The sequence below is a fragment of the Scyliorhinus torazame genome, chromosome 1 (genome assembly GCF_047496885.1).
Source record: "Scyliorhinus torazame isolate Kashiwa2021f chromosome 1, sScyTor2.1, whole genome shotgun sequence".
NCBI lineage: Eukaryota > Metazoa > Chordata > Chondrichthyes > Carcharhiniformes > Scyliorhinidae > Scyliorhinus > Scyliorhinus torazame.
Genome location: NC_092707.1, coordinates 132,548,218 through 132,836,575, shown reverse-complemented (window position 1 = coordinate 132,836,575; position 288,358 = coordinate 132,548,218). Strand labels below are relative to the sequence as shown.

The window sequence follows — 288,358 nt, the reverse complement described above, 5'->3', positions numbered from 1 at the left end:
ATGAGTATGGGGAGAAGGCCAGTACCTTTGGCTCACCAGCTTAAACAGTAGGTGGCCTCCCGGGAGATCACACAGGTATTCAATTGAAGCGGCAACCTCGTTTCTGCCCCTCCTCAGGTTAATGTGGTTTTTGAATCTTTTTATCGCGATCTTTACAGATCGGAACTTCCTGCAGATGTGTCGATCATGTCTGACGTTCTGGATGGCCTACCCATCCCAACTGTTGAGGTAAATAGGAGCAATGAGTTGGAATCCGCGTTATACCCTGATTACATTTTAAAATGTATTGTGTTAATGCAATCTTGCAAAGTCCCCGGTTCAGATGACTTTCCAATTGAATTCTTCAAGAAGTTCTTGGAGCAGCTTGTGGCTTTAACTTTGGACATGTTCAATGATTCCCTATCCCAGGGGTCGTTGCACCTGACCCTCACTCAAGCCTCTATTTCCCTGCTTCTTAAGAGGATCAAAGACCCAACAGAGTGTGATTCATACCATCCTATTTTGCTTCTGAATGTGGACTTCAAGCTACTCGCTAAGGTGTTGACACTTCGTCTGGAACCTTGCCTCCCAAATATAATCTTGGAAGACCAAATGGGCTTTGTGAAGGGCAAACAATTGTTGGCCAATTTGCGTCGCCTGTTAAAGGTTTTATTTTATAAATTTAGAGTACCCAATTCTTTTTTTCAATTAAGGGCAATTTAGCGTGGCCAATCCACCTCGCCTACATATCTTTGGGTTGTGGGGGAGAGACCCACGCAGACACGGGGAGAATGTGCAAACTCCACACAGACAGTGACCTGGCGCCGGGATCGAACCCAGGTCCTCAGTGCCGTATAGGCAGCAGTGCTAACCAATGTGCCACCGTGCAGCCCCTCGCCCGTTAAATGTTGTCCTTTTCTTCTCAGTGGCCAAACCTGAGCTGTTAGTATCTCTTTATGCTAAAAGGAATTTGATAAAGTGGAATGGGAGTATTTATTTGAGATTCTTGGGCTGTTTGGATTTGGTTATAAATTTATTTCTTGCATTTGTCCGTTATATAATGCCGCTACTGTGTTCGTACGAATGACTTGAACTCTGATTATTTTCCTTTGAATAGGGGCAGGAGGCAGGGCTGCCCACTTTTCTCACTCCTGTTTGTTCTGGCAGAAGAGCCGCTCGCTATAGCACTGTGGTCCTCTAGTAAGGGGAGGGAGATTAGTCGGGGAGGGGGTGGGAGAGATGGAGCATTGGGTGTCCCTTTATGCGGACAACCTTCTTCTTTATTTTAGGAATCCAGCCCCCTCCATAGACGACATAATGAAGTTGCTTAACACCTTTGGCTCCTTCTCTGGGGACAAATTGAACTTCGGCAAAAATGAATGTTTTGCGGCTAATCTCCCTGGGAGGCAAGCCCACTGGGGATGTTACATTTTCTCCTGTGCTTCTCTGATCTGGGGGTCTGGCTGGCCTATAATTGGACCTCATACCATAAGTTCAACTACACCAGTGTGGTTAACAATAGCAAAGCAGATTTGCGGAGCTGGAATGACCTCCCCTATCCTTGGTGGGTAGAGTTCAAATTATTAAAATGCATGTGCTCCCAAGACTTTTCTTTTTCTTTCAGCGTCTCCCCGATTCCTTTTTTTATCAAGTCCAGCAAACTGATATCCTCTTTTATTTGGGCGGGTAAGACTCCTAGAATCCGTAGTGTTCTGCTCCAAAGGGACAGACAGTCAGGGGGCTTGGCCCTCCCCAATTTATTATTTTATTGCTGGGAAGCTAACATTCAAAAAATACCGCTGTGCTTTAACGACCCCGGGTCCATTCGTTCCTGCGCTACATCTACTCTTCTTACAGTAATCACTGCACCGTTGTCTTTTTCCTCTGTTAGATTTTCCTCAAACCCAATGGTGGTCTCCTCGCTTAGAATTTGGAAGCAGTTTAGACAGCATTTCAAGCTCCTTTCCCTTATTTGCAATAATGACCTTTTCCTACCTGCAGGTTCGGACTCTACATTTAATTTGTGGGAGGTGAAGGGTCTGGTACAGTTTGGGGACCTGTTTGGGGAGGGGAGGTTTGTCAGTGTCAGGGAGTTAGCTGTGAAATTCCAGCTGTCCGATTCCAGTCTTTTTAGGTATTTCCAAGTTTGCGGTTTTTGCGTAATGCTTTTCTTTCCTTTGGCGCCAACCTCTTCCCTGGTGAAGATGATTCTGTCCCTGGCTCCGTCTAATGGGTGGCCTATTTCGGATATATATGGTCACATCCATGGTCACCTGTAATTCTTACTGTGGGGTGCAAGGCTGCAGTTCAGCTCATTTTTTTCAATGGACCTCATAACCTCATGAGCAGCACATTCTGATATCTGCCTGCCATTCATGAACATGCCTCCATTTGGAGTCTCCCAATTTCCCCTAATGCCTATCCATGCTCCTGAAAATGCTGACACTCCATCTAGCCCTTAAGGACCCATGTCATTGATAATAAAGAGCAGACATCAGATGGATTGCAGCCTCGCTCTGATCCCATTTCAGGGCTACACATTTTCATCCCAACAATGAAATGGATGCCTGTCCCATCGTCTCTAGCAGCACCCCCTTAGCCACCATATCCTCAAACATCTCCACCAATAGTGGCACAGCTTATCCAAAAAACGTGTTATAAAACTCCACCGGGAAACCATCCGCCCCGATGCTTTACTCTCTGGCTACTCACACCTCTTCCATCCCCACTGGCTCTTCCAGCTCTGCCCCTTCTCCTCTCCTACTTTGGGACACTCCAACCCCATCAAAAACTCCCTCATGTCTGACTCATCGACATACCTATCAATAAAACTCCTTGAATGCCTTGTTCACCTTCTCTGGTGCCACCACCAACTCCCCTGCCCAATCCTGAACCCGAACAATCTCTCTTGCAGTCGCCTGCCAGCAGAGCTCACCCGCCAGCAAGCAGCTGGCCATCTCCCCAAACTCATAAACAGCCCCCCCTTCACCCACCTCAGCTGCCGAACCACCTTTCCTGTGGACCGATGGTCAAACCTTGCCTGTAACCCCTTTCTCCTCACCAGAAGATCCGGAGCAGGATCCTCCGCATACTTTCCATCCACCCCCAGAATTTCCTCTACCAGCTGCTGCCTCTCCTCTCTTGCCTCCCTGTCCACCTGAGCCTTAGACAACATGATCTCGCCCCTTACTACCCCCTTCAACACTTCCCACACCACTGATGTGGAAATCTCCCCATTCCTATTAATCCCCATATAATCCTCAATCACCTTTCTCCTCCTTGCACAGAAGTCTGGGTCTGCCACCAGCCCCTCCACGCAGGCCTCTGTGCCGGCCCCTTCTCCAAGGCCACATCTACCCAATGTGGAGCACGGTCTGAGATACAATCGCCGAGTGTTTTTGCTTTCCTCACCTCGGCCAACAGCACCTTCCCCACAATAAAAAAGTCGAAAGCAAATTACTGCAGATGCTGGAATCTGAAACAAAAACAGAAAATACTGGACATTCTCAGCAGTTCTGACATCATCTGTGGAGAGAAAAGGGAGCTAACGTTTCGAGTCGACTCTTTGTCATAGCTAGAGAGAAGTGGAAATGCGGTCAGATGTATACTGTAGTGGGAGGGTGGAGTGGTGGGGCTGGACAGGGGGCCAACGATAGGTAGAGATGGACAAAGATGTCGAGGACAGAAGATAAAAGGAATGTAAATGGGGCTAAGAAGAGTGCTGACATAAAGAGATTAAAATGTATGAATGGCCGAACAGAGGTGAGCAGTGTGTAAAGGGCAACTAGGAACAGTTGGCCTAAATGGAATGGGGAGAGGGTAACAATGGTGAGGTAAAAACAGATCAATGGAAGAAATTAAGATAAATTAATAGAAATAAAAATGGGGTGAAGGTGGAGGAGAGAGATCACACTCTGAAATTCTTGGACTTAATGTTAAGTCCGGAAGGCTGTAACGTGCCTAATCGGAAGATGAGGTGCTATTTTTCCCATCTGTTCTGGGCTTCACTGGAGGGCAGAGGTGCGGGAGATGAAGGTGATAAAAAAGTCAACACTAGAATACACATTGTGTACTGGTGAAAAGAATGAATACTCCCTTTCCCGTGGATGCAAAAACCTCCAAGGGTCCGCCCCCCCCTCATCACCCTCATAAACAAAGCCAACACCTTCACCACCCCGAGGGGGTCAGCGGAAATGATTTGGACCTATCCACCTTCGGATTCAGCACTGTATTAAGGCCCCCCCCCCCCCAAATATTAACTGGCGCGTATCCAAATTTGGTATGGCAGCCAACATCTTCATAAATCCTACGTCGTCCCAATTCGGGGCATACACGCCAACCAGCCCCACCAACCTTCCCTCTAAAATATCTGTCACCATTACATACCTACTCCCCTGGTCAGCCATCACCTTCTCCATCTGGAACCCTCACTCTCTTACACACCAGTATCGCTACTCCCCGGGCCATCCTATCAAAGCCCGAGTGGAACACCTGACTCACCCAGCACTTCCGAAGCCTCACCTGGTCCTTCACCCTCAGGTGGGTGTCTTCCAGCAGCACCATATTGGCTTTCAAGCCTTTCAAACTCCAACGAGTACATAGAACATAGAACATTACAGCGCAGTACAGGCTTTTCAGCAACAGGCGATGTTGCGCCGACCTGTGAAACCACTCTAAAACCCATCTACACTATTCCCTTATCGTCCATATGTCTATCCAATGACCATTTGAATGCCCTTAGTGTTGGCGAGTCCACTACTGTTGCAGGCAGGGCATTCCACACCCTTACTACTCTCTGAGTAAAGAACCTACCTCTGACATCTGTCTTATATCTATCTCCCCTCAATTTAAAGCTATGTCCCCATGTGCTAGACATCACCACCCGAGGAAAAATGCTCTCACTGCCCACCCTATCCAATCCTCTGATCATCTTGTATGCCTCAATTAAGTCACCTCTTAACCTTCTTCTCTCTAACGAAAACAGCCTCAAGTCCCTCAGCCTTTCCGCATAAGATCTTCCCTCCATACCAGACAACGGGCGAAATTCTCCGTTATCGGCGCAAAGTCCGCCGATCGGTGCACAAAACGGCGCAAATCCGACCTGCATCACGCCGCCAAACACGTCGCGAAGTCTCCGGCCCGAAATGGGCTAGCAGCGACGTGACGGGATCCACGCTTGCTCACATGGTTCACGCCGTGCAGCGTCATACACGCCGCACGGCGTGACGGCTCATAAGGACGTGCTGCTCCCCCCCACCCGACCGGAACACCCGACCGGAACACCCGACCGGATGGCCGGCCGCTGCTCAGCCCCGAGGTTCCAGAGTGGAGGCGCTCCTGGACGCAGTGGAGCAGAGCAGGGAGGCCCTGTATCCCGGGCATGGCCGCAGAGTTGCCCCACGCCACAGCCGGCGTCTGTGGAGGGAGGTGGCAGAGGCCATCACCGCTGTGGCCCTGACACCACGGCCAGGCACCCAGTGCCACAAGAAGGTGAACAACCTCGTCAGAGCAGGCAGGGTGAGCCTCCCCCCCCCGCCCGATATCCATATCCCCCATATCCCACCTCCCCATATCCCCCCTCCCCATATCCCCCCTCCACCATATCCCCCATATCCCCCCTCCCCCATATCCCCCCTCCCCCATATCCCCCTCCCCCATATCCCCCTCCCCATATCCCCCTCCCCCATATCCCCCCTCCCCCATATCCCCCTCCCCATATCCCCCATATCCCCCCTCCCCCATATCCCCCCTCTCCATATCCCCCATATCATCCCTCCCCCATATCCCCCATATCCCCCATATCCCCCCTCCCCCATATCCCCCCTCCCCCATATCCCCCCTCCCCCATATCCCCCCTCCCCCATATCCCCCCTCCCCCATATCCCCCCTCCACCATATCCCCCATATCCCCCCTCCCCCATATCCCCCCTCCCCCATATCCCCCCTCCCCCATATCCCCCTCCCCATATCCCCCTCCCCCATATCCCCCCTCCCCCATATCCCCCTCCCCATATCCCCCATATCCCCCCTCCCCCATATCCCCCCTCTCCATATCCCCCATATCATCCCTCCCCCATATCCCCCATATCCCCCATATCCCCCCTCCCCCATATCCCCCCTCCCCCATATCCCCCCTCCCCCATATCCCCCCTCCCCCATATCCCCCCTCCCCATATCCCCCCTCCCCATATCCCCCTCCCCATATCCCCCCTCCCCCATATCCCCCATATCCCCCCTCCCCCATATCCCCCCCTCCCCATAACCCCCATATCCCCCCTCCTCCATATCCCCCATATCCCCAAGTGAATCCAGCCCAACCTTAACCTCTGCAATACACGCGCAACCGATGCCGTGCATTCATATACCTGTCTAACACTGTTGCCTTTGACCCCTGCCACCACCCCCCACAGGAGAAGCGCGCACACAACAATAGGGAGTATGTGAGGACTGGAGGAGGCCCCGCAGATGAGAGGCCAATTAACGAACACGAGGAAAGGGCCCTTGCACTGGCTGGCGGACCTGAGGACCGGGAGGTTGCTGATGCAGAGGTCGGGGGTGTACTAGCAAGTGAGCCACCGACAGCCCGTCCCCATATCCCCCCTCCCTATATCCCCCTCCCCCATATCACCTGATCACTGCCTGCGTGTCTAACCATGCATGCTTCATTGTGTATCGCAGGAGCAAACGTCAAGGCACCCATCCCCGCAGATGCAGACCGCCCGCAGGATGCCCCTTGGAGACCACGGGAGACAGAGAGACCCGGACCCTCCGGCATGCGACGCCCGCAGGATGTCCCTTGGAGACCACGGGAGACGGAGAGACCTGGAGCAACAGGGAGACGACGCCCCCGTCTCGTGCGGGTGCGACGACGCAGGCGTGTGCCACCCAGCGACGAGAGGGGCAGCCACAGGCCCCTGTCACAGCCGAGCCAGGACACCACTACCCAGGACACCACTACCCAGGACACCACTACCCAGGACACCACTAGCCAGGACACCCCTACCCGGGAGAGCACTACCCAGGAAGACAAAATACCGGACAGTGACACAGAGTGGATGGGTGGAGACGAACCCCCACCCCAAAGTGCCATGGACTCAGAGTGGGACGAAGAGCATGACACAACGCCACTGCTGTCACCAACACCCTCCACCATCGCAGAAACACTCACCTCGGTTGGGCACTTTAGTGATGAGGCGTCTGGTACACTCACTGGTGCGCACAACACAGCCGTCCCGGTACAGCAGGTGGAGGTAGGAGCAGCAGAGGGGCCGGGCGGTTGGAGGGCAGCCCAGCCCAAGCGAACTTCTGCCGCCCAGATGGATCCTGGGTTCCTGGAGTTACCTCACCCACACATAGATCCGATGCAACCACCGAACTGGAGACGAGCGAAGAGGGTGACGGCCGGCTTGCGGCGGCTGCAGTCGCAGGTGGAGGAGTCCACCCGCGTCCAGGAGCTGGGAGTGGTGCCGGTCATACGTGCCACCCAGGCCGACACCGCACGGGTGGCGTCCGCGGGACGGGAGGCAATGGGTGCGACGGTGTCAGACATGGGGAACGGTTTGCGAGGCCTGGGGCTTTCCGTGCAGGCGGCGTCTGTGGCCCAGGACATGGCTGCCCTCTCACAGGAGGCCATGAGCCAGTGCCAGCACCAGATGGAGGCCATCGCTGAGGGCATCGGTGCCATTGGCCATGTGGGAGCCGGCGTCGCACAGTCACAGACAGGGTTTGCCAATCCCCTGGGCTCCATGGCTGCAAACCTGCAGACCCCTGTCGATACCAGCACGGGCCTCCAGGACTGGCAGCGGCAGATGTCGGGGGGGCGTCGGATGGCCAGTCCGTTCGCATCCTCCACCCATGTAGAGACCTGGGGGCCATCGGGCACCCCGAGGGAGGAGGAGGTGCTGTGGTCCGTCCCAGGTCCCCCAGTAGGGGAGGTCCCGGAACACCGCGACACCTCGGACTCCCCCCCTTCTGTCCCAGGTGCATCGGGTGGGCAACGGGCAGGACAGGCTGGCAGCTCGCCATCCCAGTCGCCCAGGCCGTAGCCTGGCCCATCTCGGCCAGGACGCCCCAGGAAACGGCCGCCAAAGGGATCCCGTGTCAGAGGGCAGGAATCACAGGAGTCCACCTCCAGTTCTGCTGTACCGTCTGGGGAACCACGTAGACGTAGTCAAATGGCCCGTATGGCCAAACAATTAGACACTGAGTAAGTTGGCACGGGTGCAGAGCACAGATGAGTTTTCGGGGCTAGGGCACGTGCATGAACTCCTTTGGTTATGAAAGTCAATGTTACACCGACAGAAGCTGCCTTTGTGCTCTGTCCAAAGCGTGCGGGGGTGTCATGTACGTTGAGCGCAAGTGTGTGTGTGTGAGGGGTGGTCTTACCTCAGCCCCAGGTGAGTCTGCCGCTTCCCCCTGGGCCGCCATCAACATCCCCCCGGGCAGAGGACGGGACCGTGCGCTGCAGTGTCACAGCCGCATGCAGGGATGGTCCGGGTGGATGGTGGTACTGTGGCCATGGGTCAGACATAGTCCAACGATGTGGAGCCAGGAGCTCATCGCAGGGCAGGTTGTCATCATCCTCCATGACCTGCAATAGACACGCGTCCACCGGCAACTGTGTGAGCCTGGCCGTTGTGCCGCAGGTGGATTGGCAATGGGGGGGGTGGTGTGCATGCGGGTGGGGTGGGTGGGGTTGGGGAGGGGGGTGAGGGTGCTGGGTGGGTGGATGGGTGGGGGGGTGTGGGTGGTCGGCTGTTGCCATGGTGTGCGGTCTGTGGCCATACTACCCGATTCCCACGCCCATCTAGTCAGTGAAGCGGGCGGCTATCAGCCTGTCCCGTGCCCGCTGGGCCAGCCGGTAACGGTGGACAGCCACCCGCCTGTGTCTAGCCCGTCTGCCCTGATCATTTCTCCCATCCCCCTCATCTGGGGAGGACTGGGCCTCTTCCTGCTGCTCCTCCACTCCGCCCTCCTCTGCCTGCGGCACATCGCCCCTCTGCTGGGCTATGTTGTGCAGGACGCAGCACACCACAATGATGCGGCCAACCCTATCTGACCGATACTGGAGGGTGCCCCCAAAGAGGTCCAGGCACCTGAAACGCATCTTCAGCACGCCAAAGCACCTCTCTATCACTCCCCTTGTCGCGACATGGGCATCATTGTAGCGGTTCTCCGCCTCATTGCGTGGCCTCCGTATAGGCGTCATCAGCCACGATCGCAATGGGTAGCCCCTGTCGCCCAGCAACCAGCCCCTCAGCCGGGGATGGCGTCCCTCGTACATGCCGGTGATGGATGACCGCGACAACGCATATGAGTCGTGTACACTGCCCGGGTAACGGGCGCAGACGTGCAGGATCATCATGCGGTGGTCGCAGACCACCTGTATGTTCATCGAATAGGTCCCCTTCGTATTGGTGAACACGGCCCTGTTATCTGCAGGTGGCCGCACGGCGACGTGCATCCCATCGATCGCGCCCTGGACCATGGGGAACCCGGCCACGGCAGAGAAGCCCACGGCCCGTGCAACTTGGCTGGCCCGGTCCACAGGGAAGCGGATGTAGCGGTGCACCATGGCATATAGGGCGTCTGTCACTGCCCGGATGCACCGGTGCACCGATGTCTGCGATATGCCGGACAGGTCCCCACTCGGTGCCTGGAATGACCCCGTCGCATAAAAGTTCAGGGCCACCGTAACCTTGACGGACACAGGGAGAGGGTGTCCCCCGCCAGTGCCACGCGGTGACAGGTGTGCCAGCAGGCGGCAGATGTGTGCCACGGTTTCCTGCCTCATCCGGAGTCTCCTCCTGCATTCCCGGTCCGTGAGGTCCTGGTATGACTGCCGGGGCCAGTACACACGGGGCGCCCTCGGGTGCCTCCGTTGCCGTGGGGCCGCGACGTCCACCTCCCCCTCCTCGTCCTGTCGGTCCGCTGTCCCTCCAGCCTGGGGGGCTGCCACCTGTCCCTCTGCGGCAGCCTGCGCCGCCTCTCTGGCACGCTCCTCCTCCTCCTCATCCAGGGCAACATAGACATTAGCGGCTGCCGCCACGGCGGCAAACATTGCCGGATGATCGGAAAACATGACGGCCTGGGGGGACGACATGTCATCATTGCCCATACCCCCTCCTCCCCCCAGCCAGGTGGCATGGACCGCATGGGTCCAACTGTTGGAGGCTGGCACCTGGCCAGGTGGACCAACTCACTTGCCCTCGCACCCCCCCTCCCCGGCACGGACCCCCCATCCTCCTCCCCGTCACGGACACCCCCATCCTCCTCCCCGGCACGGACCCCCCCATCCTCCTCCCCGGCACGGACCCCCCATCCTCCTCCCCGGCATGGACCCCCCATCCTCCTCCCCGGCACGGACCCCCCCCCCATCCTCCTCCCCGGCACGGACCCCCCCATCCTCCTCCCCGGCACGGCCCCCCCATCCTCCTCCCCGGCACGGACCCCCCATCCTCCTCCACGGCACGGACCCCATCCTCCACCCCGGCACGGACCCCCCATCCCCCTCCCAGGCACGGGCCCCCCATCCTCCTCCTCGGCACGGACCCCCCATCCTCCTCCCCGGCACGGACCCCCCATCCTCCTCCCCGGCACGGACCCCCCATCCCCCTCCCCGGCATGGACCCCCCAACCTCCTCCCCGGCACGGACCCCATCCTCCTCCCGGCATGGACCCCCCATCCCCCTCCCCGGCACGGGCCCCCCATCCTCCTCCCCGGCACGGACCCCATCCTCCTCCCCGGCACGGGCCCCCCATCCTCCTCCCCGGCCCTCCCAGGCACTGACCCCCGGAGCCCAGCCCACTCTAACCACCCCCCCCCCCCCCCCCCGCCGCACACACACACACAACCCTAGACACACCTCTCCCCACACGTTCAGACTGCGGCCACGCCATCGCCTGTCCAGCGGCCGAACCCCCCAGGCCGTCACCCACCTCCACGCTGGTCGGCGTGAACCTGGAGCACAGGTTGACGCCGATTAAAAGGAGGTTTGATTTACGTCGACGTGACCGGTCATCACGTCGACGGGACTTTGGCCCATCCGGACGGGAGAATATCGACAGGCCCAAAATCGGCTGCCTTGCGCCCACCCGTGCCATTCTCCGACGTCTGCGGCGCCATTAACGCCCCACCGACTTTTCTCCCTTCGGAGACTTCGGCAACTGGCGGGGGCAGGATTCACGGCGGCCAACGGCCATTCTCCGACCCGCTGGGGGGTCGGAGAATGACGCCCAACATTCTGGTAAATCTCCTCTGCACCCTTTCCAATGCTTCCACATCCTTCCTATAATGCGGCAACCAAAATTGCACGCAATACTCCAAATGCGGCCGCACCAGAGTTTTGTACAGCTGCAACATGACCTCATGGCTCCAAAATTCAATCCCTCTACCAATAAAAGCTAACACACCGTCCACCTTCTTAACAACCCTCTCAACTGGGTGGCAACTTTCAGGGATCTATGTACATGGACACCGAGATCTCTCTGCTCATCCACACTACCAAGAATCTTACCATTAGCCCAGTGCTCTGTCTTCCTGTTATTCCTTCCAAAATGAATCACCTCACACTTTTCTGCATTAAACTCCATTTGCCATCTCTCAGCCCAGCGCTGCAGCTTATCTATGTCCCTCTGTAATTTGTATCATCCTTCCGCACTGTCCACAACTCCACCGACTTTAGTGTCATCTGCAAATTTACTCACCCATCCTTCTACGCCCTCCTCCAGGTCGTTTATAAAAATGACAAACAGCAGTGGCCCCAAAACAGATCCTTGTGGTGCACCAATAGTAACTGGACTCCAGTCTGAACATTTCCCATCAACCACCACCCTTTGTCTTCTTCCAGCTAGCCAATTTCTGATCCAAACCCTGAATCCCATTCCTCTGTATTTTCTGCAGTAGCCTACCGTGGGGAACCTTATCAAATGCTTTACTGAAATCCAAATACACCACATCAACTGCTTTACCCTCATCCACCTGTTTGGTCACCTTCTCAAAGAACTCAATAAGGTTTGTGAGGCACAACCTACCCTTCACGAAACCGTGTTGACTATCTCTAATCAAATTGTTCCTGTCCAGATGATTATACATCCTATCCCTTATAAACATTTCCAAGATTTTGCCCACAACAGAAGTAAGGCTCACTGGTCTATAGTTACCGGGGTTATCTCTACTCCCCTTTTTGAACAAGGGGACAAAATTTGCTATCCTCCAGTCTTCTGGCACTATTCCAGTAGACAAAGATGCCTTAAAGATCAAAGCCAAAGTCTCAGCAATCTCGTCCCTAGCTTCCCAGATAATCCTAGGATAAATCCCATCCGGCCCAGGGGACTTTATATTCTCACACTTTCCAGAATTGCTAAAACCTCCTCCTTATGAACCACAAGCCCTTCTAGTCTAGTAGCCCGAATCTTAGTATTCTCCTCGTCAATATTGTCTTTTTCCTGTGTGAATACTGATGAAAAATATTCATTTAGCACCTCTCCTATCTCCTCGGACTCCAAGCACAACTTCCCACTACTGTGCTTGACTGGCCCTACTCTTACCCTAGTCATTCGTTTATTCCTGACATATCTATAGAAAGCTTTAGGGTTATCCTTGATCCTACCTGCTAAAGACTTCTCATGTCCCCTCCTGGCTCTTCTTAGCTCTCTCTTTAGGTCCTTCCTAGTTAACTTGTAACTCTTGAGCGCCCTAACTGAACCTTCATGTCTCATCTTTACATAAGCCTCCTTCTTCCTCTTGACAAGTGTTTCGACTGCTGAATAAACCACAGTTCCCTTGCTCGACTACTTCCTCCCTGCCTGACAGTTACATACTTATCAAGGACACGCAGTAGCTGTTCCTTGAACAAGCTCCACATTTCCATTGTGCCCATTCCCTGCAGTTTTCCTCTCCATCCGATGCATCCTAAGTCTTGCCTCATCTCATCATAATTGCCTTTCCCCCAGATATAACTCTTGATCTGCGGTACATACCTAAAGCTTTCCATCACTAAAGTAAACTTAATCGAATTGTGGTCACTATCACCAAAGTGCTAACCTACCTCCAAATCTAACACCTGTCCTGGTTCATTACCCAGTACCAAATCCAATATGGCCTCGCCTCTCGTTGGTCTATCTACATACTGTGTCAGGAAACCCACCTGCACACATTGGACAAAAACTGACCAATTTAAGTACTCGAACTATAGCGTTTTCAGTCAATATTTGGAAAGTTAAAGTCCCCCATAACAACTACCCTGTTGCTTTCACTCCTATCCAGAATCATCTTTGCAATCCTCTCCTCTACATCTCTGGAACTTTTCGGAGGCCTATAGAAAACCCCTAACAGGGTGACCTCTCCTTTCCTGTTTCTAACCTCAGCCCATACTATCTCAGTAGACGAGTCCTCATCAAACGTCCTTTCTGCCACCGTAATACTGTCCTTGACTAACGATGCCACCCCTCCCCCTCTTTTACCACCTTCCCTGAGCTTACTGAAATATCTAAACCCCGGCACCTGCAACAACCATTCCTGTCCCTGCTCTATCCATGTCTCCGAAATGGCCACAACATCGAAGTCCCAGGTCCCAACCCATGCCGCAAATTCACCCACCTTATTCCGGATGCTCCTGGCATTGAAGAAGACACACTTTAAATCACCAACTGCCTGCCGGTACACTCCTGCAACTTTGAAACCTTACTCATGACCTCACTACTCTCAATCTCCTGTATACTGGAGCTACAATTCAGGTTCCCAAGCCCCTGCTGAACTAGCTTAAACCCTCCCGAAGAGCATCAGCAAATTTCCCCCCCCAGGATATTGGTACCCCTCTGGTCCAGGTATAGACCATCCCGTTTGTAGAGGTCCCACCGACCCCAGAATGAGCCCCAATTATCCAGAAATCTGAAACCCTCCCTCCTGCACCATCCCTGTAGCCACTTGTTCAAATCCTCTCTCTCCCTATTCCTCGTCTCGCTATCACGTGGCATGGGTAACAACCCAGAGATAATAACTCTGTTTGTCCTAGATCTAAGTTTCCACCCTAGCTTCCTGAATTCCTGCCTTACATCCCTAACCCTTTTCCTACCTATGTTGTTGGTGCCTATGTGGACCACGACTTGGGGCTGCTCCCCCTCCCCCTTAAGGATCCCGAAAACACGATCCGAGACATCACGCACCTTGGCACCTGGGAGGCAACACACCAACCGCGAGTCTCTCTCATTCCCACAGAATCTCCTATCTATCCCCCTAACTATGGAGTCTCCAATGACTAATGCTCTACTCCTCTCCCCCCTTTCCTTCTGAGCAACAGGGACAGACTCTGTGCCATAGACCTGTACCCCATGGCTTACCCTTGGTAAGTCCCCCCCCCCCCCAATAGTATCCAAATCAGTATACTTGTTACTAAGGGGAAGGACCACAGGGGATCCCTGTACTGACTGCTTCCTCCCAGCCCCTCTCACCATCACCCATCTATCTTTATTCTTCGGAGTAACTACATCCCTGAAGCTTCTATCTCTGACCACCTCTGCCTCCCGAATGATCCGAAGTTCATCCAGCTCCAGTTCCCTAATGCGGTTTCTGAGGAGCTGGAGATGGGTGCACTTCCCACAGATGAAATCAGCAGGGACACTGACGGCGTCCCTCACCTCAAACATTCTGCAGGAGGACCATTGCACTACCTTCCCTGCCATCCCCTCTAGATAAAAAAAGAAAAAGAAAGAAAGAGCTTACCTGTTATTCACTCATCTTCTCAGCAAGCACTCACTCCGCAACCTCTGCGCCCCGCACGATAACACCTGAGGGAAAATAAAAGTAAAACTACTTACCAGTCACCAGCAGGCTGTGACTTCACGGTTCAACTTCTTTCTACTTCTACCTGCCCGCAAGCCTTCCTCTTGATATTTACAGCAGTTGGGTTTTTTTTGGTTAGAGGAGGGGGTAGGGAGGGAAACACTGAAGAAGTGTTTTGGGTTTATGTGTCACTTGACAACAGCTCCTCCACAAACCACCTTCAAGTTAGGGTGAGCACAACAGACGTATGCTAATTACCCCTGCAACAGCCAATCAGCAGCTCCGCTCTACTGCCCTCTGCTGGATGCTTGTCTTCACTTGAACAGCTAGTGTCTCTCGCTCAGGTACACCTTCAAGTTAGGGTGAGCACAACAGATGTATGCAAATGAAGACAAGTACAGACCCAGAGTCCTCAAATGTTCCTCATACGACAAGTTCTTCATTCCAGGGATCATTCTTCTGAACCTCCTCTGGACCCTTTCCAAGGCCAGCACATCATTCCTATTTGTATCATTTGTATTCTAGCAGTCTTGACATGAATGCTAACATTGCATTTGCCTTCTTAACTGCCGACTGAACATGCACATTAACCTTAAGAGAATCATGAACAAGGACTCCCAAGTCCTTTTTGTGCTTCTGCTTTCCGAAGCATTTCCCCATTTAGAAAATAATCTATGTGTAGATTCCTCCTTCCAAAGTGCATAACCTCACACTTTTCCACATTGTATTTCATTTCCCACTTCATTGCCCACTCTCCTAGCTTGTCCAAGTCCTTCTGCAGCCCCCGTGCTTCCTCAAAACTACCTGTCCCTCTACAGATCTTTGTATCATCTGCAAACTTAGCAACAATGCCTTCAGTTCCTTCTCCCAGATCATTAATGTATATTGTAAAAAGGTGTGGTCCCAGCACAGACCGCTGATGCACACCACTAGTCACCGGCTGCCATCCTGAAAAAGACCCCTTTCTCCCCACTCTGGCTTCTGCCATCAGCCAATCCTCTATCCATGCCAGGATCTTACCCTTAACACCATGGGCTTTTAATTTATTTATCAGTCTCCTACGCGGCACCTTGTCAAAGGCCTTCTGGAAATCTAAATAAATCACGTCCACTGGTTCTCCTTTGTCTAACTTGCTTGTTACCTCCTCAAAGAACTCTAACAGATTTGTTAGACACGACTCCCCTTTGACAAAGCCGTGCTGACTCAGTCCTATTTTACGATGCACTTCCAAGTGCTTCACGATCTCATCTTTAATAACAGACTCGAAAATCTTACCAATGACCGAAGTCAGGCTAACCAGTCTATAATTTCCCGTCTTCTGCTTCCCTCCTTTCTTAAACAGTGGTGTTACATTAGCCACCTTCCAGTCCTCTGGGATCCTTCCTGCCTCCAGTGATTCCTGAAAGGTCATCATTAATGCCTCCACAATTTCCTCAGCTATCTCTTTTAGGACCCTGGGGTGTAGTCCATCCGGTCCAAGTGACATATCCACCTTCAGACTTTTCAGTTTCCCCAGAACCTTCTCCTTAGTAATGGTCACTGCACTCACCTCTGCCCCCTGGTCCTCCTGGAGCTCTGGCATACCACTGGTGTCTTCCACTGTGAAGACTGATGCAAAGTAACTATTCAGTTATTCTGCCATTTCTTTGTTTCCTATTATTACTTCGCCAGGCACATTTTCTAGTGGTCCAATATCTATTTTTGCCTCTCTCTTACCTTTTAAAGATTGAAAAAAATCTCTTCCTATCTTCCTTTATTTTACTAGCTAGCTTGCACTCGTACTTCATCTTCTCCCACCTTATTGCTTTTTTAGTTGTCCCTTGCTAGTTTTTAAAGGCTTCCCAATTCTCTAGTTTCCCACTAATCCTCGCCTGCTATTACTTTGAAATCATCAATGAGCTGAAGACATTCTTTAGCTTGTAGAGAAAAAAAGACCATTTTACACATCTGCTTGCTTTGAATACAGCTCTCCAACTCGGAAAACGAATCCGAAAACAGAGCCACAAAGCAGCTTTTCAGCACAAAATGAAAGTAAAAAGACAGACAGCCCAGCTCCACCCACATTCTGACATCACTGCATTTCTTAAAGTTATATCCACCTGACACTTGATTGGGTTTTTTGAGGAGGTGACGAAGATGATTGATGAGAGGGGGGCGATGGATGTTGTTTTCATGGACTTCAGTAAAGCCTTTGACAAGGTGCTTCATGGCAGACTGGTACAAAAGGTGAAGTCACACGGGATCAGAGGTGAGGTGGTAAGATGGATACAGAACTGACTCAGTCACAGAAGGCAAAGGGTAGCAGTAGAAGGGTGTTTTTCTGAATGGAAGGTTGTGACTAGTGGTGGTCCACAGGGATCTGTGTCTGTGCCTCTGTTGCTTTTAGTATATATAAATGATTTGGAGGAAAAAGTACCTGGTCTGATTAGTAAGTTCGCGGATGACACGAAGGTTGTTGGAGTGGCAGATAGTGTTGAGGATTGTCAGAAGATACAGCAGGACATAGATAGGTTGGAGACTTGGGCAGAGAAATGGCAAATGGAGTTTAATCCAGACAATGAGGTAATGCATTTTGGTAGATCTAACATAGAGGAGAAATATACCGTAAATGACAAAACTCTTCGGAATATAGAAAGTCAGAGAGTTCTGGGTGTGCAGGTCCACAGATCTTTGAAAGTGGCAACACAAATGGACAAGGTAGTCAAGAAAGCATACGGAATGCTTGCCTTCAGTGGATGGGGCATCGAGAATAAAAACTGGCAAGTCATGCTGCAGTTGTATAGAACCTTGGTAAGGCTGCACAAGGAATATTGCGCACAATTCTGGTCCCAAAACTATCAGAAGGCTGTTGCCGCACTTGGGCCAATTCATCGACCGTTAATGGGTCAGTACCGACGCCACGTGTAACACAACTGATTTTAATGAAAAACGGTGTCTGATTCGCCGGATTCGGGATTGGCACTCAAGAGGTTGACAAGCTGCACACCATATAAACACTCCACTCCCCACACACACCATCCCAGCCAACAACATGGCAGCAAGATGAGCAACACCACGATTCACTGATGCTGAACTGGAGACCCCCTGCTAGATTCTGTGGAGGAGAGGTGGGCCACCCTGTACCCCAGTAGGAAGGTGGCCGCCATTCACTGGGCCTGGACGCAGGTGGCACAGGTCGTCAGCACAGTGAGCAGCACCACGATGACGGGCCAGCAGTGCCGAAGAAAACTGCACAACCTCCTCAGAACGGCCAGGAGGAGTAGGCAGCACTGTGCCCCTGGCACCAAACCCTGCCCCACACCCGGAGATGGCTCACAATCGCATAGAGAGGGAAGAGAAAGGAGGGGGATCACTGGACCTGCGGCCTCTTATCACTGTGGAACAGAGGGCACAGCTGTTGTCGGTGGGCCCAAAGGAAGGGCAGTCGCCGCAGCGGAGGTTGGCATCGGGCGAGGAAGTGAGACCCTGCTCAGTTGCAGCTCCCCATGGCATGTGTTTCCCCCCCCCCGCCCACCACCACTCTTATTCACCCCAACCCCCACATCCCCTCTAACCACCACCACTTTCCCCCCTCCCCACACACCCACCCCTTCCCACACACCCCTGCCACCCACACTACCACGGTCCGCGATGTAATCATGCGTCTTGTCTTGTGTCTTGCAGTAGCTGCTGGTGATGAGGCGGGTCCTTTTGGTGTCTCCCGTCCCCGACCTGAACCACAACCAGAACCGCAATTGGCGAGCAGCGGAGACGAGGACATGGACGAGACCCCTCGACATACATCCCACGACACCCCAGAGCTCGAGTCCGGGGAAGACATTGACTTCCCGTCACAGCTGTCTCCAACTCCCTCCACCATCCCAGAGACATTCATCTCAGTTGGGCACTTTAGTGAAGAATCCTGGGGCACTACCTGGTGTGCACCACACAGTTGACCTGGTACAGCAGGTGGCGGTAGGAACACCCGAGGGGGCAGATGGTAGGTTGGCGGGCTGACCCCAGGGACCAGCTGCTACCCAGGCGAGTTTCGGGCTTCTGAAACGGACAGTCCCATCAATTGTGGAGTTGCAGTCGCAGTGTCAGGGACTACATGAGGGATTGTCGAAGAGCATCCAACACCTGCAGGTGCAGTTGGAGGACTCCAACCGCATGCAGGAGCAGGAGGTTGTGTCGGCCATGCATGCCACCCAGGCCAACCACGCACGTGTGGTGTCCATGGTGGAGGCCTTGGGAGGTGAAGGTTTTGGCCATGGGTCAAGATGTCCAGGGTCTGGGACAATGTGTGCAGGCTGTGATCGAGGCCCGGGACAGGGCTGTCCTCTCACACACAGCCATGTACCAGAGCCACCTGGACATGGAAGCGGTGCTCTAGAGCGTGGCCCAGTCACAGCAGGCCATGGCTGAGAGTGTCGGCGGCATTTCCCAGATGCTGGCTGACACAGAGAGAGGTGGCCCAGTCCCAAAGTGAAATGGTGCAGTCACTGGCTGATGTGGCACAGACCCAGAAGGGGTGGCACAGTCACAGCGTGATGTGGCGCAATCCCATACAGAGGTCCACTGTGCTTCATAGCCACCAGCGTGCGGACCCTGGTCGAGACCAGAGCTGGCCTCCAGGACTGGCAGCGCCAGGTGCTGGGGGAGCCTCAGGGGTTAACTCCACTCTCACCCCAATTACATGGAGTAGCTGGGAGGATGTCAGGCACCCCGAGGGAGGAGGAGGTGATGGACCCCTGCTGGGGAGGTGCTGGAACATCGCAGCGCCTCGGACAGCCCCCTTCTGTCCCTGGTGCATCACACGGGCAACGGGCATAACAGGGCAGCACCACGCCACTTGGGACACCCAAGCCACAGCCGGGCCCATCCAGGCCAAGGCGTCCTAGAAGACGGCTGCCAAAGGGGACCTAAGTCACACGGCAGGAACTGCAACAGGCCTATGTGCCGCCTGGGGATCCACCTAGGTGTGGTGTTAGGGCCCATAAGGCCAGAAAGGTAAACACCAGTTAGGTTAGCATGGGTGCAGCACAGACGATTGTGATAAGGGCTCGGGCACTAACCTGTATATATGTGTTCACAGTAAACACCTGTGCACAATGTTACAGCCAGCCTTGGTGCTCTGTCAGAAGGGTGTGAGGGATGGGCTGGTCTGTGGTGGCTACAGAGGAGGTAGGGTGGGTGGGGATGGGCGAACAGTGTGGGTGGGCTTGGCCCTGGGACGCCAGTTCAGCCAGCCCTCACTACTCCGGTGTCCCACCCACATCCCCTTCCAGCCCCTCCCCCCTCCCACCCGCCCCCACACTGTTCCCACATCTGTAACCTCAGGGTTCAGTGGCACCGTGTGATAAATGGTCAGCTCACATGCAGCGATCACTCAGGTGAATGGTGGAAATGCTACCGTGGGCAGGAGTCAGACATTGTCAAAAGATGTGGAGCACCAGAGCTCATCACAGAATGAATTGTCATCATCCTCCATCCCATGGGCCAAACCCACTGTTACTGCCAACCAAGGACCCCGCATCCTGTAGTGCGTCAGGTATGTATCACCCTCGCCGCCCCCCACCCCCCACCCCCCCCCCCCCCCCCCCCCACCCCCGCATCCACCTCATCCGACGAGGCCAGGGGTTCATCCTCCTCCTCCAGTGGGGATGGGTGAACAGTGTGGGTGGGCTTGGCCCAGGGAGCCCAGTTCAGCCAGCCCTCACCACCCCATGAACACCTGGCCTCGTCCGATGATACGGGGGAGGGTGAGGGTGATACAAACCTGTTGGACTTTAACCTGGTGTTGTAAGACTTTTTACGATATTATAGGAGGCTAGGGAGGAAATTGCTGACTCTCTAGCTGAGATATTTGAATCATCGACAGCCACAGGAGAGGTGCTTGAAGATTGGAGGGTGGCAAATGTTGTGCCCTTGTTTAAGAAGGACTGTAGTCTAAGCCTGGGAACTACAGACCGGTTCGCCTTATGTCTGTAGTGGGTAAGTTGTTAGAAGGTATTCTGAGGGACTGGATCTATAGGCATTTAGACAGGCAAGGGCTAATTAGGGAAAGTCAGCATGGCTTTATAAGGAGAAAGTCAAGTCTCAAGAGTTTTCTGAAAAGGTAACCAAGAAGGTAGATAAGGGTAGTGCGGTCGACGGTGTCGACATGGACTTTAGCAAGACCTTTGACAAGGTACCGCATAGTAGGTTTTTACAAAAGGTTAAATCTCACGGAATCCAGGGTGAGGTAGCCAGTTGGATACAAAATTGGCTTGGCGACCGAAGTCAAAGGGTGGTTGTGGAGGGTTGTTTTTCAAACTGGAGGCCTGTGACCAGAGGTGTGCCTCAGGGATCGGTGCTGGGTGACCTGTTATTTGTTATATATATATAAATGATTTGGATGAGAATGTAGGAGGCATGGTTAGTAAGTTTGCAGATGACACCAAGTTGGGTGGCATAGTGGATTGTGAAGACGGTTATATAAGATCGCAACGGGATCTTGAACAATTGGGCCAGTGGGCTGATGAATGGCAGATGGAATTTAATTTGGATAAAGGTGAGGTGAATCATTTTGGTGGATCAAATCAGGGCAGGACCTACTCAGTTAATGGTAGGGAGTGGGGTGAGTTACATAACAAAGAGATCTAGGAGTACAGGTTCATAGCTCCTTGAAGGTGGAGTTGCAGGTGGACAGGGTGGTGAAGAAGGCATTTAGCATGCTAGGTTTTATTGGTAAGAATATTGAATACAGGAGTTGGGATGTCTTGTTGAAGTTGTACAAGATATTGGTAAGGTCACACATGGAATACTGTGTTCTGTTCTGGTCACTCTATTATAGGAAGTATATTGTTAAACTAGAAAGAGTGCAGAAGAGATTTATGATGGCCTGAGTTATAAGGAGAGGCTGGATAGGCTGGGACTTTTTTCCTGGAGCACAGGAGGCTTAGGGGTGAGCTTATAGAGATCTATAAAATAATGAGGAGCATCGATAAGGTAGGTATCTTTTCCCAAAGCTAGAGAAGTCTAGAACTAGAGAGCATAGATTTAAGGTGAGAGGGGAGAAGTACAAAAGAGACCAGAGGGGAAATTTCTTCACACAGAGGGTGGTGAGCATCTGGAATGGGCTGTCAGAGGCAGTGGTAGAGGCAGGCACAATGTTGTCCTTTAAAAAGCAGTTAGACAGTTACATGGGCAGAATGGGTATAGAGGGGTATGGGCCAAATGCGGGCAAGTGGGACTAGCTTAATGATAGAAACCGGGCGGCATGGACAAGCTGGGCAGAAGGGCCTGGTTCCATGCTGTAAACATTTATGACTTTATGACTCTATGACTTGGGGCAAAGGGGATCAAAGGATATTGGGGTAAGCGGGATTAGCCTATTGAGTTGAATGATCAACCATGATCATAATGAATGGTGGAGCAGGCTCGAAGGGCTGACTGGCCTGCTCCTGCTCCTACTATCTACTATCTATCTTTCTAGTACTGGGCTGGAGAGAGTGAATGATGTAGAAACAATGATATAAAATAAAAGCAAGAGGCGGCCATTCAGTATATACAGACCACAAGCCCCTCCTGGGTTTGTTTAAGGAGGTTCGGGCGATCCCCACTTGGTGTATCCGTGCATTCGGCATTGGGCACTGCTCCTGGCGGCTTACAAATATGTGTTGGAACTGGCCCTACCGAACTTTAGGAATTACTACTGGGTGGCAAATATAGCCACGATCAGGAAGTGGATCGTACGGGAGGGGTCGGTGTGGGAGCGGGTGGAGGCGGCATCGTATAGGGGCACAAGTTTAGGAGCACTGGTAACAGCACCTCTGCGATCTCACCGGCTCGGTACTCCACAAACGGTGGTGGTGGCAGCTCTGAGGGTATGGGGGCGAGGGCGGAAGCATATGGGAGTGGAGGGAGCGTAGATGTGGGCTACAATTTGTGGTAATCATCGGTTTGTGACGGGGAGGTTGGAGGCGGGGTTTCGGAGGTGGCAGCGAGCTGGGATTGAGAGGCTGGGGGACCTGTTTATCGATGGGAGCTTTCCTTGTTTGAAGGATTTGGAGGAGGTGTTTGGATTGTCGGGTGGGAATGTGTTTTGTTATCTGCAGGTGAGAGACTTTTGTACGAAGGCAGGTTTTGACCTTTCCGCTTCTCCCGCCCCAGGGGATACAGGATAGGGTAGTCTCAAAAACGGGAGTGGGGAAAGGGAAGGTCTCAGATATTTATAGGGAGCCCATGGAGGGGAGGGAACCCAGGTAGGGGAGGTAAAGCACAAGTGGGTAAGGGGCTAGAGCCTGGACTGTGGGAGGATGCCCTGAGTAGAGTCAACATGTCCTTTTCATGTGCCAGGCTCAGCCTGATACAATTCAAGGTGGTTCGCCGGGCACACATGACGGGATCAGCAAGAGATGGAGGGACTGGGGAATTGGGTGTATAGGCCATGTTGGTTGGGTATGGTTGTTGGTTGGGAGGGGGGTGTTATGCACTGAATTATGTTTACAGTTGTATTTGTATATTTGTTATAATAAAATCATAAATGCCTTAATAAAATGTTTTCTTAAAAATTAAGTGTTGGAACATCATCTGTTTGCCAAGATCCCACACGCGGACGCCCTCAGCCGACTTTGGTTGCCCATCAGCACGGCAATACCCGCCACCTTGGATGAGTTGATTGCAGAGTTGCACTTCATAAACTCCTTGCCGGTCACAGTGACCTAGGTGAAGGCGTGGACACAAATGGCCGCACTGTTGACCAGGCTCCCCCACACAGTACTGTACGGGGCTCAACATCATGCCATCCCAGATGATCTGCATGCATTCACCACGAAGGTGGCAGAGCTCAGTGTCGTGGGTGGCATTGTGCTATCGGGCTCCTGGGGGGACTTGTAATCCTGCAAGGCCTCCACAGTGGACACCCGTGGGGGTTTTGAAGTTGCAGATGTTGGCCCGGAGGTATGTATGGTGGCCCAGGATAGACGCAGACACTGAAACATTGGCAAAACAATGTACGCAGTGCCAGGAGCACCAGAAACAACCCCCGCAGGTCCACTCCACCCATGTGAGTGGCCAGGCTGACCGTGGTCCCGACTCCATGTGGATTTCGCTGGGCCTTTCCAAGACCCATAAACTTGCTCATCATAGACGTTCATTCAAAGTGGATGGAGATCCACTGCATGTCCATGACGTCATCACCGTCTACAATTGTGAAGCTCCGACAAACTTTCAGCACACGTGGACTTTTCAAGATGTGAGTGTCTGACAATGGCACGGTTTTCATGCGCGTGGAATTCGCCGCTTTCATGAAGATGATTGGAGTCCGCCATGTAGTAGCTGCGCCTTGCCACCCATCCTCCAACGGATTGGCTGAACGGGCGATACAGACTTTTAAGCGAGGAATGCGGAATCAGACCTCCGGTTCCCCAGAGACCCATCTGTCCTGTTTCCTCTTCAATTACTGCACCACGCCGCATGCCACTACCGGGGTAGCACCGTCAGAGTTGTTAATGGGCCGTCGGCTGCATACGTTATTTAAAAATATATATTTTCTTGGCATTTTCAATTTAAATAAAATTTGCCGTCCAATTTTTACAGTTCATGCAGTTCTTATGTATATACAATCATTCTTGATGTTTCCTCCCCCCCCCCAACCGCACCGGCATCCCCTTCTTTTATTCTGGGTGTTCTGTCCCAGAGCTCCTGTTCTCCCCTCCCCCCCCTTCTATTAGTGTTTTCTGTTGCAGGCCTTGTGGGTTCTGTGGGGGGGGGGGGGGGGGGGCCTTCCTGCCCCCTCCCCACTCCCCCCTCCCTTAGAGTTGTGTATCTCTGTCTGTTCTCTCCCGTCTCTCACCCCTTCCGTAGTCGCTGTTGGAACTGGGCTTGGAACAGGCCGACGAATTGCCCCCATGCTTTGAGGAAGCCTTCTTCTGATCCTCGGATGGTGTACTTGGTCTTCTCCAGATGGAGACATTCCGTTAGGTCTGCCAGCCAGTCTGCAGCTGAGGGTGGTGCTGCTGATCGCCAGCTGAGCAGGATTCTTCGGCGTGCGATTAGGGAAGTGAAAACTAGGGCGTCGGCCCTCTTCCCCATGTGTAACTCTGGCTGTTCTGATACCCCCAAAGCCTGCCATTCTCGTGCACGGCTCCACCCTCACCCCCACAATCTTGGACATTGCCTCGGAGAAGGCTATCCAGAACCCGGCAAGTTTGGGACAAGCCCAGAACATGTGGGCATGGTTGGCCGCGCCTCCCTGACATGTTCACATTTATCCTCCACCTCCGGGAAGAACCTGCTCATTCGGGTTCTGGTCAGGTGTGCTCTATGCACCACTTTAAACTGCAAGAGGTTGAGCCTTGCGCAGGAGGAAGTGGAGTTGGCTCTGCTCAGTGCTTCGCTCCAGAGTTCCCAGCCCACTTCTAGCCCCAGTTCACTTCCCCATTTTCATCTGGCTTCGTCCAATGGCAGTCTCGCCCTGTCCAGTGCTGTCCTCCTTCCATATTGTTGTGTTTATCAGGTCCTCTAGGAATGTGGTTCCCAGGGCCCTGGGGTATCCTACAGTCTCCTTGCAGAGAAAGTGCTTTACTTGGAGGTGTCTAAGTTCCTGTCCCGTCGGTAGTTCCAGGTCCTCCATCAGTTCGCTCTGTGTCCCTTGTCTGTCTCCCGTGTAAAAGTCCCTAACTGTTATTGTTTCCCCGTCCTGCCTCCATTTTTTAAAGGTGGTGCCGAGCATGGCTGGTGGGAACTTCATGACTGGTGTGGTTTCCGCAGATAGGGGCCATGGGGGGCATCTCGGTCAGACCGAAATGCTGCCTCATCTGGTTCCATGTCCTTAGTGTAACTATCATCACTGGGCAGGATGTGTGTATAATGGGGGGGGGGCGCTGCCGTGCCGAAGGCCCGGAGGATCGTTCCCTTGCAGGAGGACTCTTCCATCCTCTCCCATTCCGTGGTGGGTTCGTGTATCCATCCCCTCACTCTCTCTGCTGTTGCTGCCTAGTGGTAGTATTGTAAATTCGGTATTACCAGGCCTTGCATGACTTTTCTCCTCTGCAATGTTGATTTAGGTATTCTTGGATTCTTACCCCCTCCCACACACAAACGGCATGATCGTTTTGTCTATGTTGTGGAAGAAGGCTTATGGGAAGAAGATCGGTATCGATCTGAACAGGAAGAAGAACCTCGGCAGTAGTTCATGTTGATCGTCTGCACCCTCCTGCCAGGGAGAGCAGGAGCGGGTCCCATCTCTGTAGGTCCTTTTTGACTTCCTCCGCCAGACTGGCCAGGTTCCACTTGTGGATCTGTGTCCAGTCTTGGGCTGTCTGGATCCCCAGGTAGCGCAATTTGTTTTGTGCTAGTTTGCATGGGAGTTCCTCCATCTCTGCCACCCCCCCCCCCCCCCCCCCCCCCCCCCGCCACCCCCTGTTTGGGTTCACCGGGAATGCTTCATTCTTGCTCAGGTTAAGTTTATAGCCTGAGAAGGCTCCAAACTCTTTGAGGAGCTGTATGATTGCTCTCAGGTCTTCCTGTGGTTCCGAGACGTAGAGGGGCAGGTCATCCAGATAGAGTGAGACGCTGTGCTCTCTGCCTCCCCTTTGGATGCTCTTCCAGCTTTTTGCACCTCGCAGTGCGATCGCCAGGGGTTCAATTGCCAGGCCAAACAGGAGCGGGGGCAATCAGCATCCCTGCCGAGTGCCTCTGTGCAGCTGGAAGTATTCAGAGCTGGTGGTGTTGGTTCCAATGCTGGCCTTGTACAGGAGTTTCACCCATGAGGTGAACCCTGCTCCTAGCCCAAACCGCTCCAGTACCTTGAGGAGGCACTTCCACTCGACTCTGATCACCTCTGGTGTTCTCTCCCGGGGTGGGGGGGTTTATTCCCATCTCTAATTGCTCTTGAGGAGGTGGAGGTGAGCTATCTCTTGAACCGCTGCATCCATGTGATGTAGATACACAATGCTGATAGGGAGGGAGTTCCAGGATTTTGACCCAATGACAGGGAAGGAACAGTTGTATATTTCCCAGTCAGGATGGTAAGTGGCTTGGAGGAGAACTTCCAGATGGTGGTGTTCCCTTGTGTTTGCTAGCTTTTGTCCTTATAGATAGACCTTGTCCTCGGTTTGGAAGGTGATGTTGAAGGAGCCTTGGTGATGTGCTACTGTGCATCTTGTAGGTGGTATACACTGCAGTCATTGTGTGTGGGTGGTGGAGGGAGTGTTTAAAGTGGTGCATGGTGTGATAATCGGGGGTTTGCTTTGTCCTGGATGGTGTCGAGCCTCGAGAGTGTTGTTGGAGCTGCACTCATCCATACAAATGGAGAATATTCCATTACACTTCTGATTTGTGCCTTGTAGATAGTGGACAGGCTTTGGGGAGTCAGGAAGTGTGCTACTCGCTGTAGGATTCCCAGTCTCTGACCTGCTGTTATAGCCACAGTATAAATAAGGCTGGTCCCGTTCTGTTTCCAATCAATGGTAACTCCCGGGATAGTGGGAGATGGTAATTCCATTGAATGTCAAGGGGAGATGGTTAGATTTTCTCTTGTTGAAGATGGTCATTGTCTGGCACTTGTGTGGTGTGAATGTTACTTGCCACTCATCAGCTCAAACCTGAATATTGTCCAGGTCTTGCTGCATATGATCATGAACGTCTTCTGCGAGGACAACTAGCTGAGTTCCCGATGGCGTGGTTCTAACTACGTTTTGCCTGTTGGGAACGGTCAGCAGCGGCTGCGGACTCAGTCCACGGTCGCCCTGTTGGGGGCGCGGGGAACCTTCACCAGAGGGGAGGGCCTCACAGACGGCCAGGGGAGCGATCAGGCGGCACCGATCCATGGGCGTGCGCGAGCTCGGGGAGGGGGGGGAACCTACATTCGTGGTGCCGCTCCACGTGATGAGTCCGCCATGTCGCATGGGACGGCCGCCACAGGCCCCGTGCGCATGCGCAGACTCCCGACCGGAAGTGCAGCTCCCCGTATCCGCAGCCAGAGCTGCGAGGAGCACTATGGGGCCCTGCTATTCCCCCTGCAAATCGGAGAATCACTCTGCACTTTCTCCAGGAAAGTCCAGAGTGAAACGCCCACGTTTTGACGCTGACATGGGGACATAGCCCCATTGTTGGAGAATCCCGCCCATGGTCAATGAAGAAACAGCTGAAGATTGTTGGGCCAAGGACACTCTTTTAAAGGACTAGGAGGAGTGCGGAGTTAATAATATGGCCACTCAGAGGAAGCTGTTGGCAGAGCCTACACTTGATTTTAAGAGAGCCATTGAATTAGTGCTGTATAGTGAGAATGCTGAGAAGGGGAATCAGGAATTCCAAGGTTCCTTGGTCGACCCCTGTACTGGAATCTAGCACCTTCTCAGGGCAGTGCTCGAATGACCAGATCATTGCCAAAACAGAAACCCGGCATGCAATGTTGTGTCCAGGTTCAACGGTCAAGGGACACCACAGACCAGTGTGACACCTCCCCAGAGGATGAAGGTGAGTAGCGCTAACAGTGCCAAGCCTTGGTAACAGAATGAGCGGCAACCAAGGCCGCCAGATTTGGCAAAGAACATGCTGCCTTGGACAGACTATGAGGTCGCCTCAAGCCAGGTCCTTGACCATGGCCCACCCTGAGGAGGAAAACATGATGCAGTTGAACTACATCGCTGCCCCTAAAATGACACCAATTTGGATCAAACTGCAGGTAAATGGACACCCTCTAGTAATGGAGATAAGCACAGGAGCTGCCATTCCCAGCATTGGTCAGCAGATCTTCCGCCGGCTCTGCACAGGAATCATGCCATTAGACCTGTGCGACACTAAGGCCAGATTGACGACATATACTGGGGAACCACTGAACATTATTGGAACCATTGTTGTTGTGTTTGGTCCTTTATACCTTACAAAGGAATCTACCAAACGCTTTGACTTGTCCAGACCAGAATCCTTTATTAAGTCTCGTGTGGTAAGATAGCAATCTGATACAGAGCACGTTATCATGAAGTCTGCTTATTACTCCTCTGGAATCTGCACCGACCAGTCAGTTGTATGTCTTATTACCCTCTCAATCTTCTCCTGAAGATGGCCGGATGTATCTCCCCTTATATGAGAGTCACTTGTCACATGATCTTGGTCTAGAGACCACATGGTGTGTCTGCACCACCACCTGCTGGTTTGAGGTCACACACCATTGATAGAAATTGGCTTTCTAGTTAGCTATAGATGATGTAGGTAAAAGATTTAATTGAGAACTCATTCAGAGTAATTAACTAAATCACAATAACCATGAGAGTGAGGAAAGCGAATAGCTGGGAACATTTTGCAAGTCGCTTGAGACTTGCTTGAGATTGTAAGGACAGTGACGTCAAATAGCTAAAAGGCCCCATTGTGTGAAAGAACGGGCAGTTCCGTTTCTATGGTAACAACCAGTCTAGGGTGATAAGTCCTAGCGAAGAATGTGTTTTTCTCAAGCGATGGTATGGGAAAGTTTGTACCAATATATTTAAATACATATATTTCTTAAATTGACAGACTGACAGTTTGGCTGAATTGAGTGAATTACAAATTAGTTAAAGCCAATCACATCTGTAAAGAAGGCGAGACCTTAAAGATAGTAATCTCCTTAGGAATCACTTGGCGGGATGGAAAAATCTATTCCTGAATCAATATATCTTTTTCTAAAACCTATTTCCTTGCTGCTTTTGCTAAATCGTCATCTTTCTTTTGTTTAAATCACTCAGTCATTTTATACTGTGTATTATGATTTGAAGAATTACCACAATCTGTATTTTAAGATTCAACCCCTGTATTCGCTAAAGACAATCAATCTGACTAGCTTGCTAAAGGGCGAGTCGGAATTCTCTTAACGTTGTATTGAAAATAAAGTTACCAGTGGCCACTACAGCTGACTAATAAAGTTCCAGTGGACTTTGCCAAAAAGCACAGACTTGACCTCTGTTATTTGGGAACTGAGAAGGGATAACGGATATCCAGGGTTCTGAATAGACACAGAGATCCATCAACCATCCATCTATGACATAGCCCATAGGCATATCACCAGAACCGTGACCCGGTGACCTATGGGTAGCAGACAGTCCGGCTGCTGCCATTAGTGGTACAGGGGCCAGGACTCAATCTGTTGGGCCATGATTGGCTGTGAACACTTCACTTTGATTTGGCAGCAGATTTTTAGGATGGGCGCCAGCAGCCTGTAGAAGCCCCGAGGAAACATCTGGAGGTATTCCAGGACGGCCTCAGTAAAATAAAAGAGGCTAAGGTGCGAATTTACATCGACCCAGAGGCCCAGCCCAAATATTTCAGTGCACTACTGGTCCCCTACGCCTTGCTCACAAAGGTCGAAACTGAGTTACGGGCAGCACGGTGGCGCAGTGATTAGCCCTGCAGCCTCATGGCGCCGAGGTCACAGGTTCGATCTGGGCTCTGGGTCACTGTCCATGTGGAGTTTGCACATTCTCCCCGTGTTTGCGTGGGTTTCGCCCCCACAACCCAAAGATGTGCAGGCTAGGTGGATTGGCCACGCTAAATTGCCCCTTAATTGGAAAAACTTAATTGGGTACACTAAATCTGTAAAACAAAAAAAAGAAACTGAGTTATGGCACCTGGAGCATTTGGGCATCATATGCCCAGTGTAATTTGCAGAGTGGGCCACACCAGTGGTTCCAGTGTTGAAGCCGAATAAGTCAGTTCGCCTCTGCGAGGATTATAAAATTCTGGACCATTACCTCATGCCATGTATGGAGGATTTGAACGCAAAACTGGTTGGCTACTCATTCACAAAACTAGGTATGAGCCACTCATATCTTCAGTTGGAGCTGGATAGCGCATCCCGAAAGTACATGACCATAAATACCCATAGGGGACTACATGAGCATTCTCGCCTTCCCCACGGGGTCTCTTCTGCTTGTGCAATATTTCAGAGAGTGATGGAAGGCATCCTCCAGGGGCTACCCAAGTGGCAGGAGACATGGATGATGCTCATTATGGGAGACACTGAGGAGGACCACTTAGACAATCTGGAAGAAGTCCTCAGGCGATTCTCTCAAGCCAATGTCCGCCTTAAGAGAGGCAAATGTTCCTTTCAAGCAAAGACAGTTATGTACCTGGATTACTGCTTAAACAAAGGTGGCTTGCACCCAGTGGAAGAAAAGGTCAAGAGCCTAAGGAGAACCCCGGTACTATAAAATACGAGAGAATTGAGCTTGTTTTTGAGACTAGTAAATTTTTGGTTATTAAATTTAGAATACCCAGTTCTTTTTTTCTAATTAAGGGGTAATTTAGCGTGGCCAATCCACCTATCCTGCACATAGAACAAAGAACAATACAGCGCAGAAACAGGCCATTCGGCCCACCAAGCCTGCACCAACCAATCTTTTTGAGTTGTGGGGGTGTGGCCCACGCAGACACGGGGAGAATGTGCAAACTCCAAGAAACAGTGAACCGGGGCCGGGATCAAACCCGGGTCCTTGATACCATGAGGCAGCAGTGCTAACCATTGCACCACCATGCTGCCCTAGGACTCGTAAATTATGACAGGAAGTTTATTCCGAATTTGGCCACCCTGCTAGCACCTCTTCACATCTTATTAAAGAAGAATCAAAAGTTGACTTGGGGAGATCCACAAGAGACTTTCATCAGATGAAGAGACAGCTGTTACTCCCAATTTTTAAAAAATAAATTTTGAGTACCCAATTCATTTTTCCAATTAAGGGGCAATTTAGCATGGGCAATCCACCTACACTGCACATCTTTGGGTTGTGGGGCAAAACCCACGCAACACAGGGCGGATGTTTAACCTCCATATGGACAGTGACCCAGAGCCGGGATCGAATCTGGGTCCTCGGCGTCGTGAGACCATAAGACACAGGAGCAGAATTAGGACACTTGAATGCTCCACCATTCAATCATGTCTGATATTTTCTCATCTCCATTCTCCTGTCTTCTCCCCATAACCCCTGATCCCCTTATTAATCAAGAACCTATCTATCTCTGTCTTAAAGACACTCAGTGATTTGGCCTCCACAGCCTTCTGCGGCAAAGAGTTCCACAGATTCACCACCCTTTGGCTGAAGAAAATCTTCCTCATCTCTGTTTTAAAGGATTATCCCTTTAGTCTGAGATGGTGTCCTCTGGTTCTAGTTTTTACTACAAGTGGAAACATCCTCTCCACATCCACTCTCTCCAGCCTCGCAGTATCCTGTAAGTTTCAATAAGATCCCCCATCATCCTTCTAAACTCCAACGAGCACAGACCCAGAGTCCTCAACCGTTCCTCATACGACAAGTTCTTCATTCCAGGGATCATTCTTGTGAACCTCCTCTGGACCCTTTCCAAGGCCAGCACATCTTTCCTTAGATATGGGGCCCAAAATTGCTCACAATACTCCAAATGGGGTCTGACCAGAGCCTTATATTGCCTCAGAAGTACATCCTTGTTCTTGAATTCTAGCCCTCTTTTTAAAAAAATTATAAATTTAGAGTACCCAATTCATTTTTTCCAATTAAGCGGCAATTTAGCGTGGCCAGTCCACCGAGCCTGCACATCTTTGGGTTGTAGGAGCGAAACCTACGCAAACATGGGGAGAATGTGCAAACTCCACACGGAGAGTGAACCAGAGCCGGAATCGAACCTGGGACCTCGGCGCCGTGAGGCAGCAGTACTAATAACTGCGCCACTGTGCTGCCCTGAATTCTAGCCCTCTTGACATGAATGCTAACATTCCATTTGCCTTCTTAACTGCCTACTGAACCTGCACGTTAACCTTAAGAGAATCGTGAACAAGGACTCCCAAGTCCTTTTTGTGCTTCTGATTTCTTAAGCATTTCCCATTTAGAAAATAGCCTATGCCTAAATTCCTCCTTCCAAAATGCATAACCTCACACTTTTCCACATTGTATTTCATTTGCCACTTCATTGCCCACTCTCCTAGCCTGTTCAAATCTTTCTGTAGCTCCCTTGCTTCCTCAATACTACCTGTCCTTCTACAGATCTTTGTATCATCTGCAAACTTAGCAACAGTGCCTTCAGTTTCTTCTTCCAGATCATTAATGTATATTGTGAAAAGGTGTGGTCCCAGCACAGACCCCTGAGGCACATTACTAGTCACCGGCTGCCATCCTGAAAAAGACCCCTTTATCCCCACTCTCTGCTTTCTGCCAATCAGCCAATCCTCTATCCATGCCAGGATCTTACCCTTAACACCATGGGCTCTTTACTTATTTAACAGTCTCCTATGCGGCACCTTGTCAAAGGCCTTCTGGAAATCTAAATAAATCACGTCCACTGGTTCTCCTTTGTCTAACTTCCTTGTTACCTCCTGAAAGAACTCTAACAGATTTGTCAGACATGACCTCCCTTTGACAAAGCCGTGCTGACTCAGTCCCATTTTACCATGCACTTCCAAGTACTTGCGATCTCATCTTTAATAACAGACTCTAAAATCTTACCAATGACTGAAGTCAGGCTAACCGGCCTATAATTTCCCGTCTCCTGCCTCCCTTCCTTCTTCAATAGCCGTGTTACATTAGCCACTTTCCAGTCCTCTGGGACTTTTCCTGCCTCCAGTGATTCCTGAAAGATCCCCACCAATGCCTCCACAATCTCCTCAGTTATCTCTTTTAGGACACTGGGATGTAGTCCATCCGGTCCAGGAGACTTATCCACCATCAGACCTTTCAGTTTCCCCAGAACTTTCTCCTTAGTGATGGCCACTACACTCACCTCTGCCCCTGCTTCTCCTGGAGCTCTGGAATCCCACCGGTATCTTCCACCGTGAAGACTGATGCAGAGTAACTATTTAGTTCATCTGCCATTTCTTTGTTTCCTATTATTACTTCTCCAGCCACCTTTTCCAAGTGGTCCAAGGTCTATTTTTGCCTCTCTCTTACCTTTTATATATTGAAAGAAACTCTTCCTATCTTCTTTTATATTACTAGCTAACTTGCACTCACATTTCATCTTCTCTCCCCTTATTGCATTTTTAGTTGTCCTCTGCTCGTTTTTAATTTTTTCCTAATCCTCTGGCTTCCCACTAATCCTTGTCACTTTGTATGCACTGTGAGGCAGCAGTGCTAACCACTGCACCACTGTGCTGTCCACATTATCCTCCAATCCAGCTACGATCCTCCCCAACTGCTCATCCTCACGTGTGACGCCTTCCCATCCAGCATTGTGGGGTGCTGTCCCACTGATGGGATGATGTCATGGAATGTCCTATAACTTACACTTCCATAATCCTGGCAGATGCGGAACACTGCCGCGCCCAAATTGAGAAAGAAGCCTTGGCCGTGATATATGCGGTGATGTCTATGGGTAGCATTTTTTCATCATCATGGACCATAACCCACTGCTGTGTCTTTTCAAGGTGGAAAGGGGATTCCCCCCCCCCCATAGCTTTGGCCCGAAAACAACACTGAGCCCTATTGCTAGCAGCGTACGAATATACATTTTAACACTGGCCAGTGGTCCAAATAGAACATGCTGACGCCCTCAATCGTCTTCCGTTGCCTGTGAGCCTCCCACCCCCACTCTCCACCAGTGGTGGACAAAATTGTGGCGGCTTTAAATTTCATAGATACTCTGCCAGCAACAGCTGCACAGATTCGCACATTGTATTACGTGGTGGATTACAGGGAACCACCACCCTCCCCTGCAGCACTATGTCATGAAGCAGCAGGACCTGAGTGTAGAGGATGGCATCCTCCTGTGGGGAGCTCACGTGGTTATCCCTTGACCGGGTCAAGAGTCAATCCTGCAGGACCTTCATAGTGGGCACCCAGTGGCTATAAAGGTGTTGACGAGGTGCTAGGTCTGCTGGTCAGGGATCGATGGTGACATTGAGCGAGTGGTAAGAAGATGGCCAGCATGTCAGGAGCACCAGAAACACCCTCCTCAGTTTCGCTTCATCCAAGGGAATGGCCCGCTAATCATATGCAAATAGTGTTTATTGTACATGCATTCTGGAACACATTGGCGCCACTGTCGAGGCGACGGAGATTTGCAATTTGGCGTGAAACCAGCGCTAGCCTGGGTGGCGCATGGTTGGCACCACCTCCTGCTCCTGAATGCGGTTGGACTCCTCCAGCTGCACCGGCAGGTACTGGATGCTCACTGACATCCCCTCATATAGTCTCTGACTCTGCGACTGCATCTCCACAATAGATGGGGCCGTCCGTTCCAGAAGCCCGAAAACCTTCTGGACAGCAGCTCGTTCCTGGGATCGGTCTCACTTCCTCACCCTTGCCCGAACTCCATCCCAGCGACCTCTGGATCGCTGACCACTTCTAGGACCCTCTGCTCTGCCATGGTCTGGGGCATGGGGGAGGGGGGGATGCAAAAATGCAAAACGGCAGAGTTAGACAGGCCGTCGCGTGCGGCCCAGGGGGTGGGTGGCTGGTAACCACATTGGCAAGGGCACCCGGCCATGACAGCCGGTATGGGTGCCAGCATGTGGTGCGGGGTGGGGGTTTGGCCGCCCTCCAGGTTGTGGGGGGGGTAACGTTATGGGTGTGTGGGATGGGGGTTAGTGCCAGGCGCACAGTGCTGCCTACTCACCCTGGCCACCCTGTGGAGGTCGTGCAGTTTTTTCCGGCACTGCGGGCCGGTCCAGACAGTGTTGTTGTTGGCGCTGACCGTGTCTGCTACCTGTACCCAGGTACGGCGAATGGTGGCAGCTGGCAACCTCCTTCCTGGGTTGGGGTACATGGTCAACCGCCTCTCCTCCACCGAGTCCAGGAGGGTCTCCATTTGGCATCGGTGAAATGTAGTGCTGCACGTCTTGCTGCCATCTTGTTGGCTGGGATGGTGTGTGTGGGGCGTGAAGTGTGTATATGAGGCTGCAGCTTGTCAGCCTCCTAAGTGTCAATCGCAAAATTGGCGAATCCTGCACCACTTCTCATTGGAATCGATTGTGTTCCACGTGGTGCCGGTGCCCTTAACAGTAGCAGAATTGGTCCAGGTGCGACGCCAGTTTTGCTGTCATGGACCCCCATGAATCCTGCGCCGGCGTCAACACTTAGTCTCAAAAACGGAGAATCCAGCCCAAGAAATAGAAACGCAAGTGGTCACTTGGATGTTGGGGTTTAATGAAAGAGGATTGAAATATAAAATGAGAGAAATTTTACTTCAATTATACCGTGCCTTGGTGAGATGACAGATGAAATCTGATGACCATGTCATGCCCGAACCATGGTGCGAAGCAGCTGTTAAATCCCGCGAGAGGCCTCGCATGGGATTTACCCGGCACGCCATGCCTCACGAGATTTCACAGGATCTTGGGAGCTGTCGCGATGTGTATCCCACCCACAATGAGAGGGATCGGAATTTGCAATCTGCATATTAAAATGAGTAGTTCGTCTCTCTTCTAAAATGCACTCGCCAGATCTACCCAAGGTGTTGGGATCGAATCCCTTCGTCTCAGGGACCCCAGGTGACCACGGTTAGTATGGTCTCCACAAACGGGGACCAGGCACACCGGCACTTGGGGGGATCTCCCTGAGGTTTGGGGGCACCTGGTTGGCTGGGCTCTTGGCAGGGTGATACCCTAACATCCCTGATACCACCTGAGTATCCTGGCACTGCCACCTTGGCACCCTGTCATGGCTTCCCGGGTGCCACCTTGGCTCTGCCAGGCTGACAAGGGCACTGTGTCATTTTGCTCGGGCTGGGGAACGGATCCGGGGGTGCCTGCCCTTATTAGGTGGGGAACTCAATGGCCTCTTTTATAGGTGAGTTGGAGCGGTCCGGGGGTTGCGTTGGGGGTCTTGAGATCAACCAGCACTGGGAAACAACTGGCTAGGCACGCTTGGCACAGAACTTTGTTTCATATCCGTTAAATCGTGCCTGTACATCTTGAGTACTCTGTGCCATTTTGGTCTCCTTGTTTGAAAAAATATACAATTGCTTTAGAAGCAGATCAGAGGAGGCTCACTGGGCTCATTCTTTGGATGAAGGGTTGAAAAGAATGAGAGGTGATTTTATTGAAACATAAAGATTGAGAAGGTGGATATGTAGAGGGTGTTTGCACTTGTGGAGGAGACTAAAACTCGGGGACCTTGTTAAAAATAAAACTCACCCTTCTTAGACCGAGATTAGGAGAAACTGGCTCTTCCAAAGAGTCGTTGATGTTTGGACTTCTCTTCACCAGAAAATAGTGGAGAACAAACAAACAAAGAAATGTACAGCACAGGAACAGGCCCTTCGGCCCTCCAAGCCCGTGCCGACCATACTGCCCGACTAAACTACAATCTTCTACACTTCCTGGGTCCGTATCCCTCTATTCCCATCCTATTCATGTATTTGTCAAGATGCCCCTTAAATGTCACTATCGTCCCTGCTTCCACCACCTCCTCCGGTAGCGAGTTCCAGGCACCCACTACCCTCTGCGTAAAAAACTTGCCTCGTACATCTACTCTAAACCTTGCCCCTCTCACCTTAAACCTATGCCCCCTAGTAATTGACCCCTCTACCCTGGGGAAAAGCCTCTGACTATCCACTCTGTCTATGCCCCTCATAATTTTGTATACCTCTATCAGGTCTCCCCTCAACCTCCTTCGTTCCAGTGAGAACAAACCGAGTTTATTCAACCGCTCCTCATAGCTAATGCCCTCCATACCAGGCAACATTCTGGTAAATCTCTTCTGCACCCTCTCCAAAGCCTCCACATCCTTCTGGTAGTGTGGCGACCAGAATTGAACACTATACTCCAAGTGTGGCCTAACTAAGGTTCTATACAGCTGCAACATGACTTGCCAATTCTTATACTCAATGCCCCGGCCAATGAAGGCAAGCATGCCGTATGCCTTCTTGACTACCTTCTCCACCGGTGTTGCCCCTTTCAGTGACCTGTGGACCTGTACTCCTAGATCTCTTTGACTTTCAATACTCTTGAGGGTTCTACCATTCACCGTATATTCCCTACCTGCTTTAGACCTTCCAAAATGCATTACCTCACATTTGTCCGGATTAAACTCCATCTGCCATCTCTCCGCCCAAGTCTCCAAACAATCTAAATCTAAATCCTGCTGTATCCTCCGACAGTCCTCATCGCTATCCGCAATTCCACCAACCTTTGTGTCGTCTGCAAACTTACTAATCAGACCAGTTACATTTTCCTCCAAATCATTTATATATACTACAAAGAGCAAAGGCCCCAGCACTGTGGAGGCTGGATCTTTGAATTTATTCAAGGCATTAGACAATTAGATGCATTTGTGTTTGGCGAGGGTGTCAAGGTTTATGGTGAGAGGCAGACAGGAAAGTGGAGCTGAGACCATAACCAGATCAGCCATGGTCTTATTGAATGGTGAAGCAGACTTGAAGGGCCGAATGGCCTTCTCTAGCTCCCATATTCCTCCGTTCCTGTATTCTGCTGCTGCCAGCCGTCGGGTCTGAGAGCTCACTGGAATTGGCCATGTTCTGCGGGAAAAAAGTACAAACATTTAAAGGGACCTCAACCTATTTCAGGGCATTTTTGCTTCAGATCACACAAGCCCAAATTCTCATTCTATGACCCCTCTGGGGATCACGATCCACAGTTTCGGAACCCGTGAGTTAAAATGCTTATTTACCGAAAGTGGCAAAAGACATCTCACATTTAGCACAATATTATTTTGATGTTGATTTGGTCTAGCCTTTTAAGGTCACAAATACTAATATCTTGAAATGAAAGGCCAGTTATTGTTACTGAAACAGATTTGTAGATTGTTAGATGCTTGTAAACTTTAAGCTCAGGTCAAATTGCAAACTTACCACAGCAACAACAATTAATATGAAGTTCATTCCAGATAAAATGGTTGCATCTTTCTTCTGATAAATTTCACATTTTATAATTTTCAGTTGTCAAGTTTGAAACTTTTAGGTCTTTCCAAACGTTCTGATGTATTTTAAAACGTAAAATGGCACAGCAGTTAATCAGTTAAAAATTCAGCCAAAGAAAAGCTGCCTATTTCCTAGCTTTTTATTAAATTACCCACTGCAAAATAATTTTCAATGAGAATAAATGCAGGTGAAAAGAGAATAGGATGTCATTATGCCAACAATTATGGTTTGAATTAATGGGCAATTTGAACTTTAGAATTATACGTGAGCTCGAGAAAGTGAAAAGGAAGATAAGTAGGAAATAGAAATATAGAAAGTACAGAATTCAATTTGTCATTTAATCATCTGGAGGAAGATGCACGTAAATTGCAGGACTCATTTCAAAACTAGAGAAATTTAAGCATTACGAAGTTGATATTCACAAAGGAAGAAAATTACAAGCACAAAAATGTGGCTAAAAGGCAGCAAGTTATGTCACAGCCATTAAATTCATTAGGTTTGAGCTCCTGCAAGTTTCCCCAATGTAACAGGGATTTGCAATTCACCTTCGGGCAGCGCGGTAGCACAAGTGGATAACACTGTGGCTTCACAGCGCCAGGGTCCCAGGTTCAATTCAACATATGGATGATAATGGCATAGTGTAGGTTAGATGGCTTTTGTTTCGGTGCAACATCGTGGGCCGAAGGGCCTGTACTGCGCTGTATTGTTCTATGTTCTATGTTCTAATTCCCTGCTGGGTCACTGTCTGTGCGGAATCTGCATGTTCTCCCTGTGTCTGCGTGGGTTTCCTCCGGGTGCTCCGGTTTTCTCCCACAGTCCAAAGACGTGCAGGTTAGGTGGATTGGCCATGTTAAATTGCCCTTAGTGACCAAAAAGGTTAGGAGGGGTTATTGGGTTTCGGGGATAGGGTGGAAGTGAGGGCTTAAATGGGTCGGTGCAGGCTCGATGGGCCGAATGGCCTCCTTTTGCACTGTATGTTCTATGACTATGGCCTAAGCTTGATAGTTAGTGTTTATCGACAAAATCCCTACAGTGCAGAAAGAGGCCACCAAGGAATTCCCCCACCCTATACCTCTAACCCTGCGCATTGATCATGGCCAATCCAGCTAATCTGCATATCTTTGGATGGAACGCAATGTCAAATGGAATTAATTTTCCTGAGTTTGCGTTAAGTTGCAAAGTTCAATTACGAGAACTAGTTGATTTGTAAAAATATATATTTTTATTCAAATGTTTCCATTTTACATATAACGTAAAATAATTCCAAAGAACGAAACAGAGTAAAGCACCCCATACATACATACCACCCCCAAAACCTAAACTAACCCTTCCCCCTTCCCCTCACCCCCTCTCTCCCGTCAGCAACTAATGGTGACCAGCTCTTTGAAAGACACAGTAAATGGCTGTCATCTCCAGTAAAACCTGTTAATTGCTCCCATCATGGTGTACTTGACTTTCTCAAGGTATAGGAACTCCATCAGATCTCCCAGCCACACTGAGGCACTGGGTGAAGAAGCTGACCTCCAACCCAACAGTACTCGTCTCCGGGCAATCAGGGAGGTGAAGGCCAGAACATCGGCCCCCGTGCCCATCTGCAGCTCTGGCGATCTGACACCCTAAATGTGGCCACTAAGGGAGAGGGCTCCAGCTCAATTTTCAGAATTGATAAAGGAGGAGACCCAGAAACCCACAAGCTTGGGGTAAGACAAAACATGTGCACATGATTGGCCGGACCCACTGCACACACTCGTACTTGTCCTCTACCCCTGCAAAGAAACGTCTCATTGTGGAATTAGTCAGGCACGTCCTATAAACTACTTTGAGTTGGATTAAATCAAGCCTTGCGCAAGAGAATGTGAAGTTCGTTCCGGTTGCGGCGATGCACTGCTAAGCCGCACATTTCGGCAGCTCCCGTTCTAACGGACTTTTGGGCTCTTTTCGGGAGCCCCAACAGAAATTTTTTCGGACCAAACCCAGTGTGGGGTGACGAAGGAAGGTGTCCCCCCGGGTGTGTATGGAAAGGACCGGTGGTATTGGCCAGATTGCGAAGGATCCTCTGGAGCAGCGGCAGAGAAGAGAAGGAAGAAACAAGATGGCGGCAGATGGAGCCCAGACGACATGGGGCCTGGACCAGCAGGAATTCCTCCGACGGTGTGTGGAGGAACTAAAGAAGGAGGTGCTGGCGCCAATGTTATTGGCAATCGATGGGCTAAAAGAAATACAAAAGGCCCAGGCGATAGCGCTCTGCGGGGTGAAGGCAAAGGCAGCCGAAAACGAGGATGAGATACAGGGCCTAGTGGTAAAAATGGAGACGCATGAGGCGCTACACAAGAGGTGTATCGAAAGGCTCGAAGTCCTGGAGAACAGCTCGAGGAGGAAGAACCTCGGGATTCTGGGTCTCCCCGAAGGAATGGAGGGAGCTGACGTTGGGGCTTATGTGAGCACGATGCCCCATACGCTAATGGGAGCCGAGGCCCCCTCGGGCCCCCTGGAGGTGGAAGGGGCTCACCGGGTCCTTGTGAGAAGACCAAAGGCTGGAGAACTACCAAGGGCGATAGTGGTGAGATTTCGCCGCTTCACTGACAGAGAGGCTGTCTTGAGCTGGGCCAAGAAGGTATGGAGTAGCAGGTGGGAGAATGCGGTGATACGAGTGTATCAGGACTGGAGCGCGGAGGTGGCGAGAAGGAGGGCGAGCTTTAATCGGGCCAAGGCGGTGCTTCACAGGAAGAAAATAAAATTTGGGGGATGCTGCAGCCGGCGCGATTGTGGGTCACACACCAGGGCAAGCACTACTACTTCGAAACGGCAAATGAGGCATGGACCTTCATCCAAGAAGAGAAACTGGACCAGAACTGAGGGACTGATGTTGGGGGGGAGACAACGAGGTTGATGTATAGAAATGTAAATTGGGGAATGGGAGGTTCATAATATCGAGACGATAGACGGGGATTTTTTCTCCTCTTGATGGGGGGACACTGAGAAATGTGGGCACCGGTGGAAAAAGAGACTGAGAGGGGGGATGGGGAATGGGGGAGCTGCGCCATAGGGGGCGGGCCCGATCCAGGAAAGCGCGGGGTTTTTCCCGCGCTAGGGAGATGATGGCGGAAAGATAGGCGCAGGAAGGAAGAGAGTTCCTCGCACAGGGGGGTCGAGGAAAGAACGGGGGAAGCCGGGGTCAGTTAGAGTTAGCTGACTTTCGGAAGCACCATGGGGGGAGTAACCATGCTAGATGGGGATCTAGCGGGGGTGGGGGGGAATCAACTGGGTTGCTGCTGCTGGGAGCGAGTGGGAGCTGGCAAGAGAAGAGGTGGTCGGGACGGGAGGGCGCCGCCTGGGGGATGGGTGGGTGCGCGAGACCCGAACGGGGGGCTGGCCTAGAACAGGGGATGGCTAGTCAGCGGGGGTGCGGGGGTGGCCCCCCAATCCGGCTGATCACGTGGAATGTGAGAGGCCTGAATGGGCCGATTAAGAGGGCCCGAGTGTTCGCGCACTTCAAGAGACTGAAGGCAGATGTGGTCATGCTTCAGGAGGCGCATCTGAAGGTGGCGGATCAGGTTAGGTTAAGGAAAGGATGGGTGGAACAGGTGTTCCACTCAGGGTTGGACGCAAAACATAGGGGGGTGGCGATATTGGTGGGGAAACGGGTGTCGTTCGCGGCTAGGAATATAGTGGTGGACAACGGGGGTAGATATGTGATGGTGAGTGGTAGATTGCAGGGAAAGGAGGTCATGCTGGTAAATGTATATGCCCCGAACTGGGATGACGCGGGATTTATGAAGTGGATGCTGGGACGTATCCCGGACCTGGAGGTAGGAAGCCTGGTAATGGGGGGGGGATTTCAATACTGTGCTGGATCCAGGGTTAGATCGTTCTAGATCTAGGACTGGAAGAAGGCCAGCAGAGGCCAAGGTGCTTAGGGGGTTCATGGAGCAAATGGGGGGAATGGATCCGTGGAGATTTGCTAGGCCGTTGGCCAAAGAGTTCTCTTTTTTCTCCCATGTCCACAAGGTATACTCCCGAATAGATTTCTTTGTTTTGAACAGGGCACTGATCTCGAAGGTGGCAGTAACGGAATAATCGGCCATAGCCGTTTCAGACCATGCCCGCACTGGGTGGATCTGGAATTAGGAGAGGAGAGGGAGCAGCGTCCACTCTGGCAACTGGATGCGGGATTATTGGCGGATGAGGGGGTCTGTGGAAGGGTGCAGGGATGTATTGAGAGGTACCTGGAGGCCAATGGTGATGGTGAGATCCATGTGGGGGTAGTATGGGAAGCGCTGAAGGCGGTGGTTAGGGGAGAGTTAATCTCCATTAGGGCTTACAAGGAGAAAAAAGAGGGCAAAGAAAGGGAGAGATTAGTGGGGGAGATTTTGAGAGTGGATAAAAGATATGCGGAGGCCCCGGACGAAGGACTATATAGAGAGAGGCGAAGACTTCAGACGGAGTTTGACCTGCTGACCACAAGAAAGGCAGAGGCACAGTGGAGGAAGGCACAGGGGAAGAGTTACGAATTTGGGGAAAAGGCGAGCCGGCTGCTGGCCCACCAACTTCGCAAGAGGATAGCGGCGAGGGAAATTGGGGAGTTAGGGATGAAACGGGAACTACGGAGCAGAGAGCAGGGAAAGTAAATGAGGTGTTTAAGACCTTTTATGAGAGGCTATATAGGTCCCAACCCCCGGAGGAAAAAGAGGGGATGCAACAGTTTCTGGACCAACTAAGGTTCCCGAGGGTGGAGGAGCAGGGGGTGGCAGGTCTGGGGGCGCCAATTGAGGTGGATGAGGTGAATAAAGGGCTGGGGAACATGCAGGCAGGGAAGGCCCCGGGACCAGACGGGTTCCCGGTGGAATTTTACAGGAAATATGTGGACTTGTTGGCCCCGCTGCTGGCGAGAACCTTTAACGAGGCCAGAGAAGGGGGGACTCTACACCCGCCAATGTCGGAGGCGACGATATCACTAATCCTGAAGCGGGATAAAGATCCGCTGCAATGCGGGTCATATAGGCCTATCTCACTCCTGAATGTAGACGCCAAGCTGCTGGCAAAAGTGCTGGCGACGAGGATCGAGGATTGTGTCCCGGGGGTGGTGCATGAAGACCAGACAGAGTTTGTAAAGGGGAGACAACTGAATGTCAACGTGCGACGGCTGTTGGGGGTGATAATGATGCCCCCACCGGAGGGGGAGGCAGAGATAGTGGTGGCGATGGATGCAGCGAAGGCATTCGATAGGGTAGAGTGGGAGTATCTATGGGAGGTGTTGAGGAGGTTTGGGTTCGGGGAGGGGTTTGTCAGTTGGGTCAGATTCCTATATGGGGCCCCAGTGGCAAGTGTAGTCACAAATCGGCAAAGATCGGAGTATTTTCGGTTACATAGGGGAACAAGGCAGGGGTACCCCCGGTCCCCATTACTGTTCGCGTTGGCAATTGAACCACTGGCCATAGCGTTGAGAGACTCTAAGAAATGGAGGGGGGTGGTTAGAGGGGGAGAGGAACATCGAGTGTCACTCTACGCAGATGACCTACTGCTATATGTGGCGGATCCTGTAGAGGGGATGACAGAGGTTATGCAGATATTGAGGGAGTTTGGAGATTTTTCGGGATACAGGCTAAATATGGGGAAGAGTGAGCTTTTCGTAATACACCCTGGGGATCAGGGAAGAGGAATAGACGCCCTGCCGTTAAGGAGAGTGGAAAGGAGCCTCCGATATTTGGGGATTCAAGTAGCTGGGGAACTCTACACAAACTCAATCTGACGCGGCTGGTGGAGCAGATGGAGGAGGATTTCAAGAGGTGGGATATGCTGCCGCTCTCACTGGCGGGCAGAGTGCAGGCGGTAAAAATGATGGTCCTCCCAAGGTTTCATTTTGTGTTTCAATGCCTCCCCATTCTGATCACTAAGGCCTTTTTCAAGAAAATAGACAGGAGCGTTATGAGTTTTGTGTGGGCAGGGAAGACCCCGAGGGTAAGGAGGGGGTTCCTGCAACGCAGCAGGGACAGAGGGGGACTGGCGTTGCCAAATCTGGACGACTACTACTGGGCCGCCAATGTGGCGATGGTTTGTAAGTGGATGAGGGAGGGAGAGGGGACGGCGTGGAAGAGGCTAGAGATGATGTCCTGTAAGTGAATGAGCCTAAAGGCGCTGGTGACGGCGCCGTTGCCGCTCTCCTCGAAAAGGTATACCGCAAACCCAGTGGTGGTGGCAACCTTAAGGATCTGGGGGCAATGGAGGTGACACAGGGGGGTGACGGGTGCCTCGCTGAGGTCCCCGATCAGGAACAACCATAGGTTTGTCCCAGGAAGGGTGCACGGAGGGTTCCAGAGCTGGCATCGGGCAGGAATTAGGAGATTGAGAGATTTGTTTATTGACGGGACGTTCGCGAGCCTGGGAGCGCTGGAGGAAAAGTATGAGTTGCCCCCGGGGAATATCTTTAGATATATGCAAGTGAGGGTGTTTACGAGGCAACAGGTGAGGGAATTTCCGCTGCTCCCGACACAGGGGATCTAGGATAGAGTGATTTCCGGGGTATGGGTCGGGGAGGGCAAAGTGTCCGAAATATATCAGGAGATGAGAGACGAGGGGGAGGCGCTGGTAGAGGAGCTGAAGGGGAAATGGGAAGAAGAGCTGGGGGAGGAGATTAAGCAGGGGCTGTGGGCTGATGCCCTAAGTAGGGTAAATTCCTCGTTCTCGTGTGCCAGGCTTAGCCTGATACAATTCAAGGTTCGACACAGAGCACATATGACGGGAGCAAGACTGAGCAGGTTCTTCGGAGTGGAGGACAGGTGCGGGAGGTGCTTGGGAAGCCCGGCAAACCACACACACATGTTCTGGTCATGTCCGGCACTGGATGAGTACTGGAGGGGAATGGCAAAGGTGATCTCAAAGGTGGTGAAGGTCCGGGTCAAGCCAGGCTGGGGGTTGGCTATATTTGGGGTAGCGGAAGAGCCGGGAGTGCAGGAGGTGAAAGAGGCCGATATTCTGGCCTTTGCGTCCCTGGTAGCCAGGCGAAGGATCCTACTTATGTGGAAGGAAGCGAAAACCCCGGCGTGGAGGCCTGGATAAACGATATGGCAGGTTTCATAAAACTGGAAGAATGAAATTTGCGCTGAGAGGATCGGCTCAGGGGTTCTCCAGGCGGTGGCATCCGTTCCTTGACTATCTTGCGGAACGTTAAGATAAAATAGATCGTCAGCAGCAGCAGCCCAGAGGGGGAGTGGGGGTGGGGGAAGGGGGGTGGGATCATTGCAAGCAAATGATCCTTCTTCATTAGAGACCTTGGCGGCACCACAGGGAATATCGGGAAAATCTGTTTTGCAAAGTTGCGAACTTGTAAATATCAGAATAAGTCAGATTTCGAGAGCCCAAACTTTTCCAATAGTTTCTCTGAACTGGCAAACCACACCTCCAGGAACAGATCACCCATTCTCTCCAATCCCTTCCCTCCCCACTCCCCGAAATTGACATCCAATCTCGCAGGCTCAAACAGATGATCTATGCAAATCGCAGCCAGCTTCGATACTGACCCCAATTTAAAATGCTGTTGAAATTGTCTCCATATACTGGCAGGGGATAGTATGGGGGTGAAGCATAGGGTTTCGCTGCACGCGGACGATTTGCTGCTTTACATTTCAAACCTGTTGGAAGGCATTGGGGGGGATTATGGGCATATTGGAGGACTTTGGCCAGTTCTCGGGACATAAATTGAATATGGGGAACAGCAATGTTTTTTCCGATTCAAGCGAGGGGGCAGGAGAAGAGGCTGGGAGAGTTGCCATTTAGAGTGGTGGGGGAGGAACTTTCGATATCTGGGTATTCAGGTGGCGTGGGGGAAGGAACAGCTCCATAAGATGAATTTGGCTCGGTTGGTGGAACAGTTGAAGGGGGATTTTAGGAGGTGGGATGAGCTCCCGCTGTTGCTGGTGGGGTGGGTGTAATCAGTGAAGATGATAGTCCTCCTGAGGTTCTTGTTTGTGTTCCAGAACCTCCCGATCTTTATCCATAAGGCCTTTTTTAGGAGGGTAAATGCGCTGATTTGCGGGTTTGTTTGGGCGAGTAAAGCCACGTGAGTGAAGAAGGTGCTTCTGTGGCGGGGTCAAGGAGGGGGGTGCGGGTTAGCCCTTCCAAATTTTATGAATTACTATTGGTCGGCGAATATAGTCATGATGAGGAAGTGGGGGAGGGGTCGGTGTGGGAGTGGATGGAGGCAGCCTCTTGTAAAGACTCAAGTTTGGGGGCACTGTTAATGGTGCCTCTACAGCTCTCGCCGGCCAGGTACTCCACAAATCCGATGGTGGGGGCCCTGAAAGTGTGGGGACAGTGGCGGCAGCACCTGAGGCTGGAGGAGGGCCTCAGTTTGGGCACCGATCTGTGGAAATCATCGGTTTGTCCTGGGAGGGCTGGACAGGAGGTTTTGGGATGGCAACAGGCGGGGATTGAGCGGTTTGGGGATCTATTCGTTGGGAGCAACTTCTCAAGCTGGAGGGGTTGGTGGAGGAATTTGAGTTGCCCGCCGGGAATGGATTCCAATATTTATAGGTGAGAGATTTTGTCCGGAAGCAGGGACCATCCTTTCCTCACCTACTGATTGGAGCTGCTGATTGGCTGTTGTCAGGGAAATTTGCATACGTCCGTGTGCTCACCCTAACTTGAAGGTGTACCTCAGCAAGAGACCCTAGCTGTTCAAGGGAAGACAAGCATCCAGCAGAGGGCAGTAGAGTGGAGCTGCTGATTGGCTGTTGCTGGGGAAATTTGCATACGTCCGTGTGCTCACCCTAACTTAGAGGTGTACCTGAGCAAGAGACCCTCGCTGTTCAAGTGAAGACAAGCATCCAGCAGAGAGCAGTAGAGCAGAGCTGCTGATTGGCTGTTGCTGGGGAAATTTGCATACATCCGTGTGCTCATCCTAACTTAGAGGTGTATCTGAGCAAGAGACCCTTGCTGTTCAAGTGAAGACAAGCATCCAGCAGAGGGCAGTAGAGCACAGCTGCTGATTGGTTGTTACCAGGGAAATTTGCATACGTCCGTGTGCTCACCCTAACTTGAAGGTGGTTTGTGGAGAAGCTGTTGTCAAGTGAAACTTAAACCTGAAACACTACTTCAGTGTTTCCCTCCCTACCCCCTCCTCTAATCAAAAAATAAAACAACTTCTGTAAAGATCAAGAGGGAGGCTTGAGGGCAGGTAGAAGTCGAAAGAAGTTGAACCGTGATGGCACAGCCTGCAGGTAAGGGACTGGATGGTGACCGGTAAGTAGTTTTTCTTTTATTTTCCCTCAGGTGTTATCGTGCGGGGTGCAGAGGTTGCTGAGTGAGTGCTTGCTGAGAAGGGGAGTGAATAACAGGTAAGCTCTTTCTTTCTTTTTCTTTTTTTATCTGGAGGGGATGGCAGGGAAGGTAGTGCAATGTTCCTCCTGCAGAATGTTTGAGGTGAGGGACGCCGTCAGTGTCCCTGTTGATATCATTTGTGGGAAGTGCACCCATCTCCAGCTCCTCAGAAACCGCGTTAGGGAGCTGGAGCTGGATGAACTTCGGATCATTCGGGAGGCAGATGTGGTCATAGATAGAAGCTTCAGGGATGTAGTTACTCCGAAGAATCAAGATAAATGGGTGATGGTGAGAGGGGCTGGGAAGAAGCAGTCAGTACAGGGATCCCCTGTGGTCGTTCCCCTTAGTAATAAGTATACCGCTTTGGATACTGTTGGGGGTGGGGGACTTACCAGGGGTAAGCCATGGGGTACAGGTCTCTGGCACAGAGTCTGTCCCTGTTGCTCAGAAGGGAAGGGGGGAGAGGAGTAGAGCATTAGTCATTGGAGACTCCATAGTTAGGGGGATAGAAAGGAGATTCTGTGGGAATGAGAGAGACTCGCGGTTGGTGTGTTGCCTCCCAGGTGACAGGGTGTGTGATGTCTCGGATCATGTTTTCGGGATCCTTAGGTGGGAGGGGGTGCAGTCCCAAGTCATGGTCCACATAGGTACCAATGACATAGATAGGAAGAGGGATGTAAGGCAGGAATTCAGGGAGCTAGGGTGGAAACTTAGATCTAGGACAAACAGAGTTATTTTCACTGGGTTGTTACCCGTGCAACGTGATAGCGGGGTGAGGAATAATGAGAGAGAGGAGTTGAACATGTGGCTACAGGGATGGTGCAGGAGGGAGGGTTTCAGATTTCTGGATAATTGGGGCTCATTCTGGGGTTGGTGGGACCTGTAGAAATGGGATGGTCTACACCTGGACCAGAGGGGTACCCATATCCTGGGGGGGAAATTTGCTAATGCTCTTCGGGAGGGTTTAAACTAGTTCAGCAGGGGCTTGGGAACCTGAATTGTAGCTACAGTATACAGGAGTTTGAGAGTACTGAGGTCATGAGTAAGGTTTCAAAGTTGCAGAGTGTACCGGCAGGCAGGAAGATGGTTTAAAGAGTGTCTTCTTCAATGCCAGGAGCATCCGGAATAAGGTGGGTGAACTTGCGGTACCTGGGACTTCGATGTTGTGGCCATTTCGGAGACATGGATAGAGCAGGGACAGGAATGGTTGTTGCAGGTGCCAGGGTTTAGATATTTCAGTAAGCTCAGGGAAGGTGGTAAAAGAGGGGGAGGGGTGGCATTGTTAGTCAAGGACAGTATTACGGAGGCAGAAAGGACGTTTGATGAGGACTCGTCTACTGAGGTAGTATGGGCTGAGGTTAGAAACAGGAAAGGAGAGGTCACCCTGTTAGGGGTTTTCTATAGGCCTCTGAAAAGTTCCAGAGATTTAAAGGAAAGGATTGCAAAGATGATTCTGGATAGGAGTGAAAGGAACAGGGTAGTTGTTCTGGGGGACTTTAACTTTCCAAATATTGACTGGAAACGCTACAGTTTGAGTACTTTAGATGGGTCTGTTTTTGTCCAATGTGTGCAGGAAGGTTTCCTAACACAGTATGTAGATAGGCCAACGAGAGGCGAGGCCATATTGGATTTGGTATTGGGTAATGAACCAGGACAGGTGTTAGATTTGGAGGTAGGTGAGCACTTTGGTGATAGTGACCACAATTCGATTACGTGTACTTTAGTGATGGAAAGGGATAGATATATACCGCAGGGCAAGATTTATATCTGGGGAAAGGCAATTATGATGCGATGAGGCAAGACTTTGAATGCATCGGATGGAGAGAAAAACTGCAGGGGATGGGCACAATGGAAATGTGGAGCTTGTTCAAGGAACAGCTACTGCGTGTCCTTGATAAGTATGTACCTATCAGGCAGGGAGGAAGTGGTCGAGCAAGGGAACCGTGGTTTACTTAAGCAGTCGAAACACTTGTCAAGAGGAAGGAGACTTATGTAAAGATTATCATAGAATTTACAGTGCAGAAGGAGGCCATTCAGTCCATCGGGTCTGCACCGGCTCTTGGAAAGAGCACCCTACCCAAAGTCAACACCTCCACCTCCAGCAAGAGAACCGTGGTTTACTAAAGCAGTCGAAGCACTTGTCAAGAGGAAGAAGGAGGCTTATGTAAAGATGAGACATGAAGGTTCAGTTAGGGCGCTCGAGAGTTACAAGTTAGCTAGGAAGGACCTAAAGAGAGAGCTAAGAAGAGCCAGGAGGGGACATGAGAAGTCTTTGGCAGGTAGTATCAAGGATAACCCTAAAGCTTTCTATAGATATGTCAGGAATAAACGAATGACTAGGGTGAGAGTAGGGCCAGTCAAGGACAGTAGTGGGAAGTTGTGCTTGGAGTCCGAGGAGATAGGAGAGGTGCTAAATGAATATTTTTCGTCAGTATTCACACAGGAAAAAGACAATGTTGTCGAGGAGAATACTGAGATTCAGGCTACTAGACTAGAAGGGCTTGAGGTTCATAAGGAGGAGGTGTTAGCAATTCTGGAAAGTGTGAGAATAGATAAGTCCCCTGGGCCGGATGGGATTTATCCTCGGATTCTCTGGGAAGCTAGGGAGGAGATTGCTGAGCCTTTGGCTTTGATCTTTAAGTCATCTTTGTCTACAGGAATAGTGCCAGAAGACTGGAGGATAGCAAATGTTGTCCCCTTTGGTCAAGAAGGGGAGTAGAGACAACCCCAGTAACTATAGACCAGTGAGCCTTACTTCTGTTGTGGGCAAAACCTTGGAAAGGTTGATAAGAGATAGGATGTATAATCATCTGGAAAGGAATAATTTGATTAGAGATAGTCAACACGGTTTTGTGAAGGGTAGATCGTGCCTCACTGAGTTCTTTGAGAAGGTGACCAAACAGGTGGATGAGGGTAAAGCAGTTCATGTGGTGTATATGGATTTCAGTAAAGCGTTTGATAAGGTTCCCCACGGTAGGCTACTGCAGAAAATACGGAAGCATGGGATTCAGGGAGATTTAGCAGTTTGGATCAGAAATTGGCTAGCTGGAAGAAGACAAAGGGTGGTGGTTGATGGGAAGTGTTCAGACTTTTGTCCAGTTCCTAGTGGTGTACCACAAGAATCTGTTTTGGGGCCACTGCTGTTTGTCATTTTTATAAATGACCTGGAGGAGGGCGTAGAAGGATGGGTGTGTAAATTTGCAGATGACACTAAAGTCGGTGGAGTTGTGGACAGTGCGGAAGGATGTTACGAGTTACAGAGGGAATTAGATAAGCTGCAGCGCTGGGCTGAGAGGTGGCAAATGGAGTTTAATGCAGAAAAGTGTGAGGTGATTCATTTTGGAAGGAATAACAGGAAGACGGAGTACTGGGCTAATGGTAAGATTCTTGGCAGTGTGGATGAGCAGAGAGATCTCGGTGTCCATGTGCATAGATCCCTGAAAGTTGCCACCCAGGTTGAGAGGGTTGTTAAGAAGGCGTATGGTGTGTTAGCTTTTATTGTTAGAGGGATTGAGTTTCGGAGCCATGAGGTCATGTTGCAGCTGTACAAAACTCTGGTGCGGCCGCATTTGGAGTATTGCGTGCAATTCTGGTCGCCGCATTATAGGAAGGATGTGGAAGAATTGGAAAGGGTGATGAGGAGATTTACCAGAATGTTGCCTGGTTTGGAGGGAAGATCTTATGAGGAAAGGCTGAGGGACTTGAGGCTGTTTTCGTTAGAGAGAAGAAGGTTAAGAGGTGACTTAATTGAGGCATACAACATGATCAGAGGATTGGATAGGGTGGACAGTGAGAGCCTTTTTCCTCGGATGGTGATGTCTAGCACGAGGGGACGTAGCTTTAAATTGAGGGGAGATAGATATAGGACAGATGTCAGAGGTAGGTTCTTTACTCAGAGAGTAGTAAGGGCGTCGAGTGCCCTGCCTGCAACAGTAGTGGACTCGCCAACACTAAAGGCATTCAAATGGTCATTGGATAGACATATGGACAATAAGGGAATAGTGTAGATGGGCTTTAGAATGGTTTCACAGGTCGGTGCAACATCGAGGGCCGAAGGGCCTGTACTGCGCTGTAATGTTCTATGATGCCCCAGGGGGTGCAGGACAAGGTGGTGTCAAGAACAGGGATAGGGCAGTATAAAGTGTCAGAAATTTACAAGGAATTGATGGATCGGGAGGGAGTCCCGATAGGGGTAATGAAGTGTAAGTGGGAGGAGGAGTTGGGGAGGGAGGTGGAGGCTGGAGTGTGGGAAGAGGCTCTGAGGAGGGTGAATGCATCCTCGTTGTGAGCTTAACCTAGCCTCATTCAGTTTAAGGCGGTCCACAGAGCACACATGACAGTGGCCCAGATGAGCAGGTTTTTTGAAGGGGTGGAGGAAAGGTGTGGGTGGGCCCGCGAATCATGTCCACATGTTTTGGGTGTGTCCGAAACTTGGGGGATTCTGGCCGGGGTTTGCCGACATTATGTCGGAGGTTTTGAAGGTGAAAGCGATCCCGACTCCAGAAGTGGCGATCTTTGGAGTGTCAGAAGATCCCGAGCCCAGAGGGCACGAGAGGCCAATGTCTTGGCCTTTGCCTCCCTGGTAGACCGGAGACAGTTATTATTATAGAATGGAGGGACTCGGGGCCCCCCAAACCAGGGGTGTGGGTGAGTGAGTGACCTGGCAGAGTTTCTTAGGCTGGAAAAGATAAAGTTCGCCTTTAGAGGGTCTCTGGAGGGGTTTGCCCAGAGATGGCAGCCGTTCATCGACTTCCTTGAGAACAGTTAAGATGTCAGCAGTGGAGGGGAAGAGGGGGATAAAATGGGGAGGTAGGGGATCTGGGGATTGGAGAGCGGGATGGTGGGGTGTTAGGTATTTAGTTGATTTGGTTATTTGCAGCCCTGTTGGCTTGTTTTGTTTTGTGGTTGTATTTGATGTGCAAATATATAAATGCCTCAATTAAATATTTTAAAAACAGAAATTGTCTCCATATCTTCAAGGTGGAGGCAACCACCGGATTTGCTGAAAATTTTGCCAGTGAGAACGGGAGCAAGGCCATCGCTAATGCCCTCAGACCAGACCCTCTACACATCTTTGGTTCCATTTACACCCATGTGGCTCCCGGATCACTACACTAACCCAACTCCTTCTCCACATTCGCTGCACAGTAATAAAATATCAGGCTCGCTAGGCAACTCCAAGCCCCCTGACTGTCTATCTCTCTGGAGGACTGTCCTTTGAATCCTCACGGTCTTACCCACCCTGAATCTTCATGGTCTTGGCCACCCATATAAAGTATGTGATTAATGTTTCGACTCCACCACAAAAAGATTCAGGGAGAAAGATCGGCAAACACTGGAACAAAATCAAAGCTCTTGGCAAAATGTTTATCTTGACTGACTGAACCCTGCCCGCCAAGGACAGAGGAAGATGATCCCACCTTTGCAGATCGGTCCTGACCCTAGCTACCAAGCACGTATAGTTCAACTTACAGAGACGGGCCCAATCCCGGCCACCTAAACCCCCAGATACCTAAAGCTGGAACCAGGCATCTGGAAAGGCAGCACCCCCAGATTGACTCTCCTCCTTGGGGTATTGACTGGAAAGCACTCATTTTGTTCCACGTTTAACCTGAACCCTGAAAAAGAACCAAAGTGCCTCGGCAGCTCCAATATATCACCCATGGTGGGGATCGGGTCCATCAGATAAAGAAAGATATCATCAGTGTACAAGAGCACCATTTTGTTATGGGCCAGGGTTTAGAAAACTCCAAAGTATATTATGGAGTTCGCTTGACCTATAACTGTTTGTTGAATTTGGCTGGGATGAACACAAGAGCCTACCTTTCAGATGTTATTCAACCGACTTCTTAGGCACTTTTAATCCAAAAAACAAGCTTTATTTAAAGGAATTAGTTAACATTTGTATAAACACACCCAGCAAGAACCTTTATCAATTACAAATACAAAGATCCCTCACAGCTATAGTAATCTATGTATAACCCTTAATGAATTCCCCCTTAACTGTTCCAATTCAATAACAAAATCCAAGTAAAACCAGAAACCCCTTTTCAACGGTGTGGCCCAGCACACGGCATTCTTGCTAGTATAAGACTTGTTATTGATACTCTGTTCCCCTTTTCAAACAGCAGATTTGAATTCCTTCTAGAAAGCAATTGTCTCCTTTAAGTTACCAAGCAATCTGGAAACAGCTTTTAAAATGACGATACAAAAAAATATTTCTTTCAACCTGTGCAGTTCAAACCATTCCAAAACTCAAAATGAAAGTAAAGATTCACAGAGCCACAGCCCAGCTCCACCCACACAAATGACATCACTGAAGCCATGTGATAAGACAAAAACATTTCTTATAGGGACACACATGACACCTCCTCTCAAGAAAAAACACCCATCAACTTCAAAGATGGTTTCATTTTTCACCATTTCACTTGGTCATTAATAACAATTGATAATAATCATACATTTTTAAACAAAAACAAAACAGGCAAACATTGATAATAATTTTAGTTCTTCTTGTTCCAACATCGGGCCAGCTTCTCTTCATCACATTCGTGACAAAGCATCGGCTGTCACATTTTCTCGTCCTGCAACATTTATAATTTTAAAATGAAATGGCTGTAATAATAAACTTCATCAAAACAGTCTGCCATTTGTATTCCTGAATTGCTCCAAAAACATCAATGGATCATGATCAGTATATATAATTGTTTCAGACAAATTGCTAGTAACATAAATGTTAAAATGTTGCAAAACCAGCTACAAGCTCAATGTCTCTTTTTCAATTGTTGAATACCTCCTCTGGTGATCATTTAATTTCTTGGAAAAATATCCAATCGGCCGCTCTATTCCTTTTCCTTTGTTGTCTTCATGCAAGAGCACAGTGCCTATGCCCAGATCATTCGCATCGATAGCCACCTTGAATGGTTTTGTGTAATTTGGGGTGGCCAACACAGGAGCAGTGGTTAACACAGTCCTCAGGCCGTCAAATGCCTGTTGACACTCCGCCCGTCCACTGAAATTTGCTATACTTCTTCAGCAAGTCCGTCAGTGGAGCGACCACGCTGCTAAAATCCGGCACAAATGTACGGTAAAAAAACACTCATGCCAAGAAATCGCATTATTTCCCTTCGTGACGAGGGTATTGAAAACTCTCCAATAACTTTGTTTTCACATCCCATGGGACCATTTGTCCATGTCCAAGGAATGTGTCTTGGGTTTTTCTAAACTCACTTTTGGCTAGGTTTGCCACCAAACCCGCCTCCTGAAATCGATCGAATAACTCCATCAGATGCTTCAAATGTTCTTTCCAGGTCTGACTAAAAATCACCAGATCGTCTATGTGTACCACACAATTGGGTAATCCTGAAATTACTTTGTTAGTTAACCTTTGAATGTGGCTGAGGCGTATGTCATGCCATTTGGAGTCACAAAAGCTGAAATCTCCTTCACACTTTCGGATAAAGGTACCTGCCAGTAACCTTTAAATAAATTGAGTTTGGAGATAAAAGCTGATTGTCCCACCTTCTCAATGCAGCCCTCTAATCATGGGATAGGATAAGAGTCTGTTCTTGTAACTGCATTAACCTTTCTATAATCCACACACAGTCATTGGGTACCGTTCGGTTTCAGTACCATCACTATGGGTGAGCTCCATTGACTGCAACCCACTTCAATTATGCCATTTTTAAGCATACTTTCAATTTATTTTTGAACCTGTGCCAATTTTAAAGGGTTAAGTCGATATGAACATTGTTTAATTGGAACAGCATTTCCCACATCTACATCATGTATAACCATTTTAATACTTCCCAACTTATTTCCACAAACTTGTCCATGTGATATTAATAACTCTTTCAGGTCAGTTTGTTTTTCCTCTGGAAGGTAACTCAATAATTTATTCCAATTTTTAAGAACATCTTTGTTATCCAATTTAATTTGAGGAATGTCAAATTCAGAGTTATCCTGAATTGGTTCTTCACTTTGAGTTAGAATCACTAAAACCTCCTCCTTTTGCTGCCCTTCCCTTTCAAAATACCTTTTAAGCATATTCACATGACACACTCGGTGAGTTTTCCTTCTATCTGGCGTTCTTACCAAATAATTCATCTCAGTCAATTTCTTTTCAATCTGATAAAGTCCATAAAACCTTAATTTTAAAGGTTTACCTACCACTGGTAACAATACTAAAACTTTATCTCCACTGACAAAACTGCAAACTTTTGCTTTCTTGTCCATTACCTGCTGTGCAACTTTTAAATGTTGTCCAGCCAATTCACTAGCTCTATTTAATCGTTCCCTAAAATTTGACATATAATCCAATAATGTAATTTCAGACTGCTCACTCACTAATTTCTCCTCAATCAATTTAAGTGGTCCTCTTACCTCATGACCAAAAATTAGTTCAAAAGGACTGAATTTGGTTGACTCATTAGGTGCATCACTAATTGCAAACAGTACAAATGGAATTCATTTATCTCAATCCTCTGGATAATCTTGACAATAAGCCCTCAACATTGTCTTTAACGTCTGATGCCACCGTTCTAACGCCTTCTGCGATTCTGGATGGTACGCAGTTGATTTAAATTGTTTTACTACCCATAACATCCTTGAATAACCTTGACATAAAATTTGATCCTTGATCCAATTGTATTTCTGTGGGGAGTCCATATATAGTAACAAATCTTCCACAATCTTTTTAGCTGTAATATTGTGTACTGGAATGGCCGCTGGAAACCTAGTAGACACATCCATTATAGTCAAAAGATATTGATTCCCACTTTTTGTTTTAGGAAGCTGTCCTACAATCAATTAGGACCCTTGTAAAAGGTTCCTCAAATGCTGGAATGGGTATTAAGGGTGCTGGCTTTATCACCGCTTGACGTTTCCCTATCACTTGACATGTGTGACATAATCAACAAAATTTAACTACATCTTTATGCAGTCCAGGCCAATAAAAATGTTTTTGGATTTTAACTTGAGTTTTCCTTACTCCTAAATGACCTCCCACTGGTACCTCATGTGCTACTCGCAACAACTCCTTTCCAAACCCTACTGGCCGTACCACTTGATGAACTTCTGTCCACTTTTCATCCGCCTGCATATGTAAAGGTCTCCATTTTCTCATTAAGACATCATTTTTCAGGGAATAACATTCTGGTATGCACTCAGATTCCCCTTCCATGTATGCTTTCTGATACATCTGTTTTATTTCTTTATCTTTTCTGTTGTAACTCTGCCAACTTTCCTGAACTGAAAATATATGCCTTATCCTCCACCTGTTCTTGTTCTTTTCCAACCATCTGATCAAAAATTGTTTCTGATAATTGAACTTCAACTTTATCTTCACTCTTTGATTTCTCCTCTTGTCTTAACCTGTTACATGCGACATTGTTCCTACACAATCAGGAAATATCCCAGGATATTCGTCCTTCAACAATTCAGTTGCTTTGGGCAGCACGGTGGCATAGTGGTTAGCATTGTTGCCTACGGCGCTGAGGACCCGGGTTCGAATCCCAACCCTGGATCACTGTCCGTGTGGAGTTTTCACATTCTCCCCGTGTCTGCGTGGGTTTCACCCCCACAACCCAAAGATGTGCAGGGTAGGCGGATTGGCCATGCTAAATTGCCCCTTAATTGGAAAACATAATTGGGTACTCTAAAATTTTAAAAAAAAATTTTTAAAAAACAATTCAGTTGCTTGATTTTCCACTGGCTTATCAACCACAGTAGGCATCACTCCCACCTGCGATCCAGCTATTTCATTACCCAAGATAAACTGTATTCCTGGACAAGATAGTTTCTCTATTACTCCTACTACCACGTCAACACTCTACACTGGACTTTCCAACCTCACCTTATACAATGGAACTCTTCTTACCCTGAATTTCACATATTACCACCTTTTCTGGCAATATTCCTCGTAAACTACATAACTCCTCATCTCTTACCATCAAAGATTGACTAGCTCCTGTATCTATTAAAATTGTGACTTCTTTACCTGCTCCTTCTGGTACACATGAGTAAACTTTACCCACACAAGTAAATTATTTAAAGAGATCTGACACCTTCTTATCAATCACCTCTTGATCAGGCTGTACAATCTTTTGCACCACCTTCGCTTCACTTGGGCTTTCCTTTACCACTTTAACAAACCCCACTAGCTTATCCTGTTTTACCACATCAGCCTTCCCGGTGCTTTTCTTCAACCACCAACACTGTGACTTTACATGGCCTAGTTTATTACAGTGAAAACATTTGAAACTTTTCATTTCTCTTCCACCCTCCTGGATTTCTTTTTTAATCTGAGGTACACTCTCCTTATTATCTCTCATCAGATCATCTTTACCTTTACCAGCTGAGTATTTCTCCTTTCCCCATTTTCTAGCCCTCACAGGCTGAAAGTGATGTCGGAAACTAAGCTTTGATTTATGAACAAATTCATAATCAAATTCATAATCATCTGCTGCTAATCTCGCAGTTTTAACCCTCTGCTCTTCCGCATGAGTTCTCACTCCATCAGCAATTGAATTTTTAAACTCTTCCAAAATAATAATGTCTCTAAGAGCTTGATCCATTTGGTCTATTTTCGAAGCCCTTATCCACCTATCAAAATTACTTTGTGTAGCGCACAAAGACTCCGTGAGACGAATAGAGTGAAGTCGATGAGGCTTTATTAAGCGTGTCTGTTCCCCCGCAGCTCGATAGTAGAATGGCCTGCGGGGGAGGACTCCGGCTTCTTATACTCCGCCTTCAGGGCGGAGCTAGAGGTCAACGGCCAACCAGGACCCGGGATCTGTCAGCCAATGACATTAGGGCTTCCAGTCCCACATGACCCCTAATACATACTACCACATTTTGTTTGATCCTTTCAAACACCATGGGCGCAATTCTCCAATCGGGATTCTAAGTGCCGACGCCAGAGTGAAAACCGGAGTGTTTCACTCCGGCATTGGAGCCCGCTCCCAGCCTCCTATTCTCGCGTCCCCGGGGGGCTAGGAGCGGCGTCGCGTCATTTACACGCGCCGGGCATTGGGGCCGCGTAAAAGCGGCGCCGTGTAAATGAAGTAACTGGCGTCACCTGTGCATGCGTGGTTGCCGTCCTCCCCGAGGCCACCCCGCAAGAAGGTGTCGGATGGACCTTGCGGGGCGCGGAGGAAAGGAGGTCCTCCTTCAAAGAGGCCGGCCCGCCGATCGGTGGGCACCGATCGCGGGCCAGACCCCATTTGCAGCCCCCCCCCGGTGCAGGAACCCCCCTCCCCCCCACACAGGCCGTCCCCCCAGCATTCCCGCGCTGTTCCCGCCGGCAGCGACCAGGTGTGGACGGCACCAGTGGGAACCCGTCGTATTGGGCAGGCCGCTCGGCCCATACGGGCCGGAGTATAGCGGGGATAGCGGAGGATCGGCATTTTGGGTGTCTCGGGCGATTCTCTGGCCTGTGCCGCGCAGAACACGATGGGGCCGTTCTTGCCGCTTGGGTGAATCGCGGGAGGGCGTCGGATCGGCGTCGCATGGAAAAATGGCGCACCAGGCGATTCTCCCAACCGGCGCAGGAGTGGAGATGGATTTTTTCACCTCCTCATACGTCCCAGATACCTCCTCCGGGAGTGATGCAAACACTTCACTAGCCCTGCCTACCAGCTTTGTTTGAATCAGTAATACCCACATGTCCTGTGGCCATTTCATTTGTTTAGCTACGTTCTCAAATGAAATAAAAACAGGCTTCTACATCCTTCTCTTCAAACCTTGGCAATACTTGGACATATTTAAATAGATCCCCACCAAACCTTCGACTATGATGCTCTTACTCACTATCCTCATCATTGTCTTCAGACTGTACATTTCTCTTTACCTCTGCCAATTTTAACTGACTTTCACGTTTCATGGCGAGTTTCTAAAGTTCAAAATCTCTATCTTTTTCTTTTTCCTTCCTCTCTTTTTCTTTTTCTCTGATCTGTGCCTCCCTTTCTACTGCCTTATGTTCTGCTCGGGCTATTTGTTCTTTTTCCCTTTCTTCGCTCTCCTTTTCTTTTGTTTTGCTAGGGCTATTCTTTCTTTTCCCCTTATTTCGTATTCAAGCTGCTTTAATTCTTTTTCATGTTCAAACTGCTTGATCTGTAATTGAATTCTTGCCATTTCCAATGATTCTGACTGTGTCTCAGGCAATTTTAAATGCTCAGCTACCACAGCAGTTACCTCTTCTTTTTGTATTTTGTCAGGCAATGTTTTTTTAGTCTCAATTTGTATGGCACTGCGCGTGACCTTCTCCACCCCCAAAAACATCTGAGCCTCTGAAAGAGCTGTTGTCCACAACACACTGCCTATTTAAACTTGAATACAACACCTGAAAAGCAAAGGCAAACATGCTCACCCCTCACTGTCTTTAAGTTCACTAAGCCAACCCAATCACGAAAGATAGACTTTTATCCCATGAGTCCGAATTTTGTTTTGGGCCAGGGTTTAGAAAACTCTGAAGTATGTTAAGGAGTTCACCTGACCTATAACTGTTTGTTGAATTTGGCTGGGATGAGCACAAGAGCCTGCCTTTCAGGTGAACTGGCTGTCCGCCCTCCTGATGAACCACCTGGAGATCCATCTCGGTGTAGTGTTAGGGCCCGTGAGGCCAGAAAGGTTGACACCAGTACAGTCAAGATTGTGTCATGACAATGTCACTTTAAGAAATGGTAGCCTGCTAAAGTTACTGCAGTGGTGTCAGAGTGTGGGTGGAGCTGGCTCTGCTTTTTAGTTTCACTTTGGGAAAAGCTTGGGTGTGTCTGTGTTTTTTTTTTTTTGGTTTTGTTTCAGTGTTAGAGCTGCAGTCAGCCAGAGAGGGTGTAATGTTGACTTTCTCTGCCATGTAAAGACTATCTCTTGATCATTTGGTGAATTCAGAGTGATAGCTGTTCTCAGTAGTGAATTGAAACCTGATGTGCTTCTGTTAAAAGTTTTTTTTAAGTCTTATGGATATTAAAAGGAAAGTAAGGAAGACTTAGTATTGTATGCTTTGGGGGTTGTATTTGAATTAATGGTTGCTAAGATGTTCACTCTATGTTTTAAAAAGGTTAACTTGAGTTCATAGAATAAACTTGTTTTGCTTTAAAAAGTACTTTTCCATTTCTGCTGTACCACACCTGTTGAGTGGGCCGTGTGCTCCCCATACCACAATCTATTAAAAGTTGTGGGTCAGGTGAACTCCATGATACACTTTGGGGTTCTCTAAACCCTGGCCCATAATAAATTGGGGGCTCGAGGGGGATAAAATTCTATCTATTGGATTGGCTTTGTGAACGTAAAGACAGTGAGGGGTGAGCATATTGTGGTTGCTTTGCAGGTGTGGTATTCTAGTTTAAGTGGGGAGTGTGTTATGGACAATGGCTCTTTCAGAGGCTCTGAAGTTTTTGGGGGTGGAGACGGTCATACGCAGTACCTTACGGACAGAGACTAAAAGCAGACTGTTAGATTTGGCAAAAGCATTGCAGTTAACATTCCCTGACAAAATGTGAAAAGATGAGGTAATTATGGCGGTGGCTAAGCATTTAAAATTGCCTGAGATAGTCTGACTCATTTGAAATGGCAAAAATTCAGTTACAAATTAAACAAATGCAACATGAGAAAGAATTAAAGCAGCTTGAATACGAAAGAGATAGAGAGGAAAAAGAAAGAGAGAGAGAGTTTGAACTTCGGAAAATGGCCATGAAACATGACAGTCAGTTAAGATTGGCGGATTTAAAGGGAAATGTACAGTTTGAGGATAGTGATGAGGATAAAGAGAAAGAGCGTCAAAGTCAAAGGCTTTGGGAGGATCTATTTAAATATGTCCAAGCATTGCCAAGGTTTGACGAGAAGGAGGTAGAAGCCTTTTTCATTTCATTTGAGAAGGTGGATAAACAAATGAAATGGCCACAGGAGACCTCATTGCCAGCCACTCAGAGGTTCACCATGTGCTGAATACCAGAGTTTAATATGTTAATAGTTCATTGAAAGAACACTGCGTTGTACCATTCGCAACCGTGTTGTTTCGTCTGTGTATCAGAGTACCCAACACTTCAGCCAGCCAGGTACTCCACCAGCCCGGTAGTGGGAGCGGCCCTGCGGATTTGGGGCCAGTGGAGAAAGCATGCAGGGGAGGTGGGTGCGTCGGTGTGTGATCCAATATGTGATAACCATTGATTCACCCCCGGGAACATGGATGGAGGGTTTCGAACATGGCGGCGGGCAGGGGTGAGGAGGGTAGGCGCTATGTTCCTGGAGGGGAACTTTGCGAGTTTGAGGGAGTTGGAGGAGAAAGCCGGGCTGGAAAGGGGAAATGACTTTAGGTACTTAGAGGTGCGGGACTTTGTACGGAAACAGGTGCCATCCTTCCCACGCCTCCCGCCAACAGGGATCCAGGACAGAATAGTCTCTTGAGGAGAAGGAGGAGAGGGTAGAGTCTTGGATATTTACAAGGTGCTCATGAAGGGGGAAGAGTCCCAGACGGAGGAACTGAAACTCAAATGGGAGGGGGAACTCGCGGGGAGATGGAGGACCGGGTATGGGCGGATGCCCTGAGTAGGGTAAACTCAACCGCAACATGTGCCAGGCTCAGCCTGATTCAGTTTAAAGTCGTTCACCGAACCCACATGACGGTGGCTCGGATGAGCAAATCCTTTGGGGTAGAGGATGATGCACGATCAATGACTACTAAAGCGAGGTTGCAGTCCAACTGAAGGCTTTAATAAGCTGGATGTTTCCCCCAGCAGCTCAGGTACAGAATGAAGGCTGCTGGGGCGGCAAGGGCTCTTATACGCCGCCTAGCAGGGCGGAGCTACCAGACAGCTTGACCAATAGGAAGCATACAATATCTACCAATGGTGTTCCTACCAGGTACCGTAATACCTCTACACAGACTACTACATTCACCCCTTGTTAAAAAGGAGTCCGGCGGGGGTGGTGGCCTGATACTACAAACATGGCAACGTGGTAGAATTAGTTATGGAGGTACCGTAATACCTCCGTACAGCGTTTTGTAACTATTTACAATTCTAGTAACTATTTACAATTTATGATTTAAATTTACAATTTAAAATGAAGCAATCAGTCGATCAGGGGCCCTGGTCGTCCTCTGTGGTTGTCAGAGCTTCGTCTGTGACTCCGGGAGCGTGGCCTTGATCTCTCTGGCAGCTTCGACACCCCTAGACGGCGCTGGTGGGGAAAGCGGTTGACCTGAGAAGGGAGCGCCTGCGGGGTGCGTCGGTGGGTGGGGGGGCCTAGACGGGGCAGGCGGAAGGACCGATCCTCCTGTAAGGTGCCCTGGTGGAGGGGAGGGTGGGACTGGTGGCTGGGGTGTGCTCTCCACCACGTCGGCGTACTGGGATTTAGCATGGAGAAGATGGACCCTCTCGACCAACGAGTCCGACTTGTGTGCCCGCACGTGTTTTCAGAGCAGGATGGGTCCGGGAGCTGCCAGCCAAGTCGGGACCGAGGTCCCAGAGGACGACTTCCTGGGGAAGACAAGGAGACGTTCGTGAGGTGTCTGGTTGGTTGTGGTACAAAGCAGTGACCGGATGGAGTGGAGGGCATCCGGGAGGACTTCTTGCCAGCGGGAGACCGGGAGATTCCTGGACCGTAGGGCCAGTAGGACGATCTTCCAGACCGTTCCGTTCTCCCTCTCTACCTGTCCGTTACCCCGGGGGTTGTAACTGGTCGTCCTGCTCGAGGCGATGCCCTTGCTGAGCAGGAATTGACGCAGTTCGTCGCTCATAAAGGTGGACCCCCTATCACTGTGTATGTAAGCGAGGAACCCGAACAGTGCAAAGATGCTACGGAGGGCCTTGATGACGGTGGTTGTGGTCATGTCTGGGCAGGGGGTGGCGAATGGTAACCGGGAGTACTCGTCAATCACGTTTAGGAAGTATGTGTTGCGGTTGGTGGAGGGGAGGGGGCCTTTGAAGTCCATGCTGAGACGTTCAAAGGGATGGGAAGCCTTTATCAGGTGCACTTTCTCTGGCCGGTAGAAGTGCGGTTTGCACTCCGCGCAGATTTGGCAGTCCCTGGTAGCTGTCCTGACCTACTCAAAGGAGTAGGGCAGGTTGCGAGTCTTGATAAAGTGGAAAAAGCGAGTGACCCCCGGGTGGCAGAGGTCCTCGTGGAGGGCTCGGAGGTGGTCCACTTGTGCGGTGGCATACGTGCCGCGGGACAGGGCATCAGGAGGCTCATTTAGCTTCCCGGGACGATGGAAGATCTTGTAGTTGTAGGTGGAGAGTTCGATCCTCCACCGCAAGATCTTATCTTTTTTATCTTGCCTGCTGTGCATTGTCAAACATGAAAGCAACCGACCGTTGGTCAGTGAAGAGAGTAAATCTGCTGCCGGCAAGGTAATGCCTCCAATGTCGCACAGCTGCTACTGTGGCCTGGGCCTCCTTTTCGATGGAGGAGTGGCGAATTTCGGAGGCATGGAGGGTACGTGAGTAGAAGGCCACGGGCCTGCCCGCTTGGTTAAGGGTGGCCGCCAGAGCTACATCAGGCACGTTGCTCTCGACCTGGAAGGGGAGGGACTCATCGATGGCGTGCATCGTGGACTTTGCAATGTCCATTTTGATGCAGCTGAAGGCCTGGTGGGCCTCTAGCGACAGGAGAAAAGCTTTGCATTTGATCAGGTGAAGGGCCTTGTCCGCATAGTTGGGGACCCACTGGGCGTAGTAACTGAAAAACACTAGGCAGCGCTTCAGGGCTTTGGAGCAGTAAGGGAGGGGAACTCCATAAGGGGGCGCATGCGCTCAGGGTCGGGGCCTATAACTCCATTTCGCACTACGTAGCCGAGGATGGCGAGGCGATCGGTGCTAAACACGCATTTATCCTTGTTGTATGTAAGGTTAAGGATCTTTGCGGTCTGGAGGAATTTTCGAAGGTTGGTGTCGTGGTCCTGCTGGTCGTGGCCGCAGATGATGACATTATCGAGATACGGGAATGTTGCCCGTAAACCGTACCGGTCAACCATTCGGTCCATCTCACCCTGGAAGACCTCTGGAAGTTGGTGTCACCGAAGGGATCCCTGAAGAAGTGATAGAGCCGCCCATCTGCCTCAAAAGCAGTGTATTTGCGGTCACTAGTGTGGATGGGGAGCTGGTGGTAGGCGGCCTTAAGATCCACCGTGGAGAAGACCTTGTAACGCGCGATCCTGTTTACCAGGTCGGATATGCGGGGGAGAGTGTACGCGTCCAGCTGCGTAAACCTGTTGATGGTCTGACTGTAGTCAATGACCATCCTATGCTTCTCCCCGGTCTTTACCACCATTACTTGAGCTCTCCAGGGACTGTTGCTAGCTTCAATGACTCCTTCCCTCAGTAGCCTTTGGACCTCTGACCAAATAAAGGTCCGGTCCTGGGCACTGTACCGTCTGCTCCTGGTGGCGACGGGTTTGCAATCCCGGGTGAGGTTCGCAAACAGAGAAGGCGGATTGACCTTCAGGTTTGCGAGGCTGCAGATAGTGAGGGGGGTATAGGGCCGCCGAATTTGAAAGTTAGACTTTAGAGACTACACTGGAAGTCTAAACCTAGGAGTGTGGCCGCGCAGAGGTGGGGAAGGACGTAGAGCCGGTAATTTTTAAACTCCCTTCCCTGGACAGTGAGGTTTGTTACACAAAACTCCTTTATCTCTACTGAGTTGGAACTGGAGGCCAGGGAGATTTTTTGATTTAACGGGGTGGACGAGGAGAGAACAGATCTTTACCGTGTCGGGGTGTATGAAGCTCTCTGTGCTTCCAGAGTCGATTAAGCAGGATGTCTTGTGCCCGTTGATAAGTACAGTCGTTGTAGCAGTTGAGAGTGTTCGAGGCCGGGACTGATCCAGAGTCACCGAGGCTAATCGCAGCAGTTGAGTGTTCTCTTCGGGCGGTGTGTGGTCAGCTGAACTGGGGTCCTGGGGGTCCATCCAAGATGGTGGCTCCAATTGGTCGCACATGGCTGGGGGTGCACAAGAAGGCGGCGCCCATTCATCTAACGTGGATCCACGGGACAAGATGGCGGCACCCGGGTGCCGCACGTGGCCCTGGAGTAGGAACATGGTGGCGCCCGCTGGCCGCACGGGGACCGTGGAGAGGTTTGTGGTGGCAGTCCGCATTCGGCGCCGGAGACCGCGACAACCGCACGGGCCTGGCGTACCACCACAAAATGGCCCTTTTTAGCACATCCCTTGCAGGTGGATGCGCGGGCTGGGCAGCGCTGACGGGGGTGCTTGGCCTGCCCGCAAAAGTAGCAGCGGGGCCCCCCGGGGTTGCCAGGCCGCCTTGCAGCACAAGCTTGTGGGGGGATGAGGGATGTCTCGGGGTCGGCTGCGGAGGGGTTCCACGCTGCCCAGGGAGCTGCCGCGCAGTCGGGAACGTAAGCGCGGGCGTTTCTGGAGGCCACGTCCAGGGAGCCGGCAAGGGCCCATGCCTCCTTGAGGCCTCGGGTTTCTTTTTCCAGCAATCGCAGGCGGATCTGGGAGGACAGCGTACCTGCCACGAAAGCCTTCCGGATCAAGAGTTCTGTGTGGTCGCTCGCCGAAACTTGCGGGCAGTTGCAGTTTCTCCCCAACACCAGAAGTGCACAGTAGAATTCTTCCAGCGATTCCCCAGGAATTTGTCGCCTTGTTGCTAGCAGATGTCGGGCGTAGACCTGGTTTGCTGGGCGGATATAATGTCCTTTTAGCAGCTCTATTGCCGCATCAAAGTCTTCCGCGTCCTCGATGAGGGTGTAAATTTCTGGGCTCACCCTCGAGTGCAGGACTTGCATTTTTTGCTCTCTTGTGGGTGTGCTTTCGGCCGTTCCGAGATATCCTTTAAAGCACGCCAGCCAGTGCTTGAAGATTGCCGCTGAGCTCACCGCGTGGGGGCTGAGTTGCAGACACTCCGGTTTGATTCGGAGCTCCATCCTTTTAAATCTAGCTTATGAAATTGATGCACGATCAATGACCACTAAAGCAAGGTTGTAGTCCAACTGAAGGCTTTAATAAGCTAGATGTTTCCCCCTGCAGCTCAGGTACAGAATGAAGGCTGCTGGGGCAGCACGGGCTCTTGTACCCCACCTAGCAGGGCGCAGCTACCATACAGCTTGACCAATAGGAAGCATACAATATCTACCAATGGTGTTCCAGCATTACCAGGTACCGTAATACCTCTACACAGACTACCACAGAGGACAAGTGCGCTAGATGCGCGGGAGGACCAGCGAACCAGGTTCACATGTTTTGGGCATGCCCTAAGCGTCGGGGATACTGGGAAGGATTTGCGGGAGTCATGTCCCGGGTGCTGAAAACAAGGGTGGTGATGAGTCCAGAGGTGGCAATTTTCGAGGTTTCGGAAGACCCGGGAGTCCAGGGGGAGAAACAGGCCAATGTTCTGGCCTTCGCTTCCCTGATAGCCTGGCGGCGAATACTGCTGGCATGGAGGGACTCAAAACCCCCGAAGACCGAACTATGGCTTTCAGATATGTCAAGTTTTCTGGGTATGGAAAAAATAATTTCGCCTTGAGGGGATCTGTATTGGGGTTCGCCCGAAGGTGGCAACCATTCATCGACTTCTTCGCGGGAGAGTGAACCTCAGCAGGGGGGAGGGGGGAGATTAGAGTAGAGTAGGAGGGATAAATAGGCGGGTAGTGTCTATGGAGCGGCGCGGGTATGTGCATTATTGTTAGGTTGAAGTGTTGGTTTTCCGTTGATGTTTGCATATTTCTGTAATCTGTAACTGTGTACAATGCCACAAAATACCTCAATAAAATTGTTTGTTCAAAAAAAAAGTGCTGAGTTACCTTCCAGAGGAAAAAACCTGAAAGAGTTATCGATATCACATGGGCAAGTTTGTGGAGATAAGTTGGGAAGTACTAAAATGGCTATACATGATGTAGATGTGGGAATTAACCCTTTAAAATTGGCACAGGTTAACAAAGAAATTGAAAGTATGCTTAAAAATGGCATAATTGAAGTGGGTTGCAGCCAATGGAGCTCACCCATAGTGATGGTACCAAAACCGGATGGTACCCAACGGTTGTGTGTGGACTATAGAAAGGTTAATGCAGTTACAAGAACGGACTCTTATCCTATCCCATGTTTGGAGGATTGCATTGAGAAGGTGGGACAATCAGCTTTCATTTCCAAACTGGATTTACTTAAAGGTTACTGTCCGGGACCTTTATCTGAAATGGCGAAGGGGATTTCAGCTTTTGTGACTCCAGATGGTATGTACCAATTCAAAGCTATGCCATTTGGCATTAAAAACACCCCAGCCACATTTCAATGGTTAACTAACAAAGTTGTTTCAGGATTACCCAATTGTGCGGTATACATCGACGATCCGGTAATTTTTAGTCAGACATGGAAAGAACATTTGAAGCATCTGATGGAGTTATTCGATCGACTTCAGGAGGCGGGTTTGGTGATAAACCTAGCCAAAAGTGAATTTGGAAAAGCCGAAGTCATTTTCCTTGGCCATGCAATCGGACAGGGACACATGGTCCCACGGGATGTGAAAACAAAGTTATTGGGGAGTTTCCAATACCCTCGACACAAAGGGAAATAATGCGATTTCTTGGCATGAGTGCATTTTAACTGAAATTTCTGCCACATTTTAGCAGTGTGGTCGCTCCACTGACAGATTTGCTAAAGAAGCATAGTAAATTTCAGCGGACAGCGGAGTGTCAACAGGCATTTGACGGCCTGAAGGCTGTGTTAACCACTGCTCCTGTGTTGGCCATCCCAAATTACACAAAAGCATTCATAGTGACTGTTGATGCGAGTGATGTGGGTGTAGGTGTGGTGCTCTTACAAGAAGACGACGAAGGACTAGAGCGGCCTATTGGTCATTTTTCAAATAAATTAAATAATCTCCAGAAGAAGTAGTCAACGATTAAGAAGGAGTCTGAGTTTGGTGCTGGCTTTGCAACATTTTCAAATTTATATTACCAGCAATTCGTCAGAAACAAAATAATACATACTGACCATAATCCATTGCCGTTTTTGGAGCAATTCCGGAATAACAATGCCAGACTGTTTTTGAAAATATTTTTATTCTCCTCCTTTTTCACATTTGCTCCCAAATTTACACCCAACAATAAACAATAATCAGTATTGAATGTAATGTCAATCCCCATATGAATAACAATGATCCCATCCTCCCACCAAATCCCAAACTTTAGCCCGCATGTTAACATAAACAAATGACAAAAAGCAATCAGGAATCACCCATAGTCACCATTAACACATACAGTCCCTCTCCCCCAATCCTCCCAGCCCCCCACCTCCTAATGTTCGATGTAATCCAATTCTCAAAAGTGCATAATGAATAAAGCCCATGAATTGTAGAACCCCTCCATCCTTCCCCTCAGTTCAAATTTGACCTTTTCAAGCATCAGGAATTCCAGCAGGCCCCCCCCCCCCCGCCACGCCAGGGCACAGGATGGAGAGGTGATATCCACCCGAACAGGATCCGCCTGCGTGCATGCAATGCTGAATTAGTCGGCCCTTCGGCCATCGTAGCACCCGCAAAGATGTACGGCAAAGCCGTCTTCTTCCTGAGAGCCGAGCGGGCGGTCCTCCTCACCCTGGAAAAGGTGATCACGGTGGGCGGGACCTACCTGGCAGTGGACCCCTGAAGGCCATTTTTGAGAGAGTTATCCTCTCCAGTGTCCTGCCCTTCATCCCCACGTAGCTCCTCCTCCCCCACCTCCATCTACTGGGGGAGTTACGGTCTGGGGTGGTGCTGCTCCCACTCAGCCAAAGAAATGACCCCATCAAACATACCTTCTCCTTCCGATGTCAAGTCTTTGTTTTCCTAGCCCGGAGGAGGTCCTAGAGGGGGGGCTCTGAGATCCCCTTCGGGGGTGAAACCTCCTGTGGTCCATGGATGGCGTGCGGTGCCACGCCTGCAAGAAGGTGGGGCATGTTAGGAAATATTGCCCTGCACCTAAGGCCGCCACAACCACTAGGGCGGCTGCAGCTGGCACCGCCGCCCCATCCCTCTCAACTGAAACCACCACTGCCATTCAGAGGCCAACTGCCAAGATCATCAGGGCCAGCATCACAGCAGAGTCAGCAATCGACCTCCAATGCCACTGCCAGCAAGAGGGGCATTAAGACTCGCAAGCTTGGTTTGAGGTACCATAAGCACAGGATCGGCTTTTCACAGGAGATATGTATCCATTTCATCAGTGTCATGTATTGTTTTTGTGTAGCTATGGCAACCATGTTATGTTTTGTTCTTTCCTTGATATCCAGTAAAAATATAAATCAAGGTTTTGTTTCAATGCTGTGAGTGTTCTTCATGTTTTCCGTAAGTGCCGGGCTCATCAGTGCCTAATGAGGCAACATTGGGTCAATCTGTGTATTGTCAGAAATGTGTGTACAGGAGGCGGTATCCTTGCACTGAGATGGAATGTCAGCCTTGGCAGCCTAGCCGAAGGAGCACTGAATCAAGGTCTCTCTGGTAACCCTGCCTCTCTGATTGTTCCCCATGTCTGCTCCTCCATCCGCACCCTGTGCCTACCTCATCAGGGCTAGCACCACTGCCTCACAGCGCCAGAGACCCGGGTTCAATTCCTCCCTTGGGTGACTGCCTGCGTGGAGTTTTGCACATCCTCCCCGTGTGTGCGTGGGTTTCCTCCGGGTGCTCCAGTTTCCTCCCACAATCCAAAGATGTGCAGGTTAGATGGATTGGCCATGCTAAATTGCCCCTTAGTGTCCAAAGGTTCAGTAAGGTTATGGGGATAGGGCAGGGGAGTCGGCCGAGATGTGGTGCTCCTTCAGAGGGTTGGTCGAACTTGATGGGCCGAATGGCCTCCTTCTGCACTGTAGAGATTCTATAGATCACCCTGTAGAGTCTTCCTCTGAGGCATTTGGAGGCTAGTGGAGCTACCTCAGAATCCTCATCCTCGAGTGGATCCCACTGTCAGGTTGTGCAAAGTTCAGCAGACCACAAAAATACATGACACTCGCTCTGGAGGGTATTGCAGGGCACCCCAGTACAGTCCAAGCAGTAGAACCTCATCTTCGCTCTGTTTTCCTCTCAGCCATCGTCCTTATGGAGGCATGACACTGTGCCTCTCTTCCACCTGGTGTGGGTGCTGGAGTGGCATCATGAGCCACATTTTCGACAGATGACCTTTGTAACCCAGCAACCAACTGTCCAGCCGAGTTGAAGCCACAAACAGCCTTGGCACCCGGGAGTGTCACAGAATGTATGTTCATGGGAGCTGCGGGGTTACCTTGTTTGAAGAATCTGGGGCGGGATTCTCCGCAATCGGCGCGATGTCCGCCGACCGGCGCCAAAAACGGCGCAAATCAGTCCGGCATCGCGCCGCCCCAAAGGTGCGGAATTCTCCGCATCTTGAGGGGCCGAGCCCTCACCTTGAGGGGCTAGGCCCGCGCGAGACTGATTTCCGCCCCGCCAGCTGGCGGAAAAGGCCTTTGGTGCCCCGCCAGCTGGCGCCGAAATGACATTGCCGGGCGGCGCACTCGCGGGAGCGTCAGCGGCCGCTCACGGCATCCTCGCGCATGCGCAGTGGAGGGGGTCTCTTCCGCCTCCGCCATAGTGGAGACCATGGCGAAGGCGGAAGGAAAAGAATGCCCCCACGGCACAGGCCCGCCCGCGGATCGGAGGGCCCCGATCGCGGGCCAGGCCACCGTGGGGGCACCCCCCGGGGCCAGATCGCCCCGCGCCCCCCCCCAGGACCCTGGAGCCCGCCTGCACCGCCTTGTCCCACCGTTCGAAAGGTGGTTCAATCCATGCCGGCTGGCGTGGGTTGACAGCGACGGGTCTTAGGCCCATCGCAGACCGGAGAATCGCCGGGGGATTTCCGCCGACCGGCGCGGCGCAATTCCTGCCCCCGCCGAATCTCCGGTGGCGGAGAATTCGGGACACGGCAGGGGCGGGATTCACGCCAGCCCCCGGCGATTCTCCGACCCGGTGGGGGGTCGGAGAATCGCGCCCCTGGATCCTGTGATCACATATTATCTGCACATTCATAGAGTGGCAACTTTTACCTGAACTCTGAACAACTCACACGGCCAGTGCTCCAGTTCTTTTTTAAATCACCCTTGGATGAGGAAAGTGAACAAACAGGATGGCCTCCGGCCAGTGATGTCTGTGCGCTGACACAAAAATCCAGTCAATTTAAAAAGTATGTTTATTGATTTTCGTTTGTATTGATAACAAAAAGAAAAGATAAGAAAACACAGGAAACATATATACAGGAACACGAGACATATTAACAGAAAATCTTACTGATCAGTTACTGCAACAATATCATAAACTATATTCATGCGACCCAATTGTATTAAAACATACTAGGGCTATGATCAAGGCAACAAAAGTGTAACCTACTCGTCACCTTGACAACCTAAATAGGTTTTTCGCCTCTCTCAGCACTCTTTAAACCCTCTGTGCTTGTTTCCCCTGTATTCTGGATGTTGTCTTATCTTCTCCCCCCCCCCCCCTCTCCTTCTTTTCCCTTGTCTAGTTCGCCACCCCGCCGCCCCCCCCCCCCCCCCCCCCCCCTCCCTTTAGTTGTTGGTCATGAAAAGGTCTTCAAAGAGGCTGGTGAATTACCTCCATGTATACTGGAAGCCTTCTTCTGTTCCCCTGATGGTGAATTTTATTTTCTCCAATTTGAGGAATTCCGCCAAGTCGGACAGCCAGTCCATGGCCTTGGATGGGCTGCTGATCTCCAGCCAAGCAGGCATCTCCGGTGGGTAATCAGGGAGGCAAAAGCTAGGGCGTCTATCTCGCTCCCCGTAAAGAGCTCTGGCTGGTTCGACACCCCAAAGACCGCCACTAGCAACATGACTCCACCCTCACCCCCACAACCCTGGGCATGGAAAAAGGCAGTCCAGTACCCGACAAGCTTGGGGCAGGACCGGAACGTGTGGGTGTGGTTGGCCGGGCCTCCCTGGCACAGTTCACATTTGTTCTCCACCTCCGGGAAGAACCTGCTCATGCGTGTCCTGGTCACGGGTGCCTTATTCATTATCTTTAGATGTGTTAAGCTCAGCCCTGTGCATGAGGAGGTGCAGTGCTTTCATCCAGAGACCTCCCCTATCTCGATGCTCCTGGCTCTATCTTTCCCGTGTCTCATCCAGCGGGGCTCTTACCTTCTCTAACATTTGTCTGTACATTTGGAGCAGTTCCTGTCCCCGAATTCGCCCGCTGCCAGCAGTCTGTCCAGTAGGGTGTGTCCAGGTGTCTGGGGGAACGTTCTTTGCGGAAGAATCCCTCAGTTGTAGGTATCGTGGCTTCTTCCCTTTCGGGAGCTGGTGCTTTTCTGTTAGTTTCCCCAGGGTTGCTACGCTGTCGTCTATGTACAGATCTCCAACTGTCAGTACCCCTTCGTCCTGTCTCCATGTCTTGAAAGAGGCGCCCATTTTTGCCAGGATGAATTTATGGTTTTTGCAGATGGGGCCCTCAGCGGGTATTGCACCAAGATGTCTGAGCTGGTTCCATGTCCTTGCGTGGCCACCACCACCAGGTTTCTCGAGTATTTGGCAGGGGGAAATGGGAGTGGAGCCATGGCAAGTGCTCAGCGGGATGTCCCATACAGGAAGTCCCCTCCATTCGCACCCATTACGTCACCGGCTCTCTCACCCACCCATATACCCTTTCTGCTTTTGCTGCGCAGTGGTAGAATAGGAGGTTCAGCAGCGACAAGCCTCCCATATTCCGCCTTCTTTGTGAGATGCTTTTACGGATACTGAGGTTTTTTCCCGCCCATGCAAGCACCATAATTAATTTATTGAACTTGGTGAACAAGGCCTTGGGATGAAGATCGGGAGGGATTTGAATAGTAAGAGGAATCTTGGCAGCACGTTCATTTTAATTGCTGCACTATTCCCACCAAGGAGAGTGAGAGCAAGTACCACCTCCGCAGATCTGTGTTTACATCTTCCACTAGGCTCGACAGGTTCCACTTATGGATCTGTGTCCAGTCTACTTGAGCTACTTGTCTTGGGCCAGTTTGAACGGCAGTGTCCCCAACTCTGGTTCTGCCCCCTGGGGGTTCATAGGGAAGATTTCACTTTTGCTCAGGTTAGGTTTGTAATCCGAGAAGACTTCAAACTCCCTCGGGAGTTCCATTATTCCTCCCATGCTGGCTAGGGGGGGTTGAGACATAGAGGAGCAGGTCATCTGCATAGAGTGAGACACTGTGTTCTCTGATTCCCCTTTGAATGCCTTTCCACTCCTTCGGCGACATGAAGGCGATAGCCAATGGCTCGATTGCCAAGGCAAAAAGCATGTGGGGACAATAGGCATCCCTGCCTTGTGCCTCTGTGCAGCCGGAAGTATTCGGAGCTGGTGGCGTTTGCCTGTACACTTGCCATGGGAGCGCTACAGTAATTTCACCCATGAGGTTAACCCTGGTCCAAACCCAAACTGTTCCAGCACCTCCATGAGGCATCCCTATTCAACTCTGTCGAAGGCCTTTTTTGCGGCCAGGGAGCCATAAGACCATAAGACATAGGAGCGGAAGTAAGGCCATTCGGCCCATCGAGTCCACTTCACCATTCAATCATGGCTGATTTCAACTCCATTTACCTGCTCTCTCTCCATAGCCCTTAATTCCTCGAGAAATCAAGAATTTATCAACTTCTGTCTTAAAGACACTCAATGTCCCGGCCTCCACCGCCCTCTGTGGCAATGAATTCCACAGACCCACCACTCTCTGGCTGAAGAACTTTCTCCTCATCTCTGTTCTAAAGTGACTCCCTTTTATTCTAAGGCTGTGCCCCCGGGTCCTAGTCTCCCTGCTAATGGAAACAACTTCCCTACGTCCACCCTATCTAAGCCATTCATGAGCATTGCTGCCGTCCCCTCCCTGGATGGAGACATAATCACGTTCAGAAGAGGTCTGATGTTTGCTGTTAGCTGCCTGCCTTTGATAAAGCTCGTCTGATCTTCCGTGACTACTTCTGGCATGCAACTCCCCAGTCGCCTCACCAGACCTTCGCCAGGACTTTGGCGTTAGTGTTCAGGGGTGAGATCGTCTGTATGACCCACACTCCGTCAGTTCCTCGTCTTTTTAGAGATCAGTAATATCGAGGCCTGTGCCAGCGTGGGTGGCAGGGCCCCTCTCGATAACAAATCATTGAACATCTCCGCAGGTGCGGTGCTAGCGCTGCCACAAACATCTTATAAAAGGCCATCGGTAATTTGGACCTGGCGCCTTCCCAGATTGCATGAATTTACATAAACATAGACCATAGAACATAAAACAGTACAGCACAGTACAGGCCCTTCGGCCCACGATGTCGTGCTGACCATTTATCCTAATCTAAGATCAACCTAACCTAGACCCCTTCAATTTACTGCTGTCCATGTGCCTGTCCAAGAGTCACTTAAATGTCCCTAATGACTCCACCACCTCCGCTGGCAGTGCATTCCACACACCCACCACTCTCTGTGTAAAGAACCTACCTCTGACATCTCCCCGATACCTTCTTCTAATCACCTTAAAATTATGTCCCCTCGTGACAGCCATTTCCACCCTGGGGAAAAGTCTCTGGTTATCCACTCTATTCATGCCTCTCATCACCTTGTACACCTCTATCAAGTCACCTCTCTTCCTTCTTCGCTCCAGTGAGAAAAGCCCGAGTTCCCTCAACATTTCTTCATAAGACACACCCTCCAGTCCAGGCAGCGTCCTGGTAAATCTCCTCTGCACCCTCTCCAAGGCACCTACAACCTTCCTATAATGAGGTGACTAGAACTGGACGCAAGTTGATGCTCTCCATGACTTCTCCAGTTCTAGTGGTCTTCCAGACCCTGTTTATTTTCCTTCTCCATTGCTGGTATGGCCAACCCATCGAGAAACCGTTTAATCTTTGAGTCTTTAATCTTGGAGGTGTACAGTCCCCAGTAAAAGGTCACAAAGGCCTCGTTGATCTTATTTGGCGCTGTGACTAGCCTGCCGTTTCTGTCCCTCACTGGTGCTATGTGCCTCGTGGTTGCCTGCTTTCTCAGCTGGTGAGCCACTAGGCGACTGGCCTTGTCTCCATGCCCATAAAAGGTCCCCCGTGTCTGGCAGAGCTGTTCACTGCTTTCCCAGAGGAGAACAGGTCAAATTCCATTTGTAGTTATTTCCTCTCCACCAGCTGCTCCACAGTTGGGACTGTGGAGTACCACCAATCCACCTCTAATATATAATCATTCAGCTGTTGCCTAGCCACCCTTTCCTTCTTGTCCTTGAGAGTTCTGTATGCTATTGTTTCCCCTCTTATCACTGCCTTCAGTGTCTCCCAGAATGTGGGTGTCTCCCCATTCTGGTTGCAGGTGTCATGGGAATGTCACTTTAAGAAATGTTTGTCTTCTCAAGTGGCTGCAGTGATGTCAGTGTGTGGGTGGAGCTGGGCTCTGGCTCTGCTTGTTACTTTTGATTTGAACTGGAAGCTGTTTTTGGCTCTGAGTTTTAGTTTTGTTTTCAGTTGGAGAGCTGCAAAAACCAAGGAGGTGTATTTTGGCCTCTCTCTCTGCATACTAAAGAATGTCTCCAAATCACTTGATGATTTCAACGTAATACCTGTTTCTGTAAGGAAGGCAAACCTACTGTCTTTGTTAAAAAGGGTCTTTGACTTATGGATGTTTTGTAGGAAAGTTACTGAGGGTTACTTATAGAGTAATGCATCTTTGCGGGGAGTGTCAGTGTTGGCAGTTGATAAGATGTTTACTGTGTGTTTAGAAAATGTTAACTGGATTCATAGAATGAACATTGTTTTTGTTTAAAAATACTTTAGATCTCTGTTGCATCACCCCTGGAAAGTGGGCCCTTGTGCTCCTCATTACCAAAATCTATTAAAATTTGTGGGTCAGGTGAATGCCATGATATACTTTGGTGTTCTCTAAACCATGGCCCATAATACAGGTTACATATTCATCGATGGTTTGTGACATTTTTTCACAAAACGCCATGAAGGCGAGGAAGGCTGGGTCCAGCCTCCATGGAGGGCACTGGGTCCGGCTAATCTCCAACCTCACATCCATGCAGTGTGGCACATGATCCAAGATTACTATTGAGGAGTATTCCACCCCTAGCACCCCTGGAAGCACCACTACAAAGAAATAGTTACAGGAGTAAACTTTGTAGACATGGAAGAATAAGGAGAACTCCTTCACCCTCGGATGGGTGAACCTCCAGGACTCCACCACCCTTCATCCCCATCTGATCCATGAAGGTGTTCAGTTCCTTTGCCATCCCGGATTTTTCCCCTGATTTAGGGCTGGACTTGTCCGCTGTTGGGTCCTGTACACAGTTGATGTCTCCCCCCATGTTGAGCTGGTGGGAATCGAAGTCAGGGATCACTGCTATTGTTTTTTTAATGAAGTTGCCGTTGTCCCAATTAGGGGCGTATATATTTACGAGAACCACTGGTGTCCCTTCCAGGATCTCGCTAACCATCACAAATCGTCCCCCTGGGTCCGTCACCGTGTTCGCCACTGTAAAGACTGTCCTTTTGTTGAACAGTATGGCCACCCCTTTGTCCTTATGCTGAAGCACGCCTGATACGTCTGTCCTACCCAGCTTTTCCTTTCCCTCAGTCGGTCCTTCTCCCTCAGGTGCGTCTCCTGAAGGAAGATTACGTTTTTCCAATTAAAGGTAAATTTAGTGTGGCCCAATCCACCTACCCTGCACATCTTTGGATTGTGGGCGTGGGACCCACGCAGTACACGGCAGAAGCTCACACCGATAGTGATCCTGGGCCGGGATCGAACTCAATCCTCGATGCCATGAGACATTCAGGCTTTTTAGATGGGCGAAGACGCTGGATCTTTTCACCGGCTGGTGAAGTCCCTTTACATTCCAGTCATACTTAGCTTGTGGACGTGCCCTTAACACTGGGGTTTCCCTTTGTTCATGGGCCATCCAAGATGGCCACCATCATCTTCCTCTTTCCAACTGTCTCCATGTGCAACCAGCATTCTACCCTCCCCACCTCCATCTAATCCCTGACAACAACCTCCTGAGCTCCTCTGCTCTTGCAATCCTCTCTTTCCTTTCCCCGTACCCCTATTGCTTCCCCCCTTGTCGGTCCCCCTTTTCCCCTTGCGCCCCCCAGATTGCTGTTTTGCCCCCACTTCTGCCAAGTGCTCATTGCCTCTCGGTTGATGCGCCGTGGCCCACCCCCTCTTTTTACTCCAATACACGAGCCTGCCTGCCAGTGTGGTGGCTCCCCCTAGGAACAGTTCTTTTTGTAACTGACTCATCTTGTGTCCCCCCTCCACTCTCTCTCTAAGTACTGTTGCCGTCCCCACACACCTTAGATTGTGTAGGCTCAAGGAACCAAAAGAATGGCAAAGTTAAGAGTTCTTGATTGTCTCTTATTGTTTTTTTCCAAGTCCATTCTTTCGAACAAACTTGTTTGCTTCCTCCAGCGTGTTGAAGTAGAGTTCTTGATGGTAAACGTGACCCATAGTCTTAATAATAATAATAATCTTTATTATTGTCACAAATAGGCTTGCATTAAGACTGCAATGAAGTTACTGTGAAAATCCCCTAGTTGCCACATTCCAGCACCTGTTCGGGTACACGGAGGGAGAATTCATAATGTCCAATTCGCCTAACAGCACGTCTTTCGGGACTTGTGGGAGGAAACCGGAGCACCCGGAGGAAACCCACGCAGACATGGGGAGAACGTGCAGACTCCGCACAGACAGTGACCCAAGCAGAAATCGATCCCAGGACTCTGGAGCTGTGAAGCAACAGTGCTAGCCACTGTGCTACCATCTTCCCAGGTACAACATGCCGAACTGCACTTTACTTTTAAATAGTGCCGGTTTAGCCCTGTTAAACTCCGCCTGGCGCTTGGCCAGGTTGGCTCCAATGCCTTGGTAGATGTAGATTGTTTATCCTTCCCACCTACATGACTGCGTGCTCCTCCCCAGTTAGGAACCCGCCCATTGTCCTGAAACTTATAAAATTTGCGAATATCGCCCGTGGTTGTTCTCCTGACTGCTTTTGCCAGAGTGACCTGTGGGCTCGGTCCAGCTTGAGGGGTTTGGTGAAGTCTTCCTCTCCCACCAGTTTCCCAAGCATCCTTGAGACACTTCCGTCAGGTTCCTACCCTCTACGTCCTCTGGTACCCGACAATTCTCAGGTTCTGTCTACGTGACCTGGTCTCCTGTTTGTCAACTTTCCCCTTAAGCATTTTCTGGGTCATTACCAACCTTGCTACCTCAGCTTCGAGCGACGCGATCCTGATCAGTGTCTAATTTCTCCAGGTCCCAAAGCATTGCTTCCTGGGTCTCCAGTCTGCTCTGTCTATCGCCCCCTTTATGGGGGCCAGGGGGTTTCTATTGCCAACCTCACGGCTGACATGAGATCCTCTTTTATTGAATCTGTGTGTTTCTGGAGCTCTATCAAAAAAAGCTCCATCAGTTGTTCCATTGATAAGTCGGTCGGCATTTGCTGGTCTGCCCCGCTCCAATCTGTTTCACCCGCCTGTCCCCTTGTTCTGAGGTTGGGGCTTTCCTTTCCCAACTCTTCCCGTTTTTGCAGCTCAGCAGCAGGTTCAACGTCATTTCGGTCGGTTTGGTATTAACTGGGGGTGAGGCTGGGGGAATTTGGTATGCGTTTCACGGGTTAAAAGAACCTGTTAAGAAATTCCCAAGAGAGAGATACCTTTCGTGTGACCACTCAGCTCATAGCCCCAATTGCAATTGCCCTTTAAATTGCCTTAACTGGCTGCTGATCAATTGCGACTCGCATGAGCATCCGCCAACTAAAATATCGCTTGGTGCGCGATGACATCAGGATGAGCGCTCAACATCCTCTTATGCAATCTCATTTAGTTCCGGGTCAGCCATGCACCTGAAAGTAACAGCTAAAATTCTGGCCTTAAAGTTTATAAATCATATAAGTCATCAGGACTGGATGCGATGTGTCTGAGGATGCTAAGTGAAATAAGGATGGAAATTGTGGAAGTCCTGGCCATAATTTTCCAAACCTCCTTAGATATGGGGGAATTCAAATGTTATACTTTGTTCAAAGAAAGCTTGCAAGGATAAGCCCAGCAACTATAGCCCAGATGATTTAACCTGGGCGGTAGGAAAGCTTTTAGTAACGATAATTCAAGACAAAATTAATTCACTTGGGACAAATATGGATTAATTCATGAAAGCTAGCAAGGACAAATTGTGTTTGAAGGTTTTCTTATGAGGTAAAAGAGGAGTTGGATAAGGTTAATCCAGTTGACACGATGTACATAGATTTCCAAAAGATTTTTGATGTAGTGCCACATAACAGGCTTGTCAACAAAGTTGAAGTCCATGAAAAAAAGGGACAGTAACAGGAAACAGAGTAACGGTGAATAGTTATATTTCAGACTGGAGAATAATATATTGCGGGTTTGGTCCTAAGACCACTTTTTAAAAAATTATATTAATGACATAGACCAGGGATTTGTCGCCTTTAAAATGAGGCTGTGTGCTATCTTCCGGCAAGAAGTGACAGCAGTGAGCAGGTCAGCACCCTTGACATTAAGTCCCCTGTATGAGCTTTTGGCACCAAATCACGGAGGATAGCTGCAAACAAGGCAAGAGGACTGTGGAGATGGATCATTTTCTTCCAAGAAAGAGATGGCCAGAGACACAAATATGCAATGTACCTACTGGACAGGATCTCACAACAGAATCTGCAGGAAAGCTGCACAGGGGAGTCCAGAGCAGGACAGAGCAGGGCTAGTGTTAGCTCTGTGCAGAGCTCCAGGACCACTGGTTAACAGCCTACAAAGAAGAAACTTAACTTGGGAACAAAGTAGTATTTAGATGATTTTGTGAAGGTCAGCCGACGTGGGTCCCGAAGGTCTAGCTGGTTGACAAAAGTGGGTCCCGGGAAAAAAAGCTTGAAAAACACTGATATAGATTCTGCAGGGCACACATTCAATTTGCGGATGATAGACTTCAAGGGGACATAGTCTGATGGGATGGACAGATTCATAACAGATGGAATTTAATACAAAAAAGTGTGAAGTGATATATTTTGTTAGGAATAACAAGGAGAGACAATTTAAAATATAGGATACAATTCTAAGGGTGTACAGGAGCAGGGGGACCTAGGGGTATATTTGTGTATGTGTCCAAATCATTGAAGGTGACAGATAATGTTTAGAAAATGGTTAAAAAGAATGCAGGTTCCTGGGATTTATAAAGATAGGCGGTTTGAGTTTTGAAGTGTAACCAGTCTGATTGACACATCTATCTTTCTGTAGTCATGCGCCTAAGCCATGGGGCTGACTCTGGAGGCAAACATCTTAAGAGTTGTTCGATAAAGCCTCTCACTGATAAAAGAAAAACTTGCTGAAGACTGCTGATCTTATACATGAACAAAGGCACAGACTGCAACAACAAGAGATTACTGAGACCCACTGTAAAACATTGGCAGGAATTCTCTAGTCGCCGGGATTCACTTTTCCCACTGGCATGGCATCCCCGCCAGCGGCTTTCATGGTGGAATGGGGTGCTTTCAATGTAAATCCCATCGACAAGCAGCGGGAGGATATAATCCCGTCACCAGCGAACAGCGCACCGCCAACAAAGACACGGCTGGGGGTCAGGAGAATCCCGCCCACTGTTTTTTCTTCAGCTAGAGTGCTGCATTCAATTTTGAGCAACACACTTTAGAAAGGGTGTAAAGGCATTGGAAAGGATTCAGAAAAGATAATGAGAATGGTTCCAGTAATGAGGGACATGACTTTCGTGAATGCATTGGCAAAGCTAGGACTCTTTTCCTTTGAAAAGAGAAGATTGAGAAGTGATTTGATAGAAATGTTTAAAATAATGAGGTGTGGACGGAAGTAGATAGGGAGGAACTGTTCCTATTGACATAGCTGTTGAGAACACAAGGGCACCAACTTGAGGTGATGGCAAAAGAGCCACAGGCAAAATTAGTAAAATGCACTGACTGGGAGTGCTGGAGGCCGATTCAATCAGGGCTTCCAAAATGAAATTGAATGATTGTCTAAAAATAAAATCTTTTTATAATAATAATATATAACAATCTTTATTGTCACAAGTAGGCTTACATTAACACTGCAATGAAGTTACTGTGAAAAGCTGCTAGTCGCCACATTCCGGCTCCTGTTCGGGTACACAGAGGGAGAATTCAGAATGTCCAAATGACTTAACAGCACGTCTTTCGGGACTTGTGAGAGGAAACCCACGCAGACACAGGGAGAACGTGCAGACTCCACTGAGACAGTGACCCAAGCCGGGACTCGAACCTGGGACCCTGTGAAACAACAGTGCTAACCAGTGTGCTAGGGCTAAGGTAAAAATGCAGGTGAGTGGGACTAGCTGAGTTACTCTTGCAGAGAGTTAGTATGGACATGATAGCCGTATGGTCTCCATCTGTACTTTAACCATTCGATGATTCTATTCTATATAGTTCCCTTCTGGGTGAAAATGGCTGTTTCAAATGCTTGACATATAATTTTCAAATTTTACGGTACGGTTTTCCAATTGTAAAATTTGAAACTTATAGATTTCTTAAACGAGCAAAATAACATCTTAAATGAATGAGAAATTAGCTATTTGAAAATTTCATCCAAAAAGGCGTTATCAATTTATTAATTTTTATTAAATTATTACCTGCAAAATAATATTCAGTGAGATAAAATCAGATAAAAAGATACAGCTTTCATGTGATTCAGTAATAACTGAGCAGGTAATGATGATAAATTACCGGAATGTTTGACAAGACTTCATTACAAAGAATGGAGCATCATTATGCCAATTTTTAGACCGAGTGTGGATTCAAGAGAGTAATGTGAAAAAGAACATTAAGAACATAAATTGGAACATTTTGTCCTCCAGGATTGAGGATTGTGTTCCGGACGTCATTGGGGAGGACCAGGCGGGGTTTGTTAAGGGTAGGCAGTTGGTGGCCAATGTAAGAAGGCTGTTATATGTGATCATGATGCCCCCGGAAGGTAGGGAGGTGGAAGTAGTGATCGCAATGGATGCAGAAAAGGCTTTTGATCGGGTGGGATGGGAATATCTGTGGGAGGTACTGGGACGGTTCGGATTTGTGCGGGGCTTTATTGACTGGGTCAGGTTGCTGTATCAGGATCCTGTGGCAAGTGTACAGATGAATAGGACAACATCAGACTATTTTAGACTCCACCGGGGGATGAGACAGCGATGCCCCCTCTCCCACTGTTATTCGTGCTAGCTATAGAGCCGTTGGCAATTGCTCCGAGAGCCTAAAGGGGCTGGAAGGGGCTGGTCCAGGGGTGTGGGGGGGGGGGGGGGGGGGGGGAGCACAGAGTCTCGCTCTATACAGACGACCTGCTTCTGTATGTATCGGACCCAATAGAGGAGATGGAAGAAATCATGAGCATTCTAGGGGACATTGGCCGGTTTTCGGGGTATAAGCTAAATATGGGGAAAAGTGAGATGTTTGCGATCCAGGCGAGGGGACTGGCGAGGCGATTGGCGGAGCTGCTGTTTAAATTAGTAGGGGGAAGCTTTAGGTGCCTAGGCATTCAAGTGGTGCGGGAATGGGACAGGCTCCATAAATTAAATCTGGCCCGGCTAGTAGACCAAATGAAGGACGATTTTCAGAGATGGGATGCGCTCCTGTTGTCATTGGCTGGGAGGGTGCAGACGGTGAAGATGACGGTCCTCCCGAGATTCCTGTTCGTGTTTCAATGTCTCCCCATCTTTATTCCGCGGTCCTTTTTTAAACGGGTCAACAAAGTGGTCTCTGGCTTTGTTTGGGCGGGCAAGACCCCGCGAGTAAGGAAGGTAATACTTGAGGGGAGTCGGGGAGAGGGCGGGCTGGCACTGCCAAATTTTAGTAACTATTACTGGGCGGCGAATATAGCCATGATCAGGAAGTGGGTGGTGGGGGTGGGGTCAGCATGGGAGCGTATGGAGGTGGCTTCATGCAAGGGCACCAGTTTGGGGGCGTTGGTAACTGCGCCTCTGCCGTTCCCACCGGCACGGTTTTCCAACAGCCCCGTGGTGGTGGCGGCCCTGAGAGTCTGGGGGCAATGGAGGAGACATGTGGGAGCAGAGGGAGAATCGGTCTGGTCCCCAATCTGTAATAATCACCGGTTTGCCCCGGGAAGTATGGATGGGGGGTTCCGGATATGGCAGAGAGCAGGGATTGAGAGGATGGGGGATATGTTTTTAGAGGGAGCTTTCCGAGTATGAGGGCGCTGGAGGAGAAGTTTGGGTTGGCGAGGGGAAACAAATTCAGGTATCTGCAGGTGCAGGACTTCCTACGTAAACAGGTGTCAACCTTCCCGCTCCTACCGCGAAGGGGGATTCAGGACAGGGTAGTTTCCAGAGGGTGGGTAGGAGAAGGGAGCGTCTCGGACATTTACAAGGAACCTATGGGGTCAGAGGAGACGCAGACCGAGGAGCTGAAGCGCAAGTGGGAGGAAGAGCTGGGAGGTGAGATAGAGGATGGTCTATGGGCAGACGCGTTGAGTAGAGTCAACGCGTCCGCAACATATGCCAGGCTCAGCCTGATACAATTTAACGTTGTTCACCGGACTCACATGACAGTGGCCCGGAGGAGCAGATTCTTTGGGTTGGAAGATAGATGTGAAAAATGTGCGGGAGGACCAGTGAATCATGTCCACATGTTCTGGGCATGTCCGAAGCTTGGGGGATTTTGGCAGGGGTTTGCAGATGTCATGTCCACGGTGTTAAAAACAAGGCTGGCGCTGAGTCCAGAGGTGGCGATTTTCAGGGTGTCAGAAGACCCGGGAATCCAGAAGGAAAAAAGAGGCAGACGTTCTGACCTTTGCTTCCCTGGTAGCCCAGAGACGGATACTATTAGCATGGAGGGACTCAAAGCCCACGAAGTCGGAGACCTGGCTATCAGACATGGCTAGCTTTCGCTGTTTCGAGAAAATCAAGTTCGCCTTGAGAGGGTCACTGTTAGGTTTCGCCCGGAGGTGGCAACCATTCGTCGACTTCATCGCGGAAAATTAATCGTCAGCAGAAGGGGGGGTTGGGGTTAGTTTAGCTTAGAGTAGAGGGTTAATAAAGGTGGGACCTGTAAGGGAGGGAGACGGCTTTTGCACTATGTTTATAGTTTCATGTACATTGTTTATTGTGTTGTTGTTATAATACCAAAAATACCCCAATAAAATGTTTATTAAAAAAAAGAACATAAATTGGAAAAACAAGCCACTTATAGAAACATTTTTTGGTATTCCATTTGATTTGTTACTTCGTCATCTGCAGAAAGAGACATGTAAATTGCAGGAATGGGCCTATTTCAAAGCTGGAGAAATGTAATCATGGCCAAATTGACATTCACGAACAGAGAAAAACAGAAGCACAAAAATATCGAGTAAAATGGAGCAAATTATACCACTTCCATTAAACTTATTAGATTTAATTGGACCATTTATGATGTCACAAGGATTTGCTATTTATAGGAGCTTGGACAATTTGTTTTCCCAAGTTGCATGGGGTGCTGAATTTAACTTTGAGAACTGGCCCATTTGTATTTAGGACTGTATGGCTTATGTCGGAAATTAACCTCTCACACCAGGGACAAAATTCTCCCCCAACGGCGCGATGTCCGCCGAATGGCGCCAAAAACGGCGCCAATCAGACGGGCATCGCGCCGGCCCAAAGGTGCGGAATGCTCTGCATCTTTGGGGGCCGAGCCCCAACATTGAGGGGCTAGGCCGGCGCCGGAGGGATTTCCTCCCCGCCAGCTGGCAGAAATGGCGTTTGTTGCCCCGCCAGCTGGCGCGGAAATGCGGCGCATGCGCGGGAGCGTTAGCGGCCGCTGACAGTTTCCCGGCGCATGCGCGGGAGCGTCAGCGGCCGCTGAAAGTTTCCCGCGCATGCGCAGTGGGGAGAGTCTCTTCCGCCTCCGCCATGGTGGAGACCGTGGCGGAGGCGGAAGGGAAAGAGTGCCCCCATGGCACAGGCCCACCCGCGGATCGGTGGGCCCCGATCGCGGGCCAGGCCACCGTGGGGGTACCCCCCGGGGTCAGACCGCCCCGCGCCCCTCCCCAGGACCCCGGAGCCCGCCCACGCCGCCTGGCCCCGCCGGTAAATACCAGCTTTGATTTACGGCGGCGGGACAGGCAATTTCTGGGCGGGACCTCGGCCCATCCGGGCCGGAGAATTGAGCGGGGGGTCCCGCCAACTGGCGCGGCCCGATTCCCACCCCCGCCCAATCTCCGGTACCGGAGACTTCGGCGGGGGCGGGATTCACAGCGGCCAACGGCCATTCTCCAGATGTGAATGGCGCCGGCGGGACTCAGGCGTTTTTGGGTGGCCACTTGGCCCATCCCGAGCGGAGAATCGGCCAGGGTGACCGCGTAGAGCGGCCCCCGAGCGGCGCTGCGCCGACCGCGCTGGCACCAATGGCGTCAATTCTCCAGTCACCGGAGAATCGGCGGACCGGCGTCGGGGTAACGTCGCGCGATTTGCGCCTGGCCTGGCGATTCTCCGAACCGGCGTGGGCTGAGAGAATCCCACGCATGGTGTATTAAAACAAACTTTATTACTAACATGGTCTTAAAATAACTTTAAGGAATTATCTGACGGGGCAGCACGGTGGTGCAGTGGGTTAGCACTGCAGCCTCACGGCACCGAGGTCCCAGGTTCGATCCCGGCTCTGGGTCACTGTCCATGTGGAGTTTGCACATTCTCCCCGTTTGTGCGTGTGTTTCACTCCCACAACCCAAAGATGCGTAGGGTAAGTGGATTGGCCACGCTAAATTGCTCCTAGGACCTACCAGCCGTGTCCCATCCTGATTCTGGCTGGATGCAGCTAGTAAATCGCGTCCAATGTCTCTAATTACTCCTCAGGAAACCTTCTTTATACAAACAAAATTCCATTAGCCCAACTTTTACGATGCTTTAATTATCCCTTTTGTAACCACAAAGTTGGCTGCCTTTCAAACCAGAATTTTTAAAAATAGTACTGCAGCAGTCACTCACCATCCCAGGCTTCTAACCCTTACTGCACCAGATACATATAATACAATATATCTGAGATTCCTACATTCATCACACCATGGAAGCTTATTGTTCAGCTGTGGGCATCTCAATATTCTGTGAACAATTTATGTTTTCCTGCAAAGAGATGGAAAATAGTGGCAGGATTGTTATCTTTCTGGAGATTTAATAAATGTGATTTGGAGAATCCTTACTGTCACTTAACTATCACATTGTACTATACTCTAGAACTTTATCCCTAGACTCCCTTGCCTTTCCATCGTATATTACATAAACTAAGTCAGGATAATTCCATTGAGCTGGACAATAAAGAAATTACATTACCCGAACAGGCGCTGGAATGTGGCAACTATGGGCTTTTCACAGTACCTTCATTGCAGTGTAAATGTAAGCCTAATTGTGACAATAAAGATTAATATTTTTATTATTAATTGCCCTTGCAAAGATAGTGGTGATCCACCTACTCCAAGTTCCGCACACTTGAGTACGGCCTCAACCGGGACCTTGTATTCATGTCTCATTACATTCACTCCCCACCATCTGGCCTGGGCTACCAACTGTCCTGGCCTGGGCCAATTCACACCTCTTTAACCTGTGATTATCCCTCTCCACCTGGACCTGTAAAGCCTTAATTACCTGTAAAGACTTGCATTCAAAGTATCATCTTGCATCATTGACTTTGTCTATATATGTGGTTCTGGAACCCACCTCTTCACTCACCTGATGAAGGAGCTGTGGGGAGAGGCGAGCAGCAGCGGGGCGCGGGAAGCAGCTGAGGGGAGAGAGGAGCAGCAGCGGGGCGAGGGAATCAGCTGAGGGGAGAGAGGAGCAGCAACAGGGAGAGGAGCAGCAGCGGGGTGCGGGAAGCAGCTGAGGGGAGAGAGGAGCAGCAGCGGGGCGAGGGAAGCAGCTGAGGGGAGAGGCGAGCAGCAGCGGGGTGCGGGAATCAGCTGAGGGGAGAGAGGAGCAGCAGCGGGGCGAGGGAAGCAGCTGAGGGGAGAGGCGAGCAGCAGCGGGGTGCGGGAAGCAGCTGAGGGGAGAGAGGAGCAGCAGCGGGGCGCGGGAAGCAGCTGAGGGGAGAGAGGAGCAGCAGCGGGCGCGGGAAGCAGCTGAGGGGAGAGGCGAGCAGCAGCGGGCGAGGGAAGCAGCTGAGGGGAGAGAGGAGCAGCAGCGGGGCGAGGGAAGCAGCTGAGGGGAGAGAGGAGCAGCAGCGGTGCGAGGGAAGCAGCTGAGGGGAGAGAGGAGCAGCAGCGGGGCGAGGGAATCAGCTGAGGGGAGAGAGGAGCAGCAACAGGGAGAGGAGCAGCAGCGGGGTGCGGGAAGCAGCTGAGGGGAGAGAGGAGCAGCAGCGGGGTGCGGGAAGCAGCTGAGGGGAGAGAGGAGCAGCAGCGGGGCGAGGGAAGCAGCTGAGGGGAGAGAGGAGCAGCAGCGGGGCGCGGGAAGCAGCTGAGGGGAGAGAGGAGCAGCAGCGGGGAGAGAGGAGCAGCTGAGGGGAGAGAGGAGCAGCAGCGGGGCGCGGGAAGCAGCTGAGGGGAGAGAGGAGCAGCAGCGGGGTGCGGGAAGCAGCTGAGGGGAGAGAGGAGCAGCAGCGGGGCGAGGGAAGCAGCTGAGGGGAGAGAGGAGCAGCAGCGGGGCGAGGGAAGCAGCTGAGGGGAGAGAGGAGCAGCAGCGGGGCGCGGGAAGCAGCTGAGGGGAGAGAGGAGCAGCAGCGGGGCGAGGGAATCAGCTGAGGGGAGAGAGGAGCAGCAGCAGGGAGAGGAGCAGCAGCGGGGCGAGGGAATCAGCTGAGGGGAGAGAGGAGCAGCAGCGGGGCGAGGGAAGCAGCTGAGGGGAGAGGCGAGCAGCAGCGGGGCGCGGGAATCAGCTGAGGGGAGAGAGGAGCAGCAGCGGGGCGAGGGAAGCAGCTGAGGGGAGAGAGGAGCAGCAGCGGGGCGCGGGAAGCAGCTGAGGGGAGAGAGGAGCAGCAGCGGGGAGAGGGAAGCAGCTGAGGGGAGAGAGGAGTAGCAGTTGGGCGAGGGAAGCAGCTGAGGGGAGAGAGGAGCAGCAGCGGGGCGAGGGAAGCAGCTGAGGGGAGAGAGGAGCAGCAGCGGGGAGAGAGGAGCAGCTGAAGGGAGAGAGGAGCAGCAGCGGGGCGAGGGAAGCAGCTGAGGGGAGAGAGGAGCAGCAGCTGGGCGAAGGAAGCAGCTGAGGGGAGAGAGGAGCAGCAGCGGGGCGAGGGAAGCAGCTGAGGGGAGAGAGGAGCAGCAGCGGGCGCGGGAAGCAGCTGAGGGGAGAGGCGAGCAGCAGCGGGCGAGGGAAGCAGCTGAGGGGAGAGGCGAGCAGCAGCGGGGCGAGGGAAGCAGCTGAGGGGAGAGAGGAGCAGCAGCGGGGCGAGGGAAGCAGCAGCGGGGCGAGAGGACAGTCAAGATTGCCACAAGACTCCCAGAACAAGTGCTCTACTCTGAGCACTGCAATGGCAAGCGATCCCAAGGATGGGCAGAGGAAACGCTACAAAGACACCCTGAAAACCTGCCTAAACAAATGCAACATCCCCATCGACAAATGGAAATCGCTTGCCATTGAAGACACATACTGGACAAAAAGTATCCGCGAAGGCGTCAATCTTCTTGATTGTGGTAGGGTGGAGCAAGCGGAGGCGAAGCATAAACAGTGGAAGGTGAGTGCCGAATCCAAGGCATCCCACCCACCCACCTCATCAAGCACCGTCTGCCAAACCTGTGGCAGCGTCTGCGGATCCAGGTTAGGACTATTCAGCTGCCGCAGGACCCACCTTCCGGCAGTGGAAGCATCCTCGGTGCTGAGGGACTGCTCAAGATGGAGAAGGAGAAGACTGCATCTTTCGACTTTAAGATGCAACGTCATTTCAAACATCAATCTTCAAAACCACTTTTTTAAGGGGAGAAAATTCCAAATTGGGAGTGTGGCTTTTTAAACCAGGTTATAGCCGTCACTTCAAATTTTAATCAATACTTGAAATATTGACACTGATATTTAAATGTAGTTGGCATAAATTAGAAACCCTAAAATTACATCACTTACTAAACTAATTTATCGGGGGGTAAATCGTACACAAAAACCAAATTGTGCTCACTTGCCAATGGACCCAATTTCATATACCCTGATTTCAGAATATGAATTTAGAAAAACAAAAAGGTTTGCAGTGAAACATTAAAAACACCTTGTTGTTTCTGCCTGATTCCCTAGGGAACCACATAAAGAAAATGTGCTCCCTCTTGTGTAGATTTGACCGAAAGTGCTAGTGGAAAGACTATCTTCCTTCTGTGTAAAAACTGCTGATGTTATTTTAGATGTTACTTCTGGCAATTATTTCAAATGTTCACCGCTTGGAAAGAGTTGTACTTAGCCTGATTACTTTTTCCCCAAAATATACTTTATTCATAAAATTTGTAAGATAAACACATTACAAAACATTTCGATTTGAAAATTACAGCAAGCTCAATAAAATTCAACTTGGCTACAAACAGCTTGTTCCACTCTTAGATGTTTCTATACAACATTAAAACCCTTGATATTTACAATATATATTCACTGAGGTGCAATGGAATTCAATTGGTCTCCATTCAGCATTTTCCACCCTGAGGTGCTTCAATACAAATTGAATACTCTTGACTTTTTAAATATTTTACTGGATGTGGGCGTCGCTGACTACGCCAACATTTATTGCCCATCCTTAATTGCCCTCGAGAAGGGGGTGGTGACCTGCCTTCTTGAACTGCTGCAGTCCCTGAGATGTAGGTACACCCACAGTGCTGTTAGGGAAGGACTTCCAGGATTCTGACCCAGCGACAGTGGAGGAACGGCGATACATTTCCAAGCACGATGGTGAGTGATTTGGAGGGAAACCTCCAGGTGGTGGGGTTCCCGTGTATCTGCTGCCCTTGTCCTTCTAGATGATAGTGGCCCGTGGGTTTAGAAGGTGCTGCCTAAGGAACCTTGTTGAGTTCCTGCAGTGCATCTTGTAGATGGTACACTCTGCTGCTATTGTGCATCGGTGTTGGAAGCAGTGAATGTTTCTGGATGGGCTGCCAATCAAGCGGGCTGCTTTGTCCTGGATGATGTCAAACTTCTTAAGTGTTGATGGAGCTGCATTTACCCAGGCAAGTGAAGAGTATTCCAGCACATTCCTGACTTGCATACATTCCACGTCAGGCGTACAGCCTGAGGGTTCTACACATTTTCAAACCATGAGATGTACTATGACTGAAAAGTCTGAGAAAGCAACCTGCCCATTGCACGTCTGCAGAAGCTGCTCCAAGCTTGAGTGAGTCCCTCAGCATGCATTTGGAATGTTCCAGCCTGCAGCACTCGCTCTTTCCACTGGAAGACCAGCACATTTTGGGTAGACCAAAGAGTGTCTTTCGCTGATCCTTTAAAACAGAAATGAGGGGGAATTTCTTCAGCTAGAGGGTGGTGAATCTGTGAAACTCTTTGCCACAGAAGGATGTGGAGGCCAAATCACTGAGTGTCTTTAAGACAGAGATAGATAGGTTCTTGATTAATAAGGGGATCAGTGTTATAGGGAGAAGGCAGGAGAATGGGGATGAGAAAAATATCAGCCATGGTTGAATGGCGGAGCAGACGCGATGGGCCAAGTGGCCTAATTCTGCTCCTATGTCTTATGGTCTTATGTTTCCCCAGGCCGGATGTTACATAAAGAGGTGGAGAAGTATGTGGTGTTCAGAAATCCGCTGCAGCAGAGCAAAGAGTTCATTGTCTAGAGCACATTTGAGTGAAGCTGTGAGATGAACATCAGATTTCTGAGGCTCATAGAAAATACATGAGTTGATTACTGTGCATAACACAAGATGCCAATAGATTGGTTTGTTTACCTTCAACATGTTTGAACTTTATAGTCATTTCATCCTGATATCTACTGCAATAAACTATATCCTGTGTCATGTCAGAGTGCCTTTAAGAATTGGATGTTTAAGCAATGTACCTTTAAGAAATGGAGCTGCTGATATTACTGAAGTAATGTCAGAGGGTGGGGGGAGCTGAGCTGAGCTCACTTCTGCTTTTGGTTTCAGTTTGAGGAGAAAGCTGGGAGTGTCTGTGTGTTTTGAAAAGAGTTGCAGGAAGAAAAACACAGAGCTGGTCTGTGGATGCCTGCAAATCCAAAGACTATAAGTGTATTGAATGTAATCTCATGTCCGTTGTTAAAGGTGAAGTCTTTTGGAGGTTTGAAGGAACATTTTGAGGGATTATTTAGTGTTGTATTATTTTAGGGGTTATCTTTGAAGTAATGGGTGTTAAGAGATCCAATGTTTATTTAAAAGGTTAATTTGAGTTCATGGAATAAACATTGTTTTGTTTTAAAAACCACGTGTCCATAATTGTAATACCACACCTGGGGAACAAGCTGTGTGCTTCAAAAGTGGCAATCCATTAAAAGGGGAGGTTGGTTGAACTCCATGATACATTTTGGGGTTCTGAAAACACCTCGCCCATCACACCTGCATTAAGATGTAAAGTAATTCTTCACTGCAGTGGTATCTGTGCATTAATATGAACCACAGTTCTTGGATTGTATTACAAGTAAGAACACTGGGATTAATAACCAGACAAGGATATTCATTAGGGAAACCAGGAGAATTCTTAACTTGTTTACCTTAACTCATCAAAGAACCAACAGGAATTTTCTCAGAAAATGTTTCCTTCTATCTGACCCAGGTTTTTTTTCTATGACCCTAACAATTTCGACACCTGCTCGGTAAGGGCATTGCCTCGAGCAGGACTACCAGTCCTATACTTCCTCAGGCAACTAAGGAAATTTGGCATGTTCACAGTAACGCTTACCAACTTTTACAGATGCACCATAGAAAGCATCCTATCTGGCTGCATCACAGCCTGGTATGGCAACTGCTTGGCCCAAGATCGCAAGAAACTTCAGAGAGTCATGAACACAGCCCAGTCCATCACACAAACCTCCATCTACACCTCCCGCTGCCCGGGGAAAGCGGGCAGTATAATCAAAGACCCCTCCCATCCGGCTTACTCACTCTTCCAACTTCTTCCATCGTCTATGAGATACAGAAGTCTGAGAACACGCATGAACAGACTCAAAAACAGCTTCTTCCCCGCTGTTACCAGACTCCTAAACGATCCTCTTATGGACTGACCTCATTAACACTACACCCCTGTATGCTTCACCCAATGCCGGTGTTATGTAGTTACATTGTGCACCTTGTGTTGCCCTATAATGTATTTTATTTTGCTTCCTTTACTTTTCATGCACTTAATGATCTGTTGAGCTGCTCGCAAAAAAATCCCTAACTCAAAGCCACAAAATAAACACAACTCACATGTTTCAAATGTAAATTCCCCATGTCTGCATTCGGTAAAATACTAGAATTCAATGCATTCATTCTTTTATGAATTGTCATTTGTACAAGAATACAAATGTTCGCCTTTAACAAGATAGCAACCCACCACATTCAAAGCCTTGTGGCTCAGGCAGGCATTAATGGTACTATTCAAAGCTGGAATCCGCTTTTCGTCCTGGCCTTCATTCTTTCTTCAGTGAGCACGATCAAGAACAGGTTAACTGGCCATCTGTCTAATTGCTGTTTCTGAAATCTCACCAGCTGCATATTTGATGCAATGTTTCCTTCCAACAGTGAGCTCACTTCAAAATATTCATTAAACATGAGGAGGTGTGAGGTGTTTTCTCTAAGGCATGATATGAACACATAAATTATCATAGATTATCATAGAATTTACAGTGCAGAAGGAGGCCATTCGGCCCATCGAGTCTGCACCGGCTCTTGGAAAGAGCACCCTACCCAAGGTCCACACCTCCGCCCCATCCCCATAACCCAGTAACCCCACCCAGCACTAAGGGCAACTTTGGACACTAAGGGCAATTTATCATGGCCAATCCACATAACCTGCACATCTTTGGACCGTGGGAGGAAACCGGAGCACCCGGAGGAAACCCACGCACACACGGGGAGGATGTGCAGACTCCGCACAGACAGTGACCCAAGCCGGAATCGAACCTGGGACCCTGGAGCTGTGAAGCAATTGTGCTATCCAAAATGCTACCGTGCTGCCCACTGAGTGACATGTTGCTGAGTGACCCTGTCAAGAAGGACGATTTGAATTTGGGGGCTTTACTTTATAGTCCCCAGGGGCTTCCCGCCCTTCGGGGCGGACCCCGTACCTGGTTCCAAGTGATTGGACTTCGTTCCAATCATTTGGTTCGATTTCTCCAATACTGGAGCGGTTCCCTGATCGTTGGGCAGTCTTTAAGTGTCCGTTAACCTCTTTTGTGTTGGCTCCTGCTGGCGAGGAGTCTGGCTTGGCTTTGTTTACCTTAAAATGTTTCGATTGTTCCATGTTTTTGTCTTACTCTGACATGTGATTTGAAAGAATGCACTGGGCTAGAAGTAGAAAAAAAATCAATTCTTTAAGCCTTTATCACCTCAATAAACCTTCAAGCTCAAGTGTTCAGTTTTGATTTTCTATGTATTAGGGAACTGAATTGGGGTTCTGTGCTCAAGTAACCTATAAGACTTTGAACAATGGTCACCGGCATAAGTTTGTGCATTTGCTTTTATCTATGAAATAAGTTGGCATACTTACAATGTGTAAACTTGAAAACTGTATAATTGGACAAATTGTATCTTTCATTTTACCAGTTAGTTGTCTTTAAAATGAACTGAAAAACAGACTTGCTGGGAAAACAGAGACTTTCTTTGAAGAAATTAGATTTTAAATTATATTTAATCTTTGGATTATTTAATCATATTTTTCTTGGAAGCAGAGAGGAGGGAAGCCATTTGGTCCACATTATCCTTTCTTCCATTGAAACCTGTGCACAGCATCAATTTTTTTCTTGACAAACCTGCCAGAGTTTCTGCTTCCACGACGTTACCCAAGACGACCTGTTTTCTGCACTGGTTCTCAAGCTGCATTGAGTGACTTCTGCCTGCATTGTCTGTCAGCAGGTTAACATAACACTTTGCTCAGGCTATAACAAAAAGGTTCGTTCTGACCAGCCCAAGTGTTTGTGACCTAGTTGGAAGTATGCAAGACTTGCAGCAATTCATGAAGCACCTTTATGTGTGTGTGTTTATATATAAATAATATTACAGTTTTTTTCAAATTGAAGATAGTTGTTGTGTTATGTAATTTGGAATAACACAAGCTGCCACTTGATGCTGTTTTGAGTAAAAGATGCTCCAGACTTTGAAGTGAGTTCAATGTGTTTTATTGAACTATTAGCACAGTTCTCAATGAGTTCGACTCTCTGCTAATCTAAATGTCGTAACTCAGTCTAACTGAACCAGCCTTGCTCTAAGCCATGTGCTGGGGTGCGATGCTGAGGATACACCCTGTCTCACTCTGTGGAAAGAGGCGGGGTGTGAGTGCCTCATCCCTTTTATAGTGAAATACCACCCCTGAGTGTCCTGACTGCTCATTGGTCGTGTCCTATTCTATGCGTTCATTGGCTGCATGTTTGCATATCATGACATCTCCCTTTTTAAAAATGTTTTGTTGGCGTATGTGAATGTATTTACATGTGAATGAGTCTGTCTAACATGACAGACTGAGGACAACAGAACAGAGAAAACGCTCACAAGCCCAGTCTCAGAAGCTTGCGTCTGATCCTGGTCGACCACCGGAGAGGTGGCGGAGCGGATGACGGTGCCTTGACAGGCGGGATGGAAGCCGGACTGGTGGCCTCGTGGTGCGAGGTATCAGGAGGTGGCAATTCAACATATGGAAATCGAGGAGAAAGTGGTTGCGGGCAGGCAACTTTGCGCAGTGCCCATCGATTCCTTTGCACGATGGAGCCATCAGCCATACGAACATAAGAGCGGGGCGCGGCCTGTCGAACAACGACAGCCGAGGCAGACCATCCACCATCTGGTATCTTGATCCTGACAGTGTCTGCCGGGGATAGCACGGCCAGATCGGTGGCATGGGCATAGCCCTGCTTTTGACGGTCTCTGAGCTGTTGCATCATCTGCAGCACCGGGTGGTGATCCAGGTTGGGCAGGTGTATGGCTCGAAGCGTCGTCCGCAAGTCCCTGTTCATCTGGAGTTGAGCCGGCGACATGCCAGTGGACAATGGAGTCGCCCTGTACGCGAGCAGTGCAAGGTGTATGTCGGGAGCAGAGTCCGCGGCCTTGCAGATGAGCTGTTTCACAATGTGCACCCCTTTCTTGACTTTTCCATTGGACTGCGGATAGTGCGGACTGGAGGTGACATGCTGGAAATTGTATGACCTGGCAAACGTGGACCATTCTCGACTGTTAAAGCACGGGCCATTGTCGCTCATGACGGTGATTGGGATGCCATGTCTTGAGAACGTCTCCTTACAGGCTTTGATGACAGTCCGAGAGGTGAGGTCCGGGAGCTTCAGCACCTCAGGGTAATTCGAGAAATGGTCGATGACCAATACGTAGTCGCGACCATTCACATGAAAGAGGTCGATGCCAACCTTGGACCACGGAGAGGTCACTATGTCATGCTGTTGCAGCGTTTCAATGCTCTGTGCTGGCTGGTACCGCTGACAGGTAGCACAGTTCAGGACCATGTTCGAGATGTCCTGGCTGATGCCAGGCCAGTAGACAGCTTGCCGGGCTCTGCGTCTGTACTTCTCGACACCCAGGTGTCCCTCATGAATCTGGCGCAGCACCAAGCCCTGGAGACTGAGCGGAATGACAATCCTGTCCAGCTTGAGGAGGATACCATCAATCACCGTCAGGTCATCCTTCACATTGTAAAATTGTGGGCACTGCCCTTTCTGCCAGCCATTGGTGAGGTTGTGGATGATGCTCTGCAAGAGGGGGTCTTTGGCTGTCTAATCACGGATGAGAACTACCTTCTCATCTGACGCCAGGAGAGTGCTAGCATACAGCTGCACCTGTGATTCGATGTGTTGGATGATCTCCAGCGGCTTACTGGGCGAGGTGACGGAGTGGGACAATGCATCAGTGATGATGAGCTCCTTGCCAGGTGTGTACACCAAGTTGAAGTCATACCTCCTAAGTTTAAGCAGGATTCTCTGCAACTGAGGCATCATGTCGTTCAGGTCCTTGTGGATGATGTGGACCAGAGGCCTATGATCCGTCTCGACAGTGAATGTCGGCAGGCCGTAGACATAATCAGGAAATTTGAGGATGCCGGTGAGAAGACCCAAGCACTCCTTCGCAATCTGAGCATATCTGGTTTCAGTGGGCGTCATCACCCTTGATGCGTAGGCTACTGGTGCCCAGGATGATGTGTCATCTTGTTGAAGCAACACCGCACCGATGCCATCCTGACTCGCATCTGTGGATATCTTTGTCTCCCGGTCCGGGTCGAAGAATGCCAGGACTGGTTCAGTGGTGAGCTTGGCTTTTAGCTCCAGCCACTCTGTCTGGTGTGCTGCCTTCCACTCAAAGGCAATTGACTTTTTCACCAGGTTGTGTAGGGCCGTGGTGTGTATGGCCATGTTTGGAATGAACTTGCCCAGAAAATTGACCATACCCAAGAAGCGCAGCACCGCCTTTTTGTCCTCAGGGACCTTCATCGCCTCGATGGCCTTGATTTTGCCTGTGACCGGGCGCACGCCATGCTGTGAGATCTGGTCGCCTAGGAACTTGAGCGTCGATGTGCCAAAACAACATTTAGACCTGTTTAACTTTAGGCCGTTGGCATGTACACAGCGGAATACCCTCTGGAGACGGGACACATGTTCTTCAGGGGTTGTGGACCATATGATGATGTCGTCCACGAACACACAAACCCCTTCAATGCCTTCCATCATCTTCTCCATGATGCGATGGAATATCTCCGATGCCGAGATGATGCCAAATGGCATGCGTTGTAGCAGTATCTGCCAAAAGGAGTGTTGAAGGTGCAGAGCCTTCTGCTGGACTCTTCCAGTTGGATTTGCCAAAATCCCTGTGATGCATCCAATTTGGTGCAAAAGTGCGCATGTGCCATCTCACTCGTGAGTTCCTCCCACTTCGGGATGGGGTAGTATTCCCGCATGATATTCTTATTGAGATCCTTGGGATCAATGCAGATGCGCAGGTCCCCCGAAGGCTTCTTTAAGCACACCATCGAGCTGACCCAGTCAGTCGGTTCGGTGATCTTGGATATGATGCCTTTTTGCTGAAGATCCTTGAGCTGTGTCTTCAGGCGCTCTCTCAGTGGAGCAGGGACACGTCGTGGTGCGTGGACCACCGGCTTGGCATCAGATCGTAGCAGAATCTTGTATCGATACGGCAGCGTGCCCATCCCGTTGAACACATCTGGATACTGGGCAAGGATGTCGTCGATGCTGGCCTGAAGAACCACATGGGAGGATGTTGTGGTGTAAACCCATTTGTGGTAGTATGCATTAGGGGTCATGTGGGACTGTGAAGCCGTGATGCCATTGGCTGACAGATCCCGGGTCCTGGTTGGCTGTTGATCTCTAGCTCCGCCCTGAAGGCGGAGTATAAGAACCAGAAGTTCTCCCCGCAGCTCCAGTCTGGTGCTGAACTGCGGGGAACAAGTCACGCTTAATAAAGCCTCATCGACTTCATCTCTATTCGTCTCTCGTGAGTCATTGTGCGCTACAATTTATTAAGCGTGCTTAAAGGACTATGGAGCTCAGGATCGTCCCGGAATGCCTGGGGATCAGCCCCCACGCAGTGAACTCAGCAGCAATTTTTTAACACTGGCAGACTTGTTTCGAAGGCTACCTCCGAACGGCCCCCGGCCGGATCACAGAAGACCAGAAACTGCAGGTCCTGCATTCGAGGGTAAGCCCGGAAATTTTCCCTCTCATAGAAGACGCAGAGGATTTCCAGACGGCGTTCGCAGCACTAAAGAGCGTCTACGTTCGCCCAGTGAACCAGGTCTACGCACGCTACCAACTCACAACGAGACGGCAAAGTCCCGGAGAATCGCTAGACGAATTCTACGCCGCGCTACTAATTTTGGGACGGGCCTGCAGCTGCCCGCCAGTAAACACGGCTGAACACACGGACATGTTAATTCGCGATGCGTTTGTGGCAGGTATGAACTCTCCCCAAATCCGCCAAAGACTTTTAGAAAAAGAGTCGCTAGGACTCTCAGAGGCACGGGCCCTCGCAGCCTCCCTAGATGTGGCCGCGCAAAACGCCCGCGCGTACGGCCCCGACCGCGCGGCAGCCCCTTGGGCTCCGTGGACCCCTGTCGCGACAAACCCCACCCCCTCACAGGCTTGCGCGGTTAAAGCGCCAGATCATCCCGGGGGGGCCCGCTGCTATTTCTGCGGCCAGGCGAAACACCCCCGGCAGCGCTGCCCGGCCTGCGCAGCGATTTGCAAGAGCTGCGGCAAAAAGGGCCATTTCGCGGCTGTGTGCCGGTCCCAGGGGGTCGCCGCTGTCCCCGGAGAAGAAAGAGTCCAGCGCATCCCAAACGCTCCCCAACCCCCCCCCCCCCAGCGCCCCACGTGCGACCCGCAGGCGCCGCCATTTTGGGTCCCGGCCACCACGAGGGGAGGATGGGCGCCGCCATCCTGTGACCCCCCAGCCATGTGCGATGCATGGGGGCGGCCATTTTGTCCACCCCCGCCGCCATCTTGGGACCCCCCAGCCATGTGCGATGCATGGGGGTGGCCATTTTGTTCACCACGCTGCCATCTTGGCCGACAACAATGGACCCCAGCATCGACGGCTCCACGGGGTTCGAAGAAGACGCCGAGACACTGCGACCACATCTGGCCTCGGTGACGCTGGACCAAGCACGGCCCCGGACGCTCCAGACGACGACAACAACGGTGCTGCTCAACGGACACGAGACACCATGCCTGATCGACTCCGGGAGCGCAGAAAGCTTCATCCACCCCGACACGGTAAGACGCTGTTTTTTGACCATCCGTCCCAGTACGCAAAAGATTTGCCTAGCTGCAGGATCCCACTCCGTACAGATCAAAGGGTTCTGCATAGTGACCCTAACGGTGCAAGGGAGGGAGTTTAAAAACTACAGGCTCTACGTCCTTCCCCAACTCTGCGCGCCCACATTACTGGGATTAGACTTCCAGTGCAACCTGCAGAGCCTAACATTCCAATTCGGCGGCCCAATACTCCCACTCACTATCTGCGGCCTCGCAACCCTCAAAGTTGAACCCCCATCCTTGTTTGCAAACCTCACCCCGGATTGCAAACCCGTCGCCACTAGGAGCAGACGGTACAGCGCCCAGGACCGGACATTTATTCGGTCCGAAGTCCAGCGGTTGCTGAAGGAAGGCATAATCCAGGCCAGCAATAGTCCCTGGAGAGCACAGGTGGTAGTAGTAAAGACAGGGGAGAAGCAAAGGATGGTCATAGACTACAGCCAGACCATCAACAGGTACACACAGCTAGATGCGTACCCTCTCCCCCGCATATCCGACATGGTCAATCGGATTGCCCAATATAAGGTCTTCTCCACCGTGGACCTCAAGTCCGCCTACCACCAGCTCCCCATCCGCCCAAGTGACCGCAAGTACACAGCCTTTGAGGCAGACGGGCGATTATACCACTTCCTAAGGGTCCCATTTGGCGTCACAAACGGGGTCTCGGTCTTCCAACGGGAGATGGACCGAATGGTTGATCAACACGGGTTGCAGGCCACGTTCCCGTATCTCGACAACGTAACCATCTGCGGCCACGATCAGCAGGACCACGACGCCAACCTCCAAAGATTCCTCCAGACCGCTAAAGCCTTGAACCTCACATACAACGAGGACAAGTGCGTGTTTAGCACTAATCGGCTAGCCATCTTGGGATATGTAGCGTGCAATGGGATAATAGGCCCCCACCCCGAACGCATGCGCCCCCTCATGGAATTTCCCCTCCCCCACTGCTCCAAAGCCCTGAAACGCTGCCTGGGGTTCTTTTCATATTACGCCCAGTGGGTCCCCCAGTACGCAGACAAGGCCCGCCCCCTAATACAGACCACTACCTTCCCCCTGTCGACAGAGGCTCGCCAGGCCTTCAGCCGCATCAAAGCGGATATCGCAAAGGCCACGATGCGCGCCATCGACGAGTCCCTCCCCTTCCAGGTCGAGAGCGACGCCTCCAATGTAGCTCTAGCGGCCACCCTTAACCAAGCGGGCAGACCCGTGGCCTTTTTCTCCCGAACCCTCCACGCCTCAGAAATCCGCCACTCCTCAGTGGAAAAGGAAGCCCAAGCCATAGTGGAAGCTGTGCGACATTGGAGGCATTACCTGGCCGGCAGGAGATTCACTCTCCTCACTGACCAACGGTCAGTAGCTTTCATGTTCGATAATGCACAGCAGGGCAAAATTAAAAATGACAAGATCTTAAGGTGGAGGATCGAGCTCTCCACCTTCAACTACGAGATCTTGTACCGTCCCGGAAACCTGAACGAGCCGTCCGATGCCCTATCCCGCGGCACATGTGCCAACGCACAAATAAACCGTCTCCAAACCCTCCACGAGGACCTCTGCCACCCGGGGGTCACTCGGTTCTACCATTTTATAAAGTCCCGCAACCTCCCCTACTCCGTGGAGGAGGTCCGTACAGTCACCAGGAACTGCCACATCTGCGCAGAGTGCAAACCGCACTTTTTCAGGCCGGATAGAGCGCACCTGATCAAGGCTTCCCGTCCCTTTGAACGCCTCAGTCTGGATTTCAAAGGGCCCCTTCCCTCCACCGATGCAACACATACTTCCTGAACGTGGTGGACGAGTACTCTCATTTCCCTTTCGCCATCCCCTGCCCCGACATGACAGCGGCCACAGTTATTAAAGCCCTTAACACCATATTCACACTGTTCGGTTGCCCCGCATATATCCATAGCGACAGGGGGTCCTCCTTCATGAGTGACGAGCTGCGCCAGTTCCTGCTCAGCAAGGGTATAGCCTCGAGCAGGACGACCAGCTACAACCCCCGGGGGAACGGGCAAGTAGAGAGGGAGAACGGCACGGTCTGGAAGACCGTCCTACTGGCCCTACGGTCCAGGGATCTCCCAGTTTCACGGTGGCAGGAGGTCCTCCCGGGCGCTCTCCACTCCATCCGGTCGCTGCTGTGTACTACCACTAATCAAACGCCTCATGAGCGCCTCCTTGTCTTCCCCAGGAAGTCCTCCTCTGGAACGTCGCTGCCGACCTGGCTGGCGGCCCCAGGACCCATCTTGCTCCGGAAACATGTGCGGGCGCACAAGTCGGACCTGTTGGTCGGGAGGGTTCACCTCCTCCACGCGAACCCGCAGTACGCCTACGTGGCGTACCCCAACGGCCGACAGGACACGGTCTCCCTGCGAGGCCTGGCGCCCGCCAGCAACACGCACACCCCCCCGATACCAATCACCCCCTCCCTGCCACCGGCGCACCCCGCGACCGCCCCCTTCCCAGGAGGATCGGTCCTCCTCCCATGTCCGACCAGGAGTGAAGCAGAAGCAGACACCGTGAAGCTCCCGGAGACGACAACGCTGGAACAAGCACCTGCACCACCACCGGGGCTGAGGCGATCGACAAGGAAGACCAGACCGCCCGCTCGTCTCGTGGCATCGGTGTAACACAAGAATGTTGTGGACTTTAACGAGAATGGTTTTTTTTCTTCTTAGGAATATTGTAAATAGTTCACAAACCCTGTACATAGCCCAGTGTAGGACAAAGTGTAGGGCACTGTAATGACATGCAAAAAAAAGTTTTTCCTCCCAGGACCAGCCTTGTAAACCCCTACCACCATGCGAAGCACCACCCCGCCGGGTTCATTTTTAACAAGGGGTGAATGTGGTAGTATGCATTAGGGGTCATGTGGGACTGTGAAGCCATGATGCCATTGGCTGACAGATCCCGGGTCCTGGTTGGCTGTTGATCTCTAGCTCCGCCCTGAAGGCGGAGTATAAGAACCAGAAGTTCTCCCCGCAGCTCCAGTCTGTTGCTGAACTGCGGGGAACAAGTCACGCTTAATAAAGCCTCATCGACTTCATCTCTATTCGTCTCTTGTGAGTCATTGTGCGCTACACCATTGAATGAGGTTCACCTGCTTGCAGGCGTGCGCACCTAGTAGGGATGCCCTGTCTGGCTTAATAATTTCAAAGCGTAACCGTGCTTGTGTGTGTCGATTGGATATGTGCAGATGGCAGGATCCCAGTGCCGTGATGGCATTCCCGTTGTAATCCAGGAGCTTGCAGGCAGCTGGAAGGACTGTGGGGGACCTCTTAATGCGTCTGAAGTCTGCCTGTGAGAGGAGGTTGGCAGAGGCACCTGTGTCCAGCTTGAACTAGATGGGGCAGTGGTTGACCTCCATCACTGCTCGCCATTCGTCCTCGGAATCATAGAACATAGAACATAGAAAATACAGCACAGAACAGGCCCTTCGGCCCACGATGTTGTGCCGAACCTTTGTCCTAGATTAATCATAGATTATCATTGAATTTACAGTGCAGAAGGAGGCCATTCGGCCCTTTGAGTCTGCACCGGCTCTTGGAAAGAGCACCCTACCCAAACTCAACACCTTCACCCAACACCAAGGGCAATTTGGACATTAAGGGCAATTTATCATTGCCCAATTCACCTAACCCGCACATCTTTGGATTGTGGGAGGAAACCGGAGCACCCGGAGGAAACCCACGCAGACACGGGGAGGACGTGCAGACTCCGCACAGACAGTGACCCAAGCCGGAATCGAACCTGGGACCCTGGAGCTGTGAAGCAATTGTGCTATCCACAATGCTACTGTGCTGCCCTTGAGAACAAATAAATCTACACTATATCATTTAACCGTAATCCATGTACTTATCCAATAGCTGCTTGAAGGTCCCTAATGTTTCCGACTCAACTACTTCCACAGGCAGTGCATTCCATGCCCCCACTACTCTCTGGGTAAAGAACCTGCCTCTGATATCCCTCCTATATCTTCCACCTTTCACCTTAAATTTATGTCCCCTTGTAATGGTTAGCTAGGATTGACTGGACTTGCGATGAGTCTGGTGTGGCATATTCACACGTTGTAATAATGCCCACACAGTAGGCGTTGTCCAGGCATTCATCATTTGGATCCGTTGCACTGCCAGGATTAAAATCCTGTAGGCGTTGTTGCACACTCCAGTTGCGCCGTCGTTGGAATTGGGAGCGCTGGCTCCTGACTGATGGTGCAGATCTGCACAGAGCTGCATAGTGGCCTGTCTTCCCGCAGTTTAAACAGCGTCTGCCTCTGGCAGGGCAGTGTTTCTTTAAATGGGCGGTGCCACAGTTCGAACACGTCATGACGTCGGCATCCTGATGCTCCGTGCGTCGTTGCACATGCGCAGTGCGGTCCTCAGACGTCTGCACCTGCGCAATATGGGTTTCGGCTGCTTCGTTATCCCGCTCACATTGCGCATGCGTTGGGCCCTGGGAAGAGCACGCAAAATGACCCCTTTCGTCAATGTTGAGGCGCTGCATCCGGGAGATGACCTGCGCACTCTCCGCCTCATGGGATGTTACTTTATCATTTTCTGCCGTTTTGTACTGGGAATCGTGATTTTCAGCGTGCTCATGCACAGTGCATGTTTCAATCGTGACTGGCAGGGTCATATGCTTGATCTTCAGTAACTGCTCTCTCAGAGGATCAGAGTGAACTCCAAAAACGATTTGGTCTCTGATCATGGAATCAGTGATATCACCAAAGTTGCAGGATTGTGCTAGCAGTCTAAGGTTAGTTAAATATGAGTTGACGGATTGGTCTTTACCTTGCAATCACTGCTTGAATATGTAGCGCTCGAAGATTTTGTTGGTGTCCACCTCACAGTGGCTGTCAAACTTGTCCAGGATGGTTTGAAACTTTGTCTTGTGCTGGTCTTCGGTGAAGTGAAAGGAGTTGAATATGTCTAAGGCGTGATCACCCGCTGTGGTGAGGAAAAGAACTATCTTCCGTGCATCAGACGCACCATTGAGGTCTGATGCTTCGACGTAAAGCTGAAATTTCTGCTTGAATGTCCACCAGTTGGCACGGAGATTGCCGGAGGTCCTGAGCTGGTGAGGAGCTGGAATCTTTTCCATTGTGCCGGTATACATTCGCTGGTCGTCATGGATCTTGCTGAGTTGAACTAACTAGATTGAACAGACTCCTGGTATCATGTGTTATGTTATTTGGACTAACACTGAGATGAACGGTTACTGTAACACTGTACCCTTGTCATCATGTAAGGTGATGTCCCCTTTAAGACCAGGCTTGGAACCCTGGGGAACTCCGCCTCCGCCCATCTGGGAGCTGTATATAAGGGGCTGCCTTGTGGCCAGTGTAGCTGTTAGCACACGTCTCGGCACTAGTCTAGTTCTTAGTTTATTAAAGCCTTTTTTTTTTGGACTGTTTACACTCGAAGCGTCGTTATTGAGGGTACCACAAACACAAGCTGCCACTTGATGCAGTTTTGAGTAAAATATGCTCCAGACTTTGAAGTGAGTTCCATGTGTTTTATTGAACTATTAGCACAGTTCTCAATGACTTCGACTCTCTGCTAATCTAAATACTAATTCAGTCTAACTGAACCAGCCTTTCTCTAAGCCACGTGCTGGGGTGTGATGCTGAGGATACAACCTGTCTCACTCTGTAGATGTTGGTCTGTGGAAAGAGGTGGGGTGTGAGTGCCTCATCCCTTTTATAGACGAGCGTCCTGACTGCTCATTGGTCATGTCCTATTCTATGTGTTCATCAGCTGCATGTTTGCATATCATGACAATTGTCTCCACCGTTTCACAGTGCTTATCTCTTCAACCACTCATGAACCTGTACTTCTTTTCTGAAGATCATGTATTGGAGATACAGCTTTAAATGTTATTGGCTCAATGTCATCTGTGATATATGTGTGCGTTTTAAACCAATGCCTTCCATTTTTGCAGGCCGGTGTGGAATAACCCGCCACTTTTCTCTCTCCAACCACTCATTCATTATCCCGGAACAACACCCAGCACGGGGCGCGAGGGAGAGAGAAATGACAATATTCAGGACGGGTGGATGAAATTGAAGGCCGCTACAATGAAGGAAGACGAAAGTTTGCCCCAACTAGCAACACGCACGTGTGTGTGAGAAACACTGCTCACTTAATAAAAGATTTACACTTAGTCAAATTCTGAAGAAGTATTTATTATCGATCTTGCAAGAGCGGGTAGTGAAGGGACCAGTAAGCAATAGCAGACACAAAGAATTCACACAGCATCACTTTGTTATATACAATCCATGAAAATACAATCCGTGGGAAACCATCCCTGAGAAACACATCCCACACACTATAGACAGGGCAGTTCCCTTATTTCTTCTCTCCCTTACACAGTGATTTGGCAGTTAAAGATAAGAATGAGGCCCTTTGCTTGCACCTGCCATCTCCCCCTTGCTTAGCAAGTTCTGTTTGTACATTCCGTCTTCCCCGAAGGTAATTCTGGTACATCATTATAATAATTCGCTCACTATAGCTTACTCAGAACTTGACATGTTAATTTTCCCATCATGCTTCATTGTTGACATCTTAATTGTGAACCAGAGTATATACATGTAAAAACAACACAGAATGTTCATTTCTCACATGTGGGACTGTCAATAATGTAAAAAGGAAAACGGACAAAAAGAAAAACGCCCAGTTGAATGGGTACATAATTTTCCTGTAATTGCAAATAGTAGACTCAATGCAACGCTGGCAGGGAGCGGGGATTTTCCTGCGCTGCGGGAAGCGTGGACAATGTTGCAAAAAAAAAAGTTTCAGCCTGAAGTTTGTTCTCACCTATGGAGCATGCGCACTGCCCTCAGCCCCACTCCACAACTATTTTGTTGGGAAGCAGCGAAGGTGCGTTTACTGTGAATGTGGGGGGTGGGTAAACAGGTTAATCCTTACTCCCCGACCCCGGTCTGCTGCCAGGGTGCTCCAGCAGCCTCTGTCCCGCACCCTGCGCCAGGTTTTCCTTCTCTTTCCGACTTTTAACCGGTCCCAATTATTGCAGCTAACAGCAACTTTATTTTCTGGGAAGTGCTGTTGAGGAAATCATTCAGCTCGAGCTGAAAAGAACCCAAGCCTTTCAGTCAGCGTGCACTTGGGCCTTTGTGGGGGTTGTTTTTTTTTTGGGGGGGGGGGGGGGCAGAATTTTTTTTATAGTTGTCGCATAACACAAATAAATTGGAAAGAGTTGGAGGGTAATTTTATTTTGGAGGAGAATGTGTGTCATGGCGGTGAAGGGACTTGTTGCTGTTGTGGTGGAGTTTTTTTAAATAGATGGAAGTCTGGAGAAGTGGATTTGGGTGAAGTGGAAGGTTTGCGAATTTTAAGCCTCATCGTGTTTTAGGCCTTGTTGATTCCGCCATTTTGAGTCAAATCTGAACTCAAACTAAATAATTACCTCAGGAAAGAAGCTTTCTTTTCTGTTTAAAAAAAAATGTAACACCCGGCAATCTGGGAAAAGGCGACTCGAGCACCAACTATGTCCATACTTAGCGAAAGTTTAATACCTCTGTGGTCTGTGCAATGTAAAAATAAAAATATTTATTCTCAGGCCGGAAGAATTATGATTTACGATATTCCACCTCCCCCGCCCGTGCTTTAACTCTGCAAGACGACGTATATTGTTAAATGCACTGCAATTGTTGAAACTGTTAATTTGTAGCAAATGCTGAAAGCCTAGAACTTTTTTTTATGAGGATGCAAGATCGATTTTTGTTTTTAAATGAAGAAAAGACTTTGATATTTTCCGGCACGTCGTCTCGATGAGTAGGACAGGGCATGTATAATTCGAGTTGTTTGTGTAAGAGAAATTGTTTTTTTTTAACTTGTGGTTTTTTTTAGATCAGTAGGAGCGAATGCAGGCTGAAGGGGGTGAATGAGATGTGAGCGAGAGCGACTCCCTGTGGCCAGGTCAATAACTTCCAGGATATGGAGAATAAAAATTCTCTCCTTGTTTCTGCCCCTGTTTGTATTAAACAGCATTGCAGATCTTGGTTTCGATTGTTCCTGGTATACAGTGCAAATCAATATATTTTTGAATGAATATATGTTCGATTGCAATTGGAAGGATAAGTGGCACAGGTGATGAAGAACAACTTGTATTTACGTAGCACCTTTAATGTCATCAAGTACTTTTCATGGGTGTTAGCAAGCAAATTTGACAGAGCCACACGAGGAGATATTGGGACAGGTATTTGAAAAGGGATGAGACGTTTAATATAAAGGTGTTATTCAAATATATTTCGAGACAGATGCTTAAAGCATGCCTACTTGCCATTGTGTGCTTATTTTTAATGCTTATTAATGTTTCAAGTTGTTTTGCAATACAATGCAGAAACTAGATTTTAGAGATCCTTATAGGAAATAATAATAATAGGAGCAGGATTAGGCCATTACCCCCTTGAGCCAGTTGCACCATTCAGTTGGATTCTGGCTGATCATCTACCTCAATGCCATTTTCCTGCACCACCTCCATATCCCTTGATACCTTTAATATCAAGAAATCTATTGATCTCAGTCTTGAACATACTCTGCGACTGAACCTCCAGAACTCTGGGGTGGAGAATTCCAAAGATTCACTACCCTCTGAATGAAGGACCTACTCAGTTAATGGTAGGGAGTTGGTGAGAGTTACAGAACAAAGAGATCTAGGAGTACAGATTCATAGCTCATTGAAGGTGGAGTCGCAGGTGGACAGGGTGGTGAAGAAAGCATGCTAGGTTTTATTGGTAAGAATATTGGATACAGGAGTTGGGATGTCTTGTTGAAGTTGCACAAGACATTGATAAGACCGCACATGAAATACTGTGTTCAGTTCTGGCCACCCTATTATAGGAAGGATATTACTACAAAGAGTGCAGGAGAGATTTACGAGGATACTACCGGGATTTGATGGTCTGAGTTATAAGGAGAGGCTGGATAGGCTGGGACTTTTTTCCCCCTGGCGCATAGGAGGATGAGGAGTGATCTAATAGAAGTCTATAAAATAATGAAGAGCATCAATGAGGTAGATAATCAACATATTTTCCCAAAGGTAGAGGAGTATAGAACTAGAGGACATAGACTTAAGGTGAGAGGGGAGAGATACAAAAGAGACCACACAGAGGTTGGTGAGCATCTGGAACGGGCTGCCAGAGGCATTGGTAGAGGCGAGTACAATTTTGTCTTAAAAAGCAGTTAAGACAGTTACATGGGCAGGGTGGGTATAGAGGGATATGGGCCAAATGTGGGTAAGTGGGACTAGCTTACTAATCAAAACTGGGCAGCATGGACAAGCTGGGCCGAAGGGCCTGTTTCCATACTGTAAACATCAATGACTCTAAATTCCTCATCATCTCAGTTCTAAATGGACTACCTCTTATTCTGGACAGCATCCCTTGGTTATAGACCCCATAGCCAGGGGAAATATACTACTTGCATTCTCCTTGTCGAGCCCTGCAAGAGGTTTGTATGTGGTTTGCAAATTGTGGCAATCATTATCAAAAGCCATCTAGGTGAGGTGGGCACTTCTTGGGTTTCACATCTGCTCCACAATAATTGCAGCCGGAGACACAAAAATGTTTTTGCATCTTTAAAAAAAAGATTTTTTAATGATCCAATCTTTGTTTAAATATAATTTAATAGTAAAGAGCCATAAGGACAATCGTGTCTGCTGACATTAAACAAACATTATTAGTGATGAACAGAGTTTCTGACTATTACATAGAAATATTTACAGCACATAAATGGGCCATTTGACCCAGCTGGTCCATGCTGGTGGTCACGCTGTATGCAAACCTTATAAATATGCTTTTAAGGATTCATGTGTGGTAGTTCCCACGTTGTCAAGAGCAACACTGCTAAAGTAAGGATTCATCACTGCTAATGTGTGACATTTGGGAGATCTGTTTTCGAGCTAAAATGATTTTCTCAGATTTAGAAAAAAAAAATCCATTTTCTGGATTTGAGCATGGTTGAACAATGGTTAGCTCTTCTGCCGCACAGCGCCAGGGACATGTGCTCGATTCCGACCTGGGTGACTGGGAGTTTTTACATTCTCTGTGTTTGCATGGGTTTCCTCTGGGTGCTCTGGTTTCCTCCCACAGTCCAAAGATGTGCAGGTTAAGTGGATTGGACATGCAAAATTGCCCCTTAGGGTGAGGTTGCAGGAATAGGATGGGGGATTGAGTTTAGGTAGGGTGGTTTTTCAAAGGGTCAGTGTGGGTTCGATGGGCCAAATGGCCTCCTTTTACACTGTAGAGATTCTATGATTTATTGCCTCAGTTCATCAGCTGCTGAAACTTCCATGATATTGTTACCACTCCTTCAGAAAATATGCTCTGAAAGGGAATCGGCAACCATGGACTTCCATTGGTTAGGTCCATGATTATGCTTGGCAAACTATTGCAGTGGGTTTACCGTTGCCTTCTGCAGCATGGCCGACCAGGAAACTCTCCTCCTCTTACCGCCTTCCATCAGGCGCTCTGGAAGGATTTGTCGGCTCATAATCAAACTGTTTAGCTACGTTATGAATGCACCTTCCATAGCCATCAAGTCCTGAAGTAATAATCTTTATTAGCACAAATAGGCTTACATTAAAACTGCAATGAAATTACCGTGAAAAGCCCTTGGATGTCACATTCCGGTGCCTGTTCGGGTACATGGAGGGTGAATTCAGAATGTCCAAATGACCTAACAGCACGTCTTTGGGGACTTGTGGTAGAAACCCGGAGCACCCGGAGGAAACCCACGCAGGCAAAGGGAGAACGTGCAGACTCCACGCAGACAGTGACCCAAGCCGGGAATCGAACCTGGGACCCTGGCGCTGTGAAGCAATAGTGATAACCACTGTGCTACCGTACTGCCCAAGTAGGACTTGAAACTTGAACTTTGGCCCAGAGGCAAGGAAGCTACCACTGTACTTCAATGCCTACATATTGTTATCCTAGCTAACTTATTTCCTGGCTGGCCTCCCACAGTCTACCTTGTATAAACTTGAGTTGCATATTCTCCTGCCTGCGCCCTTAATCACTGCATGTCTCGTCCATCCATCACCAAGTTGCTTGCTGACCTGTGTTGGCTCCAGGTTAAGCAGTGCTTCAATTTTTAAAATTCTCAACCTTATTTTTAAGTCTCTCCATGGCCTTGCTCCTCTATCTTTGACATCTCCTCCACTCTCGCCACCCTACGAAATCTGAACTTATCTAATTCTGGCCTCTTGAGCATCTCCAATATTCATTGCCACCACTTGTAGCCATACCTTTAACTGCCTTGGACCTAAGCTCTAAAATTTCCTCCCTAAACCTCTCTATTTGTCTAATGCTCTCTCCTCGAGGACTTTGAGCAACATTTTGGTCATCTGTCCTAAGGCCTCCTTGTGTACAAGAACAAAGAATTACAGCACAGTAACAGGCCCTTCGGCCCTCCCAGCCTGCGCCGATCCAGATCCTTTATCTAAACCTGCCTTCTATGTGACTAGGTGTCATATTTTGTTCGATAACGCTCCTTTGAAGAACTTTGGGACATTTTACTACATGAAAGGGCTATATAACTGCAAGTTATTGTTATAACTAAGGTGCAAAACAAGAACAGACTTCATACCAAATCTTGGTATTACCCACGTTCATTCGTAGACTTAATACTTTTTGTTACAGCAAAATTGACAAAATACAATGGAACAAGGTTCAAGAGAGAAAAATGTGAATGCTACAGCAGGACAGGATTTTGATCTGCTTAGTGCTATGGAATGGAACAATGGAATTGCTACATTACCAGGCAGCAATTTAAAGGTAATTCTTCAACCTGAATAGAACACGTGTTTCCTTAGTGCAAAAGAGCGATTGTATTTCCTGTCTGAATCCAAGAATCAATTCAGCTTCTTAACTGTGTCCTACAAATCTTCCCCATATCCTATGAGTGATACCAGAGATTATCAGTTCACCATGGGCTATGGGTGTGGTGACATCAAGTTTGTGTATATTTGAGCAAAAGGAAAATGCTGATTTGTCACTTGTAACCTCTACAGTTAGGTACCATTTCCCAGATGCTTCAGATTACAGTCTTAAGACTTTCAGATTTTGGCAAATAAAACTATTCTGAATTCCATTGCCCCATGGACTGTTAGTTGACATTGTCAGTTTCTCTAGGCTCTTAATAATTACCATTGCTAAAATTATTGTATTTTCTGTTCTTTAGAAAGCTCTTTAACGTTGGTGTAAGTTTAATTTTCAGTCCTTGTTATAACAGAAAATGCTGGTAATATATAACAGGAGGTTATATATTACCAGGAGAAGAGAAAAGTCAAATTATTATTTCAAGTGGGGCACTTTATCAGATCTCGGATTCTGAAATGTTTCATCTGTAATCTCTTTGAGGCTGACAGATCTGTCTTTTTCAGCATCATAAGAAATAGGAGCACCAAAGTCCTGTTTAGTTGCAGCAAGACTTCCCTGTCTTTTGCAACATTCAGCTTGTTTTCTCTGAAGTCATGCATGGCAGACATTGAACAAATATTCTGCATATAAACATAGGTTTAGATTTTCAATGCAAAATTTGCAGTAGGGTATGTTGGCACTGTTGTGCACCTTTGTACAGTATTTGGATGTCCAGGTCAAGCGCGTGTCTCGTGATCTGGTGGATAAGTTAGCTCCACAAGCTCTTAAAGGTAAAAATAATTCAATTACTTGTAAATGGATCGTAGCTTTACCTTCTTGTAAACAGTTCCGAATGACTGAGTTCAACACCCTGGAAATCATCACAAATGCAGAGATTGAAAATGGGAAAGACACCAGCTTGCGAAGTGCGAACAGGACCATAGATTCAAAAGGTGAGTTTTTCCTTTCTTTGGAAATGTGTGCTAACTTGGGGCAGGCTAAAAAAATTAGGATTTCATGATTGCCTTTTTTTAATTCTTGGATTGTTTGCTGAGCACTGATCAAGTTTGACCCCCCCCCCCCCCCCCCCCCCCCCCCAACTTCCTCGTCCCACAATGGTTACAATACTGGATTAGTAACCCAGAGGGACCTGGAGTCACAATCTATAGACATGAGTTCACCTCCCAGCAGAAACTGGGAAATTTATATCGGACTAATTTCATAACTCTGGAATAATAAGTTGGTATCCCTAATGGTGACCATGTAACTACTGAATTGTTGTAAAAGCCCATTTGGCTCACTATGTTCTCTCAGGAAAAACATCTGTCATCCTTACCTGGCCTGGCCTGCATGCAACTCCAGACCACTACAGCAATGTGATTTGATTCTTAACTGCTGTCTGAAATGGCCCAATAAGCCCCTCAGATATGGGTAGCTAGAATGGCCAATAAATGCTGGCCTTGCAAGCAATGTCCACAACACATGAATGAATAAAATAAAACAAAATAATCTTTGGTGACTACGATTAAGACAGTAGGTTGCGATCAGGGATAATTTACCCAAAATTCATGCTATACTTGCGATTAAAGTTGTGGAAAAACATATTGAATGCTGATTGTTGAAGGGTGCTGCTGCACCAGTGGGGCATTATTGCAATGGATACTTAAAAAAAACGAATCTACAGATTTGTGGACCAAATTCTGCTTTTTGAAATGGAAACATAGAAAATACAAGCAGGTGTAGGCCATTCGGCCCTTTAAGCGTGCTCTGCCATTAATTATGATCATGCTTGATCATTGAACTCAGTAGCCTGTTCCTGCTCTTCCCCCCCCCTTCCATATGCTTTGATCCCTTTTTTTGCTCCAAAAGCTATGTCTACTACTTCTTGAAAACATACAATATTTTGGCCTTAACTACTTACTGTGGTAGCAAATTTCACAGGCTCACCACTCACTGGGTGAAGAAATTTCTCCTTATCTCAGACCTAAATGGTCTACCCCATATCGTCAGACTTGACCCCTGGGGTTCTGGACACACCCACCGTCAGGAACATCCTTCCTGCGTCTACCCTGTCTAGTCCTGTTAGAATTTTATAGGTTTCTATGAAATCCCCCCCTCATTCTTCTGAACTGCAGTGTATATAATCCTAACACACAATCTCTTCTCATACATCAGTCTCGCCATTCCAGAAATCAGTCTGGTAAACCTTCTCTGCATTCCCTGTATAGCAAGAACATCTTTCTTCCGATTAAAAAGACCAAAACTGCACATAATATTCCAGGTGTGTTTTCACCAAAGCCCTGTATAATTGTAGCAAGGCATCCCTGCTCCTGTAGTAAAAATAAGAACCTAGTAAGAATAAGTCTTACTATGTTGAGTATAACTGGCTGTAATATTCCAGCATATTAATACTGTATCAGATGGACTCTTGGTCATGCCTCCTAATAGCATCTCCTTTGTCTTGACGGCAAATTCTTGTGGTTAGCACTGCTGTAGCACCGCGGCAGGGACCCGGGTTCGATTCCGGCCTTGGGTGACTGGCTGTGTGGATCTCCCCGTGTCTGTGAGTTTCTTCCTGGTGCTCTGGTTTCCTCCCATGGTCCAAAGATGTGCAGGTTAGGTGGATTGGCAAGATCAATTTACGGGGTATGGGGGGTGAGTGGACCTAGATAGCGTGCTCTTTCGGCGGGTTGGTGCTGACTCGATGGGCCGAATAGCCTCCTGCACTGTAGGGATTCTACGGATACCTGCGAATCATTTTGGCATGTTCTATTACAAGATCACATTGTTTTCTTGAAACATCAAACCAGTATTGCAGTTCAATACTGTTATCAACTGTATTGACCTGCAGCTGAATTTGATGTGCATGCTTAAGTTTCTTAATGTCATACCAGGGTGCAATTACAGCCAAGATTGATGGATGACAGTTTTGGAATGTTTTTCTGTCTGTTTGGACCCAACATGATTTTGTTTTCACAGTTCGAGCCAGTTGCTGTTTTACTCGGTACTGAAAACTGTTGATGTCTTATCCCTCACACAAAATCATGCTGGCCCAACACGTCTGTTCTCACTGACTTATGTTGGCTTCCAGTTTTTTTTCCTTGTTTTTAATAATAATAAATCGCTTATTGTCACAAGTAGGCTTCAATGAAGTTACTGTGAAAAAGCCCCTAGTCGCCACATTCCGCCGCCTGTTCGGGGAGGCTGGTACGCGAATTGAAACCGCGCTGCTGCCTTTTTCTGCATTACAAGCCAGCTATTTCGCCCAGTGTGCTAAACCAGTATAAGTTCTTCCCCATCTCCATAACTTCCTCCAATTCAACAGCCATCCATTTCTTTTTTTTCCCCGTCCCTTCCCACTTACCCTATGTATTCAACTCACTCTGGACTCTCGTACATCTTAGTCAACACCCTACACTCCGACCATCATCATTTCACCATTGGCAGATGTGCTCTGAGGTACATGGACTTGCACACGTAGCATTTCACGTCGCTCTCTTCAAACTCACTTTTTTTGATCATGGCTTTGGCCAGCCCCTGTACCCTTGTCATTTAGCTTCCATTTACGTTTGATCATTGTGATGAACCTACAGGAGGCCATAGACTGGCAGGTGAATGAATTATAAAGCGCAATGTAGAAATGGTGGTGTTTTCCTAAGTTTCAAATGGAGCCACCTTGTGTAGATGTAGCAAGGTTTAGTCCGCATTTAGCTGTGCAGTCCATGTTGCAGGTTTGTTGATTTTTGCTGCTAAAATGGAAAGAGTTCTGTTTTTTTAGCACTAAAAATCCCTTAGTTGATGAGCACACAAATATCCACTACTTGGATAAAATCATGCTTGCCGCAATATGACCCAATAATCCCAAGATTTATCACACAATGTTGTGACAAATCAGGTGCTTTAGCTTTGAACTGCAATAGTGGTTTGATGTTTCAAGAAAACAATTTGTGACCTTCAGCCTGTTTTGATTTCCATTCAAGGACTAAACTGGTCTTCTAAGATGCTCTCTTAATCTGTGCAACTCAAATTATCGTGTTACTGAATATCAGTGTAATAGCTTCTAGCACTTGTAAATTCTTTAGCTGCTTATTTTTAAAGTTTGGCATCTGAATGGGTACATGAATAGGGAGGAAATAGAGGGATATGGACCGAATAAGAACAGAAGTTATTTTTTAAGTTGGGGCATCATGATCAGCACACGCTTGGAGGGCCGAAGGGCCTGTTCCTGTGCTATACTTTTCTTTGTTCTTAAAACAAACATACCAAACAGAGCCGTGGTTTGCACTATGTTTGATTTGTGTCGTGACTTTTTTTTTTGTACTGTACAATGTCATTTTTTCTATATGCCTAAAATACCTCAATAAAATTGTGTTGTTTAAAAAAAACAAATACACCAGCTTGTACTGGTTCATGACTCCCAAGGTTAGAAGAGAACCAGGTTGAATGAAATCTGCAGGCATGCTGGTAAATATGTACAAGATGCACTGTCTCAAAACTGGCAACCTTGGGACTGAGGCTGTGCCGGATTTCTGATCTTGCTGGATTGGTTGTGCAGTTCAGGCCAAGCTGGATTGGGTGGGGTCATGGACCGCTGTGCAAGTGGTGAGGCAAATAATTAGTCTTGGCGCCACACTGCGACAATGGTGTCCCTAGTTGGATTTGAGACACTCCCTGTATTATGTATACGTGTATACAGATTTGTGTATATTATGTAGATATATGTGTGTGATATGTACGTACGCACGCTAGCATTTAGCATCACATATCCTCAGGATCTCAGCAACTATTTTTGAAGAGCAGTGACTTAGGTAGGCAAGTGAATATGCATCCAAACCGATGTCCATGTAGCATGGCTTACAGTGATTCGACTTTGTCTTGAAGATAATGACCCTATATGGGAGAGGATTGGACCATAGATGCTGTTGGTGAATATTAGGAACAATGCAAGCGAGGCAATCTCTCACCCATGTTCTGAAGATCATTTGTAACTGCTTACTGCACAGAACAATCTTTCCTGTTTTGTGATTGCTTTTAAATTGTCTATGAAATGGGTGGCATGGTGGCTCAGTGGTTAGCACTGCTGCCTCACAGTGCCAGGAACCTCTGTTCAATTCTGGTTTTGGGTCACTGTCTGTGTGCAGTTTGTTCGTTTTCCTCGTGCCCGCGTGGGTTTCCTCCAGGTGCTCCGGTTTCCTCCCACAGTCCAAAGATGTGCAGATTCGGTGCTATGCTAAGTTGCCCCTTAGTATCCAAAAAGGTTAGATGAAGGGGTTAATGGGATAAGACCGGGGAGTGAGCTTGGGTGGAGTACTCTTTCAGAGGGTTAGTGCAGTCTCGATGACCAAATGGCCTCCTGCATTGTAGTGGTTTCATTTTCCTTTTGACCATAACTATATATTTATAAAGCATTATTAATTAATGATTCATTTATGGAATTTGGGCATCGCTGACTAGGCCAGCATCTATTGGTCATCGCTGGTTGCCCTTGAGAAGGTGGTGAGCTGCCTTCTTGAACCGCTGCAGTCCCTGAGATGGAAGGTACACCCATGGTGCTGTTGGGGAGGGAATAACAGGATTTTGACCCAGTGCAGGTGAAGGAATAGTGATATATTTCCAAGTCGGGGACATGAGTGACTTGGAGGGAATCTCCAGGTGATGGTATTCCCAGGTATCGGCTGCCCTTGTCCTTCTAGATGGAAGTAGTCGTGGGTTTGGAAGGTGGTGCTTGGTGAGTTCCTGCAGTGCACTTTATAGATGGTGCGCACTGCTGTTACTGTGCATCAGTGGTGGAGAGATTGAATGTCTGTGGACATGATAACGTTCAAATGGGCTGCTTTGTTCTGGATGGTGTTGCGTCTTTAGAGTGTTGTTGGAACTGCACTCATCCAGGCAAGTGGGGAGTATTCCATCACGCACTTGACTTGTGTCTTGTAGATGGTGGACAGACTTTGGGGAGTTGGGATGGTGGACAGGCTTTGGGGAGTTGGGAGGTGAGCTAGTCCAGGTCATTTTCTGGTTAATGGTAACCCCCAGGATGTTGAAAGGGGAGGATTCAGCAGTGGTAATGCCATTGCCATGGGGGGATGGTTAGATCCGTTCTTGTTGGAGATAGCCAAGCCTGGCACTTGTAGTAAAATGCCTTCTCAGGAGTGTTATCAATTCAAATTTGACAGTCGCGTAAGGAGATGATAAAAGGGCTGATTACCAGGTGCTTGAAGAGGTAGGTTTTAAGGAGTGTCGTGAAGGAGGAGAGAAGTAAAGAGCTGAGGAGGTTTAGTGTGGACATTTCTGCACTTGGGGCCTAGGTACCTGAAGGCATGGCCACCAATGGTGCAGTGGTGATAAATTGGGATGTGCAAGAGGCCAGAATTTTGAAGTACAGGGATTTTGAAAGATCGTAGGGGTGGAGGAGGCAACTATTTTTCTTTCAATCACTTTTCATGTTTCGGGATTGGAGTGCATGTGTATACGTGTGTGTATATATATATATATATATATATATATAGAACTAAGAATTTTATTTTCTTCCTCACTTTCCTGTGTTTATGACAATTATATCAACTTCACAATATGCAGAGGACGTGCCTAGTATGGATGGAATCTATTGCTGCGAAAACTGTGGACACTACGGCACAATCGAGCACTTCAGTCATGGGGGGAAATTCTGCAGTGTGGTCTGTGCCCAGCAGCTCAAAGAAAGGTATGAGTTCTTCATGGACAACCTTGCTCCACATTAGTAAACTGCTTTGATGCAATGATTTACATTCCCCATTATTTCCATGCTGTCTCAATTATCAGTAATCATACATAACTTTGTTTCAATTACAGTGGGCTAATGGTGATGGCATGAAAATTAGGATCCTCTAGAAAAGCCAGTTGCAATTGTATAGGGCATTGGTGAGGCCACACTGGAGTACTGTGTGAAGTTTTGGTGTCTTTATCTGAGGAAGGATGTTCTTGCTATGGAGGGTGTGCGGCAAAGGTTTACCAGGCTGATTCCTGGGGTGGCGGGACCGTCATGTAAGGAGAGACTGTCGGTTAGGATTATATTCATTGGAGTTTAGAAGCATGAGAGGGGATCTCATAGAAACTTATAAAATTCTAACAGGATTAGACAGGGTAGATTCAGAAAGAATGTTCCCAATGGTGGGGGAGTCCAGAACTAGGGGGGTCATAGTTTGAGGATAAAGGGTAAATCTTTTGGCGCTGATTGAGGAGAAATGTCTTCACCCAGAGAGTGGTGAATCTGTGGAATTCACTATCACAGAAAGTTGTTGAGGCCACAACGTTGTAAAATTTCAAGAAGGAATTAGAGAAAGCTCTTGGGGCTAAAAGAATCAAGGGATCGGGGGGGAAAGACTGGATCTGGGTATTGATGATCAGTCATGAGCGTAAGGAATGGGAGAGCAGGCTCGAGGGGCCGAATAGCCTCTTCCTGCTTCTATTTTCTATGGCTGTTTGTATGAATAAGTTTTGAAAGAGAAAATGCTGTAAAATCTCAGCAGGTCTGGCAGCATCTGTAGGGAGAGAAAAGAGCTAACGTTTCGAGTCCGATGACTCTTTGTCAAAGCGAACAGACAGAGAAAGTGGAATATATTTATACTGTGGAGTGAGAATGAAAGATGAGTCATAGCCACAGAAACCCAGGCAAACCGGGTGCTAATGGCCACAGAAACCAAGGGGAAAGAGTGCTAATGGCAGTCCCCAGAGAGGACAAAAGATGTGAAAGGTCAAACAGCAGGGAAACTAACAGAGGGTGAACTGTAGATGTGGGGGAGGGGAAGCGGGAAGCAAAGAGGAGAAAGGTGGATAAGATTGGTGGGGGGGGGGGGGGGGGGGTGATTAAATGTATATAAAGAGAGAAATGGTAAAAGACAGTTAAAAATGAAATGAAAACAAATTGGTCGAGGTGGGGTAGAGCTAATCATCTGAAGTTGTTGAACTCTATGTTGAGACCGGAAGGCTGAAGTATGCCTAACCGGAAGATTAGATGTTGTTCCTCTAGTTTGCGTTGAGCTTCATTGGAACATTGCAGCAGGTCAAGACAGACATGTGGGCATGGGCGCAGGGTCTTTTGTTCAAATGGCAAGCAACAGACAGGTCAGGGTCCTGAATGCGCACAGACCGAAGATGCTCAACAAAGCGACCATCCAGTCTGCGTTTGGTCTCTCCGATATAGAGACCACATTTGGAGCAGCAAATGCAGTAGACCAAATTGGAAGAGATGCAAGTGAAACGCTGCTTAACCTGGAATGAGTGTTTTGGGCCTGGAATGTTAAGCATGGAAGAGGTAAAGGGGCAGGTGTTACACCTTCTGCGATTGCATGGGAAGGTGCCATGGGTGATGGGAGAGGTATTGGGTATGGTGGCGGAGTGGACTAGATTATCCCGGGGGAATGGTCTCTGCAGAATGCTGACAGAGGGAGTGAAGGGAAGATGTGTTCGGTGGTGGCATCACGCTGGAGTTGGTGAAAATGGCGGAGGATTATGCTTTGCATACGGAGGCTGGTGGGATGAAAGCTGAGAACGAGGGGGACTCTATCCTTGTTCTGGGCGGGAGTGGGGGGGGCGAGGGTAGTGGCACGGGAGATGGACCGCGCACTGTTGAGGATGGTGTCAAGATAAGAGGAAATACGTTTGGTGGGGCAAGAGCATGTTGACACAATGGGCCTGCCGGGGCAGTCCTTTTTGTGGATTTTGGGAAGTAGATAAAAGTGGGCTGTCTGGGGTTGGGAGACTGAGGATGGAAGCCGTAGGGGGAAGGCATCCGGAGGAAATGAGGTCGCTAACGGTGTTGGAGATAATGGCTTGATGTTCAGTGGTCTGGTCATGGTCCAGGGGGAGGTAAGAGGGAGTATCTGAGAGTTGGCGCTCAGTCTCTGCGAGGTAGAGGTCAGTGCGCCAGATGACAGCAGCACCCCCTTTGTCAGCAGGTTTTAAAAAAATATATATTTTATTAAAGTTTTTCGATCAACCAAGAATTTTTCCATTTTTACAACTTTGTAACAATATATACATTGATCGTTTTTAAAATAATATATTAACTAACGGCAAGTGCCAACACAAATAAAAAGAAAAACGAAAAGAAATAGTAACATTGAGAAGATAACTATGAACAACAAATATGTAACAACACACAAAAACCCCCAAAGACCCGAACGCCCCCCCCCCCCCCGGGTTGCTGCTGTTGTCTTTCCTATTTTCCCTTATCGCTCTGCGAGATAGTCGAGGAACGGTTGCCACCGCCTGGTGAACCCCTGAGCCGATCCTCTTAGTGCGTACTTTATCCGCTCCAATTTTATAAACCCTGCCATATCGTTTATCCAGGCCTCCACGCCTGGGGGTTTAGCTTCTTTCCACATAAGTAGAATCCTTCGCCGAGCTACTAGGGACGCAAAGGCCAGAACATCGGCCTCTCTCGCCTCCTGCACTCCCGGCTCATCTGCAACCCCGAATATAGCCAACCCCCAGTTTGGTTTGACCCGGACCCCCACCACCTTTGAAATCACTTTTGCCACACCCACCCAGAACCCGTGCAATACCGGGCATGACCAAAACATGTGGGTGTGGTTCGCAGGGCTTCCCGCGCACCTCCCGCACCTATGCTCCACCCCAAAAAACCTGCTCAATCTTGCTCCCGTCATATGCACCCTGTGTAGTACCTTGAATTGGATCAGGCTGAGCCTGGCACATGAGGACGAGGAATTTACCCTACTTAGGGCATCTGCCCACAGCCCTTCCTCAATCTCTTCCCCCAGCTCCTCCTCCCATTTTCCTTTCAGTTCCTCTATCATTGCCTCCCCCTCGTCTCTCATTTCCCTGTATATATCAGACACCTTACCATCACCCACCCATGCCCCCAAAATCACTCTGTCCTGGATCCCTTACGCCGGGAGCTGCGGAAATTCCCTCATCTGTTGCCACACAAATGCCCTCACTTGCATATAACGAAATGCATTCCCAGGTGGCAACCCGTATTTTTCTGTCAGTGCTCCCAGACTCGCGAACGTCCCGTCCAAGAACAAGTCCTTCAGTTGCGCAATTCCTGCTCGTTGCCAAGATTGAAATCCCCTGTCTATCCTTCCCAGGACGAACCTGTGGTTGTTCCTTATCGGGGACCACACTGAGACCCCCGTCACTCCCCTATGTCGGCTCCCCTGCCCCCAAATCTTCAGAGTCGCCACCACCACTGGGTTTGTGGTGTACCTTTTCGGGGAGAATGGCAGCGGTGCCGTTGCCAGTGCTTTTAAGCTAGTTCCCCTACAGGATGCCATCTCCAGCCTTTTCCACGCCGCTCCTTCTTCTTCCCTCATCCACTTACATATCATAGACACGTTAGCGGCCCAATAATAATCACTCCGACTCGGCAGTGCCAATCCCCCTCTATCTCTACTGCGCTGCAGGAACCCTCTCTTTACCCTTGGGGTCTTTCCGGCCCACACAAAGCTCATGATGCTCCTGTCCACCTTCTTAAAAAAGGTCTTTGTAATCAGTATGGGGAGGCACTGAAACACAAAAAGAAACCTCGGGAGGACCACCATTTTAACCGCCTGCACCCTACCCGCCAATGACAGGGGCACCATATCCCACCTCTTAAAGTCCTCCTCCATCTGCACTACCAGTCGTGTCAAGTTAAGCTTATGCAAGGTTGCCCAGTCTCTGGCCACCTGGATCCCTAAATACCGGAAATCTCATGTTACCCCCCTCAGCGGCAGATCGTCTATTCCCCTGCCCTGTTCCCCGGGGTGCATCACAAACAGTTCACTCTTCCCCATATTCAGTTTGTATCCCGAAAACTCTCCAAAAGTGTCTGCATTATCTCAGGCATCCCTTCCACTGGGTCCGCGACATATAACAGCAGATCATCCGCGTATAATGACACCCGATGTTCTTCTCCTCCTCTAAGTACCCCTCTCCACTTCCTAGAGCCCCTCAGCGCTATGGCCAATGGCTCAATTGCCAACGCAAACAGTAACGGGGACAGGGGGCACCCCTGTCTTGTGCCCCTATGTAGTCGGATCGTTGCCTGTTCGTAATCACACATGCCACCGGGGCCCCGTCTTGGAGCCGAACCCATCTAATGAACCCCTCTCCAAATCCAAATCTCTTCAGTACCTCCCACAAATAGTCCCACTCCACTCTATCAAATGCCTTCTCTGCATCCATAGCCACCACTATCTACGCCTCCACCTCCGGTGGGGGCATCATCGTCACCCCCAACAACCTCCGTATATTGGTATTCAATTGCCTCCCTTTAACAAATCCTGTTTGGTCACCATGCACCACCCCAGGGACACAGTCCTCTATCCTTGTCGCCATCACTTTGGCCAATAACTTGGCATCTACGTTCAGGAGGGAGATGGGCCTGTATGACCCGCACTGCAGCGGGTCTTTGTCTCTTTTCAGGATCAGCGATATCGTCGCCTCCGACATCGTCGGGGGTAGTGTCCCCCTTTCCTTAGCCTCATTGAAGGTTCTCGTCAAGAGTGGGGCCAGCAGGTCCACATATATCCTATAGAATTCCACCGGGAACCCATCTGGTCCCGGGGCCTTCCCTGCCTGCATGTTCCCGATTCCTTTTACCACCTCTACCTCAATCTGCGCTCCCAGTCCTGTCCTCTCCTGCTCCTCAACCTTCAGGAACTCCAACTGGTCTAGGAAATGCATCATTCCCTCTTTCCCTTCCGGGGGTTGGGCCTTATACAACCTCTCGTAGAATACCTTAAATACCCCGTTCACCCTCTCCGCTCTCTGTTCCATCCTTCCCTCCTCGTCTCTAACTCCTCCGATCTCTCTCGCCGCCCCCCTCTTCCTTAGTTGTTGGGCCAGCAGTCGGCTCGCCTTCTCTCCGTATTCATACTGTACTCCCTGTGCCTTCCTCCACTGCGTCTCCGCCTTACCCGTGGTCAACAAGTCAAAGTCTGTGTGTAGTCTCCGTCTTTCCCTGTGTAGCCCTTCGTCCGGAGCCTCCGCATATTGTCTATCCACCCTCAGAATCTCCCCAATCAGTCTCCCCCCTTTCTTTACCCTCTTGTTTCCCCTTATGGGCCCTTATGGAAATCAGCTCCCCTCTCACCACCGCCTTCAGCGCCTCCCAGACTACTCCCACCTGGACCTCTCTGTCATCATTGACCTCTGGGTATCTTTCAATACATCCCCTCACCCTTCCACATACCCCCTCGTCCGCCAACAGTCCCATGTCCAATCTCCAAAGTGGGTGTTGCTCCTTTTCTTCCCCTAGTTCCAGATCTACCCAATGTGGGGCATGATCTGAAATGGCTATAGCCGAGTACTCCGCTCCTGCCACCTTCGGGATCAGCGCCGTTCCCAGGACAATGAAATCTATCCGGGAGTACACTCTATGAACGTGGGAGAAGAAGGAAAACTCTTTACTCCTCGGTCTAGTAAATCTCCAGGGATCCACTCCTCCCATCTGCTCCATAAAGCCCTTAAGCACCTCGGCCGCTGCCGGCCTCCTCCCGGTCCTAGATCTGAACCGGTCCAGCCCTGGGTCCAGCGCTGTGTTGGAAGTCCCCCCCCCCCCCCCCCCCCATTACCAACTTTCCCATCTCCAGGTCCGTGCTGCCCCCCAACATACGCTTCATAAAGTTCGCATCATCCCAGTTCGGGGCATATACGTTCACCAGCACCACCGCTTCACCTTGCAATCTGCCACTCACCATCACGTACCTACCCCCACTGTCCGCCACTATGGTCTTTGCCTCAAACGGTACCCGTTTCCCCACCAGTATTGCCACCCCTCTATTTTTCGCATCCAAGCCCGAGTGGAATACCTGTCCCACCCATTGTTTTTTTAATCTGACCTGATCTGCCAGTTTCAGGTGCGTCTCCTGAAGCATAACCACGTCTGCCTTTAGCTTCTTTAGGTGCGCAAATACCCTTGCCCTCTTAATCGGCCCATTCAACCCTCTCATGTTCCACGTGATCAACCGGGTTGGGGGGCTCTTTACCTCCCCCCCCCCCCCTCGTCGACTAGCCATCCCCTTTTTTAAACCAGCTCCTCACCCGGTTCCCACGCAGCCGCTTGTTCCCCAGACAGCACCCTCCCGTCCCGACCATCCCATCCCATAACAGCTTCCCCTCATCAGCAGCAACCCAGTTAATCCCCCCCCCCCCCCCCTGCTAGATCCCGCTCTAGCTTGATTGCACCCCCCATATTGCTTCCTGGAGTCAGCAAACTCTGGCTGACCTCGGCTTCCCCCGTTTATCCTTAGCCTCCCTGCGTGTGAGGCCCCCTCGTTCCTACCACACTTTTCCTGCCACACTTTTCCTGCCACACTTTCCATATCGCGGGAACAGAGCCCGCGCTTCCCCCTCGGCCCCGCCCCTAATGGCGCAGCTCCCTCTCTCCTTCCCCACCGGCGCCCACATTTCTTCGTGTCCCCCTCCGAGGGGAAAAAAATTCCCCCATTTGATTTACAATTTCTTGCCACCACCTCACTACTTCATTCCAAACATCCTTTCCCAAATCTAGTCCAACTTCTCCTCTTGAATGAATGTCCACGCCGCCTCTGCCGTCTCGAAGTAGTGGTGTTTGCCCTGGTGTGTAACCCACAGTCTTGTCGGCTGCAACATTCCGAATTTCACTTTCTTCCTGTGGAGCACCGCCTTGGCCCGATTGAAACTCGCCCTCCTTTTCGCCAACTCCGCACTCCAATCTTGGTAGACGCGGATAACCGCGTTCTCCCATCGGCTGCTCCGTGTTGTCTTAGCCCATCTCAGGACCATCTCTCTGTCCTTGTAGCAGTGGAATCTCACCACTATTGCTCGCAGTGTTTCCCCTGCCTTTGGTCTTCTCACGAGGACCCGATCACACTGGGTTTAGCCTTTGAAAATTTCCGTTGGGGCTCCCGATAAGAGCCCAAAAGTCAGTTGAAACGGGAGGTGCCGAAACGTGCGACTTAGCTAGTCATCGCCGCACCCGGAAGTCCTTGTCGGCAGGTTTGATGACAAAGTCGGGGTAAGACCTGGTGGAGTGAAGAGCAGAAAGTTCGGAAGGAGAGGGATTGGAATGGGTGAGGGGGGCAGAAAAAGACGGCCAATGTCCCGTCGACAGTTCTCAATGAAAAGATCAAGGGCAGGTAATTGTCCTGGCGGGAGGGTTCACTTGGAGGCAGAATGTTGGAGGCACATGAAAGGATCAGTGGAACGGGGGGAGGATTCTTGTCCAAAAAAAGTGGGCACTGAGACGAAGGCGGCGAAAAGAAGAGTTCAACTTCAATGAACAGGGCCCTCAACAGTGTGCGGTCCATCTCCTGTGCCACTACCCTCTTCCCCCTCCACTCCCTCTCAGAACAAGGATAGAGTCACCCTCGTTCTCACATTTCATCCCACCAGCCTCCGTATGCAATAAGTTTGTGGTGTTTATTTAGTCAACATTGGTAATTATAGGAAATACCTGTACAATTGAATCGTTCATTCGCTGTAGTGCAACCTGTCTGAAGATTGTGTAAAATCTGCCAACAAGTTATCTAGTTGTTGCAAACCAGCAAAAACACATTAAAAGCCACATACTGTGGATGCTGGAAATCTAAAATAAAAACTGAAAATGCTGGCTAAACTCAGCAGGTCTGACAGCATCTGTGGAAAGAGAAGCCGAGTTAATGTTTTGAGTCCATTAACCCTTCTACAGAAACAGATCCAGAAAATAAATATCAGTTCCCTCCAAGGTTCAGCTGATTTGGGTAGTGATTAGATGAACATGCACATCCAGGTCTGTATTGAGTTGGCTGTTCGTTGGGAGTGGTGATGGTTAGGTTTTTGGGCTAGGAGGGCAGGATTGTCCAGTATTGCTATTACTGAAAGTGTTGAGAATAATTGTTTTGGATGTCAGGACAGGATGGAATTTTTATTGGATAGATAGTGTAATACTTGTGATATTGAGCCAGGAAGTACAAGTGTGAGAAACTGTGAATGTTAATTCAATAAATCTGATAACCTTTGAGTTGGCTGCCAGATTGTCGTTCGAAACATAACCACTTGTTCACTAGGTTCCTCGGGGTAGGGGACTGCCGCACCATTCTCAGCCTGGCTGACTAATTACGTTGTCCCATTCTGCATGCTTCATGATGAATAATACTTTTTGACATGGCCAGCAAGTCAAAAGTGTGGTAAACTATTGCAGAAGGCAACAAATGCAGCTTTGCCCAGGCTCCCCATCATTTTTTTTTCAAAGCCAGGTTTCCTCCTGTGAAATAGCTTGCCAATACTTGTCTACGTTTATATAGAGAATAGCCACTCATTCATTCAAGTAATCCAACCCGATCAATTAATTAATGTCAATTACCCTCTGTGAAGTTATTGAAAAGGGGGTGGGGGGGGGGGGTGGGAAGGTGATGTAGTATACTGGGGATGTTGGGGGGGTGGGGGGGGGGAGAAAGTAGGGTAGTACACTGGGGATGGGGGGGAAGTGGGGTAGTATACTGTGGATGTGGGAGGGGAAGAGGTGAGGTAGTATAATGGGGATGTTAGGGGGTGGTGGGGTGGTACACCTGGGAATGTTGGGGGGCACGGTAATATACTGGGGATGTTAGGAGGGGGGGTGTTGGGGGAAGCGTGGTAGTATACTGGGGATGTGGGGGTGGACTAATATACTGGGGATGTGGGGGGGGTCAGGTAAAGTAGTATGTTGGGGATGTGGGGGGAGGTGGAGTAGTATACTGGGGATGTGGGGGCGGAGGTGAAGTTGTTCTCCCCGTGTCTGCGTGGGTTTCCTCCGGGTGTTCCGGTTTCCTCCCACAGTCCAAAGACGTGCAGGTCTTGTGGATTGGCCGTGCTAAATTGTCCTTCGTGTCCAAAAGGTTAGGAGGGGTTATTGGGTTACGGGAGTAGGGTGGAAGTGAGGGCTTAAGCGGGTCGGTGCAGACTCGATGGGCTGAATGGCCTCCTTCTGCACTGTATGTTCTATGTAATGAGGCGAGACAAAAGATATGGATAAAGTAGACTTGGAGCGGATGCTTCCTTTTATAGGGCATTCTAGACCAAGAGGTCTGTCTTAAGATCAGAGGCAGCAAATTTTTTTAAGAGTTAAGGAGAAATTACCTCTCCCAAAGGGTTGTGAATCATCCATTAAAATCTGGAATTTGCTGAGACCGCACTTTAACTTGGGATACTGGGAGGCATAAGTTTAAGGTGCAAGGGGCAATGTTTAGAGGAGATGTACGAGGCAAGTTTTTTTACGCAGAGGGTAGTGGGTGCCTGGAACTCGCTGCCGGAGGAGGTGGTGGAAGCAGGGACGTTAGTGACGTTTAAGGGGCATCTTGACAAATACATGAATAGGATGGGGCAGCACGGTAGCATTGTGGCTAGCACAATTGTTTCACAGCTCCAGGGTCCCAGGTTCGATTCCGGCTTGGGTCACTGTCTGTGCGGAGTCTGCACATCCTCCCCGTGTGTGCGTGGGTTTCCTCCGGGTGCTCCGGTTTCCTCCCACAGTCCAAAGATGTGCGGGTTAGGTGGATTGGTCATGATAAATTGCCCTTCGTGTCCAAAATTGCCCTTAGTGTTGGGTGGGGTTACTGGGTTATGGGGATAGGGTGGAGGTGCTGAACTTGGGTAGGGTGCTCTTTCCAAGAGCCGGTGCAGACTTGATGGGCCGAATGGCCTCCTTCTGCACTGTAAATTCTATCTATGATGGGAATAGAGGGATACGGACCCCGGAAGTATAGAAGATTTTAGTTCTGAAGGGCAGCATGGTCGGCGCAGGCTTGGAGGGCCGAAGGGCCTGTTCCTGTGCTGTACTTTTCTTTGTTCTTTGTTCTTTGTTCTCTTACCCTATTCCCTCTTCCACCATGCACCCCAACCCTACCTTCCCCCACCCAATTGATAAATGGAAGGAGGCATGTGATCGCTGTTTTCTCCCCTTGGGAATTGTGAATACATACATACAGCACTTGAAAGAGGATAATTTAGGAAAACCACGCAGGAAACAAGAGGAAATACCAATGCAAGGAGTATCACCGATTCGACCCACCAACGTGTTGCTTAGTCCTCCAGTAGAGGTGGCACGGGCCACATTCCCAGCAGTGTCTAATGCAACAGCACCAATTGTCTCATGCTCATTGTGTGTGGTAGTCACCACTGTTGTATTATATTGTATATACTGCATACGAGTGTATTACGGTAAGGCCCCTGTACTACAGGTACGGGGGTAGATCCCTGCCTGCTAGCTCCGCCCAGTAGGCGGAGTATAAATGTGTGTGCTCCGAACTGCAGTCATTTCGACAGCAGCTGTAGGAGGCCACACATCTGTGTAATAAAGCCTTGCTTACTCGTGTCTCATCGTAATTGATAGTGCATCAATTTATTACACAGATTTTACAAAGATGGATCTCCGCATCAAGCTGGATCACCTGCAGCTGCATCCTCAAGCAGACAACGCCAAAAAGGACTTCGCACATTGGCTAGCTTGCTTTGAAGCATACATCGGATCTGCGACAGACCCAATCCCAGAAGCTCCAGATTCTGTACATGCGGCTGAGCTCCGATGTCTTTCCCCTCATCCAGGACGCGCCTACCTACGCAGAGGCCATGGCGCTACAAGATCAGCAGACCAACAAGATCTACGTCAGGCACCTCCTGTCACGCGGCACCAACTTCCCGGTGAGTCTGGAAGATTTCTGGCGTGCCCTGCTCGCCCTGGTGAGAGACTGTGATTGCCAGGCCGTTTCGGCTGCTGAAAATTCTGACCTGCTAATGAGAGACACGTTCATTACGGGCATAGGGTCGGCCTACATCCGCCAGCGCCTCTTGGAAGGGGCTACGCTTGACCTCGCGGCGACCAAGAAACTAGCGCTCTCGCTCAGTCGTCTCTCGCAATGTGCAGGCGTATGCCCCCGACCGCACGGCCCGCCCCTCCTGGGCATCGTGGACCCTGCCAGCGACCACCTCATCGTGGACCCCATCAGCGACCGCCCCCCGCCAACCCCACGCTTGCGCTGCGTGGCAGCCAACCAACCCCGGGGGACCCAAGTGCTACTTCTGCGGACAGACAAAACACCCCCGTCAGTGCTGCCCGGTGTGGAGCGCGCTCTGCAAGGCCTGCGGCAAGAAAAGACATTTCGCTGCAGTGTGCCAGGCCCGCTCAAATCGCCTATATTGTCCCTGCACCCCCCCGCGTGCGGCCAGTGGGCGCCACCATCTTGCTCCCCTCACAACACGTGCGGCCCGTGGGCGTCGCCATCTTGCTTGCCTCAGGAGCCCTGCCCGTCGGGAACCTCATCGGACCGCTCATCGCCTGCAACCGCCGATGACCCAGCCGCGTTGCGCCTCCGTCACGATCGACCAGTCCCGACTGCACAACGTCGCGACCTCGTCGACAAAGGTAAAGGTCGACGGGCATGAGATATCCTGCCTTGTGGACTCCGGGAGCACTTGAGAGCTTCATCAACCCCGATACGGTAAGGCGCTGCTCCCTCGTGGTACACCCCATTAACCAAAGAATCTGCCTGGCCTCCGGATCACACTCCGTGGCGATCCGGGGTACTGCCTCGCCACCCTCACCATCCAGGGCATAGAGTTCAGCAGCTTCCGGCTCTACGTCCTCCACAACCTCTACACTGCCTTGCTACTCGGCCTGGACTTCCAGTGCAACCTCCAAAGTCTAACTCTGAAATTCGGCGGGCCCCCACCTCCCCTTACAGTATGCGGCCTCACGACCCTTAAGGTTGACCCGCCTTCTCTGTTTGCAAACCTCACCCCGGATTGCAAACCTGTCGCCACCAGGAGCAGACAGTACAGCACCCAGGACAGAACCTTCATCAGGTCTGAGGTCCAGTGGCTGCTGCGGGAAGGTATCATCGAGACCAGCAACAGCCCTTGGAGAGCCCAAGTGGTAGTGGTGAAAACGGGGGAGAAAAACAGGATGGTCGTTGGCTACAGTCAGACCATCAATCGGTACATGCAGCTCGACGCGTACCCCCTCCCACCCATATCTAATATGGTCAATCAGATTGCACAGTACTGGGTCTTCTCGACAGTGGACCTGAAATCTGCCTACCACCAGCTCCCCATTCGCAAGGCGGACTGCCCGTACACCACGTTTGAAGCGGACGGCCGCCTTTACCATTTCCTTAGGGTTCCCTTCGGCGTCACTAACGGGGTCTCGGTCTTCCAACTGGAGATGGACTGAACGGTTGACCGGTACGGACTGCGGGCCACTTGCCCCTACCTACCTGGATAACGTCACCATCTGCGGCCACGACCAGCAGGACCACGACACTAACCTTTCCAAATTTCTCCACACCGCCAAACTCCTCAACCTACCCTTCAACAAAGAGAAGTGTGTGTTCCGCACAAACCGATTAGCCAACCTCGGCTATGTGGTTCAGAACGGACTTCTCGGGGCCCAACCCCGATCGTATGCGCTCCCTCATGGATCTCCCCCTTCCCCACTGCTCCAAAGCCCTGAAACGATGCCTGGGGTTCTTTTCGTACTACGCCCAGTGTGTCCCTAACTATGTGGACAAGGCCCGCCCACTCATCCACTCCACCGGTTTCCCACTGATGGACGAGGCTCACCAGGCCTTCAACCGTCTCGAGGCCGCGATGCACGCGGTCGACGAGACACTCCCCTTCCAAATTGAGGGCGATGCATCAGATGTTGCTCTGGCCGCCTCCCTCAACCAGGCAGGCAAGCCCATGTCATTCTTTTCCCGCACCCTCCATGCACCGAAATTCGGCACTCTTCCGTCGAAAAGAAGGCCCAAGCCATCGTTGAAGCGGTGCGGCATTGGAGGCATTACATGGCCGGCAGGAGATTCCTCTCCTCACGGACCAAACGGTCGGTTGCCTTCATGTTTAACAACACAGCGGGGTAAGATCAAAAATGATAAGATCTTGCGGTGAAGGATCGAGCTCTCCATCTTTAATTACGAGATTTTGTATCGCCCCAGTAAGCTCAGCGAGCACCCCCGATGTCCTGTCCCGAGGTACATGTGCCAGTGCACAAGTGGACTGACTCTGGATCCTGCACCACGATCTCTGTCACCCAGGGGTCACCTGCTTTTATCACTTCATTAAGGCCCGCAATCTGTCTTACTCCATCGAGGAAGTCAGGGCTGTCACCAGAGACTGCCAGGTCTGCGTGGAATGTAAACCGCACTTCTACCGGCCAGACCATGCCTGCCTGGTGAAGGCCTCCCGCCCCTTTGAACGCTTCAGCGTGGACTTCAAAGGGCCCCTCCCCTCCACCGACCGCAACACGTACTTTCTCAATGTGGTCGACGAATATTCCCCTTCGCCATCCCATGCCCTGATATGATGTCTGCCACAAGTCATCAAAGCCCTCAACATCATCTTCGTTCTGTTCGGTTTCTCCGCCTATGTCCACAGCGACCAGAGATCCTCCATTATGAGCGATGAGCTGCGCTAGTACTTGCTCAACAGGGGCATTGCCTCGAGCAGGACGACCAGCTACAACTCCCAGGGAAATGGGCAGGTGGAGCGGGAGAATGGGACGGTCTGGAAGGCCGTCCAGCTGGCCCTACGGTCCAGAAATCTCCTGGCCTCCCGCTGGCAGGAGGTCCTCCCCGACGCACTTCACTCCATTCGGTCGCACCTGTGCACGGTGACGAACGAAACCCCCCATGAACGTCTCTTTTCCTTCCCCAGGAGGTCCACCTTCGGGGTTTCCCTCCCAACGTGGCTGGCAGCTCCAGGACCCGTTCTCCTCCACAAGCACGTGCGGCTCCACAAGGTGGACCCATTGGTTGAGAGGGTACAGCTACTCCACGCAAACCCGCAGCATGCCTATGTAACGTACCCCTCAGGGACCTGGCACCAGCTGGGTCCCCACACATCCTCCCCTCTGCCCCGGCGCCACCCTCCCTTCCCCCAGCGCACCCCACCACAGCCCCCGCACCAGGACAATCCGTCCTCCCCTTGGTCCTACCCGGGGATGAAGAGGATGTCGACACACTCCTGGAGTCACCGGCGACCGAGCCGACGCCTGACTCACCACCAGCACTGCGGCGCGCTCAATGACTGATCAAGGCGCCCGACCGTCTAAATTTGTAACCTCTGAAATTTTAATGGCAACCTGTATGTCAATAGTTTTCCACCACCCCTGCTGGACTCATTTTTAACAGGGGGTGAATGTGGTGGTCACCGCTGTTGTATTATATTGTATATACTGCACTGCATACGAGGGTATTACGGTAAGGCCCCTGTACTACAGGTACGGGGGTAGATCCCTGCCTGGCGGAGTATAAATGTGTGCTTTCCGAACTGCAGCCATTTCAGCAGCAGCTGTAGGAGGACATACATTTCTGTGTAATAAAGCCTCGGTTACTCTGTGTACTCGTCTTGTAATTGATAGTGCATCACTGTGTTAGAGAAAGAATCAAAGGCAAAGTTTGAGTTTTATAATCTCTTAAACTAAGTGTTAGTGCAACATCCTTCAGTATTACATTGTCATTTTAACTGGGTTGATTCCAGAGAGGAGGGGTTTGTCGTACGAGAAGAGATTGAACTGTTTAGTCCTATACTCTCTACAGTTTAGAAGAATGGCTAGCACTGTGGCTTCACAGTGCCATGGTCCCAGGTTCGATGCCCCACTGAGTCACTGCGCGGAGTCTGCACATTCTTCCCGTGTCTGCGTGGGTTTCCTCCGGGTGCTCTGGTTTCCTCCCACAGTCCAAAGACATGCAGGTTAGGTGGATTGGCCGTGCTAAATTGTCCTTGGTGTCCAAAAAGTTAGGTGGGGTTATTGGGTGACGGGAATAGGATGGAAGTGAGGGCTTAAGTGGGTTGGTGCAGACTCGAAGTGCAGAAGGAGGCCATTCGGCCCAATGTTCTATGTAACGAGGCGAGACAAAAGGTATGGATAAAGTAGACTTGGAGCGGATGCTTCCTTTTATAGGGCATTCTAGACCGAGAGGTCAGTCTTGAGATCAGAGGTAGCAAATTTTAAAAGAGTTGAGAAGAAATTGCCTCTCCCACAGCGTGTGAATCATCAATTAAAATCTGGAATCGGCTGAGAGCGCACTTTAACTTAGGATACTAGGGGGCATAGGTTGAAGGTGAGAGGGGCAAGGTTTAGAGGTGATGTACGAGAAGTTTTTTTACACAGGGTAGTGGGTGCATGGAACTCGCTGCCGGAGGAGGTGGTGGAAGCAGGGGCAATAGTGATGTTTTGGGGCATCTTGACAAATACATGAATAGGATGGGAATAGAGGGATAGGGACTCCCGAAGTGTTGAAGATTTTATTTTAGACGGGCAGCATGGTCGGCGCAGGCTTGGAGGGCCGAAGGGCCTGTTCCTGTGCTGTACTTTTCCTTGTTCTTTGTATGCTGGAGATGGGGGGTGGTGGTGGGTGGAGTAGCATACTGGGGATGTGGGGGTGGGGGAGGTGGAGTAGTATACTGGGGAGGTGGGGTCATATACTGGGGATGTGGAGGTTGGAGTAGTATACTGGGGATGTGGGGGGGGGGAAGGTGGGGTAGTATACAGATATTGGGACGCGGGGGTCGTATACTGGGGATGTGGGGGAGGAGGTGGGGTAGTATACTGGGTATGGGGTGGGGGGGGGAGGTGGAGTCGTATGCTGGGGATGAGGCAGCAGTGCTAACTACTGTGCCACCCCAAATTATTTTACAAGTGGTGTGGAGAGCTTCATCCAATCTCAAAAATTCTTCTCCAGTATCTTGAATTCTCTATCTACTGCACAATTATTTGTTTGCTTTGTAATTTTAACAACTTGAAATTTGAACTGGGCTGTGCTGTTCCTTCTTGATGCCAGTTTGCCATATTAGAGGGTGGGATTGGCAGGAAGGGAGCATGCACTAGTGAGGTGGTAGCCTTGACATCACTTGTTGATATGTGCAGTCACAAGGTGTAGAACAGCCATTTTCAATGGTGTGCTATAAAGTTGATTTGTGTCAGATGAATTTAACTTCAGCGATGAATGGTTGGTAAGTACAAAGAATTTGGATATTTTTGTCAAAAGCCGGGGGGGTCAACTGTCACACAAGATTGACCATTACACAAATATTTATTCTTTGTGTGCCTTTTAAATATTAAATTTGGTCAACGAAACAGATCAAATCCGAAGACAATTTTGTTTTTTTTCACATCCCCATTATAATATTTTAACTCTGCATTGTTAATCTAAATGACTCTGATATTTACTAGGGTGAGTTTCGAGATGGAGATTGGAGGAGTTGTAGTCAGTCTCTGAACTCTGTGGAAAATTGACTCCACAGCATGCATTTGTTTTCAACAGGAACCCTGTCTGGAAGTCATTCTGATTGACAGACTTGGCTCCCTGTTGGGTGGGAAATGCTGTATCAGAGATTGCAGCACTGAAACAGGTCCGTGTGTACTGTTGGAGTAGATATCTGTAGGTCAGAAACCAGATAGGAGAGTCATTGCATGTCATTGACTGCGAGGGGTGTTGGAATTGTGGTGGGGGAAATGTTAGATGGTGGAGTTTGAACGAGGGATGATCCAGTTGCATGGAAGGAAGCAAGTTAGTTTGGTGCGCCAGAGGGAAGTGCTCATGCTCCTCCTGGTCCACAAGCAGTGCTGGAAAGTAGCAGTCTTCAAAGTCGAGGAAAACTGGCGGCCAGCATAAAATTTAAAATGGTGGTAAAATCTGCCTGCTTATTCAAATATTTAAATGAGAAACCTATTTCCTGGTAGCTAGTTGGTCTCCCCTGTGTTGCTCTCTTTTGTGGCTATAAATATAGCGGTTAATAAGGTCGCCTTTCTTAATCTTAATTATGAATATGCTTTCAGAGTCGCCAGGTATTTCTTGATACTGCCACAAGGTTCAACCGAATATCGATCAAAGAGCCAATGTACCAGTTAGTTAGTTCAAAGTCAGTGGTACTTTATTTACACACAGTATGATTTACTCATGCACAATAACACTACAGGCTAAACTACATCTATCACTAACACCTATACTTAACTTCGGGTGCCCACTTAGGTAGGAGGAACAGTGGCCGTTGTTCAGATCTGAGGCTGTTGGGTTCGAAGAAGTAGCAGGAGTATAGCTATGGTCGTCCGTCTGATAGCGAGCGTTGAACTTGAACTTACTTGCTTCTGATGGTGTAGGTGGAGGGGTCTCTCCAGTTGAGAGCCGATTCCAAGAGAGCGAACACATGGCGGGGGTTCCTTATACTCAGGGCTTCGCTCGCATTTAGACGGGCCTTATACTTGGTGCCAATCAATTGGGCAGCTTCTCTATCACTGCCATCGATCTGAGCCAATAAAGGGGCGGGTGCCCTGATGGCTGGGTGTGTCCTAAGTGGCCATTGGCCTTGCTTTGTTTGTATCTTCTTGCTGAGGTAGTGGCGCCGGAATGTCTGGGACGGTATCGGCTACCTGAGCTCTAGTCTTTTGTTTATCGGAGATGGGCCATCAATGTGCAAATCGGCCAAGAGTTTCGGCTCTGTCTGCAGTCTGTCTTCTAAATACACATTCAGGCTCTGTGCCTGCTTGTTACTTTGCATTGTCCATTTTTCCCTGTATGCTCTGCGAGTGTCCATTTTATATGCTGAAAGTGGCCATCCCAGATGGCTAAATCTGCCTCTCCCACCCACTTTGCCTCTATTAAAAATCTGAAGTGGTTTGAGGTTGAGTTCAAGTGGATTCGAGTTTGAGATTTGAATTGATTTTTACATCCCACAAGATGCAAACCCACCTGTTTTATGGGGTTAAAATTTCCCTTCATGACTCCAGGATTCCTAATCCAATTATTCCGTCACAAATAATTGGATCGCTTTACTCCCAGGCAATTACTATTTTCCCACCACATTTCTTTTTATTTTTTTTTTTTTTTAAATAATATTTTATTGAAAATTTTTGGTCAACCAACACAGTACATTGTGCATCCTTTACACAACATTATAACAATACAGATAATAATGACCTTTTTTATTTAAACAAGAACAAAAAAAAAAAAAACAACAACAAATAAATAAATATTAAATAACAAAAATAAAAACTAGCCCTAATTGGTAACTGCCTTGTCTCAGGCCACCCACCCCCCCCCCCCCACCCCCCACCCCCCAAGTTCTGGGCTGCTGCTGCTGCCTTCTTTGTTCTCCCCTATCTATCTTTCCGCAAGATATTCGACGAACGGTTGCCACCGCCTTGTAAACCCTTGAGCCGACCCCCTTAGGACGAACTTAATCCGCTCTAACTTTATGAACCCCGCCATATCATTTATCCAGGTCTCCACCCCCGGGGGCTTGGCTTCTTTCCACATTAGCAATATTCTGCGCCGGGCTACTAGGGACGCAAAGGCCAAAACATCGGCCTCTCTCGCCTCCTGCACTCCCGGCTCTTGTGCAACCCCAAATATAGCCAACCCCCAGCTTGGTTCGACCCGGACTCCTACTACTTTCGAAAGCACCTTTGTCACCCCCATCCAAAACCCCTGTAGTGCCGGGCATGACCAAAACATATGGGTATGATTCGCTGGGCTTCTCGAGCACCTCGCACACCTATCCTCCACCCCAAAAAATTTACTGAGCCGTGTTCCAGTCATATGTGCCCTGTGTAATACCTTAAACTGAATCAGGCTTAGCCTGGCGCACGAGGACGACGAGTTTACCCTGTTTAGGGCATCTGCCCACATCCCCTCCTCAATCTCCTCCCCTAGCTCTTCTTCCCATTTCCCTTTTAGTTCGTCCATCATAGTCTCCCCTTCGTCTCTCAATTCCCTATATATATCCGACACCTTACCGTCCCCCACCCATTTCTTTGAGATGACTCTGTCCTGCACCTCTTGTGTCGGGAGCTGCGGGAATTCCCTCACCTGCTGCCTCGCAAAAGCCCTCAATTGCATGTACCTGAATGCATTCCCTTGGGGCAACCCATATTTCTCGGTCAGCGCTCCCAGACTCGCAAACTTCCCATCCACAAATAGATCTTTCAATTGCGTTATACCTGCTCTTTGCCACATTCCATATCCCCCATCCATTCCCCCCGGGGCAAACCTATGGTTGTTTCTTATCGGGGACCCCCCCAGTGCTCCGGTCTTTCCCCTATGTCGTCTCCACTGTCCCCAAATCTTCAGTGTAGCTACCACCACCGGACTCGTGGTATAGTTCCTTGGTGAGAACGGCAATGGGGCTGTCACCATAGCCTGCAGGCTGGTCCCCCTACAGGACGCCCTCTCTAATCTCTTCCACGCCGCTCCTTCCTCCTCTCCCATCCACTTACTCACCATTGAAATATTAGCGGCCCAATAATACTCACTTAGGCTCGGTAGTGCCAGCCCCCCCCTATCCCTACTACGCTGTAAGAATCCCTTCCTCACTCTCGGAGTCTTCCCGGCCCAAACAAAACCCATAATACTCTTTTCTATCCTTTTGAAAAAAGCCTTCGTGATCACCACCGGGAGACACTGAAACACAAAAAGGAATCTCGGGAGGACCACCATCTTAACTGCCTGCACCCTCCCTGCCATTGACAATGCTACCATGTCCCATCTCTTGAAATCTTCCTCCATCTGTTCCACCAACCGCGTCAAATTTAGCCTGTGCAATGTGCCCCAATTCTTAGCTATCTGGATCCCCAGGTAACGAAAGTCTCTTGTTACCTTCCTCAACGGTAGGTCTTCTATTTCTCTACTCTGCTCCCCTGGATGCACCACAAACAGCTCACTCTTTCCCATGTTCAATTTATACCCTGAAAAATCCCCAAACTCCCCAAGTATCCGCATTATTTCTGGCATCCCCTCCGCTGGATCCGCCACATATAGTAGCAGATCATCCGCATATAAAGATACCCGGTGTTCTTCTCCTCCCCTAAGTATTCCCCTCCATCCCTTGGAACCTCTCAGCGCTATCGCCAGGGGCTCAATCGCCAGTGCAAACAGTAATGGGGACAGAGGACATCCCTGCCTTGTCCCTCTGTGGAGCCGAAAATATGCCGATCCCCGTCCATTCGTGACCACACTCGCCACTGGGGCCCTATACAACAGCTGCACCCATCTAACATACCCCTCTCCGAACCCAAATCTCCTCAACACCTCCCACAGATAATCCCACTCCACTCTATCAAATGCTTTCTCGGCATCCATCGCCACTACTATCTCCGTTTCACCCTCTGGTGGGGCCATCATCATTACGCCTAACAACCTCCGTATGTTCGTGTTCAGCTGTCTCCCCTTCACAAACCCAGTTTGGTCTTCATGAACCACCCCCGGGACACATTCCTCTATTCTCATTGCCATTACCTTGGCCAAGACCTTGGCATCTACATTGAGGAGGGAGATTGGTCTGTAGGACCCGCATTGTAGCGGATCCTTTTCCTTCTTTAAAAGAAGCGATATCGTTGCTTCTGACATAGTCGGGGGCAGTTTTCCCTTTTCCTTTGCCTCGTTGAAGGTCCTCGTCAGTAGCGGGGCGAGCAAGTCCAAATATTTTCTGTAAAATTCAACTGGGAATCCGTCCGGTCCCGGGGCCTTTCCCGTCTGCATGTTCCTAATTCCTTTCACCACTTCTTCTACCGTGATCTGTGCTCCCAATCCCATCCTTTCCTGCTCTTCCACCTTGGGAATTTCCAGCCGATCCAAAAACTCCATCATTCTCTCCCTCCCATCCGGGGGTTGAGCTTCATACAATTTTTTATAAAATGTCTTGAACACTTCATTCACTCTCTCCGCTCCCCGCTCCGTCTCTCCATCTTCGTCTCTCACCCCCCCTATTTCCCTCGCTGCTCCCCTTTTCCTCAATTGGTGTGCCAGCAATCTGCTCGCCTTCTCTCCATATTCATACTGTACACCCTGCGCCTTCCTCCATTGTGCCTCTGCAGTGCCTGTGGTCAGCAAGTCAAATTCCACATGCAGCCTTTGCCTTTCCCTATACAGTCCCTCCTCCGGTGCTTCCGCATACTGTCTGTCCACCCTCAAAAGTTCTTGCAACAACCGCTCCCGTTCCTTACTCTCCTGCTTCCCTTTATGTGTCCTTATTGATATCAGCTCCCCCCTAACCACCGCCTTCAACGCCTCCCAGACCACTCCCACCTGAACCTCCCCATTGTCATTGAGTTCCAAGTACTTTTCAATGCATCCCCTCACCCTTAAGCACACCCCCTCATCCGCCATTAGTCCCATATCCATTCTCCAGGGTGGACGCCCTCTTGTTTCCTCCCCTATCTCCAAGTCTACCCAGTGTGGGGCATGATCCGAAATGGCTATAGCCGTATATTCCGTTCCCCTCACCCTCGGGATCAATGCCCTACCCAACACAAAAAAGTCTATGCGTGAATAGACTTTATGGACATAGGAGAAAAACGAGAACTCCTTACTCCTAGGTCTACTGAATCTCCACGGGTCCACCCCTCCCATCTGCTCCATAAAATCCTTAAGCACCTTGGCTGCTGCCGGCCTCCTACCAGTCCTGGACTTCGACCTATCCAGCCTTGGTTCCAACACCGTGTTAAAGTCTCCCCCCATTATCAGCTTTCCGGTCTCTAGGTCTGGGATGCGTCCTAGCATTCGCCTCATAAAATTGGCATCGTCCCAATTCGGGGCATACACGTTTACCAACACCACCATCTCTCCCTGTAATTTGCCACTCACCATCACGTATCTGCCCCCGTTATCCGCCACTATAGTCTTTGCCTCGAACATTACCCGCTTCCCCACTAATATAGCCACCCCCCTGTTTTTCGCATCCAGCCCCGAATGGAACACCTGCCCTACCCATCCTTTGCGCAACCTAACCTGATCTATCAGTTTCAGGTGCGTTTCCTGTAACATGACCACATCTGCTTTAAGTTTCTTAAGGTGTGCGAGTACTCGTGCCCTCTTTATCGGCCCGTTAAGCCCCCTCACGTTCCACGTGATCAGCCGAGTTGGGGGGCTTCCCCCCCCCCCCCCCTTGCTGGTTAGCCATCATCTTTTTCCAGCTTCTCGCCCAGTTCCCACGCGGCTGTATTTCTCCCAGACGGTGCCCCCCCGCCCATCCTTTCCCGCACCCACTCCCCCCTTTCCCCAGCAGCAGCAACCCAGTAATTCCCCCCTCCCCCCCCCCCCCCCCGCTAGACCCCCCGCTAGCGTAATTACTCCCCCCATGTTGCTCCCAGAAGTCAGCAAACTCTGGCTGACCTCGGCTTCCCCCCGTGATCACGGCTCGCCCCGTGCGGTGCCCCCTCCTTCCTGCTTCTCTATTCCCGCCATAATTATCATAGCGCGGGAACCAAGCCCGCGCCTCTCCCTCGGCCCCGCCTCCCATGGCCAACGCCCCATCTCCTCTCCCTCCCCACCTCCCCCCATCACCACCTGTGGGAGAAAGAAAAGTTACCATACCGCAGGATTAATCATACAATACAATCCCTCTTCGCCCCCCCCCCCCCACTCGTCCCACCACTTTGTCCAAACGTTCATTTTCGTAGTCCAATCATTCCAATTTTTCTTCTACAATAAAAGTCCACGCTTCATCCGCCGTCTCAAAGTAGTGGTGCCTCCCTTGATATGTGACCCACAGTCTTGCCGGTTGCAGCATTCCAAACTTTATCTTTTTTTTGTGAAGTACCGCTTTGGCCCGATTAAAGCTCGCCCTCCTTCTCGCCACCTCCGCACTCCAATCTTGATAGACGCGGATCACCGCGTTCTCCCATTTACTACACCGAGTTTTCTTCGCCCATCTAAGGACCATTTCTCTATCCTTAAAACGGAGAAATCTCACCACTATGGCTCTGGGAGCTTCTCCTGCTCTCGGTCCTCGCACCATAACTCGGTATGCTCCCTCCACCTCCAACGGACCCGTCGGGGCCTCCACTCCCATTAACGAGTGCAGCATCGTGCTCACATATGCCCCGACGTCCGCCCCCTCCACACCTTCAGGAAGGCCAAGAATCCTCAAGTTGTTCCTCCTTGCGTTATTTTCCAGTGCCTCCAACCTCTCCACAGATCGTTTCTGGTGTGCCTCCTGTATCTCCGACTTCACCACCAGGCCCTGTATATCGTTTTCATTCTCAGCTGCTTTCGCCTTCACGACCCGAAGCTCCTGCTCCTGGGTCTTTTGTTCCTCTTTCAGCCCTTCAATCGCCTGTAATATCGGGGCCAACAACTCTTTCTTCATTTCCTTTTTTATCTCCTCCACGCAGCGTTTCAAAAACTCTTGTTGTTCAGGGCCCCATATGAAACTGCCACCTTCCGACGCCATCTTGGTTTCTGCTTGCCTTCCTTGCCGTTGTTCCAAAGGATCCGCTGCAATCCGGCCACTTTCCTCTCCTTTTTCCATCCGTGTCCAGGGGGAACACCCTTCTGGTTTACCGCACGGTGTTTTCAGCCGTTAAAATTGCCGTTGGGGCTCCTATCAAGAGCCCAAAAGTCCGTTTCACAGGGAGCTGCCGAAACGTGCGACTCAGCTGGTCATCGCCGCACCCGGAAGTCACATTTCTTTTTATAATGGCAGAGTATTAAATGTACTTGAAAGGAGGTTTAATATTAAGTTGGGTACACACCAATGAAATTCTAACCAGAAAGTTTCAAGATCCTAAGCTAGCTGATCAGAACTGGCAGCAGTAAGGACCAAATGTAATACTTAACAGGTGAATAGTTTGTGTGGTGATGTTTTGCTGGCAGTTACATGCACTGATGGCAATACAATAATGAATCCCCCTCAAACTTCACCATAAAGAACAATGCTACTTTAAAGAGCGAATAATCAACTGTTACGTCAAGGTTTTTAAATGTCTTTTTCACAGTACTAATAAGCCTACTCACGTAGATATGACAAATGGCAGTGGTACCACCATGAAGCGTCTCAGAAAGAAACGAAAGCTGCTACTGGACTGGGTAGATGAAGATTTTCAGGCAGATGAAGACGAGGTAAAGTGCTCAGTGTTTTCTTGAATTCCTTGTTGCTATTAACATTTTTAGCTTTTTATTTTAAGCACTAGCTATCTTCAGCATTTTGTTACAGGAATCGGTGGTAGTATACAATAATTACAAAATCTATGTAGCTATGGTCATTCAAGTTTAATTATTTATTTAAAGAGATTGTCTTCAGCATTGGAATAACTTAAATAAATCATTAACTTCAGCATTATTTTGATTTTTAAAAGAGTATGCTTTTCTGGCGAGATTGCAAGGGAGGAACCAAGTCTGAGTAGTTACTGAGGTAGACACAGGGAGGAATGAATCTTCTCTTGTTGATGGCTAGTATCACTGTTTTGATTAATAATAATATAATACACTAATAATCGCTTAATGTCACAAGTAGGCTTCAATGAAGTTACTGTGAAAAGCCCCTAGTCGCCACATTCCGGCGCCTGTTGGGGGAGGCTGGTACGGGAATTGAACCCGCGTTGCTGACCTTGTTCTGCATTACAAGCCAGCTGTTTAGCCCTCTGTGTTAAACCAGCCCCATTAGTCACCTCTTCCAGTTTGTTCCCTAATGTCACTTTTCTTAGAAATATGGGACGTTGTGGTGTAGTGGCATTGTTACTAGACTAATGAGCCAGAGACCCAGGGCAATGATCTGGGGACTCTGGTTCAAATTCAAATCCCATCATGGCAGATGGTGAAATTTGAATTAAAAGTCTCATGAATTGTCGATTGTCGTAAAAAGCCTTCTGGTTCACCAATGTCCTTTTGGAAATTAAATCAATTGTCCTCAACTGGTTTGGCCTATATGTGACTCCAGATCCACAGCAGTGTGGTTGACTCTTGATGTCCTCTCAATTAGCCCAAAGCCACTCAGTTGGAGGGAAATTAGGGATGGGCAATACATGCTGGCCCAGCCAGGGACACCCATATCCAATGAATAAAATAAAATTAACTAGCCTGCTGTGCCATTTCACATGGGAGTGAAGACAAACCAGGTAATTTTAACATTGCACATTTACAATACAAATTACCTATAAAAAAAATTATCATGCAGTAATTGCACCCCCTTGTCAGTGATGATGTAGCAGCAACTTCAATGGTGGCAGGTGTAAAATGCTTAAACAGGAGTTGTCAAATAGGAATAGAAAGGAGGTTAAAGGAAATGTGTAGTTGATAATTCAAATGTATATGTGTAGCAATTATATTTTTAGAATAGAGTTAAAGGATTCAGATTTGTTCGAATTTTACTGATCAGTTTGATGATGTGCTAAAATAAAGACTTGCGGACTTTCGGTTGCGGCGATGACCAGCTAAGCCGCACGTTTCGGCGGCTCCAGCTCGAACGGACCTTTGGGCTCTTTTAAGAGCCCCAACGGGGAGTTTTTCGGGACGAAACCCGGTGTGGGGTGAGGCAACAGGGAGGGCCCCCCCCCCCCCAGCGAAAAAGAAAAATATCGGCGGCGGCCAGATCTCGAAGAATCCTCGAGGGCAGTGGCAGAAGGAAGAAAGGAGCAAGATGGCGGCGGAGGGAGCCCAGGCGACATGGGGACCGGACCAGGATGAATTCTTAAGACGGTGTGTGGAGCTGCTAAAAAAGGAGGTGCTGGCCTCGATGCTACAAGCAATTGAGGGGCTTAAGGAGACACAAAAGGCCCAGGAGATAGAGCTCCGTGTGGTGGAGCAGAAGGTGACTGACAACGAGGACGAGATCCTGGGCCTAGCGGTCAAAATGCAGACGCACGAGGCACTGCATAAGAAGTGCACCGAAAGGACTGAAGTCCTAGAAAACAGATCACGGAGAAAGAACCTCCGGATCCTGGGTCTCCCCGAGGGAGTGGAAGGAGCTGACGGCGGGGCTCACGTGAGCACGATGCTACGCTCGCTAATGGGAGCTGAGGCCCCCTCGGGCCCCTTGGAAGTGGAAGGGGCCCATCGGGTCCCTGCGAGGAGACCAAAGGCGGGAGAACCACCTAGGGCGATGATCGTGCGATTTCACCGCTTCAATGACAGAGGTGGTTCTGAGATGGGCCAAGAAGGTACGAAGTAGTAGATGGGAGAATGCATCAGGATTGGAGTGCGGAGGTGGCGAGAAGGAGGGCGAGCTTAATCGAGCCAAGGAGGTGCTGCACAAGAAGAAAGTGAAGTTCGGGATGTTGCAGCCGGCGCGACTGTGGGTCACGCACCAGGAGAGGCATTACTATTTCGAAACGGCGGAAGAAGCATGGACCTTCATTAAAAACGAGAAACTGGATCAGAACTGAGGGACTGATGTTGGAGGGGAAACGACAATGCTGATATATATATATATATAATATATATATGAGATGTAAATTGGGGAGGGGGGGACATTGAGAAATGTGGGCGCCGGTGGGGGGGGAAGAAGAGACACAGGCGGGGGATGGGGAATGGGGCGGCAGAAGGAGCTGCGCCTTGAGGGGCGGGACAGCTCTAGAGAACGCGGGGTTTCTTTTTCTCGTTCCCGCGTCAGAACGATGATGGCTGGAAGATCGGCGCAAGGTGGGTGGGAGTTCCTCACACGGGGGGGGGGGGGGTCGAAGAGAGAGCGGGAGAAGCCGGGGTCAGTTGAAGTCAGCTGACTTTCGGAAGCAATATGGGGGGAGTAACCATGCTAGATGGGGGTCTAGCTGGGGGAGGGGAGGGGGGTGATAACTGGGTTGCTGCTGCGGAGATCGAAAGGGAACTGGTAAAAGAAAAGGTGGTCGGGGCGGGAATGCGCCGCCTGGGGACAGGTGGGTGCGCGGAACCGGGACGTGGGATTGGCCCAGAGAGGGTGATGGCTAGTTGACAGGGGCGGGGGGCGAGCAGCCCTCCAGTCTGGCTGATCACGTGGAACGTGAGAGGCCTAAATGGGCCGATTAAGAGGGCCCGAATGTTCGCGCACTTAAAAGGACTGAAGGCAGACGTGGCCATGCTCCAAGAGACGCACCTGAAGGTGGCGGACCAGGTTAAGTTAAGGAAAGGATGGGTGGGACAGGTGTTCCACTCAGGGCTGGAAGCAAAGAATAGAGGGATGGCCATATTGGTGGGGAAACGGGTGTCGTTCGAGGCTAGGTACATTGTAGCGGACAGCGATGGCAGATATGTGATGGTGAGTGGCAGACTGCAGGGAATGGAGGTTGTGTTGGTTAATGTATATGCCCCGAATTGGGATGATGCCGGATTTATGAAGCGGATGCTGGGACGTATCCCGGACCTGGAGGTAGGAAACCTGGTAATGGGGGGGGGGGGACTTCAACACCGTGCTGGACCCAGGGTTAGATAGATCTAGATCTAGGACCGGAAGAAGGCCGGCAGCGGCCAAGGTGCTTCGGGGGTTTATGGACCAAATGGGGGGAGTGGATCCGTGGCGATTTGTTAGGCTGCTGGCCAAAGAGTTCTCCTTTTTCTCCCATGTCCATAAGGTATACTCCCGGATAGATTTCTTCGTTTTGGGAAGTAACTTCGAGGGTGGAAGGAACTGAGTACTCAGCCATAGCTGTTTTAGACCATGCCCCACAGTGGTGGATCTGGAACTAGGAGAGGAGAGGGAACAGCGCCCACTCTGGCGACTGGATGTGGGATTATTGGCGGATGAGGGAGTCTGCGGAAGGGTGCGGAGATGTATCGAAGGTACCTGGAGGCCAACGACGATGGGGAGGTCCGAGTGGGAGTAGTATGGGAAGCACTGAAGGCGGTGGTCAGGGGAGAGTTGATCTCCATCAGGGCTCACAAGGGGAAAACAGAGGCCAAAGAAAGGGTAAGATTACTGGGGGAGATTCTTGAGGGTAGATAAAAAATATGCGGAGGCCCCAGATGAAGGACTATACAGGGAGAGGCGACGACTCCAGACGGAGTTCGACCTGCTGACCACAGGGAGGGCAGAGGCACAGTGGAGGAAGGCACAGGGGATGAGATATGAATATGGGGAAAAGGCGAGTCGCCTGTTGGCCCACCAGCTTCGAAAGAGAACCGCGGCGAGGGAGATAGGGGGAGTTAGGGATGAAACGGGAGCCACGGTGCGGAGAGCAGGGAAGATAAACGAGGTGTTTAAGACCTTTTACGAGAGGTTATATAGGTCCCAACCCCCGGAGGGAAAAGAGGGGATACAGCAGTTTCTGGACCAACTAAGGTTCCCGAAGGTGGAGGAGCAGGAGGTGGAGGGCCTGGGGGCGCCAATTGGGGTGGACGAGGTGACCAAAGGGCTGGGGAACATGCAGGCAGGGAAGGCCCCGGGACCAGATGGGTTCCCGGTGGAATTCTATAGAAAATATGTGGACTTGTTGGCCCCGTTGCTGGTAAGAACCTTTAACGAGGCCAGAGAAGGGGGGGCCCTACCCCGACAATGTCGGAGGCGACGATATCACTAATCTTGAAGCGAGATAAAGACCCGCTGCAATGCGGGTCCTATAGGCCTATCTCACTCCTAAATGTGGACGCCAAGTTGCTGGCAAAGGTGCTGGCAACGAGGATAGAGGATTGTGTCCCGGGGGTGGTGCACGAAGACCAGACATGGTTCGTAAAGGGGAGACAATTGAATGTCAACGTGCGACGGCTATTGGGGGTGATAATGATGCCCCCAGCAGAGGGGGAGGCAGAGATAGTGGCGGCAATGGATGCAGAGAAGGCATTTGATAGGGTAGAGTGGGAGTATCTATGGGAGGTGCTGAGGAGGTTCTGGTTCGGGGAGGGGTTTGTCAGCTGGGTTAAACTCCTCTATGGGGCCCCAACGGCAAGTGTAGTCACAAATCGGCAAAGGTCGGAGTATTTTCGACTACACGGGAACAAGACGGGGATGCCCGCTGTCCCCATTACTGTTCGCGCTGGCAATTGAACCACTGGCCATAGCGCTGAGAGACTCCAAGAAATGGAGAGGGGTGGTTAGAGGGGGAGAGGAACACCGAGTGTCACTCTACGCGGATGACCTACTGCTGTATGTGACGGATCCAGTGGGGGGGGGGTGACAGGTCATGCAGATATTGAGGGAGTTTGGAGATTTCTCGGGATATAGGCTTAACATGGGAAAGAGTGAGCTTTTCGTGATACACCCTGGGGACCAGAGTAGAGGGATAGATGGCCTGCCGCTAAGGAGAGTGGAAAGAAACTTCCGATACCTGGGGATTCAGATAGCCAGGAGCTGTGGAACCTTACACAGACTAAATCTGACTCGGCTGGTGGAACAAATGGAAGAGGATTTCAAAAGGTGGGACATGCAGCCGCTGTCACTGGTGGGCAGCGTGCAGGCGATTAAGATGATGGTCCTCCCGAGGTTCCTATTTGTGTTCCAATGTCTCCCTATACTGATCACTAAGGCCTTTTTCACAAAAATAGATAGGAGCTTCGTGTGGGCAGAGAAGGCCCCGAGGGTAAGGAGGGGGTTCCTACAACATAGCAGAGACAGAGGGGGACTGGCGTTGCCGAATTTGGGCGACTACTATTGGGCCGCCAACGTGGCGATGATCCGTAAATGGATGATAGAGGGAGAGGGAGCGGCGTGGAAAAGGTTGGCGATGATGTCCTGCAAAGGAACGAGCTTAAAAGCGCTGGTGACGGCGCCATTACCGCTCTCCCCGAAAAAGTTTACCACGAACCCAGTGGTGGAGGCAACATTAAATATCTGGGGGCAAAGGAGGCGACAGAGGGGTGTGCTGGGAGCCTCGGTGTGGTCCCCGATCAGGAACAAACATAGGTTTGCCCCAGGGAGGCTGGACGGAGGATTCCAGAGCTGGCACCGGGCAGGAATCAGGAGAGTGGGAGACTTATTTATAGATGGGACGTTTGCGAGCTTGGGAGCGCTAGAGGAAAAGTATGAGCTGCCCTGGGAAATATCTTTAGGTATATGCAGGTGAGAGCGTTCACGAGACAACTGGTGAGGGAATTTCCGCTGCTCCCGACACAAGGGATCCAGGACAGGGTGCTTTCGGGGGGGTGGGTCGGGGAGGGCAAAGTGTCCGAGATATACCGGGAGATGAGAGATGAGGGGGAGGAGCTGGTGGACGAACTGAAGGGAAAATGGGAAGAAGAGCTCGGGGAGGAGATTGCGGAGGGTTTGTGGGCTGATGCCCTAAGTAGGGTAAAGTCCTCTTCCTCGTGTGCCAGGCTTAGCCTGATCCAATTTAAGGTGCTGCATAGAGCACACCTAACGGGAGCGAGGTTGAACAGGTTCTTCGGAGCGGAGGACAAGTGCGGGAGGTGCGGGGGAAGCCTGGCGAACCACACACATCTTTTGGTCGTGTCCGGCACTAGAGGGGTATTGGAGGGGAGTGACTGGAATGATCTCGAAGGTGGTGAAGGTCCGGGTCAAGCCAAGCTGGGGGTTAGCTGTATTTGGGTTAGCGGATGAGTCGGGAGTGCAGGAGGCGAAAGAGGCCGATATTCTAGCCTTTGCGTCCCTAGTAGCCCGGCGTAGGATTTTACTCATGTGGAAGGAAGCGAAACCCCCCGGCATGGAGGCCTGGATAAACGATATGGTGGGGTTCATAAAACTGGAGCGGATGAAGTTTGCGCTGAGAGGATCGGCTCAAGGGTTCACCAGGCGGTGGCAACCGTTCCTCGACTATCTAGCGGAACGTTAGGGGGAAGATAGATAGCCAGCAGCAGCAGCCCGGGGGGGGGGGGGGGCGGGTATGTAAATTGTTTGTGTTCTAGATGGGGAGAGGAGGTGGGGGGAGCATTACTTTGTGTTATTTGTTAGTTTACTATATTATTTAAACAATGTTATATATCAGTTATCACGTTACCATTTTTGTTGATTTGTAAGGGGAAAAATTGTGTTTGAAAACTTTAATAAAATATATTTAAAATAAAGACTTGCATTTATATAGAGCCATTGAAGTACTTTTGAAGTGTAGTCGCTGTTGTAATGTGGGAAACATTTGCGTACAGCAAGCCTCCACAAACAGCAGACCACGTCATCTGTTTTTGTGATGTTGGTTGAGGGCTAAATATTGGCCAAGATACTGAGGATAACTCTTCTTTGAAATAGGACCATGGGATCTTTTGCATCCACCTGAGAAGGTAGATGGTTAACGCCTCATCTGAAAGATGGCACTTTCAAGGTACAACTTTCTCTCCGTCTGCACTGCAGTGCCAGCCTTCAGATGAGGCGTTAACCATCTACCTTCTCAGCAATTTTTTTAATGCTCAAGTCCTGGAGTGGAACTTGAATCCATAACTTTCTGACTTAAGGTGAGAATCTGTGCTACCAGTACAGCTGACGTCTGTCTCAAGAGATTTGCTAGAATGTTTCCAAGATTGCAAACACATGGGCAGAATGGAGAAGCCAGTGTTTTTCTCCGTGGAGTGGAGAAGACTAAAAGGAGATTCGATAGAGGTGCTTAAAATCAGGAAGTGTATAGATAAAGTGAATAAAGATTAACAGTTTCCAGTGGCTGAATGGTCAATAACTAGAGGGTACAGATGATGGGCAAAAGAGTCAAAGTTAATAAGAGGAAAAACATTTTTACACAAGAAATGGTTAAGATTTGGGGGGTGTAACCTGATGGGTTGATGGTATAGATTTAATATAGCCATCAAGTGGAAATTGGAGAAATACTTGAAAAATAATATAAAATGCAGGGGTATGGGGAATGGGCAGAGGAATGGATCTAATTGGATTGATAGTCAAAAAAAACCAGCATTTATTTGATGAGTCAAAGCCTGTGTTTTTACGATTCTATGAAAAAAGCCTATCAACACTTAGTTGTCTCGGCTTATCTATGAATTCACAAGTCAGGAACACAATGGGTACTCTTTACTTAACTAGATAGGTGCTTGTTCAATAACATTCATGGCTCAATGCTATTCAGCACAAAAGCAGTAGTTGACTTTGTTGGCATTCCATCCACTGCCTTCATTATCAGTAGTGTGGCTACATGTGTACTGACAACTCCCCAAAACAACTTCAGCAGTGGCTTCAAAACTGCAGCTTCCATCACTGAGGTGGATAAGGACAGCAAGTGCATGGGGAAACTGTAAGAACCCCTCCAAATCTTGCATCATCTGATGTGGACAGATCTCACTATTTTTTCATTTCCAAAACCTTGGAACTTCCTACCGACCAGTATTGTGGGTACATTTTCACCACTCAGACTGCAGCTGTTTAAGAAGGTAGCTCACCTCCACCTTAGGACATTGCCAGCAACACCCACATCCTGAAGAGTGAATTTATAAAAAAGAAATTGTGGCTTACTTGGAGACAGCGCTGTGGTGCCCTGTTGATGCCCTTTGAGCTTATTCTGGCAAGAGTTGACTCCTTCAGGGAAGGAGGAACAAATATTTAAATTTTGGAATCTTGGATGCCTTCCTGGTAGAATAGAAAGGTTTACTAATAACACAGTTATTGTGCTATATTGTCCATTTCCAAATTTATTGTACATTGGAGGGAGTGGCAAAGGAGGGAAATTTGTTTGGCTGATCACTTAAAAAAAAATTTAGAGTACTCAATTTCTTTTCCAATTAAGGGGCAATTTAGTGTGGCCAATTCATCTATCCGGCATACCTTTGGGTTGTGGGGGTGTGATCCACGCAAACACAGGGAGAATATGCGAACTCCACACACACACTGACCTGGGGCTGGGATTGAACCTGGGTCCTCAGTGCCGTGGGGCAGCAGTGCTAACCACTGTGCCACTGTGCTGCCCTGGGCGTTCACCCCTAGCCACTTTCATACACATCCTGGTTGCTAGGTGCATAAGGGCATGAACAAAGCCCTGGAGTAGGTCAGCTCCCCGATGCTTCAAAACACGAGGTAGATGTAAGAAGAAAAAGTATGGAATTGGAGAAGATGCTGAGTGGCATTACAACAATAATGAAAATTGCACAACAGTTTAAGAGGCATTTTGACGAATACATGAAAAGGATGGGAGTAGAGGGATACAGACCCCGGAAGTTTAGACTGCTTTAGTTTAGACAGGCATCATGATCAGCACACACTTGGAGGGCCGAAGGGCCTGTTCCTGTGCTGTACTGTTCTTCGAGTACTATACTATAAAACTTAAAACTATTTCTGTGTATAATTTTCATTATCCCTGTATGCATGGATGATATGAACATTAACAATTGATTAATGACTGCCAGGAGTAGTATCAAATTAGTACAAAGCTGGTTTAAAGATGTAACCAAACCTGTAAGACAGCAGCTGAAGATAACTGCATTGACAACCTTAGTCCAAAAGGCTATCCAAGAAGATAATTGTTTTAAAAACTTATCAGTAGCCATCACTTTTTAAGAGTCATTTTGTGCTCCATTTCTTTTGGAGATAAAGGAAAATTTAATACTTTTTCTTTGTGGATGAAGGGAATGGGGGAGGGAAATATGGCTAGAACTACGCTCTCACTTAGAGGATAAATAACCTGGCCCAACCAGTTCATTTTGTTATCACTTTCTGTGTTGTAGTTATTATGTATGAGATTAAATATATTGGGGTTATTTTCCTTGGAACAAAGAAGGCTGAGGGATGACTTAATTGAGGTGTACAAAAGTATGAGGGGAAGAGATAGAGTGGACAGGATAAAATTGCGTCCCTTGGTGGAGAATTCTAGAACCAGGGCACATAGATTCAAGAGAAGAGGCAGAAGGTGTAGAGGGGACATGAGGAAGAACCTTTTTATGCAGAGGGTAGTGGGTGTCTGGAATTCACTGTCCGAGTTGGTGATGGAGGCAGAGACCCTAAACTCTTTTAAAAGGTACCTGGACCTGCACACCAAGTGTTCTAAACTACAGGGCTATGGACTGGGTGCAGGAAGGTGGGGTTAGAAAGGGCACCTGGGTGTACTCTAGCTGGCATGGACAAGATGAACCGAATGGCCTCCTTCTGTGCTGTAACTTTTCTATAATTCTATGCTGTAACTGGGTTCAAAAACATTACCATCTGTGTGGTATAAGCTATCCAATGGAGGAAGAAATGGAAGGTAATTGAGCAAAAAAAAAACCTTCCACAGGACTGAGATCAGATTATTAACTTTTCAGCACAGAAAAAATTGGGGAAATTCATTTTGGTATAACCTTTGGTAATGAAATACATTATTTTTGTCATCCAAACTGAAGTTTTCTAATGTTCATAGGAAGCACTGGAAGAATTCAAAGTAAAGACCAAAATAGCTCAGGATCCTCATCTCCGAGGCCGGAGAGGTCCAAAACTATTAAAACAAGGTATGTTAATTAATATTGGCTACTTTTTGAAGCTGTAGGTTCCTCATTTTAAATAATAAACTGTTTATTGACCCAACTTGTATGTATTTCACACCTTTCCTGTCATGAAACACCCTAAGGTGTTTCACAGAGGCATTATAAAACAATATAGGACATTGAGCCACTTAAGGCAATGTTAGGGCAGCTGACCAACTGCTTAAAGAGGTAGATTTGAAGGAATACGGACATACGAGATTGGTACTTAGAATGAGTGGGCTGTCTTAGGAGGAAAGGTTAAACGTATTGGTCTTGTTTCCGCTGGAGTTTAGAAGAGTAAGGGGTGACTTAATTGAAGCCCTGAATGCTCTTGACAAGGTGCATGTGGACAGGATGTTTCCTCTTGTGGGTGAATCCAGAACTGGGAGGCAGTTATAAAATTTCAGATTTAGAGGATCATAGATATTGCGGAGTGTTATGGGGCAGGAGGAGATTTCGGAGATAGGGAAGAAGGAGCCAATGGAGGGATTTAAAAACAGCAATGAGAGTTTTAAAATTGAGCAATACTGATAAAAGCTTTGCAGAATCAGACGCTTCACAGAGGTAGGCCATTCAGCCCACCGAGTTTTTCCAGGTATATATTACTGCAATCAAACTGTGATGTGGAATGCTTTATATCAGTTGATCTTGCTGGAAATCCTTTATTTTTTACTGCTTCTGGAAATTAAGGCTCATTTGGTGAAATGTTGGAAGCCAAGGCACATATTGCACATCATTTAAAGGTTGGAAGGATTATTAAGAGTGACATTGAGAGAAACCCAAGAACAGCTCACCTGAATGGTTCTTGGTATGGTTGACCAGAAACGTTGAGGAAGTAAACAGCATTTAATGCAGTTTTATAACAAACCACCAACCAGGAGAGCTTTGATTTGAGCAACTGGGAAAGGCAGCAAATAAGACTGAGTGTGTCAGCTTTTCCATTCATTACAATATGTTATGGAGGGCAGCACGCTGGCGCAATGGGTTAGCCCTGCTGCCTCATGGCGCCGAGGTCCCAGGTTCAATCCCAGCTCTGGGTCACTGTCCGTGTGGAGTTTGTACATTCTCCCTGCGTTTGTGTGGGTTTCGCTCCTACAACATCAAAGATGTGCAGGCTAGGTGGATTAGCCATGCTAAATTGCCCCTTAATTGGAAAAATTGAATTGAGTACTCTAAATTTATATTTTTTTTAAAATGTTACACCATCGATAGTGTAATTTAAGTAGAAGTGGGTATTTGCATAGCTCAGTAATAGGACTATTTAGTTACTTAGTAGAACTATGTGTATTTTGACACTAGCTTTTGTAACTTACAATTGTTTCTTTAATAAATTCTGAGTAAGTGCTAGGGTTCAGTTGGTAAATGTTTCAGAATTGGAAGTTAGCAATTCTCTTTTTTTTTTTTTTTAAAATCAATATAGCCCTGGCTATTCCTGGCAAGAAGAAAACCTGGAACTGGGCTTCTTATCTGGAAGAAGAGAAAATGCAAGCTGCACCACTCAAGCTATTCAAAGAGGTTTATGTTTGATTAAGAACTTTTATAACAGCTGCTTGTCATAGAGGTCTACAGCACAGAAAACACCCTTTCGGTCCATCACGTCTGCACCGGTCAAAAACAACCACCTAAATATTCTAATCCCATTTTACAGCACTTGGCCTTGTATGCTTTGGCATCGCAAGTGCACATCTAAATGTGTATTAAATTCTATGAGGGTCTCTGCCTCCACCACCCTTTTAGGCAGTGAGTTCCAGACTCCCAACACCCTCTTGTTGAAAAAGTTTCCCTCTCACTCCCACTAAAACTCCTGCCCCTTACCTTAAATCTATGCCCCCTGGTCATTGATCCCTCCACCAAGGGGAAAACGTTCTTCCTGTCAGCCCTTTCTATAGTCATAATTTTATACATCTCAATCATGTCCCCCCTCAGTTTCCTCTGCTCCAAGGAAAACAACTGTTCTCTATCCAATCTCTCTTCGTAGCGAAAACTCTCCAGTCCAAGCAACATCCTGGTAAATCTTCTCTGCACCCTTTCCAGTGCTATCACACCCGTCCTGTAATGTGGATTCCAGAACTGCACACAATACTCTTGCTGTGGCCTAACCAACTTTTTATACAGTTCTAGCATAACATGCCTGCTCTTAAACTCTATGTCTTGACTAACAAAGGCAAGTATACCCTATGTCTCATTAATCACTGTACCTACCTGCCCTTCTGTCTTGAGGGACCAGTGTGCATGCACACTAATGTCCCTCTGATCCTTGGTGCTTCCAAGAATCCTGCCGTTTTATCATGTATTTGCTTGCCCTGTTTGTCCTACCCAAATGCATCACCTTACACCTATCCGGATTAAATTCCATTTGCCACTGATCAGCCCGACTATATCCTGCTCACTGTTGTCACCCCACCAATTTTTATTTCATCCACAAACTTACTGATCAACCTGTCGACATTAATGTCTGAATCATTTATCTAAACCACAACAGTAGGGGCCCCAAAACTGATATCTGCGTGATCCCACTGGACGCAGGCTTCCAATCAAAAAAAAATCCCTTGGAGGGCGGCAAGGTAGTTAGCATTGCTGCCTCATGGCGCCAAGGACCCGGGTCATTGTCCGTGTAGTGTTTGCACATTCTCCCAGTGTACAGTAAATTGTCCCTTAATTGGGAAAAAAAGAGTGGGTACTCTAAATTTATAAAAAGAAAAACATCCTTCGACCATCAGCCTCGGCTTTCTGCCCCTCAGCCAATTCTCAGTCCAAGTTGGCAAATTTCCTTGGATCTCATAGGCTCTTACCTTCGCTATCATTCTCCCATGCGGGACCTTATCAAAAGCTTTGCTGAGGCCCCAAGTAGACTATGTCAAATGCATTTCTCTCATCTGTTCACCTGGTCACCTCTTTCAAAAATTAAATCAAGTTGGTCAGACATGACCTCCCTTTAACAAAACCATGCTGACTGTGATTAATCCCTGCCTCCTCAAATGAAGATTAATTCTGTCTCTCATAATCGCTTCCAATAGTTTCCCCACCACTGAGGTTAGACTGACTGGACTGTAGTTTCCTGGTTTATCCCTTCCTCCCTTCTTCAATAATTATACCACATTGGCTATCCTCAAGTCCTCCAGCACCTTTCCTGTTGCCAGAGAGGAATTGAAAATTGTCAGCCCCCTTGCTATTTCCTCCCTTGCCTCACTCAACAGCCTGGGATACATTTCATCTGGCCCTGGAGATTTGTCTACTTTTAAGCCTGCCAGATCACTCAGAATCTCCTCTCTGAAAGTTAATTTTTAAAGTTTTATCACAGTCCTGCTCCCTGATTTCTATGCACTCACTAGTGAACACCAACACAAAGTATTCATTTAAAGCCTGACTTACATCCTCTGGCTCCACACACAAATGATCACTGTGGTCCTTAATGAGCCCTTCCCCATCCCTGTTGTCTTTAATGTAGTTGTAAAACAATTTTGGATTTTCTTTTATTTTACCTGCCAATATCCTTTCATGTCCACTTTTTTCTCTTCTAATTTCCTTTTTAAGTTCCTTGCATATTCTATGCGCCTCTAGGGCTTCTGCTCTTTTGAACCCTTGAGATCTGTCATAAATCTCCCATTTTCTCCTTATCCAATGCTGTATATCCCTCGATATCCAAGGTTCATTGGATTTGTTGGTCCCACCCCTTTTCTTGATTAGAACATGTACTCTCCCTATTTCGTTCATGAATGCGTCCCACTGTTCTATCACAGATTTACCTAAAAGGTAATGGGTGTGGGTGGCATGGTAGCACAGTGGTTAGCACTGTTGCTTCACAGTGCCAGGGTCCCGGGTTCGTTTTGGGTCACTGTCTGTGGTGTCTGCATGTTCTCCCTGTGTCTGCGTGGGTTTCCTCCGGGTGCTCCGGTTTCCTCCCACAAGTCCTGGAAGACGTGCTGTTAGGTAATTTGGACATTCTGAATTCTCCCTCCGTGTACCCGCCCAGGTGCCGGAATGTGGCGACTTGGGGCTTTTTTCACAGTAATTTCATTGCAGTATTAATGTAAGCCTACCTGTGACAATAAAGATTATTAAGTGTCTGCTCCCAGTCTATCCTGGTCAAAGCTGATCTTATTAAAATCGGCTTTCCCCCAGTTTGAAAGTTTGATTTCAGGCCCATCCTTGTCCTTTTCCATATCAGTCTTGAATCTAATGGAGTAATGATCGCTGTCTGCAAAATGCTCCCCCAATGATGCTTCAACCACTTGCCCAGCTTTGTTACCTAAAATTAAGTCCAGGAATGTCTCCTCTCTTGTCGGACCTTCTACGTACTGGCTTATAAAATTCTCTTGGATGCATTTTAAGAATTCCGCTCCCTCTAAACCTTTTACACTATGACCACCCCAGTTGATGTTGGAGAAGTTGAAATCCCCCACTATCACCACCCTATTACTTTTACACTTCTTTGAAATTTGCCTGCATATCTGCTCTTCAATTATCTCGGACTGCTAGGCGGCCTTATAGAACATTCCCAACAATGAGATTACTCCTTTTGGTTTTTAAGTTCTACCCAGATGACTTAATTTGAAGAACCTTCTAAGATGTGGTCCTCACTGGTGTAAAATTGATTCCCTGATCAAAATGCGACATACCCTCCTCTTTTACCTCCTTCCTTGTCTCGCCTGAAGATCTTGTATCCTGGAATATTGAGCTACCAATCCTGCCCCTCTCTCAACCATGTATCAGTGACAGCCAGACATCATACATCCATGTTTTAATTTGTGCCCTCAACTCATCTGCCTTGTTCATCAGACTCCTTATTAAAATAAATACCATCCAATCTTGCCAAACTCCATTCAGAATTAACTGGTCTAGAAATTAATTGCCTTTCTGACTCACTTGATGTCTCTTCTAACTTTGGCTGTGCATCTCTCACAAATAACCATTCTCTCAGGATCTCACCCCCTTGTGAAATTAGTTTAAACCCTCCCCAACAGCAAACCACTTTGCAAGGATATCGGTCCCATTTCCGGACATAGTCCAGAGGTTACGACCTTCTGGGTCCTGTTCTTTAATCTATTTCCTAGCTCCCTAAATTCTGCTTGCATCCTCTTTTCTGCCTATATCGTTGGTACCGATGTGTACAACGATAGCTGTCTGTTTACCTTCAACTTTCGGTATGCCCTGCAGCCATTCAGTGACATCCCTGACCCTGGCACCAAGGAGGCAACATACCATCCTGGAGTCTCTTTTGCAGCGGCAGAAGCACCTGTCTGTTCCCCTTACAAGTGAATTCCCTACCACTATAGCCCTGCTGTTCTTTCTCCTCTCCTCTTGTACAGCAGATCCACCCATGTGCCCTGAAGTTGGTTGCCACTGCTTTCCCTACGCAGTCATCTCCCACCAACAGTATCCAAAACGGTATATCTGTTGGAAAGGAGGATGGTCACAGGGAACTCCTGCACTACCTGCGTTCTTCTACTCTGCCTGGTGGTTATCCATGCCCTTGCTACCTGTTCAATCTTCACCTGTGGTGTCACCATCTCACTGAACGTGCTATTCACGATTTGCTTAGCATCGCGGATGCTCCGCAGTGAATCCACCATCAGTTTCAGCTCCAAAATGCGGTTACCAGTAGTTGCAGTTGGACACACTTCCTGCACACGTGGTCACCAGGGGCAACTGAAACTTCCGTGATTTGCCAATAGCACAGGATGAGCAAGCTCTCCGGCCATGACTATCCTTAAGCCCCTTATTTACTCAATTCTTTGTTTAAAAAAGGATGCTATTAATTTATCTCCCTTTACGCTAAATTTACTTCCCTTACCATACTTTGTTTACTTATATTACGTTATTATAATGACCCTGACTTTCACTTATTTGTGTTGTTTCTCAGTAAATCACTTCTTCCAAAAAGAAACATAAAATCACAACTGCTTCACTGTGACACTGACTTCGAGGTGAATAAGAGCAGGAATTCGACCTTGATGTTTATGAAGCTCCGCTGAGCTCTGCTCCTGCCTGGACTGAGACTGAGTTCAGCACTCAGTCTTTTTATCTTTGCCTTCTCCTGGTTTCACCTAACTCCCTGTTTTCACCCAACTCCAAAAGCACTTTTCTTTAGCCAAGCAGCATTCTGTGCAGAATGGTTATGTTGAATATTTTTCAAAGTCTTGTATATTCTTTGTCTAACTATTGAAACCATGTTGCTAGATTTTAAGAGAGTTAGTACTTTGCCTCAATTTGAGTTGACTGCTGAGTTGGAGTTTGACTCCAGGAACAATCTGGGATCAAGATTCAGTTTAGCTCGACTGTTGGTTGTAGTGAATGATATAATATCATCTTATGCCATGTTTATTTTCTCTACAGTATCAGCTGTTTCCTCAGAGTCGTAATGGATTTAAATTGGGCATGAGGCTCGAAGGCATTGACCCAGAACATCCATCAGTCTTTTGTGTCCTTAGTGTTGCTGAGGTAAGCTTCTCTAAATATCAGAGGCTCCTACATCAGATTCAGATTGGCTACCTTAAAAGTAAAGCTGATACACCAGCTGTGAAATGTGTGAATCCTGTTCCAGTATTTTGAGATATGGCGATACCTTTTGTGAGTGGTGAAATCAAGGACACTACACATAATTTCTCAATATATGTCAAACGTGGTTGAAGTTGCTTGCTGTGAAGTGCGCACCTGGAAGATTTAGGCTCTAATATGGGCAGCACGGAAGCACAGTGGTTACCACTGTTGCTTCACAGCACCAGGGACCCGGGTTCAATTCTCAGTTTAGGTCAATGTCTGTGCGGAGTCTACACCCCCCCCTCCCCCCCCGGTGTCTGCGTGGGTTTCCTCCTGGTGCTCCGATTTCCTCCCACCAGTCCCGAAAGACTTGCTTATTAGGTGAATTGGACAGTCTGAATTCTCCCTCGGTGTACCCGAGCAGGCGTCAGTGTAGCGACTCGGATTTTCACAGTAACTTCATTGCAGTGTTAATGTAAGCCTACTTGTGATAATAATAAAGATTATTATCTTGACTCTTATTTGAAATTCAGATGTACACTCAGTTTGTGATTTCATCTTAAGGGTGGTGAGAATCCGATTTAGGTATATAGCTGGGGCGCAAAAGCATAATGGAGCAATACTAATTGGGGATTCGATAGTCAGGGACACAGAGGGCACTTCTGTGGTCACAAAAGAGATTCCAAGGTGGACTGTTGTCCCCCTGGTGCCAATGTAATGGATGTCTGAGTGGGTATAGGACATCCAGAAACGGGAGAGCAAACAGGCAGATGTCATAGTCCACATTGGTACAAATTACATAGGCAGAAAGAGCAGCAAGGTCCTGCAAAGACATTACAGGGAGTTGGGTAGTAAGCTAAAAAGCAGGACCTCTATAGTAGTCATGTTGGGATTACTCCCTGTGCCACGTGCTAATGAAGCTAGGAACAGAGATTCTAAAGTTGAACACGTGGCTAAAGAGCTGGTGTATGGGGGAATGCTTCAAATATGTGGATCATTGGGATGTTTTCCAGGGAAGGTGGGACCTATACCAGCAGGATGGGTTGCACTGAAACTAGAGGGGCAACAATATTCTGGCTGGGAGGTTTGCTAATGTGGTTCGGGAGGATTTAAACTAGTATGGTGGGGGGGTGGGAACCGGAGCAGTAGGCCAGCAAGTGTAGAGATTGGGGAACAGCTTGAGACTAAGACAAATATAGCAAAGAGGGAGAGCAGGCAGAGGGAATTCACTGGTCCCAGTGGGTATGGAGTGCGTTTGCTTCAACGCAAGAAGTATAACAGGTAAGACGGATTAATGTGGGTAATTATGAGAGTATTACTATTACGGAGACATGGTTAAAGGAGGGGCAGGATTGGCAGTTTAACAATCCAGGATATCAATGTTTTAGACGAGACCGGGCGTGGCAGGAAGGGGTGGGGAATTGCATTACTTGTTGGGGAACATATCGCAGTTGTCATTGGCAAGCAGGGTCAAGGAAAATCCCAAGACCGTTTTTATTTAAAAGAAGCAATAGAGTAGCTAGGGAAAGAGAAGGTCCACTCAAGGACAAAGTGGGTGAGATCCTTAATGAGTACTTTGCATCGGTATTCACCAAGGAGAGGGACATAACGGATGTTGAGGTTAGAGGTGGGTGTGTGAATACTCTAGGACATGTCAGCGTAATGAAGGAGGAAGTGTTGGATATCTTAAAATGCATTAAGATAGACCAGTCCCCTGGGCTGGATGGGATGTATCCCAGGTTACTGTGGGAGGCCAGAGAGGAAATAGCTGGAACCTTAACAGATATCTTTGCATCATCTTTGACCAGAGGCAAGGTTCCAGAGGACTGGAGAATAGCCAATGTTGCCCCTTTGTTTAAGAAGGGAAGCAGGGATAATCCAGGTAATTATAGGCCAGTGAGCCTGACGTCAGTGGTGGGGAAGCTGTTGGAGAAGATACTGAGGGATAGGATTTATTCACATTTAGAAGCGATTGGACTTGTTAGTGATAGGCAGCATGGTTTTGTGCGGGGAAGGTCATGTCTTACCAACTTGATAGAGTTTTTTGAGGAGATGATGTAATTAATTGATGAGGGAAAAGGCTGTGGAAGTCGTCTACATGGACTTTAGTAAGGCGTTTGACAAGGTCCTTGTGGCAGACTGGTAAAAAAGATAAAAGTCATCGCATGGGATTCGGGTTGTGCTAGCTAGATGGATAAAGAACTAGCTTGGCAACAAGAGACTGAGAGTTTATCAGAATGGAGATCTGTAACAGGTGGTGTTCCACAGGGACCAGTGCAGGGACCACTGTTATTTCTAATGTATATAAATGATCTGGAGGAAAATGTAGATGGTCTGATACGCAAGTTTGCAGATGACACTCGTAGGTGGAGCTGCAGATAGTGAAGAGAACTGTCAGAGAATACAGCAGAATATAGATAGATTGGAGAGTTGGGCAGAGAAATGGCAGGTGGAGTTCAATCCAGACAAATGCGATGTGATGCATTATACAGTAAATGGCAGAACCCTAAGGAGCATTGATATACAGAGGAATCTGGGCGTTCAGGTCCATAATTCCATGAAAGTGGCAATGCAGCTGGAAAAGGTGGTCAAGAAGGCATATGGTATGCTTGCCTTCATTGGTTGGGCCAATGAGTACAAGAATTGACAGGTTATGTTACAGTTGTATAAAACTTTATTTGGCCCACATTTGGAAGATTGCGTACTATTATGGTCTTCACACTACCAGAAGGACATGGATGCTTTGGAGAGAGTGCAAAGAAGGTTTACCAGGATGTTGCTTGGTCTGGAGGGTGTTAGCTATGAGGAGAAATTGGATAAACTCAGATTATTTTCGTTGGAAAGATGGAGGCTGGGGGGAGACCTGATTGAGGTCTACCAAATTACGAGAGTTACAGACAGGGTGAATAGAAGCTTTTTCCAGGGGGGAAGACTCAATTACAAGAGAGCACATGTTCAAGGTGAACGGGGTGAAATTTTGGGGACATGTGCGGTGAAAGTTTTTCACGCAGAAGGTGGTGGATGCCTGGAATGCGTTGCTCGTGAAAGTGGTGGAGGCGGCATGATAGCAACGTTTAAGATGTATCTTGATAGATATCTGAACAGGCAGGGAATGGAGGGATAAGATTGTTTGGGCAATAAGTAGTAGGTCTAAATAAGGAATCTGGATCGACGGAGTCTTGGTGGGCCGAAGGGCCTGTTCCTGTGCTGGAATGTTCTTTATTCTTTGATGCATTTGGGGAGGTTAAAGAAGGAAAAGGAATACACAATAAATGGGAGGAGGTGCAGAGGAAGTGAGTGACTTGGAGTGCATGTCCACAGATCCCTGAACATAGAGCATACAGTGCAGAAGGAGGCCACCCTGCCCATCGAGTCTGCACCGACCCACTTAAGCCCTCGCCTCCACCCATCCCCGCAACCCAAACAACCCCCCCCCCCAACCCTTTTGGTCATTAAGGACAATTTATCATGGCCAATCCACCTATCCTGCACATCTTTGGACTGTGGGAGGAAACCGGAGCACCCGGAGGAAACCGACACAGACACGGGGAGAACGTGCAGACTCTGCACAGACAGTGCTATCCACTTGTGCTACCCGTGCTGAAGGTAGCAGACCAGTCAGTTAGGTGGTTAAGAAGGCATATGGAGACTTCCGGGTGCGGCTATGCAGAGCTAGGTTGCATATTCGGTAGCTCCCGCTTGGAACGGACTTTTGGGCTCTTTTACTGGGCCCCCACGGCATTTGTTTGACATTTCCCGGTGTGGCAAGAAGACTGCAACATTCCTCTGACAGTGTCCCCCAGGAATGTTATGTCTTTTGGCTACCAGACCCAGCAGAAACAGTAAAAGATTTGGCTGCAACAGGATAAACAGGGCCTCTTCCAGCATGCAGGGGGGGGAAGGGCAAGCTTAAAGCTGCAAACTGACCTGAGGGCCTTCATCAAAAGTGAATTCTAACAGCAGAGGGAACAACTGTGAAAAGATCTCACTTTGGCCACTGAAGAAGCGGGGACGAGGCTTCCGGTGGCGGCCATGGAGTAGGTCGCGCATTCGGCAGCTCCCGTCTGGAACGGACTCTTAGACCTTTTTCAGGAGTTTCCACAGACATTTTGGGGCAGATTGGTGAAGTGAACACTGCCAAAAGGATTCCCTCTCGAGACTTTTGGGCTCTTTTCAGGGCCCCCAAGGGCACCTTTTCGACGTTTCCCGGTGTGGGAAGGAGTTAATAATAGCTGCCCGTCAGTATATGGCTTTAACTAGGAGCGGGGTGACCAAAAAGGTGGTGGTGGACCAGAAGAAGGAAGGGAAGAAGGACAAAATGGCGGCGGGCGGAGACCAGGCAGCTTGGAGGCAGTGGGCGGAGGAGCAACAGGAGGGTATCCAGCGCTGCCTCAGAGATTAAAACGGACCTGCTAGAGCCGATGAAGGCTTCTATTGATAAGCTGCTGGAGACACAGACGGCCCAGGGGGTGGCGATCCGAGAGGCTCAACAAAAGATCTCTGACAATGAGGACGAGATCTTAGTCCTGGCGGTAAAGGTGGAGGCGCATGAGGCGCTCCACAAGAAACAGCAGGAGCGGTTCGAGGAGATGGAGAATCGGTCGAGGCGGAAGAATCTGCGGATTCTGGGCTTCCCGGAGGGTCTGGACATGGGGGCCTATGTGGTCACCATGTTAAACTCGCTGATGGGAGTGGGGTCCTTCCAGGGGCCCCTGGAGCTGGAAGGGGCCCATAGAGTGCTGGCGAGGAGGCCCAAGGCTAACGAGCCTCCGCGGGCGGTGCTGGTGCGGTTCCATCGGGAGTGTGCTCCGGTGGGCCAAGAAGGAGAGGAGCAGCAGGTGGGAGAACGCGGAGGTTCGGATATATCAGGACTGGAGTGCGGAGGTGGCGAAGAGGAGGGCCGGGTACAATCGAGCGAAGGTGGTGCTGCACAGGAAGGGGGTGAAGTTTGGCATGTTGCAGCCGGCGCGACTGTGGGTTACCTACAAGGACCGGCACCATTATTTTGAGTCTTCGGAGGAGGCGTGGGCCTTTATTCAGGCCGAGAAGCTGGACACAGACTGAGGGTCAGGATGGGCGATTGGGGACTGCGGTGGATATGTTATGCCTATTTTTGGTTCGTGGGGGGGGGGGCCTTTGCATTGTTTTGGGTTTCTTTTTCTGTGTTTTTCTCTTTCGGGTTCGGGGGGGGGTGGGTTGGGCACTGTTTTGGTTGGTGGCGGGGCCTGGTAGGTGGAGAGCGCGGGATTTTTTTCCCGTGCCGAGGGGTGGGGGGGGGGGAAGAGACCGGGGCGGGGGACCGGGGCGGGGAAGTGAGGATTGTTTCCCGCGCTTAGAACGGAGGGGGAGAGCCTGTGAATGGGGAGTGGGAGAGGAGGGTGTGCCACACAATGGGAGGAGTCGAAGGGGAGGCGGGAGTGGCCGGGGTCAGCAGGAGCCAGCTGACTTGCGGAAGTGCAATGGGGGGAGTAAACCAGCTAGGATGGGTCCTTGGGGGGTGGGGGGAATCGAGTTGTTGCTGCTAAGATCAAGGAGGAGCTGGAGTGAGTGGGGTGGGTCGAGACGGGGGTATGCCGCTGTGGGGAACGGGCCGGGTGTGGGGTGCGGGCGCGTGGCTGGCCGAGGAGGGGGTCATGGCTAGTCGGCAGGGGAGGGGGGCGGGTAGCCCCCTGATCCGGCTGATAACCTGGAATGTAAGGGACTGAATGGGCCGGTTAAGCGGGCCCGCGTGTTCGCGCACCTGAAGGGGCTCAAGGCGGATGTGGTTATGCTCCAGGAGAGACACCTGAAGGTGGCAGACCAGGTAAGACTGAGGAAAGGGTGGGTAGGTCAGGTGTTTCACTCTGGGCTAGATGCCAAAAATCGAGGGGTGGCGATCTTGGTCGGAAAGAAGGTGTTATTCGAGGCGTTGAGCATTGTGGCAGATAATGGCGGTAGGTACTTAATGGTAAGTGGTAGGTTGCAGGGAGAGAGGGTGGTACTGCGCCCGCTGTGGCGCTTGGAGGTGGGGCTGTTGGCGGACGAGGAGGTGAGCGAGCGGGTCCGGGGAAATATAGAAAGGTACTTGGAGACCAACGACAACGGGGAGGTCCGAGTGGGGATGGTATGGGAGGCACTGAAGGCGGTGGTGAGGGGAGAGCTGATCGCCATCAGGGCCCACAAGGAGCGGGGGGAGAGGGAGAGGCTGGTGGGTGAGATGGTGAGGATAGACAGGAGGTATGCGGAAGAACCTGAGGAAGGATTGTTGAGGAAGAGGCACAGCCTCCAGGTCGAATTCGACCTGGTGACCACCAGGAAGGCGGAGGTGCGGTGGAGGAAGGCCCAGGGGGCGGTCTACGAGTATGGGGAAAAGGCAAGCCGGATGCTGGCGTATCAGCTTCGGAAGCGGGTCGCAGCTTGGGAGATCGGGGGAGTTAAGGACAGGGGAGTGAGCGTGGTGCGGAGTGGGGTTGGCATCAATGGGGTCTTCAGGGACTTCTACGAGGAATTGTACCGATCCGAGCCCCCACGGGAGGAGGGAGGGATGGGCCGTTTCCTGGACCAATTGAAGTTTCCAAAGGTGGAAGAGGGACTGGTGGCGGGACTGGGGGCCCCGATTGGGCTGGAGGAGCTGATCAAAGGGATAGGAAGCATGCAGGCGGGGAAGGCACCGGGGCCGGATGGTTTCCCGGTCGAGTTCTATAAAAAAATATATGGACCTGTTGGGCCCGCTGTTAGGTAGAACCTTCAATGAGGCAAGGGAGGGGGGGGCTTTACCCCCGACGATGTCCCGGGCACTGATCTCCTTGATCCTGAAGCGGGACAAGGATCCCCTGCAATGTGGGTCTTGCAGACCGATTTCCTTGCTAAATGTAGATGCCAGGTCTTAGCCACGAGGATTGAGGATTGTGTGCCGCAGATCATCCATGAAGACCAGACTGGGTTTGTGAAGGGGAGACAGTTGAACGCGAATGTGCGGGGGCTTTTGAACGTTATGATGCTGGCGAGGGAGGGGGAGGCGGAGATAGTTGTGGCGGTGGACGCTGAGAAAGCCTTTGATAGGGTAGAGTGGGGGTACCTGTGGGAGGTGCTGAAGAGGTTTGGGGAGGAGTTTGTCAGGTGTGTTAGGCTGTTGTATGAGGTCCCCTGGCGAGTGTGGCCACAAATAGGAGGAGGTCCGAGTACTTTCGGTTGCACCGAGGGACGAGACAGGGGTGTCCCCTGTCCCCCCTGCTCTTCGCACTGGTGATTGAACCCCTGGCTATGGCACAGAGAGTCGAGAAACTGGAGGGGGTTGGTGCAGGGTGGGGAGGAGCATAGGGTGTCGCTTTATGCGGACGACCTGCTGCTGTATGTGGCGGACCCGGTGGGAGGAATGCCAGAGGTAATGAGGATGCTTGGGGAATTCGGGGACTTTTCGGGGTACAAGCTCAATATGGGGAAGAGCGAGCGTTCAGCTAGGGGACCAGGAGAGGGGGATTGGCGAGCTCCCACTAAAAAGGGCGGAGAGGAGTTTCAGATATTTGGGGGTCCAGGTGGCCAGGAGCTGGGGGGCCCTGCATAGGCTTAACTTTAAAAGGCTGGTGGAGCATATGGAGGAGGAGTTCAAGAGGTGGGATGCGTTGCCGCTGTCCCTGGCGGGTAGGGTGCAGTCAATCAAAATGACGGTGCTCCCAAGGTTTTTGTTCCTGTTCCAGTGCTTCCCCGTGTTTATCCCGAAGGCTTTTTTCAGGCGGGTTAACAGGAGTATAATGGGGTTTGTGTGGGCGCGAGGGACTCCGAGGGTGAGAAGGGTTTTCCTGGAGCGGAGTGGAGATAGGGGGGGGGGGCTGGCGTTGCCCAACCTCTGGGTACTACTGGGCCGCCAATGCGACAATGGTGCGCAAGTGGGTGATGGAGGGGGAGGGGACTGCATGGAAGAGGCTGGAGACGGCGTCCTGTGTGGGTACGAGCCTGGGGGCGCTGGCAACGGCGCCGCTGCCGCTCCCTCCAAGGAGGTATACCACGAGCCCGGTGGTGGTGGCGGCCTTCAAAATTTGGGGGCAGTGGAGGCGGCATAGGGGGTAAGTTAGGGCCTCGGCATGGACCCCATTGCGGGGGGAACCACCCGTTCGCCCCAGGAAGAACAGGTGGAGGGTTTTCGGGGTGGCACAGGACAGGCATACGAAAGTTGGGGACCTGTTTGTGGACGGGAAGTTCGCGAGCTTGGGTCCCCCCCCCCCCCCCCAGGGAACACCTTCAGGTACTTACAGGTAAGGGCGTTTGCCAGACGGCAGGTGGTGGAATTCCCACGGCTACTGCCACACACAGTACAGGACAGGGTGTTCTCGGGGGGGGGGGGGGGGAGAGAGATCTCGGAAACTTACCAGGTGATGCAGGAGGAGGAGGAGGCCTCGGTGGTGGAGTTGAAAGGTAAGTGGGAGGAGGAGTTGGGGGAGGAGATCGAAGAGGGGATGTGGGCAGTTGCCCAAGGGAGGGTGAACTCTTCCTCTTCATGCGCGAGGCTCAGCCTCATACAGTTTAAGGTGCTGCACAGGGCACACATGACCGGGACAAGGATGAGCAGGTTCTTTGGGGGTGAGGACAGGTGTGTTAGGTGTTCAGGGAGCCCAGCAAATCACACCCATATGTTCTGGGCATGCCCAGCGCTGGAGGAATTTTGGAAGGGCGTAGCGAGGACGGTGTCGAGGGTGGTAGGATCCAGGGTCAAACCGGGCTGGGGGCTCGCAATATTTGGGGTGGTAGAGGAGCCGGTAGTGCAGGAGGCAAAAGAGGCCGGAATTCTGGCCTTTGCGTCCCTGGTACCCGGCGAAGGATTCTCCTTCAGTGGAAAGATACGAGGCCCCCAAGCGTGGAATCCTGGATCAGCGATATGGCAGGGTTCATTAAATTGGAGAGGGTGAAATTCGCCTTGAGAGGGTCGGTACAAGGGTTCTTTAGGCGATGGCAACCGTTCTTAGACTTTCTGGCAGAACGATAGACATTGGTCAATGGCAGCAGCTGGGGGGGGGGGCTTTACTTTATTTTTGTTTATGTTATTTACACTGGAAGGGTCTGAGGGGGTGTATACACCTGTTGTCTTAGGTCAGGGTGTTAGTGTTAATTTATTATTTAGGTACGGGGGGGGGGGGGGGGGTTTGGGGGGGTTGCTTTTTTAGATTGTGTTTTGTACTTAACCCTGTTGGGTTCTTTTTTCTTTCTCATTTTGTTATTGATATTTTATGAAAACCTTTAATAAAAATTATTTTTTTTTAAAAAGGAAGGCATATGGAATACTTTCCTTTATTAGCTGAGGCACAGAATACACGAGCAGGGATGTTATGCTAGAATTATGTAAAATGTTAGCTCACAATTTGAGAAGTATGTGCAGTTGTGGTCACCTTAGTACAGAAAGTATATAATTGTATTAGGGTACAGAAGCAATTGTAAAATTGCTGTTTTCAAGAAAGATTGGTGAAGCTGTGTTTTTTTTCTTGGAATAGAGGAGAGATTTGATTCGGGTGCACAAGGTTGTGAGGGTCTGGATAGAGTGGATAGGAAGGACCCATTTCCTTTAGTGGAGAGGACAGTAACTAGGGGACATAGATTTAAAGTGATTGGCAGAAGGATTAAAGGGGAGTTGAGGAAAATGTTTTAACCCAGAGGGTTGTGGGGGCAAAGAACTCTCTGCCTGAAAGGGTATTAAGGCAGAAACCCTCAACTCATTTAAAAGGTGTTGGGATATGCACCTAAAATCTGTAACCTCCAAGGCTACAGATCAAGTGCTGGAAAATGGGATTAGTCTGACGAGCTTGTTTATCTAATGGACCAAGTGGCTGCCTTCTGTGCTGTAATTTTTGCTACGTTCTCTAAATATCTGAAAATCACCAATGCTCCTTCAACAGCACCTTCCAAACCCACGCGACTACTATCTAGAAGGACAAGGGCGGCATGGCGGCGCAGTGGTTAGCACTGCTGCCTCATGACGGTGCGGACCCGGGTTCGACCCTGGCCCCAGGTCACTGTCCGTGTGGAGTTTGCACGTTCTCCCGGTGTCTGCGTGGGTCTCACCCCCACAACCCAAAGATGTGCGGGATAGGTGGATTGACCACTTTTTAAATTGCTCCTTAATATAATAAAAAGGACAAGGGCAGCAGATACATAAGAACACACCACCTGGAAGTTCCCTCCAAGCCACTCCTCGTACTGACTTGGAAATATACCGACGTTCCTTCATTGTGCTGAGTAAAAATCCTAGAACTACCTCCCTAACTGCAATGTGGGTGTGCCTACACTATATGGACAGCAGTGGTTCAAGAAAGCAGCTCACCATTACCATCTCGAGGACAAATTGGGATGGGCAATAAATGCTGGCCTAGCCAGTGAAGCACAAACCCATGAGTGAATAAACAAAACTGTGGGGTGAGGGCAGGGGAGTGGCATTATGTGATTTCTGCAGGAGATCCAGCATGGACATGATGGGCCAAATGACCTGTGCTTTTTAAAAATTTGTTAATGGGATGTGGGCGTTGCAGGCTGTGCTAGCATTTATTGCCCATTCCTAATTGCCCTTGAGGGGGCATTTAAGAGTCAACCAGATAGAACATTACAGCGCAGTACAGGCCCTTCGGCCCTCGCTGTTGCGCCGACCTATGAAACCACTCTAAAGCCCATCTACACTATTCCCTTAGTAAACGTAATCGAATTGTGGTCACTATCACCAAAGTTCTCACCTACCTCCAAATCTAACACCTGTCCTGGTTCATTACCCAGTACCAAATCCAATATGGCCTCGCCTCTCGTTGGCCTATTTACATCCTGTGTCAGGAAACCCTCCTGCACACATTGGACAAAAACGGACCCATCTAAAGTACTCGAACTATAGTGTTTCCTGTCAATATTTGGAAAATTAAAGTCCCCCATAACAACCCTGTTGCTTTCGTTCCTATCCAGAATCATCTTTGCAATCTCTGGAACTTTTCGGAGGCCTATAGAAAACCCCTAACAGGATGACCTCTCCTTTCCTGTTTCTAACCTCAGCCCATACTACCTCAGCAGACGAGTCCTCATCAAACGTCCTTTCTGCCACCGTAATACTGTCCTTGACTAACAATGACACCCCTTCCCCTCTTTTACCACCTTCCCTGCGCTTACTGACAAATCTAAACCCTGGCACCTGCAAAAATCATTCCTGTCCCTGCTCTATCCATGTCTCCGAAATGGCCACAACACCGAAGTCCCAGGTACCAACCCATGCCGCAAGTTTCCCCCACCTTATTTCGGATGCTCCTGGCATTGAAGAAGACACACTTTAAACCACCTTCCTGCCTGCCGGTACACTCCTGCAACTTTGAAACCTTGCTCATGACCTTACTACTCTCAACCTCCTGTATACTGGAGCTACAATTCAGGTAGGCTACTGCTATGGATCTGGAGTTGCATGTAGGCCAGACCAGGTAAGGGTGGCAGATTTGCTTCCTTAAAGGACACTTGTGAACCAGATGGATTTTTACAACAATCAACAATGGTTAATGGCCATCATTAGACTTTAAATTCCAGATTTTTATTGAATTCAAATTTCACCATCTGCTCTGGTGGGATTTGAATCTGGGCCGCCAGAGCATTACCTGGTCTCTGGATTACTAGTCCAGTGACAATACCACTACACCACAGTCTCTCCTTTAAAGCGATTCGATGTTGGGGTTAATATTTCAGATCCGTGATCTTTTGTCAGATACTACTGTCCTTCAACTGCTTGGTCCCATCTACGTTATTATGTCATCTAACATTTAGGTTAATTTGTTTTTGCAACATAAGATTCTGAGGGGGACTTGACAGGTGTACGGGAAGGTTCTGCATGATAATTCCCTTATTTCCCCTTTCTTTGATTTTGCCGTTATCATTTTTGATCCATGGCTGTTTAATGGACATGTATCTTTGAGTCAAGCAGCAGAGAGAAGGAGGAATTCAAAAAGTTGCAACATAATATTTGGTGCTGCTAGTTTTGGACAGCAAAACCCAGCCATTTCGGCACCAGAGAGATTCGGGTGAGACTTGGTTCGCTTGATTGGCTGGTGATCAATGAATTAGCCAAAAGGCTGTATTTTGCCCAGGTGGTGATTGGGTCCTACTCGAGTGGAATGATTTTTGGAGATCCAAGGAGCGCGCGCACTCTTGCGTGTGCACTCTCTGTTGTGCGCTCCCTTTAGCACCCCTGCTTTGGCGTTCGCCCTCGCCCTCCCTCTCCCTCTCGCGCTCGCCCTCGCACTCGCCCTCCCTCTCTTGCGCTCGCCCTCCCTCTCTTGCGCTCGCCCTCCCTCTCTTGCGCTCGCCCTCCCTCTCTTGCGCTCGCCCTCCCTCTCTTGCGCTCGCCCTCCCTCTCTTGCGCTCGCCCTCCCTCTCTGGCGCTCGCCCTCCCTCTGGCGCTCGCCCTCCCTCTCTGTGGCGCTCGCCCTCCCTCTCTGTGGCGCTCGCCCTCCCTCTCTGTGGCGCTCGCCCTCCCTCTCTGTGGCGCTCGCCCTCCCTCTCTGTGGCGCTCGCCCTCCCTCTCTGTGGCGCTCGCCCCCCCCCCCGGCGCTCGCCCTCCCTCGCCGCCCCCCCCCCCCCCCCCCCCCCATTTAAGGCTGTTAGATTTTTTTTTAAATAAACAGTTTCATTAAGGTAGTTTTGGCATTGTAAACCGTTCCAGTATACAGTAATGTGCAAATATCAACCCAAAACAAAAACATAGTGCAAAAGACCAATCCTCTCTCGTAAACAGTACCCGCCTATTTATCCCTCGTTTAATTCCGCACGAAGAAGTCGATGAATGGTTGCCACCATCAGGCGAACCCTAATACAGATCCTCTCATGGCGAACTCAAATTTTTCCAGCCCCAAACAATGCAAACAGCAATGGGGAGAGTGCACATCCCTGTCTGGTCCCCCGGTGTAGTCTGAAGTACTCTGATGTTGTCCTCACGCTAGCTTTTGGGGCCTGATACAATAGTCTAACCCAGTCAACAAAGCCCTCCCTGAACCCAAACCGTCTGAGTACCTCCCACAAATAGTCCCACTCCACCCGGTCAAACGCCTTCTCGGCATCCATTACTACCTCTACCTCTCTGCCCTCCGGGGGCATCATGATCACATTGAGTAGTCTTCTCAAGTTGGCTACCAGCTGTCTGCCTTTAACAAACCCGGTTTGGTCTTCCCCGATCACCTCCGGGACACAGTCCTCAATTCTAAGCACCAAGACCGTAGCCAGGAGCTTGGCGTCGACGTTGATCAGGGAGATTGGTCTGAGTGAGCCACACGCTTCCGGGTCTTTATCCCGTTTTAATATCAGCGAAATGGAAGCCTGTGACCTCGTCGGGGGTAGAGTCCCTCTGTCCATCGCCTCATTAAATACTCTAGTCAGCACCGGCCCCACTATCTCCGAGAACTTTTTGTAGAATTCCACTGGGTATCCATCCGGCCCCGGGGATTTACCCGACTGCATGGTCTTCAAGCCCCCCAGTACTTCCTCAGCTCTGATCTGAGCCCCCAGTCCGTCTACCAGCCCCCTACCCACTTTTGGGAAGGTCAGTCTGTCTAAGAAACGCTTCATCTCCTCCGGCTCCCCAGGGGGTTCCGAGGTATAGAGCTTGCTGTAAAACTCCCGAAACACCTTGTTCAGTCCTGATGGGTCATCCACTCTATTCCCCATACCGTCCACTACCCAGCCTATTTCCCTGGCCGCCTCCTTCCTCCTGAGTTGCTGCGCAAGCATTCTACTAGCTTGCTCCCCATGCTCATAGACCCATTATAGACCCTTTGCCTTCCTGAGTTGTTCCACTGCTTTGCTTGTGGACAACACTCCCAGCTCGGCCTGCAGTCTCCGTCTATCTCTAAGTACCACCTCCCTCGGTTCCTCTGCGTATTCCCTATCTATCCGGTGGATCTCCTTGACCAGTCTGTCCATTTCCGCTGTCCGTTCACGGTAGCATTGTGGATAGCACAATTGCTTCACAGCTCCAGGGTCCCAGGTTCGATTCCGGCTTGGGTCACTGTCTGTGCGGAGTCTGCACATCCTCCCCGTGTGTGCGTGGGTTTCCTCCGGGTGCTCCGGTTTCCTCCCACAGTCCAAAGATGTGCAGGTTAGGTGGATTGGCCATGATCAATTGCCCTTAGTGTCCAAAATTTCCCTTAGTGTTGGGTGGGGTTACTGGGTTATGGGGATAGGGTGGAGGTGTTGACCTTGGGTAGGGTGCTCTTTCCAAGAGCCGGTGCAGACTCGATGGGCCGAATGGCCTCCTTCTGCACTGTAAATTCTATGATAATCTGTGATCTCTGTGGGCCCGAATTGAAATCAGCGCCCCCCCCCCCCCCCCCCCATACCACTGCGCTGAGACTTCCTCTGTGTCATTAACCTGCAGGTAGTCCTGCATGCACTTCCGCAGTCTCTCGCACACACCCTCCTCCGCTAGCAATCCTACGTCCAATCTCCATTGAGGACGCTTGTAGCTCCCTTTGCAGACCTGCAATGTGGGGCATGATCCAAGATGGTGATCGCCGAGTACTCCGTGTTTTTTGCCCCGCCTACACAGTTTCTGCTCATGATGAAAAAATCGATTCTAGAGTATACTTTATGAACATGCGAGTAGAACGAATATTCCCTTCCCGTCGGCCGCCTGACTCTCCATGGGTCTACCCCCCCCCCCCCGAACCCCCTCAGCTCCCTTGCCATCGCTGGGAGCCTATCCGTTCTGGAGCATAACCTGTCTAGTCTGGGGTCGAGGACCGTGTTCAATCCCCACCCATGATCAGCTTGCGTGAATCTAAGTCTGGGATTTTCCCCAGCACCCTTTTAATGAAGTCTGCGTCGTCCCAATTTGGAGCATATACATTCACCAGGACTACCCTCACCCCCTCAAACGTACCACGGACCATAAGAAACCTACCCCCTCCGTCTGCAATTGTGCCTTCTGTATCAAATTGAACCTGTTTATTGATCATGATTGCCACCCCCCTGGACTTAGAGTCCAAGCCCAAGTGGAAGACCTGGCTAATCCAGGCCTTCCTTAGTCTGGTCTGGTCAGTCACTTTCAGATGTTTCTCCTGCAGCATGATTACGTCCGCCTTTAGAGCCCGCAAATGCGCAAACACACGTGCCCTCTTGACTAGCCAGTTCAGTCTCCTGACGTTCCAGGTGATCAACCTGGTTGGAGGGCACCCTTGCCGATCAACCATCCCCCTTCTTGGACCAGCCCCCAGCCCATGTGCTGCGCCCCTCCCAGTTTGCCTCCTGGCAGTTCCCACCTCTGACCTCCGCTCTGTTACCTACTTTAGATCCCTCCCATGTCAGCAGAATAGCGCCACAACACCCCTCTGTAAGCCGACCCCTGCCATATACTGGCTGTATGCTTCACCCCCACCTGACTCCCATGACTAGCCTCCTGCTAGCCCGGTGACTCATCCTTCCAGCACCCACTTGTCTCACTCCCATTGTTCCCCCGAGCTCATCTCCCCCCACCCATCCACACCCATTCCCCTGCTGTGTCCTGCTCGAGCAGTCTCTCCCTCTGCAATACAGGAGATTAAACAAAAAACAAGGGCAATCAAACAAAAGACCCAGGCCCGCTCCAGCTGTAATGCTGTTCCCTTTGTGCAAACAGATGAGTGATACCGATCACCCCTTTCTACGCATTAGTAATAAAAACACACAGCAACACAGTACCCGCGTCACCCCCCGACATCCAATACCTTTAACCCCCATTGCTTCCCGGCCAAATTTCTGTTCCGTTGGAAGTTCCAAAGAAAAAGCTAAATGAAAACCCAAAAGAGAGAGGGCACCCATCCCGTCCCTCGCCCATTGTACCCATAGGCAGCAAAAACGGAAAATAGAAACTACAAAATACCTGTGAAGCAGCAAGAAAATAGAAAGTCAGTCCAAGAAAACTAGAAGTCGTGCAAACAATAGTACACCTCTGACTTTAGTCCGTGGGCCCTCTGTTCGGCACCAGTCCCTGATCCTTTGCGAACTGCATCGCCTCATCGGGGTCCATAAAGTAGTAATGCTGGTGCGTGACCCACAGCCGCGCCGGGAAAAGCAGCCCAAACTTCACGTGCTTTTTGAACAAAATCTCTTTAATTCTTTTAAAGGCTGCTCGCCGCCTGACTCGGGTCTTGATAGATGTGCAGGACATTGTTGTTCCATGTACAGCTCTTTGTACTCTTTGCTCACTGAAGGACCCGCTCCTTGTTTGTGAATCTGTGGAACCTGACCACCACCGGTCCGGGGGGGGGTGGCTCGGTCGCGGTCGCGGCTGCCTCACCTGCATTCTGTGTGCCCCATCCAGCTCCAGCGGTCGTGGAAAGGAGTTAGCCCCCATCAGCTGCTGCAACAGGTCTGCCACAAATGTCGTGGCGTCTGCACCTTCGGCCCCCTCTGGGAGGCCAATAACTCTCAAATTTTGTCTGCGGGCTCTGTTTTCCAGGTCTTCAATCCTGTCAAGCAGCCTTCTCTGTTGCTCCTTCAACCCATCCATCTCTATTGTAGCGATTGTTTGTGTGTCCGCCTGTTCCTCCACTGCTTGCTCCAGTTCCTTGACCTTTTTGTCCTGGGCCTCTTGCCTTTGGTTCACTTGCTCCACCGCTTTCTGAAGCGGTTCTAAGTTATCCCGCTTCATATCTTCAAAACTTCCTTTTATGACCTGCAGCATATTGTCCAGCGCTGCTTGGATCGTCTGGTCCGCACGTCAGCCATCTTTGGTCCCGGGTCAGCTCCCACACCACTTTGCCTCTGCCCCTTCTTTTCTTGCTTTCGCTGCTTTCTGCTCCTCTTTGTTTCCATACAGCTCCGCACGCTTCAATCAGCAACTTTGTGGCCGTCTTTTCTGGCGCTCAAAAGTTCCGAAAAGTCAGGAAACCAGGTCCAAAAAGCCAGCGGAGTGTGAGCCATCGAATGTGCGACTCACTCCCTCATAGCCGTCACCGGAAGTCCCCCCGAGTTAGATTTTTGATGGACAAAGGGCATAGGCAGGAAGGTGTTAAGGTCCAACCAGATCAGCATGGTCTTATTGAATGGCAGAACAGGCTCAATCGGCTGAATAGCCTACTCCTATTTGTTGTGATCATGTGAACCTTTTGGGACGCAAGTGTCAAGTAATTGATCGAACAAGGTTTAATCAACTCATGGATGAGGCATTCACAATCCAGTTAATCTTGTTATTTTTGGGCTCTACATATTCTCATAGGTCTGAGTGCCTCTTTTTGGTTTTATTTTGTTCCTGCAGTATTTTTGTACAAAACTGAAAAATTAAAACTTGCAGATAGGATATAAGAAGTATCTATACTCTAAAATCTTAGAGTTACAGGGGATTGTTCCAAGTAATCATCAGCACTTTCACTGATGCGCATGAAAGCATGGACATTACACTAAACATCCGTAAGACCAACCTTCCCCTGCCGCAAAGCATCCCCCCAGTAATCAAAATCCCATGACAAAGCACCTTGAACAACCTGGACCACTTTCCATAACCTGGGAGCCTACTGTCAACAAAGGCAGACATTGACAACATGGTTCAACACTACCTTCAGTGTGTCAGCGCAGCCTTCAGTCACCTGAGGACTTGAGTGTTTGAAGACCAGGACCTCCGACCTGGTACCAAGCTCATAGTCTACAGAGCAGTAGCGATACTCACTCTCCCATGCGGCTCAGAAACATAGACTATGTACAGCAGAAGCGGGGAGACAACGGTGTAGTGGTATTGTCACTAGACTAGTAATCCGGAGACCCAGGATAAAGCTGGAACTCTGGTTCGAATCCCATCACGGCAGATGAAGAAATTTGAATTCAATAAAAATCTGGAATGAAATGTCTAATGATGACGATTGTCTATTGTCACAAAAACCCATGTGGTTCACTAATGTCCTTTAGGGAAGGAAACCTGCCGCCCTTACCTGATCTGGCCTACGTGTGACTCCAGATCCATAGCAATATGGTTGACTCTTAAATGTCCCCTCAAGGGCAATTAGGGAAGGGCAATAAATGCTGGGCCAGCTGGCAATGCCCACAACTATTTTTTTTAAAAAGGTACCTCAAAACCCTGGAGAAGAACCACCAGCACTGACTCTGCAAGATCCTGCAAATCCATTGGCTGGATAGGGGCACTAACATCAGTGTTCTCACTCAGACCAACATCCCCAGCACCCAAACATTGACCACATTTGATCACCTCCGCTGGGTTGGCCAAATTGTTTGCATATCTGACATTGGACCCTCGAACCAAGTGCTCTACTTGGAGTTTTGACATGGAAAGCAAGCCCAAGGAAGGCAGATGGACAGGCTTCAAGGACAACCTCAAAGCCTCATGTGATAGAGACTGTAGGTCATGCATTGGGCTCCTCAGTCATCTGAGAACTCGGTTTGTGTCTGAAAGCAAGTCATCCTTCACACCTCGGGGACTGCCTAAGGGAAGAATTAAAGAGGAAATCAGTCTGAGGTATCAAGGGCCTGTGATCTGTAATTTTGATTAGAAATCAAAACGTTAATGCAATTAATTGTAGCAAAAGGGTGTTTTAAATATAAAATGCTTAATTATGTGAAATTGTTGGCAGGTCCATGGATACAGGATCAGGTTACATTTCGATGGCTACTCTGAATGCTATGATTTCTGGATAAATGCAGACTCCCCTGACATCCATCCTTTAGGTTGGTGTGAGAAAACGGGCCATAAACTACATCTTCCAAAAGGTATTTTTAAAATGACTTAAATGTGTCTAGACTTTAATGATAATCTTGGTTATTGTCTGTTTTCCAAAATGCCACATTGCTCTGATAACACATTGCCATCTGTATTTATTTGGAAATCTAAGAAATACATCTCGGGGTTAGCAAATTAAAAATAATAGGCGCAGGTGGATAATTTGTTTCATCTGTCAATGACTGAAAAATTAGGAGTTCTTTACAGTCTGATATTGTCCAGGCTCTCCATTTCATTGGGCGACATCAGCACCTAAGTTTAAACATGTGCGCGAATGTCCTGGTTTGGAGAATTAATAAATCTTGACAGCTACTTGAATTATAGCCCCAATGTTGGGAGAGACTTTATAAAATTTACATGCCTAAGAAACTTGCAATATCTAAAAATACACCCAAATAATTTTCTGCTTTTGTCCTCACCTGAGCTGTAGCTTTCCACCCATAAAAATGAATGGGCATAAAAGTGGAAAATCAGAGTCAATATCTTGGAAAGAACTTGCATTTATATGGCACTTTTTTTTTAACCTGCTCAGGAGATCCCAAAGCGCTTCATAGGCATTGGGTTACTATAAGTTAATAATAATAATTGTCACAAGTAGGCTTATATTAACATCGCAATGAAGTTACTGTGACAATCCCCTAGTCGCCAAACTACGGCGCCTGTTTTGTTACACAGAGGGAGAATTCAGAATGTCCAATTCACCTGTTCGGGACTTGTGGAAGGAAACCGGAGCACCAGGAGGAAACCCACGCAGACACAGGGAGAACGTGTCGACTCCGCACAGACATTGACCCAAGCCGGTAATCGAACCTGGGACCTTGCCGCTGTGAAGCAACAGTGCTAATCGTTATGGCAGCCAATTTGTGCACAGCAAGGTTCCAAAAACAATAATGATACAGACATAGAAAATAGGAGCAGGAGAAGGCCTCTCGAGCCTGCTCTGCCATTAAATGTGATCAAGTCTGATCATCCAACCCGGTAACCTGTACCCGCCTTTCCCCTCACATTTTTGGGGCCTTTTAGCCCCAACAGATAACTCTTAACTCCTTCTTGAAAACATGCAATGTTTTGGTCTCAACTACTTTCTGTAGTAGTGATTTCCATGGGTTTACCACTCTGGGTGAAGACATTTCTCCTCATCTCAGTCCAAAAATGTTTAACCCGTATCGTTCGACTATGACCCCTGGTTCTGGACACCCCCACCATTGGGAACAGCCTTCCTGCATCTATCCTGTCTCGTCCTGTTAGAATTTTATAGGTTTCGATAAGATCCCGCACTCATTTTTCTGAACTCCAGCAAATATAATCCTAACTGACTCAATCTCTCCTCGAACGTCAATCCCATGAGTGAGTCTGGTAATCCTCCCCTGCACTGTAGAACAGAACGTACTTCCTCAGATAAGGAGACCAAAACTGCACACAGTATTCCAGGTGTGGCCTCACCAAGGCCCTGTAAAGTTTCAGCAAGACATGCCTGCTTCTGTACTCTAATCCTCTTGCTATGAAGGTCCTGCTTAGGTTCGTGACGTTGGCCTGTTTGTGCTGTTTAATGCAGTATTGTCTTTTGGCATCCTTGATGGCTTTCCGGACGTCGTACCTGGATTTCTTGTATAAGTCAGCAGGGAATGAACCCTTTGGTTGAACCAGGGTTTGCGATTGGCGAACACCCGTATTGTCTTCTTTGGTACACAGTCCTTGACACACTTACTGATGAAGTCTGTGACGGTGGTTGCATACTCGTCCAGGTTAGCTGCCGCGGCCTTGAATATGGACCAGTCCTCAAACTCCAAGCAGTCACGGAGGATGTCCTCGGGTGACTCGGACCAGCACTGCATGGTACGATGTCTCCCTTCCATCATAAGGTCAGAAGTGGGGATGTTTGAGAATGACTGCACAATGTTCAGCACCATTTGCAACTTCTCAGATAATGAAGCAGTCCATGTCCAAATGCAGCAAGACCTGGACAATATCCAGGCATCTTCCAAACCCACGACCACTACCATCTAGAAGGATAAGAGCAGCAGATATCTGGGATCCCCATCACCTGGAGGTTCCCCTCCAAGTCACTCACCACACCGACTTGGAACTGTCGTTGGGGCAAGATTCTAGAACTCCCTCCCTAACAGCACTGTGGTTATACCTACACCTCAAGGACTACAGGGTTCAAGAAGGCAACTCACCACCACCTTCTAGGGATGGGCAATAAATATTGGCCTAACCAGTGACGCCCACAACCTGTAAATTAATTTTAAAAACATTACTGTCCATGGCTGAGCCTTCAGCTATCCAGGCCCTAGGCTTTGGTCTACTCTCCCTAAACCTCTCAATTTCTTTGTTTCCTTTATATCCTTAACCAAGCTTTTCATCATATGTCCTTAGGAAGCTTGGTGTCAATTTTTATTTCCATGATGCCCCCGCATTAAAGACTCTGACTAAATAGACATACATAGAGCCTGCAGACTGGGCTAGAAAAGGCAGATAGATGGGATTCAGAGTTTGGATATTTAGGAAAGAATTCCTGGAAGTTGGAGACCATGCAGAGTCAGAGAATCTTTACAGTGCAAAGGGAGGTTATTCAGCCCATTGAGTCTGCACTGGCTCCCTGAAAGAGTATCCTACCTAGTCTCACTCCCCTGTCTTATCCCGATTCTCACTTTTCAGATAGCAATCCAATTCCCTTTTGAATGCCTCGATTGAATCTGCCGCCACCACTCTCCGAGTTTGTTCCAGACTCCACCATACTTTGTGAAAATGTTTTCTTCACATACCTTTTTGGCCAATTATTTTGAATCTGTGAACTCTCTTGATGAAGTAGTGTTAAAGACTAAAGAAGGTGTTGATAATGGCATTAAGGTAGCACAATGTGTTAACAGCAGAACAAGGGTCAGCACTCTGTGAAAGCAAAATGAGTTAGAGGTCGCCCTGTGGATTGAGGTTGGGGGAAAAAATTACCAAAATTAAGGAAAGTACTCATGGTCTGAAGTTGTGGAATTTAGTGTTAAGTCCAAAAGACTAAAGTGCCTAATTGAAGATGAGGTGTTGTTCCTCCACTGTAAATATCAGGCCAAGGATGGAAATGTGGCCATTGGGCAGGGTAGCGGGTTAAAATAGCATGTGGCAGGAAGGTCAGTGTAGTGCTTACAGACTGAGTGAAGGTGTTCCGCAAAGTAGTCACCCAGTCTGCATTTAGTCTTCCCAATGTAGAGGGCACCTGCATTGGGGACGGCAAGCACAGCAGACTAACCAAAAGGAGATGCAACTGAAATTCTGCTTCACATGAAAGGACTGTTATGGGGCACGAGTATCCGAGGAATCACAAGGGTAAGTGGGAAGAGACTGAACAAGGGGAGAGAGGGAGTGGGGCAGCACAGTAGCATAGTGGTTAGCACTATGGCTTCACACTGCCAGAGTCCCAGGTTTGATTCCCGGCTTGGGTCACTGTCTGTGCGGAGTCTGCACGTTCTCCCTGTGTCTGCGTGGGTTTCCTCCGGGTGCTCCGGTTTCCTCCCACAGTCCAAAGATGTGCAGGTTACGTGAATTGGCCGTGCCAAATTGCCCTTGGGTTAGATGGGGTTGCAGTGATTTTTTTAGAAAATACTTTATTGAAGCATTTGTAATTTTCACAATTTAACATGTTGACATTTCTAAAACAAACGCGCGGGTCGGCGCACAAAATACCCCACTTCTCCCGCCCTGTCCCCAATTACCCGTATGCTAATTTCCCTGTCCTTATTTAACATTACCATGCTTCCTGTTTTCCCATGCCTCCTGTTTTCCTCCCACCCCCCTTTTTCCCCCCCCTTATTGCTGCCGTTCAATTTTTGTTGAAGAAATCAAAATCAATGAACGGCTGCCAACTCCGGGCGAATCCCTGTATTGATCCTATCAGAGCGAATTTGATTTCTCCAGACTGAGAAACCCTACCATATCGCTGACCCACACTGCTGACTTTGGGGGCTCCAAGTCCCTCCATCTCAGCAAGATCCAAAGATCCATCTCCGGGCCACCAGGGAGGAGAAGGCCAGGATATATCCCCCCCCCCCCCCCCCCCCCCCTTTGCCCCCGGATCTTCCGATACCACAAATATTGCCAATTCTGGATTCGGAGTTACCCTACCTTCCAGGACTTCTGACATAACATCTGCAAATCCCTGCCAGAATTCTCTCAGTTTCGGACATGCCCACACCGTCCACATCTGTCGTCCTCTTCGAAGAACCTACTCATCCGGGCTACCGTTATGTGGGCCCTGTGGACTACCTTGAACTGAATCAAGCTAAGTCTAGCACAGGACGAGGATGCATTTACCCTTTTCAAGGCTTTTTCCCACAGTTCAGTTTCCAGCTCTCCTCCTAGCTCCACTTCCCACTTCCTCTTCACCTCTCTGATAGGGGCCCCTTCCCACTCTAACAATTCCCTGTATATCTCCGAAACCTTCCCACCTCCAACCCCTGGTTTTGACAGCACTTTATCCTGTAGACCCCTAAGGGGGAGGCGAGGAACGCTTGGGACCTACTTCCGTACAAAGTCCCGCACTTGAAGGTGCCGAAACCCATTCCCACCCGGCAAATCAAACTCCTCCTCTAAAGTCTCCAAGGTCGGAAAGCCCTCCTGGATGAATAGATCCCCAAACCCCTCAATCCCTGCCCGCTGCCATACCTTAAAGCCTCCGTCCAGCCCCCCCGGGACAAACCGGTGATTGTCACAGATTGGTAACCACACTGACACCCCCTTCAGTCTCATATGCTGCCTCCATTTCCCCCACACCCTTAGGGCTGCCACCACCACAGGACTTGTAGAGTACCGAGCTGGCGCGAACGGCAGGGATGCAGTCAGTAAAGCCTCCAGACTCGTACCTTTGCAGGATGCTGTCTTCATCTGCTCCCAGACTGACCCCTCCCCACTACCCACTTCTTGACCATCGATATGTTGGCAGCCCAGTAATAATTAATAAAGCTCGGAATAGCCAAAGCCCCTTCTCCGCGGGTCCGTTCCAGGAGTGTCCTCTTTACTCTTGGGGTTTTACCCGACCACACACAACCCGATATCGCCGCATTCATACTTCTGAAAAAAGCATTTGGGACAAAAAACGGGAGACATTGAAAAAAGAAAAGAAGGACCATCACCTTCACCGTCTGAACCCTCCCCGCCAGCGACAGTGGGAGCATGTCCCATCTACGGAAATCCCTTCTCATTTGATCCACTGCTTTGCCCAAATTTAACTTGTGAAGCTGCCCCCAATCCTTGGCCACTTGAATCCCCAGATACCTAAAACTCCTCCCAACCACTTTAAAAGGTAGCTCCTTCAGTCTCCTGTCCTGCCCCCATCCCTGGATCACGTACATCTCGCTCTTTCCCATATTTAACTTGTAGCCTGAAAATCGCCCAAATTCTCCGAATATCTCCATGATTCAGGCATTTGCTGCTCTCGGGGCCAGAGCTAAGGGTTCTATGGCCAGGGCAAGCAGTAATGGGGAGAGCGGGCATCCCTGCCTTGTCTCCCAACATAGACTAAAATATTCCGACTGAACTCGGTTAGTTCTTAAGTTTGCCACCGTGGCACGGTACAATAACCGGATTCACTCCACAAATCCCTCCCAAACCTGCCTAAAATATCCCATAGATACTTCCTCTCCACCCGGTCAAAAGCCTTTTCCGCGTCCATGGCGACTACTGCCTCAGCCTCGCGCCCCTCCGCTGGCATCATAATTACATTAAGAAGCCGTCTAATGTTGGATGTCAGGTGCCTGCCCTTTACAAATCCCGTCTAATCCTCCCCAATTATGTCCGGGACACAATCCTCTATTCGAGTTGCCAGGATCTTTGCCAATAATTTGGCATCTACATTCAAGAGGGAAATTAGCCTGTACGATCCACAGCTCTTCGGATCCTTGTCTCGCTTCAGGATGAGATAAATTGATGCCTGTGATAACGTTCGGGGGGAGTACTCCCAGCTCCTTGGACTCGTTAAAAGCCTTAACCAGGACGACTTCCGGTGGCAGCTATGAAGGAGTAAGTCGCACATTTGGTGGCTCCCGCTCTGGTCGGACTTTTGGACCTTTCCGCCGGATCTTTTTCTGGTTTTAGACAGTGAATTCGAAGGCTGAGGCATTGGGCACCATTTCCACGTATCGGTGTATGGAGAAAAGAACCAGAAGTGCACGAAAAGGCAGAAATAAAAAGTTAGCCAAGAGCTGTGCTGAAGCTGCAGCAGCAGACAGCATGGCCGAGGACCAGACCCCTGGGGTGGTGGCGCAGCGACCAACGGAGCAGTTGATGCAAGTCGTCCAGGACGGTTTTGCCAAGCAGAAGCGGGAATGTTTGGACCCGATTAAAGAATCAGTCGATCGGCTGAAGCACAGATTGGACACCCAGAATTGGGCGATCCTGAAGGTTGAGAAGGCGCTGGCTGAGCAGGAGGAGCATCAAACAGTGGTGCAGCTGGAGGTGGGGATGCTTCGGGACCAGCAGAAAAGGCTTCTGGAGCAGGTGGAGGACCTGGAGAATCGGTCCCGCCGGCAGAACTTAAGAATTGTCGGGCTCCCAGAGGGGGCTGGGGGAGTGGATGCTGGGTCATACGTAGCAGGTATGTTCGAAAAGCTGCTGGGGGAGGGGGCACTCCTCCGACCATTGGAAGTGGACAGGGCGTATAGAGCGCTTGCGAGGAAGCCCCGAGCGGGGCACCCTCCGAGGGCAACGGTGGTGAACTTCCATAGGTTTCTGGACAAGGAATGTATTCTTCGGTGGGCCAAACGAACGCGGAGCTGCAAGTGGGACAACAGTATCCTGCGGGTGTACCAGGACCGGAGTGTCGAGGTGGCGATGAAGAGGGCAGGCTTTAATCAAGTTTAAGTCAATCTTCTTCAAGAAGCAGATGAAGTTCGGGCTGCTGTATCCAGCTCATCTTTGAGTCACACATGAGGGCCAGCATTATTTTGAGTCGCCCGAGGATGCGCTGGACTTTGCTAAAAGAAAAGGACTGGTGGGGGTCTGTGAACTCTCGAACCTTGAGGCAACTTGTTGGCCTATATTGGGCCCTTTTTTCTGTTTTAAATTGGTTTTGTCTCCTCTTACTGTTTCATTTCTGTTTTTGGAGTTCTGTTTAAGAGGGCGGGGGGGGGGGGGGGTTATTTTCCGTTTTTGGGTTCTTTTTTCGTTGGATGGTGGCAATGTCCTCCATTTTTCATTGATGTGGGATGGAGATGTGCCTGTTTTGAGTTTCGGTGGGTGGTGCTTTTTTGTTTTGTTTTTCCTTGCTGCTGGGTGTTTTGGGGATTGTTAGATGAGGGAATATGTTTGTACGAGCGGGGGGGAGTGGAGCGAGGGAGCAATAGGTGGGAGACTTTATGGGGGCAGGGGCCACCAAGCTAGCTGGGTGAGCTAGCGCACGGAAGCACAGTGGGGGGTGTGCATATGTTTAGTTTACTAGATGGGCTAGGTTTTAGAGTAGTGTTGCGAGGGGGGAGGGCGGGAGTGGTTCTGCTGACGAGGGAGGGACTTCGGTGGAGGGACAGTGAGGATGTCAGGGGTGAGGGCCGCCGAGGGGCGGGCCGGAGGAGGTGCGGCGCAGGGGCTGGAGGAGGCCCAAGAAAGGGGATGGCTGATCTACGGAGGGTGTGTTGTTGAAAACTCACCACTATTCTTAGAAGTCCCCTATACCAAAAAGGGCCGACAATCTAAATGGTGAACAGGGATTCTCACTCCCTGACTCCTATGCAGACTTAGGTGGGTGCTATTCAGGTTAAACTATATTTTCAAGTTATCCCCCGGTATAACCCATATCTTCATAGAAGAATTTTACCTACTTACCACTTGGTAGCGTCGATGTCCTGGGTCCTGCGTTGCTAAGTAAGTAAAGTAGACTTTGGAATAACCACTATTTCAGGTTAAATTAAGTTATTTTATTATTATATTTTTTCTTTTAAAAGCTGCGATCACTGTCTTTACAAAAAGTAAAAAGATCTTGCTTCTAGATCCTTCTGGTTCGTTGAAGGGATCTTCAGGCCCACCTTGACAATCACTCTTTAAATTCTTTTGGTCTTCCTCAGATGTATTCGCTGTTCTGCTCGGTTGCTATGCTCTATCTTTCCCATGTACTGAGCTGTGAGAGCTGGCTCTGCTGGCTGACTGAGCTGACTCTGCCTACTCTTTAAATTCTTCCTTAGATGTATTGGCTGTTTTAGCTCTGCTGCTTTGCTCTGTCCCATGACCGTGCTGACTGTAAGCTGACTCTGCTTGCTTCTCTTGCTCCTTCTCTGCTTCTCTGCCCCTTTCTCAGGGTTTATATATTTTTCTAACAGTTATTAAGTTTTTATGATTTTATTGTAAGTAACTTTTATTTCGCTTGGATTGTAAAAGGTACCTTTAATCTAAATTTTTCTAACATGACTAAGTATTCAATTTGGGCATGACCTCAGCCCATAGATCTGATTACATTGTGTCCTTTGTGATGTTCAAAATGCTTTGATTTCAGTAGGGGTGTGAATTTTGGTTCCTGTCATTTCTATAGTTTCATTATCGAATTGTGTCCCCAGCTCATAATTTTGACTTTGATTTGGGTCTAATTTGTGTTCTTGTAGACGGGTTGTCTCCAGTTTTCTTTAATTTACCTGATGTCAGCAAAATTTCACACCTAGAATTGTCACCTAATTCAACTGAACCTTTATCCATTCTTTTCCATCTGCTTACTAAGGTAGTTAATTTCAATGAAGGTGTGAAACATTGTATGCTAAAATCCACTTGGTTATGACTTGAAAGACCTGCCCGTTTTAAACATTTATCACCTAATTCAACTGAAAATGTTATCCATTTTTTTCCAGCTGCTTACTTGACTTCAATGAAGGTGTGAAATATTGCTTTTAGCTTTATACTAAAGATTCACTTGATTGTGACTTGAAAGATCTGCTGTTTTGTTTGCTAAGCCTGTTTGACCAAGGCTATCTGCATTTTACAATCCTCTCCTGGCAGCTGCTGTTAACCCTTCGTAGGATTTTTCCCTACATTCTCTCACGTTTCCCTTAGATCAGGTATTGCCGGACTTCCATGTTTCAAATGACCTATCTTTCCATATTTTCAATTACAGGTGAGGGGGGGTGCACTTTGCCCCCCAACTAGGCTAATCACCTGGAATGTTCGAGGGTTAAATGGGCAGGTAAAGAGGGCACGTGTGTTTGCGCACCTGAGAGGATTGAAGGCAGATGTGGTAATGTTGCAGGAGACGCACCTTAGAGTTGTGGACCAGGTCAGATTGAAGAAAGGCTGGATCAGTCAGGTTTTCCACTCTGGGCTGGATATAAAGACTAGAGGGGTTGCGATCTTGACTAATAAGCGGGTGGCATTTGAGGTGGGCAAAATAATTTCGGATGTGGGAGGTCGATATATCATGGTTAGTGGTAAGCTGCAGGGAATGAAGGTAGTGCTGGTCAATGTATATGCGCCAAATTGGGATGATGTGGAATTTATAAAGAGGGTGCTAGGGAAGATATCAGACCTGGACTCGCACAAGCTGATCATGGGAGGAGACTTTAATACAGTTATTGATCCCGGCCTGGATCGGTCATGCTCGAGAATAGGCAGGGTGCCAGCAATGGCAAAGGAACTGAAAGGGTTCATGTAGCAGATGGGGGTTGGATCCATGGAGATTTAGGCAGCCGAGGGCAAAGGAGTTTTGTTTTTACTCCCACGTACATAAGGTGTACTCTTGGATCGACGACTTTGTCTTGAGTAGGGCCCTACTGGCAGGGGTGGTGGACACTGGGTATTCGGTGATTACGATCTCGGACCCATGCTCTGCACTGGTTGACCTGCAGGTTAGTATGGATAGCAAGCAGCGCCCGCAATGGAGGTTGGATGTAGGGCTATTGGCGGACGAAGCGGTGTGCGAGAGGCTGCGGAAGTGCATGCTGAACTACCTGCGGATAAATGATATGGGGCAAGTCTCAGCAGCAGTGTTCTGGGAAGCGCTGAAGGCTGCTGGAGCTGAGAGGAGAGCTGATTTTGATCCGGGCTCACAGGGACAGGACGGACAGGGCAGAGACGAACCGTCTGGTAAAAGAGATTCTACAAGTTGGCAGGAGGTATGCGGAGACGCCAGAGGCAGGGCTTTTAAATGAACGGCGGAGGCTACAGGTGGAGTTCGGTTTGTTAACCACGGAGGGCAGTGGAGCAGCTCAGAAAGGTGAGGGGGGCAATATACGAGCATGGTGAGAAGGCCGGCGGGATGCTTGCACAGCGGCTCGGAAAGAGGGAGGCAGCTAGAGAAATAGGGAAAGTTATTGACGGGGATGGGAACTTAGTTGGGGACTCGGGAGGGGTGAGTAAGGCCTTCCGGGACTTTTACAGCATGTTGTACAGGTCTGAACCCCCTGCGGGGCCGGAGGGGATGGGGCGCTTTCTGGAGGGGCTGGCGTTCCCGGGGGCCCCAATCAGGTTGGAAGAGATAGTGGAGGGCTTGAGGGCCAGGCAGTCTGGTGGGGCCCTGGGACCGGATGGGTACCCGGTTGTGTTCTATAAAAAGTTCTCCGGGATATTTGGAGCAGTGCTGTTGAAGGTGTTTGACAAGGCTTAGGAAAGAGGGGTTATACCCCAGACGATGTCACAGGTCACGATTTCGCTTATCCTGAAACGGGACTGGGACCCAGAGCTATGTGAATCTTACAGGCCGATTTCCCTGGTGAACGTAGATGCCAAACTGTTGGCCAAGATTTTGTCCTCCAGGATTGAGGACTGTGTACCGGATGTTATTGTGGAGGATCAGGCGGGGTTCGTTGGGGGCGGGCGGCTGGTGGCCAATGTGGGAAGGCTGTTGGGCGTGATCATGGTGCCCCCGGAGAGTGTGGAGGTGGTGGTTGCGATGGATGCGGAGAAAGCTTTTGACCGGGTTGGGTGGGCTTGTTTGTGGGAGGTGTTGGAGCGGTTCGGATTTTGGAGGGGCTTTATTGACTGGGTCAGATTGCTGTACCAGGCTCCTGTGGCAAGTGTACAGATGAACAGGATGACTTCGGACTATTTTGGACTGCAGCGGGGGGGAGAGACAGGGATGCCCCCTCTCCCCACTGCTGTTTTTGCTGGCTATAGAGACGCTGGCAATTGCTCTGAGGGCCTCGAGGGGCTGGTCCGGGGGGGTGGAGCACAGAGTCTCGCTGTATGCGGACAACCTGCTTTTGTACGTCTCCGATCCAATGGAGGGGATGGAAGATTTTTGGGGAATTCGGCCGGTTTTCGGGGTATAAGCTTAATATGGGGAAGAGCTAGATGTTTGTGGTCCAGGCGAGGGGTCAGGAGAGGCAACTGGGGGAACTGCCGTTCAGAGTGGTAGGGGACGGTTTCAGGTACCTGGGTATCCAAGTGGTGAGAGATTGGGACGGGCTACATAAATTGAACTTGGCCCGGTTGGTGGATCAGACGAAGGAGGATTTCCGGAGATGGGATGCGCTCCCGTTGTCTCTGGCGGGCAGTGTTCAAACGGTGAAGGTGACGGTCCTCCCGAGATTCCTATTCATTTTCCAGTGTCTCCCTGCCTTCATCCCGCAGTCCTTTTTTAAGTGGGTCAATAAAGTTATTGCGGGCTTTGTGTGGGGGGGACGGGTCCCCGTGAGTGGGGGACGCGGTGCTCGGGAGGTGTCGGGAGGAGGGTGGGCTGGCGCTGCCGAATTTCAGCAATTATTACTGGGCGGCTAATATAGCCATGGTTGGGAGATGGCTGGTTGGGGGGGTGGGGGGGGTGGGGGGTGGAGTTAGCATGGGTGCGTATGGAGGCAGCTTCTTGTAAGGGCACAAGTCTGCCGTTCCCGCCGCCGCGGTACTCCACCAGTCCAGTGGTGGTGGCGGCCCTGAGAGCCTGGGGGCAGTGGAGGAGACATGTGGGAGCAGAGGGGGCATTGGTCTGGTCCCCAATCTCCGATGGTCGCCGTTTTGCCCTGAGGAGGATGGACGGGGGATTCCGAGTTTGGGGGGACGAGGATTGAGAGGATGGGGGACTTGTTTATAGAGGGGAGCTTTCAGAGTATGTGGCCGCTGGAGGAGACGTTTACACTGGCGGGGGAGATGAATTCCGATATCTGCAGGTGCGGGACTTTATGCAGAGGCAGGTACCAACCTTCCCACTCCTGCCGCTAAGGGGGATTCATATAGAGTGGTTTCTAGAGGATGGATAGGAGAGGGGAGCGTTTCGGACATGTATAAGGTGCTTATGGGATCGGAGGAGGCGCAGACCGAAGAGCTGAAGCAAAAGTGGGAGGAGGAGCTGGGGGGAGAGATAGAGGAGGGCCTCTGGGCGGACCCGTTGAGTAGGGTCAACACGACCGCAACATGTGCCAGGCTCAGCCTGATCTAATTTAAGGTTGTGCACTGAGCTCACGTGATAGTGGCCGGGTGAGCAGTTTCTTTGGGGTGGAGTACAGGTGTGCAAAGTGTGCGGGGGGGGGCCAGCGAACCATGTCCACATATTCTGGGCATGCCTAAAACTGAGGAGACTTTGGCAGGGGTTTGCCGACGTCATGTCCAAGGTATTAAATACAGGGGTGGCATTGAGTCCAGAGGTGGCGATTTTTGGGGTATCGCAGGATCCGGGAATCCAGGAGGAGAAAGAGGCAGATGTTCTGGCCTTTGCTTCCCTGGTGGCCCGGAGGCGGATATTACTAGCATGGAGGGACTCTAAGCCCCCAAAATCGGAGACCTGGCTATCGGACATGGCTGGTTTCCTCTGCCTGGAGAAAATTAAGTTCGCCATGAGAGGGTCACTGTTAGGTTCGCCCGGAGGTGGCAACTATTCATCGACTACTTCGCAGAGAATTGATCGTAAGCAGAAGTGGGGGGGGGGGGGGGGGGGGGGGGGGGGTAGACTAGCGTAGGTTAGGGGGTAAGTAATGGTGGGACCTGTGGGAGAGGGAGGCGGTATTTGCACTATGTTAATATTTTTATGAACATTTTTTATCTTGCTGCTGTTACAATGCCAAAGAAATACCTCAATAAAATGTTTATTAAAATAAAAAGCTTTAACCAGGAGTGGCCCCAGAGAACTACTTATAAAATTCCACTGGTAATCCGTCAGGTCCCGGGGCTTTACCTGATTGCACCGCCCCCTGTCCATCTATCACCTCCCCAAGCCAAATCGGGCCCCCCAGGGCCTCCACCAGCTCCTCATTTACCTTCGGGAACTCTAGCCTCCCCAGAAATTGATGCATGCCCTCCTCCCCAACCGGAGGTTCCGACTCGTATAGATGGCTATAAAATTCCCGAACACTTCATTCACCGCCCCGGGTCCGTCACCGCCCTTATATCCTTTATTTTCTCTTTCTCTCGCCACCTCCTGTTTCCTCTGCTGATGTGCCAGCATCCTGCTAGCTTTCTCTCCATATTCATATATTGCCACTTTTACCCTCCTCCGCTGTCCCTCCGCCTTGCCTGTGGAAAGGAGCCCAAACTCCATTTAAAGTCTCTGACGCTCCTTCAGGAGCTCCTCATTTGGAGACTCCGAATATTTCCTGTCCACCTGTAAGATTTCTCCTGCCAACCTGTCCAGCTCCGACCGCTCAGTTTTATCCCTGTGGGCTTGAATTGAAATACATTCCCCTCTAATAACAGCTTTCAGTGCCTCCAAGACCACCCCAGCCACAATCTTTCCCGTGTCATTGATCTTTATGTACCCCCGAATGGCCTCTCTCACTCGCTCACAGATCTCCTCATCCGCTAACAGCCCTGTATCTAGTTTCCACTGTGGGCGCTGGGGCATTCCCGTGTCTGCCCGTAGGTCTATCCGGTGTGGTGCGTGATCTGAAACCACAATTGCTGAGTACTCAGTGTCCTCAACCCCTGCTAACAGTGTTTTATCTAGCACGAAGAAATCTATCCTGGAGTACGCCTTATGTACATGGGAGTACAATGAATATTCCCTGCTCCTTGGTCTCTCAAATCTCCACGGATCTACCCCTCCAATGCGCTCCATGAACCCCTGTAGTTCCTTTGCCATTGCTGATAGTTTCCCCGACCTAGCACTCGACCGGTCCAGCCTCGGGTCCAGGACTGTAAGTCATCACCCATGATCAGCCGGTTTGAATCAAGGTCTGGGATCTTTCCCAGCACCTTCCTGACAAATGCAACATCATCTCAGTTTGGGGCATATATATTCACCAGCACCACTGCCATTCCCTCTAGCTTCCCGCAAACCATAACAAATCTGCCTCCAAGGTCTGCCTATATCCTTCCCACCTCGAATGTCACCCTTTTGTTAATCAGGATAGCCATCCCCCTTATTTTAAAAGTCCAGTCCTGCATGAAACACTTGCCCGACCCATCCCTTCTTCAATCTAATTTGGTCTCCCAGCTTCAGGTGTGTCTCTTATAACATGGCCACGTTTGCTTTTAACTCTCAGGTGTGCGAACACACTGCTCTCTTAACCGGCCCGTTCAGTCCACGAACATTCCACGTAACCAGTCTGGTCGGAGGGGGCCCTTGCCCCCCCTTCCCTGTCGATCAGCCATGACCTTTCCTAGACCAGCTCCTAGCCGGTGGGGGGGTTGCAGGGTTACAGGGATAGGTTGGAGATGGGGGGGTTAAGTAGAATGCTCTTTCCAAGAGCAGGTGCAGACTTGATGGGCCAAATGGTCTCCTTCTGCACAGTAAATTCTATCATAGATTATCATAGAATTTACAGTGCAGAAGGAGGCCATTCGGCCCATCGAGTCTGCACCGGCTCTTAGAAAGAGCACCCTACCCAAGGTCAACACCTCCACCCTATCCCCATAACCCAGTAACCCCACCCAACACTAAGGACAATTTTGGACACTAAGGGCAATTTAGCTTGGCCAATCCACCTAACCTGCACATCTTTGGACTGTGGGAGGAAACCGGAGCACCCGGAGGAAACCCACGCACACACTGAGAGGATGTGCAGACTCCGCACAGACAGTGACCCAAGCCGGAATCGAACCTGGGACCCTGGCGCTGTGAAGCAATTGTGCTATCCACAATGCTACCGTGCTGCCCGTATGAATGGAGTCAAGCTGGTGTTATGACACCCTGGCTAGTGGGCGGTCAATTCCAGCCCCCTCTTGATCGTAACACATTTGAAATTAACAATTAATTCTTAGAAAATATCAAGTCTTTGGTCTCTGGCTACCCAATAACCACAGTCACCAGGTTTGTAAATGTAAACAATTTTTTAATTAATAATGACTATAATTCAATATATAGCTCCAGTGCCCAGACGGCTTTCTGGCAGAGTTAGCACCACATTTGTTATGGATGCTAGTGAGGACACTGCCATGAGACCCTTACACAGGCGTCGATCACGCTAATTCGGAATAAGGGGAAGCGTCCGTTGGAGTGTGGGTCGTATACGCCCATTTTGTTGTTGAACACAGAAGTGAAAGTGCTGGCAATGTTAGTGGCGGGGAGGATGGAGGGATGCATGCCAGGGGTGGTCACTGAGGATCAAATGGGTTTTGTAAAGGGCAGGCAGCTCTCTAGTATCATCAGGAGGCTGTTAAATGTGGTTGTGACTTCGTCAGTGGGATGGGTGCTGGAGGTTATTGTCTCTATGGATGCAGAGAAGGCTTTTGATCTGGTGGAGTGGGGGGTATTTATTGGAGATCTTGGGAAGGTTTGGGTTTGGCCCGAGGTTTGTGGAGTTGTATGTAGCCCCGGTGACAAGTGTATGTACTAATGAGATGGGTTAATGGAGTTTTGAACTATAAAGGGGAACGAAACCGGGATGTCCGCTGTCGCCATTGTTGTTCGTGCTGACGATAGAACGCTTGGCAATGGACTTAGGGGGTCAATGGAGTGGGAGGGGATTGTGAGGGGGAGCAAGGAGCACCGGATGTCATTGTACGTGGCGACCTGTTGTTGTTTGTGTTAGACCCGCTGGAGAGTATGAGTCTGATCATGGGAATATTGGAGACGTTTGGGGCATTCTCTGGGTATAAGTTGAGAGTCGGGAAGAGTGAGGTGGTTTTCAGTGGATGTGGTGCGGCGGGGTCTAATTGGCATTCAAGGAGGCTAGGGAAAGGCTCAGGTATTGGATTCAGGTGACTAGGGAATGGGCTACGATCCACCGGTGGAATTCGACAACTTTGGTGGAGGAGATTAGGGGGGATTTTAAGAGATGGGATACATTACAACTGACACTGACAGGTGGTAAAGATGAATGGATTGGATTGGATTTGTTGATTGTCATGTGTACTGAGGTACAGTGAAAAGTATTGTTCTGCGTACAGCTCAGACAGATCATTCCATACATGAAATAAAACACAGGGCATACATAAATACGCAATGTAAATACATAGACACAGGCATCGGGTGAAGCATACAGGATTGCAGTACTACTCCATAGAAAGGATGTGTGACGAGATCAGATCAGTCCATAAGAGGGTCATTTAGGAGTCTGGTAACAGCGGGTAAGAAGCTGTTTTTGAATCTGTTTGTGCGTGTTCTCAGACTTTTGTATCTCCTGCCCGATGGAAGAAGTAGGAAGAGTGAATCAGCTGGGTAGGAGTGGTCTTTGATTATGCTGCCCGCTTTCCCGAGGCAGCGGGAGGTGTAGACAGAGTCAATGGATGGGAGGCGGGTTTGCGTGATGGACTGGGCTGTATTCACAATTCTCTGTAGTTTCTTACATACCAGACTGTGATGCCAAATAGGATGCTTTCTATGATGCATATGGACTTGCCAAATTTCCTTAGTTTCCTGAGGAAGTATAGGCGCTGTTATGCTTTCTTGGTCGTAGTGTCGACGTGGGTGGACCAGGACAGATTGTTGGTGATGTGCACACCTAGTAATTTGAAGCTGTCAACCATCTCTACCTCCGCACCATTGATGCTGACAGGGGTGTGTACAATACTTTGCTTCCTGGAGTCAATGACCAGCTCTTTAGTTTTGCTGACATCGAGGGAGAGATTGTTGTCGTCACACCACACTACTCAAATCTCTATCTCCCTCCTGTACTCTGACTCATCATTGTTCGAGATCCAACTTGTGGATGGAGTTAGAGCCAAATTTTGCCACACAGGTAAACACTGAGGGGAAATATTCATTGAGAACCTCCCCATCTCCTGAGGTTCCACATATGTGTCCACTTTGGGCGTTGAGGGGTCCTATTCTATCTCTTGTTATTCTTTTTCCTTTATTATGCTTAAATAATCCCTTTGGATTCACCTTAATCCTCAGCCAAAGGTACCCTTTTTTGCCCTCCTAATTTCCTTCTTGAGTATTCACCTGTATCCCCTGTACATCTCCAGGGAACCTGATCCATGACTTTTTTTTTTCCTGGCCAAAACCACAATATGGTTTGTCATCTAGGGTTCTGTACTCCTGCCAGTCTTGCCCTTCACTCTAACAGGAACATATAAACTCTGAACTCTAGTTAATTCACTTTTAAAGGCTTCCCACTTCCTAGAAGTCCCTTTGCCCTCAAACAAGCTACTCCAATCAAACGTTGCAAGTTCTGTCTAATTCCATCAAAATTCACCTTGCCCCAATTTAGAACTTGCACCTGTGGACTAGTTTTGTCCCTTTCCATAACTATTTTAACATTAATAAAACTGTGGTCACTAGTCCCAAAGTGGTTCCCCCACCATTACCTTGGTCACTTGCCTTGCCATGTTTCTCAAGAGTAGGTTATGTTTTACCCTTTCCTGGACACACTCAACAAATTTCACCCCATCTAAATTGACAGTCCCAGTCTATGTTAGGAAAATTAAAACCCCATACTATGGCAACTCCTGCAAGTCTCCCCAATCACCCTGCACGTTCATCTAATTCCCGTTGATTATTTGGGGGCCTATAGTACAACCCTAATAAGGTCACCGTTCCACCCACAAACCCTTGTTGGACGATCCCTTGGTTATTTAATCTCTGACTACTGCTGTGATGCTTCCCTTAATCAAAAATGAAACTCTCTCTCTCTCTTCCCCTCTTTCCACCCCCCCCCCCCCCCCCCCCCCCACCTCTGTTCCGCCTAAAGCACCTGTATCCTGGAACATTAAGCTGCCAGTCCTGTCACTCCCTTAGCCATGTTGCAGTTATGGCTATAATATCCCAGTCCCACGTACCTATCCATGCCCAAATTCATCAGCCTTATCTGTCAGCCCTCTTGCATTGAAATAGATGCAATTTAATCCCCGCTCCCTGCCGTGCTCCTGCCTATCATGTCTATTCAGTTTGCCATTGCTGAGTACTGCATCTCCTTTCAGCCCCTCATTTGGTTCCCTGATGCTGAGGATCCCATCCCCCTGCCAAACTAGTTTAAACCCTCCCTTGTAGCACTAGCAAATCTGCCCCCCAGGATATTGGTCTCCCTACAGTTCCGATACAACCTGTCCCACTTGAACAGGTCAGCTCTGCCCCCAAAAAGATCCCAGTGTTCTAAGAATCCGAATCCCTGCACCAATTCTTTAGCCACGCATTCATCTGCCACATTCTCGGTTCTTACCCTCAGTAGCACATGGCACTGGAAGTGATCTAGAGATTACCACCCTCGAGGTCCTGCTTCTTGACTTTTTTCCCAGCTCTCTATAATCACTCCTCAGGTCCTCATCCTTATTTCTATTTACATCATTTGTGTCAACGTGCACAACGACTTCTGGCTGCCCACCCTCCCGCTTGAGAATGTTCTGCAGCCGCTCTGAGATATCCTTGGCCCTCGCACCCGGGAGGCAACACACCATCTGGATTCCTGTTTGCGGCCACAGAATCTGTCTTTTTGTGGGGTATGTGGATCATTCCTTTTTCCAGTCCTACAGGATGGGGCTGGCACAGGGCACCGCACCGGTGGGGGTAGGGGGGAGGTCTTGCGGCTGGTGGAGATTCAGCTCCAACATAGAGCAGCAGAGAGATGAAATAAAAATACAGTAGGATATTGAATACCTCCATAAAGTGTTCTATTTCGACACGAGTGCATTAGAAGAGGATGTGTATTTTATTTATCTGTTGTTTGCTGCTAACATTTTACAGTTGAAAGACCAACATTATTTGAGAGTTTGACATTTTCAAGACAGTCCTAGCACTTGAATGATGTGCATGTGTGCTCACTGAGGTATTCCACTCCCTTCAATCTTTATGACAAATTTTCAAGAAGCTGGTTTCACTTGATTCCAAAAATATTCCACGCCTCCTTTATTGTATTTTTTAGTACTGCATAGAGCAGTGTTCTTCAAACTTCTTTTCCGGGGTCCCATTTTTGCCAACCTCTGGGACCCAACCCGGCCGACCTTCGCGACCCACGCCAGCCGACCTGCGCGACCCATCATTTTCTCTTACCTTGTTTGCTGCTGACAAAAATGGAGGAAATGGTTTTGGGTCCCTTTGGCCCTCGTGTACACTCCTCCAATGGAGCCTGTTAGATGAAGTATGGAGTCTCCATCTGTCCAGAGTTTTGAATTTTTTCCCTGTAACATTTTATCAAATAAACCTGCCCCCCCCCCCCCGAACTTGTAAATAAAAAATAAAATGAGTAAAATAAATGAAAAAAATGAATAAAAACCCCCCCCCCCGAACTTGTAAAAAAAAAAAGAATAAAATAAATGGGGAAAAAAATTAAATGAATAAAAACCACTACAGAACGTGTGAAACAAAAAGCTGCAACTGTTTTAAAAAAAAATAGCGGTCGCACTGCGCATGCAAGCGGCCGCGAACGTTAAATCGGGCACTGATTATGCGCGCCGATCATTGTGCACGCAATGTGGCCGGATTTTTTTTTAACGTTCGCGGCCGCTTGCAGCCGGCGTTATGAAAAGCCGGCTGCTGCGCGGGGATTTGCACATCCGGAGCACCGCGGACAACAGCTCCGCGACCCTCCCGACACCCGCCCGTGACCCACCCCGCGGGTCGCGCCCAACTTTGAAGAACACTGGTATTACTGGTATAGACTATAGTACTTGTTATGGGACTAATCTGAATTTTAATTGTGAAAGCTTAGCATCTTTGGAGAGGCATTTTCCCTTGTACTTTGACATTTATTTTCTTCACATGAAATTATTGTTACGTGAATTTGCGCTAAAAGAAATTCCTATCAATTTGATTTTTTTTTTACTTTGTAGGATACAAAGATAGTGTCTCCTACCTAAAGTCTTGTAAAGCTCAAGCAGCCCCTAAAAATCTCTTCAGGTCGTTGAATGTGGTAAGTGTTTAAAATGCTGTACTCAAACTGAAGAATTTGAGGCTAGTGCAAGCTTTAGGTTATTGTTACGTTCCAGACCAAATGTTTTAGATGTCAAATTTCTATCATGTCACTAAAATGTCAAATTTTCTTTTTTTGTTTGAAGCCTATCACCCCTTCTGGTTTCCGAGGGGGGATGAAGTTGGAAGCCGTCGATAAAAAGAACCCTTCCCTTACATGTGTGGCTACTATTGCTGATATTGTGGATAACCGCCTGCTGATACACTTTGACAACTGGGATGACGGCTATGACTATTGGTACAGAATCTGGAATGCATTGATTTGTAATTCTGTTGTGGCACATATTAGCTTTCATCATAAGCCTTGCGAATTGCGAATACATCGTTTGAAATGTGTAGCTCTGATTTCAAAAAAAGTTAAATGTTTCCAGACTTTTTAAAACTGTAATTGACGTTTTGAGGAAGGTGATTTCAACTGCGCGTGCGTGCATGCACACAGTAAGCATTTTTATCAACTACAAACATAAAGACCCCACATTGCTCTAGTAATCTATGTATAACCCTTAATGAATTCCCCCTTTAACTGTTCGAATTTAATAACAAGAACCCATAAATGAGAAACTCCTTTTCAAAGGTGTGGCCCAGCACACAGCACTCTTACTATCTTTCTGACTTGGTATTGATACTCTTGTTCCCCTTTCCAAACGGGACATTTGAATTCCTTTCAGAAAGCAATTATCTCTTTTAAGTTGCCAAGCTGTCTGGAAACAGCTTTTGAAATGAAGATAGAGAAACCCTTTTCAACCTGTGAAGTACAAACCAGTTCAAGCGAAAGTAACACTCACAGCCACAGCCAGCTCCCAACCCAAAACGAAAGTAAAAACTCAGAGCCATAGCCCAGCTCCACCCACACAATGACATCACTGAAGCCATGTACTAAGACAAAAACATTTCTTAACGGGACGCTCTCTTGACAAGTCCAATATGATGCTTTTTCGGCATTGAAGAGAGGTAGAAATTTGATGGATTTTATGTTGTAGGTGGGACAGGGAGAGAGGGGTCAGGTAGAACAAAAAAGATAAGGGATATGTTAGACGGTTGTAGAAATTAAATGACTTGAGATATAATGGAACAAAAGGCAAAGGGAGCTGTGATGGTTGCAGCTAAGAAAAAGAGCATTGATCCAAACTAAGTGTTAATGGCAGAAAAAAAGGCCAGCTCGGTGTTCAAACAAAACAAGATGCATACTGACGTTGGTAAAACAAATCAAAATGGAGGCAGAGTTCACAGTCTGAAGTTGTTGAACTCCTATGTTGAGCCCAGAAGGCTGTGAATTACCTCATCAGAAGATGAGGTGGTTATCCTCACACTTGCGTCAGCTTCACTGGAACATTGCAGCAGGATGAGGACAGAAATGAGAGCAAGCTGGTGAATGAAAATGGCAAATAACTGGACGGTCAGGGTCATGGACTGAAGGGAGGTTTTCCTGAAAGCAAGTCACCCAGTCTCCATTTTGTTTCCACATTGTAGAGGAGACAGCATTTTGTGCAACAAATACAGTAGACTAAATTGAAAGGAGTACAAATAAATGCTTGCTCAACTGGAAGGAGTGTTTGGGATCTTGGGTGGTGAGGTGAGAGGAAGTGAAAGGGCAGAAGTTACACGGGAGGGTGCCGGGGGAAGGGGATGAGCTGGTGTTGCAGAGGAAAGGGTCCTTTCAGACTGCTGATAGGGAGGAGACAATGTGGTTAATGGTGGCATATTTAGTGTTGTAATATTTTCGGGGTTATCTTTGAAGTAAGGGGCGTTAAGAGATCCAATGTTTATTTAAGAGGTTAAGTCGAGTTCATGGAATAAACCTTATTTTGTGTTTAAAACCCCACGTGCCCATAATTGTAATCCCACACCTAGGGAACAAGCCGTGTGCTCGGAAAAGCAACAATAGCATAAAAGGGGGAGGTTGGTTGAACTCCATAATGCATTTTGGGGTTCTGAAAATGCCTCTCCTATAACAATTGGGGGCTCGAGAGGGGTAAAAGTCTATCTATTGGATTGGCTTTTGTGAACTGAAAGACAGTGAAGGATTGTTGCTTTTCTGGTGTTGTATTTTAGTTTAAGTGGGGAGAGTGTTGCGGACAATGACTCTTTCAGAGGCTCAGAGGTTTTTGGGGGTGGAGACTGTCACACGCAGTATCTTACGGACAGAAACGAAAAGCAGACTATTAGATTTGGCAAAAACATTGCATTACCTGATAAAATGCAAAAAGATGAGCTAATTATGGCGGTGGTTAAGCATTTAAAGTTGCCTGAGATAGAGTTTGACTTCATTGGAAATGGCAAAAATTCAGTTGCAAATTGAACAAATGGAACATGAGAAAGAGTTAAAGCGGCTTGAATACGAAAGAGAGAGAGAGGAAAAAGAAAAGGAGAGCGAAGAAAGGAGAAAAGAAAGAATAGCCCTAGCGCAACAAAAAGAAAGGGAGATACAGGTCAAGGAAAAAGATAAAGAGAGGGAGTTTGAACTTCAGAAAATGGCCATGAAACATGAAAGTCAGTTAAAATTGGCAGACATAAAGGGAAACGTACAGTTGGAGGATAGTGATGAGGATAGTGAGAAAGAGCGTCATAGTCGAAGGCTTGGTGGGAATCTATTTAAATATGTCCAAGGTTTGACGAGAAGGAAGTGGAAGCCTTTTTCATTTCATTTGAGAAGGTAGCTAAACAAATGAAATGGCCACAGGACATGTGGGTATTACTGACTCAAACAAAGCTGGTAGGTAGAGCTAGTGAAGTGTTTGCATCACTACCGGTGGAGGTATCTGGAACGTATGAGGTGAAGAAATCCATCTTGTGTGCATATGAGCTAGTGCCTGAAGTTTACAGACCAAGGTTTAGAAATTTAAGAAAGAATTTGGTCAAACATACATGGAGTTTGAAAGGCTCAAACAGAGTAATTTTGATAGGTGGATAAGGGCTTTGAAAATAGCCCAAATGTATGAAGCTCTGAGAAATTATACTTTTGGAGGAGTTTAAAAATTCAATTCCTGATGTAGTGAGAACTCATGTGGAAGAACAGAGGGTTAAAACTGCGAGATTAGCAGAAGAAATGGCAGATGATTATGAATTAATTCATAAATCAAAGATTGGTTTCCGACATCAGTTTCAGCCGGTGAGGGATAGAAACTAGGGACATGAGAAATACTCAAGTGGTAAAGGTGATCTGATGGGAGACAGTAAAGAGAGTGTACCTCAGATTAAAAAAGAAATCCAGGAGGGTGGAAAAGAAATGAAAAGTTTCAAATGTTTTCACTGTAATAAACTAGGCCATGTAAAGTCACAGTGTTGGTAGTTGAAGAAAAGCACTGGGAAGGCTGATGTGGTAAAACAGGGTAAGATAGTGGGATTTGTTTAGAGTGGTAAAGGAAAGCCCAAGGGAAGCGAAGGAGGTACAAACGATTGTACAGCCTGTTCAAGAAGTAATTGTTCAGGTGCCAGATATCTTTAAAGAATTTACTTGTGTGGATAAAGTTTACTCGTGTGTATCAGGAGGAGCAGGTAAAGAAGGCACAATTTTAAGAGATACAGGGGCTGGTCAATGTTTAATGGTAAGAGATGAGGAATTATGTAGTTTGGGAAGAATGTTGCCAGAAAAGGTGGTGGTATGTGGAATTCGGGGTGAGAGGAGTAGCGTTCCATTATACAAGGTAAGGTTGGAAAGTCCAGTGAAGAGTGGTGAAGAGGTAGTAGGAGTAATAGATAAACTGTTACTATCTTGTCCAGGAATAGTTTATCTTGGGTAATGATATAGCTGGATCGCAGGTGGGAGTGATGCCTACTGTGGTTGATAAGCCAGTGGAAAATCAGTCAACTGAAGTGTTGAAGGACGAATATCCTGGGATTTTTCCGGATTGTGTAGTAACAAGGTCGTAAAGTCACAGGTTAAGGCAAGGGGAGAAATCAAAGAGTGAAGATGAAGTTGAAGTGCAATTATCAGAAACTATTTTTGATCAGATGGTTGAAAAAGAACAGGATGAGGTGGATAGTTTAGTTCAGGAAAATTGGCGGAGTTACAACAGAAAGATGTAGAAATAAAATGGATATATCAGAAAGCATATACGGAAGAGGAACCTGAGAGTATACCAGAGTGTTATTACCATAAAAGTGATGCCTTGATGAGAAAATGGAGACCTGTACGTATGCATAAGACCATAAGACATAGGAGTGGAAGTAAGGCCATTCGGCCCATCGAGTCCACTCCACCATTCAATCATGGCTGATTTCAACTCCATTTACCCGCTCTCTCTTCATAGCCCTTAATTCCTCGAGAAATCAAGAATTTATCAACTTCTGTCTTAAAGACACTCAATGTCCCGGCCTCCACTGCCCTCTGTGGCAATGAATTCCACAGACCCACCACTCTCTGGCTGAAGAAATTTCTCCTCATCTCTGTTCTAAAGTGACTCCCTTTTATTCTAAGGCTGTGCCCCCGGGTCCTAGTCTCCCCTGTTAATGGAAACAACTTCCCTACATCCACCCTATCTAAGCCATTCATTATCTTGTAAGTTTATATTAGATCTCCCCTCAACCTCCTAAACTCCAATGAATATAATCCCAGGATCCTCAGACGTTCATCGTATGTTAGGCCTACCACTCCTGGGATCATCCGTGTGAATCTCCGCTGGACCCGCTCCAGTGCCAGTATGTCCTTCCTGAGGTGTGGGGCCCAAAATTGCTCACAGTATTCTAAATGGGGCCTAACTAATGCTTTATAAAGCTTCAGAAGTATATCCCTGCTTTTATATTCCAAGCCTCTTGAGATGAATGACAACATTGCATTTGCTTTCTTAATTACGGACTCAACCTGCAAGTTTACCTTTAGAGAATCCTGGACTAGGACTCCCAAGTCCCTTTGCACTTCAGCGTTATGAATTTTGTCACCGTTTAGAAAATAGTCCACGCCTCTATTCTTTTTTCCAAAGTGCAAGACCTCGCACTTGCCCATGTTGAATTTCATCAGCCATTTCTTGGACCACTCTCCTAAACTGTCTAAATCTTTCTGCAGCCTCCCCACCTCCTCCATACTACCTGCCCCTCCACCTATCTTTGTATTATCGGCAAACTTAGCCAGAATGCCCTCAGTCCTGTCATCTAGATCGTTAATATATAAAGAGAACAGCTGTGGCCCCAACACTGAACCCTGCGGGACACCACTCGTCACCGGTTGCCATTCCGAAAAAGAACCTTTTATCCCAACTCTCTGCCTTCTGCCTGACAGCCAGTCGTCAATCCATGTTAGTACCTTGCCTCGAATACCATGGGCCCTTATTTTACTCAGCAGTCTCCCGTGAGGCACCTTATCAAAGGCCTTTTGGAAGTCAAGATAGATAACATCCATTGGCTCTCCTTGGTCTAACCTATTTGTTATCTCTTCAAAGAACTCTAACAGGTTTGTCAGGCAAGACCTCCCCTTACTAAATCCATGCTGACTTGTCCTAATCCGACCCTGCACTTCCAAGAATTTAGAAATCTCATCCTTAACAATGGATTCTAGAATCTTGCCAACAACCGAGGTTAGGCTAATTGGCCTATAATTTTCCATCTTTTTCCTTGTTCCCTTCTTGAACAGGGGGGTTACAACAGCGATTTTCCAATCCTCTGGTACTTTCCCTGACTCAAGTGACATTTGAAACATCATCACCAACGCCTCCTTCAGCTATCTCCTTTAGAACTCTAGGATGTAGCCCATCTGGGCCCGGAGATTTATCAATTTTTAGACCTCTTAGTTTCTCTAGCACTTTCTCCTTTGTGATGGCTACCATATTCAACTCTGTCCCCTGACTCTCCGGAATTATTGGGATATTACTCATGTCTTCTACTGTGAAGACTGAGGCAAAGTACTTATTCAGTTCCTCGGCTATTTCCTTGTCTCCCATCACAAAATTACCAGCGTCATTTTGGAGCGACCCAATGTCAACTTTTGCCTCCCGTTTGTTTTTAATGTATTTAAAGAAACTTTTACTATCATTCCTAATGTTACTGGCTAGCCTACCTTCAAATTTGATCCTCTCTTTCCTTATCTCTCTCTTTGTTATCCTCTGTTTGTTTTTGTAGCCTTTCCAATCTTCTGACTTCCCACTACTCTTTGCCACATTATAGGCTTTCTCTTTTGCTTTGATGCATTCCCTAACTTCCTTTGTCAGCCATGGCTGCCTAATCCCCCCTCTGATAACCTTTCTTTTCTTTGGGATGAACCTCTGTACTGTGTCCCCAATTACTCCCAGAAACTCCTGCCATTGCTGTTCTACTGTCTTTCCCACTAGGCTCTGCTCCCAGTCGATTTTCGTCAGTTCCTCCCTCATGCCCCTGTAGTTACCTTTATTTAACTGTAACACCTTTACATCTGATTCTACCTTTCTTTCAAATTGGAGATTGAATTCGACCATATTATGATCACTGCCTCCTAAGTGCTCCCTTACTTTAAGATCTTTAATCAAGTCTGGCTCATTACATAACACTTAGCCCAGAATGGCCTGTCCCCTCGTGGGCTCCATCACAAGCTGTTCCAAAAAGCCCTCCTGTAAACATTCAATGAATTCCCTTTCCTTGGGTCCACTGGCAGTATTATTTACCCAGTCCACCTGCATATTAAAGTCCCCCATGATCACTGTGACCTTGCCTTTCTGACATGCACTTTCTATTTCGTGGTGCATCTTGTGCCCCTGGTCCTGACCACTGTTAGGAGGCCTGTACATAACTCCCATTATGGCTTTTTTGCCTTTGTGGTTCTTCAACTCTACCCACACAGACTCCACATCATCCGACCCCATGTCGTTTAGTGCTATTGATTTAATTTCATTCCTAATTAACAAGGCAACCCCGCCCCCTCTGCCCACCTCCCTGTCTTTTCGATAGGTTGTGAATCCCTGGATGTTTAAATGCCAGTCCTGAACCCCCTGCAACCATGTCTCTGATGCCTACCACATCATACCTGCCAGTCACAATCTGGGCCACAAGCTCATCTACCTTGTTCCGTACACTGCGCGCATTTAAATATAGCACCTTTAATTCTCTATTGACCGTCCCTTTTTGTTTTCTTAGTGTGGTGGACCTTGGTTTACTGAGCCTTTCCAGACACTGTGTCATATTTTGTGGGATGGGGACTATTGTAACCTCTCCTGAGTTCTGTCTTTTCGTGCTTTTTTGTATTCCTAAGCAGCTACGCTTCCCACTGATTGCTTCACCTCTTGGTTCCCTGACTTTCCCTTCCCCCCCAATCTTTAGTTTAAAGTCCTATTGACCACCCTATTTACTCTTTTCGCCAGAACACTGGTCCCAGCTCGGTTCAGGTGGAGACCATCCCAACGGTATAGGTCCCCCCTGTCCCAAAACTGATGCCAGTGTCCCATGAAAAGGAACCCCTCATTCCCACACCACTCTTTCAGCCACATGTTAACTTCCCTTATTCTTGCCTCCCTATGCCAATTCGCACGTGGCTCGGGCAGTAAACCGGAGATTATGACCCTTGAGGACCTGTTTTTTAATTTGAATCCTAGCTCTTTATAATCTAAACAGGTCCTCTTTTCTAGAGTTGCCTATGTTGTTGGTACCGACATGGACCACAACAACTGGATCCTCCCCCTCCCTCTCCAGTATCCTTTCAAGCCGGTCAGAGATGTCCCGCACCCTAGCACCGGGCAGGCAACATACCATGCGGGACTCTTTATCCTGCTCACAAAGGATACTATCTATCCCCCTGATAATAGAATCCCCTACAACTACAACTTGCCTATTTACTCCCTCCCCTTGAATGGCCTGCTGAACCATGGTGCCTTGGTCAGCTGACTCATCCTTCCTGCAACCCTGTTCGCCATCCACACAGGGAGCAAGTGCCTCATACCTGTTGGACAGAGTCAAGGGCTGAGGCTCCTGAGTTCCTGACTGCTGGTTCCCTTTACCTGCCTGACTTGCAGTCACACCCTGCTGTCCCTGGCCACTAGCAGGATTTAAACTGCTTACTCTGACAGGTGTGACTGCCTCCTGAAACAGTGTCCAGGTAAGTCTCCCCCTCCCGGATGTGCCTCAGTGTTTGAAGCTCAGACTCCAGCTCATCAACTCTGAGCCGGAGCTCTTCGAACAGCCAACACTTACTGCAGATGTGGTCGCTGCAGCTCGCAATGGGATCTGCCAGCTCCCACATCAAGCAGCTCAAGCACATCACCTGACCAGCCATCACTAATTAATTAATTTAATTTAAGTTTATGGTGGGGGCAGCTTCAGCCAATCAGACACTACCGTGCACTTTTAACTGAAAAACAGCACAATTAGATTAACCACTTACCTTTCCTGGTTACCTCACTGCACCAAACTAGCAAATTCTCACTGTCTGTATCTCTCTCACTCCGGCTGTGTCTCCTTGACCTGCGCAATGCTAATAATATAATATAATAATGCTAATAATAATATAATATGGCACTTACCTCACACCAATGGATCTTATTATTTGGTTAGAGGAGGAGGGTGGGTGGGAGACACTACACGTGTAGTGTTTCGGGTTTCCTCTCCACCAGAATATGCAGGCGGATGAAAAGTGGGTAGAAGTTCATCAAGTAGTATTGCCGGTAGACTATAGAAAGGAGGTGTTGCGAGTTGCACATGAGGTACCAGTGGGAGGTCATTTGGGAATAAGGAAAACTCAAGCTAAAATCCAGAAACATTTTTATTGGCCTGGACTACATAAAGATGGAGTTAAATTTTGTCAATCATGTCACACATGTCAATTGACAGGGAAACCTCAAGCAGTGATATAACCAGCGCCCTTAATACCCATTCCAGCATTTGAGGAACCTTTTACAAGGGTCCTAATTGATTGTGTCGGACCGCTTCCTAAAACAAAAAGTGGGAATCAATATCTTTTGACTATAATGGATGTGTCTACTAGGTTTCCAGAGACCATTCCAGTACGTAATATTACAGCTAAAAGGATTGTGGAGGAGTTACTTAAATTCTTTACTAGATATGGACGACCCACAGAGATTTAATCGGATCAAGGATCGAATTTTACTTCAAAGTTATTCAAAGAAGTTATGGATAGCTTAGGAATAAAACAATTTAAATCAACTGCTTACCATCCAGAATCGCAGGGAGCGTGAGAAAGGTGGCATCAGACAATCAAGACAGTGTTGAGGGCGTATTGTCAAGATTATCCAGAGGATTGGGATAAAGGAATCCCATTCGTATTGTTTGCAATTAGGGATGCACCTAATGAGTCTACCAAATTTAGGCCTTTTGAACAAAATTTTGGTCATGAGGTAAGCGGACCACTTAAATTGATTAAGGAAAAATTGTTGGGTGAGAAATCTTAAATTACACTATTGGATGAAGTGTCAAACTTTAGGGAACGATTAAATAGAGCAGGTGAATTGGCTAGACAACATTTGAAAGTTACACAAAATGTAATGAAACGGGTAGCGGACAAGAAATCCAAAGTTCGTAGTTTTGCCAGTGGGGATAAAGTTTTAGTGTTGTTACCAGCGGTAGGTGAACCTTAAAAAGCTAGGTTTTGTGGACCGTATCCGATTGAAAGGAAATTAAGTGAGGTGAATTATGTGGTAAAAACACCAGATAGAAGGAAGACTCACCGAGTGTGTCATGGGAATATGCTTAAAAGCTACTTTGAAAGGGAAGGAGAGAAAAAGGAGGTTTTAATGATTCTAACTCTCAGTGACGAACCAAATCCAGATGACTGTGAATTTGACATACCTCAAATTGAATTGGAAAATTATATTCTTAAAAATTGGGATGCGTTGTTAAGTTACCTTCTTGAGGAAAAACGAACTGATCTGAAAGAGTTATTGATATCACATGGCCAAGTTTGTAGAGATAAGTTGGGAAGTACTAAAATGGCTATACATGATGTAGATGTGGGAAATGCTGTTCCGATCAAACAACATCCATATAGACTTAATCTTTTAAAATTGGCACAGGTTAACAAAGAGATTGAGTATGCTTAAAAATGGCATAATTGAAGTGGGTTGCAGCCAATGGAGCTTACCCATAGTGATGGTACCTAAACCAGACGGTACCCAACGGTTGTGTGTGGACTATCGAAAGGTGAATGCAGATACAAGAACGGACTCTTATCCTATCCCACGTTTGAAGGATTGCATTGCAAAAGTGGGACAATCTGCTTTTATTTTCAACTTCCAGACATGGAAAGAACATTTAAAACATCGTATGGAGTTATTTAATCGACTTCAGGAGGCAGGTTTGGTGATGAACCTAGCTGAAAGTGAATTTGGAGAAGCCCAAATCACTTTCCTTGCGGCGTTCCGATACCCTCGAGACTAAGGGAAATAATGCGATCTCCGAGCATGAATGAATTTGATCAAACCTTTGTGCACAGGATTTGTAGCGTGATTACTCCACTGATGGACTTTCTAAAGAAACGTCAAAAATTTCAATGGATAGGGGCTTTCAACAGGCATTTGACTGCCTGAAAACTGTGATCACCAATGCTCCTGTATTGGAGAATTGCAAGGGACTCTGTGGTCAGATTGAACTAAAGTATCTGATTCTAAAGAGAAATGCCGAGGAGTATAGGAATGGATGGATCGTGCAGAGACTTTGTTCAAAGAGACTGTCAATCGAGAAGGATTTCGGTTGGAGGAAGAAGAACAAAGAAAAATGGACTTTATTATTATACCTGTTTGCATGTTTTTTTTTTAAACGAAAAGGTATATTTACTGTGTACATTTCTTAGTGGATGGTGCAAAAGTGAAAAATGAAACCATCTTGAAGTTGATGGTTTATTTTTTTTTCTTGGGGGGAGGTGTCATGGGAGAGTGCCATTAAGAAATGGATGCTTAAGCAATGTACCTTTAAGAAATGCAGTGATGTCAGTGTGGGTGGAGCTGGGCTTTAGATCAGCCATTTTGCAGTCTTTTAGTTTGTTTGAAAAGAGCTTGTGTGTGTCTGTGTTTGCAGTGAGCTGGATCTGCTGTGATCTCTGCCATGAAAGACTATCTCTGGATCATTTGGGTGATTTAAACTCAATAGTAAAGCCTTTAACCTGATGTGTTTCTGTTTAAAGGTGTTAAGTCTCATGGATGTTGAAAGGAATAACTGAAGGATTATTTAGTGTTGTAATATTTTCGGGGTTATCTTTGAAGTAAGGGGCGTTAAGAGATCCAATGTTTATTTAAGAGGTTAAGTTGAGTTCATGGAATAAACCTTATTTTGTGTTTAAAACCCCACGTGCCCATAATTGTAATCCCACACCTAGGGAACAAGCCGTGTGCTCGGAAAAGCAACAATAGCATGAAAGGGGGAGGTTGGTTGATCTCCATGATGCATTTTGGGTTTCTGAAAACACCTCGCCCATAACGCTAGCCTATCCCCGGAAGTGGGGGACCCTGTGAAGGTGAGAGAAGCTTGGAAATTGGAAGCATAATTGATGAATTTTTCCATTTTCAGGCAAGAGCAGGAAGTGGCACTGATCATTGATGAAACAGAAAAATAGGCGGTTGGGGTGGGGCCTGAGTACTATGGAATTCTTACAGTGCATAAGGAGGCCATGCGGCCTATCTAGTCTGCACCAGCCCTCTTAGACCCGACCTAGGTCCACTCCTGTAACCCCACCTAACCACATCTTTTGACTGGGAGGAAACCGGAGCATCTGAGGGAAATGCATGCAGACACGGAATGTACAAATTCCATGCAGATAATGACCGAAGGCCAGAAATGAATCCGGGTCCCTGGTGCTGTGAGGCAGAGCTGCTAGCCACTGTGCCACCCAAAGAACTGGAACAACAAATGTTTCACATATCCCATAAAAAGACGGGTAATTGGGGCCTATGCGGGAACACACCTTTTTATTGGAGGCAGTGAAACAAGTTAAAGGAGAAATTGTTCAACCAGAGAACAAGTTCAGCCAGGCAGAGGTGGTGGGTGGGGGCTGTTTGGGTCCCTATTCAAGGAAGAAGGGGAGAGCCCTCAGACCACCTTGGTGGGGGCTGGGCGTGTAGAGATCTTTGATCTCCACAGTGAAGACTAGGGCTTGGAGACTGGAAATTGTTGAAATGATGTAGGTTGTTGGAAGAATGACAAATATAGGTGGGGGGAGACTGAGCAAGGGGAGAAAAAATGAGTTCACGGGAGCAGGAAAAGGTTGGAATGATTAGTCTGCAGGACAGTCCTGTTTATGGATTTTGGAAAGAGGGTAAAAGGAGGCTGTTGAAGGGGTGAGTGCAATGAGGTTGGAGGCTGTGGAGGGAAGATCTCCAGAGGAAATGAAGTTAGTGACAGTCCGGGAAACAATGGCTTGATGTTTAGTGGTGGGGACATGGTCTAGGAGGAGGTAAGAAGTTATGCAAGGTAGAAGTTGATATGCCAAACAACAACACCACCACCCTTGTCAACAGGTTTAGATGGCGCTGGAGTGTGGCGACTCTCTGCGAGCTCTCCCCACAGACCCTCTTCCTACATCTCATCCAATATTTTTCATGTATGGAACGATCTGCCTGGATTGTACGCAGCACAATACTTTTCATTGTACCTTGGTACACGTCACAATACATCTAAATCTAACAATGTTGGGGTTAGACCCGAGAGAATGGAATCTATATCCCTTGGTTGGGACTGTACAGATATTCATTCCCAGTGATTGAAGTTTCCCTCCCCTCCTATACATTCTGGGTAAAGTGCTCCACTTTCCACAAAAATGTTTCTTTCACAAAACGCACTACCACTTCATGCTGACTTACGTACACTGACCTCAAGAAGCTGGGGACAGAAAGGAAATGAGCACGCCACAAGGGAAAGTGACAGTGCTTCTGGCCCAGTGCAGTTTCCAAGTAGTTTTGCAATAGGCTGAGTTTTAAGTTGTAAAATGCCTATGTGCACTGCAGACTGTCCATTGATTATAATTTGTTAGTGTCTATCGTTTCGGGGTACCCCTTGTACGTTTTACCAGGTTTTTTCCAGGTGTATCCACCAAGGTCTATTCCTGCCGAGCTTGATGAACCAAGTTGGTGTCCTCTTGGTCCCTAATGAAAACATAAGTTTTGTGGACTCTTGAAATTTAGTTCTTGGATTTTTCTTCAAATTGTACTAATTTTATTGTTTTTATTGGAAAAAATGTATTTTAATTAATGTGAGTGAGCAAGAAGGTTAGGCTTAACTTGCAGACAGGGGAGTTTGTTGCATCACTTGGCAGAATTGAACATTATTGTCAATTTTGGAATATATTTCTGTTCATAGGTGTGATGCCAGCAGTCCATATATACGCCCAGTTGGATCATGTCAGGCATCTGGATTACCTCTTACAACACCACCTGGTTAGTTTCTATTTCACTTCAAAATATGAATCCTGTTTAAACAGCAGAGACTACAGTGAATATTTCATCAAAAATATTAACCAACTACCTACCGCTATGTCCAGATTAAAACTCTAAAACCTCCATTACCTGCATTACTATTTTAATTGACATCACTGCACGCTTTGTTACAGAGTATAAAGATACCAAAGACTTTTCCTGGGAGACATATTTGGAGAGCTCTGGTGCACAAGCAGCTCCAGCACGGGCTTTTAAACAGGTATGAGGTCGCAAACTTGTGCTCAGGAGATGATTAGAAATTGGACACGGAAAGATCACCGAGCAACCTTTGATTATTTCCTGTTGTAATCTTTACATAGAGATATAAACATAGAAAATTCAGCCATCATTTACTAAGGAAGGAGCAGATCGATCAAATGGTTTAGGGATTTTCTTTTACCTGTTGTGTTGTAACAACCAATATTTCATTTTCTTTCAGTAAAAAGACTTATGAAATCTGATGTAATCTCTTTGTGCAGGACAGCTAATGGCCATTCTTCATGCAGCACATGTTTGAAAGTCGGGCAAAGCTAGTGTCATAACATTTATGATTCAATAATGAGTGATTTCTGGGTTCCTTAATTCTTTTGACCCATTATATTTAAAACAAATCCCGGTCATCTTAAATTTAAATTTGCAAGTTTAAAAAATATATATTCTTTTCACTTACCCCCCACCTTTGTGCAAAGACTGTTCTTAAATCGTGTGTACTGCAGGCATTGCTGTGCCAAGTGTTATGGGCCAGGGTTTAGAGAACCCCAAAGTGTATCATGGAGTTCACCTGACACATAACTTTTAATAGATTGTGGTATGGGGAGCACACGGCCCACTACAGGTGTGCTACCGCAGAAATGGAATAGTATTTTTTAAAGCAAAACAATGTTCTATGTACTCAAGTTAACCTTTTTAAACATAGTGAACATCTTAGCAATCATCAATTCAAATGCAACCCCCAAAGAATACAACACTAAGTAATCCTTAATTACTTCCCAAACAACATCCAGAAGACAGAAGAAACACCTTTTAACAGAAGCACATTAGGTTTACATTCACTACTGAGAACATTAATAATTCTGAATTCACCAAATGATCAAGAGATGGTCTTTCCATGGCAGCGAGATCAACAGTACACCTGCTCTGTCTGGCTTTGGCTCCAACACCGAAAACAAAGCTAAAACACACCCTGCAGCAAACAGCCTAAAACGAAAGTAAAATGCTGACACAGCCCAGCTCCACCCACACTCTGACATCACTGATAAACACCCATTTCTTAAAGGTACTCTCACGTGACACCACCCCCCCCAGAAAAAAACCCAATCAACTTCAAGATGGTTTCATTTTTCACCTTTTCACTATCCTTTAAGAAATGCAAACAGTAACTATACTTTTTTGTTTCAAAAAAACAACACCGCAAACAGATATAATAATATAGTCCATTTTTGTTATTCTTCCTCCAACTGAAATCCTTTTCGATTGACAGTCTCAACAAGAAGGTCCTTGCACGATCCGTCCATTTCTCTACGCCTCGGCATTTCTCTTTAAAGTCAGATACTTTAGTTCAATCTGATCACAGAGTCCCTTGTAATTCTCCAACACAGGAGCATTGGTTATCACAGCTTTCAGGCAGTCAAATGCCTGTTGAAAGTCCGCTGTCCACTGAAAATTTTGAAGTTTCTTCAGCAAGTCCATCACTGGAGCAATCACTACAAAACATTTGCACAAATGTTCGATCAAATCCACTCATGCCAAGAAATCGCATTATTTCCCTTCGACTCGATAGTATTGAAAACTCCTCAATAACTGTTGGTTTCACATCCCGTATGACCATCCGACCCTGTCCGATTGTATGGTCAAGGAAAGTGACTTGGGCTTTTCCAAATTCACTTTTGGCTAGATTTATCACCAAACCCGCCTCCTGAGGTCGATCGAATAACTCCATTTTAAAATGTCCTTTCCATGCCAGGCTGAAATTTACCAGATCGTCGATGTATACCGCACAATTGGGTAATCCTGAAACGACTTTGTTAGTTAACCGTTGAAATGTGGCTGGGGCGCTTTTCATGCCAAATGGCATAACTTTGAATTGATATATACCATCTGGAGCCACAAAGCTGAAATCTCCTTCGCCCTTTCGGATAAAGGTACCTGCCAGTAACCTTTAAGTAAACCCAGTTTGGAAATAAAAGCTGATTGTCCCACTTTCTCAATGCAATCCTCCAAATGTGGGATAGGATAAGAGTCATTGCTTGTAACTGTATTAACCTTTCTATAGTCCACACACAACCGTTGGGTACCGTCTGGTTTTGGTACCATCATAATGGGTGTCATGAGACTGTCGCTTTAAGAAATGGTTAGCTGCTCATGTTACTGCAGTGATGTGGGTGGAGCTGAGCTCTGGTTCTGCTTTTTAGTTTCACTTTGAGAAAAGTTTGGGTGTGTCTGGGTTTTCCAGTGAGCTGTAGCTGAAGTTAAACAAAGGGCTGTCCTGTTGATCTCTGCCTTCCAAATACTATCTCTGGATCATTTGGTGAATTCAGAATTATAAATATTATCAATAGAGAATGTGAACCTAATGTGCTCCTGTTTAAAGGTTTGTTAAGTCTTTTGGATGTTAAAAGGACAGCTTAAATTGTTGTATTCTTTGGAGGTTATCTTAGAATTAATGGTTGCTAAGATATTCACTGTTTGCTTTAAAAAGGTTAACTTGAGTTCAAAGAATAAATATTTTTTTGTTTTAAAAAATACTGGTCCATTTCTGCTGTACCATACCTGTAGAGTGAGCCGTGACCCATACCGCAATCTATTAAAAGTTGTGGATCAGATGAACTCCATGATACACTTTGGGATTCTCTAAACCCTGACCCATAACATGGGTGAGCTCCATTGGCTGCAACCCACTACAATTGTGCCATTTTTAAGCATGCTCTCAATCTCTTTGTTAACCTGTGCCAATTTTAAAGGGTTAAGTCTGTATGGGTGTTGTTTGATTGGAACAGCATTTCCCACATCTACATCATGTATAGCCATTTTAGTACTTCCCAATTTATCTCCACAAACTTGCCCATGTGATATCAATAACTCTTTCAGGTCAGTTCGTTTTTCCTCTGGAAGGTAACTCAACAATTTTTCCCATGTTTTAAGAACATCCTCGTTTTCCAAGTTAATATGAGGTATGTCAAATTCAGTCATCTGGATTTGGTTTGTCACTTTGAGTTAGAATCATTAAAACTTCGTTTTTCTCTCCTTCCCTTTCAAAGTACCTTTTAAGCATGTTCACGTGACATACTCGGTGAGTCTTTCTTCTATCTGGTGTTGTTACCACATAATTCACCTCACTTAATTTCTTTTCAATCTGATACGGTCCACAAAACCTAGATTTTAAAGGCTCACCTATCACTGGTAACAACACAAACTTTATTTCCACTGGCAAAACTACGAACTTTGGATTTCTTGTCCGCGACCCATTTCATCACGTTTTGTGCAACTTTTAAATGTTGTCCAGCCAATTCACCTGCTCTATTTAATCGTTCCCTAAAATTTGACCCACAATCCAATAATGTAATTTCTGATTTCTCACTCACCAATTTTTTCTTAATCAATTTAAGTAGTCCTCTTACCTCATGACCAAATTAGTTCAAAAGGACTAAATTTGGTTGACTCATTAGGTGCATCCCTAATTGCAAACAGTACGAATGGAATCCCTTTATCCCAATCCCCTGGATAATCTTGGCAATAAGCCCTCAACGTTATTTTGAATGTCTGATGCCACCTTTCTAATGCTTCCTGCAATTCTGGATGGGACGCAGTTGATTTAAATTGTTTTATTCCTAAGCTATCCATAGCTTCTTTGAATGACCTTGAAGTAAAATTCGATCCTTAATCCAATTGTATTTCTGTGGGTAGTCCATATCTAGTAAAGAATTTAAGTAATTCCTCCACAATCTTTTTAGCTGTAATATTACGTACTGGAATGGCCTCTGGAAACCTAGTAGACACATCCATTATAGTCAAAAGATATTGATTCCCACTTTTTGTTTTAGGAAGCGCTCCTACGCAATGAATTAGGACCTTGTAAAAGGTTCCTCAAAGGCTGGAATGGATATTAAGGGCGCTGGTATTATCACTGCTTGAGGTTTCCCTATCACTTGACATGTGTGACATGATTGACAAAATTTAACTCCATCTTTATGTAGTCCAGGCCAATAAAAAATTTTTTGTATTTTAGCATGCGTTTTCCTTATTCCCAAATTACCTCCCACTGGCACCTCATGTGCAACTCCCAACACATCCTTTCTATACCCTACCGGCAATACTACTTGATGAACTTCTGCCCACTTTTCATCCACCTGCATATGTAAAGGTCTCCATTTTCTCATCAAGACATTACTTTATGGTAATAACACTCTGGTATACGCTCCGATTCCTCTTCCGTGTATGCTTTCTGATACATCTGTTTTATTTCTATATCTTTTTGTTGTAATTCCGCCAGTATTCCTGAACTAAAAATATCCACCTCATCCTCCACCTGTTCTTGTTCTTTTTCAACCATCTGATCAAATATTGTTTCCGATAATTGCATTTCAACTTCATCTTCACTCTTTGATTTATCCTCTTGTCTTAACCTGTGACTTTGTGACCTTGTTACTACACAATCCGGAAAAATCCGAGGATATTCATCCTTCAACGCTTCAATTGTCTGATTTTGCTCTGGTTTATCAACCACAGTAGGCACCACTCCTACCTGCGATCCAGCTTATATCATTACCCAAGATAAACTGTATTCCTGGACAAGATAGTTTCTCTATTACTCCTACTCCCGCTTCATCATTGAATGAAGTTGGATTTGGAGGTAGATGAGCACTTTGGGGACAGTGACCACAATTCGGTGACGTTTACGTTAAGGATGGAAAGGGATAAGTATACACCGCAGGGCAAGAGTTATAGCTGGGGGAAGGGAAATTATGATGCCATTAGACGTGACTTGGGGGGGATAAGGTGGAGAAGTAGGCTGCAAGTGTTGGACACACTGGATAAGTGGAGCTTGTTCAAGGATCAGCTACTGCGTGTTCTTGATAAGTATGTACCGGTCAGGCAGGGAGGAAGGTGCCGAGCGAGGGAACCGTGGTTTACCAAAGAAGTGGAATCTCTTGTTAAGAGGAAGAAGGAGGCCTATGTGAAGATGAGGTGTGAAGTTTCAGTTGGGGCGATGGATAGTTACAAGGTAGCGAGGAAGGATCTAAAGAGAGAGCTAAGACGAGCAAGGAGGGGACATGAGAAGTATTTGGCAGGAAGGATCAAGGAAAACCCAAAAGCTTTCTATAGGTATGTCAGGAATAAGCGAATGACTAGGGAAAGAGTAGGACCAGTCAAGGACAGGGATGGGAAGTTGTGTGTAGAGTCTGTAGAGATAGGCGAGATACTAAATGAATATTTTTCGTCAGTATTCACTCAGGAAAAAGATAATGTTGTGGAGGAGAATGCTGAGCTCCAGGCAAATAGATTAGATGGCATTGAGGTACGTAGGGAAGAGGTGTTGGCAATTCTGGACAGGCTGAAAATAGATAAGTCCCCGGGACCTGATGGGATTTATCCTAGGATTCTCTGGGAGGCCAGGGAAGAGATTGCTGGACCATTGGCTTTGATTTTTATGTCATCATTGGCTACAGGAATAGTGCCAGAGGACTGGAGGATAGCAAATGTGGTCCCTTTGTTCAAAAAGGGGAGCAGAGACAACCCCGGCAACTATAGACCGGTGAGCCTCACGTCTGTAGTGGGTAAAGTCTTGGAGGGGATTATAAGAGACAAGATTTATAATCATCTAGATAGGAATAATAATGATCAGGGATAGTCAGCATGGCTTTGTGAAGGGTAGGTCATGCCTCACAAACCTTATTGAGTTATTTGAGAAGGTGACTGAACAGGTAGACGAGGGTAGAGCAGTTGATGTGGTGTATATGGATTTCAGCAAAGCGTTTGATAAGGTTCCCCACGGTAGGCTATTGCAGAAAATACGGAGGCTGGGGATTGAGGGTGATTTAGAGATGTGGATCAGAAATTGGCTAGCTGAAAGAAGACAGAGGGTGGTGGTTGATGGGAAATGTTCAGAATGGAGTTCAGTCACAAGTGGAGTACCACAAGGATCTGTTCTGGGGCCGTTGCGGTTTGTCATTTTTATCAATGACCTAGAGGAAGGCGCAGAAGGGTGGGTGAGCAAATTTGCAGACGATACTAAAGTCGGTGGTGTTGTCGATAGTGTGGAAGGAAGTAGCAGGTTACAGAGGGATATAGATAAGCTGCAGTGCTGGGCTGAGAGGTGGCAAATGGAGTTTAATGTAGAGAAGTGTGAGGTGATTCACTTTGGAAGGAATAACAGGAATGTGGAATATTTGGCTAATGGAAAAGTTCTTGAAAGTGTGGATGAGCAGAGGGATCTAGGTGTCCATGTACATAGATCCCTGAAAGTTGCCACCCAGGTTGATAGGGTGGTGAAGAAGGCCTATGGAGTGTTGGCCTTTATTGGTAGAGGGATTGAGTTCCGGAGTCAGGAGGTCATGTTGCAGCTGTACAGAACTCTGGTACGGCCGCATTTGGAGTATTGCGTACAGTTCTGGTCACCGCATTATAGGAAGGACGTGGAGGCTTTGGAACGGGTGCAGAGGAGATTTACCAGGATGTTGCCGGGTATGGAGGGAAAATCTTATGAGGAAAGGCTGATGGACTTGAGGTTGTTTTCGTTAGAGAGAAGAAGGTTAAGAGGAGACTTAATAGAGGCATACAAAATGATCAGAGGGTTAGATAGGGTGGACAGTGAGAGCCTTCTCCCGCGGATGGAAATGGCTAGCACGAGGGGACATAGCCTTAAACTGAGGGGTAATAGATATAGGACAGAGGTCAGAGGTAGGTTCTTTACGCAAAGAGTAGTGAGGCCGTGGAATGCCCTACCTGCTACAGTAGTGAACTCGCCAACATTGAGGGCATTTAAAAGTTTATTGGATAAACATATGGAAGATAATGGTATAGTGTAGGTTAGATGGCTTTTGTTTCGGTGCAACATCGTGGGCCGAAGGGCCTGTACTGCGCTGTATTGTTCTATGTTCTATCACTCTTCACAGGACTTTCCAACCTTGCCTTATATAACGGAACACCACTCCTCTCACCCTGAATTCCACATATTACCACATTTTCTGGCAACATTCTTCCCAAACTACATAATTCCTCATCTCTTAACATTAAAGATTGACTAGCTCCCGTATCTCTTAAAATTGTGACTTCTTTACCTGCTCCTCCTGTTACACATGAATAAACTTTACCCACACAAGTAAATGCTTTAAAGAGATCTGGCACCTTCTTATCAATTGCCTCTTGATCAGACTGTACAATCTTTTGCACCTCCTTCGCTTCACTTTGGCTTTCCTTTACCATTTTAACAAACCCCACTGACTTATCCTGTTTTACCACATCAGCCTTCCCAGTGCTTTTCTTCAAGCACCAACATTGTGACTTTACATGGCCTAGTTTATTACAGTGAAAACATTTGAAACTTTTCATTTCTTATCCACCCTCCTGGATTACTTTTTTAATCTGAGGTACACTCTCTTTATTGTCTCCCATCAGATCACCTTTACCACTTGAGTATTTCTCATGTCCCTAGTTTCTATCCCTCACCGGCTGAAACTGATGTCAGAAACCAATCTTTGATTTATGAACTAATTCATAATCATCTGCCATTTCTGCTGTTAACCTTGCAGTTTTAATCCTCTGCTCTTCCACATGAGTTCTCACTACATCAGGAATTGAATTTTTAAACTCCTCAAAGTATAATTTCTCTGAGAGCTTTTATGTTTGGTCTATTTTCAAAGCCCTTATCCACCTAGCAAAATTATTCTGTTTGAGCCTATCAAATTCCATGTATGTTTGACTAAATTCTTTCCTTAAATTTCTAAACCTTTGTCTGTGGACTTCAGGCACTTGTTCATATGCACCTAAGATGGATTTTTTCACCTCCTCATAAGTCCCAGATACCTCCACCGGTAGTGATGCAAACACTTCACTAGCCCTACCTACCAACTTTGTTTGAATCAGTAATAACCACATGTCCTGTGGCCATTTCATTTGTTTAGCTACCTTCTTAAATGAAATCAAAAAGGCTTCTACCTCCTTCTCGTCAAACCTTGGCAATGCTTGGACATATTTAAATAGATCCCCACCTAGCCTTCGACTTTGATGCTCTTTCTCACTATTCTCATCACTATCATCCAACTGTACGTTTCTCTTTATGTCTGCCAATTCTAACTGACTCATGTTTCATGGCCATTTTCCAAAGTTCAAACTCTCTCTCTTTATCTTTTTCGCTGATCTGTATCTCCCTTTCTCTTTCTTTTTGTTCTGCTAGGGCTATTCTTTTTCTCCTTTCTTTTCTCTCCTTTTCTTTTTCCACTCTCTCTCTCTTTTTCCTCTCTATCTCTTTTTCCTCTTTCATATTCAAGCTGCTTTGATTCTTTCTCGTGTTCAAGTTGCTTAATCTGCAACTAGATCTTTGCCATTTCTAATGAGTTAGACTGTATCTCAGGCAACTTTAAATGCTTAGCCACCGCCATAATTACCTCCATGTTTTCGTATTTTGTCAGGTAATGTTAACTGCAATGTTTTTGCCAAATCTAACAGTCTGCTTTTAGTCTCTGTCCGTAAGGTACTGCATGTGACTGTCTCCACCCCCAAGAACCTCTGAGCCTCTGAAGGAGTAATTGTGCACAACACACTCTCTACCTAAACTGAAATACCACACCAGAAAAGCAACCACAATATGCTCACCCCTCACTGTCTTTGAGTTCACTAAGCCAATACAATAGATAGACTTTTATCCCAGACGAGCCCCCAATTTGTTATGGACCAGGGTTTAGAGAACCCCAAAGTGTATCATGGAGTTCATCTGACCCACCACTTTTAATAGATTGTGGTATGGGGAGCACACGGCCCACTCTACAGGTGTGGTACAGCAGATTTGGAAAAGTATTTTTTAAAGCAAAGCAATGTTTATTCTATGAACTCAAGTTAACCTTTTTAAACATACAGTGAACATCTTAGCAACCATCAATTCAAATAAATACAACCCCCAAAGAATACAACACTAAGTAATTCTTAATAACTTCCCAAACAACATCCAGAAGATGTTTTAACAGAAGCACATTAGGTTCACATTCACTACTGAGAACATTTATAATTCTGAAGTTACCAAATGATCAAGTGATAGTCTTTTCATGGCAGTGAGATCAACAGTACACCTGCTCTGTCTGGCTTTGGCTGCATCACTGAAAACAAAATTTAAACACACCCTGCAGCAAACAGCCTAAAACAAAAGTAAAAAGCTGACAGACAGCCCAGCTCCACCCACACTCTGACATCACTGATAAACATCCATTTTTAAAGATACATTTCTTAAACACACATTTCTTAAAGGTGCTCTCACATGACATAACACACGGTGGGTCATGGTAGTGCCGAATGGCCCGGCTACACCAAGTTTTACTCTATTTGCTGCACCTGATGCTTTGAGATGGAGATAAAGGGAGAAATGAGTGGGAGTGTTCATTATGAGCTGCTCTTGCATAAACCCACTTGGCTTTTTAAATAGCAACAGCAGCGATTTAAGTAAGTTGCCCATCATCCTTTTTGACTACAGATGATATGCGTATCATGGAGAACCTAACTTCAGAAAGGATTTATTGTATTTCATTCGCTGGAGTAAGGTCTGTGCAACAGGCTGAATAGGCATTTTAGGAAAAAAAATGGATGCTTTTTTGATACTGGGTGAATGTGCAAACTCTACACGGATCGAACTCGGGTCCTCGGCACCATGAGGTAGCAGTGCTAACAACTGTGCCGCCCTGTTTGTGCTAATGTGTATTTGTTATGCAACAGGCATGTCTCTTCCAACATCTGGTGAAACTGTTCATTAATTGCGTAAAATAAGTTACAATTTGTTTATGCAGATCAGAATACTAGTTTGCGACACATGTCTGAACTGATGTTTCAATTCAATTTTGTTTTCTGCCCCTCTAGCGCCCACCCCATGGCTTTCATTTGAACATGAAATTGGAGGCTGTAGATAAGAGAAATCCCATGCTGATAAGAGTGGCAACTATTGTGGATACAGAAGATCATAGAATAAAGGTATTTACCATCCACCCCTCCATGCTTCTACGAAACACTTGAGGAATTTTCCGATATATAAATGCATTGGCATCATTGCAAAATCTTGCTGTTAATTGTTGCTTCCGTTAAATATCAATTGGATTGCAACTGCGCGTACTTTGCGGTATAACCAACGCCTTTCTTATTTCCTCTGCATCTGAGCACCATTTCAGCAAAATAAATGTATTGCCTTTGGATTGGTTATGGGGAATATCTCAATAATGACTTCAATGTTATTCCCCTTCTCGTTTTAGGAGGTAGAAAGTGTAGAAATATTACACTTTTTAAAAATTGGCATTAATGAAGATCCATTGACCTTAAGGAAGATCTGTCATATTGGATGACCATGACAAGATTGTTGATAGGTTATTGGTAATGTGGAACATCCCAGGGTGGTTCCATTATTGGAGAGCGTCACTTTGGTTGCTGACCACTTTTGAGGAACACATTTCTGGATAAACATGCCAGTGGTGGTACTGCTACCCGAGTTCCTTCCCCTTTTTTTTTATTAAATATTTTATTGAAAATTTTTGGTCAACCAACACAGTACATTGTGCATCCTTTACACAATATTATAACAACACAAATAACAATGACCTATTTTATAAACAAAAAATGAATGAATAATAAATAACAAAAATGAAAAATAGCCCTAATTGGCAACTGCCTTGTCACAAGTAACACTCTCCAAAAATATAATTTAACAGTCCAATATATAATTATCTGTAGCAACGACCTATACATACTATACAGTATATATTAACAACCCTGAGAGCCCTTCTGGTTCCTCCTCCCCCCCCGCCCCCCCCCCCCCCCCCCCCCCCCCCCCCCGATCCTGGGCTGCTGCTGCTGCCTTCTTTTTCCCATTCCGTCTATCTTTCTGCGAGGTATTCGACGAACGGTTGCCACCGCCTGGTGAACCCTTGAGCCGACCCCCTTAGGACGAACTTAATCCGCTCTAGCTTTATAAACCCTGCCATGTCATTTATCCAGGTCTCCACCCCCGGGGGCTTGGCTTCTTTCCACATTAGCAATATCCTGCGCCGGGCTACTAGGGACGCAAAGGCCAAAACATCGGCCTCTCTCGCCTCCTGCACTCCCGGCTCTTGTGCAACCCCAAATATAGCCAACCCCCAGCTTGGTTCGACCCGGACTCCTACTACTTTTGAAAGCACCTTTGTCACCTCCATCCAAAACCCCTGTAGTGCCGGGCATGACCAAAACATATGGGTATGATTCGCTGGGCTTCTCGAGCACCTCGCACACCTATCCTCCACCCCAAAAAATTTACTGAGCCGTGCTCCAGTCATATGTGCCCTGTGTAATACCTTAAACTGAATCAGGCTTAGCCTGGCACACGAGGACGACGAGTTTACCCTGCTTAGGGCATCTGCCCACAGCCCCTCCTCGATCTCCTCCCCCAGCTCTTCTTCCCATTTCCCTTTTAGTTCATCTACCATAGTCTCCCCTTCGTCCCTCATTTCCCTATATATATCTGACACCTTACCATCCCCCACCCATGTCTTTGAGATCACTCTGTCCTGCACCTCTTGTGTCGGGAGCTGCGGGAATTCCCTCACCTGTTGCATCGCAAAAGCCCTCAGTTGCATATACCTGAATGCATTCCCTTGGGGCAACCCATATTTCTCGGTCAGCGCTCCCAGACTCGCAAACTTCCCATCCACAAACAGATCTTTCAGTTGCGTTATTCCTGCTCTTTGCCACATTCCATATCCCCCATCCATTCCCCCCGGGGCAAACCTATGGTTGTTTCTTATCGGGGACCCCCCCAAGGCTCCAGTCTTTCCCCTATGCCGTCTCCACTGTCCCCAAATCTTCAGTGTAGCCACCACCACCGGGCCTGTGGTGTAGTTCCTCGGTGAGAACGGCAATGGGGCTGTCACCATAGCCTGTAGGCTAGTCCCCCTACAGGACGCCCTCTCTAATCTCTTCCACGCCGCTCCCTCCTCCTCTCCCATCCACTTACTCACCATTGAAATATTAGCGGCCCAATAATACTCACTTAGGCTCGGTAGTGCCAGCCCCCCCCCCCCCCCCCCCCCCCCCCCCCATCCCTGCTACGCTGTAAGAATCCCTTCCTCACTCTCGGGGTCTTCCCGGCCCACAAAACCCATGATGCTCTTTTCAATCCTTTTAAAAAAAGCCTTCGTGATCACCACCGGGAGGCACTGAAACACAAAGAGGAATCTCGGGAGGACCACCATCTTAACCGCCTGCACCCTCCCTGCCATTGACAGGGATACCATATCCCATCTCTTGAAATCCTCCTCCATCTGTTCCACCAACCGCGTTAAATTTAACCTATGCAATGTGCCCCAATTCTTAGCTATCTGGATCCCCAGGTAACGAAAGTCCCTTGTTACCTTCCTCAACGGTAGGTCCTCTATTTCTCAACTCTGCTCCCCTGGATGCACCACAAACAACTCACTTTTCCCCATGTTCAATTTATACCCTGAAAAATCCCCAAACTCCCCAAGTATCCGCATTATTTCTGGCATCCCCTCCGCCGGGTCCGCCACGTATAGTAGCAAATCATCCGCATACAAAGATACCCGGTGCTCTTCTCCTCCCCTAAGTACTCCCCTCCACTTCTTGGAACCCCTCAACGCTATCGCCAGGGGCTCAATCGCCAGTGTAAACAATAATGGGGACAGAGGGCATCCCTGCCTTGTCCCTCTATGGAGCCGAAAATATGCAGATCCCCGTCCATTCGTGACCACGCTCGCCACTGGGGCCCTATACAACAGCTGCACCCATCTAACATACCCCTCTCCAAAACCAAATCTCCTCAACACCTCCCACAAATAATCCCACTCCACTCTATCAAATGCTTTCTCGGCATCCATCGCCACTACTATCTCCGTTTCTCCCTCCGGTGGGGCCATCATCATTACCCCTAACAACCTCCGTATATTCGTGTTCAGCTGTCTCCCCTTCACAAACCCAGTTTGGTCCTCGTGGACCACCCCCGGGACACATTCCTCTATTCTCATTGCCATTACCTTGGCCAGGACCTTGGCATCTACATTTAGGAGGGAAATAGGTCTATAGGACCCGCATTGTAGCGGGTCCTTTTCCTTCTTTAAGAGAAGCGATATCGTTGCTTCAGACATAGTCGGGGGCAGTTGTCCCCTTTCCTTTGCCTCATTAAAGGTCCTCGTCAGTACCGGGGCGAGCAAGTCCACATATTTTCTATAGAATTCGACTGGGAATCCATCCGGTCCCGGGGCCTTTCCCGCCTGCATGCTCCTAATTCCTTTCACCACTTCTTCTACCTCGATCTGTCCTCCCAGTCCCACCCTTTCCTGCTCTTCCACCTTGGGAAATTCCAGCCGATCCAAGAAGCCCATCATTCTCTCCCTCCCATCCGGGGGTTGAGCTTCATATAATTTTTTATAAAATGTATTGAACACTCCATTCACTCTCTCCGCTCCCCGCTCCATCTCTCCTTCCTCATCCCTCACTCCCCCTATTTCCCTCGCTGCTCCCCTTTTCCTCAATTGGTGTGCCAGCAACCTGCTCGCCTTCTCCCCATATTCGTACTGTACACCCTGTGCCTTCCTCCATTGTGCCTCTGCAGTGCCTGTAGTCAGCAAGTCAAATTCTACATGTAGTCTTTGCCTTTCCCTGTACAGTCCCTCCTCCGGTGCTTCCGCATATTGTCTGTCCACCCTCAAAAGTTCTTGCAGCAACCGCTCCCGTTCCTTACTCTCCTGCTTCCCTTTATGTGCCCTTATTGATATCAGCTCCCCTCTAACCACCGCCTTCAACGCCTCCCAGACCACTCCCACCTGGACCTCCCCATTATCATTGAGTTCCAAGTACTTTTCAATGCACCCCCTCACCCTTAGACACACCCCCTCATCTGCCATTAGTCCCATGTCCATTCTCCAGGGTGGGCGCCCTCCTGTTTCTTCCCCTATCTCCAAGTCCACCCAGTGTGGAGCGTGATCCGAAATGGCTATAGCCGTATACTCCGTTCCCCTCACCTTCGGGATCAATGCCCTACCCAGCACAAAAAAGTCTATTCGCGAGTAGACTTTATGGACATAGGAGAAAAACGAGAACTCCTTACTCCTAGGTCTGCTAAATCTCCACGGGTCTACACCTCCCATCTGCTCCATAAAATCTTTAAGTACCTTGGCTGCTGCCGGCCTCCTTCCAGTCCTGGACTTCGACCTATCCAGCCCTGGTTCCAACACCGTATTAAAATCTCCCCCCATTATCAGCTTTCCCATCTCTCGGTCCGGAATGCGTCCTAGCATCCGCCTCATAAAATTGGCATCATCCCAGTTCGGGGCATATACGTTTACCAAAACCACCGTCTCCCCCTGTAGTTTGCCACTCACCATCACGTATCTGCCCCCGTTATCCGCCACTATAGTCTTTGCCTCGAACATTACCCGCTTCCCCACTAATATAGCCACCCCCCTGTTTTTCGCATCTAGCCCCGAATGGAACACCTGCCCCACCCATCCTTTGCGTAGCCTAACCTGGTCTATCAGTTTCAGGTGCGTTTCCTGTAACATAACCACATCTGCCTTAAGTTTCTTAAGGTGTGCGAGTACCCGTGCCCTCTTTATCGGCCCGTTCAGCCCTCTCACGTTCCACGTGATCAGCCGAGTTGGGGGGCTTCCTACCCCCCCCCCTTGTCGATTAGCCATCACTTTTTTCCAGCTCCTCACCTGGTTCCCACGCAGCTGTATCTCCCCCAGGCGGTGCCCCCCCGCCCATCCTCTCCCATACCAGCTCCCCCCTCTCACCAGCAGCAGCAACCCAGTAATTCCCCCCCCCCCCCCCCCCCCCCCCCGCTAGCATAATTACTCCCCCCATGTTGCTCCCAGAAGTCAGCAAACTCTGGCTGACCTCGGCTTCCCCCCCGTGCGCACCGTGCGACGCCCCCTCCTTCCTGCTTCTCTATTCCCGCCATGATTATCATAGCGCGGGAACCAAGCCCGCGCTTCTCCCTTGGCCCCGCCCCTAATGGCCAACGCCCCATCTCCTCCACCTCCCCTCCTCCCCCCATCACCACCTGTGGGAGAGAGAAAAGTTACCACATCGCAGGATTAGTACATAAAACCCCTCTTTGCCCCCCACATTTGCCCCACCACTTTGTTCGAACGTTCTTTTTAATAACCCGCTCATTCCAGTTTTTCTTCCACAATAAAAGTCCACGCTTCATCCGCCGTCTCAAAGTAGTGGTGCCTCCCTCGATATGTAACCCACAGTCTTGCCGGTTGCAGCATTCCAAATTTTATCTTCTTTTTATGAAGCACCGCCTTGGCCCGATTAAAGCTCGCCCTCCTTCTCGCCACCTCCGCACTCCAGTCTTGATAAACGCGGATCACCGCGTTCTCCCATTTACTGCTCCGAGTTTTCTTCGCCCATCTAAGGACCATTTCTCTATCCTTAAAACGGAGGAATCTCACCACTATGGCTCTGGGAATTTCTCCTGCTCTCGGTCCTCGCGCCATCACTCGGTATGCTCCCTCCACCTCCAACGGACCCGCCGGGGCCTCCGCTCCCATTAACGAGTGCAGCATCGTGCTCACATATGCCCCGACGTCCGCTCCCTCCACACCTTCAGGAAGACCAAGAATCCTCAGGTTGTTCCTCCTTGCGTTGTTTTCCAGTGCCTCCAACCTTTCCACACATCGTTTCTGATGTGCCTCCTGCGTCTCCGTCTTCACCACCAGGCCCTGTATATCGTCCTCATTCTCGGCTGCCTTTGCCTTCACGACCCGAAGCTCCCGCTCCTGGGTCTTTTGTTCCTCCTTTAGCCCTTCGATCGCCTGTAGTATCGGGGCCAACAGCTCTTTCTTCATTTCCTTTTTGATCTCTTCCACACAGCATTTCAAGAACTCTTGTTATTCAGGGCCCCATGTTAAACTGCCACCTTCCGACGCCATCTTGGTTTTTGCTTGCCTTCCTTGCCGCTGTTCTAAAGGATCCACTGCAATCTGGCCCCTCTCTCCTCCTTTTTCCATCTGTATCCAGGGGGGATTCCCTTCTGGTTTACCGCACAGTGTTTTTAGCCGTCAAAATTGCCGTTGGGGCTCCTATCAAGAGCCCAAAAGTCCGTTTCACAGGGAGCTGCCGAAACGTGCGACTCAGCTGGTCATCGCCGCACCCGGAAACTCCTTCCCCTTTTTTAAGCATCAGATTATATTGTGCTGTAAGATTGAGTAACAAGCAAAATTAGATCTGACCAACTTTGAAAGCTGCATTATGAGGCTGCTCAAGCTCCAAATGAATCTTCTGACAATCAGTACGCCAAGCCTGAACTGATTTTTGTTCACCTGGCTTGGACCTGTTATATCTAATTTGTTCCCTGCCTCTCGTGATGCTACCTCGTACTATGGGCAACCATAGTAATATTGTCACAAGTCGGCTTACATTAACACTGCAATGAAGTTACTGTGAAAATTCCCTAGTCGCCACACTCCGGTGCCTGTTCGGGTACATTGAGGGAGAATTCAGAATGTCCAAATTACCTAATAGCACGTCTTTCGGTACTTGTGGGAGGAAACCGGAGCACAGTCAGTGACCCAGACGCCAATCGAACCTGGGACCCTGGCGCTGTGAAAAAATAGTGCTAACCACTGTGCTACTGTGTTGCCACATCCTGATACCGTGTTTACATTTATTGAGGTAACTGTCTGAGAAAAATGTAATAAAAGAGTCAGCCACAAAACCTGTGCAACCTTTCCTCACTATACTACTTTGCAGATCCCTTGAAAATGCTGCTGTAAAACAGCTCATTAAAATTTTCAAAATAGTTTCATATTAAATTGAAGAAAAGCAGACAATTAACATGTGATTGCTTGCTTCTGTTAGACCCTGCATGCTACATCAGTAAGCTTCCAGAATATTTATACTTGCTGAAAGGGCACAGGTTTGACCTGATCAAATCCAATCAGCATGAAATTCAAATTCCTTTGTGGCTTTTTTTTATATGCTATGTTTTGTAATTTGAAAACCTGCAGTGTTTCCAATGTGCCGAATTCTTGTGTTTGCAGGATTCTTGTGTTTGATAGAAATGTGAAACATAATAAGTAACTGTACCATTCACAAAGGGCGACAGCAAGAATTTTTCTCTTTTTATTGAAAAACATGTTATTGAAGGCATTTTTCATACTTACAAAATCACAAAAAGACAGAAGTTAACCACGGCAACAGGTAACTAACTCATCTGACTCATCCTGGATACTGTCATGTGGGCTCTATGCACCACCTTAAATTGGATGAGGCTTGACCTTGCGCACGACAAGGAATATTCACCATCCGCAAACTTCCCTCCACACTCTGGCCCCCAACTCCTCCTCCCACTTGTTCCGAACCTCCTCCACGGGCGCCCCCTCCTATTTCACCAGTTTCCCATACATATCCATCACTCTACATTTTCCAATGTCATCCTTGAACAATAACTTATTCTGCAGCATCGGAGGTGGCAGCAGCAGAAAGGCCAACGCCTCCTTCCTAATAAAGTTGCTAACCTGCAGATACCTGAACCTATTCTCATTTGATAACTGGTATGTCTCCTCAAATTCCTCCAGGCCTGCAAACTTTTCTCCTACGAACAATTCCCTGAAGTACTCTATCCTCACCTGCCGCCACACTCTAAACCTTGCATCCAACCCCTCCGGCACAAACCAATGATTGTCGCAAATCAGCGCCCACAGCAACATATCTTCCACTCCAAAGTGCTGCCTACACTGGTTCAAACTCTCAATGCTGATCCCACCACCAGGCTCGTGGAGTACTGAACCAGTGAGAACAGAAGGGCCACAAACAACAATATCCTCAAGCTGGTCCCCTTACATGAGGCCACCTCGAACCACCCCCAAACTGACCCCTTCTCCACCACCCATTTCCTAACCATTGTGTGTTTGCTGCCCAGTAATAATCCAACTGGCTTGGCCAAGCCAGCCCACCCCCCCCCCCCCCCCCCCCCCCAATCCCTTTCCAGCAACACCTTCCTCACCCTTCCCCACCCGCACAAACCTTAAAATCAGCCCATTCACCTTTCTAAAGAAGGACTTTGGAACAAAAACGGGGAGGTTCTGAAATACATACAGAAACATTGGCAGCACTGTCGCTTTCACCGTCAGCAAGCGTTCCGCCAAAGACAATGGCAGCACATCCCACCTCCTAAAATCTGCCATCATTCTCTCCACCAGCCGCAAAGTTCAGTTGATGCAGCTGGGTCCAAGTTCGCGCCACCTGTACCCCAAGATAGCGAAAGCTCATACCCAACACCCGAAACAGCAATTTTCCCCAGCAGCCCCTCCTATCCCCTCGCATTAATTCCCCATATTCAAATTATACCTCAAAAAAGCAGCCCAACTCATCCAGGATCCCCATGATGCTATGAAAACTCCCAACAGGGTCTGAAGGTACAAAAGGATGTCATCTGCATACAGAGATACCCTATGCTTGACCCCTCCCCGCTCAGTCCCCATCCACCTTCTCGGCACCCTAAGCGCCATTGCCAATGGTTCTATTGCCAGGGCAAGAAGCAGCGGGGGGAGCAGGCACGCTTGCTTTGTGTCCCGGTGTAGCCCAAAGTACTCTGAACTAAGCTTGTTTGTCCGAACACTAACCTTGGGCGCCTTGTACAACAGCCAAACCCAATCCACAAACTGCACCTAAATCAACCCAACACCTCCAACAAATACGCCCATTCAACACGATCGACCGCCTTCTCCGTGCTAATTGCCACTTCCACTTCTCGACCCTCCGAGGGCATCATAATGACATTAAGCAGCCTTTGTATGTTCGCCGACAGCTGCCGTCCATTCACAAACCCTGTCTGGTCATCTCCTATCACCCCGGCACACAATCTTCTATCCGCGATGCCAACAACTTTGCGCCCACATTCATGTGTGTGTGTGTGTGCGTGCGTCCCGTCCCCACCCCCCGTCCCCCCTACAGTGTCTTCCCCTCCTTTGCCTGCTTCTTCAACTGATGTGCAGGCGTTCTTCTTGCTTTTTCTCCATACTCCCTCCCCATATGCTCCATAAACCCCATCAACACTCCCATGTTCTATGTTCTCCATTGCTGGTCAGCTATACTCCTATCGCCAGCTCCTCTCGGTCTACATCTCGCTGTCCCTCGGACCCGCCCCAAGATGCCCGCCCCCTCTTAACCAATTGCGCCACATCACCAGCACTCATGTCAGCATCCCTGCACCCCCCCATAACCAAAAACAAAGCAAACCCAACCCCCCTTCCCTCCAGTCGACCCACTTCACTCCCGCTAATTTGTCTAGCATAGTGGACCCGCCCGAGGCCTCCAGATACTCACCTTCCCCGCAACAGACTTTTACCCACAAACTGAAATGAAAGTACACTCACCCACTCCACATGCATATTCATTGAATACACCAATCCGCCTGTCATGTGAACTCACATTCGCCACATAAGCATTTCCTCCAAAGTTCAGTATCCTCACACCCTTCCCAGTCCATGGTCAAAACCATCCCCCAACTTCTCCAGCATATTTGCCACATACTTTGTGGCCTGTGTTCCTTCAACCCCCTCGGGCAACCCCACGATCCAGAAATTCTGCCTCCTGGAACGGTTCTCAAGGTTCTCCACCTTCTCCTTCAACCTCTTCTGGCTGTCCGCCACAAGCACCATCTCCACCTCCAACGAGGCCAACCGGTCTCATGCTCTCCCATCGACTCCACCTTGAGTGCCAGATCCTGTGGCTCCAGCCTTTGTTCCACTCGCTAGCCGCCATAAGCAGCTCCACCACCGTTACCAGGTCCTCTGAAGGCCTCCTTCCTCTGCTGCTGGAACTTGGAGTTCAAAAAGTTCACAAGCTGTTAAGTAGACCACTGGATGGGCAACAACGCAATAGCACTCTCCGTCATATTTTCCTGTGCAACACCTCGACTATACACTTGGTCAAGCTGTGACCTCTTACTTGTTACCCTCCTCGCCTGGTAAGGCATAAACCAGCTCCACCGGTGGAGTATTGCAGTATCTCAGCACTCAGGCACCTCACATGAGCAAACACCCCCTCAGTCAGGTGGGGAAGGACCAAAAAATTCCACTTCGAGCAGAAGCCACGAAATGTGCGACCACTCACTTCATGGTCACCACCGGAAGTGCAGCAAGAATTTTTCTGCATAGCTCTCATCCATTCCCAGTAATACTAATATGCAAAATTGTAAGTATTGAGAAAGCTAAATATGTATTCGTTGCTATTTCAAAGAATTTTGAAACTCATTCTGCCTGTTCATGACTGAAAAATTACATCACCCTTATTGAAACACAGGAAATAGGAGCAGGAGGAGGCTATTTGGCTCTTTGAGCCTGCTCCACCATTCATTATGATCCTGACTGATCATCCAACTCTGCAACCTGTTCCGGTTTCTCCCCCAACCTATATCCTTTGATCCCTTTAGCTCCAAAAACTATATCTAACTCCTTCTGAAAACATACAATGTTTTGGCCTCAACTGCATTCTGTGGTAGCAAATTCCACAAGCTTACCACTCTCTGGGTTGAGAAACGTCTTCTCATTTCAACCCTAAAAGATTTATCCCGTATCCTTAGACTTTGACCCCTGGTTCTGGACACCCCTGCCATTGGGATCATCCTTCCTGTATATACTGTCTAGTCTTGTTAGAATTATATAAGTTTCTATGAGAACCCCCCTCCTCTCATTCTTCTGAACTCCGGTGAATGTAATCCTAACCAATTTAATCCCTTGTTGTACATCAGTCCTGCCATCCCAGGAATCAGTCTGGTAAACTATCTCTGCACTCCCTCTAGCACAAGAACATCCTTCCTCAGATGTTCCATGCAATGTTCCAGGTGTGGCCTCAGCAATGCCCTGTATAATTGCAGCAAGCCATCCCTGCTTCTGTACTCTAATCCTCTTGCTATGAAGACCAACATACCATTTGCCTTCTTTACCACCTGCTGCTCACCTTCAGCAACTGGTGTACAAGGACACCCAGGTCTCGTTGTGTATTCCCTCTTAATTAATAGCCACATTCAGATAATCTGCCTTCCTGTTTTTACTACCAAAAATAAGTACATTTTTCCACAATATACTGCATCTGCCATGCATTTGCCCACTCAGTATGTCTAAATCACACAAGATCTCTGCTTCCTCCTCAAAAGTTCATCCTCCTCAAAAGTTCATCCTCCCACCCAGCTCCCGCTTGGGTCACTGTGTGGAGTCTACACGTTCTCCCTGTGTCTTTGTGGGTTTCCTCCGGGTGCCTCCCACAAGTCCCAAAAGACGTGCTTGTTAGGTGAATTGGACATTCTGAATTCTCCCGCAATGTACCCAAACTTCATTAGTGTTGTGACACTAATAAAGATTATTATTAGTTGTGTCATTGCAAATTTGGAGACATTACATTTAGTTCCCTCATCAAAATCATTAATATATATTCTGGGGCACCAGGTGGCGCAGTGGTTAGTACTGCTCCCTCACAGTGCTGTGGTGCCAGGTTCGAACCCGGCTCTGGCTCACTGTCCGTGTAGAGTTTGCACATTCTCCCTGTGTTTGCATGAGTTTTGCCCCCACAGCCCCACAGCCCAAGGTGTGCAGGGTAGGTGCATTGGTCACGCTAACTTGCCCCTTAATTAAAAAAATATAATTGGGCACTCTAAATATATGTTGTGAATAGCAGGGGTCCCAGCACCAATCTTCAGTACCCTATTAGTCATTGCCTGCCATTTGGAAAAAGAACCATTTATTCCCACTACCAAAGAGAAAATGCTGGAAAATCTCAGCAGGTCTGGCAGCATCGTAGGGAGAGAAAAGAGCTAACGTTTCGAGTCCAGATGACCGTTTGTCAAAGCGTTTATTCCTACTTGTTTCCTGTCTGTGAACCAGTTTTCTATCCATGATTTGATTTGATTTATTATTGTCACACGTATTAGTATACAGTGAAAAGTGTTGTTTCTTGCATGCTATACAGACAACGCATACTGTGCATAGGGAAGGAAGGAGAGACTACAGAATGTAATGTTAGTCATAACTAGGATGTAGAAAAAAGATCAGCTTAATGTGAAATGAAATGAAAATCGCTTATTGTCACAAATAGGCTTCAAATGAAGTTCCTGTGAAAAGCCCCTAGTCGCCACATTCCGGCACCTGCTCGGGGAGGCTGGTACAGGAATTGAACCGTGCTGCTGGCCTGCCTTGGTCTGCTTTGAAAGCTAGCTCTTTAGCCCTGTGCTAAACCAGCCCCTATATGAGGTAGGTCCATTCAAAAGTCTGATGGCAGCAGGGAAGACGCTGTTCTCGAGTTGGTTGGTATGTGACCTCAAACTTTTGTATCTTTTTCCTGAAGGAAGAGGGTGGAAGAGCGTATGTCTGGAGTGCGTGGGGTCCTTAATTATGCTGGTTGCCTTTCCGAGGCAGCGGGAATTATAGACCGAATCAATGGATGGGATCTTAGTGCATCTTAATGCTCTACCACCAATTCCTTGTGCTTTAGTTTTACACGTTAATCTCTTATGTGGGACTTTGTTGAAAGCTTTCTGAAAGTCAAAATAAACCACATCACCTGGCTCCCCTTCATTGACTCTACTGTTTACATCCTCAAAAGAATTTCAGTAGATTTGTCACCACAATTTCCCTTTTGTAAATCTATGCTGACCCTGCCTGATTCTACCACTGTTTTCCAAGTGCTTTGCTATCAAATCTTTGATAACGGACTCTAGAATTTTCTCTACTCCCTACATCAGGCTAAATGGTCTATAATTCTGTGTTTTCTCTTTACCTTCCTTTTTAAATATGGTGTTACTTTAGCTACCCTCCAATCTGTGGAAACCGTTCCCAGAGTCCATAGAATCTTGAAAGATGATCACCAATGCATCCACTATTTCTAGGACAATTATATTGTCAGAAGAACTCTATCATAGTTCCATTAATGTCTTTTTTTAATGCTGCAATTCTACTTTCAGTGGAATTTATTTGTGAAACTACATGTTGTCTTAATTTAATCACCACCTGCAACAGCCTGCATAATCCTAGTAGCTACAGCAATTGTTAAATACAGTGGGTTTTCTATTGAAATAATCCATGCTGTAAATTGTCCAGACGCTGTTCGTTTAATTCAGTCCCAAATAACTGCTTGTTTGCAGGATTAATAAGAAGTTTTCTGATTAAAGTTTAGATCCTCAGGGACTTCCGGTGGCGGCTATGAGAATAGGTCGCACATTTGGTGGCTCCCGTTTTGGTCGGACCTTTGGACCTTTTCCCCTGACTTTTTTGCGCTTTTGAGCGCGGAACTGGAAAGCAATAGTACTCGGGCTCAGGACCCATACAGAATTGTACGAACCTAAGAAGCTGGAGGGACTGTAAACAGCAGAAGAAGTGGTTGAGTAAGGACACAGTGGAGGCTGTGAGAGAGACCAGCATGGCTGGTGTTCAGAGCAAGGAGCCGACAGCCCAGCCCACAATGGAGCAGCTGCTGCAGGAGGGCTTTTTGGCTCTGAAGCGTGACAACTTGGAGCCGCTTCAGAAGTTGATTGGCGCAAGGGTAGAATAGAATAGGGGGATATTGAGGCAGGTCCGTGCGTGAACAGAGCCGTGGTTTGCACCATGTTTAATTTGTGTCTTAACTTTTTTGTTGTACTGTACAATGTCACTTTTTCTATATGCCTAAAATACCTCAATAAAATTGTTTGTTTAAAAAAATAAAAAGTTTCGATCCTCAGCATTTTCAAGAGTGCAAAAGTGAAGGGTACGTGATCATTTTGACTTTGTGCGAAGTGTAAAATGCGATTTGCAAAATAAAAGCCAAGAGAGGGCTTTGTTGTCCCACATAAGAGATTAACGTGTAAAATTAAAGCACTTGGAATTGGTGGTAGTGTATTAAGATGGATAGAAAACTGGTTCGCAGGCAGGGCTGCCCCGTTTTGTGTGAAGTCAAACTACTGCAATGGTGGGAACAATTTGGTGCCATAAATGTCATCAATCCAGTAAATAATAAACTTTATTAGTATCACAAGTAGGCTTCCATTCACACTGCAGTGAAGTTACTGTGAAAATCCTCTGGTTGCCACACTCCGGTGTCTGTTCGGGTACACTGAGGCAGAATTCAGCGTGTCCAATTCACCTTAAAAGCACGTCTTTCGGGACTTGTGGAAAGAAACCGGAGCACCCGAAGGAAGCCCACGCAGACACTGGGAGAACAGACTCCGCACAGACGGTGACCCAAGCGGGAATCAAACCCAGGACCCTGGCGCTGTGAAGCAACAGTGCTAACCACTGTGCTACCTTGCTTGTTGCGGTCTTCAAACAATTATTCTGTTAGCACTCTTGAATGATCAAGCTAATTTTAGTTTGAAATTACATTTCACCGGTTCAACAGTTGAGGAACTCAAATGAAATTATTTCACCTTTTTGTCACTTAAGGTTTTAAAATAATAAGCCTGTCTAATAATCTAATAATTTTTGAAATGGATATTGTGACATCCCTGTGTTGTGCAAAGTTTTCTGGCACCTGCAGTATTCTGAGGTATTCACAATGCAATAATTTGGTAATGGAATTACTTTTAAAGATCTACTGTTAAGTTTATTCAGTAGCGTCACTGCATGGTTTGGTACTTAGTCTCTTAGATCAGGAAGGGCTCAGGTTTGATCCCTGGTATGCACTGAGTTATTTGATCTCGGGTGAGCTGATGATACGCTTGTTGTCATTGGCCCCAGAGTGGCAAGGCTTGAGGAAATGAAAGTATTTGGGCATTATTTTACCAGTCATTATTCAGTAAGCCTCGTGGTTTGCAAGAACACCTTTTGAGCAATCCTGAGACAAAGCAGACGTTATTGATATGATATGAAGGATAGTGATTGGCCTCACTGCATACAGAAAGAGAGCTCATAGCCGACGTGGAAAGAAACTCATGACAGTAACGATGAACACTTCACATATCAATAGATAAACTATACTTTTCTCTTGCGATGCTTCAAAGCCATCCATCTCTCATTTATATTGGAAAGTCTATTGCTACATGATGCCAATAAGCTAAACTGGTAATCCTGTTAATTCTGCACGCTGTTCAATACTGGAATAATAATAATAATTGCATTGTCACAAGTAGGCTTCAATGAAGTTACCGTGAAAAGCCCCGAGTCGCCACATTCCGGCGCCTTTCAGGGAGGCTGGTACGGGAATTGAACTTGCGCTGCTGGCCTTGTTCTGCATTACAAACCAGCTGTTAGCCCACTGTGCTATATTCCCAGGAGAAGGTGTTCAACACATGGATTTGGGTGAGAACAGAATTGTTTGTCATGTTTCCTGTGGTTGAATACCCTTTGAAGTGATCGTCAATGGTCGCACATGAAAAATAGGTCACTGGGGTTAGGTTCTAAAGGGCTGCTGATGCCCGACGACCTGTGCACACAAAGCAATCATGAGAGAGAACAAATGAAATGAAAACTCTCCTTCCGCACCAGTCCAAGCTTCTCATTCAACTCCTCCAAGCTTGCAAACCGCTCTCCCAGAAAGTCAGACATGTTAGCATGGTGTGTACACCCATGCTTGGCCAGGTCCGCCGGGCGACACAGTGGTCCCGGTCTGCACAGCAGACCCTCTCCCACATGTTCTCTTCCCACACCTGGCTGTTCCTCCTAGCACTCTACCCTCCGCACCCCTGGCCAGGTTGCCCGGCACCTTGCGGGCCTCTGACCCTGATGCCCATCCCTGCTGCCAGTGGTACGCTCCATGGCACTTGTTCGGCGACCTGTTACAGGGATTACTGTGGACGTTGCCCTTGGGTGTGCCGTGGGCTACCCTGGTGGCGGCAGGTTCGGGGGAGGGGGGTTAATGTGTGCAATCACAGGCCACGGAGGGCGGTCAGTTGGGTGCACGACAAGATGGCTGCCTTGCAGACTGCGACAATGGTGGTCCATACCTGGACCCCCCAGGTCTCTCTCTCTCTTTCTCTCCTCCCCCCGCATTGGGGGAAATGTATTTAACTGATTGATTTAACGATGTATATCTGGTGAATGTACTGCTATTTTATTTTAATGCTATCTTTATTGACCATCCCTGAGGAGGGTTTGGAAATTGTTCTAATGGTAACTGCTGTAAATCTATTGTTGATGCAGTTCCCACAATGTTGTTGGTTAGGGAATTCCATGAATTGTGAGTGAGCAACAAAGAATGAAGGTGAATGTCCAAATCGGGACTGTACGTGGCTTAGGAAGCAACTTGGAGGTACAAGTGATCCAGTCACCTTGCTGCTCTTGTTCTTAATGGTGGAGGTCATTGGCTGGGGTTGCTGTTGGAATAAGGTTGGTGTGTTGGTGCACTGAACTTTGGGTGCACACTACAGGTACAGTGCACAGATTATGGCGTTTAATGTTTAATTGAATGCCAATGAAGCAGACTGCTTACTCGTGGATGGTGGTGAGCTTGTGAAATGTTGCTGTGACTCCATCCACATGAATGGTGAACATTCCAGCACCCCCAATTCAAATATTGAGTTGAAGGAGAGGGGTCAGGAGGTGATCCATTCGTGACCCAACCCTGGTCCTACCCTTGTGGAGGTGCTGTTGATCTGGCCTAGTTAGCTGTGCTCGGAGGCTGCCTCCTGGGGGCGGTGGTGGGGAATTTAGAGATGGTGCTGCCATTAACAGTCAAGAGGAAGTTGGCGATGGTTGTTACTGAGCACTTGCATGACATGAGCATTATATATGTTACTTTATTTAGAATAAATAATGCATAATATCAATATGGTATTTCAGATCCATATAGATGGCTGGAGTCATGACTATGATCACTGGATTGATGCAGATAGCCCAGATATCCATCCTGCTGGCTGGTGTGCTAAAACTGGACATTCGCTACAGATACCTCTTAGTAAGTTGGAATCCTGGCTGTGTGTTCTCCTTTTACTTTACATTTAAGTCATTTGTTAGAATATGCCCTCCTTTCACTGCAGAGAGAAACCAGGTCTGATAATTGTGTTGCCCTGATTTGGTTAAAAGTGGAGTGTGAACTGTACTTTCCAGAGTGGAGAGGCAATCCGATTTTCCTTATTTGATGCCAACATTCTTCACAGCCACTGGGAAGAAAAGCATCCATTTTATAGCACATTTCAAGGCCTCAGGACATCCCCGAAACACTTCATTGCCAATGAATTATTTCATAATGATATGTAGTCTGTGATTTTGTCAGGCAAACATAACCGCTAATTGCGCACAGCAAGATCCCATACACTAATGAAATGAACGGCCATTTGTTCTGTTTTTATCCGGCTCCAATGCTTGAGGGAGGCCGTCTCCACAAGTGCCAGCCTCCGCAGGTGGTGAAGATGCTGCTGGCCTCTGAATGCCTCCTAATTTGTGCCTTAAATATGCAGATTGGCTTCCTGCCACCTTGCAATGAACAACTGATCCACCCTACTTCCTGGAGGTGGGAGCTCTCCCAGTATTCCGAGCCACATGTCTCCACCCTGGCACTGGGGAAATTCTGCCCAAACAGCCTTCGTTCTCAATTATTAATCTATCCGATGCTGACAAACCTATGATGCATTTCCTGTATTTTCTGTTTATATATGTAGTCAAAAGGGCCTGTGATAAAACCAAAGTAATTATGTTTTCTTTACCCTTCCCGCAATTAGGCCCCGCTGACTTGGCAGTAAGTCCAGGACAAGGAGGATGCCCAACACCTGGTTGTAAAGGAATAGGGCACATCAAAGGAGCAAGATACGCTGCGCACTATACGTATGTGAGGGGAAATTCGGAGTACCATCTGCCATTTTTAAAAAAGAATAACTTGTTTCACCTTCAAAGAAAAAGTATTGTAGGCAATGTCAAGGTGTATTCCGAAGGGGAAAAGTAGCACAAATAAAACCAGAGCACCCAGAGGTGAAGGTGAAGATTAAAAAGAAAAAGTATGCATGCAACAGATGTTAGGTAGAAAATGCAATGAGAATCAGGCTGTACATAGAAAGGCCAGAGGGGGAAGTGAAGAAAACTAATCCAAAAGGCAAGGCGAGGGCATGAAATGACACTGGCAACTGATATTAAAGGGAATCCCAGGGTCTTTAATAAGCATAAATAATAAATAAGTGGTAAAAGAAAGAGTAGGACCTATTGGGAATTTTTTTTAAAACAGCACTTGTGGAGGAAGGAAAAATAGCGGAGGTATAAAACTCGTACTTTGCATCTGTCTTTACATAGGAACGAGATGCTACTCAGGCTTCGGTGAGAGAGGAGGTAACTGATTCACTCGAAGAATTTATAATTGAGAAGAAGGTGGTGTTAGGAAAGCTGTCTTTATAAAATTGATAAGGTACCAGGACTGGATGTGATGCATCCAAGGGAAGTGAGAGTGGAAATTGCAGAGGCACTGGTGATAACCTTGCAGTCTTCAATAGACACGGGGTGGTGCCAGAGGACTGGAGATGGCAATCTGTTGCATCCTTGTTCAAAAAGGGGTGCAAGGATAAAGCTGGCAACCACGGCCCAGTCAGATTGGCTTCAGTGACAGGGAAACCTCTGGAAACTATAATTTGGGACAAAATCAATAGTCATTTTGACAAGTGCAGGGTAATTAAGGAAAGCCAGCGTGCATTAATTGAGGGAAAGTCCTGTTTTTTCAATAAATTTATAGTACCCATTTAATTAAGGGTCAATTTAGCGTGGCCAATACACCTGGCCTACATATCTTTGGGTTGTGGGAGCAAAACCCACGCAAACACTGGGAGAATGTGCAAACTTCATACAGACAGTGACCCAGAGCCGGGATTGAACCTGGGACCTCGGCATCGTGAGGCAGCAGTGCTAACCACTGCACCACCTTGTTGCCCTGGGAAAATCATGTTTTTTAAAAATATATATTTTATTGACATTTTTCAAACCGATTTTCCGTTTTTACAACTTAATAAAGGAATATGCATTAAACGTTATTTAAATAATATATTAAACTAACAACAAATGAAAAAAGAGATAAACAAAAAGCAAATATCAACAACTGGCAAAAAACAAAAACACAGGATAATCCCCCCCCCCTCCCCCCTGGGTTGCTGCTGCTGTCCTTTCTGTTTTTCCATTATCGTTCCGCGAGATAGTCGAGGAACGGTTGCCACCGCCTGGTGAACCCCTGAGCCGATCCTCTTAACGCATATTTTATTCGCTCCAGTCTTATGAACCCTGCCATGTCGTTTATCCAGGCCTCCAAGCCCGGGGGCTTCGCTTCTTTCCACATAAGTAGAATCCTACGCCGGGCTACTAGGGACGCAAAGGCCAGAACGTCGGCCTCTTTCGCCTCCTGCACTCCCGGTTCTTCTGCAACACCAAATATAGCTAACCCCCAGCTAGGTTTGACCCGGACCCCCACCACCTTTGAGACCACTCTTGCCACACCCTCCCAGAACTCGTGCAGTGCCGGACACGACCAGAACATGTGGGTGTGGTTCGCCGAGCTTCCCGAGCACCTCGCACACCTATCCTCCACCCCAAAAAACCTGCTCAGTCTTGCTCCCGTCATATGCGCCCTGTGTAGAACCTTAAATTGAATCAGGCTAAGCCTGGCGCATGAGGACGAGGAATTTACCCTGCTTAGGGCATCTGCCCACAGCCCCTCCTCAATCTCTTCCCCCAGCTCCTCTTCCCATTTTCCCTTCAGCTCCTCTACCATCGTCTCCTCCTCGTCTCTCATCTCCCTGTATATTTCCGACATTTTACCTTCTCCAACCCATGCCCCCAAAATCACTCTATCCTGGATCCCTTGCGTCGGGAGTTGCGAAAATTCCCTCACCTGTTGCCTCGTAAATGCCCTCACTTGCATGTATCGGAAAGCATTCCCTGGTGGCAACTTATATTTTTCTTCCAATGCTCCCAAACTCGCAAACGTCCCGTCCACAAACAGGTCCTTCAGCTTCCTAATTCCTGCTCGCTGCCAACATTGAAATCCCCCATCTATCCTCCCCGGGACGAACCTGTGGTTATTCCTTATCGGGGACCACACCGAGCCACCCGTCACTCCCCTGTGTCGTCTCCACTGCCCCCAGATCTTCAAGGTCGCCACCACCACTGGGTTTGTGGTGTACCTTTTCGGGGAGAACGGTAGCGGCGCCGTCGCCAGCGCTTTCAGGCTTGTTCCCTTACAGGACGCCATCTCCAGCCTTTTCCACGCCGCACCTTCCTCTCCCCTCATCCACTTACGGACCATCGACACATTGGCGGCCCAATAGTAGTCACTCAGACTCGGCAGTGCCAATCCCCCTCTGTCCCTACTGCGCTGCAGGAACCCCCTCTTTACCCTCGGGGTCTTTCCCGCCCATACAAAGCTCGTAATGCTCCTATCTATTTTTTTAAAGAAGGCCTTAGTAATCCGGATGGGGAGGCACTGAAACACGAAAAGAAATCTCGGGAGGACCACCATCTTGACCGCCTGTACTCTGCCCGCCAATGACAGGGGCACCATATCCCACCTCTTAAAGCCCTCCTCCATCTGCTCTACCAGTCGCGTCAGGTTAAGTTTGTGTAGGGTTCCCCAGTTCCTGGCCACCTGAATCCCCAGGTATCGAAAATTCCCTGTCACTCTCCTCAGCGGCAAAGCATCTATCCCCCTGCCCTGTTCCCCGGGGTGCATCACAAAAAGTTCGCTCTTTCCCATATTTAATTTATATCCCGAGAACTCTCCAAACTCCCTGAGCATCTGCATTACCTCTGGCATCCCCTCTACTGGGTCCGCCACATACAGCAGTAAATCGTCTGCATGTAGTGACACTCGATGTTCCTCTCCTCCTCTAAGCACCCCCCTCCACTTCTTAGAGTCCCTCAGCGCTATGGCCAATGGCTCAATTGCCAACGCGAACTGTAACGGGGACAGGGGGCACCCATGTCTTGTACCCCTATGTAATCGGAAGTACCCCGATCTTTGCCTATTTGTAACAACGCTTGCCACCGGGGCCCCGTACAGGAGTCTAACCCATCTAATGAACCCCTCCCCGAACCCAAATCTCTTCAGCACCTCCCACAAATAGTCCCACTCCACTCTATCGAATGCCTTCTCTGCATTCATCGCCACCACTATCTCTGCCTCCCCCTCCGGTGGGGGCATCATCATCACCCCCAGCAACCTTTGTATATTGGCGTTCAATTGTCTCCCTTTAACAAACCCTGTCTGGTCGTCATGTACCACCCCTGGGACGCACTCCTCTATCCTTGTCGCCATCACTTTGGCCAGCGGTTTGGCGTCTACGTTTAGGACGGAGATGGGCCTGTATGACCCGCACTGCAGCGGGTCTTTGTCTCGTTTCAGAATTAACGATATCGTCGCCTCCGACATTGTCGGGGGTAGTGTCCCCCTTTCCTTCGCCTCATTCAAGGTTCTCGCCAGAAGCGGGGCCAGCAGGTCCATATACTTCCTGTAAAATTCCACCGGGAACCCGTCTGGTCCCGGGGCCTTCCCTGCCTGCATATTCCCAATTCCTTTGATCATCTCCTCCACCTCAATCTGCGCCCCATGACCTGCCACCTCCTGCTCCTCCACCCTCGGGAACTCCAGCTGGTCCAAAAAGTGTATCATTCCCTCTTTCCCCTCCGGAGGTTGGGACTTATACAACCTCTCATAAAATGTCTTGGAACACCTCGTTCACTTTCCCTGCTCTCTGCTCCATCTTTCCCGTTTCGTCCCTAACTCCTCCGATCTCTCTCGCCGCCCCCCTCTTTCGAAGTTGTTGGGCCAGCAGCCGGCTCGCCTTTTCCCCATTTTCATATTGTATTCCCTGTGCCTTCCTCCACTGCGTCTCCGCCTTTCCCGTGGTCAGCAGGTCAAACTCCGTCTGTAGTCTTCGTCTTTCCCTGTATAGCCCTTCATGGGAAAATCATGTTTAACTAACTTGCTGGAGTTTTTTGAGGAGGAAACAGATAAGGTTGATAAGGGCAACACTGTTGATGTGTGTATAGATTTTCAAAAGGCATTTGATACAATGCCACACAATAGACTTGAGCAAAAACTTAGCTCATGGAATAAAAGGGAAAGTAGGCACTTGGAAAATACATTGGCTGAGTGACAGGAAACAGTCGTGACAAATGGCTGTTTTTCAGATTGGAGGAAGGTTTGTAATGGAGCTCCCCAGGGGTCACTGTTGGGACCCTTGTTCTTCCTGATTTATATTAATGGTCTAGATTGTGGTATTCTGGGCATGATTTCAAAATTTGCAAATGATGCGAAAATTGAAAATGTCAACTGTGATGAGGATAATCTTGCACTTTAAAAGGACATTGACGTTTGGTGAATTGGCAGACAAGTGGCAGGTGAAGTTTAATTTCGAGAACTGTGAGGTTTTTATTTTGTCATGGAAAGACTGTATACAATAAAGGAAGAAACTCTTAAAGGTGCTGCAGGAACAATGGGGCCTTGGTATATATTTACATAAGTCATTGAAGATGGCAGGCATGGGGACTCCGGTGGCGGCGATGAGTGAGTGAGTCGCGCATTCGGTGGCTCTCCGGCGGGATTTGAGGACCTGGTTCCTCGGTTTTGCGGGACTGGAGCGCTGGAAAGACGGCCACAGAGGTGCTGAGGAACGGGCAGAGCTGCATGGAACCGCGGGAGAGCAGAAGGCAGCGAAAAAGGGAGAGGAAGGGACAAAGGCAAGGTGCAGGGAAAGCTAACTCTGGAGCAAAGATGGCGGTCCTCGGACCCGGCGATCCAGCAAGCGCTGGAAAACATGCTGCAGGTGATAAAAAGCAGTTTTGAGTCGTTGAAGTGGGATAACTTGGACCCACTTCAGAAGGCAGTGGATCAGTTGAACCAGGGATTGGATGCCCAGGACGAAAAAGTTAAGGAGCTGGGAGAGGCGGTGCAGGAGCAGGCGGACGCGCAGACGATTGCTGCGCTAGGAGTCGAGGGGCTGAAGGAGAGACGGAGAAGACTGCTGGACAGAGTGGAGGAGCTGGAAAATAGAGCCCGCAGACAAAATCTGAGGATCATCAGGCTCCCGGAGGGGGCTGAGGGAGCCGATGCCAAAGCATTTGTGGCTGACCTGTTGATGCAGCTGATGGGAGCTGAAGCCTTTCCGCGACCGCCGGAGCTGGAGGGGGCACACTGAGTACAGGCGAGGCAGATGTGTCCGGGGGGTCCCCCGTCCGAAGGTGATCAGCTTCCACAGGTTTGTGGAGAAGGAGCGGGTGTTGCAGTGGGCAAAGACTGCTAAGAGCAGCACGTGGAATAACTATGTTCTTCGCATTTATCAGGATCTAAGCCAGGAGGTGGCCAAGCGTCGAGCAGCCTTTAAACAAGTTAAGGGGGTGCTATTTAAAAAGCACGAAGTTTGGTCTGCTCTTCCCGGCTCGTTTTTGGGTCACGCATCAGGGCCAACACCACTACTTCTCCGAGCCCGAAGAAGCGATGGACTTGGCGAGCGATTAGGGGCTGGTCCTGAAAAAAGGACCCACCGACGCAAGCTAGGGTCCGAGAGTTACCGTTTGGGGGATGCCTACTGTGCCTGGACTCTCGGTCGACTGTTTACTGCTTTAAAGGTGCCATGTGTTGTATTTTTGGGCAGCATTTGCCTACGGGGGAGTGCGGGGGGATCCCCCTCTCGTATGTTCTTTTCCTTTTTTGTTGCTTTTCTCGTTTTTCTGCTGTGGTGGGTGCCTTTTATCATGTTCTCCGGGGCCGCTGTAACATGAGGGTGGCCGGTCAGCAATGGGGAGTAAAGATGTTGGTTGAGGGTTTTTGTTTTTTATGTCTATGATTTTTATGTTTGGTATTGGGTGGGTGCTGTATGGGTATGGGGTTACTGTGTTGTTATTGTATTAATGCTCAGAAAGGGGCGTGGGTGAACACTTAATCTGTGTACACAGCTGGAACTGTATTGTACCTGGAGCAGCCTCACGGCGCTGTTTGATGTTTCCAGCTTGTTTGATCTTTCCCATTTTAGTGAGACTGCTCCAGTGGGCCGGAGTGGGGGATGGTGTGTGGATGAGTGGGGAGATGAGGTCGGGGAAACAATGGGAGTGAGACAAGTGGGCGCCGGAGGGATGAGTCACCAGGCTAGCAGATTGGCTAGTCAAGGGAGTTGGGTGGTGGTGGTGGGGGGGAGGGAGAGAGAATACAGCCAATAGATGGAAGGGTGGGGCTATCGGGAGATGTTGCTTGGGGGGGGGGGGGGGGGGGGGCGGAAGTTATTCTGCTGACATGGGAGGGGTCTGAAGTAGGTAATGGCGAGGGGGTGGAGGCGGCCAAGAGGCGAGCCAAGTGCGCATGGGCCGGGGGCGGGCCCAAGAAAGGTTATGGCTGACAGGCGTGGGGGCGGTGCCCCCCAACCAGGCCGATCACCCGGAATGTCAGGACTAAATGGGCCAGTTAAAAGGGCACGTGTGTTCGCACACTTGTGGGCTCTAAAGGCGGACGTAATTATGTTGCAGGAGACACATTTCAAAGTGTCGGACCAGACTAGGCTAAGGAAGGGCTGGATCAGCCAGGTCTTCCACTCGGGCTTGGATTCTAAGTCCAGGGGGGTAGCAATTATGATCAATAAGCGGGTTCAATTTGAGGCGGAGGGCGTAATCGCAGACGGTGGGGGTAGATTCCTTATGGTAAGGGGCAAGGTGGAGGGGAGGAGAGTGGTGCTGGTGAACATATATGCTCCGAACTGGGACGACGCTGACTTTATTAAAAGAGTGCTGGGGAAGATCCCAGACCTAGACTCATGCAGGTTGATGATGCGGGGGGGACTTTAATACGGTCCTCGACCCGGTGCAGGACCGGTCATGTCCCAGAACAGGTAGGCCCCCAGCAATGGCAAGGGAGCTGAAAGGGTTCATGGAGCAAATGGGGGCAGTGGGCCCATGGATAGCCGGACAGCCGCCGGGAAGGGGCTACTCGTTCTACTCCCATGTTCATAAAGTATACTCTAGGATTGATTTCTTTATCTTGAGCAGGGACTGTGAGGGGGAGGTAGAGAATACGGAATACTCGGCAATCGCTATCTCGGACCATGCCGCACATTGGGTGGACCTGCAGGTCGGTGGGGCGAATTACCAACGCCCACAGTGGAGGTTAGACGTAGGATTGCTGACGTAGGATTGCTGTCGGAGGAGGGGATATGTGAGAGGCTGCGGAAGTGTATGCAAAATTACTTGCAGGTGAATGATACGGGGGAGGTTTCAGCAGCGACCCTGTGGGAGGCGCTGAAGGCGGTAGTGAGGGGGGAGCTGATCTCAATTCGGGCTCACAGGGATAGGACGGACAGAGCAGAAACAGATAGATTGGTTAAGGAGATTCACCGGATAGACGAGCATGCGGGGTCCCCGGGGGAGGACCTACTCGGGGAGAGACGGAGACTGCAGGCGGAACTGGGAGTGCTATCCACGAGTAGAGCCGTGGAACAGCTTCGGAAGGCAAGGGTGTGGTGTACGAGCATGGGGAGAAGGCCAGCAGACTGCTAGCGCAGTAACTCAGGAAGAGGGAGGCGGCCAGGGAAATAAGTAGGGTGGTGGACGGGGAGGGGAGCAGAGTGGAGGACCCATCAGTACTGAATAAGGTGTTTCGGGACTTTTATAGAAAGCTCGACACTTCAGAACCCTCGGAGGAGATGAAACGGTTCCTGGACGGACTAACCTTCCCAAATGTAGGCGGGGAACTAGTGGACGCGCTGGGGGCCCCACTTAGAGCAGAAGAGGTATTGGGAGGCCTAAAGGCCATGCAGTCGGGGAAAGCCCCGGGGCCAGATGGATACCCAGTAGAGTTTTACAAGAAGTTCTCGGAAATAGTGGGACCGGTCCTGACTAGGGTTTTTAATGAGGCGAAGGACAGAGGGACCTTGCCGCCGACGATGTTGCAGGCCACCATCTCGCTGATATTGAAGTGGGACAAGGACCCGGAATCCTGCGAGTCATACAGGCCGATCTCCCTGATCAATGTAGATGCCAATCTCCTGGCCAAGGTCCAGGCGATTAGAATTGAGGACTGCGTACCGGAGCTGATTGGGGACGATCAGACGGGTTGTGAAAGGCAGGCAGCTGACAGCTAACTTGAGAAGATTGCTTAATGTGGTCATGATGCCCCCGTCGGGAAAGGAGGTGGAGGTGGTGGTAGCAATGGACGCTGAGAAGGCATTCGACCGGGTGGAGTGGGGCTATTTGTGGGAGGTACTCGGACGGTTTGGGTTCGGGGAGGGATTGGTTAATTGGGTCAGACTACTGTACAAGGCCCCAAAAGCTAGCGTAAGGACGAACAGGATAGTGTCAGATTATTTCAGGCTACATCGCGGGACCAGGCAGGGATGCCCACTCTCCCCGTTGCTGTTCGCGCTGGCCATAGAACCGTTAGCGATTGTGCTGAGAGCTGCAAAGGGATGGAAGGGAATGACTAGGGGGGTGGGGTGGAGCACAGGGTCTCTCTCTATGCGGATGACCTGCTCCTGTACGTGTCAGACCCACTCGCCGGGATGGAAAATATACTGGAAACATTGAGGAAGTTCGGCCGGTTCTCGGGGTACAAATTAAATATGGCCAAGAGTGAGATGTTTGTAGTGCAGGCAAGGGGCCAGGAGAGTAGACTGAGGGAGCTGCCATTTAGGCTGGTTGGGAAAGTTTTCGGTACTTGGGGATACAGGTGGCACGAGACCGGGGCAGGTTACATAAGTTAAATTTGACTAGAGTGATGGAACAAATGAAGACGGAGTTTCGGAGATGGGATGCACTCCCGCTGTCACTTACGGGGAGGATGCAGACCTGCAAAATTACTTGCAGGTGAATGATACGGGGGAGGTTTCAGCAGCGACCCTGTGGGAGGCGCTGAAGGCAGTAGTGACGGGGGAGCTGATCTCAATTTGGGCTCACAGGGATAGGACGGACAGAGCAGAAACGGATAGATTGGTAAAGATGACAATCCTCCCTAGATTCCTGTTCATCTTCCAGTGCCTCACGATCTTTATCCCACGGTCCTTCTTCAAAAGGACGGGCAAAATCATCATGACCTTTGTCTGGGCGGGAAAATCCCCGCGGGTGAGGAAGGCGATGCTTGAAAGGAGCCGCAGTGAGGGGGGACTGGCATTGCCGAGCCTGATCAACTACTACTGGGCGGCTAACATAGCCATGATAAGGAAGTGGATGGTGGGTACGGGGTCTATCTGGGAGCGGGTGGAGGCGGCTTCGTGCAGGGGCACCAGTTTGGCAGCCCTGGTCACGGCTCCCCTACCGCTTGCGCCGGCCAGGTACTCCACCAGCCCAGTAGTGGGGGCGACCCTGCGGATTTGCGGCGAGTGGAAAAAGCATGCAGGGGTGGTGGGGGCATCGGTCTGGGCTCCAATTTGTGATAACCATCGATTCGCACCCGGGAACATGGATGGAAAGTTTCGAGCATGGTGGCGGGTGGGGGCGAGGAGGGTGGGCGATATGTTCCTGGAGGGGAACTTTGCGAGTTTGAGGGATTTGGAGGAGAAAGCTGGGTTGGAAAGAGGAAATGACTTTAGGTACTTACAGGTGCGGGACCTTGTACGCAGACAGGTCCCATCCTTCCCATGCCTCCCGCCAATAGGGATTCAGGACAGAATAGTCTCTGGAGGAGGAGAAGGAGGAGGAGAGGGTAGAGTCTCGGATATTTACAAGGTGCTCATGAAGGGCGAAGAGTCCCAGACGGAGGAGCTGAAACTCAAATGGGAGGAGGAACTTGGCGGGGAGATGGAGGATGGGGTATGGGCAGAAGCCCTGAGTAGGGTAAACTCAACCGCAACGTGTGCCAGGCTCGACCTGATTCAGTTTAAGGTCGTTCACCGGGCTCACATGACGGTGGCTCGGATGAGCAAATTCTTTGGGGTAGAGGACAAGTGCGCTAGATGCGCGGGAGGACCAGTGAACCACGTCCACATGTTTTGGGCATGCCCTAAGCTTGGGGGTACTGGGAGGGATTTGCGGATGTCATGCCTCGGGTGCTGAGAACAAGGGTGGTGATGAGTCCAGAGGTGGCAATTTCCGGGGTTTCGGAGGACCTGGGAGTCCAGGGAGAGAAATAGGCCGATATTCTGGCCTTTGCTTCCCTGATAGCCCGGCGTCGGAATACTGCTGGCATGGAGGGACTCAAAACCCCCAAAGAGCGGACTATGACTTTCGGACATGTCAAGTTTTCTGGGTATGGGAAAAATCAAGTTCGCCTTGAGGGGATCTGTATTGGGGTTCGCCCGAAGGTGGCAACCATTCATCAACTTATTCGCGGGAGAGAGCGTCCGGGGGGGGTGGGGGTGGAGATTAGGGTAGAGTAGGAGGGATAAACAGGCAGGGAGTGTAGGTGGGAGAGGAGTCGATATGTGCATTATGGTTTGGTTGAAATGTTGGTTTTCTGTTGATGTTTGCATATTTCTGTAACTGTTTACAATGCCAAAAAATACATCAATAAAATTGTTTGTTTGAAAAAAAAAAGAAGGTGGCAGGCATATATTGAGAGAGCAGTTAATGAAGCATACAGTATTTTAGGCTTTATTAATAGGGACATCGAGTACGAGAGTAAGAAAGTCATGTTGAACTTGTGTAAGGCACTAGTTGGGCCTCACCTGGAGACATAGAACATACAGTGCAGAAGGAGGCCATTCGGCCCATCGAGTCTGCACCGACCCATTTAAGCCCTCACTTTCACCCTATCCCAGTACTCAATAACCCCTCCTATCCTTTTTTGGACAGTGATGGCAATCTACCTAACCTGCCCGTCTTTGGACTGTGGGAGGAAACCGGAGCACCCGGAGGAAACCCACGCAGACACAGGGAGAACATGCAGACTCCGCCTGGCGCTGTGAAGCCACAGTGCTAGCCACGTGTGCTACCGTGCTGCCCAGCACTGAGACTGTGTCCAGTTTTGGGTGCCATTCTTGAAGGATATTAGAGAGTGAGAACAGAGGAAATTCACGAGAATGATTCTCGGGATAAGAAATTGTAGCTGTGAGGATAGATTGGAGAGGCTTGGACTGTTTTCCTTGGAGAAAAGAAGGCTGAGAGGAGACTTGATAGAGGATTCAAAATCCTGAGGGGTATGGACAGGATAATTAGTGAGAAACTGTTCACTCTCATGAGTACACCAGGAAATAATTGGCAAAAGGAGTAAAATGAAGTGAGGAAAAATGGTTTACCCAGAGGAGTCTGGAATGAGCTTCCAGAGAGGGTGATGGAGGCAGATTTGATTGAGGTATTCTAAAGGGAATTTGATTTCTATCTGAAAAGAGCAAGTGTGGAATGTTACGGGGATAAGGCAGGGGGTGTGCTCTTTCAGAGAGCCAGTGCAGACTCGATGGGTGGAATGGCTTCCTTCTGGACTGTAAAGATTTTGTGTTTAAATATTTATAATGATTAATATTCATCCTCCATGCTAACATTAACCGTTTTTTAAAAACATAATTGATTGACAGCTTTTAACCATTGTTTATTCTTCAGTGCTTACATTGTTAGTAAAAGAAAGGTCGGTGGAGTGAAATATACTCTACTCCTGGATCTTCTTCAGTAAGATTAACAGGAGAAGCAACGTACATTTATTGCATTAGAATAGAGGGGCATCTACAGTGAGTAGAGATTACTTATTAGTTTAAGTTCTTAACTAAAATTTGCATCCTTTTCATGAACGTTAAAAAGCAATTATTTAGGGGAAGGATGCAATGTTATGATGATGCAAATCTGAGAGGCAGAAAATTTATAAAACTGTTAGTTGGTCTGTGGAAGGGTTAGGGGATCATTTGACCAGGGCACAAAGATTTACAGTCTTATATTTGGCCTTTATAAAATACAATTATTGCATAAAAATATTATTTATTGTTAAACAAAATTTGTAGCAATTTGAAAGTATCATTCGTTGGAACATAGGAGTGACTACGTAGTACAGGCTGAGCAGCTGAAAGATGCAAAGCTGAAGAACTACAGCACCTCAGCTGGTGCGTAAGCAGAATTACAGCATGACATGTTTACATAGGCAATTTCCATTGTATGTGTGGACATGGGCGTTTCTAATGGAAAAAGGTGACAGGAAATAGGCGTAGATGTCAGTTAACTGTTGGCAGAAATGTTGATCACTTTTATATTAACTGTACATAGGTAATATTTTGTGATATAAGTTTAGAAGCCCTCCAAAAAGTGATTTGTTGTTTTTCTATTTTAGGTTAGTTAGTTGTCCATATTCTGAAATTAACCTCAACAAAGAAACCGTTTTACCAGACCGTTTAAGTGGAGAGAGGCAGTCACCTACCTCGGCTGCTCAAAAGCTAAAGAAAATGGGAACGCAGGCAATCTCACTGACATCTGAGTCATCAGAAGACACCTCCATGCTTAAGTGAGTAGCGGTAACACAACAGATGTAGCTTGCTTTAATACAAATAAATTACTGTGGATGCTGGAATCTGAAACAAAAACCGAAAATACTGGACAATCTCAGCAGGGTTTACAGCATCTGTGGAGAGAAGTGAGCTAACATTTTGAGTCTGGATGACTTGACAGAAAGTCTTCTCTCTTCACAGATGCTGTCAGAGCAGTCCAGTACTTTATGCTTGTTATAGCTTACTGTAATTAATCTTGAGAGCAAAGTTTTTTGCCGTGAAAACATTCTCCACTCTCCCATCTGTTGTAGTCCTAGAATAGTATAGAAGGAAGCCATTCAACCCATGAGTCTGCATCAACTCTTTTGAAGACCAGTCTAATTAGCCCCACACACCAGCTCTTTCCCCATATCCTTGCAATGTTTTTTTTCTCCTTCAGGAATTTATCCAGTTACCTTAAAGAAACTAATAAATCTGTTTCCACAGCATTCCAAACCGTAGCTACTCATTGCGTAACAGCATTTTTCCTCATGCTGCACTATTGTGGATTTCCAACAAAATGGCCATTTAAAAATAATATACCCCGCCCCCTTTTGATTTGTTTGTTTACATGCAGTCTCTTGTCTCAGATAGTTTATAATAGTTTATTTGAAGGTATGGGTAGATTGCAAACTCCAAATCAGCCCCTTCATACTTAAGTGATTCACCATTTTCTCAACACCAGTTAACTTCAGATTGGGGGCTTAAAGGAGAGGGAGGTAAAGAAATGACACAAACAGAAATATTATTCATTCTACTGTATCTAATTTATTTGAAACAAACTTGAACTGATAATTTCTCATTTCAGGCACTAGGCTGCTTCACTTGTAAAGGAGCCATGTAGTCATTTGAAATCATAAAATGATGCGCCTGCGCTGGCTCCTTAGCGGACCTATTCAATTACTATCACTCACCTGCTTTGTCCCATTGCCCTGTATTTTTTTTAACCTTCAGGTATTTATCAATTGTTTTTTTAATGTTACTATTAAATTTGCTTCCATCACCCTTTCAAGCATCGCGTTCCAAGAACAAGCCGTACAATAAATATGTTTTCTCATATGACCTCTGGTTCTTTTGCCAATCACCTTAAATCTGTATCCTCTGATTACCAACCCTTCTGCTACTGGAAACAGTTTGTCCTTATTTTCTTTTTCAAATGCATTCATGATTTTTGAATGCTTCTATCAAATCACCTCTTAACCGTGTCTGCTCCTTGGGGAGCAACACTAGTATAATAATCCGATTTGGTACATAATCCTGAAAACTATAACTCAATCTCTAACCTTCCTGCGCCCACCTATATTTCTGGGGTCAGGTACGTTTACTTAGCCCCATATACCACAGGTTCACTCCAGCCCCTTAGCTTGTGCCTGGAAATGGTGGTAGAATCCGGTCTCTCCTGCAATGGAAATGGCCACCAATGTTGAGAGACGTTAAATCCTTTCGTATTCTTTGGACCAGAATGAAAATTGTGTGCACCTTTTTTGGCCTCCAATGGCATGTTTCGCCCCATCTGTAACAACTCCTTGAATCTGAGGAGGGCAGGGAACGGCACTGATAATGAGGCCCATTGATTGCTGGGGAGTAATGAAGTGAAAGTTGCCATTGCCCCAGAGGACATTAGGCTGCTCCACCCTTTTAAGAGAGAGATGACTGGTGATGGTTTAACCTCGAGTCAAGTCACCTCGGGTAAGGGGCAAGGCTGCGAAAGCGGAGCCTTCGTGGATGACCTCAGCCGGTACAGGAATTTAACCCATGCAGTTGCTGATGATCTGCATCCAGCTGACCAGCCAACTGAGCTAACCAGGTGGAGGAAACGCATTCAAGAATTTGAGCACTAGTAAACCTTTTAAGGCAAAGTAAAATAAGTTTTTTGAATCAAGATCTATTGGGCGCAATTTAGCAAACGTGTTGCACTTGGTGCGGATCTGAGAGCAACGGGTAAATTGCGCAAGAGTCCCAAAACGGGCTCTGCACCGGGCCGACCATGAGTCGCCCGACTCTTTCCACCCAACATCTTCTGGATCTTGCCCTAGTTGGACGAGATCCTGATCTGCACGTTTAAAGGAGACATTAGGCTCATTCAAATACTGGTACCATATGCACCCGGGAGTCAACGGCCATGCTTGTGAGACTTTGCCAGGGTGCCGTTTAACACTGGTTTTGACAAATGTGCACCAGGTATGACTGCACCTTGAGGCCATGAGAGACCCCTGGATGGTCGGGGACAGGGCAGGGTTGTACCCTGGCACTCCTGACACTGCTAGGAGCATTGCCAGACTAGTGTTGCCAGGATTCCCACATGGCTCTGCCAGGGGCATTGCCAGGCTGGCAGTGCCAAGTGACAGGTCGGCAGCGCCAGGGGTCTGGCCCGGGGGAGACTTGCCCATAAGAGCCAGGGTGAGGCGGGGGTTCTAGGGCCCCAGACAAATTTTGAGGGGGGTAGGGGGAGTGGCTGAATGGGTGTTTAGAGATCTGTGAAGAGCCAGCCCTGCTGGAGAGATCAGCTCAACAGTGCAGGATGTTTGCCTAAGCGGGGAGAAACTCTCCCAACAAAGTGCCAGTAAATAGCGGGGTGAATCTTGGCGATGCAGCCACCGAGAAACACCCCACCAACGCTACTTCAACTTTTGTTTGATGTGCCCATTAGCTCTTTGGGAGGCTTTTCTGAAAGAATTTTACGGTTTAAGAAATATCCTTGACAAGGTGGGCAATTCAGGGCGGGAAAGCGATAGGTTTCTTTGTAGGAGGGTCACTTCTGATCCTCTTGGGCAACAAGAAAACTTACGGAAAAGTAATTTACCTTGCTGTTCTGACCCTAGCCACTATTTCCAGCAAAGGACTTGGGTGTGACCATACCTGGAGTATTGTCTACAGTTTTATCGCCTTAGGGAAGAAGAGGATATATTTGGCATAGAAGAGGTGCAACAAAAGTTTAACTAGATTGATTCATTAGCACTGCTGCCTATAGCGCTGAGGATCCGGATTCAATCCCAGCCCCGGGTCACTGTCTATGTGGAGTTTGCACATTCTCCCCGTGTCTGCGTGCGTTTCACCCCCACAACCCAAAGATGTGCAAGTTGGGTTGATTGGCCAGGCTAAATTGCCCCTTAATTGGAAAACAAAATGATTGGGTACTCTAAATGTATTTTTTTAAACTAGATTGATCCATGGGATAAGAGAGCTGTCCTATGGCGAGCAATTGAGTAGAATGAGCTTGCATTCTCTGGAGTTCAGAAGAATGAAAGGTGATCTCATTGAAGCTTATAAAATTCTTAAGAGGGCTTAACCAAATAGATGCTGAGAAGCTGTTTCCTCTGGTTGGAGAGTCTATAAGTAGTGATCATCGCCTCAACCATTTAGGACTGATACGAGGAGAAATTTCTTCATTCAAGAGGGTAGTGAATCTGTAGAATCCTTTGCCCCACAGGGCTGTGGTCAGTCATTGATCACATTCAAGGCTGAGATTAATAAAAGACTTTGGCACAAAGGGAATCGGGGAATAGAGGGGGAAAGTGGGAGTTGACGTAGATGATCAGCCATAATTTTAATGAACGGCAGAGCAGTCTAGAGGGGTTGCGTTTAAAGCTATAAATTTTTCTAAATTTTGAGTTGATTTATAAACCAACTTTCTACCATGAATAAAGAAATGCTATACTTCCTACAAAAGTAGAAATAACTAATGATATGGATCCAATTGTTTAGTTTTTGGTCGTGTTCTACAGCAGTGTTTTGCAAACTTTTTTTCCCGGGACCCACTTTTACCAGCCAGTCGTCTTTCGCAACCCAGGCCAGCCGACCTTCACGACCCATCATGTTCGCTTACCTTTAATGTGACAGATGAGCCTGCTTGGTCTCACTGTCTCACGCTAATCGGGTTCACCGAAGAGGGCAATGCGCATATCAGGTGCAGAGTTTAGCAAGTTCCTTTGTGTTGTCTTACCTTTGTGAGGACGGAAAATCCAATCTCGCACATTTAGATCATTGTGTAGGGAAATAGCAACAAAATGCTTGTTTTACTCAGCACTGGATACTCCTTGGAGACACTGCTCCAGAGTGCTGACAGCCCCATAGACTTGTGGCGTGTTTTTAATGTGCTGTCACAGGTGAGGCTCAGAAGTTCAGCCTCTTCAGGTGGTGTCAGCTGTAAGTTAATAATTGACTCTGTGGTCTCAAACTCAAAAGGATTTTTCACTCATCTCTTCTCTTTCAAAATCTGAAACTTCTCCTGTGGAAAGTAGTGACAAAAACTGTTGATCAGTGTAGCCAGATGAGATTGAATAAGGCTTTGCCTGTCTATTGACAATTCCCTTACTAACACTGTTTTCTTCGGTGTGTAGTAGTAGTAGTGTGGGGAACAGGTAGTAGTTTTGGCATTGTGCTCTCACACACCAAACTTTCAATAACTTTTGGAAGGCATCTATTTCTTCACAGTGCCAAAAGCAATTATCATCCTTCCCTTGCAATTTGAGGTTCAGTTTGTTTAGAATTTGATGCGAACTATGTCTCATAGTTGAGACATAGTTAGCATCCAATTCTCATTTGCCAGTACTTCCCTGTACATAACACACATGGGCTTTGAAGCCTGATTTGCATTGGCACAAGTAATAAAGCCATACCTCAAGAAATCATCTTTATACTGCTTTGTTCCTGATTTCAGTTTCTTCTTGGTAGGTTGCTCAGCAGAGGCCCTGGAGCTCTGTATATAGCTCACACCAGCACTGCTTTGTCTCGCCGTGGACTCTCCTGGGCAGCTGTCTCCAGATTCAGTTGTGAGATTCTGACCTGTTTGTGTCTCTGGCCTTCTCTCTCATAACAAAACGATCCATCTTCAGTTGTTCACAGTCCTGTTCCCTTGCTTGCTGGCAGCTAGGAAATGGAGGAATCTCACCTCCGTGATTTCGTGCCATAGGCACGTACGTGCCGGGCGCACGACTACTCTCTGCTTTCGCTTCTGGCAGGAAGATAGCATCATTCACATTTAAAGGCTGGTCGTGGTCGGCCGGGATTCTTAAAAGCCGGTCGCGGCTGTTGGGCACTTCTCCCGTGAAAAGAAATGACACGACCGATCACTCCGCGATGCTCCTGACACCCGCCCGCAACCCACCCATGGGTCGTGGTCCGGAATGTGCAAATCTCTGTTCTACAGTACTGTATAAATTATATACCCAGGCTGTATAAGTTTCCTGATGATTTATTTTCTCTTATTATTGAATGTGGTAAAAGACTTTAGGGAATACAAGATATTTTAAAGTGTTGCAGCACGGTAGCCTTGTGGATAGCACAATTGCTTCACAGCGCCAGGATCCCAGGTTCGATTCTGGCTTGGGTCACTGTCTGTGCGGAGTCTGCACATCCTCCCCGTGTGTGCGTGGGTTTCTTCCGGGTGCTCCGGTTTCCTCCCACAGTCCAAAGATGTGCAGGTTAGGTGGATTGGCCATGATAAATTGCCCTTAGTGTCCAAAATTGCCCTTAGTGGTGGGTGGGGTTACTGGGTTATGGGGATAGGGTGGCGGTGTTGACCTTGGGTAGGGTGCTCTTTCCAAGAGCCGGTGCAGACTCGATGGGCCGAATGGCCTCCTTCTGCACTGTAAATTCTATGTTCTATGTTGCCACTTAGACTGAACATTTCTAAAATTTGAAAACTGCATCATTCCCTGTTGTTGGTTAACAGGGCAGCTTCAGCTTTCCATACGTCACTCATCAGACACTGAATCTTTTACAAATTTATGTGGTGTGAATCTATAATAAACTGTCTGAATAATTTGAGAATAAAGTGTGATTGGTAATGAGGATTTTCAATATTTTGCATAATTAATCCTAGATATTAAAAGTAACAACATTTTATGACCATAAATTTGTGAATGAAAATCGCAATACAACCTGATCATTGGGGATTAATCTACCCTGGTGAGTGCTCCTGACGTTTATACATCCATTTGAAATGCAGCTTTCCTTCCATTTTTGTTGTTGTAAATATGCAAAGAAAGTTGACTAATTGAGAATCAATCGTTATTAATGGTGTAATGTTTATCTTTTGAGCGAGACACAACTAGGGTGGTGAATTCAAGCACTTGGTACTCAATTGAATTTTTAATCTGTTTGAATAGAAACTACTTCAATAACTGTTGCTTCGTAATTTATGTTGACATATTTATCGGACAATTGCACCCAAATGCACCCAGTATGTCCCTGTCAGGCAGGGTGGAAGTGGTCGAGCGAGGGAACCATGGTTTACTAAAGTAGTTGAATCACTTGTTAAGAGGAAGAAGGAGGCTTATGTAAAGATGAGACGTGAAGGTTCAGTTGAGGTGCCCGAGAGTTACAAGTTAGCTAGGAAGGACCTAAAGAGAGAGCTAAGAAGAGCCAGGAGGGGACATGAGAAGTCTTTTACATAGAATTTACAGTGCAGAAAGAGGCCATTCGGCCCATCGAGTCTGCACCAACTCTTGGAAAGAGCACCCTACCCAAGATCAACACCATCCACCCTATCCCCATAACCCAGTAACCCCACCCAACACTAAGGGCAATTTTGGACACCAAGGGCAATTTATCATGGCCAATCCACCTAACCTGCACATCTTTGGACTGTGGGAGGAAACCGGAGCACCCGGAGGAAACCCACGCACACACGGGGAGGATGTGCAGACTCCGCACAGACAGAGACCCAAGCCGGAATCGAACCTGGGACCCTGGAGCTGTGAAGCAATTGTGCTATCCACAATGCTACCGTGCTGCCCTTGCCTTTCTTTGGCAGGTAGGATCAAGGATAACCCTAAAGCTTTCTATAGCTAAGTCAGGAATAAAAGAATGACTAGGGTAAGAGTGGGGCCAGTCAAGGACAGTAGTGGGAAGTTGTGCATGGAGTCCGAGGAGATAGGAGAGGTGCTAAATGAATATTTTTCGTCAGTATTCACACAGGAAAAAGACAATGTTGTCGAGGAGAATACTGAGATTCAGGCTACTAGACTAGAAGGGCTTGAGGTTCATAAGGAGGAGCTGTTAGCATTTCTGGAAAGTGTGAAAATAGATAAGTCCCCTGGGCCGGATGGGATTTATCCTAGGATTCTATGGGAAGCTAGGGAGGAGATTGCTGAGCCTTTGGCTTTGATCTTTTCCTCATCATTGTCTACAGGAATAGTGCCAGAAGACTGGAGGATAGCAAATGTTGTCCCCTTGTTCAAGATGGGGAAAAGAGACAACCCCGGGAGCTATAGATCAGTGAGCCTTACTTCTGTTGTGGGCAAAGTCTCGGAAAGGTTGATAAGAGATAGGATGTACAATCATCTGGAAAGGAATAATTAAATTAGAGATAGTCAACACGGTTTTGTGAAGGGTAGGTCGTGCCTCACAAACCTTATAGAGTTCTTTGAGAAGGTGACTGAACAGGTGGACGAGGGTAAAGCAGTTGATGTGTATATGGATTTCAGTAAAGTGTTTGATAATGTTCCCCACGGTAGGCTATTGCAGAAAATACAGAGGCATGGGATTCAGGGTGATTTAGCAGTTTGGATCAGAAATTGGCTAGCTGGAAGAAGGCAAAGGGTGGTGGTTGATGGGAAATGTTCAGCCTGGAGTCCAGTTACTAGTGGTGTACCACAAGGATCTGTTTTGGGGCCACTGCTGTTTGTCATTTTTATAAATGACCTGGAGGATGGCGTGGAAGGATGGGTGGGTAAAATTGCTGATGACACTAAAGTCGGTGGAGTTGTGGACAGTACGGAAGGATGTAACACGTTACAGAGGGACATAGATAAGCTGCAGAGCTGGGCTGAGAGGTGGCAAATGGAGTTTAATGCAGAAAAATGTGAGGTAATTCATTTTGGAAGGAATAATAGGAAGACAGAGTACTGGGTAAATGGTAACATTCTTGGTAGTGTGGATGAGCAGAGAGATCTTGGTGTCCATGTACATAGATCCCTAAAACTTGCCACCCAGGTTGAGAGGGTTGTTAAGAAGACATACGGTGTGTTAGCTTTTAGTGGTAGAGGGATTGAGCTTCGGAGCCATGAGGTCATGTTGCAGCTAAACAACACTCTGGTGCGGCCGCATTTGGAGTATTGCGTGCAATTCTGGTTGCCGCATTATAGGAAGGATGTGGAAGCATTGGAAAGGGTGCAGAGGAGATTTACCAGGATGTTGCCTGGTCTGGAGGGAAGATCTTATGAGGGAAGGCTGAGGGACTTGAGGTTATTTTCTTTGGAAAGAAGAAGGTTAAGAGGTGACTTAATTGAGGCATACAAGATGATCAGAGGATTAGATAGGGTGGACAGTGAGAGCCTTTTTCCTCGGATGGTGATGTCGAGCACGAGGGAACATAGCTTTAAATTGAGTGGTGATAGATATAGAACAGGTGTCAGAGGTAGGTTCTTTACTCAGAGTAGTAAGGGTGTGGAATCCCTGTCTGTAACAGTAGTGGACTCACCAACATTAAGGGCATTTAAATGGTCATTGGATAAACATATGGATGATAAGGGAATAGTGTAGATGGGCTTTAGAGTGGTTTCAAAGGTCGGCGCAACATCGAGGGCCGAAGGGCCTGTACTGCGCTGTAATGTTCTATGTTCTAGATGACGTTAGGGATGAGACCGCTTTTCTTTCCCAATCTGACACTCCAATGTAGCGCTAGGAGAATGCTTCACTGTCAGAGGTACCATCTTTCAGGTAAGATATTAAACTGAAGCTCCATTTACATGCTCGGGTGAAAATAAAAGAGCATGTGCTGAAGTTTTCAAGAAGAGATAGGGAGTTATCCCTGGTGATTTAGCCAATGTCTAGCCCTCAATCAACATCACATAATATAGCGCAACACGGTGGCGCAGTGGTTAGCATTGCTGCCTCACGACGCCGAGGTCCCAGGTTCGATTCCGGCTCTGGGTCACTGTCCGTGTGGAGTTTACACATTCTCCCCGTGTTTGCGTGGGTTTCGCCCCCACAACCCAAAATATGTGCAGGCTAGGTGGATTGGCCACGCTAAATTGCCCCTTAATTGGAAAAAATTAATTGGGTACTTTATAAAAATAATTTTTTAAAAATTAAATCACAAAATATAGATTGTCTGGGTCATTATCACATTACTGTGTGTGAGAGTTTGCTGTGCATATATTAACTCCTGCATTTCCTACGTTACAACAGTCAGTATGCTTCAAACATACTATGTTGACTGTTTACCACTTTCAGACGTCTGATGCTTGTGAAGAATGTTATATAAAAGCAAAGCAGAATCTTGTTGAGGTATTGGGGATCTTGCCTGCTGGCTGGAGAGCCAGCGAGAGACCTGTGGTGCCTGTTTTCAGGAAGGCCCACTGAACCACATACCAGTCGGAAGGTAGAGCAGCTTTTGTGCTTTGCAACATCACTGGGGAGGCCATGGCTGCTGCTGGAAGGACAGGCACTGGAGTCTCAGGACTGCAGAGCACCCCAAGCAACAGGTAAGTAATGTGGGGAGTGGGTGTGTTTTGTGCCCGTGAGTGGTATGGACACCGGGGTGTAGTGGGGGGCAGGGGCAGAGGCATGGTTCTGTGATCTCCCACTGTTCCAATGTTGAGTTCCCTAATCGGCATTGAGGACCTGCCCCAGGAGCTGATGCGAGCCGCAATGTTTTAGCTGCTGTGCATGCTGCACGGTGACAGGGCCACCTGCAGCCTGGTTAATACCATCAATGGCTAGATGAGGTCCTTAAATGGTCATTAATTTATCACTTAAGGTCCTCAATTGACAGTGGGGAGGGAGGCTCACCCACAGGCAGAGGTGGGCAGTAGTAGGGTTTATGTGCACCATCATTCCTCGGAATTAAATGCCCTTCCCGCCTCCAAACTCGCCACCAGAGAGAGCAGAGATTCTGCCCTTTTTTGGTTAATCAAACCCTTTTTCATGCAGTTGATGGGTATTTGATATGGATTCTTAGACCTTAAAAGGTTGTCTGTAATTTTAATAAATTCTGGCCTTCTCCCAACTTTCATCAGAAAAACGGTTTCGCAGAATAGTAGTGGGAACCAAATCGAAATGAGTTACCTGACGGGTCATCCCATCGTGGAAAATGGGCAGACAAAAGAAGTTGGAGAAGAACACTGTGAAGAAATGTCAGCCAAAAAGCCTGAAGCATCAGTTGCTGGCAAGATAAAACCGAGAAAGTAAATCATCTGTATATGATTACCCTCTTGATTTTTAAAACAAAATTTGTGGCTTCTATTGCTCCATGTGTTGTAATGATGTGTCTGTTGTATTTAGAGTTGGACGGCCACCAAAGTACTTAAAACTCCAGTTTGTGAAAGGAGGAGAGGAAACAACGTTGGACAGACTAAAAGAAATGGCAGGTTAATGTTAATCAAATGGCACTATCCAAATTATTGCAGATATTTGCTTGTCAGACTGACGGTGTAAATGTAGTGCTGTTTGTGCACATGTTTCACTTGTACACTAAAGTAATCGAGCACTATGGGAATAGAGCAGGGAGGTGGAGTTGGGGAGAAGATCAGCCATAACTTTATTATGGTGGTGCAGCTGCAGCCACCATATGGTATGCTCCTTTTACGATTAGATTCAGAAAGAACGTTCCCGATAGTGGGGGAGTCCAGAACTAGGGGTCATAGTTTTACCACGGAGGTGAGGACAAAGTTCTTCACCCAGAGTGTGATGAATTTGTTACCACAGAAAGTAGTTGAGGCCAAAACGTGTAATTTCAAGAAGGAATGAGGTTTAGCTCTTGGCTAAAGGAATCAAGGGATATGGGGGGGCAAGGCAGGATCAGGGTATTGAACTTGATGATCAGCCATGATCGTAATGATTGGTGGAGCAGGCTCGAAGGGCCGAATGACCACCGCCTGCTTCTATTTTCTCTGTTTCTATGTTTATTCCTCTATGGATTTCACTTGTGCTTTGCAAACATGCAGTACCAGTAAAATTTACCAAAGTAGGATACCTTTCAGCTCTTTGAAGGGGACATCTTTTTGATTCCACTTCACTACTCTTTCCTCACAGCCGTGCACGTTTCCCCCTTTCAAGTATATATTCAACTACCTTCTCAAAGTTACCATTGAGTCTGTTTCCACCACCCATCATTTAAGACTGAGATGTGGAGGAATTTAGTTACTCAAAGGGTTATGAATCTTCGTAATTCTCTACACCAATGCGTCCATCATTTAGTATATTTAAGATTGAAATAGACACGTTTTTGGTGTCTGAGAATCAATTGGTATGGGGAGTGGGTGGGAAGGGGGAGTTGAAGCAGTGATCATATTGAATGGTGGAGTGGGCTCGATGGGCCTTATGGTCTTGCTCCTATCTCGTGCATTTTTATCCCATTGAACAGTAAATTGCAGATCTTAATTTTCTGCGTACAAAAAATTCTCCTCCTTCTCACTGATTCTTTTAACAATTACCGTAAATCTGTGTTCTCTGGTTACTCACTCTCTTGCCAATGGAAATGGGGTCTCTGTATTTTCTCTCAAAACCTGTCAAAATGTTGAAATAGTTCCGAACATTTTCCCATATTTTCTGCCGCCAGAATTTCCTTTGCAGAATAAAATTAGTAGTCAGCATGGGTCAGGAATTGCAGGTCCGTGAGTTCCTAACTTTAAATTTAATGGACATTTAGGTGCTGTGGCCCATCATTTCCCAGCTTGCGTGCTCTGCAATTTCTGTTCAGCTGAATCATCACTTGTAGCTCCTGTTCTGCTCTGGGTAATTCTGAACTCAAATCTGATCGTGAACAATTGGCAAACAAGAGCATTAACATTATGTTCAGGTCAATATAGTCTTATACTCGGAATGAAGTACAAGTACAACTGAAGCTAATAGTTTTGAGGTCGCAAGTTTCAATCTTTCTTTAGCTTTTTTTCCCCCATGTTTGATGTTAGAATTCTATAGTCAATGAAAAGCAAATGTCCTTTAGTCACTCTGTAATGAAGAGTTAACAGTGCAGAAAATGGCAGCTACTATTTTGATCATGCACTGCAGTGAAAACGAGTTGTATCTTTTATTTATTCTTTTCATGGGGTGCAGGCGTCGCTGGCAAGGCCAGCATTTATTGCCCATCCCTAATTGCCCTTCGACTGAATGGCTTGCTAGGCCTTTTCAGACAGCAATTAAGAGTCAACCATATTGCTGTGGGTCAGGAGTCACAAAGAGATGTCAGCTCTCCTCTAGTTCTGGCCTCTTGAGTATCCGTGATTTTTAATGGCTTCGCCATTGGTGGCCATGCTTTCAGCTGCCAAGCCTTGGAATTCCCTTTTCCACTCGCTGCCTCACTTTTCTCTTTTAGAACGCTCTTTAAAACTCCTCTCTTTGAGCAAGCTATTCAACTATGCAACATCTGACCTAATATCTTCTCCTGCACTTTGGGTATTATTTCTAACATTCCTGTGTGGCACGTTGGGACATTTGATTACATTAAAGTTGTTGACTCAAACTGAGAATGTGTCACCAACTGAACTGATGCTGGTTATTAATCATGGGGATAAATTTAAAAAGCAACAGGCAAGTTAAAACTCTTGGAAATTGGCAGGCAACGATTAAACCCTGCAGGATATGTACTTGTGTGCCTGCAGCAGGCTGAGCTTATAACATTTGTCATGATTGTCCTTGATTGAAGTGCACCCTAATTCACAAATTTTAAATATGTGACGGTCAATTTACTTGGATTTCATTTTAATTTGATTGCAGCCACATTATCCCAAGGAAAAAGGATTCAAAATTATGAAAGGTTTTGCATAGAATACATGGGGAGAAGCTGCTTCAACTGGCAGGAGCATCAATAACCAGAATGCACAGATTTAAGATAATTAGAAGAGCCAGGGGAAGATTAGCAGTATTTTTTTAATGCAGCAAGTTGTTAATCTGGAATGCATTCCTGAAAGACCAGTGGAAGCAGATTCAATAGCAACTTTCAAAAGGGAGTTAGCTATATACTTGTATGGGATGGGGAATGGTGCTTGGCACTAATTGGATAACTCTTTTCAATGTGCTGCTACAAGCATTATGAACCAAATGACCACTTCTTGTGCTGTAAAATTCCATGTTCCACCAAAGTCCAAAGATATACAGATGAGGTGGATTTGCCATGCCAAATTGCCCCTTAGTGTCCAGGGATTCAGTGGGGAGAGGGGGATAGACCGGGGGAATGGGCCTAGTTAGGGTGCTCTTTCGGATGGTCGGTGCAGACTCAATGGACCGAATGGCCTCCTTCTGTACTGTAGCGATTCCATGATTCTACCATTTTATTTGCCTCAAAGTTCATAACTCAGATGCATAGTTCTATCTGTCATAGTGCAGTAATTAGCACTGAATCTCACAAAAGTGAGAAAATTTGATTTGATTTATTATTGTCACATTTATTAGTGTACAGTGAAAAGTATTGTTTCTTGCATGCTGTACAAGAGGGAAGGAAGGGGAGACTGCAGAATATAATGTTACAGTTATAGCAAGGTGTAGAGAAAAGATCAACTTAATACGAGGTAGGTCCATTCAGAAGTCTGATGGCAGCAGGGAAGAAGCTGTTCTTGAGTCGGTTGGTACGTGACCTCAAACTTTGGCATCTTTTTCCTGACGGAAGAAGGTGGAAGAGAGTATGTCTGGTGTGCATGGGGTCCTTAATTATGCTGGCTACCTTTCCGAAGCAGCGAGAATTGTAGACAGAGTCGATGGATGGGAGGCTGGTTTGCGTGATGGATTGGGCTACGTACACAACCTTTTCTAATTTCCTGCGGTCTTGGGAAGAGCAGGCTCCATACCAAGCTGTGATACAACCAGAAAGAATGCTTTCTATGGTACATCTGTAGTGGTTGGTGAAAGTCATAGGTGACATGCCAAATTTCCTTAGTCTTCTGGGAAAGTAGAGTCATTGGTGGGCTTTCTTAACTATAATGTTGGCATGGGGGGACCAGGACGGGTTGTTGGTGATCTGGACACCTAAAAACTTGAAGCTCTCGACCCTTTCTACTTCGTTCCCATTGATGTAGACAGGGGTATGTTCTCCACTATGCTTCCTGAAGTCGATGAAAATCTCCTTTGTTTTGTTGGCAATGAGGGAGAGATTATTTTTTTTTTTTTATTAAATATTTTATTGAAAATTTTTGGTCAACCAGCACAGTACATTGTGCATCCTTTACACAATATTATAACAACACAAATAACAATGACCTATTTTATAAACAAAAAATGAATAAATAATAAATATCAAAAATGAAAACTAGCCCTAATTGGCAACTGCCTTGTCACAAGTAACACTCTCCAAAAATATAATTTAACAGTCCAATATATAATTATCTGTAGCAACGACCTATACATACTATACAGTATATATTAACAACCCTGAGAGTCCTTCTGGTTCCTCCTCCCCCCCCCCCCCCCCCCCACCCCCCCGGATCCTGGGCTGCTGCTGCTGCCTTTTTCCCATTCCGTCTATCTTTCTGCGAGGTATTCGACGAACGGTTGCCACCGCCTGGTGAACCCTTGAGCCGACCCCCTTAGGACAAACTTAATCCGCTCTAGCTTTATAAACCCCGCCATGTCATTTATCCAGGTCTCCACCCGCGGGGGCTTGGCTTCTTTCCACATTAGCAATATCCTGCGCCGGGCTACTAGGGACGCAAAGGCCAAAACATCGGCCTCTCTCGCCTCCTGCACTCCCGGCTCTTGTGCAACCCCAAATATAGCCAACCCCCAGCTTGGTTCGACCCGGACTCCTACTACTTTTGAAAGCACCTTTGTCACCCCCATCCAAAACCTCTGTAGTGCCCGGCATGACCAAAACATATGGGTATGATTCGCTGGGCTTCTCGAGCACCTCGCACACCTATCCTCCACCCCAAAAAATTTACTGAGCCGTGCTCCAGTCATATGTGCCCTGTGTAATACCTTAAACTGAATCAGGCTTAGCCTGGCACACGAGGACGACGAGTTTACCCTGCTTAGGGCATCTGCCCACAGCCCCTCCTCGATCTCCTCCCCCAGCTCTTCTTCCCATTTCCCTTTTAGTTCATCTACCATAGTCTCCCCTTCGTCCCTCATTTCCCTATATATATCTGACACCTTACCATCCCCCACCCATGTCTTTGAGATCACTCTGTCCTGCACCTCTTGTGTCGGGAGCTGCGGGAATTCCCTCACCTGTTGCCTCGCAAAAGCCCTCAGTTGCATATACCTGAATGCATTCCCTTGGGGCAACCCATATTTCTCGGTCAGCGCTCCCAGACTCGCGAACTTCCCATCCACAAACAGATCTTTCAGTTGCGTTATTCCTGCTCTTTGCCACATTCCATATCCCCCATCCATTCCCCCCGGGGCAAACCTATGGTTGTTTCTTTTCGGGGACCCCCCCAAGGCTCCAGTCTTTCCCCTATGCCGTCTCCACTGTCCCCAAATCTTCAGTGTAGCCACCACCACCGGGCTTGTGGTGTAGTTCCTCGGTGAGAACGGCAATGGGGCTGTCACCATAGCCTGTAGGCTAGTCCCCCTACAGGACGCCCTCTCTAATCTCTTCCACGCCGCTCCCTCCTCCTCTCCCATCCACTTACTCACCATTGAAATATTAGCGGCCCAATAATACTCACTTAGGCTCGGTAGTGCCAGCCCCCCCCTATCCCTGCTACGCTGTAAGAATCCCTTCCTCACTCTCGGGGTCTTCCCGGCCCACACAAAACCCAGAGGGAGAGATTATTGTCGTCGCACCAGTTCACCAGATTCTCTATCTCATTCCTGTACTCTGTCTCGTCATTGTTTGAAATCCGACCCACTACGGTGGTGTCATCAGCAAATTTGAAAATCGAGATGGAGGGGAATTTTGCCACACAGTCATAGATGTACAAGGATTATAGTACGGGGCTGAGGACACAACCTTGTGGGGCACCAGTGTTGAGGATGATCGTGAAGGAGATGTTGTTGCCTATCCTTACTGATTGTGGCCTGTGGGTTAGAAAGCTCGGGATCCAGTCAAAGAGGGAGGAGCCGAGACCAAGGCCACGGAGTTTGGAGATGAGTTTCGTACGAATGATGGTGTTGAAGGCTGAGCTGTAGTCGATAAATAGGAGCCTGACATTGGTGTCTTTGTTATCTAGGTGTTCCAGGGTAGAGTGCAGGGCCATGGAGATGGCGTTTGCTGTGGACCTGTTGCAGTGGTAGGCGAACTGTAGTGGATCAAGGCAATCCGGGAGGCTGGAGTCGATTCGTGCCATGACTAACCTTTCGAAGCACTTCATGATGATGGATGTCAGAGCCACTGGACAATAGTCATTAAGGCACGCTGCTTGGCTTTTTTTTGGTACAGGGATGATGGTCATCTTCTTGAAGCAGATAGGGACCTCAGATTGTTGTAAAGAGAGCTTGAAGGTGTCGGTGAATACCTCCGCCAGCTGATCCGCGCAAGACCCGAGTGACCATCCGGGCGAGTGGCTTTCCGAGGGTTGACCTTCGAGAAGGCTGCTCTGACGTCCACAATGGTGATCTCAGATACATGTTCATCCAAAACTTCTGGGGTGGAGGGCTTGCTCTCGCTGACCTCTTGTTCAAAGCATGCATAGAATGCGTTGAGCTCATCAGGGAGGGGTGCATTGGAGCCGGTGATTTTACATGCCTTCATGTTGTAGCCCGTTATGTCTTGCCATAGTCGGCGGGGTTCCGTGTGGGACTCGAGCTTGGTCCAGTACAGTCTTTTGGCATCTTTGATGGATCTCCTTCGATCATATATGGCTTTCTTGCATAGGTCAGGGTCACCTGACTTGAACGCCTCAGACCTAGACTTCAGCAAGCAGTGGATATCCCTGTTCATCCAGGGTTTCCGGTTGGGAAACACGCGGACTTGTTTCTTTGGCACACAGTTCTCTACACACTTACTAATGAAGTCAGTTACTGTGGTGGCGTACTCGTTCAGGCTGGTCGCAGAGTTTTTAAATACTGACCAGTCCATTGACTCTGAGCAGTCCCATAGATCATCCGATTCCTCAGACCAACAATGCACAACTTTCTTTGATGGATTCTCCTGCTTCAGTTTTTGCTTATAAGCCGAGAGCAGGAGTACAGCCTTGTGGTCAGTTGGAAAAGGATGGAAATCAATAAATAATATCGCTTTTAAAAGGTTGTTAAAACCACTCCCTCTTTATAAATGTCTCTTTCGAGCGAGAGTCTTAAACGTGGGAATGATTCATTCCACATTCTTTTATTCTCTTTCTATTATCTTTTTTTTTATTAAATATTTTATTGAAAATTTTTGGTCAACCAACACAGTACATTGTGCATCCTTTACACAATATTATAACAACACAAATAACAATGACCTAGTTTATAAACAAAAAATGAATAAATAATAAATAACAAAAATGAAAACTAGCCCTAATTGGCAACTGCCTTGTCACAAGTAACACTCTCCAAAAATATAATTTAACAGTCCAATATATAATTATCTGTAGCAACGACCTATACATACTATACAGTATATATTAACAACCCTGAGAGTCCTTCTGGTTCCTCCTCCCCCCACCCCTCCCCCCCCCCCCCCCCCCCACCCCCCGGATCCTGGGCTGCTGCTGCTGCCTTTTTCCCATTCCGTCTATCTGCGAGGTATTCGACGAACGGTTGCCACCGCCTGGTGAACCCTTGAGCCGACCCCCTTAGGACGAACTTAATCAGCTCTAGCTTTATAAACCCCGCCATGTCATTTATCCAGGTCTCCACCCCCGGGGGCTTGGCTTCCTTCCACATTAGCAATATCCTGCGCCGGGCTACTAGGGACGCAAAGGCCAAAACATCGGCCTCTCTCGCCTCCTGCACTCCCGGCTCTTGTGCAACCCCAAATATAGCCAACCCCCAGCTTGGTTCGACCCGGACTCCTACTACTTTTGAAAGCACCTTTGTCACCCCCATCCAAAACCCCTGTAGTGCCGGGCATGACCAAAACATATGGGTATGATTCGCTGGGCTTCTCGAGCACCTCGCACACCTATCCTCCACCCCAAAAAATTTACTGAGCCGTGTTCCAGTCATATGTGCCCTGTGTAATACCTTAAACTGAATCAGGCTTAGCCTGGCACACGAGGACGACGAGTTTACCCTGCTTAGGGCATCTGCCCACAGCCCCTCCTCGATCTCCTCCCCCAGCTCTTCTTCCCATTTCCCTTTTAGTTCATCTACCATAGTCTCCCCTTCGTCCCTCATTTCCCTATATATATCTGACACCTTACCATCCCCCACCCATGTCTTTGAGATCACTCTGTCCTGCACCTCTTGTGTCGGGAGCTGCGGGAATTCCCTCACCTGTTGCCTCGCAAAAGCCCTCAGTTGCATATACCTGAATGCATTCCCTTGGGGCAACCCATATTTCTCGGTCAGCGCTCCCAGACTCGCAAACTTCCCATCCACAAACAGATCTTTCAGTTGCGTTATTCCTGCTCTTTGCCACATTCCATATCCCCCATCCATTCCCCCCGGGGCAAACCTATGGTTGTTTCTTATCGGGGACCCCCCCAAGGCTCCAGTCTTTCCCCTATGCCGTCTCCACTGTCCCCAAATCTTCAGTGTAGCCACCACCACCGGGCTTGTGGTGTAGTTCCTCGGTGAGAACGGCAATGGGGCTGTCACCATAGCCTGTAGGCTAGTCCCCCTACAGGACGCCCTCTCTAATCTCTTCCACGCCGCTCCCTCCTCCTCTCCCATCCACTTACTCACCATTGAAATATTAGCGGCCCAATAATACTCACTTAGGCTCGGTAGTGCCAGCCCCCCCCCTATCCCTGCTACGCTGTAAGAATCCCTTCCTCACTCTCGGGGTCTTCCCGGCCCACACAAAACCCAGAGGGAGAGATTATTGTCGTCGCACCAGTTCACCAGATTCTCTATCTCATTCCTGTACTCTGTCTCGTCATTGTTTGAAATCCGACCCACTACGGTGGTGTCATCAGCAAATTTGAAAATCGAGATGGAGGGGAATTTTGCCACACAGTCATAGATGTACAAGGATTATAGTACGGGGCTGAGGACACAACCTTGTGGGGCACCAGTGTTGAGGATGATCGTGAAGGAGATGTTGTTGCCTATCCTTACTGATTGTGGCCTGTGGGTTAGAAAGCTCGGGATCCAGTCAAAGAGGGAGGAGCCGAGACCAAGGCCACGGAGTTTGGAGATGAGTTTCGTACGAATGATGGTGTTGAAGGCTGAGCTGTAGTCGATAAATAGGAGCCTGACATTGGTGTCTTTGTTATCTAGGTGTTCCAGGGTAGAGTGCAGGGCCATGGAGATGGCGTTTGCTGTGGACCTGTTGCAGTGGTAGGCGAACTGTAGTGGATCAAGGCAATCCGGGAGGCTGGAGTCGATTCGTGCCATGACTAACCTTTCGAAGCACTTCATGATGATGGATGTCAGAGCCACTGGACAATAGTCATTAAGGCACGCTGCTTGGCTTTTTTTTGGTACAGGGATGATGGTCATCTTCTTGAAGCAGATAGGGACCTCAGATTGTTGTAAAGAGAGCTTGAAGGTGTCGGTGAATACCTCCGCCAGCTGATCCGCGCAAGACCCGAGTGACCATCCGGGCGAGTGGCTTTCCGAGGGTTGACCTTCGAGAAGGCTGCTCTGACGTCCACAATGGTGATCTCAGATACATGTTCATCCAAAACTTCTGGGGTGGAGGGCTTGCTCTCGCTGACCTCTTGTTCAAAGCATGCATAGAATGCGTTGAGCTCATCAGGGAGGGGTGCATTGGAGCCGGTGATTTTACATGCCTTCATGTTGTAGCCCGTTATGTCTTGCCATAGTCGGCGGGGTTCCGTGTGGGACTCGAGCTTGGTCCAGTACAGTCTTTTGGCATCTTTGATGGATCTCCTTCGATCATATATGGCTTTCTTGCATAGGTCAGGGTCACCTGACTTGAACGCCTCAGACCTAGACTTCAGCAAGCAGTGGATATCCCTGTTCATCCAGGGTTTCCGGTTGGGAAACACGCGGACTTGTTTCTTTGGCACACAGTTCTCTACACACTTACTAATGAAGTCAGTTACTGTGGTGGCGTACTCGTTCAGGCTGGTCGCAGAGTTTTTAAATACTGACCAGTCCATTGACTCTGAGCAGTCCCATAGATCATCCGATTCCTCAGACCAACAATGCACAACTTTCTTTGATGGATTCTCCTGCTTCAGTTTTTGCTTATAAGCCGAGAGCAGGAGTACAGCCTTGTGGTCAGTTGGAAAAGGATGGAAATCAATAAATAATATCGCTTTTAAAAGGTTGTTAAAACCACTCCCTCTTTATAAATGTCTCTTTCGAGCGAGAGTCTTCAACGTGGGAATGATTCATTCCACATTCTTTTATTCTCTTTCTATTATCTTTTTTTTTATTAAATATTTTATTGAAAATTTTTGGTCAACCAACACAGTACATTGTGCATCCTTTACACAATATTATAACAACACAAATAACAATGACCTAGTTTATAAACAAAAAATGAATAAATAATAAATAACAAAAATGAAAACTAGCCCTAATTGGCAACTACCTTGTCACAAGTAACACTCTCCAAAAATATAATTTAACAGTCCAATATATAATTATCTGTAGCAACGACCTATACATACTATACAGTATATATTAACAACCCTGAGAGTCCTTCTGGTTCCTCCTCCCCCCACCCCCCGGATCCTGGGCTGCTGCTGCTGCCTTTTTCCCATTCCGTCTATCTTTCTGCGAGGTATTCGACGAACGGTTGCCACCGCCTGGTGAACCCTTGAGCCGACCCCCTTAGGACGAACTTAATCAGCTCTAGCTTTATAAACCCCGCCATGTCATTTATCCAGGTCTCCACCCCCGGGGGCTTGGCTTCCTTCCACATTAGCAATATCCTGCGCCGGGCTACTAGGGACGCAAAGGCCAAAACATCGGCCTCTCTCGCCTCCTGCACTCCCGGCTCTTGTGCAACCCCAAATATAGCCAACCCCCAGCTTGGTTCGACCCGGACTCCTACTACTTTTGAAAGCACCTTTGTCACCCCCATCCAAAACCCCTGTAGTGCCGGGCATGACCAAAACATATGGGTATGATTCGCTGGGCTTCTCGAGCACCTCGCACACCTATCCTCCACCCCAAAAAATTTACTGAGCCGTGTTCCAGTCATATGTGCCCTGTGTAATACCTTAAACTGAATCAGGCTTAGCCTGGCACACGAGGACGACGAGTTTACCCTGCTTAGGGCATCTGCCCACAGCCCCTCCTCGATCTCCTCCCCCAGCTCTTCTTCCCATTTCCCTTTTAGTTCATCTACCAGAGTCTCCCCTTCGTCCCTCATTTCCCTATATATATCTGACACCTTACCATCCCCCACCCATGTCTTTGAGATCACTCTGTCCTGCACCTCTTGTGTCGGGAGCTGCGGGAATTCCCTCACCTGTTGCCTCGCAAAAGCCCTCAGTTGCATATACCTGAATGCATTCCCTTGGGGCAACCCATATTTCTCGGTCAGCGCTCCCAGACTCGCAAACTTCCCATCCACAAACAGATCTTTCAGTTGCGTTATTCCTGCTCTTTGCCACATTCCATATCCCCCATCCATTCCCCCCGGGGCAAACCTATGGTTGTTTCTTATCGGGGACCCCCCCAAGGCTCCAGTCTTTCCCCTATGCCGTCTCCACTGTCCCCAAATCTTCAGTGTAGCCACCACCACCGGGCTTGTGGTGTAGTTCCTCGGTGAGAACGGCAATGGGGCTGTCACCATAGCCTGTAGGCTAGTCCCCCTACAGGACGCCCTCTCTAATCTCTTCCACGCCGCTCCCTCCTCCTCTCCCATCCACTTACTCACCATTGAAATATTAGCGGCCCAATAATACTCACTTAGGCTCGGTAGTGCCAGCCCCCCCCTATCCCTGCTACGCTGTAAGAATCCCTTCCTCACTCTCGGGGTCTTCCCGGCCCACAAAACCCATGATGCTCTTTTCAATCCTTTTAAAAAAAAGCCTTCGTGATCACCACCGGGAGGCACTGAAACACAAAGAGGAATCTCGGGAGGACCACCATCTTAACCGCCTGCACCCTCCCTGCCATTGACAGGGATACCATATCCCATCTCTTGAAATCCTCCTCCATCTGTTCCACCAACCGCGTTAAATTTAACCTATGCAATGTGCCCCAATTCTTAGCTATCTGGATCTCCAGGTAACGAAAGTCCCTTGTTACCTTCCTCAACGGTAGGTCCTCTATTTCTCTACTCTGCTCCCCTGGATGCACCACAAACAACTCACTTTTCCCCATGTTCAATTTATACCCTGAAAACTCCCCAAACTCCCCAAGTATCCGCATTATTTCTGGCATCCCCTCCGCCGGGTCCGCCACGTATAGTAGCAAATCGTCCGCATACAAAGATACCCGGTGCTCTTCTCCTCCCCTAAGTACTCCCCTCCACTTCTTGGAACCCCTCAACGCTATCGCCAGGGGCTCAATCGCCAGTGCAAACAATAATGGGGACAGAGGGCATCCCTGCCTTGTCCCTCTATGGAGCCGAAAATATGCAGATCCCCGTCCATTTGTGACCACGCTCGCCACTGGGGCCCTATACAACAGCTGCACCCATCTAACATACCCCTCTCCAAAACCAAATCTCCTCAACACCTCCCACAAATAATCCCACTCCACTCTATCAAATGCTTTCTCGGCATCCATCGCCACTACTATCTCCGTTTCTCCCTCTGGTGGGGCCACCATCATTACCCCTAACAACCTCCGTATATTCGTGTTCAGCTGTCTCCCCTTCACAAACCCAGTTTGGTCCTCGTGGACCACCCCCGGGACATATTCCTCTATTCTCATTGCCATTACCTTGGCCAGGACCTTGGCATCTACATTTAGGAGGGAAATAGGTCTATAGGACCCGCATTGTAGCGGGTCCTTTTCCTTCTTTAAGAGAAGCGATATCGTTGCTTCAGACATAGTCGGGGGCAGTTGTCCCCTTTCCTTTGCCTCATTAAAGGTCCTCGTCAGTACCGGGGCGAGCAAGTCCACATATTTTCTATAGAATTCGACTGGGAATCCATCCGGTCCCGGGGCTTTTCCCGCCTGCATGCTCCTAATTCCTTTCACCACTTCTTCTACCTCGATCTGTGCTCCCAGTCCCACCCTTTCCTGCTCTTCCACCTTGGGAAATTCCAGCTGATCCAAGAAGCCCATCATTCTCTCCCTCCCATCCGGGGGTTGAGCTTCATATAATTTTTTATAAAATGTCTTGAACACTCCATTCACTCTCTCCGCTCCCCGCTCCATCTCTCCTTCCTCATCCCTCACTCCCCCTATTTCCCTCACAGCTCCCCTTTTCCTCAATTGGTGTGCCAGCAACCTGCTCGCCTTCTCCCCATATTCGTACTGTACACCCTGTGCCTTCCTCCATTGTGCCTCTGCAGTGCCTGTAGTCAGCAAGTCAAATTCTACATGTAGCCTTTGCCTTTCCCTGGACAGTCCCTCCTCCGGTGCTTCCGCATTTTGTCTGTCCACCCTCAAACGTTCTTGCAGCAGCCGCTCCTGTTCCTTACTCTCCTGCTTCCCTTTATGTGCCCTTATTGATATCAGCTCCCCTCTAACCACCGCCTTCAACGCCTCCCAGACCACTCCCACCTGGACCTCCCCATTATCATTGAGTTCCAAGTACTTTTCAATGCACCCCCTCACCCTTAGACACACCCCCTCATCTGCCATTAGTCCCATGTCCATTCTCCAGGGTGGGCGCCCTCCTGTTTCCTCCCCTATCTCCAAGTCCACCCAGTGTGGAGCGTGATCCGAAATGGCTATAGCCGTATACTCCGTTCCCCTCACCTTCGGGATCAATGCCCTACCCAGCACAAAAAAGTCTATTCGCGAGTAGACTTTATGGACATAGGAGAAAAACGAGAACTCCTTACTCCTAGGTCTGCTAAATCTCCACGGGTCTACACCTCCCATCTGCTCCATAAAATCTTTAAGTACCTTGGCTGCTGCCGGCCTCCTTCCAGTCCTGGACTTCGACCTATCCAGCCCTGGTTCCAACACCGTATTAAAATCTCCCCCCATTATCAGCTTTCCCATCTCTAGGTCCGGAATGCGTCCTAGCATCCGCCTCATAAAATTGGCATCATCCCAGTTCGGGGCATATACGTTTACCAAAACCACCGTCTCCCCCTGTAGTTTGCCACTCACCATCACGTATCTGCCCCCGTTATCCGCCACTGTAGTCTTTGCCTCGAACATTACCCGCTTCCCCACTAATATAGCCACCCCCCTGTTTTTCGCATCTAGCCCCGAATGGAACACCTGCCCCACCCATCCTTTGCATAGCCTAACCTGGTCTATCAGTTTCAGGTGCGTTTCCTGTAACATAACCACATCTGCCTTAAGTTTCTTAAGGTGTGCGAGTATACCCGTGCCCTCTTTATCGGCCCGTTCAGCCCTCTCACGTTCCACGTGATCAGCCGAGTTGGGGGGCTTCCTACCCCCCCCCCCCTTGTCGATTAGCCATCACCTTTTTCCAGCTCCTCACCCGGTTCCCACGCAGCTGTATCTCCCCCAGGCGGTGCCCCCCCGCCCATCCTCTCCCATACCAGCTCCCCCCTCTCCCCAGCAGCAGCAACCCAGTAATTCCCCCCCCTCCCACCCCCCCCCCCCCCGCTAGATCCCCCGCTAGCGTAATTACTCCCCCCATGTTGCTCCCAGAAGTCAGCAAACTCTGGCTGACCTCGGCTTCCCCCCGTGACGTCGGCTCGCACCGTGCGACGCCCCCTCCTTCCTGCTTCTCTATTCCTGCCATGATTATCATAGCGCGGGAACCAAGCCCGCGCTTCTCCCTTGGCCCCGCCCCCAATGGCCAACGCCCCATCTCCTCCACCTCCCCTCCTCCCCCCATCACCACCTGTGGGAGAGAGAAAAGTTACCACATCGCAGGATTAGTACATAAAACCCCTCTTTGCCCCCCACATTTGCCCCACCACTTTGTTCGAACGTTCTTTTTAATAACCCGCTCATTCCAGTTTTTCTTCCACAATAAAAGTCCACGCTTCATCCGCCGTCTCAAAGTAGTGGTGCCTCCCTCGATATGTGACCCACAGTCTTGCCGGTTGCAGCATTCCAAATTTTATCTTCTTTTTATGAAGCACCGTTGGCCCGATTAAAGCTCGCCCTCCTTCTCGCCACCTCCGCACTCCAGTCTTGATAAACGCGGATCACCGCGTTCTCCCATTTACTGCTCCGAGTTTTCTTCGCCCATCTAAGGACCATTTCTCTATCCTTAAAACGGAGGAATCTCACCACTATGGCTCTGGGAATTTCTCCTGGTCTCGGTCCTCGCGCCATCACTCGGTATGCTCCCTCCACCTCCAACGGACCCGCCGGGGCCTCCGCTCCCATTAACGAGTGCAGCATCGTGCTCACATATGCCCCGACGTCCGCTCCCTCCACACCTTCAGGAAGACCAAGAATCCTCAGGTTGTTCCTCCTTGCGTTGTTTTCCAGTGCCTTCAACCTTTCCACACATCGTTTCTGATGTGCCTCCTGCGTCTCCGTCTTCACCACCAGGCCCTGTATATCGTCCTCATTCTCGGCTGCCTTTGCCTTCACGATCATTGCTCCCGCTCCTGGGTCTTTTGTTCCTCCTTTAGCCCTTCGATCGCCTGTAGTATCGGGGCCAACAGCTCTTTCTTCATTTCCTTTTTGATCTCTTCCACACAGCATTTCAAGAACTCTTGTTGTTCAGGGCCCCATGTTAAACTGCCACCTTCCGACGCCATCTTGGTTTTTGCTTGCCTTCCTTGCCGCTGTTCTAAAGGATCCACTGCAATCTGGCCACTCTCGCCTCCTTTTTCCATCTGTATCCAGGGGGGATTCCCTTCTGGTTTACCGCACAGTGTTTTTAGCCGTCAAAATTGCCGTTGGGGCTCCTATCAAGAGCCCAAAAGTCCGTTTCACAGGGAGCTGCCGAAACGTGCGACTCAGCTGGTCATCGCCGCACCTGGAAGTCCTCTTTCTATTATCTTTATGATGGAGTAAATTTCTGTTTTAGAAAGATAGCTATGAACCGATAGGGAGGTTTAATGTAAAGCACAATTACCATTAACACAGGTTGGAGTTCTATGAACCAGCAATGCAGTGCACAATCCAAACTGATCCCAAATTAGATATTTTAAAAATATATTCATGATGTAGTATTTGGGTCTCCTGCTGGATTTGATTACTTACAAAAATGTTTTTTTGCCTTTCTGTAGAGCGTGACTACAACCTCCAGCAAGCTCTTCACCAGTCCGTGTTTATGTCTTCCGTCTCTCCACATCCCACACAACGTCTGTACCTCTGTTGGGAACAGCACAGCAAGTTACTGCCTGAGGTGGCAGGTCACACTGCAAAGAAAGTGGCAAAGTGGTCTATAGAAGAGGTAAACCGAGAATCCAGTTTTTCCCTCCCTTCACTTACTCCCCATCCGCCTCCAAAGCAGGAAACTGCCTGTCAATTCTCTAATTTCTTGATTGACACCAGGAATCCTTTAAGTTCAAGGTCTCCTTAACCCTCTTGCAGTCCTCTATACAGACTGTTTCCTCTCAAGGAAATTCTCTCGTGGTGTATGTGCATGCGTTCTCTTCAACAGGGCAGCACGGTAGCATTGTGGATAGCACAATTGCTTCACAGCTCCAGAGTCCCAGGTTCGATTCCAGCTTGGGCCACTGTCTGTGCGGAGTCTGCACATCCTCCCCATGTGTGCGTGGGTTTCCTCCGGGTGCTCCGGTTTCCTCCCACAGTCCAAAGATATGCAGGTTAGGTGGATTGGCCATGATAAATTGCCCTTCGTGTCCAAAATTGCCCTTCGTGTCGGGTGGGGTTACTGGGTTATGGGGATAGGGTGGAGGTGTTGACCTTGGGTAGGGTGCTCTTTCCAAGAGCCGGTGCAGACTCGACGGGCCGAATGGCCTCCTTCTGCACTGTAAATTATATGATAACTTAGCAACTCCTCTATTTTCTAGAAATACACTCCATTTGTTGTATTCTTTGGGGTAATTCTCTGGACTTTTTGATAAAGTTTGGCAACCTCACCCATTGGGAGTGAGTGTGGGGAATTTTGGGATGCAAAGTGCATAATTTTGCAAAATCATGGAATTCACTCCTTCAAATTCACTACTGTGTTCTAAAGTTGTAAGAATCCTTCTGCAATTCCATAGTTGGCACCAAATTAAACTGTGAACTAACTAACTAACTTGTATTGAATGGTGCATAATTTATCAAAGTTTGCCCTGAACCAACAGGTTAATTTTTTTCATGACTCTGGGCATGTTCTTTGAAACAAAGGATGAGATTGTCTCCGATATTGGCAAAGCCTGGTGTTCGGTGGGAAAAACAACAATGTTGAGGCTGCTGTTGGCAATGGTGGCTTTTAACACTGAATAGTACAGTACGTAGTCCAAAAAGCAGGCAAGCAGGGTTTTCACGACTGTCACTGGCTGGCAGCCTCTGATTTGTCCATCCTGTCAACAACTCCCCACAAAGTGAAATCTCAGTCATGAAGTGCGAGATGGATACTTTGCCTTGATGCAACTCTATGAACTCAGGACTTCAGTGAACTGGACGCTATATTTGAAGGCCACCCCAATGCCCAATGAACACACCAGGAAACAGTTTGCACCCAGGGCATCAAACTGGCATGACCCACTCTGCATTGTGCTCACCTCTGAACTCCTCAGAGTACTGCTCGCCAGGTGCATGCCCTCTGAGACCAGTCGTACATCGTGCAGTTCTGTCACCCAAGCTGCCGTAAACACATTATTTGGCACAGGGGTATGATTCCAGGGTTGGGCCCAATAATGATATGTTAATGTATTCCAGTTCAGTTCTGGACGTTGAATGACAGAAACCGCGGCCTTCCACTGACGAGGGGAGGGGACCAGCATTCCCTCCTTTTACGTCAATGTGAAACATGACTTTGTCCTTCTCGTGATATTTTTCACTCTCCTCCAAACCCGCCAACGTGAACGGCAATGTAAAATCTCAGACATGGAGTGCGAGATGGACACTTTGCCTTGATTTTTGTATGTAGTTATAGTTCAGGACGGAACATTTTTGTTTTAAAAATTAGTTCTCCCCTGCCATTCTGATGAATCAGTTCATCCAATGAATAATTGAGCCATAAAGACCAAGAACACACTAGGTCTGATCCTTGGGTCCGTGATGAATTATTGGTTCTCAGCCAGAGATGTTTGTAGTGGACCTGAGTTCGGGAGAGGATCATATCTAGAATTCCTGCATCCTTTTATGGAAGTCACATGGGTATGGATAGCTGCTCCTGCTTTGGCCCCACAAAGTGAAATATCCCAATTGGCAAAGTGCCGTGGTGCTCCATTCCAATCAGACCAAACACGTTGAGGAGAACAGAAATATTGCAAGAAAATTTAGGAGAAGTATTTTGGGCAATCCATATTTCAAGCTGCGCAATATGTTAAGCTCATGGATGTTGCAATTTTCTAATCTAAAGTGTTAAAAGTTTTGAGCGTATGTTTGAATTCTACAGGTAGCCAATTTTGTACAAAGTTTACCAGGATGTAAAGATCAAGCCACTGTTTTCAGGGAAGAGGTAAGTGCTTCGTGAATAGTCAGCAGTGATTAATGCATTAAAATGGCAGTTACAAAACCATAAATGTTTACAGTGCAGCAGGTGGTAGGCCAGTTAGCCCATTGGGCCTATGTTAGCTCCTTGCTTGAGCAATTCAAAAACAAATCTTACTGTTCCTTTCCCTGCCCATAACCCTTCATTATCTTCTGCTCCATGTAATTTTCTTCTCTCCCTTAAAATCTGCAATGTTGTTTGCCTCAACTTCTCCTTGCAACAAAGTGTCCCATTCAGTAACGCTCTATGTCAAAGACATTTTCCCTGATCTTTATCCTCTCTTTTTTCCTTAACCAAACCCTTCAGAGATGTAAAGACCCAAAATTCTCCTCATTTCCCTTCTAGTTTATTTTGCTAGTTATTTTAAATTTGTAGAAAGAAAGACTTGCATTTATGTTGCACCTTTCGTGACCACTGGGTGTCCCTAGGTGCTTTACTGCCAATGGAATATTTTTTGAACTGTAGACACTATTGTAATGGAGGAAAGTCAGTAAGCTCCCACAAACGGCCATGTGATAATGACCATGTAATCTATTTTTGGATGTTGATTGACAAATATTGGCCAGGACCCTGAGTAACTCCTCTGCTTTATGGCGGCATTGAATCTTTTGCATCCACCTGAGAGGGAAGACTGGGCATTGGTTTAATGCCCCTTATGAAAAACCGCACTCCCATCAGTACTGCACAGGAGTGTCAACCTTTCGTTTTGTGTTCAAATCCTGAAATGGGACTTGAACCCACAACCCTGTATTTGAGGCATGCTTGTCAGAGGAAAATGTTTCCCATACTTTCTCTATTACTATAACCCCTCATAATTTTGAATATCTTTATTAAATTTCCCCTTAACCTTCACTGCTCTAAGGAGAAGAATACCAGCTTCTGCAAACACTCCATGAAAGGCATCATTATGATACTTAAACTCTGTACTGTTTCCAAGGCCTTGATATCATTTCTTATTTTGCAGCATTTACAAATGCCTTATTAACTTTCCCTGATGCCTATCCTACAGTAACACAAGCACAAACACATTACTTTAGAACAAAGAACAGTACAGCACAGGAACAGGCCATTCGGCCTTCCAAGCCTGCGCCGATTATGTGGCCTATCTAGACCAATCGCCTATATCCTTCTGTACCCCATCTGTTCACGTATCTATCCAGATAAGTTTTAACGGTCGCTAACGTATCTGCCTCAACCACCTCATTTGGCAGTGCATTCCAGGCCATCACCACCCTCTGTGTATATAAAAAAAAAAAAAAAAAAAAAAAAAAAAACTTCCCTCGCACAACTCCACTGAACCCTTCCCCCCCTCACCTTGAACTTGTGCGCCCTTGTAATTGTCATTTCCACCCTGGGAAAAAACCTCCAACTGTTCACCCTATCTATACCCCTCATAATTTTATAAACTTCTATCAGGTTGGCCCTCAGCCTCCGTCTCTCGAGGGAGAACAATCCTAGTTTATTCAATCTCAACTCATAGTTAATACCCTCCATACCAGGTAACATCCTGATAAACCTTTTCTGTACTCTCTCCAAAGCCCCACATCTTCTGGTAGTGTGGTGACTAGAAATGGACACAGTATTCCAAATGTGGCCTAACAACATTCTATATATCTGTGACATAATTTGCGAGCTTTTGTACTCGATACCCCATCCCATGAAGGCAAACATGCCATATGCTTTCTTTAGCACCATTTGCACCTGTGCTGCCACTTTTAAGGAACTGTGGACCTGCACGCCCAGTTCTCTGTGTCTCTACGCTGTTTATTTTATAGCCCCCACCTGAAATGGATCTACCAAAATGCATCACCCCTCATTTGTCCAGGTTACGTTCCATCTGCCATTTCTCCGCCCAGTTTTGCAGCCTATTCGGCTGTATTCCCTGACTATCATCTTCACTATCTACAACTCCTGCAATTTTAGTATCATCCACAAACTTGCTAATCAGACCAGCTACATTTTCTTCCAAGTCATTTAAATATATTAGAAACTGCAGCGGTCCCAGTACTGATCCCTGCGGAACACCACTAGTTACAGATCTCCATCCAGATCTCTGTCTTCTATGGCCAAGCCAGTTCTAGATCCATCCAGCTACTTCACCCCTGACCCCATGTGATTTAATCTTTTACACCAGCCTGCCATGAGGGACCTTATCAAATGCTTTACTAAAGTCCATGTAGACAACATCCACAGTCCTTCCCTCATCAATCATTTTTGTCACCACTTCAAAAAACACAACGAAATTCGTGAGACATGACCTCCCTCGTACAAAACCATGCTGTCTGTCGCTAATAAGACTATTCACTTCCAAATGTGCATAGATCCTATCTCTGAGAATCTTTTCCAACAATTTCACTATCACTGAAATGAAGCTCACTGGCCTATAATTACCCGGGTTACCTTGCTAACCTTCTTTTATAGCTCCCACCTGAAATGGAGGGCAAGAGTTATAGCTGGGGGAAGGGCAATTATGATGCCATTAGACGTGACTTGGGGGGGATAAGGTGGAGAAGTAGGCTGCAAGTGTTGGGCACACTGGATAAGTGGGGCTTGTTCAAGGATCAGCTACTGCGTGTTCTTGATAAGTATGTACCGGTCAGACAGGGAGGAAGGCGTCAAGCGAGGGAACCGTGGTTTACCAAGGAAGTGGAATCTCTTGTTAAGAGGAAGAAGGAGGCCTATGTGAAGATGAAGTGTGAAGTTTCGGTTGGGGCGATGGATAGTTACAAGGTAGCGAGGAAGGATCTAAAGAGAGAGCTAAGACGAGCAAGGAGGGGACATGAGAAGTATTTGGCAGGAAGGATCAAGGAAAACCCAAAAGCTTTCTATAGGTATGTCAGGAATAAGCGAATGACTAGGGAAAGAGTAGGACCAGTCAAGGACAGGGATGGGAAATTGTGTGTGGAGTCTGAAGAGATAGGCGAGATACTAAATGAATATTTTTCGTCAGTATTCACTCAGGAAAAAGATAATGTTGTGGAGGAGAATGCTGAGCCCCAGGCTAATAGAATAGATGGCATTGAGGTACGTAGGGAAGAGGTGTTGGCAATTCTGGACAGGCTGAAAATAGATAAGTCCCCGGGACCTGATGGGATTTATCCTAGGATTCTCTGGGAGGCCAGGGAAGAGATTGCTGGACCTTTGGCTTTGATTTTTATGTCATCATTGGCTACAGGAATAGAGCCAGAGGACTGGAGGACAGCAAATGTGATCCCTTTGTTCAAAAAGGGGAGCAGAGACAACCCCGGCAACTATAGACCGGTGAGCCTCACGTCTGTAGTGGGTAAAGTCTTGGAGGGGATTATAAGAGACAAGATTTATAATCATCTAGATAGGAATAATATGATCAGGGATAGTCAGCATGGCTTTGTGAAGGGTAGGTCATGCCTCACAAACCTTATTGAGTTCTTTGAGAAGGTGACTGAACAGGTAGACGAGGGTAGAGCAGTTGATGTGGTGTATATGGATTTCAGCAAAGCGTTTGATAAGGTTCCCCACGGTAGGCTATTGCAAAAAATACGGAGGCTGGGGATTGAGGGTGATTTAGAGATGTGGATCAGAAATTGGCTAGCTGAAAGAAGACAGAGGGTGGTGGTTGATGGGAAATGTTCAGAATGGAGTACAGTCACAAGTGGAGTACCACAAGGATCTGTTCTGGGGCCGTTGCTGTTTGTCATTTTTATCAATGACCTAGAGGAAGGCGCAGAAGGGTGGGTGAGTAAATTTGCAGACGATACTAAAGTCGGTGGTGTTGTCGATAGTGTGGAAGGATGTAGCAGGTTACAGAGGGATATAGATAAGCTGCAGAGCTGGGCTGAGATTGGCAAATGGAGTTTAATGTAGAGAAGTGTGAGGTGATTCACTTTGGAAGGAATAACAGGAATGCGGAATATTTGGCTAATGGTAAAGTTCTTGAAAGTGTGGATGAGCAGAGGGATCTAGGTGTCCATGTACATAGATCCCTGAAAGTTGCCACCCAGGTTGATAGGGTTGTGAAGAAGGCCTATGGAGTGTTGGCCTTTATTGGTAGAGGGATTGAGTTCCGGAGTCGGGAGGTCATGTTGCAGCTGTACAGAACTCTGGTACGGCCGCATTTGGAGTATTGCGTACAGTTCTGGTCACCGCATTATAGGAAGGACGTGGAGGCTTTGGAGCGGGTGCAGAGGAGATTTACCAGGATGTTGCCTGGTATGGAGGGAAAATCTTATGAGGAAAGGCTGATGGACTTGAGGTTGTTTTCGTTGGAGAGAAGAAGGTTAAGAGGAGACTTAATAGAGGCATACAAAATGATCAGGGGGTTGGATAGGGTGGACAGTGAGAGCCTTCTCCCGCGGATGGATATGGCTGGCACGAGGGGACATAACATTAAACTGAGGGGTAATAGATATAGGACAGAGGTCAGAGGTAGGTTCTTTACGCAAAGAGTAGTGAGGCCGTGGAATGCCCTACCTGCTACAGTAGTGAACTCGCCAACATTGAGGGCATTTAAAAGTTTATTGGATAAACATATGGATGATAATGGCATAGTGTAGGTTAGATGGCTTTTGTTTCGGTGCAACATCGTGGGCCGAAGGGCCTGTACTGCGCTGTATTGTTCTATGTTCTTAAACAACGGGACAACACTGGCTATCCTCCAATCCTCTGGGACTTCACCTGTGGCCAACAAGGAAACAAAAGATTTCTGTCAGAGGCCCAGCGATTTCATCTCTTGTCTCCCTCAGTAATCTGGGACAGATGCCATCTGGCCCTGGGGATTTGTCTACCTTAATACTAGCAGAAGCAGCATGATCTATTATTCAGTGCTCAATATGGCAGTGGCCCAGATTATTTTTGTGGGTTCCAGAGGAGTACAAAACTAATTCAACACCCACTTTTGATTGGCCTCTAGTTCCATCACCTGTGAAATTAGCCAGAATGGACATGTTGACCACCTCTAATGGAAAATGGCAGGTGGGATCCCCATTCAACACCCACTTTTGATTGGCCTCTAGTTCCATCACCTGTGAAATTAGCCAGAATGGACATGTTGACCACCTCTAATGGAAAATGGCAGGTGGGATCCCCACTCATCATTGGACCCCAATTTCTATATTTAAAAGGTGTCCAACACCTGAAACAGGTGGGCATTTTGGATACCCTTTCATTACTGGTGGTAACAGGGCAGTAATACTACTGACCCTATTTTGAAGCCAATTACCAGTTAATACTAGGCAACTGCAGTGAAAGTAGATCACGCAGGTGAAGTGGTGGGACTGCACCGATTTGCATCGCTAATTCTTGGTGGACACTGCGTCAGGGTTAAGATTGCAAATGTTTTTTGTTTCTTTTTCTTCTTCTGCTGTGCAGAAATTCCTTGGGTACCCTTAATACTGTGTTCATACAAAAACACATGTTGAGGTTTATTTTGGGTTATTAATGTCAGTGAATCCACCAACCGTTTCCCCTCCCAATAATTCCAAGTTAGTCCCAGCATGAAATCTAGCCCAGAATGCAGTAATATTATGCTTTGGCTGATAAACAGTGTGTATATCATTGGCAATTAGATGTCCAATATGGACAGCGGCAGGTATCTTGTACTTTAAAAAAAAATTAGTGTACCCAATTCTTTTATTCCAATTAAGGGGCAATTTGGCGTGGCCAATCCACCTACCCTGCAAATCTTTTTGGGATGTGATTATAGACACAGGATACATGTGCAAACTCCACACGAACAGTGACCCGGGGTCGCGATCGAACCCGGGTCATCGTCGCCGTGAGGGAGGAGTGCTAACCACTGCACCACCGTGTTGCCCTGACAGGTCTTGCTTCAATCTAAAAATAGTAAAACTGTACATTAGTTTTTTTTTTTTGTAGTTGCTTAATTAGCTACAGATGGAAAACTTTTTATAGCGAAGTATTTGGGCTAAAACGAGGAGCTATTTGAACTTCCCATAGTCTAGCTGGAATTACTAAACCAAAACGTTGGCTTCTAAGGAACAAAAATTGATTTTTTGTTTTCACTTGGGAGTTTTCTCTTCAATGTTCTAGACTCGGAGCTAAATTTAAGATTATAAAAAAGCCAGTGTTTTCTTACTATGCTGTATTTGCGCTTTGAAATGTTCCACATAATCATGACAACTAGCATTTTGGAGAACTGAATGATTAAAATATTTGATTCCAATCAAGAAACGTCAAGGCTGTAGTGTTTTGGTATCTTAGTTAATCTGGAATTAGGATTGGAGCCAATAAGATTCATTTTGCAAATATAAGCAGCACTTTGAATTTGTGGCAGTCCACTTAATGCTTTTCATTCTTTAGGTTCGTATCAAGCTATATTTTCTGCTGGATGAGTGAGTAAAGGCTCACCCGGTCTGTACTAATTCAGAGCAGAAGGTTGTGGATTTGATTCCTGCTTGATGCTGTGTTAGCTGATCTCAGCTGTGATAGCAGTTGGGTTGCTGTAAATTACATCTGCCCTTGGAGAAATATTAGCCTCGACCCCCCCCCCACCCCGGCCGCAAATTGTTTCCTCCTTGCTTTGGTGGTGTGTGAGTGATGTGTAGCCGTGTGGTTTGGAGTGTATTAGTGAGCAAGGATACTGGATAGGGAGGGGCTAGACTGAGCTGCAGAACCTCCCTTAATTAAATAGACTTGCTAATATAATTTAAAAGCCATTTTTGTGCACTCCAACCAACATATTTCTGATTTTCAGTATTTAAGTGTGAAGAATGGACAATCGAATAAAATGCTGAAGGACACCCAGAACCTGTAAAACCATATTCCAATGTCTAGAACAAGAAATTGGGACGAAAGTGACTACAAAAAATATTTGATAATCCATTCATTTTTGCTTTATTAAATTTTGTCTATGCAGCAAATAGATGGAGAAGCCTTTTTACTGCTGACTCAGACGGACATTGTCAAAATTATGAGCATCAAACTGGGACCTGCGCTGAAGATTTACAACTCCATCCTCATGTTTAAGAACGCAGAAGAAAATGAGTGTCCTAAAGAATTGTAAATGTATTTTTTAAACACACGGACCTGCAGACTGAAATTAAAGTCAGCTTGAGATGATTTTTCTTCTCAACTTTCTGACTCATTTAACATTTATTAATGAACTATATCTGTGGCGCCAACATCAGTGGTTGAAGACCACAGCCTTCGAAGACTGAAGAGATTATTTTTGAAAGAACTAATGTCTTCCTGCTTTATGGTATTCTGAGTGATATTTCTTCAAAGTATACCGAATTTTAAGCATGCACAACCCTCATATAGGGAATGAAATAGAGGATCATTGCAGCCTTGATCGTTATGTCATTGATGTTCATTTCCAGTGTCTTCCACCCAAACCTTACTGAAAATTTGGTCTCCATCTTGGCAATTTTTCTTTCCTAATGCCAATTGGTTTAGGTTTCAAGTACTTCTTTTATTGGAAACATTACATGTGAAAAACGGTAAATGCAAAAAGGTGGTAGAAGCTAGGAGGATTTAAAAAATAAACCCTTGTCCCAGCATTATTAGATCAAATTCACCGTTCAGCACAGTTAGACTTGTTTTCTCTGTGACAATGTGATGAACTACACAATTAAAATGTATATATGAATTGAATCTCAAAATGTGTTTGCAGTTATAATCTGCAGGAACATAGTGTGCTCTCTATTCATTTCTGGCATAAATTGTGATTTTGTCTGATTATTTGTATAATGAGTTGTGAGGCATGTTGAAGTGGAGTTGTTGAGTCGTAAAGTCACAAACAGATCAACACTGCTTAATATTTAACTCTCAAGATTTTTAAATGTGAAGGTTTCAATGAGAATAATGGTTGCCAGAGTCATCCAATTGTTTTTCATGTGTGCACATTATGGTAAAATGTTTACGCTAGATTAAACTGTAAAGTAAAAACATGTTATAAATGTTTGTAATTTACTAGTTCCCCACTGTTCTGGTGTAACTTTGTTCAGAAAATGGACAACTGTCAAGAACTTCGACAGTTTCACCTGCGACAGAACACAGGTAAGATTCAGATAAAAGGGGGATGTTTGTATTTCTCTGATTTAAAAACCTAGTAGGATTGTTTGTGTGTAACATTGGTTGAAGATTTTGTCTGGTATTTCTCACAAAGTTGCAAACCCAAATTTTGTGAAGT

General features: G+C 48.3%; 1 protein-coding gene across 10 annotated transcripts; it reads left to right on the top strand.

The window, feature by feature from the left end:
- Nucleotides 1-106,405: 106,405 nt before the first annotated feature.
- Nucleotides 106,406-288,144, top strand: LOC140412798 (lethal(3)malignant brain tumor-like protein 4). 10 transcript variants are annotated; one of them, XR_011942050.1, is made up of 22 exons: nucleotides 106,406-106,541; nucleotides 111,323-111,457; nucleotides 112,389-112,494; nucleotides 118,118-118,241; nucleotides 142,233-142,356; nucleotides 152,418-152,505; nucleotides 153,941-154,035; nucleotides 158,857-158,961; nucleotides 177,537-177,672; nucleotides 197,717-197,796; nucleotides 197,942-198,093; nucleotides 211,053-211,129; nucleotides 211,303-211,388; nucleotides 221,228-221,338; nucleotides 238,108-238,222; nucleotides 238,986-239,088; nucleotides 251,462-251,632; nucleotides 261,620-261,787; nucleotides 261,885-261,966; nucleotides 277,847-278,013; nucleotides 280,135-280,197; nucleotides 287,084-287,177. XR_011942050.1 is itself a non-coding variant. In XM_072500854.1 (22 exons), the coding sequence occupies exons 2-22, from the start codon at nucleotides 111,341-111,343 to the stop codon at nucleotides 287,228-287,230; spliced, it is 2,421 nt and encodes an 806-aa protein (XP_072356955.1). In that variant the 5' UTR covers nucleotides 106,406-106,541; nucleotides 111,323-111,340; the 3' UTR covers nucleotides 287,231-288,144. The 10 variants fall into 10 exon arrangements, 9 of the variants coding, with proteins under 9 accessions (XP_072356955.1, XP_072356961.1, XP_072356957.1 ...); XM_072500854.1 differs by having other exon boundaries at nucleotides 261,885-261,970; nucleotides 287,084-288,144; XM_072500856.1 differs by lacking the exon at nucleotides 106,406-106,541 and adding an exon at nucleotides 106,873-107,002 and having other exon boundaries at nucleotides 261,885-261,970; nucleotides 287,084-288,144.
- Nucleotides 288,145-288,358: the final 214 nt, after the last annotated feature.

Bases quoted from the DNA above. Each gene is read 5' to 3' on its own strand.
- LOC140412798 (XM_072500854.1), top strand. From the start codon at position 111,341: ATGGAACAAGGTTCAAGAGAGAAAAATGTGAATGCTACAGCAGGACAG. The intron at 112,495-118,117 runs GTGAGTTTTTCC...CACAATATGCAG, and splicing joins CAGGACCATAGATTCAAAAG to AGGACGTGCCTAGTATGGAT. The intron at 142,357-152,417 runs GTAAAGTGCTCA...TAATGTTCATAG, and splicing joins TTCAGGCAGATGAAGACGAG to GAAGCACTGGAAGAATTCAA.